The 281,212-nt window shown below is 38.3% G+C and overlaps 29 protein-coding genes across 30 annotated transcripts in view; 16 read left to right on the top strand and 13 right to left on the bottom strand.

The window, feature by feature from the left end:
• The first annotated feature begins 5,012 nt into the window (after positions 1–5,012).
• Positions 5,013–10,354, top strand: LOC146161088 (glutathione synthetase-like). The gene is made up of 9 exons (XM_083384470.1): positions 5,013–5,174; positions 5,833–5,978; positions 6,052–6,124; positions 6,199–6,626; positions 6,698–6,767; positions 7,380–7,568; positions 7,833–7,914; positions 8,493–8,679; positions 9,143–10,354. Exons 1-9 carry the CDS (start codon positions 5,046–5,048, stop codon positions 9,276–9,278), a joined length of 1,440 nt encoding a protein of 479 aa, XP_083240596.1. The 5' UTR covers positions 5,013–5,045; the 3' UTR covers positions 9,279–10,354.
• Positions 10,355–34,295: 23,941 nt separating this feature from the next.
• Positions 34,296–45,240, top strand: LOC146161089 (uncharacterized). Its single transcript, XM_083385447.1, has 2 exons — positions 34,296–35,943; positions 45,086–45,240. The coding sequence occupies exons 1-2, from the start codon at positions 34,296–34,298 to the stop codon at positions 45,238–45,240; spliced, it is 1,803 nt and encodes a 600-aa protein (XP_083241573.1).
• A 9,253-nt stretch (positions 45,241–54,493) lies between these two features.
• On the bottom strand, positions 54,494–66,465 carry LOC146161090 (tRNA-dihydrouridine(20) synthase [NAD(P)+]-like). The gene is made up of 13 exons (XM_083384067.1): positions 66,235–66,465; positions 66,023–66,068; positions 65,430–65,524; positions 65,241–65,284; positions 64,989–65,049; positions 64,709–64,822; positions 62,799–62,956; positions 61,349–61,517; positions 60,485–60,606; positions 59,923–60,066; positions 59,009–59,099; positions 58,371–58,444; positions 54,494–55,247 (listed from the first exon to the last, which is right to left on the bottom strand). The coding sequence occupies exons 1-13, from the start codon at positions 66,355–66,357 to the stop codon at positions 55,133–55,135; spliced, it is 1,356 nt and encodes a 451-aa protein (XP_083240193.1). The 5' UTR covers positions 66,358–66,465; the 3' UTR covers positions 54,494–55,132.
• Positions 66,466–67,105: 640 nt separating this feature from the next.
• On the bottom strand, positions 67,106–77,505 carry LOC146161091 (protein NDRG2-like). Its single transcript, XM_083383943.1, has 12 exons — positions 77,299–77,505; positions 75,793–75,919; positions 75,510–75,630; positions 75,091–75,153; positions 74,947–75,007; positions 74,586–74,672; positions 73,896–73,952; positions 73,527–73,633; positions 73,233–73,395; positions 72,823–72,910; positions 70,485–70,595; positions 67,106–67,953 (listed from the first exon to the last, which is right to left on the bottom strand). The coding sequence occupies exons 1-12, from the start codon at positions 77,383–77,385 to the stop codon at positions 67,871–67,873; spliced, it is 1,155 nt and encodes a 384-aa protein (XP_083240069.1). The 5' UTR covers positions 77,386–77,505; the 3' UTR covers positions 67,106–67,870.
• Positions 77,506–81,358: 3,853 nt separating this feature from the next.
• Positions 81,359–92,010, top strand: LOC146161092 (DNA topoisomerase I, mitochondrial-like). Its single transcript, XM_083385706.1, has 20 exons — positions 81,359–81,477; positions 81,608–81,676; positions 82,174–82,292; positions 82,566–82,605; positions 82,685–82,722; positions 82,795–82,873; positions 83,230–83,265; positions 83,465–83,624; positions 83,798–83,919; positions 84,035–84,157; positions 84,691–84,878; positions 85,428–85,572; positions 85,671–85,814; positions 86,372–86,557; positions 86,776–86,844; positions 86,977–87,091; positions 87,308–87,438; positions 88,996–89,169; positions 90,228–90,298; positions 90,792–92,010. The coding sequence occupies exons 2-20, from the start codon at positions 81,620–81,622 to the stop codon at positions 90,892–90,894; spliced, it is 2,100 nt and encodes a 699-aa protein (XP_083241832.1). The 5' UTR covers positions 81,359–81,477; positions 81,608–81,619; the 3' UTR covers positions 90,895–92,010.
• A 2,212-nt stretch (positions 92,011–94,222) lies between these two features.
• On the top strand, positions 94,223–100,707 carry LOC146161093 (tektin-3-like). The gene is made up of 8 exons (XM_083383909.1): positions 94,223–94,916; positions 94,999–95,082; positions 96,190–96,260; positions 97,282–97,425; positions 97,813–97,932; positions 98,143–98,245; positions 98,566–98,720; positions 99,229–100,707. The coding sequence occupies exons 1-8, from the start codon at positions 94,338–94,340 to the stop codon at positions 99,443–99,445; spliced, it is 1,473 nt and encodes a 490-aa protein (XP_083240035.1). The 5' UTR covers positions 94,223–94,337; the 3' UTR covers positions 99,446–100,707.
• A 2,691-nt stretch (positions 100,708–103,398) lies between these two features.
• Positions 103,399–104,081, top strand: LOC146161094 (piercer of microtubule wall 2 protein-like). Its single transcript, XM_083383912.1, has one exon. It carries the CDS (start codon positions 103,440–103,442, stop codon positions 103,809–103,811), a length of 372 nt encoding a protein of 123 aa, XP_083240038.1. The 5' UTR covers positions 103,399–103,439; the 3' UTR covers positions 103,812–104,081.
• On the top strand, positions 104,045–106,716 carry LOC146161095 (proteasome assembly chaperone 2-like). Its single transcript, XM_083383911.1, has 7 exons — positions 104,045–104,173; positions 104,247–104,418; positions 104,479–104,537; positions 104,706–104,824; positions 105,660–105,812; positions 105,879–105,996; positions 106,326–106,716. The coding sequence occupies exons 1-7, from the start codon at positions 104,111–104,113 to the stop codon at positions 106,395–106,397; spliced, it is 756 nt and encodes a 251-aa protein (XP_083240037.1). The 5' UTR covers positions 104,045–104,110; the 3' UTR covers positions 106,398–106,716.
• A 9,303-nt stretch (positions 106,717–116,019) lies between these two features.
• On the top strand, positions 116,020–120,362 carry LOC146161096 (E3 ubiquitin-protein ligase rfwd3.L-like). Its single transcript, XM_083385086.1, has 9 exons — positions 116,020–116,894; positions 116,976–117,137; positions 117,274–117,388; positions 117,523–117,721; positions 117,951–118,101; positions 118,545–118,721; positions 118,826–119,055; positions 119,419–119,657; positions 120,158–120,362. Exons 1-9 carry the CDS (start codon positions 116,020–116,022, stop codon positions 120,305–120,307), a joined length of 2,298 nt encoding a protein of 765 aa, XP_083241212.1. The 3' UTR covers positions 120,308–120,362.
• A 2,723-nt stretch (positions 120,363–123,085) lies between these two features.
• On the top strand, positions 123,086–125,697 carry LOC146161097 (pyrroline-5-carboxylate reductase 1, mitochondrial-like). The gene is made up of 8 exons (XM_083386103.1): positions 123,086–123,233; positions 123,315–123,385; positions 123,479–123,658; positions 123,872–123,956; positions 124,064–124,191; positions 124,276–124,368; positions 124,785–124,948; positions 125,119–125,697. The coding sequence occupies exons 1-8, from the start codon at positions 123,122–123,124 to the stop codon at positions 125,240–125,242; spliced, it is 957 nt and encodes a 318-aa protein (XP_083242229.1). The 5' UTR covers positions 123,086–123,121; the 3' UTR covers positions 125,243–125,697.
• Positions 125,698–127,403: 1,706 nt separating this feature from the next.
• Positions 127,404–128,540, top strand: LOC146161098 (uncharacterized). The gene has a single exon (XM_083386026.1). The coding sequence runs from the start codon at positions 127,469–127,471 to the stop codon at positions 128,249–128,251; it is 783 nt and encodes a 260-aa protein (XP_083242152.1). The 5' UTR covers positions 127,404–127,468; the 3' UTR covers positions 128,252–128,540.
• Positions 128,541–129,148: 608 nt separating this feature from the next.
• LOC146161099 (uncharacterized) lies at positions 129,149–130,611 on the top strand. Its single transcript, XM_083386025.1, has one exon. The coding sequence runs from the start codon at positions 129,484–129,486 to the stop codon at positions 130,252–130,254; it is 771 nt and encodes a 256-aa protein (XP_083242151.1). The 5' UTR covers positions 129,149–129,483; the 3' UTR covers positions 130,255–130,611.
• LOC146161100 (nucleoporin 88-like) lies at positions 130,570–135,262 on the top strand. Its single transcript, XM_083386024.1, has 13 exons — positions 130,570–130,866; positions 130,976–131,145; positions 131,346–131,585; positions 131,709–131,891; positions 132,080–132,278; positions 132,461–132,617; positions 132,943–133,079; positions 133,173–133,330; positions 133,472–133,621; positions 133,678–133,869; positions 133,984–134,116; positions 134,328–134,545; positions 134,625–135,262. The coding sequence occupies exons 1-13, from the start codon at positions 130,648–130,650 to the stop codon at positions 134,686–134,688; spliced, it is 2,220 nt and encodes a 739-aa protein (XP_083242150.1). The 5' UTR covers positions 130,570–130,647; the 3' UTR covers positions 134,689–135,262.
• A 143-nt stretch (positions 135,263–135,405) lies between these two features.
• On the top strand, positions 135,406–137,484 carry LOC146161101 (mRNA turnover protein 4 homolog). Its single transcript, XM_083384132.1, has 7 exons — positions 135,406–135,749; positions 135,822–135,880; positions 135,956–136,059; positions 136,177–136,326; positions 136,405–136,556; positions 136,883–136,959; positions 137,085–137,484. Exons 1-7 carry the CDS (start codon positions 135,722–135,724, stop codon positions 137,385–137,387), a joined length of 873 nt encoding a protein of 290 aa, XP_083240258.1. The 5' UTR covers positions 135,406–135,721; the 3' UTR covers positions 137,388–137,484.
• Positions 137,485–138,472: 988 nt separating this feature from the next.
• On the bottom strand, positions 138,473–140,605 carry LOC146161102 (activating signal cointegrator 1 complex subunit 1-like). The gene is made up of 3 exons (XM_083384370.1): positions 140,411–140,605; positions 139,191–139,737; positions 138,473–139,016 (listed from the first exon to the last, which is right to left on the bottom strand). The coding sequence occupies exons 1-3, from the start codon at positions 140,575–140,577 to the stop codon at positions 138,675–138,677; spliced, it is 1,056 nt and encodes a 351-aa protein (XP_083240496.1). The 5' UTR covers positions 140,578–140,605; the 3' UTR covers positions 138,473–138,674.
• Positions 140,606–141,825: 1,220 nt separating this feature from the next.
• On the bottom strand, positions 141,826–159,314 carry LOC146161103 (target of rapamycin complex subunit lst8-like). Its single transcript, XM_083385475.1, has 8 exons — positions 159,136–159,314; positions 156,760–156,827; positions 156,476–156,622; positions 155,088–155,238; positions 154,464–154,542; positions 154,153–154,279; positions 142,451–142,614; positions 141,826–142,008 (listed from the first exon to the last, which is right to left on the bottom strand). Exons 1-8 carry the CDS (start codon positions 159,256–159,258, stop codon positions 141,896–141,898), a joined length of 972 nt encoding a protein of 323 aa, XP_083241601.1. The 5' UTR covers positions 159,259–159,314; the 3' UTR covers positions 141,826–141,895.
• On the top strand, positions 151,863–153,649 carry LOC146161104 (ADP-ribosylation factor 1-like 2). The gene is made up of 4 exons (XM_083385476.1): positions 151,863–152,233; positions 152,374–152,484; positions 152,673–152,797; positions 152,957–153,649. The coding sequence occupies exons 1-4, from the start codon at positions 152,068–152,070 to the stop codon at positions 153,134–153,136; spliced, it is 582 nt and encodes a 193-aa protein (XP_083241602.1). The 5' UTR covers positions 151,863–152,067; the 3' UTR covers positions 153,137–153,649.
• An 843-nt stretch (positions 159,315–160,157) lies between the features above and the next one.
• LOC146161105 (solute carrier family 12 member 4-like) lies at positions 160,158–188,169 on the bottom strand. 2 transcript variants are annotated; one of them, XM_083384464.1, is made up of 26 exons: positions 188,059–188,169; positions 187,794–187,894; positions 184,234–184,313; positions 184,013–184,135; positions 183,652–183,798; positions 182,510–182,695; positions 178,768–179,009; positions 177,686–177,782; positions 175,841–175,988; positions 174,862–175,038; positions 174,149–174,247; positions 173,895–173,952; positions 172,374–172,548; positions 171,125–171,243; positions 170,664–170,762; positions 170,229–170,348; positions 169,455–169,559; positions 168,830–168,998; positions 167,247–167,442; positions 166,224–166,393; positions 165,132–165,263; positions 164,707–164,814; positions 164,048–164,170; positions 162,823–163,073; positions 162,311–162,450; positions 160,158–161,926 (listed from the first exon to the last, which is right to left on the bottom strand). In XM_083384464.1, the coding sequence occupies exons 1-26, from the start codon at positions 188,136–188,138 to the stop codon at positions 161,835–161,837; spliced, it is 3,537 nt and encodes a 1,178-aa protein (XP_083240590.1). In that variant the 5' UTR covers positions 188,139–188,169; the 3' UTR covers positions 160,158–161,834. The 2 variants fall into 2 exon arrangements, with proteins under 2 accessions (XP_083240590.1, XP_083240591.1); XM_083384465.1 differs by lacking the exons at positions 187,794–187,894; positions 188,059–188,169 and adding exons at positions 185,566–185,625; positions 185,822–186,081.
• Positions 188,170–192,356: 4,187 nt separating this feature from the next.
• Positions 192,357–197,292, bottom strand: LOC146161106 (V-type proton ATPase subunit d-like). The gene is made up of 7 exons (XM_083383419.1): positions 197,130–197,292; positions 195,567–195,738; positions 195,241–195,419; positions 194,375–194,532; positions 193,869–194,045; positions 193,495–193,572; positions 192,357–193,259 (listed from the first exon to the last, which is right to left on the bottom strand). The coding sequence occupies exons 1-7, from the start codon at positions 197,260–197,262 to the stop codon at positions 193,098–193,100; spliced, it is 1,059 nt and encodes a 352-aa protein (XP_083239545.1). The 5' UTR covers positions 197,263–197,292; the 3' UTR covers positions 192,357–193,097.
• Positions 197,293–198,291: 999 nt separating this feature from the next.
• On the top strand, positions 198,292–200,963 carry LOC146161107 (adenosylhomocysteinase-like). Its single transcript, XM_083384466.1, has 9 exons — positions 198,292–198,382; positions 198,457–198,647; positions 199,139–199,300; positions 199,424–199,600; positions 199,681–199,759; positions 199,894–200,022; positions 200,095–200,300; positions 200,359–200,565; positions 200,653–200,963. The coding sequence occupies exons 1-9, from the start codon at positions 198,352–198,354 to the stop codon at positions 200,782–200,784; spliced, it is 1,314 nt and encodes a 437-aa protein (XP_083240592.1). The 5' UTR covers positions 198,292–198,351; the 3' UTR covers positions 200,785–200,963.
• A 2,886-nt stretch (positions 200,964–203,849) lies between these two features.
• LOC146161108 (sorting nexin-29-like) lies at positions 203,850–207,056 on the bottom strand. The gene has a single exon (XM_083384298.1). The coding sequence runs from the start codon at positions 207,026–207,028 to the stop codon at positions 204,899–204,901; it is 2,130 nt and encodes a 709-aa protein (XP_083240424.1). The 5' UTR covers positions 207,029–207,056; the 3' UTR covers positions 203,850–204,898.
• A 6,070-nt stretch (positions 207,057–213,126) lies between these two features.
• LOC146161109 (enoyl-CoA delta isomerase 2-like) lies at positions 213,127–217,053 on the bottom strand. Its single transcript, XM_083385858.1, has 5 exons — positions 216,922–217,053; positions 216,692–216,864; positions 214,733–214,943; positions 213,993–214,136; positions 213,127–213,934 (listed from the first exon to the last, which is right to left on the bottom strand). Exons 1-5 carry the CDS (start codon positions 217,018–217,020, stop codon positions 213,755–213,757), a joined length of 807 nt encoding a protein of 268 aa, XP_083241984.1. The 5' UTR covers positions 217,021–217,053; the 3' UTR covers positions 213,127–213,754.
• Positions 217,054–217,351: 298 nt separating this feature from the next.
• Positions 217,352–220,544, bottom strand: LOC146161110 (enoyl-CoA delta isomerase 2-like). The gene is made up of 5 exons (XM_083385857.1): positions 220,408–220,544; positions 220,172–220,341; positions 218,674–218,884; positions 218,390–218,539; positions 217,352–217,533 (listed from the first exon to the last, which is right to left on the bottom strand). Exons 1-5 carry the CDS (start codon positions 220,531–220,533, stop codon positions 217,354–217,356), a joined length of 837 nt encoding a protein of 278 aa, XP_083241983.1. The 5' UTR covers positions 220,534–220,544; the 3' UTR covers positions 217,352–217,353.
• Positions 220,347–225,033, bottom strand: LOC146161111 (enoyl-CoA delta isomerase 2-like). The gene is made up of 8 exons (XM_083385856.1): positions 224,893–225,033; positions 223,841–223,982; positions 223,604–223,702; positions 223,085–223,270; positions 222,428–222,600; positions 221,828–222,038; positions 221,540–221,683; positions 220,347–221,153 (listed from the first exon to the last, which is right to left on the bottom strand). Exons 1-8 carry the CDS (start codon positions 224,937–224,939, stop codon positions 220,998–221,000), a joined length of 1,158 nt encoding a protein of 385 aa, XP_083241982.1. The 5' UTR covers positions 224,940–225,033; the 3' UTR covers positions 220,347–220,997.
• On the bottom strand, positions 225,003–226,649 carry LOC146161112 (acyl-CoA-binding protein homolog 1-like). The gene is made up of 4 exons (XM_083385859.1): positions 226,563–226,649; positions 225,962–226,097; positions 225,311–225,409; positions 225,003–225,249 (listed from the first exon to the last, which is right to left on the bottom strand). The coding sequence occupies exons 1-4, from the start codon at positions 226,619–226,621 to the stop codon at positions 225,196–225,198; spliced, it is 348 nt and encodes a 115-aa protein (XP_083241985.1). The 5' UTR covers positions 226,622–226,649; the 3' UTR covers positions 225,003–225,195.
• A 7,325-nt stretch (positions 226,650–233,974) lies between these two features.
• LOC146161113 (kielin/chordin-like protein) lies at positions 233,975–249,817 on the bottom strand. Its single transcript, XM_083385423.1, has 10 exons — positions 248,645–249,817; positions 244,611–244,787; positions 243,698–243,847; positions 241,033–241,122; positions 240,683–240,805; positions 239,937–240,110; positions 239,278–239,487; positions 238,178–238,366; positions 235,936–236,121; positions 233,975–235,246 (listed from the first exon to the last, which is right to left on the bottom strand). The coding sequence occupies exons 1-10, from the start codon at positions 248,913–248,915 to the stop codon at positions 235,005–235,007; spliced, it is 1,812 nt and encodes a 603-aa protein (XP_083241549.1). The 5' UTR covers positions 248,916–249,817; the 3' UTR covers positions 233,975–235,004.
• Positions 249,818–266,171: 16,354 nt separating this feature from the next.
• Positions 266,172–269,079, top strand: LOC146161114 (uncharacterized). Its single transcript, XM_083385803.1, has 3 exons — positions 266,172–266,317; positions 267,667–267,793; positions 268,786–269,079. Exons 1-3 carry the CDS (start codon positions 266,218–266,220, stop codon positions 268,886–268,888), a joined length of 330 nt encoding a protein of 109 aa, XP_083241929.1. The 5' UTR covers positions 266,172–266,217; the 3' UTR covers positions 268,889–269,079.
• Positions 269,080–270,269: 1,190 nt separating this feature from the next.
• LOC146161115 (uncharacterized) lies at positions 270,270–274,343 on the top strand. The gene is made up of 3 exons (XM_083385088.1): positions 270,270–270,357; positions 271,061–271,201; positions 274,186–274,343. Exons 1-3 carry the CDS (start codon positions 270,318–270,320, stop codon positions 274,341–274,343), a joined length of 339 nt encoding a protein of 112 aa, XP_083241214.1. The 5' UTR covers positions 270,270–270,317.
• A 415-nt stretch (positions 274,344–274,758) lies between these two features.
• Positions 274,759–281,212, bottom strand: part of LOC146161116 (cullin-2-like) — a 10,418-nt gene continuing 3,964 nt past the window's right edge. Inside the window, exons 9-17 of the mRNA XM_083384070.1 lie at positions 280,918–281,043; positions 278,916–279,146; positions 278,401–278,475; positions 277,988–278,092; positions 277,744–277,911; positions 277,148–277,300; positions 276,662–276,724; positions 276,345–276,463; positions 274,759–275,869 (exon numbers count right to left, since the gene is read on the bottom strand). Of these exons, the coding sequence (XP_083240196.1) occupies positions 275,857–275,869; positions 276,345–276,463; positions 276,662–276,724; positions 277,148–277,300; positions 277,744–277,911; positions 277,988–278,092; positions 278,401–278,475; positions 278,916–279,146; positions 280,918–281,043 (1,053 nt within the window). The 3' untranslated portion in view covers positions 274,759–275,856. The remainder of the gene's footprint in view (positions 275,870–276,344; positions 276,464–276,661; positions 276,725–277,147; positions 277,301–277,743; positions 277,912–277,987; positions 278,093–278,400; positions 278,476–278,915; positions 279,147–280,917; positions 281,044–281,212) is intronic.

The following is a 281,212-nucleotide window of genomic DNA, read 5'->3' on the forward strand; positions in this document are numbered from 1 at the left end:
TGCTTGCTAACTGGAAACTTCACTTATAGTTTCCTGTCCTCCGTCAATGCAAACTGGGTGAAAAGTCGTTGCTAAACTAATTAGAAAGGAAAATAACATTTCCAGCAATAATCAAACAAAGATTGCTCTGATAGGTGAAAATTTATACAAAATACCATTCAAATTTCCAATTATATTCCAGCTATCTTAATCGCTGGGATCAGTTTTAAGAATAATGGAAAAACAAAAATTATTTACAATCCGAAAACAGCCGGTTATCGATTAACAAAAGGACTTTTGGAAGTTTGATTATGTGCCACAAGTTTTCTCGATATGCCCAAAAGTTGTTCTGATGATCGCTTTAGGTCAACACATCATTAGAACGAGTCGTACTGCGATACCGAAAGGTGCGGCAACATTTCAGACGTTCGAACTGCGAAAGCAGTTTGGTTGAATGCATTTTAATTAAAAATTGTGTTAGCTGCGCGGAGAGAAACCAATGTAAAGTGCGCTCAGACCTCGTGAATTAGCGCCTGGATTCAGATTCAGATTCAATTTAGTTTTGTGCATGTTTGCAAACATCGAAAAAAACAAAATAACATAAATAATAACACAAGGACAGCGAAAGGACCATTCGGTCATCGAGTCGAGCTGCCCCTCAAAAATAAATAAATTTAGTGGCAATATTGAAAGTTACAATAATTGGAAACAAAAAGTGCGTAGATAAAAAGTATGTAGATTTTAACGGTTTTATATAAATTTTTGAAATAAGAAATGGATACGAAAAAGCAATGTAAAACTAGCAAAAAACGATAAGGTCAGAAGGTACTATACAACGGTTACGTACTGCAGGATTTATTTTAAATCTGTGCCTTCGCACGTGTCTGTGCGACTTCGCCTACGGCTGGCAATTATTAGTAATAGTAATAAAATTAGTGGTAAATAATAAGTAAAATGGTTGTTGACCAATTTGTAAACCTCGGGCAGCGTCTGCTCCGTTGTTTACATTTAGTTGTCATGGTGAGAAAGTAAACAAAATCAATAGAAGATGATAAAGCTGTATTTAATACGATTGCAATAGTTGCGATTTCACACTGTCTTGGAAGTGTTTGAAGGTGAGATTTTTTTGTTCGTGACGTAAGGTTGCCCATATTTTAGGTCCTATATATTTAAGCTGTTTTTGGCCCGAGATCCTACGTATTTTTTCAACATAGTAATTTTTTGCGTCTCCCAGTCTAGTGTTATGCCTATGTATCTCAGATATAGGTCTTAAAAAATTTTTGAAACAAAGCTGGAAGTAAATTATTTTTGTAATGGTGCATGAATTTAAGAATTTCCAGTTGTGTTATATCTTGTATTTGTAGTATTTTGTTTTCTTTGAAGATTGTTTTTGTATGGATATGACTGTAATTGCTGATTCCAGATATGACTCTCAATGCTCTGTTCTGGAGTATTTGTAAATGCTGAAGGTGTGATTGGCTAGCTCGTCCCCAGTTTATTGTTCCATATTGCAGGTGGGAGTGAATAAAGGCGTAGTATAGCAATAATAATGTGTTTTTATTTATGTATCGTTTAATTTTGTAGAGTACTCCAATGGACTGTGAGACCCTGGATGATACTGCTGTAATGTGTTGTGACCAGTTGACTTGGATTCGCTGCGTGTTTTCTACGAAGCACCGAGAAGATCGCCCGGTTCGGGCCGGTCTCCGCACGCGCTGTTTGTTGCTTAAACAGGCTAAAATAAACTTGAAGTGTTACTTTGCAACCGGGCCCGAATGCGGTCAACACATGTCGCCGCCGCGCCGCCGTCTCGGTGATTTTCTTTTATTCGAGCAGGAAAACATAGGAACACCTCGTCGATGAATTTATAGATTTGGGCGTGACCTTATATATTATTAAATTTTACACTCAGAGCGGCCGACCTGCAGGCTAAGTCTCACAAAGGGGTTTGTCACGCTGAAACACGCAACCTGCCCTGACGTACAATGACGACAGTCTCCAAATCCTGGTGTAATGACGCCAAATTCACGCAGTACACACAAGTAGCTGTGAAGCACGTATCCCGGCAAAGAAATACTTACATGTGGCACGATGACCTGGTGATAAAACAAAGTCCGGTTTCAAACCTAAATTCACCAATTATTTTTGCGACGCAAGTTTATATTAACATCGGTTATTCACAGTTATACTTAACTATCTTAGTTTCGCTAAACACAAATTTCAACAATTATAGTTGCTAAGCAAGGTACAGCACAGGCCAGGGGCGCCCGCAGAAAATTTTCCAGGGGGAGGGCAATCAGGGGAAAATCAAAAAGGGGGTCCTGAATTTTCAACTTAGGGAATTCCCCTATTTGTCGTCTGACTTGATGAATAATGACGCCATAAAACAGTGACAGTATGACGTCATAGAATGGTGATTGCAAGACGTGATAAAAAAAACTAATCAGAAACAGCCAAATACTTCCAGCAAAAGCGACCACGTGCGTCGTCAACAATCCTGTCAGGCGCCAGCTGCGAAACACGGTAACTTTAGGCAAAAAAAAAAAACCAAGACCGTAAAATATCTGTGATTAATTGTGGTAGAATCACACATAATTCGACCATCAGCAGCGCATTTTTTTTCCATGAACGGAACGAGCGCTAAAAAATTGTCTTTCACCATACCTGCAATACTAAACGAAGATCGTTTTTCGGGTGTTATTATGCCACGATTAGCGCAACAATTGCACCGAGCTGTGTGGCAAGTCAGCTAAATTACAAGCCGCGGTTGAGGAAAAATAAGTTGTGTCCATTGCACACTTAGCACGTGATCTAAGAGTATGCTTAAAGAGCATAATTTTGCGTTAACCATCATTACTTAAAAATGGAGACTTTGAAACGCGCACGACAGTCACCATTATACCTCCTTTTAAGAATCTGCTTCAGTTAAACAAATGAAACGGTGTTATACTAACATCGGATATTAGCGCAGAGACCATACTGCGTCTAACTCGACGCTTTTTAGCGAGAATAAATCAAGAAGGTTTGACTTAGCGTTGTCAATTGTAGAATACACACTTGCTAATCAGTCAACCTAAACAAATAACGAAAGAGAAAAACTTCCAGCGTTTACTGTCGGCCAAACAAAAGACGAAAAACGGCGTTTTGCGCTCGATTTTGGTTTCGCATTAGATTAGGACGCGTGACGAACAAAAAACGATAATCCCCCCCCCCCCCCGTGCGGGCGCCCATGAGCACATCCTTCTTCTAATCCTTATTTAGTAAATGAACGGCAAAACATAGCAATAGAGAAAACAAAGCCAATTCCAAAACCGTTTTTGCGTCGGACTATCGATACGTATAGACTAGTTACTAGTAAACATCAACTTTCGGGCTAACGTGAACGTGAAGACTGGAGATGTAACGTTAATTGTCGAAGATGCAGTTGAAAAATCAACCTAGTACAGAGATGTTGAACTATTTTTATACCGTGGGTCACAAACCAAGACCTTGAATTCTAAAAAGACGCACATTATATTTCATATATTACATTTTCATTATTGTGACACTTGCGGATTCGCACGAATGTGGAGACCGAAATAAGGTTAGCAAAGTAACTGTAAACCTTTTCATGGTTTTAAACAAATTTGACAAAATTTAAACTCGGTACGGATGGCATTTTTAGATTGTATTTCTTTCAGAAGTCGGCCACGAATGTTTGATAGACACACAGACGCACACTCCTATGCCTTCACAAACACCCAATACCACCTTCTAACTAGGGGCCTACTACTGTAATATCCACGACATGTCAAGTCCCAGTCCAAGTCATAAGTTGCCCAAGTCAAGTCATAATTAGATCGTCAACTCTAAGTCAAGTCCTTGTCGTAAAAGTAAATGGTTAAACTATTCAAATTGGTAAACTCGTCGGAATTATAAGCAATAGCACATAGCAAGTAAATTGGTTTATGTGGGAAAAAATAAGACAAATAACCCAAGTTAAAAAATGCTTGAATAAAACACCTTATTTTAACCTTTTGTCAAAAAGAGTCAAGTCAAGTAATTTGCATTAAACACATCATACTTCAAGTCAAGTTAAGTGATTGACAACCAGTGATTTAAATCCAGACATTGACTTACAAGTAATTACAACACTGCAATATGAGTTGCCGTAACTAGAGGGCACGGTCGACAATCTATTGCTTCCTGTATTGTATATAAATCGTTAGTATATTATATTCATCGTAGAGAAACATCGTTTAAAAATTTCGCCTCCCAAAAAATTATAAAAACACTCATAAAACGTTTCTTGTGGAGATTTGCTTGTTTGTTGGTGGGGTGCAGTGTAGCCTTATGTCGTCTCAATGCATGTGACCGGTGTCCACTAACGTATGACCAACAATCCATAACGAGGTGCTCGGCGATTCACATTGAATTGTACTTTATTATATTGTACGGCTTTATAATAGCAGCTTGAACCACCGTGTTACGTTATCGTATGTTCTGAGATTTTTTAATGTATTAGCGAGCAATATCTACTGAGTTAAGTGACTCTGCAAAGAAAGGTATTTTTAGCTAAAAGGTGTGGTGTCTATTTCCACTATTTCGTTCTTTGTAAGCTCTTGACGTTCTTTACCTTCTTGTTGGAGACTGTAAATTCACCGTGTGAAAAAAGCTAAGATGGATTCCTAAAATAATAAACGTTATACTCTATTGGCCCTGCATACAGATCAAATCTATAATCCGTGGCAATTTAATGAGATTTTACTGGTGATAATATTTTATTTAATATAAGTAAAATATAACAGCAACTAATTTCGTCCACTCATTTTAAAACAAATCATACTTCAAAACACTGCATGGCATAGTTTGCGCGCAATAATGTTGTTTAATCATGACTAAGCTATTTAACAGCTGATTTGGTCTGCATGACGCAATTGACGCATATGTTCCTACTTCCTATTCGCAGTTTGCTGGATGCACTTTGTCTAAGGCAGCATATAGCTTGAAGCATGTCTTATTATACTAACTTTACAATACGTTTAACAGGCGTAACGCATAAGTAAACTCGTGTATTGCATTAAGATATGTCTTATACCAATCTTCAACATTTGCTTAAGAAGTTGCCATCCAAAACACTAGTAGAGAATGCTGTGGATTTTGCTGTTGCCAATGGGGTCATAATGAAGGCAAAGGATTCTAGTGGCCAATTGAATGTATGTAACTAATTTATATTGATGACTAGATGTTGTTTTATTTTAGTCAGTTTCCTTTTTAACATAGAACTAGAACTCAGAATATGTAAGCCTTAAATCTGTTTTGAAATGGTTAACTGGCATTATTATACAAGTTGTAGTTTCATTTTGTTTACCTATTAGATATAAAAAAAAATAACAGAATACCAACTAAACACTGTTATGAGGCTTTAAAGTGGCAGTTGAACTAGTCAATATTATCAACATGGCACATAGTAAAATCAATTTTTTATGTATGGTGTGCATATCAGTCTTAAATGCTTGTCGTGATGATTATTTGTGATATGGGTAGGTTGTTGTCTGAAAAATATCCAAAACATTACAACAAAAAGTTGAGAATCACTGGTCTAAAACGGGGCTGTGGAGTCAAGTAAAAACAACTTAAGTTTGGTAAGTCAAGTGGGATTTCCAAGGTCAATTTCTGTCATTTTGCCCATTCTGTTGAGTCCGGCTTCAAATCCACAGCCTGTCACCCATCCATATAACTTTATTAGAGTGGATATACGGAAACCATTAACTTGGATGCCATGTAACTCATTCATCCACAGTTCTTTGTTGGAAAATGTTCCAATTTATGCTATTCCAACTTATACAATTTACATTTTTTGTTATCTCCTAGAATGTGATACATGTCCCTTTTACCTTGTTTCCCACCAAAATATCCAAGCATTCACTTGAACATCTGTATGAAATTCAACCGCATATAAACTCTGTTGTTCACCGCATCTGTGAAGATGAAAAGTTTTTAACAGAATCACTTGAAACGTGAGTGTCATCAATTTTTTGTAATATATATTAGTTATAAAACCATTTATTACCGTCTTGTGTTGGTTTCAAGGGTTGTTAATGCAGATGATTTTACCAAAAGATTGTTTGATATTTACAAACTTGTTAAAAGCACAAAACGAAAAGTAAGTCAGATAAACAGGGATTGAATATTGGTTTTGGCTCAAATGCTTTAGGTAAAATGTTGTTTGTTTTAAAGGTGTCGGCATTGGGGTGCCTCAGATCAGACTATATGTTTGACTTCAATGCTGAAACTTGCCATTCCCAACCCAAACAAATTGAGATAAACACAATTGCTTCAAGTTTTATGGGGGTTGGCACACAAAACATGAAAGAGTTGCACAGCAAAATGCTTTCGGAGATGTCACTAAATGATCTAGTGCCCCATCTGTCGGGCAGTCCATCTGCAAAATTGGTGGCTGAAATGTTTGTTAAGGCATGGAAGCTTTATGGAAATAGCGATGCGGTGATTGTCATGTTAATTGCAGGCGGAGAAAGTAATATCTATGATCAAAGAGCAATTGAATATGAAATATATAACATAAATCCAAAGATTCATGTTCGAAGAAAAGTTTTCCAAACACTTCATGAGACAATGGAACTAGCTACAGATGGCACTCTTTCCATGTAAGCAATTTTTTTCTTTTAATTTGTGTTTGATTTGCACACTGAATGTAGTATGCTTTCTTTTAACACAGAGACAATGAAGAAGTGTCAGTTGTTTATTTCCGTGTAGCCTACATGCCACACCAGTACCCTTCAGAACAGGTTAGTTTCTCATATGTGTAAAACAAGAAAATATGTTTTAACTATTAGTTTTTGAATGATTCTAGGCATTAAGGATGTCTGATATTATTCTGATACCCATACTTTTCAACAAAAAATATTGCAATTAGATTAGATATCCATTTATGTTATTTCTATGTGCAAACAAGTAAAAAATAAAAGGTACTTTTTCAGGTTTTTAGGTCAAAACAAGTTGTTGACCAGATTATTTTTTAATAAATTTTCCTTCAAGGTGAAATCTTTGCATTGAATTGCAATCCATTGCTAAAATTCCCATACTAGTTTGGTTTTTGGTCATGCCGATAACAACACAGTTACTGCCACCCAGATAGCGTTTCCCATGCAATGTTATCTGACATTCCTACATAGTATATAGAGATCTTTCGAAAATAGCCATAAATAAAACAACTCAAACGTGTTAAATTGTGTTTTGGTTGTTATTAATGTGATTACCTCTTTGTATATAACAATCATCCTAATTTGTTCCATGTTATATCACACCAGTTCCTTTAGTCTGACTTAGTTGTCGTGTTTTCACAGCTGTTGATTAATTAGTTCGACATAAACATACAATACGTCATTTGCATGCGTTAGGTGTGGAAAACGAGAACGGACATAGAGCTGAGCCGCGCCATCAAATGCCCTAGCGTCGCACAACAGCTTGTCGGCGCCAAGAAAATGCAGGAGATCTTGGCGCGTCCAGGAGTTGTTGAGCGATTCGTGGATAAGGAAACGGCCGACAAAATTCGACAGACTTTCGCTGGCCTGTACACACTAGACATGGTGCGACCTGTTTTGATATTTTTTACGTGTTATTTTTTTTCCTGCTATGATTCAAGTATAAACTGCCTACAATCGCCCCTTTCGCGTTTGATTAGCTTTCATAGACACGTTAAATTGAATAAGTTATGAAGCTTGTTACTTAAAAACAATTTTACAACTGTTCTTTCTATGCAAAATTTTTAAGTAATTTAAACAAATTTTCAATTGCCATTGTGGACTAGCTACCTGTTTTTCATGCTTAAGAACTTCATGCGTTTTGTTTAGGGCGCTGAAGGTGATTCAACGGTGAAAATGGCGTTAGCTGATCCTGATAAGTTTGTCCTTAAACCTCAGAGGGAAGGCGGAGGTTAGTACATTGTGTGTTTGGTTAACGTTTGTTAACTTCATGTGGATTTTGTTGCGGTGATAAAGCTGTTTTTTAAATTAAAAGTAAGTTGTACAGGAAATATCAATTTTTTTTCTACAAGAGAATTGTGCTATTCGATAAACAAACTTAACATGAAATTACACTCGTAGCCCTGTATAGTCGTCGAACATTTTACCAGCATTTTTTTAATGTGAGTTACTCATTTCCGGTGTGGTACGTTTTGCCATCCGGTGAATTTACTAACAATAAACGTCATAACGAATAGTAGATGTGTTGAGAATCCAACGTTTATCAAAATGATACATTTACACACGATTTTATTCCATTGTTATGTGTCACCTTTTTTTTAAACTGTAATTTCCTAGCGTTAACACTCAAACAAGGTTGAATTTATACAGTACATAAAGTTTGCTAAGATTTCAAAACAAGCTTTATCAAAAATATAGGTTTTAATGGTTTTAATTTATTATGATATGAGGTTTGATGTTAAGTGACGTTTTTCCTTTTAAATGAAAGAAATACTGATTACCGCCAGATTGAACAGTGTTTTTGCGTAGGCAACAACCTATACGGAAACGACATCACCACCACCCTATCTGAGATTGGCCAAGACGAGAGAAGGGCGTCGTACATCTTAATGGACAGGATACGCCCCCGCCCCACCCCCAACTACATCGTGGCAGGGGGCTCAGCCAGTCAGGCTGAGGTTGTGTCCGAACTTGGAGTGTATGGGGTCTTTTTATCGTAAGATGTCGGCTTTTGTGTTTTGTACTTACGTCTTTAAGCTTACTTTTGTATTTATCTTTGAAATGACCGGATGAATTGTGAAGATGGGTTCCACATAGGTGATATTGCAAATCACCTTGACCCTTGCGAGATAAATGTCGACCTTAATTCCTGATCAGTATGAATTTCATTCGAATTAAGATATAATGACGATGCCTTTGCTGGCGAAATATATATATATATATTATATTTTAAGATCTTTGAATAGTGTCTGATCTGAATTGCTAGCTTTGCTAGACTATTCTGCTGTTGTAAAGATGGGCTAAATATTTTTATCTTTGCTCGAATTCTTAAAGTTTTAGTATTTTTACAATACAAACCTTTACTCACCTATTCTTAATACACCAAATGACATCGAATCAGTACAAGATATGCCTGCCTACACAAAATAGTACACTATAGCAATTGAGTTTTTTCCCAGGTGCGGCGACGAGATGATTGACAGCTGCACTGCCGGCCACTTATTGAGGTCCAAGTCTAAGGAACACGACGACGGGGGCGTGGCAGCGGGCGTGGCCGTGCTGGATTCCGCCCTTCTGCTCGAGAACGATGCTTAAGAAAATCGCAAATACGCATCTCTAAAGAAATGCTTCAAAACGTGGCAAATGTGTTGCAATAATCCGGAGCAATGCTAATATTTGTAATAATTATTCCGAACACTTACGCGCGAAATAAAACAATCCTTTTGATAACGATTTAGAAACAGCAGTCGAAGTTCTTTTAAAGGATGGGCAGAAATCTATTAATTTATTATAATTGTGTCGTTTGAATTTGCAAGGAAGTTTCATTGTTTTTAATAAAATCACGAGGACATGGTTAACCAAAACTTGACCCAATGCCAACAATTTTACAAATGTTGGTGCCTTTTCGTTTTCGAAATCCTATATTTGTTTCAAACAACGTTTCATTTTTATGTGTTTTTCTAAGTATGTCATAGATCAAAATTTACCTCAATGCTAGACAATGGTAAAAATTCACTTTATGTGTACCTGAAACTTTTTTTCTAGCTTCGTAAACGACAGTGCCCTATTTTATTACGCGTGTCAACAGGAAGTATGTACTTTTCAGTCACACTAACTGAAGATGATACAAGTTCGTATCGAAACGTCTTAATCAAGATGCTGTCGATCTACTCGACCTTTTTGGCTTTAAATTTATTATTAAGCTACATTACAGATCCGTGCATAGTGTGCCCAAGTATGTACAAAATTTATAAATTCACAACCAACTGTGTAGAATTGATGATTTTATACATCCGGCCACCTGTGAGCTAGTTCCATTGTACGACACTTTTGTAAATTGTTGCTAAAATCCTATGTGTCTTGTTGAATTTACTAAACTATTCTACTACGCAATTGCTATACTCTTCGCTTGGGCAGTTAAATATCTGTTGCACTTTACAATATGTAACGTATCATTTTCTGAAAATATATCTTTTGATGCGTTAGTTAGACCGTCCGTAATATGTGCGACCAACAAAATAGGCAAATCAATTGTCCAAAATGTATTAAAAAAGAGAAACGTTGGTTGTGATGTTTCTAAAATATTACAAGTTCGTTGTTGAGGAACTTTTTTATTCGCTTTTTGTGTATACATGTTCAACTTTGTCAGCTATTTTGCAATCATGCCTATGCTACCAATACAGAGATTCCAAAGAGTCAGACTAGTATCTTGAATTCCGCAAGAGTGCGCCCGCTATTTAGTTTTGCTATAGTCTACTTTCATCTTGCTCGAAATATTTGCAATTTTGAAATGTTTTATACAGAAATGTCAAATAAAGCGTTTTTGGGAGAGATTATGTTCAAATTAAATTTACCTATGGTAGGTTAAGCATCAATTAATTCTGATCTTAAGACTGTTTATTTATTAAAACAGATAAAACATAAAATCATTTCTTAAAATCTTACAGAAATATATATATTACGCCTATAAGGCATCGTCAGTTTCTGTACAAAAAACAAACATGTAAAAATGCCAATATTGATAGTTAAAAAGTAAAATATATAATTAAAAATAGTAGGATAGCGTATAGGTCTGAAATCATTTAACACCTACAGATGTCAGATGCAAAATCAACAACTAGCGAATGGCCAAAACGACAACGTGAAAAAAACGGAAAGAAAGAGAAAAGCACGCAACTGATAAGCGTGTTATCAAACGGTGTCGCAGAGCTGTCATTAATGGCAAGAAATAAAACGGGAAACTGACGATGCCTTATAGGCGTAATATATATATTTCTGTAAGATTTAAAAAAATGATTTTATGTTTTATCTGTTTTTATAAATAAACAGTCTTAAGATCTTTGGATACGAAGACAAGAATCTTTCTTTTACATTTTATTGTCCGCGGGAGATCCTTACTTTTCTAAAGTATTTCAGCTCAATTAATTTTGGGGTGATATTTTTTTGGTAATAAAACTTAAAGATGCAAGGTATTTTTTCAAAAGAAATTTCTGATGATGTGATTTACTTTATTTTACTGGGTCTTTAAATTGTATATGTTCGTGAGTGGACGACGGCAGAAATCTGCTGTCAATGGTCTTGAATACCATAAATATATACATACTTGTCAAAATGGTTTGGTAAACCAAATTACTAAACTTATAAAAATTTAAATACAGTGGATTAAATACCAACCTCTGGTTTTATATTATTCTGTGATATTGTTGTTATATATCACACTATTTTTCAATGTCATTCATACGGTGTTCTTAAGTTCGACCATGCTGGCTTTTAAGTGTTCACGCATAATTAGCCTACCGTAACTTTGAAATGAAAGAATAAATAAATTCTAAAATATATTGCTGGCCAACATATCAATTAGCCTATGCTTCAATGAGACTTTTCCACACGAATGGGCAAGCTCAAGGTAAATATTTAAAACGCGAACGCATTTAGACATTAAGGTAAATTGAATTTTAATACGGAATGTATTTCATTCGGATAATGTAGCCGGGCACTTTTTAATGCGGCGAGAGACGTGACACCTGTCGTCTCCCGAAACACATTGCGACTTAACATAAAAACACGCTCCGCGAAAGCAGCTTTCAAACTGGCGGCGGGTCGGGACTTGTTGAAGGTGTAGCTGGACGTGTAGCGCGCCGCTGGTCGGGATCCAACGATTCGAACAGAGGGACAAGGCGACAACGGCGGCGGCAAAAGTCATCAATATTTTCTACGGCGACACGCAGGATTTTCGGTCGGTCCCTCGTTGTACCCGCTTGCAGCGCGTACACAGAATAGGACGAGAGTCGCGCATGCAAATTTAATGCGCGGCGGCGACGGCGTCTTGGAATAGCAGCGATGGAAAGCCGTCGGCGAGCGCGGCGCAAAATTAGAAGCGTCCTCCTCTTTGCTTGTCAGGTAGCGGTGCGACCGGAACGCATTCTCCACGGACTAAATTAAAAAATCTTCCCCGCCGCTCGCCCGGCCGTCAGGTGTCCGTGCGCCGACCGGGACTCGGTGCCGACCGCGGCGACCAATACACACTTCACTTGCGGCCCGTCCGGGCAATAGGAATCGCTGCCCGAGGCCTCATCTTCTCGCTTCCTCTTCGAATAGGGCCCTAAATCGTCGCGACGACGTGAAGTGTCGGAAACGAATTTATCGATTGTTCCAGTGATATATTAGCGGTCACGGATCGCGCGAATATTCTGATCTCGCAAGGTAGACGCACGACGGCAACCAGCCTTTAAACTGATTTACGATCATTGCCCGTTTCTTTTCCTGCTTGCGAAACGGAAAGATTCACTTATAATTTCCTCTCTCTCCGTCAATGCAAACTGGCTGAAAAGTCGTTGCGAAGTTAACTAAAAAGGAAAAGAAAATCCAGAGCAATCAGTAAACCAGGGGTCGGCAACCTACGGCCCGCCTCCTCTTTGACAAACTATACACGAGTCTTATTCAAATACTTTTTGACTATTTTGACTACGTAAGTGCAAAACATTTTAGCGCTTCGCCCAAATCATTATTCTACCTACGGTTTGTTTACGATTTGATGCTGTGTTTTCACCTATAGATCAGCGCTTGTTTACCGTTGCGCCGTGGAAGGCAGCCAAGTGCGTCACGGAAAAACGGAAAACGTATTCAAAATATTGGACATATATTTTTTAATATTTTTTTATTTTCGGCGTTGTAATGAAAAATTGCAAGAAATTTAAAAGATATACCGGTATACCCCAAAAAAATCGCGCTCATATTACACTTTTCATTAGTAGTATGGATCACGACGTGTGAACTCGTTTTAAATCAAACAAACTCTCTTTTTCGCGCTTTGCGCCAACACTTTAGTGCCTCCTTAACGTAATTAAACACGTTTTTAAGTGCAAAAACGATCCGAGGTCCGGCTGATTCACATTTGTTCTAACATATTAATAACACAATTCTTAGTTATCATTTTGTGCGGCCCGCAGAGACCTTTCCGAGATTGGTTTTGGCCCGCGACTAGAAAAAGGTTTCTTCAACACTGGGATCTCCCAAAATGTTTATTGCAAAACAATTAAAAAAAATAAGTTACAGATCAACAAAAATAGCTGTGTTTTGGAAGGAATTCATTGAGACATTTTATTAATATTGTTGATTGTGTGTCACAAGATTTGTCGCTATGATCGTCTCAAACTATTGACGCTCGCTTTAGGCACACTGAACCAGTGGCACACAAGAGGACCAGTGGTAACCTGATACCCAAATGGGCGGCAACTTTTAAGACGTTCGAACTGCGATTGCAGTTTGTTTGGCAGAATTTTAATTAAAAATTGTGGCAGCTGCGCGGGACAAAACCAATGTTTAAAGTCCGCTGCGACCTCGCGAATTTGCGCCCGGGCTTCGTGTCGCAGACGTCGTTTGCTGCGTGTTTTTCTAGGAAGCTGTCGAGAAGATCGCTCGGCTCGGGCCGGTCGCCGCACGCGCTGTTTGTTGCTTAAACAGGCTAAATGAACTTGAAGTGTCACTTTGCAACCAGGCCCCGAATGCGGTCGACACATGTCGCCGTCGTCCCAGGGATGTTTCTGCAGTAGAGCAGGGAAACATGGGAATATCGCATCCCTTTTCACCGCGTCGATGAATTTGCAGATTTGAGTGTGACCTTGGAAATAATATTAAAAGAATTGTCGAAGATTCTGTTGGAAAATCTAAACCTATAATGTTACCATTTTAGCGAAAGAAGTTCTTCTATAAGAAGCGCCTTGCTATTCAATTTTTTTTAAAATATCCATGCTATGAGGTTGTTGTTGTTGATTGGCTGCGCGTCGTGATGTGCGTATCTGCCAGACAACCCATTCTTTCAGCTAACCTATAAGGGATGCAAACTTTTAAATAGTCTAGAGTACATGATGACAGGACATTGGAAGGCGCCCTTATCAACGTATCTATTCACCTATTTATCAAAAATATATGTTCGCCGTTTAAATGCGAAGGGTAAACATGGTCTGCGAAATATGTAGCTGATCCGCCGAGAAAATGTTTAAATTTAATTATACCAAAAATTATAATACAGTAATAATAAATTTATGGCGTTAAAACATGTAAAATTAGATTTGGAAAAATAATTATCTGTCGCAAGATGAGTTCGACTTTCTTTTAAAAAATAATAGTCATATCCTGTAATATTCACTTCTGTCCTTCGGTCTTATTGGTAAGCTCTTCTCGCAAGTTAAGCCAAAGACAACAAAGATTCACGGATTCTGAAAATAAGGACACAGCTAAAAAACATGTTTTGTGAGGGAATTCCTACAACCAACGCATTTATGTATGATGTATGTAGATGGTTATACAAAGTTATTATAGACAATAACCACTTTTGCCTCAGTGATATAATATTGCATAATTACATAAAAATTTATCGTTTTTTCATCGGTCAAGCCAGTAGGCCTATTGCTAAATTTCCGCAATAAGATACATTGTCTTTGTTTGGTGTCCATCTTTACCTGAGATATGCAGCTACCGCATAAGGCAAAAAATATAGGTCACCTCGGGATTTACTTTGATCGAAATTTTGTAAACATAATTTTTATTTAGCTTTCCTAAATAATTAAGTCAGATTAGATATATCGCAACTGGTCCACCTTCTGTTTCGGCCCAAGATGTCTTCTCAGCAGATGGTCAAGCGTGCCTTACACAGGTTTTGAGCGACAGCACGATAACAGCGCTGGGCGATGTATTGTCAGGTAGGCGGCAGCCACTCGCGATTGCATCTATACGACATCGACGGCGAGGTACAAGCGGCGATAAAGAACGATACAGAAAAGAGTCACGACGCGACAAGCGGGTGCCAAAATACGACAAGGCGAAATCGCATGAATTATGAAGGCGAGAAATTTCGAGTGCCAGCCTTTGCGCTTTTGCGAACTGCGCCTCTGCGCTATAAAAATGTGTATTCACGGGCCGGGTCGTTGCTATTGCCGCTGATACACAGTCAACACCTGCGGTCTGCCTGTGCATAACTGGCACGTCGTCCCTTATCTGATGAAATGCAACGCCACACGCGTGCATTTTTGCTGTCAAAACGAAGTCGCCCCGTGTCATTGCATTGCCATTGTCAACGGGTCAGGTTAGGGTCAATCTTCCCGAAAAATTATAAGCCAATGCCCATTGACATTGACGGATAACGGAAAAGGGTTAGGGCGCTTGAAACTGATCAGTGTGGGCTTAATTCCCTATACAGCCATTGTTGGCCTGTCCACGTTTTACAATCCCATACTTCCAGAGACAGTGTGCGTAGTTGGAGCTAACTCTCGTTGCAATTCAAGTCAATTCGTTTGCATAAACTTATCGGAAAACACTTCGCCCTCGTAGGACTATAATGGCTGTTATACGTTCAGTTTTTAAAAAGGGTTTTATTTCGGTGTTGAGCTACTTATCCCATTACCAACAGCGTTGTAGGTGCCGTGGATGGCGTGAAACAAAATGTGGCTTTAATCACGGTCGCCAATAGCACCCAAACAGCAAAACAGTGTGGCAAAGATAACCGACGACCAAAACAAACATAACGGTACCTAGTTATTTTAGGCCGTTGTCGATCACCTTAATCACACAGTTTATTTTGATGGCACCGTAGTTTATTGTTAAAATGAACTGCGACACCATAGCGAAAATTGCGGCCACGCGACAAATCGAAACATGTAAACACTAGCAAACTGCGACCGAAAATAGACAAATAATATAATTTTTTGAAAAAGTTCGAAATGGGATCCTGTGGCTGCAATTGAGTTTTTTTTTTCTAAAACGGTAATAGTGCACTTATTAGCCTATCGCCTATACACAGTTAATATATAATTATTGTTTTTAAGTCCGATCAAACCATTATTTAACGTAAATCCAGAATTAAAATTTCGAAAATTGTTAAGCTAATGTAAGGTTTGCAAAAAATAATTTAGTAACACCGGTACGGAAAATGGAACTGTTGTTTTGTATAGCTGGTACGGAGGGTTTACAGGAGTATATGGAGCTAACGAAAAAGACAATCTCAGTATATCCATTAACCTGTAACCTCGCGAAAACCATAATACCCGCGCAAATATGCCTCATGTTTCTGTCGTTAGCAGTGTATCTGTAGACGTATTTCACAAGCGGTAAATGTTGTTTATTGCATTTAGATTGCCAATATCTTCGAACACGGTTTGAGTGCATCGTCGTACCAATTAATCCCATGTGGTGCGTTTTTCGGTCGCTTCGCAGACGGCTATAGCCAAAACTCAAGAGGAGGCTAAATTATTCGCCGTTCTTTCGCTTCTGAGGTTGCCGTCCCGGAGCGTCGGAGCTTATCTTCGAGCGAGGCTAGGAATTAATCCTGGCAGAGGGACATGACGGTTGTTCGCCGTGGGCCATCGGGAGCCCTCGGCGTCCTCCGGCGCGGAGCGATCGGAGTGGAAGATAAGCGTTGCGCAGAGACTGATTGACAAGGGAGGAAGAGGAGAAAGAGAGAGAGCGCTTGGCCAATCGGAACGGCGCGCGGTTGTTTTCGTCCAAACACAAAACAGCTGGGCGGTGTTTACGGAACAAGCGCAGCGCCACCGCATCGCCTGCTAATTATAGCGGAGCGCCGCGGCCCCTTTCTCCGCACCCGCCAGCGCCTTTTCCGAAAGTCGCGCTGTTTGGCCAAGATGCGGCGCGGCGATTGACCGATGGCGCGAAATCACAGGAAGTTTGGAAGGCATCGTAAATTACGTCGTCAGGTCGAAAAAAGTGGAAAGGACGCTTTTTGTCGCTTCGGTCGCATTTCTAGATCGTGATTGGAGCGCCCCTAACTGCATCAGGCACGTGGCGATATTACACGATCACCTACGCAATAGGTGAATACATATGGTCCGCAAAAAGATGGAACCGAACTGACCGCATTTTTCTCCATACTTCACCCGCTGAAAAATCTGACTTAATAGATGATTTGCGATTATATATTAATAGTTTAATGTCACCCATCTACCACCATAGCATCAATAACGGAACGTGCAAAACTCGTATAACTTACGAATAAAAGCAACTGACAAAGTTACCCCAAAACATACCAAAAAATACCAGTTTATTTACAGGGTTAACTTTAACGTATGTGGAAATTAGCGGCGGTTGCAGTCTAACTTATTTGTTATCAAAATTATTTTTTTAACGCTTTACTATTTCATACAGTTGTCCACAAGGTGGTCGATTTTATTCGTTAAGCCCCGATAAACTACAGTCGACCCACAAGTTTTCAACTTTGAAAAAGTTTGATTCACCTCTGCAAAAGTTAAATGGGGCAACAACAGGCAAAACGTTTCGAAAACATACTAGCAAATCAACGTGAGAAGATTTATGTTAGGGAAGAACTCAAACCCCGAAACATAGCAGCTAACAAATCTTAATACCCAACAGTTAAATTAACCGTTCTCCAAATATACCAGTTTCCAACTTTCACAAAACGATCACTTCGAATAGCCGCCAGTTTACATTACTAGGTCGGGTTTAAAAACAATTAGCAAAAACGGCAACGCACCACACGTGTTTATAATTGAGGCGGCCTGGTTTTGAAGTGCCTTGGCCTTTTGTGACCAGAAGACTCGGCGGCTTAGACATCAAGCCAATTACTTTTTATTCGCGTTCGTCGTATTCGCAAACCTAAACAATGACCCATAACCAGATGAAGGCCGATTTTGCACTTGAAATTTCCACCGTTAAAACCTAGACGAACAGTTGGTGTCCGATAACAGACTAGAGATGAGGCGAGTCCAAATCATATTAGGGTTTGGCTTGCTGGTTGATCAAGCTTTTGTCATAAGTTCATATCTGTTTTATACCTATTTTGGCAGATACAATTTAAACGTTAACACCTGTCTTGGGTGAACTGATATTTGGGCTTTAATTTTAGCATGTTATCATTCCCAACGTTCATTATTGATTTGAAGTCCAATAGAAGGTATTGTTGGGTTACATATAGATATTAGAAAACAAGTATACACTCATAAAACAAAAATGATTGCAATGAACCAACAGTCTGTTAGAACAGACGGCCTTTGTGCCTTTTTTTCACAGAAAGTATTCGAAGAGGCGGCCGCGACGGGCGACCTCATTCGCCAGCCCAGAAAGTCGGCGTACATGCGGCTTTGTCTAAACATGCCTCAAAGTTGATTGAAAATGGCGAAAATATATTCGGTACGGTCCTTCCCGAAGACTGTGCATGTTTTAAGGCCGCAGAACAGGCTTTTACACATGTATGCGCGAGTGAATTCGATTCCGGAGCACCGTAATTCCATGTTTTGGTCCCCCTGTTTGCCAAAGGGTTTGACGAAAAATAAAGTACGCGAATTTACGCCATCTAGCGGGTTAAATTCTAAGTATTAATGCGATGAATAGAAATCGCTATTTCTATCTATTGATATGTTGCCTGGTTGAGCTAACTCTATTATTAATGCGATGGTTTGTGAATCACGATACATATTCGCTAAGTTGCTATTTTCCGTTTATAACTATATTTTAAGGCCGTAGATAATATATAAGATTTTTTTTAATAATCAAAATAATTTTAGGATTTCAGAATGTCAACAAGGTTAAGCTATACGTCAATAACAATATACCTATAGTTTAATAAAAAATGAAAGTTGTTCAATGTTTTTATATGTAAATTAAATTAGGCCTACTTGAATGACTGGTATATTTAAAAAAATAACTTTCAGGTATAGACGTGCACAGACTTATGCCAAACCCGCAATGAGAAAAAACAAGAACTTTCTATGTGTTCTTATGTCAGTTAGTTCAACAGTTACCTTGTATTGCAACTCATTGAGTCAAGCTCATAGGCCAACGATATCTTACATGACAGGTAATAATGAATCTCCAGGACACGTTTAACTATACGTTTATTGTTTGCGGGCACCTCACTGCCAACTCCAGTGATTGCCAAAATATACATAACACCTGAACGGACAGAGTTGATTATAATACAAAACCTTGCCTAAAAAGTCCGTGAAAATGGCCTACTGGGCCGAGCGCTCTTTTATAATTATAAATGGTGTAAAGTCCCGACGGAGCACCGATGAGTGCCTAGTAGGAACATTCCCAGTCGTAACGATGCAAAAAGCGGGACAAACGAAGGCTCGACGTTGCATCAACGCCATCATCCAGCTGCGGTTGATGAGTGTGCAGCGCGCAAAATCTCGCATCAACAAAGGCCGTCTCATACAGGGCCGCCGCGTCGCACCTCGTCATCGCAGAGGCCCGTGACAAATCGCGGATTCGCTAAGCCGCGTCGGCGTAGCAAAATCTGCAGGTGAACTTTGCCGGGCGGGGTCGGACGCTGTTCGGACCGGAATCCTTGAGGCCTCATCGGCGTACTCTGGCGCCGACCCCGCGGCCAAATCGCAGTTGATGAGAAACTCTCAGGCGCGATGCCCGCCGCTGATGCCTTGCCTCTACCGAGCAGAGATAGAGAGCCCGCGAATTATCGCCTCCGCTTCGCGCGGCGTTTTGACCAGGGCCCGATATATCGGTGCATTTAGCGAACGCTGCGTACGCCTATTGTCGATCGTATCGCGATGGCAAAACCCGGCCTGAGCCGCTATTATTTTTATTGCCGTCGTCGATAAACGGAAGGCGTGCGCTCTCGACGGCGACAAATTGGTGCTTCGGTAAGGAGAGTGCCGTTACATCACTTCTACTGCCTCGTCAGACTAGAAAAGTGATTAGTTCTCCCTTTTTTTTGTTCTGATTTTAGTGCATTTTCCTGTTGCTATATGTCGGATGGCCCTCTCTTGAAGCACAGAAATCAAAGTTGAATATGATCACTTGTTTGCTGTATACTTAAGAAACTATTATGTAACATTTGTTTTAATAATCAATTGTTTTTTGGGGCATTTTTTAATGTCAACAAACTGGGTAACCTGCATTTCCAATTTCAATTTGACGAGTTTGTAAAAGAAACCTGAAAATTTAAACCCATATTAAATCTATGGGGCCGTTAACGCCAATGTCGGGAAGAACCATTATTTGGTTCACGCTTTACCACATTGATTTGATAAAGTTTTAAAAACATGTATATGATGAGAAGCACAGAATTTTTGTTAAATGTTGAACGTTTGTTTCTAAATTTTTAAATTAAAAACTAACTTTGTTAAATCTCAAACAAAACCTTTGTTCAATCGCAAAAAGACAAAGGGACCTCGATTTATTTAGGTAAAGAGGCGGTGGATATCGAGAAACGTTGCCTGCAAATGAAACAGACATCAAGCGCCAAGTATGCAAATATATGCGCTTGCGTGGCGCGCAGAAAAAGCGACGAGGGTGGAGATGTTTATTTTTGCCTGCCGAAAATAGCTCGCTGGGCGTGATTCCGCGAAAAGCAAAACGACGCAATAGCAACCAATAGGGCTTAATATATGCGCTCACCCTGTTGTTGTTTCTATCGATTTCGCAATATCAGATTGGCCGAAATTGGGCGCTGGCTCTGCGATCGCAGGACTCGATAAGAGGGCGTAAAAACAGTGGCCATATAGTCAGTCTTGTTGGTTTCTCTGCTTCCGCGCTCAATTCAGTTGATTCGGGACGATTTGATTGCGCCACCGGAACCGGAAAACCGCTGGATCTCTTCTATCGCCTTTGCCCTCGTGGCCTATATATAAATCGTCTCCCCTCACAAAAAGCGTATACTTGTCAGACTTCCAAAAAATGAATACCTTTTTAAGTAGAAATGATGCGCAGTTAAAATTTGTCTATTTCAATAGTTAAATTTGACAAAATTGGTAAAACATATTTTGTGCGATATTGTTATGTTTTTCTGCGTTTTTGCTTGGGAAATGATATCCTTGGTTTAAAGAAAATAATACAAGAAAATTTAAATAATTTTGTTTATAGATATTTAACAAGTTTCATTTTATCGAATTTAGCAAAGTGGAATAATCATTTGAAAAGAACGATCATCAGTTAGTCAATACCGCGTAGGATTGAAGGATTGCAACAATATTACCTAAAAAAATAAATTAAGCAAAGTATGCCCCGTTGTCGACAACTGAATCAACATACGGCATATCGGACACAATACTAAACTCTGGACGACATACGATGCTGCCATAACTCTGCGCCAGTCCAGACAACACTATATACACAAGCTTACGACTGCAATGGAAGATCGTGCGTGCTGACTGCCGAGCATTGTAGCCGACCGAGATCAGCAATCGGGAAAAACAAAATGGCGTCGCGGCACCGCGCGGCATCACTTTCACGGGGAGCCGGGCGCGTGTTTTGGCAACATCGCGGCGAACGGCTGCCTCTGCCCGTGCAAGGCACCGCCTTCAATAATCCGCTGGCCGCAAAATCGACGCTCGTATTGGAGTTGACATTCTCACAGTTTTCTGTTGACCCGCCTACGTTCGACAAGCGGCCCTCGCATTTCGGATGCCAACTCCTGCACGGCCATTGATAAAGTACAGCGGCCTTCTCCGGCTTGCTAAGCCTCCGTGTCGAGCCAACAAGGCGTCGTGGATTGATGCAACAGGATATATTACGTCATTGCTGCTAATTGGCAGAGGTTTCACCTCTGTGACGCGCACTGCGCTGGCCGAGCGACATTTAGACGTTGGGTCTTTCCTGGAAAAAGGTCAGACAACTTGTTTTTGGTTTAATATGTAGTCTATAATCTTCATGTGCAGCTGCCATTCGGGTTTTTACGTTTCGTGATCGGCATTTTAAGGCGTTTATTGCATGTGTATATGGTTCTTTCTATTTTTGTATATCCAACTACGTTTATTTCCCTTTAAGTATAAGTTACATTTTGAGATGACAATGTTTCGTAAATATTCTTTAAATATCTTGGGTATGACCACGTTTTTTATATTCATCGTATCATTTTTAGCACTACTTCACTGAATTTGACAATATTTTTATCATATAAATGCTTCTTGCCGAAACGTTGATATATAATTAAAATTACCAGAGGAGCTGTTTTTGATTTATAAATACTTCTTGTTTAGTGTTTTTGCAAAATTTTGTTTAATTAATTTTTTATAGTAGGCCTAATCATTCTTTGGCAACAATTTGTTAATGCATGCATTGTGTGCCAAGTTAATGAGGTAACGATTATACAAACTATTTTGACCTTGTTTAGAGGTGCAGACCTCTTTATATATATATTTTTTTTACACATTTGATTTTTGATAACCTTTTAAGGTCGTTGGCTGCTTACCAAGCAAAAGCCGATAGCAGCATTGACGCACGAATTTTAAATGTTACCTGGATTTTGTGGATTTTGTGGTGTTTCTGGATCGCAACATGCTTCTAAATATAACTTGCCGCTGGTCAACTCGGTTTAATTCGCGTTGTTAAGCGGAAAATGTGCCGCGCGGTTTTCACGAAAGTTTGATAGCAAAACGAAATATTTAACACCGCTGTCTCTTGCAGCCCCGGTGCGTTGGCATAAAAACAACGGAATTTTATAGATAACAGTTTAAAGGAGCTCAACACGTTTACCAACAACGTATATCGCCTTTAGCCTCGCAGATAAACGTCGGTTTTAGGTTTTGATAGATGGCATCAGTAGTGGACCAAGCATTTAGCGCCTTTAAGGATTATCCTTGTATTAGAGAAATGCGTTTCTCTTTAAAACTTGGCCATGTTTTATTTAGGTTCAACCGTTTTTTTATGGCCATTTGCTTTGTGCTTCAGAAAGTGCTGAGTTCGCAAATCAGCAACAAAGTTTAACGACATTCATCAAACACCATTATGTTTTTCGTTTTCTTCTACGATAAAATAAAACACATTCATCAGTACCGGTTTGCGAGCGCAGCCGAACGAAAAAAAACAACAAGTTGCAGTTTCGAACTTAAAATAGCAGAGGCGCGTGTGTAAATAAAGCGGCATATGTAGAAAATCTGACGAGGCCACATAAATCTCGACTAACTGCGACGGCCTTCTTACGCGGTTTGGCTTAGGCCACCGTACCAAGGCGTGCAAGCGTCGCTAAATGCAAGAGGAAAACGGCAACGTTAGCGAAAGGGCGTCGCCCCGGTCGCAACAGGTGAAAGGCTGTTGGTAAACATTGGCGAAAATGCACAACGGCGCGTTCGGCGAGGTTCGCTCGTTGTGGTCCGAATAAATCTCAATCAAGAGCGAGTGCGAAGGGAGTTTTTCTGCGCTAAACCAGCATGGCAAGGTTTGAAACGCCAGGGAAAAAAATATAATTGCTTTTAAAATTACGTTAAGTACGTTACATTTTTGATATAAATATTTCAAATCTTCAACGATTAATTGCACTAATTTAACGTTTGTTTGAGGTGCTGCGTTACGCTGAAAGCTGCTACGTTTAATTAGGTTTAGCTATTGTTTTCCTGTTGATACACATTTATTTAAAAAAACCTCTGGAAAGTACGTTCAAATTTAGCAAATAGAAATTCATCTTTGAGTACTATAGGTTTGTTAACGAACAGAAAATTATTTTTAGATTGCATTTTTTTAGTTAGATTATTATCATTTGTATAAGAATGTTTAAATTGCACTCATGCTTCTAGTGCCTTCGAAGAAACCAAATTGCGATTCACGAAATCCTGTAGGTTATTCGATTAGTAAAGGGATACTTAACATTCTTATATTTACGCCACTGTTTGTGTTTTAGTTATTTTATTGCTTTTAGTCTTTCGTAAATAAGTCCAAACTATAGAGTAGGGGTTCTTAAACTGGGGTCCATGGACCCCTTGGGGTCCATGAAGGTATAATCATATTATTAGTGTACATTTAATAAGTAATCAATTTATCAAAGAAAACAGTTTAATTAAAATTAAAACGGTATTACAACGACATGTTGAAAAGAGCAAAAACAACCAACCCATGTGAAATTGTTGCACCATTGAAACTTTAAACTGGCAACGTTGGTATATGCGTCGACTCCAAAACGAAACACTAAAGTGTGCTTTGTTTTTGGATGAACAACGTACTAATATAACGAGAGTTTAATGAGAGCAAGTAAACTCTTGTAGCCCATAGGTCCAAAGGCCGCTATTGTTGAGTCATCGGGCAAAAGATTACCGAATTAGGACCGAAAAAGATTTACCTTGTTCCAACGCGACGCAAAAGACTGTTTCAGATCGCCCCGACATAGGAATACATAGAGTCGTGAGAAAATCGAACATCGAGCGAGACAACTTTGAAGAGAAAGTCCCGACGACATCCTGGATTTACGCTGTGACTCAGGGGATATTTTTAAAACGGGCGTCCTCAATAAATCAGCAGCGAGGTCGCGCGTATGGCAGCGCTTTTATGTCAGCTTCATGCATAAAACAAATCGAACATTATATTTTTAGAATTAACACGTAAAAGTGTCGGCGCCTGCTTAATCGAGTTCCAATTTACGGAGCAACTTTAAATCATCCCAGATACGTTAATGTCTCACATTTGTGCCATATGCCTTCTAGGACAAAAAACTTTTACTGTGACAAATAGGGCCAAATACTTGGGAAGCGACTGCTGCGTTAACCGTCCAGTTGTCTCCCGTTGCAAGGGCTTATCTGTAGCGTAAATAAACACCCAAGCGGAAAGGTCAATCGACAGAAGCAACAGCAGCAGCCAAAGCAGATCCAAAAACCCTTTCTCGTTCTTTCCGCCGCCAGCGCTAACCCAACACAACTTGTACAACAATATTGTTCTTCCAGTATTTCTAAAAACGTTTTCCGTCTCAGGTTTGTGGATGACTTTTCATCCTCACTTTCGGCGTAGAGACATTCTTGTGTATTTGCTGATGTCCACTGGTGGTGGCGGCTGTGACTTATAGCTAGGTACGACACAACAGTAATCCGTGACCCTAAAACGCTGGGTGATTTCCAAATAAACTATGCTTTTTCAACTAAGCGATTCGGAAATTTTGGACGTTCTATTAATGACCTCCTATAGGAAAGCCTTAACAAAGATTATGATGGGTACAAGCTTGAAATAAAATAAACGCACTCTTTAGTGCTCATTTTTTTTATAATATTAAAAATAAAATGAATTAAAGTTCGAAGTAAGTTAAAAATCGAGTATGCAAACCTTCATTATACCTTCTAATAATAGTCAAGCGATCTTCAAGCTTCGTTTGTAACGTGCTTGAATATCAAGTTTGAGTAAATGTGATAATAATCGGGGCGCTGGCAACACGGAGTCATTTTTGACACATTGGGGATGTTTACATCCTTCTAAGTATAGACATTACTCTCAAAGGAAACTATTCGACTTGAAATCGGTAACTGTGCATAAAATATCAGTTTAACCAATCGCAAAGCTAATTACGCGCGACCACCAGCGAACCTCCCGCCACAAGTCATCCAAACCACACCTGCCTTCCCCAACACCGGAACCTTGAGTAAATGATGTCATCGCTAAAGGCTGAACCAAGTAATAATTCAATATCGTGACGTCACCATGTTTAGTAGGGTCGCAGCCAGCAGAGTCGTCGTTCCCGATATTTGACCCGAGAGCGCTGCGGGTGGTCGTAACTGGACACTTGACCAGCCCGCTACGGCCAGGTAGCAATTTTGGGCTTACGTCACATCGTTACGATGGCGCTGCGAAGATTTGCTGCTGTTGTGTCATCGAGCTAAGTACAGTAGCCCCGAATTACCCTCCTTTGTCAGGGATTTGCCCCGTTATTATAATACCCAAAGGTTGTAAGCAACCGAATGATCAAGTGTTGTTAGAATTTAACTTGCTATACATAACTCGAAGATTTTAGGCTGCGAGTTCGATTCCCTTCTCAAGTACGATTCACGATTACCTTTCTAATTTAATGATCGCGAGTCTGCTTTTTTTAATGAAATAAAGCTTTTGACTTTCTTATTTTGATTAAGATCGAAAAATGTATTGGTATTGTTCCAAATTGAGACGTACGTTATGCATGATTTCGAAACCGATTAAAAAGATACCAACGTTCAGGGTCGCAAGGTTATTGTCGGAAATTGCTGACAAAGCGTTGCGGAATTTTTGCTGAAAAACAGCTTGAGCTAATGGTGTGACCTCGGTTGGCCGCACATAAGAGATATTAAATGATTCACTGACACTTAATCCCGTCATCGAACTGCCGATGCTAACGCTTTCCAAAGTTCTAATTGCACACAGGTGCCCCGGTTGGGTGGTTCTCATTCATTCCGTTTTTTAAACACGACATGTGTAAATCGAAATTAGCACCAACAAACTGAACTTTATGCAATTATGAATTAAAATTACTTTGCAAGCGATAATAAAAAACTAAAAAAAAATTATTCAATGTATTCAATTGCACCTTGGACTAATAAGCACCTTAATACAAGTTAAGTCATATGCGTAAATCACTTCAGTCCAAGCAAAGTAATTTGTCTAAATGACTAAAGTCCAATTACGCATTTTACCTTAAACGAAAAAGATAAAACTCAAGCCAGGTCATTTAAAATAAGTGATTTAAGTGAACCCGAGTCATTGACTGAAGTCAATGCAACTGTGGTGCCCACACAACGGAACGTATATTAATTTTTCGTAATTTTTTTGACAAAACTGAGTGGCATTTTGCTGTAAAGACATGCTGCTAAAAATGTTACAATGGAACAAAAGGAAGATGTGTCAAACAAGTTTTCACTGATTATAACACGTCAACATAATTGACCTAATGTTATATACCGACACGTATAATTCAAATAAAATTTCCCGGATTTTAAAACGAGTTTACAACTGTAATTGAGAAAAGCACGCCTTGCAAAATGCTGCGGAAGAAAAGAGACTCGAACTAAAATTTACGGCAACATCCGCTAAATGTCAAACATTAAAATAACGCGGCCTAAATACGGTACTTTTAACGATCGCAATTAACAAAAAATACGCTTGGAAAACTTGCGAGACACATAATCTTGTCTTCGACTCCTGCTAATGTCACGACTTGGTCGCTTAACGCTCACGGCCGCCGTAGCGGACTCGGCTGTTTAGTCTGACTCTTGCGGAAGAGGCGCAGTTCATCGAGACTTTCTTCCAAGATGCGCAACCGCCGATATGGCTTGCGATTGACGTTATAGGTGGCGAACATTTTGGGCGAAAAACGCCGACGTTTTCCAAGAAGTTCCGGAAAAGCCCGCGATTGCCGCTCTCGGGGCGATAAAACAGCCGCAACATTCGCTAGAGTTTGCCGTCGTTCGAAACCTTAAGGATTTCAACAGCGCCTCCCTCGAAAGATACAGCCCTAGTGTGATAAGGCTAGCTGCGAAATTTTGTTTCGCTAAAGTTGCCGATTTTTGAGCTTAGAGTCCAGTGCAAAACAAGTTTTTGGAGCATAATGGTTGGAAGTTTTAGTTAAATGTGGTAGAAATATCAAAGCCTTTAGTAGAAGTTTAGGTGACATTTTTGTACATTTTCGAATAAACTCATTTTTGTACATTTCGAATAACTGATTTATTTAAAATATCAATGTTATATTCTAATATGTATACTTTTATATGGGTTTTGATATACTTCTCAAATTTGTTTCTTTTACTGTAATTTGACCTTCATGGCTCATAGCCATCACTTATGTGTCTTATGCATACAGCAAAAGCCCAGACGATTACGCGTAAACATCGGCCATTTTTGATGAAGCAAAGTTTTTAACTGCACAGAATTATCCCAATGTTACGCCGTTGTGTAGATTTTTATCGTGATGAATAAGTCTGACGCAGTGGTTTCCAACCTTTTTGGCTTACGGCACCCGACACAAAATTTACATTTGGTTGCTTTGTATATAAAATTAGTTTGCTTTTATTGTGGTGTCAATGTAAAAAAATTGAAATAACGCTAGTAGATTGTTTATAATATTGAAAAATGTTTTTTGATTTGATACCCTAAAATCGTACATAAACAATAAGAAGCATCTAAAATATTTTGGCACCCTTGAGCTCGAGAACTGGCACCCTAGTGTGCAGCGGTCTATTGTTCTACGGCAATGTCTGTTAAAATTCACATTATTGACAATCAAATTAAGCGTAAAAGTACTAACTGTAAAAAATATTGCATTTTATTTTTTCCTTTACAAAGGGCTTCGGTTGTTTTATAAAGTGACGCATTTATCGCAGTTGACAAATTGTCAGTTCATGTTAAAATAAAATGATCGTTAAAAATATTAACAATTATAAAAGTAAAAGCAAAAATAAAAGGTTGGTAAAAAGTACAATACCTTACTCACTTTTAAGCGGGACTTGAAACTTGAACATTTACCTATTCGTTATGCACCAGGGATTAATAAGAAGACACCTGTTGCCAGTTGTTTTTGATTCTTTTCATTATATTTATCTTACTGCTAAACACTTAGCTTCTTGTCATTATTAGGAAAATTTAAAAGACATACTACGTTCAACTGTTTGTTTTATTTTAAAAGTACATCGCATATAGTTTGATTCAAAATTGGAAAGTTATTATTTTGTTACAAATTTCGCATTTTAAATAATATGTTTTTTTGGTTTCAACATCACACTAACGCACAAAAATGTACTGTTTGACGTCATCAAACAGGCCTCTAGCTGAGTTAAACTTTAGTTATTTGATTGGGTGATATCACTTAGATGTTATCGCAATATTGATCACTTTTTTCGGGGTAAGGCGTCATCACAGTTGTCACTGTTGTGACGACGCCAAATCTATGCTTTAACTTAATGTGCACTCTGGATGCATTTTTAAAAGAATTTATTTAGGCTAAGGATTCAAAAAATCAGTTTGACATATTTCTTTAATGACATAAGTTGGGCGTGGGTGTTTTGCTAACTAAAATTTAGTTATTTCCATGAAATTGCGGCGCCCAGCAATGTAAACCAGCGTTTTCGTCGCTATGACCAAAAACGTCATCAGCAACCGAAACCCAGATAAGTGTGAAGCGGCGGGTGATAGGGTGCTGCCAACAATGCACAATGCGATTAAAAAACGAAACCGGTGCGACGAGCCGTCATCATCTGAAAGCGCCCCTTCTAGTGCTAGAGTTTCGCGAAAGAGGCGGCGGCGGCCATCGCGCCTTTTCATCAGCAAGTCGAAAAACAATCGCACCGAGCTGGATCATCCCGTAATTGCAATGCACGCAAATCGCTAACACGGGGTGAAGTTGAACAACACACGCAAAAGCGCGCTGGCGTTTAACGAACGCCGCCCTCAAATTACGGCGACGCACCAAACGCCGTTCTCTCTTTTGTCGCCGCCCTGACAACGTGTTTTGCCTAATTGCAAAGTCTGCTGCTGCTGCTGCTGCTGCTGCTGCTGCTGCTGCTAGGCTGTTAAACGCTTTAAGCCCTTAAAATGTATACCGCCATGTTTGCACCTGGTTTTGTAGTTCCAGGTTTGAAATAAATATTTTTGAGATTGTATTTACTCGATTTTCTAATTTTGTTGATTGCACAAATTTATAATTGTTTGACACATCCACTGGAAATTATTTGCAAATTGCAGTTGTTTAGTAGCTTTTCAGGTTTTTGGGCTTGATTGACTCTGTTCGCATTGTTGAAAATAACTATCTAAATTGTTATTACCAATTTGCAAAAAGGCGTTTAAAATCAACTTTTAAAATAGCATTTACCAATTTTTGTAGTAATTTTAATCGGTGCGCTAATAATTATTTTTTTACAACGCATTGCCGGTCGAAATCGCTCGACGCGTGCTCGCAGTATTTACGACATCGCCGTCGAATCTCAATTACACCTAATAACTTTTACGATGTGTAACACACTCCACATCGGCTGACTCAAGCGCGAAACACAAAATGGCGGCCGCAAGGTTGTACAGCCTGAAACTGCAGTGTGATCAAAATCGGAGCCCAAGTAAACAGAAAGGAAATTGTGTTGATCGTTCTAGTTTGTTTGTAAACAAGGCGACCAGCGCGCCCTGGAAAAGAGTTGCCAATACAGTGGTACGCACGGGCCGACGTAGGTGTTCTGTGCATACCGGTTGCTTATCAAATCGCGATAAAACGACGTCAGGGCGTAATTCACTTGGAATGCATGTCGCGCATTATTGGCAAAGCAATCTTGGCGGGAGGGGGTGAAACAGCAGCGGCCAGGCTTTGGTCGGTCGCTTGGTTACGCAATTTTCGAGCGCGCGCTAATGTGAATAGAGGAAAGGTTTATCAAGATGAAGACCACTGTCAAAGCTTTGGAAATATCACTTACCTGGGCCATAGTTGCACGATACTCGCGGAACGGGCAGGCTTTCCATTTGGACTGTTTGCTATATGTTGTTCAGACAACAGCACCAAAATACATTTGGGTGCGTTTGCGGTGAAACCGGGGCGCAAATTAAGTGAAATCTTGAAGCGGGCCCATTCCACCCCAGCACTGTAGAAAGTCGAACGAGAATATCGTCGGCGGCGGCGGCGAGGAAATTGATTGACGCGGTGCGATCGTGGCGCTGGAGGCGAAGGATTACGTTTTGCTTCGCGAGACGAGAAAGTGCGACGAGGGCCGAGAGCCGGGGCCCGGGCGTTCTCTGGACTACAGTGCGAGGTGCGGGCCACAACAGTCGCAGCTCGCTTTCGACGAAGGGTCTCGACGGAGCGACTTCATTTGGAGTTTGCGTCGCTTCGAAGGCGCGATGCTTTTTCTGGTTTTCATGTCCGTATACCTGGGCGGCGATTAGCTAACGTTGCTGCTGTTGTTGTTGTTGTTGTTGGTGTCGCAAGGGGCGAACGGACATTTGATTCAGCTGGACTGGCAAAATGCGCCGGCGAAATGCGGATTAATGTCAGGCAATGGGAAATGCTTAATTGTCAGCACTTTGCTGCTTCCCGATCAGAAGCGTCTTGAAGGGTTGTTCCGTTTTTAACCGGATATATAATTTGTGTTTCCGTGTGGTTGTTTAAAGTTGATGGCCCAAATATTCAAAAATAAAGGAAAAGTACATCAATTAATATAAGGTTGCAGAGTTTAAGGTTAAAGAAAAAAAAATCGTTTGGTTGTTGCTGTTTAGTTTGAATGTGCAAAACATCGAAACAAGTTGCTTGTATTTTCAAGCCAAGCGCACAACAAAATATGGTACCCTCGTTCGTATTACATCTGTCGTTAGTGGCATTTTAAAATTTTTGTTTGATTTTACCATACTTTCATTTCAAGTATCATGACTATTTGGCAAAAATTAATAAAATAAAAACATACATATATGACTTTGTTATTTAGCTTGCTATTTTGGCTGCAATATGTGCTTTATTAATGCCTTATCCAGAAATTTTGCTTTTGTTTTAGAGATGATAGTAGTCCGATCTTGTGTTTATTTTATCACTAGTTTAAATTCAAGCAGAAATAAACAAAAAAAGGCCCAAAGGCCGAATATATTGCCCAACAATGGTTAAAGTAAGAGTAATAAGATGTGAACATCACGTCCGCAGTGAGTTTAACGTGGTATTGCAAATTGTGTGTGACTTTTAGAAAAATGTTGTTACCTTTTAACTGGACGTGTTAGTTTTTATAAAACCTAAAGGTTCAATATTTTAAGGCCATTGAGACATAAATAATTATTCGCAAAACCGGTAATGGCAAAAGATTAACCGCTAACTGAAAAATACTGCCAGCCGAAACAGCTATAGCGTCTCCAGAATGCGCAAAATGGCGGGTGACGCTGTAATGCAATATATACGGGCGCCGCGTTACGAAGCGCGTAATATGATGCAAATAAAACGAGTTTGGTTGCACTGACGAGGTTCAAAGTACTTATCGCGATAACATTAAAAAATGCCTGCTTTGGAAAGCAACATGTATTGATTCGAGCGAAAGTTTAGAAGCGTTTACCGTTTTTTTGAATAATATACATGCATGACAGCTTGGTTCTGTGTGCATAGTTTTTGTAAATATTTTTAAATTACTTAACTTGAACATTGGTTCACCGAAACATTCATACCCTCTAAAGGCTCCCGGCGTACTTAAAATTGGGTTGACAATTTAGGTTTAATTAACATAATTTTCCTGTTGTTAAACCACCGCATAAATAGTTATGTGAACACTTAATGTTCTTATCAACGTGGGCAAATGTGTCCCGCGGCGTCGACAAGTTGTCCTTCCAGGAACACGACCGGTAGAAGCGCCAACACTTTAACTGAAACAAGCAGCATCGTCAGCATCTACGGTGGTCCCGAGATTTTCCAGGCGCCTGATCAGTTAATCCCTGGGGCCTGGGTGCCGAGAGCCTGTACATGCCCAAAGGCCCGCTTTAACCAGGGATCCTGTATGCTCGGCCCAGGAACGGGCATAGCATGTGTCTGTTATACGACTTTGGGTCGGGGGAACCACGTCGCAGACCCTTCGTAAAAGCCCAATCTAATGCGGGCAGCGGTGCGTAAAGTGGATTTAAGCGGGCTTTTATTATTATGCGATGCCCGGTGAACATTCTTCGAAAGCTGAGTGGCTTACGCCTCTGACAGGGCACAGGAATAGACTCAACGCAAGATACCGCGGCGTTATTTTATTCTAATTTGGCGGCCTGTTGCCAGAGTGTAATTGGCGTTTTAAATCTCTCAGATAATGGATGTTATGGATGACTGTGTGCTTTTGAAAATCATGGTGGTTTCCGTTTTTAACCCTTAGTTTCAGTTTCACTTGTTAACAGCTTTACGAGGTAAAAATTGTATTTTGGTGGTATTTTAATAATGTAATTTATTGTCAAAGCGCTAGTAACCTGTAATTACTTTTTTTTTATTATTATTTAAATTTCGGGTAGCTTTTAAGTACAACTGCCAGCCAACAGCTAATGCCTCGCGCTGGACAAAGTACCTAGTTTCGTTAGTGGGGTCAAGGGCTAAATTACACAGTGGCGAAGTGTAAAAGAGCCGAAAGCCGCAAACAGCGTCAACAACCGCCTTCTAATCTCCAGAGGCGGCATGTTCGGCGCCTATTACAGCTCAAAACTCGCGGTACGTTATGTAAGATAATGTAGGTTTTTATGAAAGAAAGGAAACGAAGTGTAGCCGCGCTGAACTATAGTCCAAAAAAACAACGTCACGGTTTAATCCTTAAATTTTGCAGGAAATGCGCCTTGTAGAAGCGACAAAGTTACATAATGAGAAGAAGGCTGTCCGAAAATACGCGGAAAGCGTTTTTTTAACACCGTCATAAGCGGTCAATGGTTGTGGCGGCGGCGACGGCAGCCAGAATGTAGGGCGCCCACGTCAACGAGGTTAGGACTCGCAAATTAGCACGTGCGATCCACAAAGGGGGCCCGAGCCTATTAAGTTAAGGATGTCCGTCGAAAATTAGGCGCGCAACGGAGATATATATCGTCGGGCGGCTTCGGAGCCTGGGCACAACCAGCAGCCGTAGAGGAACGCTCTTCTCCGTCGCGGATCGGCCAATGCGTAATTGTTTCCGAATGGGAGAGTGGATGGAATAAAAGGGCGATCATTAATACGGCGTTGTGGTCGGACTGTTGGTTGGCCGCGGGCAAGCCGGCAATTACAGCTAATAAGGACCACGCTACGACACAACAGCACTCGCCTGTAATGCTCGCTGGCCGACGCAGCAGCGCAAGTAGCGAGGGTAATCTCGCGCTGTACGCGTCGACGGCGACCACGTTTGTTTTGTTTAATTGCGGTTTAATATCTGTTGTCGACGAATTGGGAAAGTATTGCCGCGAAAAGGAAGCGCGATGACGTTGCGAGCACCATCTGAGCTGTCGAAAGTTAAACGGCCACGACCCTGGCCCGGTTCACGGTTGCGGGTCAGTCGACGATTAGATGGCGTCCGAGATATGCAGGAAAGTCGATGTGGAAATTTCAGGAAGGCGTAAACACTAAACAGTTTATCGTAGTAGAGAAGTAATAAAATTAGTTATATCAGAGCAGGGGTGTGTGCAAGATTCAGTTACAGGGCAACAGGTTTTATGTGATTAAGTAAGCAAGTGTGTAAATGTTGGAGTAAAGTTGATGCAGATATAAATCCTGAACATATTATTTGGAACGTTGTTAGCAGTGACCAAAAAGTACAACTGAATTACGATATTTTACGAAACGTTTGAATGTTTTAATATTTTGTTGCGACAACATTTTTATGGCGAACTATTATTAAAATTTAACGATAAAATGTACTTCAAGTATAATAACATCGCTATTCTTTCAGCAGATTATCTACCAATTTAGATAACAAATTTTGCACATCCTGCAATTTTCGAAGCAACAAACACGAAGTTGTCCAACATATTATGGAAGTGACTGGACACCACCTCCGAGGCCTCAGTCCAGTTGGATCCTACCAGTCACGAATGGGGCTGCCTCAGCACGCAACTCATGCCCCCCTGGGCCAACAGCGTTCGCTGCCCGTCATGGGGCACCACTACACCAATCCAGGACAGCAGCTGCACCACACAAACAGTTTCGAGCTCCCGCCCCTCGACCACAGCCACCTACAGCAGCAGTACAACATGGCGGCCGCGCACAAGGCCGTTAGCAGTCAGCACCATCTATTTCAGCATCACAATCTTCAAGCGGAGCTTCCCATGTCGATTCCGAATCGCCCGGGCAGCGGCGACTCAATGCTAGGTTCTCAACAACAACAGCAGCAACAGCAGCAGATCGTTCCCAACCTTCAACAGCAACAGCAGCAGCAGATGCCCACGCACCATCAGCACCTGCAACAGTCGCCCACTATCGAATCGGCGTTGAACAACGGCAGCAGATCGGCGGTGGACGAGCTTTCGCGCAACGAAAACGCCAACAACAACATCAGCAGTAAGGTCGACGGTCCGGCGTTGAGCACAGACGGAAACAGCTCTGGTCTGTCCGACAACGGTGTTCTCGATGGACCAGCGATTCTTGATCCTAACTTGAGCCTAGGTTCGGCCAACGGTGATCCGCAGACCCCACCAAGCGCTGATGAGGACGGTAGCGACGGAATGTCCAGCTCTGGCAAGAAGGCCGCCGACGCGAACGGTATGGGTCATCGACGCCCGGAAAAGCCACCATACTCGTACATCGCCCTGATCGTGATGGCCATTCAGAGCTCACCGGCGAAGAAGCTCACGCTCAGCGAGATCTACAATTTCCTGCAGACGCGCTTCGAGTTCTTCCGCGGCTCCTACCAGGGCTGGAAGAACTCCGTGCGGCACAACCTCTCACTCAACGAGTGTTTTATCAAGCTGCCCAAGGGACTCGGACGACCGGGAAAGGGCCACTACTGGACAATCGATCCGGCGAGCGAGTTCATGTTCGAAGAGGGGTCCTTTCGTCGACGTCCGAGGGGTTTCAGGAGAAAGTGCCAGGCGCTTAAACCGTACGGCATTTTCGGTGGGCCGCCCGGCCTCATCGGACACCAAGGCTACGGACCGCCTCACGACATGTTCGGGCCTGGGGGTGTTGGCCCGGGAGCCATGGCACCGCCGCCACATCGCGGCCACAACTTCATGGGATTCGATCCGGCCACAGCGCACTTCTTCAACGGCGCCGCCGTGGCGGCTGCTGCGGCAAACGGCATGACCAGCCCTGTGTGCACGTCGCCCACGATGGGCCCCAAGGATCCCTGCGGCTCCAATTCACCCCAGCACGCCATCACCAATGGCCAGTTCCCGGCCAATGGCGCCGAGGTGTCCAGCGCCGCCAACAGCTCGGCGCAAGTTTCGCCGGCCAGCATCTCGGCTCAGTCCAGCCATTACTCACCTGGCTCGATGTTCAGCTGGACGACCGGCACCACGTCGCAATCCCACGGCAGCTACATGCGCCAAAACCCGCCTGCCGGCAACGTCGTGTCCGATCACCACCGCCACTCGATGATGAACGGCAACGCGCACCCAGTGGCCGTTCAGCGCATGGACTACCACCCGTTTTACTCGACGCCAAGGGATTTGTCGTACGAAGGTAATTTATTCGCTTTGTGATATTTCCTTGCAATTTCCATTTGTATATATTTCATCTATACGTTAACATTATTTACCGCGTCGTTTCGAATAGAACCACAATCCGTAAAACCACATAAGCGTGTTGAAATGGTGTTGAAAGGGGCGCATTTAAACGAACTGCGCTATCGCAGCGGCATTTTTCAGGGGCGTATGCCGGCATTTTTTGCGCCGCGCGTCTGGCGTCCATCAGGGGTTTAGCTGACACTGAGCCGACGAAAGATTTAGCTGCTCGCGATAACGAGGATTTTCGCGACCGGGTGCCGCGGAATTTTCGGCTTGTTATCCTGACTGGGGCAAAGCAACAAACGCGGCGCTTGTCGGATTCCATTTACCAAGCCGTGTGCGTCGTTCCTCCCCCTGGAAGGCAGTTGCGATAAGGAATAGGTTAAAGTGGCAAATCGGCCGGGATTGTGGCCTGGGTTGACGACTGGGGCTGCTAGGGCTTAACGAGCGCACGAAACGCGAATAAGTCGCGGTGTGCGGGCGAGATTGGCAACTTTAGGCGACAGATACGAGTTTTCCGTTAAATAAATCGTCTATAGTGCGCAAACAATTTACCAGAAGTGTGGTGTGTCTCACTAACTATAGAAAATCGTATCGACCACTCCTCAAATCACGGTAAAACAAATTCGTTAAATAAGAGCCCTGTGTCAACGTCAGTAAATTTTTTTTGACTACTCGCCAGTATACGAATATTCTTATCTAAAAAATTTGTGCGTAGCCAAGTAAGTCGGCGAAGCGCCCTAGCCCAATCCTAAACAACGGAGTCAACTAGAGCGAACCTAAAACACAACGATGCAGCGCCGCGATAAGGATGTCGATCGGAAGCGGGCAAGTTGCTCACACGGGCATAGTGGGAGCTGTCGGTTGCAAACGCCAGCCGCGGGATGGACAGTCTCGGGTTGGGAGGAAGGCCCACGTCGCCGTTGCGAATTCGCGATTTTACGCCTAAAGTCGGGGCGTAGTCGCCCAGACCCCGAACGCGAAACAAGCCAAACTACTGCAAGAACGAGCCTATCTCGTTTGCCCGTTTGTGCTGCGCAAATGCACATTGCACACGGAACACGGCCGTAATCGCTAACTCAAAGCCGTATGGAATGACGTAATGCAAAAAGGGTGCGGACTTCATTTTGGGCAACTTCTCGTCAGCACTCTAGGGCGTGAATATTTCGAGCTCTTTTAGTTTAAGCGCCGTGCCCTTATTGGGCCTATAATTGAACATCCGACAACCGCTGTAAACAGTAGGTCGAATAAGCATCTACGTCGTGAGAAGCCGGTCGCGGAACGATCCCAAAATAAAGATAGAGTGCGGTGAATGTCTAGGGGCGTCCCAGTGCCAATGGCGTGTCTTAGCATCCGGCCAACGTCGAATTTCAATCATTCGACCGTTTTTAATCCATCATAATGCAACGCGACAAGAGCCGGTTCGCGATTTCGGGTTGGGCGGCCCTTCCCGGCAGCAACACACCTCGACAATGTTTAACTGGCAGATCGACGGCGCGATAGCCCCGGACATTCGCTGCCCGAGCGCCAGCAAAGGTCGCCGGAAAATACGAGTAAATTTACGTTTCGGGCGCATCGGACGAAGCGAATGTCAAACGAGCCGAACTCTTAATCCATTAGGCGAAACTGCAAAAACCGCTGTGGACGCGTTGCATAACAAAACGGCCTCCATTAAATTGATGAGGAAGGCTTTCCGCGAGCCGCCACAGCGCGCGCTTGTTGCGGGCGCGCCGCGTTTTAATCGTGCCGTCGGGGTTAAGGTGTCGCCGATGCGCTTTATAGATTGATTAGCACATAACCTGATAAGGATCGCCGCGCGGCCTGCCTCGGGACGACGGGCGGCAACAACACGGCCGACAGGGCGACGAAAGGTCTACGCCAGGCCTTTCTCCGTAGCCGAGCTATATTGCCAAAACGCCATGCGATGAAACTTTATTTTTCCTCTAGGCGCCGGTTAACCAGTTGTGTTTCTGGTTAGAGTCAAGCGAGTTTGCATTCGACACGACTGTTTGGGAGGCTGCCAAAACCATGTATATTTTTTTGAAAATTAAGCGTAGGTCAATGTATAACTGTGTGGAATTACGCCTTACTTCACCACCAGTCCACCACGTGTATTATCTGAGACTACGTGTTTTTTTTCTCGCATTGCAATCCATTGTCTTTCGACGTAAACAAAATCGCGCCTATGGTCATCTTTCGAAATTTTGTTGTTGTTGTTGTTTTGGCAAAATGCGCAAACAACTTCGTCACTAATAATCGCGTCGACCGTTTAAAACGCCACGAAGGGCATAGAAATCGCGCGCGGAGATCCTATCTGGCGCGCTAAGAACTGTGAGAATGCCAAGTGAAAGCGAACAATGGCGAGCGCGGTGAATTTGTTATTCGCGTCGCGGGCGCTTCGGCGATCGTCAACGACCGAGAAAAGATAGAAACGCGAGGCGCCCGGCCATCGGGAGATTCCCGTGAATAATTGAAGAACAATGCCGCGTCGCGTTCGCTAAAGGCCCGAGAGCCCCCGGGCGTCCGCCGGAAGACAATAAAAATGTCGAGGCTTGTCACCTGCAAAGTTGTCGCTTTACCGGATATTTGCGAAAGTCGATTAGCGCGCGGCGCATCGGACGAGTGTCTTTCTGAGCAAGGACTCGAAATGGCGAGGCGCCTGTCGCGTTGTCGACGCTACCGGGGACACGTCATCATGGTTTGGCTTGTTTGTGACCAAAACACGACGACGACGCGCGAGCTGCCTTGCCTTTATGACGGATCGCCGGCGTTCGGGCGATTTTCGTTTGGCGCAATTTGCCACAGAGAAAAATAAAACTTAAAAAATTGGATGATATCTTATTGCAAAAATGTTGAACATTGTAAATATTTTGATTAAAATAGCTCTTTTTGGCAATTATGCTTATTCTTCAACTTTTCGACGACCTACACAAGTTGTCAGGATAAATGACCCCGAACGACAAAAAATAAAAAAATACTTGAGGAATTTTTTCGACTGATATTATTAACCTGGTATATGTGGAAGTCGATTTGACCATTAGCGTTAGTTTTAACAGCTTTAACAACAAATAATAGGCCACTTAAATTCAACTGTCCGGTAGGCAACTATACAACTCCCACAGTAGCGCGGATTTTCCACGGTTTTTACATGTTCGGCTTGGGAAAAGACTGTAGACTAAGTTTAAAACTGTTTTCTAAGCAAGGCCATTTCCCAACCAAGTAAGCGATTTCCCAACCATCCAGATAGTGATATTGGAGTGATTCATTTCCCTTCCCTCCTAAAAAGTTTCATGGCGGCTGAAATAAAATCAAATATTTGCAGCTGCGGTGTCGCTCGTTTTGTTGTGTCCAGCACGGTCGAGTGTTATCGGCGCTTGTAAAACGGTCCTCCCATGCGCGCAATTCCCAAGGCCACCAAAATTCACATCGAAGTAGCCTCGCACCCCTCGCAAATCGATGAAGGGGGGATAAATCAAATTAGCCTCGCCAAGCGCCAGGTGCGCTGCCAAAATTTTAGCGCGGGTCGCAAGCAAGACAGCATTTAAGTAGAGTCGTTCAGGCGCGTTGACAGTCCGTCATAATGCCACCAATGTTGCCGGATCTCCCGGTTAGCAAGGCTATACTGTGACTGAAGTGCAGCACCTGTCCACGGGCAGCGGCACCACATGCTAAGCGAAAAGCGGACTGTGACTTGTTTACGAGCCACGCACAGATGAATTTGAACGAGCTGGGAATTCCACGCGGGTGGCTTAACGGCCCGAGCTGGACGACCTGTTGTTCACCCGTTTCTCGAACGTCGGAATTGTAGGCGATTTAGCTCTCGTCACGTCACGAGACGTCGCCGAACCGCGATGACTGATCGTCTCAAACCTCGCCTGCAAAACATTCGCTGGCGCTCTTTATTTTTTTCGCAAAACGCCATCGATATCGAAAATCGAGCAGCGTTATTAAGCGATTAGCCGAGAGTGCCGGGCAGAAACGGTGCGCGGTACACTTGTCAACTGTCATAAGTCGTCCCGGCATTTAGCCGCTGACCCCGTGTAAACAAGGATTTTGCGCTTTTCACTTGTCGCCGTGGAGCCAAGAACCGCGGCATCACTGTGAAGAAAGGTTTCTGGGAAACCGCCGGAACAGTCGAGTCCGTATCGCTATCACTAACGAGGCGGGGTAAACAAACAATAAGATGCGCTTCTAACTAGGACGGCGAGCAATCGATTTTGCGTTAGGCGTTTCCACAAAACCGTCGGATCGACTTTTTTCCACTAAACCGCGCTGCAAAACTATGGAATTCGTATGAAAAATCGCTCGAGCAGGGCCGTGGGGGTGCAAACCGGCCATTATCGCGCTTTCGCAATGTTAGTCGCATCAAGATTTGCGTCACGGGCCCAGCGATGACGACATTGGGCGAGATAGGCGCGGATAGCAGAACACATGGCAGGGCATAATGACCGGTGTTAGGGCGCTTAATGGATGCTTTATTCAGCCGCGATGGCCAGTAAAGCTTGGAACGGTGATTTGCGCAGTTCACGCGCCAGTCGTGGAGTCCGCTTTGCTTAACCTGGGCCGTCATTGAAAACGCGTTATCCTAAAGCAGTTTTCGGGTGGTACGCCAGCAGCTTTCGGATCTTATGCGGAGTTTTATAAAATTAATACAAATAAAGTATAATAGCGGCTGTCAGAAGTTCAATCTCGTTTCGCCACAATAAAAGTGGCAGTGTTGGAGATTTTTACATCGCGGCGGACTGAGTTCAAAAAAAATTGCCATTGCAAATATTCTCCTATGAATCGGGGATATTTTCTCGGGCGGGGAATCGCAACACAACATCTCGGCGTCCCGATAACCGGGAAATAACTTTTATAGACATCTCGCACAAGATCTCAGTTTTAAATTTAGTTCAGATTCCACATTGGGAGAAAAATCGCAGCCGAAATGAGGGACACCGCATGTATTATAGCGCCATAGTCTCATCGGACCTGCATGTATAGAGCGACATAGGGCGGAAAATGCAAAACAAGCCTGGCAGCAGACGCCTTATCGAGTTTCATCATCTTAAATCAATAGCAAGGCATAACATGCGGGTGCTGACACAGCGAGCGTCAGCCGCGTAGAAAAATACGCGTTTTTCAGCATGGAAAATATTTTCGAACTTTGTCATCGTGGCCCGACTTCACAAAGCCTGGAATACGCATTTGGCGCTTCGTGAATCGGCCGAGGCGCGCGGAATTCCATCCGCCATATTAACCGAGCGACCTGGAACGCTGGCTAATTCGCCGTTACTCGGGGGCGTAGATTTAGGCGCCAACCATTCTAAACGTGGTCTTCGACCTTTGCCGCACAATGGGCCGAGCGGCTCGAACGTGACAGCGCGCGAGCGGGAACGGGCGATTAGGCGACCGCGCGCCCAGCGCCGCGGCCAAGGGTGCTGGCGTGCCCGTGTAATTGCGCCGCGTTTAATTAACGCCACTCCAACGCTCCGACAACACATCGTACACGTTGTGGCCCCGGCCTGGCGCTCAGGACAGACCGACGCCTGTGCGGCGGAGTGAAGCCCGACTATAGGTAGCACCACCATACGTCATCTAATATAATTGCCGCGACGAGCTCGCTTCTCGCACTCCTGGCTAGGCGCCGCAACCGCATCTGGCTTAATTGCGTTGTGATTTTATTAATTGTAATTGCGCCCCGGCTATAGGATGTCGTCATGCGCCTTTTCCGCGTGAGTTATTCCACGAGCGATTCTTATTTTCAGCCGCTATAAATTGCTCGGCGACGTAACGCCTATAGGGCAGGCTAAAAAAAAACGAAGAGCGCCTCTGCCGCGCGAAGTTCATGTTTACAAACACAACGCCCTGTGTTTACGGACACACAGGAAATCTGTTAGTGCCCCTTAACCGCCGTTGCTATACTAATTCGTCGATCCGATGACTAGAGAGTCACGCATACCCACAAACACACACTTATATATTTACACATGATGCTTATATATCTACATTCGTTTGGGATATTTAGCACGCAAAGGAACCACCCCTAATAAACAGACAAGCCTCATAAGTGATAAAGATAGGCGCACTTAAAGGTGGTCGATACAAATAGGATCCGGGCTCGTTTTAGTCCTGGCAATAACCGTCAGTTTTCTGGTGGCGGTATAAGACCCTTTATTTTATCTAGTTCTCTTGATCTCGCCCGGCCCTTTTTTTCTGTTGCGGTTAAATTACGTTAAGGTTGCTGGGAACGACTGGTTTTTCTGACAGTTAGGCCGGGCGCAATATTACCCTTCGAAATTCGCCGACTCTTGGTTTCACGACTATTTTTTCTCACGATTTAGAACGAGATAATTTCGTGCCTATAAATTTCTCGTTTGCAGCGAGGCCGCAAATATTGAACGAATTACGTTTTTCGAATGTGCCATTAGCTGGATGTGTTATTTAATTAAAACGAGACATCTATCTTTTGACCGTAATGGATGGAGATTGAAGTACAACACAAAAAACAAATGAGAAAGTTAATTTAGAGTCACTCAATATTTATCTGACGTTTATCTAAGTATCAAAGAAAAAAACGTGAACGTCCAAGTTATCCACTGGCTGTAGGTTTAGGGCGTTTACGAAAATATTAAAACAGCAAACAAAGTTGCTTGATCGATTAGCGTTGGAGTTGGCGTGGAGCTGATCCCACATTTAGAAACGAGCGTCGCCCATTCGACAAGCTCTCATGCATCAAGCGTTAGACAGCAGAAAGGGGGGGAGGGGGTCGTTTTCGCATACACCGAATGCATCGCGCCGTCGCCAAACTAAACGACCGTCGAAAATTCGTGGAAGGGCATCAAGTGCTGAACAGAAGTGGGGGAGGCCGAGCTGCTGGCGAATGGGGCCCGCAAGCGCCGCTGCTCTGTTTACTGCAATGACGAGCGGTACACGATAGATAGGCGAGATTTCGCCGAAATCGCCCGGGCCGCTTTGCCCACGGCTGGAGCGGGCAAGGCGGCCGTCGCGGAACGAACGCGATTTCGCGCGACGCCGACACCGCCAAAAAGCTCTCGTTCCGGCGCCTTTTAGAAACGACGCTTGATATTGGGCCGAAAAACGTGCGAACGTCGGAAACCGCCGCCGTCGAGAGTTGGCCGTGGCGTCTGGCAACTGTCGAAATAAATTTCCCTCGCTGTTTAGCTTTGGACGAAGCACACGTTATTATCGCTGCTGCGTATTCGCCGCTCAAAACGCGCACACGAAATCGTGAGTTGATTCGAACTGCGTGACGCGAGAGTTTTTTTAAATGTTGATAAAGCCGCTAACACGGCTTAACCCAGTGCGAGAACTGACAACTTTAATCGCGGTCTGTTTCTCCTACAAGCGACTTCGGGCGAGGACTAACTTTTTGCTTGTGTGGAGAATCGGGCGCTCGCCATTATTACAGAGTTTTGATTTTGAAGAAAAAGCTCCCGTTTAAGCAATCAGCCAGTATAGTGTCAATACGCCGAAACCGAAAAACGCTTGATAAAACGGGGTGAAAACGACATTTAACTGACCTTAAATAGCGAACGGTCATGCGGAAAACGCTATTGCGGCCAGGCACATTTGTAGCGCAAATAAACGTCGCGTCGATGATAAAATAGCCAACTTATTTGCTGCACGCAGCTGCCCGAGACGCAATTATTCAACAAAATGGCGACCGTTTTAAGGCTGCTGAAAGTGGCGACGGCCTGGCCAATCCGCTTCTTGGCAGTTGCCGTGACCTCGCGGGTCGCCCGTTTTAGATTTAAGCCTAAAATCCGACCGATCGCTCGACGTTCTGCGTCTTGACCGTTATTGTTTTACGAATTCGCGAAATCGGATTTCGGCGCCGCGACCGCCACACCTCTCGGAAGTGAAGAGTGTTTTCGGCTAGAAAAGTTGTTTTGCTTTAGCCGTGCCAGCGTACAGCGCCTCGCAACAACCGCGCGTTGCCTAACGATGCACGGCAATAAATCGTCAGATTAAAGCGGCCGACGAAAAGAAATTCTGGCGAAACGCCAGAGCGGGAGTCGTGGGGCCGCGAACCCGAGGCCGAATTCCGCGCGATCGTCAATCAAAAACTCGCGAGCGCGGCCTCCCTGCGCAGGCGGCAAAACTTTCCTGGGATCTGAAGGCGCGATGTGTTGTTAATAGCCGCCTGATCCTTGTGAGAATCTGGCAATGGGAGGCGGACACCTCGAGGTCACCGCCGAACAGCTCTTGAGAATATCCGTTTTCGGACACAGTTTATACAAAGTTTTAAAAGTAGCACGCTCATTTTATTGTGTATTTTTTGGCAGCTGTTAACCCCCCTTTGAAACTTACGTAACACCTTAAAAAGTCATATGTTTAGAATTTCACACCAGTAAGTTTCCCAGCCCGTTTAGGTTTAAATCATGATAAGTTTGGCACAGCGGCATCTGCGGAGAGACCAAAGTAATTGGTCGCAACTTCCAGCAGCAGAATAACGGCCAGATGCGCTTATCGCTGCTTCCCTCCCCCGCCCTTGTCACCCTCAAGCACGCTATCGGGCCAATTGCGCGCACTCGCCAGTCGATTTTCTCCGACGCAAATGTGCAGTTGACTTTCGCCGCCGTGTTGACTTAGCTCAGGGGCAGGCATTAATTGCGGCAGCGGCCATCGCTTTCTTCCCAGAGTTGCTCTCCTCCCGCGCGACTTCTATCTTTAGCCTCCAGCCGATCGGCTGTTTGTTTGTCTTGCGGCGCGCCGGAATCCCGCCGTGTCCTCCGCTGCCCATCTTATCGTGACACTCGCGGGCGATTTGCTCCTATCGTCCTATCGCGGATGAAGCAGCTGTCTGCGAGCGCGCACCCCAAAATTGCCGCCTGTATCTGATTGCAACCGGTCGCCTATAATGTCCGGCGTGATTCATTTCGAGCTGCATAAACTATTTATTCGCTTAAATACTGTTGCGTACAGCCACACAGCGCCAGTTTTAAATGTATTTTAAAGTATAGAGAAAGTTTTTTTAATAGCCTATTTTAAACCTCTGATGTCGATGACCAGTTTTAAACATCTTCAAAAATACATAATTGTCAAACTGCTTTTCAAAACCCATAACTAAATCGTTCCCTTTTCTTATTCAGCTTCAGCGATGAAGTTCAAGACCGAATGTGCGATGGACCCCTACCCGACAAACGGTATGGACCGCAAGCCGGCACCTTACCCCATGCCTACCGCCATCCCGGTGCCCGCGGGTTACTCCAATGCCTACTACGACAGCAAATCCTGTGCGATGTAAAATCGCCCGGCCGCTAGACGTCGCACCGGCCCCGCACTTCCGGGCGTTACGTCACCCCGGAAAATTACACGAGTCGGAAGGAATTTTACGGCGATTCTCCGTTGTTGACTTTCTCTAGGCTGCAGTTGTCGCGAGTGAACACCTCCGAGAATGTGCAAGAGCCGAGAAATACGCAAACCGTCGTTCGCCAGTTTGTTTGCAAAATAACGAGCCCACAGCGGCGTGACTCGGCTCGGCTAAAACGGTTATTTATAGTCGCAATTGCTACGCCATCCCATTCACTCATCACCACTTGCAATACATCGACTTCGATAGGACGGGGATTCGCATGAAAAAGGGCTGCTATTCGCTGTCGGCTCTCCAGCTTAACATATCTCCGACGTGATGCAAGGCAGATATGCCCGATTTGGCAGCGACGGCTCAAAGGTCGGTGGTTTTTGCATTAATTAGCGCCGAAGACGAGCGGGATCACTGGTGTCGAGCGGACATTTTTGGCGAGATTACGGTGCCACCCCGGGCCGTCTTAGATAAGACTTTGGTTCGTGATGGACGATCTTCAGAAGCCGGCTCGTGCGCGCGGCCCATTCTCAACACCAGCGGCCGCGGTGCGGCAGCAACTTGCGCTCAGCGGTGTATAATAAATCCCATTGTGCGCGGGCGCAGCACAAAATAAACGCGACGAGAACAAGTAGCGGAGGTTGGGTTGCTAAATGGGCACCAGTTCGCACTGCTGCTACGGCAAACAGGCGGGGCCCTGCCAGCGAGGTTAGGTTGTTTGTTGCTGCCTGGCGTGGGACGTGCTGGCCCAGGGGCTACCATTTGCCGCTATCTGTCAGACACCATTGCCTTTGACACGTTAGGAATCAATTAAGGCGCCCTGTGCCGAGACCTGTTCGTTATATTGTTTACGCTGCGACGTTGAGCCACCCAGGTTGCCCTTTTTTGTGTTTTTTTTTGCATTGAAATTTCACCCGCGGAGCCTTATCTTGCCCAGTGCGCTTTCGACTTGCGCCGGTGTGCTTGGCAGCTGGCAACCACACAGGCACAACACTTCAACTGCGATTCGCTAGTAATTTATTTTTTCTAAACACAGAAACGTTCGAAAAATTAGAAAGGAACTCGTAAACTCGATTTCGACTTAACCAGTCGCAATTGGCGAGCCACAGCCGAGCGCGCCTCCTCTCAAAACAGCAACAGTTGCCGTTATGCAAAAACATCACTGTACAAGTGTACAGCGCTATCTGTACGATCGCTCTTGGCCCAAAGGAGATGTGCGTCGCTCACAGAACGTTTCGGGAATTTTTCCTCGGCCTCTAACGAAAATAAACAGCGTTCTGCTGGCTGCGCTTCGAGGTAGCAACATTATGCCCACCAACGAATTACTGATCGCTTCATCGCCTTTCGTTGTGACTAAAAATAAATTGGCATTTCGAGTTGTTTAAAAATTTCGCTTTGGGAAAAATGAAAATTGATAGGATCTGTGCGGAGCTGTTAATTCATATACCCGATTGCAAAGATAGGAATCACATCGGAAATAATTTAAACCCATGATGCGCTGTATACTTTGTTTTAAATAAACAATTGTGAAAGTTTGCTGTAATAATTATAGGCCTAGTATAAACATTGTGTCGAAACATCGTTTCCTATACGGTTTTGCTTGTTCGATTTACTTGAAAAAGTGTACCCGAAGTTAATAGATCGGACAATTTAAAAATATTTTTTAAAAGAAAACTTGCCGCTTCGCTAAAAGTTAGTACGGTATAACTTACACACGAAATGGTAGCATAACACACGTTATACCTCTGCTGAATTTCGCCAATATCACGCAACGCCATTGCATTTCTTTCATTTCAAATACAACGCCGCCCAACACCTTTGCTTTTCGTCGTTAGTTATATTTCTATTTACCAAGCGACATCCGGTATTCGATCGTCAGCGAATGTGGATAATTTGTTCGCGCCGTTATTTACGCACAGTTTTTCTATTTGTTCTTTTACACCTTCTACAATTTTCCTGTTGTTATTTTTTCGATCGTGTTTCTGTGGAACGTAACATAAACGAGCGTTTTCAATTTGGCCTAAGTGTGTTGTTCATTTTTGTCTGCCAAAGCTTAGTTTTTTGTCTGCAGGTTTGAAACGCAGAAACTAAGAGTAAATCCTAGGCTTTCAAACTTAAAACTAAAGGTTTCTTACAAAAGTGCTAAGGACATTTTTGCCTTTATGGTCAGAAAAATGCTTAGTGATGGAAGTATAAGCTCACCACTCGACCACACGGGACCACCGCTTTACTAATTAGGCTTTACAGACTTAAATTAAGAGCAGTAATTACAGCAATAATCAAGGAAACACGAATCGTCACCAACTTCTGTTCGTGATCGCTAAATATTGTAGAAAACAAGGATCTAAAAGTAAAACAAAAATTGAACTAAAATTTACAAAATATCTTCTTGATTGTTTTAAATAACAAAGGAATCTCGATTTCTGTGAAAAGTAGAAATGGAGAAAACTGCAAGAATAAAGGACACAGACTATTGGTGTTACAGCATTTTCGTATGTTTTCAAATTAATTGAGCTGAATGCGAAACAAAGCGGCCATTTGAGATTTTAGATCATAATATCTGCTAAATTTATGAGATACCATCTGCACCGCACAGGATTTTACCCGGGTAAAAGCAAATGTCGGTTCGCCTTAAACCAAAAACGAAAAATATATTTATTTTAAAGTTGTTTAATCCAGTCGAACCGGCGTCAACCTGCTTCCGTTATGTCGACCAACCACCTACAGACGCGCCTTTCCAAGACTTTGGCTAAATATATTGCGCTTTAAAAATTCATATGAGCACCGACGCTGTCGGCAAGACCGGGCGTCGCAATGGCAAGTGCGGCTAATATCGGTTATTGTTCCGCAAATTGAAAAAACAAAAAAACTTCACTTTGAGCGAAAGCGAAAGCCGCAGTCGCTTAATTACTCGCGGCGCGAAACGCCAAGAAGGCGCTAAATTATTGAAGCCTTTCGTCGTCCTCCCTCCTTCCTTGCCACGCAGTACGGCCGGTAATCAAACGTGGTATAGGGACAACCAGATTCTTGCGAAATTGCGGGAAGGAAAGCGGTTAAAAGAAATTGGACAAATTAAAAATGACGATAAACGTGGAAAACGGCCATAGGAGCGTGTTGTGTCACAAGTTACCTGCGGGTGATTATACAACGAGATGTTTATAGTTCACGAGTTAAACTAAATGCTGCTAAGCCTGTGCAGTTCATACAAGTGTAATTTTTTCCCATTAACTGAAGATGACACAAGCTCGTATCGAAACGTCCTAACCAAAACGATGCCGATTACTCGACCTTTTTGGCTTTGCAATTCATTATCAAGCTACATTACAGATTCGTGCATAGTATACCCAAATGCAATTTTATTGCTGTGGAAATTTACAGCGACTTTCATGTAACTTTTAATTCGACGCCATCCGTTTCTTTTTGATAAATGCCTGGAACCTTGATGTTCGTTTCATCATTGATTTAAGGTTTGGTCCTAAAAAATTGCTGGATAAAGAAATATTTTATTTTGGAAAACAAATCGTTTGGTACAAACAATTGACAGTCTAATTTTAACAACCGTGCGCAGTTAAACATCAGAAAAGGCTCGATTTATTTATGGCATATTGGCTATTTTTAACAGATTCATTAGCTCTGTTCTTGGAAGAAACCCAATGGATAATGATAGTCCCACGGAAATCGTAAAAGCTATACCGAAGAAAATCATTAAACATTAAAATGTACCAGGTAAAAACCAGGGCAAAAGGGGGCTTGCTGAGTACAGAATAGTGTCCAAACACGTGTTAAGTAAAAAAAAGCAAAAGGGTCGAGTGATGCTTCATGCATAAAAAATGGTAAACAATGTTCGACCGCGGTCGTCCATTGCTTCTAACCTGGGACGCTGTCAACGTGACGAATAAAGCGTCCGCATACATACAAAAAAGAAACGCAAGGACGTATAGTCGCCAACGGCGTCGCTGGCCGCTTCGGCCGGCACTAATTAGCGGTGACGGGATGTGTTTACAAACACTGACCCATTTAATGTATGCCCGGATCCAGTGCGCGATGAGAAGCGGAGATAACGCCCCGGCTCTTGTCACTGCACTTCGGTGATCATTTCGCAGCCTCCCGGACAGAGTTCACACGTCGCGAGGACCCACGGCCAGCCGCCGTTAAGCGCACCACTTATACTATAATCGGCCCACGATTCGATTCTCATGGGTGTTTTTTTTTAAACTTGAAATGCTGGAGTTTGTGAACTTATTTTTCTCGCTTGCAACCGTTGGAAGGGTGGTATCGAAGTATTACTTCTCTTCACAGAAAAATCACAGTAGGAATGTTGGTGCAGCCAACAGTTTCTTTTCCGAATAAGGCTATAATATGCAAGTTGAAAGGGTGCTGTACGATGTGAAATCGTGGAGATTTTTCAACTTAGGACTAATAAAAATTATTCACACCACAACTGTTTAATCTAATAGTTATGGGTGGATTGCTAATCTGAATTGTAGTATTACATCGTTGAAATACCATTGTTGTGACGGACTGATTTTAGAACAGAGTTCGGTTCGTATATTGGATCAAAGCAGGTATCAATTAAAAGCAAATCAATCCCGGGATATACATAGGATACTTACTGCTTTGTCCTTCGACAAATCCAAAACAGATCCCCATAACCCGCGTTGTAAAGCACATGGTCTGCGCCAAGCAAGGCAAGCTATAGGAGCGATGCCTGATGGTCTCTACAACTTTTAGCCAAACTTAGAGGATTCCGCAAGGATCAGTAAAAATCCGTAAGATTTCCGGGGAGGCCCGCGCAAGTGCAGGGGACCCCCACGAACTTTGCACATCGCTGCACAGCTCGCAGCTCCACAAAGCATCGAGGTCCGCAGCGAAAGCCATTTTGCGCCGCGACTCGTATTTAAGCCGCGTTTAGGCGAAAATGGATTGGCAGAGCGGGGGCGTGGGCCGAAATGGCGGGTGGTCCCAAGCCAAGCGGTATGAGGGACAAGGTCAAGTTTTGTCGAGAGATCCGCCATGGCACGCGTCCAAATAATAGCGGGCCAAAGAATATTTACGCTTGTCCGGTTACGTAAGGTTGCAGGCACAGGGTGCTGGAAGTACAAACCGAGTTCTCTTCGTAAAACTGGCAGGATTATAAAATATAAAGCAGAAGAGTTCTTTCCACTGTTGTTTATTTATTCGAGTTTTATAAAGTCGCCATTTTTTTCATGATAATGCAGTATACGCTATTACGACTGCAATGACAAGCATCGACGTGATGAGCAACGTGCTGACCGTGGAGACCAATCAGCGCTGAGACATCTGGCCGAGTTTACATTCTGACTGATTGCACTACCAAAACTTGATAGGTGCTAACTAACCGCTTTGGATGATTGCTCCTCTATGCCGGTTCGTCATACCGGTTTAAAGTTGTTGATATAGTGTCGTTCGGGGTAAACATATGACACTCGGGTATAGCTTTTTGAGTACTTTGATTTTCGAGTAGCCCTAACACCATCGACTATTACAAGTGTTCAATGTTTGTTGGTCGGTACTTCTTTAGAAGGGCTAGAATGCTGATTAGGACAAATTATTTCCGGAATAGCTTTTACGAAGGCAACCGCATGGTTCACGAATATGTATCGTCATCGTTGGTCAGTGCTTTCTTTAAAAGAGCATACACACCAATTTGAACAGTCGATAGATTCGGTTACAACAGCTTTTTCTAATTGTGCATTAACATCACACAAACTTCGCATCCTTCGCATTTTCTGCCCTTTGCTTACCTAATTTTTGAGAATTGTGATGTCGGTTTTGAATCGCAATAATTTATGAAACAGCCTATGGTGTCGTTACCAAAAAAACAAACAATCAAAACAGAACTTGCGGTAAGTTTATCATGGAATTTATCTTTTGCCAGTTCGAAAGGTTCATGTTTGCTATAAATATCGCCTGACATGAGATTTGCGGCCGTCTACGCACCAAGGATCGTGACAAACCAACGTCGGTATTACGAGGAAAAGACCTGACACTGTAAGGAAGGCGCTGAAAGAGAGGGAAAAGATCTCAAAAACACGATCAACAAATATGCAAACTTCGCACACAGTGCGTTTCGAGAGACTCAAGTGAGGTCGCAGAAGCCTCGCGGTGCAGTTGGTGTTCGGGAGGTGGAAATACCGCTAATTCTGTTTAACCTGGCAACATTGTGCCCGGAAAGCCGCTTCGGCCCCGGCGGCGGCTGAGTTCATAAGCGATATTTCGTCAAAAAAAGAAAAGCGTGTTCACTTCGCAAACGACGCAACGCGGCGAACTCGCTTCTTTGCGCCGTTGCGAGAAAAATGCAATATCGGGCGGATCGCATAGGGTCGGGCCCGGTTCGTACCAAGCGTTGCTCGGAACCGATCGCTGACAAAGATAAGGCCCGACCGACCCAAAACAGCCGAACTGTGCATTTTTGCCTGCTTACGAAAGCTTCGCCGGTTGCACTGCGAAAAGGAATACGGAGCCGCATACGTTGCTCTCGCATTAGAGCGCTGCTCTGTGCGCGATGCGCGGATTAGGCAATCAGCCGAGCGCTTTGCGGGACAAAGAGTCGCTCATCTCTTCCGTTGCCTTGGCGCCCACCGGGCGATCCCGGTGTCGATACAGAGGTTCGGGTGTTTTTTGGAAAAAAAGGTGCAAAATTTCTCGGCATAAACTCGCGTGTTGGTCGTTTGGTTTGCTGCGAACGTTGCTTGATTGAAGTTTTGGTGTAAAATAAAAATGAAAAGTCGAACAATTTTCTTACCGCAAGCATAAGAAAATTCTTATCAGAACGCATGCAAATTTTCAGAGTCACCAAGTAACGACATATAGTGACCTATAATGGGGATATATTTTTGTCGATACGCCGAATTCAACGGAACACCGTTCCAAATTATTTTACCACTGATTTTCTGTCATCGAGGAACTTGAAATACTCGTTACTTTAATGAATTAAGTTTTGCGCAAAGCTAAATAGTGGTTCTTAATTTTTTTAACCTGGTGACCCCTTTGTTTCCTTAAAATGATGGGTACAAAAGTTAAAAATCGTACTCAAATGTACCAATTAATAAAAAAGTAAAGCTAATAAAACTTATCGCTTAACACATTTATGTTAACCGTGCCCTCAATACAATCCCAGGAGTTCGCAGATCCCAGTTAGAAAACCACTGGTTTAAGAGTCACTTATGGCTACCGACATGGCTGACTGGGCGCCGGCGACGTTACTTTTTACAACGTTCTACTTGCTAATACAGTACACTGATACATACTTATATTTGGTTATACACCTTATGAACAATAACTAAAACTATAGTAGAATTAGAATTGTGAACACATGTTAAGAAACTTTTTACGCCCTTAGCAGGGCGATAATTTTTTTCACCAGCAAATGTGAAATTTTTACCTAACGTGTATATTTTTAAAAATCAAAAAATAATCGCCCTAGCGATTGATAATACGAAATCAGCCCGATTCTTTTGAAACGAGTTTTTTTTCATAAATTCTGACTAAAATCGGTTACATTAATTTGCAATTGTGTTTAATACGGTATTATTTCCAGTTGCATATATCGTGGTTACAAAATTACCCTACTATAATTTCGAAAGGGAAAAAAATCCAAACATTTTAGGCTTTTATTGACTTTTGAGTTTGTTTAATTTATTTTCATTTAATTTCGAAAAAAAAAACAATAAAATTATGTGGAAAAAACACCACAAAATATAACTTGACCATCTCAGGAATTTTAAAAATTTGCCGGCGTTTACAACAAACTCAGTTACCCCAACAGTCAAATTTTGGTCGTCTGTTTATTTCCGCATTTTCACGGTTATCAACTAAGGTCGCGTGTGGGCGCTGGGGTTTCTTGGAGCAAATGCTGGCTTCACAATCTGATTTCTGTGATGTCAGCCTCGAAGGCAAGTAACACCTCTTGCATTTCACACTTTTCTTGACAGGGCAAAATGATTTGTTGCTGATAATATGGTTCAATTGTCAAGACATTGAAATAATATAAGAGAAATTCTTACAGTCTGCATTGTTTTACATGCAAGCATTTGTCCAATCGTCTGCATCTTTCGATTGTTTAATTTAAGCGTTTATGTTGCATGGCGTTTTCGAAGTCTTGGCCAACATTGGTGCGATGTACTTTCCAAAGTGATGACCTTGATCAAGCTCTTGTAAAGGCAAAATTCTTTTTTAAAAGACTTTTTTTCGGAATGACGACAAATATAAAATTTGTTTTAACACATTAGTTGTTCTCGTGGAATTAGCCCATGTAGGAAAAGGGAAGGCGTACGTGCGAAGTGTGCGAAAGACTTAGGTGTTTTGCTGCTACTAAATGAAAACTAAAAAAAGCTATTCCGACAAATCTATCAGCTTTTGCAATAATTGTGCTAAAACAAACATCAGCCTCCAACTTGACCGCAGATTTGCACCCGTCCGCGCGATAAGCATGGCCTGTCTTGGGCGGAGAAAGGGTTTAGGGAGGGCGGGCTGCCTGATCACAGACTGAAGCAGACGATAAGGCATCAAATCTGATGGCGTTTAGGAAGGCAGATAGCTATGGGGGTGTCTTGCTTTTGAACACAGGCCCAAACTCATCGAATATTGATGGCCATACGACGCCTAAAAGCGCCAAATCGTTCCCCGGTGCACAATTTCCAACGCATATCTACCATCTTCGTTTGATTGACGTGCCTTACAGACACCTCCGCGTAACGTTTTTTTAAACTGCACGAGGAAAGCACTATATACCCTACCGAAACAAAAATGATGTTTTAGTGCTAGTCCATCAAATTGCGCGCCAAAGCATAACAATTTTTCCTACTCAATTTCTTGAGGCTTTTTAAAAGTTGGGTTTACATAACTTAACCTTACCTAACGACTTATTGCCATCGACAGTTCCCACCCCCCAAAAAACTTACACAGCTGAAAGGTAGAAAGTTCATTAAAGATGAGAGAGTTTGTCCTCCGGACGATTTATCAGTGGCAACATGTTCGCCGGTCCGTCGCTTGCAGAGCAAATAAATACTAAAATGACAGGTGGGACCATATGGAGATGTCAATATTAAATGAGATTGATACATTAATTTATTTATTGATCAAATAAAAACAGTTATGCATCTTCTTACCGCAAGATTGCACAAAAAAATGAAATGTCTTTTCTGCGACGAGAATCTTTACGTTGGTTGCGAATTTCTTCTACCGTCTAGCGGATGATTTTTTTCAATTTTATTCGTGTTTATCTACGACTGACAAACGGTACATTATATGACCAGGGCACTAATGAAACGCCACAAATAAAATACAATTATAGTTAAAATTGTAAAACATCGTTTAGATAACGATAAAGGCAAATATACACCACTTAATTGTCTCGAAAATATATCATGATTTTTAAGACCAGAAACTACCCAGACCTATTACGTATAAGAGCCGTGTTCTAACACATTTCATTCTTGAAATCTTCATGCAAACCGCATAGAAAAAACAATTTTAGCACGTGTCAATCGTTTAACTATTATAAATAACTCATATACGCATCATTTTCGTCCGAATTTTCCTAAACGTGGTCGTACTTTGCCTCGCATACCATGCGCATGGCGGCAAAGTCAGGAACAAACGACTATTGGTCGATGCGGGAATTGTTGCAGCGTCAAGGAAACCTGGTTATCAACCTTTTTGAATTATTACTAAAAACTTCATGTGAAAGCAGGATGCAATAAATAAGTGTCCGAGGTGGCATATTCATAACATGATCGTTTTTCGCAATGTGTTTTCCGAAAATTCTCTAAGAACAGAGGCGAACGTCGATTGGTCGAAAGATGACAAAGCGTCAACTGGCTTGGTCGGATTTAGTTAAACCGTTCGTTTTTCTACCGTCGTCGAGTCCAAGCGATTGCAGGCAAACGACCGCGGCGGTCTGCTCGGCCAGACGCTTGTTGCGCTCCCTAAAATGTGGGATAGAAAGCATTGCATTGTAACCAACAGATATTGCAGCAAAAGCTTTTTTTGCAGTACAATAACGGGTAAGACATCCTAGAAATAATAGAGCTTTCTTTCTGTTATACAAATACGATAAAAAGGGTTTTCGACTAAAAAAAAAAAAAGTGGGTTAGGGTGTATATTTTATTTATACAGAAATGCACATTTAAAAAAATTAGATGTTAAATTTTTTTAAATTCGCGAATTTTTAGTGCTAATGTCTGATTATGTCGTGCATATAAGGTACCATGCAGTGATTAAAATCATTAGTTAAAAGCAAAAAGAACAGTCTATACAATTTTAGTCCGGGCGTTGTTTTCAAGATTCGCCCGACTGGCGAGTGGCTTCGGCAAGAATTTTTGAACTTGCGTTAAGCACCACTTTTCACCGAAATAATACTTAGTGCCGGTTATTTCGTTAAACACTAAGGAGCAAATACATTCAACACTACACACATAATAAGGTTAATCGAAGTTACGTTTGAAGCTCTTAATAAAGATTCTTTGTCCCGTTGTATGATCGTAATGAAGACTCATTGTCCCGTTTTAAAAAATCGATTACCGGTAAACAATCAAAGACGTTATTGCGGCAGTGGTAAATAGTTATGAGGTTTATTGTTTAACTTAAACGTTGTTAATTTTAAAATGTTTAACCCAGTCGTTGACGCCTTTGGAAAAGTTTACTAAACCTGCGATGTACCCAGCGATAAGAATTTTACTTTTCTGTATTTATTAAATTGTTTGTATAAGAAAACTATAATCCAGGGCGTGCAACCTGCGGCCTGCGGAACCAAAATATGTGGCCCGCGGTGTGCTTTGGTTTTTGACCCGCACCACTAAACATTCAGGTAATTGTTAAAATATTGAAACTTTCTGACTGGTCCTTAGTCTAGGTCGCCTTATATAGCATGTAATTTTTTAGTTAATTAGAATTAGAATAGAATGTGACCTGCTAACATATTATAACAGAATGTTACCTGCTAACAAAATAAAACTACAAAATATGTTTTGGATGCTGTTGCGGAAAGTGTACAACTTTGTGTGAAAGTGAATTGCACTGAGCGCTACAATTTTTTTGTTCTTGAAATGCTTTCGAATAGCTACTTATGGCCATTTAAATAAAGCATATTAAAAATGACCGTTTGATCTTTTTCGCTCATTTGAAATATAATTGTTTTATATTCAATTTCAATGTTCATATGAGTTGTAAAAAAAAGAAACAAATTTGTCTCTGCGCAGCTAACAGTTTTTTACCGCGAACATCTCGATCTAAATAAGTTTTCACAGCTGAGAAAATTCGTCGCTTTTCAGGTGGCATTGTTCGGTTCAACGTACGTGTGTGAGTAATTTTTTTTGTGGTAGCCACTAACACAGTGGTAGGCCAACTATGGACCGCGAGTTATTTTTGAATAGCTTGGTGTTATCATGTACCGTAGTTGTTGGCCGCATGATAGCCGTACGTTCATTGCACTTTATTTTAACAATTGGTGTGGCATATAATGTTTTAAATTGGCTCAGCTTGGAAAGACCCACGTGCCAAATGTGGTCTTGTGAGCCTGTAAAACTATATTTTTTTCCAACTTTAACTCTATGTAAACGCAAATTTTTCGCGCTTCGCGCGTATATTCTTTTTTCATATGATGTTTTATATTACAGCATGGCAGTGGCCATTAAGCGCCGTAGAATATTTCACCTTAAAACCAAATATCCACCTGAATCCGCCACTGTTTTTGTGGTGGTTTTACGCAGTGGGCCTTTAAGTAGCTGTGAAAAGACTACTTTGGGCCGCAACAATGTTTGCCGACTACTGCACTAACAGGTAGACGACGAGATATGCAAGTGGCCCGTGGTCTAATCCGAATACACATATTTGGCCCGGCAGTATAAAAGGTTGCACGCCCCTGCTATAAGCAATTGCTGCAGTTTTTGGTAACAATAAGTTCGAATGCAAATGTCTTATATTATTTGTAAGCAGTGTTTTTAAGATGTTTTGAGGGACCGAAATGGCCTACTGAACACTACGGTATTTTAAAATATTGCCTACTTGTGTAACTACAGCTGAGAATCAGCAATTAGTCTACGTTAGTATGTTGTTGCGATCTTTTAAAGTTTATAGCGGTCAACCAAGCCAAAGCTTAAAAAATAACTGTCTGTAAATATTTTATATAGGCTATGGCAATTATGTTTAGATACGAATCAAAACCATTGCGGACGCCCTTAGAAAATTGAAAACGACCCACGTCGCACAGCACAGAACCTCTGGTATATGGTTGTTAACTGTGCGAAAGAATGGTTTACTTGTAAATTTGTAATTATTTTGTGATTATTTGCTGTTCAACCATTAACTATAGTGTTAGGCGAAATGTGGCGTATTGTTTGTGGCGCGAAGCAACCTGCGGTGAAACGTCTTTCAAGCACAGAAAAAAACAGAATACGAAAAAAAGAGCCCGAGCATTTAAAAAACAATGGAAAACAGGCAGGCCGTGGCTACTAAATTGTCAGTGTTATTTTTTTCACTAAAGACTGTAAAAAATATCTCGGCTAAAAACATTGTTTTAAGCGTAAACTGCTTTATGGGTCATTAAACTGTTGATCTACGCATGGACATAAACGACTAGACTTTTATAAAAAACTAATGTGTTCGTATAGAAACTATGAGACAGGTTAACGATAACCCATGATATGACCGCGCTAGGGCGGAAATTTGCAGACGGCGTACCAGCAAATTTGGCGAGTGTAATTTGTCCGGGCGAGTGCTGATTGATAGCCGCTCGCCCGCCTGGCGAGTGTAAATTTTTGCTTAGGAACAACCCTGTTAACCGAAGTTTTATTCGACCTGCTAGTCTGTCGTGTTTTTATCAGCAAGGCAGGTATCTTCATAAATCCGTGTTTACCATTATCTTAGTTATCTACAACCGAATGTGTCATGCTCGAATATTGTAGAGAAATAATGTCCATATAAATTACTAATAATACAGAAATAGTTATATAACCGTCTTTTTAGGTTTAAAAAAACTTTAATTAAATTCATCAGTTTACACACTTGATCCATTACAAAAATCAAACAAACCATAAGACAAGCGCACTTACCAAAGCGTCGACCTATACTTTTCATCGTCAAACGTGACCACTGAAACAAATCGGCGATCTGAAGCACGGCAAACCTATTCGAATAAAAGCGGCTTGTTAGCGTTCACTGTTCGTTGCTTACTAATGAAACAATAGGAGAAATCCGCTAGCCCACCGAAGTTGTATCCACAACCGAATTAAACGTATTAAAGCACATATAGAAGAAGTATAAGTAGCGTTTTAAACGTTTCGAATATCTCTTCATTCATTTATAACTTCAGAAATGAAATGGTATTATCAACACCCATCAGCAATGTTGGGCAGATGGTACAGCCCAGTTGAATCACAAATTTCCGAAAAGATTTTCCTGTTGTCTACAGATAAAAATACAAACAGCGTTGCACACAACCATGAGGCTTTTCACTAATGATCTCTACCTATTTGTTTTAGGTGTTTCGCCTGTGAATTAAAGAGTTGACGTCTTGTAAGCTGCAAATATATTTTTGAACACTTGGTCAAATCCACACTAATCCATTACTTGTATACCAAATGGCAAAGTGAAATATAAATAGTCTAGATTTCCGGTAAAAAAACACGAAAACTTTCAATTTTGGGTGTCGTAATGCAAATAAAGGCGCTTAGACACTTTTCCTACTCACTGTATCGTACGAAGGTTCTTGTTTCTTTAGTTTTCGCGCCCATTCCAGCAGAATCGTCTTCGGGCTGCATTTGTTCAGGTCGTAGTCGCACCTGTACCAATAACGCATACAACAACGAATTCTAATTAAAATAAAGACAGCAGTTGGCGAAAGTGTGGTTCAGGAGTGACTAACCTTTAAAGGACTGCAGGCCGCATGAAAATGATATTATCCGCTAATATTAGAAACATATAGGATATATACTTATAATAGTAAATGGCTGGCGAACGATTTTCAAATGCAGTGGAACTGGTAATTTTAAAACTTTCCCGTGCCAGAACATTGGCAATTTTAAAACGACGTTACCACAGCTTGCAGTTTTTATTTATTTTACATGTTGATTGGGCAATGCCATTATATCATAAATTTATTTGTCTCCCAAGAGCCTTCATGTAATGCAACTATGTTTTTCAAGTCACAGGTTATGAGTTCTAATTTGAAAAAGCAAAGCGAGTATTGGAAATATTAATTTTTAAATTGTAATAGACCTGTCCTAAAAGTAATTTTGCAAGTTAATACTACACTAAATGCGCGAGAAAATGAGTATCTTGCAAAACGGTTTTCACAACCCTAGCTTAACAGCCTGTTAAAAAATTGCTGTAGTATATTGTAGAACGTTTACAGTATACAATTTAAAGCGATATTTAAACCTATAGATGTCGAGGAAGTTGAATAGTGTGATTTTTTAAGTTAATTAATTGTAAAGAAGCCCCGTATAAGCGACCGTTTCCGTCGACAGGACCGGCCTTAAAACGTATATTTAAGTTTCGCAAAAAAAAAACATAAATTATTTTTAGATTATCAACAAAAAACCTGAACTTTGGCTCTACCATAATTTTTGTTTTGGAGCACACGAAACATTAATGTAACCTCACCGTTTTAAAGCGAAGTCTTTGGTGACCACGTGGTCGCTCTTGAATCGCTTCAGAGCTGGTTCATTTAAATCCGTATCGCCAGTCGTCTTTTCGCCCCTTGACCTTCGCGCCGCTTCAAGGTCGTCCAACATATCCCATGCGGCACTAAAAGACAAATCGATTTGATTTTTGGATTAGTAATAATAATAATCGAGTTACGACGTCATTTCTATTCTCAAACAAGCATAATTAAATAGTTCATAGGTAATTTTTCTGAATAGGAAGTTTAGTGGAAAAAATAAACGGTTGAAAAGTATTCCCTTAGGGCGGAATAAAACATTTGAAATCTAAAAGAAAGCAAAATAAGATTCCGAAAATAAAAAAAGTGTTTTGGTTAATTAAATAAATAGTTTGAAGTACATTTGGCTTTATGGAACTATAGTTTGGTAGTGATATCTATCTACTTTCCAGTAAAAGCTGCTTAACAAGATTGGTATGGCTTTTAATATTTATGCTACAGCTTAAAAAAGGAGAAAAATATGTTACTGCCTTATCAATTAACAAGCACGTTGCAGTTTCTAACCATATTTCATCCAGAGAGAGAGCAGACCTAACTTTTTGCCCCGGTTCAGTTTCTTGTTTATCCTTCATCATTTCCAGAATGCAGTACTTGCAGTTGATGAAGTGGTTGTCGTATTTGCAAGCCTTGTTAGGAGACAAAAAGACACATCTGAAAGTAACGAAAGCGAACAACCCTATTTGGAACATTTGTTTACAATTTTTTAATTTACAATTTTTTTTTTTTTTTTTTTTTTAAGAGGTATTTTTTCGCAAGAGTCAATAGGATCTTAAACCAACAATTGAGAAAGTCTATGAGTTATCAGTTTTTCTGTTGAACTATGAAGTAATTTTCAACCAGTGTTCCGTAAGATAGTCCGGAGTTCCGCAGGAAATTTATTTATTTGACTAGTATTCCATGAAACATCGGTCGAAAATCATTAGTTAACACAATGAGCGTAAGTTGCTTTTGTTTTTAAATGCAAATACCAGTTCGAATGTTTCGTCGTGATTTTCTTAATTTATTGTTGTGTGATAATAAGACTCGTTGCATATTAATATGATTGTATAATTGCGTAGACCTGTTGCTCATTGAATACAAAACAGTCTTAATAATATATTTATGCTTATCCAAACAGGCCCAGATATCGCACTCGGAAAAATTGAAAGTAAATAAATTGTTGTTGTGTAGTTTATTTTGATGCATTATTATTTTAGGCTTTCGTTTGGTGTTTCGCAAAATTATTTTATTACATACGTGTTGTGTTGTTAATAAATGTCAAAAAAACACTAGTGTAATGTATCTAACCTACTTTACCAAACCAAATGACCAAATTATCAAACTTAAGGTTTAACTGCTAAACAAAATAATTTATTTTTTTTAACTTACGATTTTTAAATAATCTTTAATAACGGTTTCCATTGGCAGAATGCCCTCCCGTCGAAACACCGAACAGTTGTATTGGGCAGACCTGGCAATCATGACCGACGAGGCGCCGCAAGCTTCTCTGAATCTCTCGATGCCTTCGTACGACTTAATGTATTCGTCCGAACCGCCGCTTAAAAAATAAGCAAATTGCTACATCGCACAGTGCTGCTCTACGAGCACATTCACAATCAGGGGTAAAATGGGCTATGTAAAGCCACTGTAATGCATTGGTTTATATGTTTCGTAATATTTGTTTATTCGCATCATGTTTTCGTTTACCTTTTGCCAAATTCAACATTCTAAAAAATAGACATCCGACGATGCAACAGTGTGGTGTTATAACCTTACTTGAGTTTTATTTCATAATGAACCTTGGCAATATGTTATCACAATCATGAAATACGCTGACTTCGGACACAAGATGGTCGCCACGAGTCACTGTTGGCTTATTACTAGGGCCCGCAAAAGTTAATAAAGTTAAAATTGGGACCTCGTCTGTCCACGAATCAAAGAATAAAGTTGTTTTCAGCTCCTAGGGGACTGTTTATAAGAAGTTTATAGGTCAAAATAAAGTTAAAATTTACAATGAAGTTAAATTTTTTTAATAAAGTCAAAATTTGTCAAATTATGGCTTTTGATAAAGTTCTTGTGTTTCTTGAGAATAATTTTTGTAAAAATCGTCGTGGAAGCGTTATAAATCAAGAACTGCAACACCACAATTAAACCAAATTAACCTATAAAAGCAGGAAATATGTCACAATGTCCACTTGAATCCGCAGTAACTTTTATCGCAAATTGTCCATTTTTTTATTTATTGTTATTTTAAACAATTCTTATATAACACTTCATCTTGATAAACGTGGTATTTCCGAAGATCAACATTTTGAATTTTAGGAATAGCCTACTGACATTCTGTAATACAAAAATGCCTAAGCAATCTAAACATATCGCCAAAAAACCCGACACACTTTTTATAATCCATAAACCACCTTGACTTCGCGACAAAATATTATGTTTGGGCAACTTGCATCAATTCAAGGAAGAACTGTGGCCTCTACAAACAATCAATTTCGTTGGGTTAAAATAAAGTTAAAAAAATTTTTTTTTAGGTTAAAATAAAAATGGCCCTACTTATTACTAACCAATTACGTGTTAATTAAAACACGCAGAAAAATAGTTTCATAATTCCTCATGTTTGGATTTAGCAAGCTATCTTATAGTAATTATGGAATATTCTATAGACCGGTGACAAACAACGTTTTAGTCATATACTCCTTAGTTTACCTACAACCTTGCGTCCGGCTAGTTAGTATATCCAGCAAGCGGATAGGCAATATTCAGAAATATACTGTCCACGGAACAGCAATCCTCATATATTGTACATAAGAAAAAGTGCATTTAAACAACCTACTTTGCAATCACAGGGATGCTAATAGCTTCTGAAATCGCCTTTATGTGATGGACTCGAACAGAGTGGCGTGGTCGTTCTTCTTTCAGTCTTCCGTGTACACCAATGGCTGACACTCCGGTGGACTCGATTCGCTTAACTAATCTGATTGTGTCCTCCAGCTAAAACAGAAATTTTGTTGAAAATAAAATGTCTCGTGTGTAGTAGGGATTTTCAATATTATCGGATTGGAGCCGTTACCAAGTATTGTTTCTCATCCGAAACAAGGTATCGTTGCGAATTCGATACCAAATAATATACGAGTTTCATCTATATTTTGCTATCAAACGCAGAGATTTTACCTTTATAAAATGTAATCTATCAAACAGTAGTATGTTAACAACTGAAGGTAACTGGACTGAACTTTTAAACGCCCAAGGAAATTTTGGTGAAATAATCTGAAAAAAATACTTTTGAACGTTTTAATTTTATACATTTTGCTTGTTTGAACATATAGTTAACGTCGTCATTCAAAATTGGATGGGATCGCGTGTATCAGACATCCTTACTGTTTAGTGAGTAAAATCACAACGATACACAGAAATATAATTTTGCATTATCCTACATTAAATTATTATTGTAAATCAGAGGTGGGAAATTATTTTATTTTTACTGGTCGCAAGAAAACATAAAATGTTGTAGCGGGCTGGGATCGCAAAAGTTGGAATCACGAAACGTGACGTATTAAGTACATAAAAATGATCCGCGAATTTCTTGAAATATCAATATTTATCTTGAAAATATTGACAGAACAATAAGTTTGTTTAAGTAAGTTTGACTTATTATTAAGTAAGTTTGACTCATTAGTGCAATTGGATGCACAAAATCCACCAAATAGTTCGGCGCAAAACTAAATACAGATTGTATATCATGTTGAATTTTATAGTTTGTAATATGCGACTTACGATACAATAGACCAGGGGTTGGCAACCTACGGCCCGCCGATGTAATTCATCCGGTGTTTTCCTCAAAAGAGTCTTTTTACACTTTTCATTAATAGTACGGATTATGACGTGTGAACTCGAATTTTAAACCAAACAAACGCTTATTTTGCGCTTTGCGCTTTATTGCCTGTTTAAACGTAGTTAAATACGTCTGAAAGTGCAAAAAATAATCCGAGGACCGCCTGATTCACAGCTGTTTTAACATTTTAATAACAGTTAACCTTTTGTGCGGCCCGCAGAGACCTTTTTGAGTTTGCTTTGGGTCCGCGACTAGAAAAAGATTGCCTGCAATAGACATATTGTAAAGACGGTGTCGGTGGTGTACTTTTGCGCAAAACACAGAAAAAAAAACTTTATCAAATTAGTAAAATTACCTTAATTAAATCAGGTCTAAAAAAATTTGAGTAGTGAAGTTATAATATATTAGATGGCCGTTCTACTCCCAAATGTTCTATTTAATTTAAGACGGAATTTATATTTGCTCAAAGCACAACAAAACCAGGTAAACAGGTTAAGTTTGCTAAAATCTCTTAAAGATAGGTAAAAACCATTTGCATTTGCGTTAAAATGGGCAAAACGCTTAGTTTGGGGGTGGTAAACCAAGGTAACAAAACGTATACCCTTTTTACTACATACGGTGCTTACTAACTTTGATAGTTCATAGTTAAAAAAAACATTGTCAGCTGTTAATTTTGATAAAAGGGTATAAAATAAACCGAAAGGTTTAAAGTTTATCAGAAGAATTAAGCTAGTGCTAATGAACAAGTGGTGCAACCATTAGGTTTACTGCAGTATTCTGTTTTTAAATAAAGTTATTGTATATCATTTAACCAATTTTATCTTGCTTTAATCTAACATTCACAAAAATAAAATGTGTAAGCAAGTATAGCTCTACATTTCAGAAAAACATGCCATAAATAGCAAGCCTACATTGGATAAAACTCTGATTTTGCAGGTAACTGGGATCTTCAATCCTTTCACCAAAGTTGTCAATATTTCCTCAATTTTGTCTGGGTCTTTCAGCAAAGCAGCACCCATACCACCCTGGAAATGTAGCATAGTTACAAAAATGACAAACAACAAGTATACTTTTTGAAAGCACACATTAACCAAACATTTATTTAGTTTGCATCTAAAAAAAAGGGCATTTAAAGTTATCAGTCAAAAAGTGATATTTGTTACAAAAGCAAACTGATATTTATTAAATTACCTTGGTGGAATATTCTTTTGGACAGCCCATATTCACATCAATGCCAGCAACATCATTTTCTCTACAAAAGAATCCAGAAGGTCTGGTTATTTTTAACTAAATTTGCATGTTTAACTTTATTTTATATGACAATTTTTACCTAGTTTATATAGCTAATTTTAAGTACAGTAATCAATTTAAAGAACATTACATTCTTATCACTATGCAAAACAATTAAAACATAAAAAAATAAAGTGTTATTAAAATAATTACACTAGCTTTGCTGCCTTTAAAGCTCTCTCAGCATTTGCAGTTCCCTAAAAGAAAAATATAGAAAAATTTCAACACATAAAAAAAGCTTGAGTTTATTATCAAATTGTAAGTTTATTATATTTAAGATTCTATTATAAAACCTAGTTATAAAATCTTTAAGTCCAACTAAAATCTCAAGTAAACTGTTACCAGCTGAAAAACAACTTTTGATTTTTCTGCAGAACAAGTTCGGAACATTGGTCGACTGTCATGGTCTTGGATGAAATCAACTGTATTCAATGCACCTAAAATATTTAGTATTATTACTTAAAAATACTTAATTACAAGAGAAAAGCTTGACAATAAAACCAACTTGCACACCAATAACTGAGCATACAAATTCACCACATTGATATAATGGTTTAAAAGAGTTTATCTTATTAAAGTGGTATGAAATATTACCAAAAAATTTGTCTTATTATCGTTAGTTTAACCAGAAACCTAGAAAAACAAATTCACAACACCCCTTGAGTCTGTTTTCGTGTAACTAAGAATCAATATATAAAGTCCTGCACCCGCAGTCCACTGTGGAAAGTATGGCAAGCACTTTTTTTTAACCTTTTAAAAGTGCACCCTGAAAACCCTGAATAAAAACATCAACTGGAGTAAAAAACAATTCTGAACTCCACCTCAAATATGTAAAACGCTTGTAGAATACGTTTACAATGCAAACATAACTTGCAAACCATTCCGCGTTTTTAATTTTATTAACAATTGCAAGATAGCAAGTCCAAACAACTTACTGTTTATGATTCTCTTACATTGAATGAAGCGAAAGTCAATAATCTCCTGAAATAAGTAAAACAATGAACAAGTAATCTATTTGACACTTGTTTATTCAAACAGTTAAATTGATTTACATCAATCTCAAAAATGCAATTTATTCAACAAATTTCTGGGAGTTACACAAATTTAACAATATTACCTACTTTGTACTCATACAAAGAGTAATTACCTCACTGTAGACAATGTCCGCACCATACTTCAGGGCAAGTAAACGAGTTGGAAGGCGACCAATTCGGACCATAGGAGCCAGGATGGCCTTATTTTCATAACTTAATCTTTTTATTTTGGCCATTTCAATGTTGACGGGATATTAACGAAAGGTTCGCGAGGACATAAATACAGACAGATAAAAGAAAGAACTTTGGATTATAAAAGCACCATAAAAGAAGATTGGATTGGGTCTCCGGTAAAACCAAAGTTTGTTGCCATCCAGGTCACTCATGCGTTAAAAAATATCTTGCTTTTACTCATAGACACCTTATGTTTGCATTTTGTCCACTCAGTATCCCCGAGTTTTTGGGGGTTTGCGATACACAGAAAAAACCTAGATATATTCAGGGCGTATTCAGGAATAGGGGCAGGCGGCCATGACCATGTAGTGAATCTGTAAGGGAAAAAAACTCACTACAACTCTGAAGGTCTGTCTATATAAGAATAGCAATAAAACACGAACTTGTCGTTTTAAGAGGACCTTGTAATAGTGCTATTTTATTGTGAATTTCATTTTCTGTTCAAAATCAACTATTGTTTAAGTATATTGTTGCCTAAAAATGCCCAAGACGTTTTTACAATATATTTGCTAATAGTCTGATTTCTCAGAATATGTTTAAAATGTACTAAAAGACGAATTGCTACAAACGATGTTATTTTAAGTCTTGGTAATGGAACCATTTCATAACTCTTTAGTCATATAAGCATGCCCGTTCAGCAAATTTGCTCGTCGCCCCAAAAATACATCCTTTTATGTCTGGTACAGAGTACGAATTTTGGAAAACACTTGTACAGAAGGGTTAACTAAAAGGAACAAACCAAAAAAAACGTCCCAGTGAAAGTCAGTATAGTTACAATATTCGAAAAAAGTTGTACTTTGAAAAATCTTAAACTAAGGTTTGTAAACCATGGGCAAAAATATTTATTGCCGTTGTACGTAGTTTAACACAAGCCAAGCAGTTTATTTTGTACAACGAGGGGCGATAGTACGAGTAAAACAAGCGCGCCAACGTCTAAACATAACTTGAACTTTAACATCAATAAGTGAGCGTTTTGTTGTTTGACAGTCGTTTTTTTTATCGAGTTAATAGGGCAGCACGTAAAGAGGTTTGAGTCGTTCGAAACAGCCGAGTAATATTTAAAAAAAAATGGTAATAGCGAAAGACGGGTGATTTTCTTTTTTTGTACAGAATTGCTGAAGACGCCCTAAAAGTAAAACAAACACAACAAAAACACATAAAATAATTGCGAAAATTATATTCTTTGAATTGGAGGCAACGCTCAATAGCAACATTAGTATACTAATTGCTTACGACACTACTGGCACGGCTAGGCATTTTAAACTGGCCAGAAGCAATTTGAACGCGAAAACGTAAATCGCCCAGGGACTTAACTGATTTTTCACCTTCTAGTGGTTTAATAAGCCAAAATTAGATTTTGATTTTCCACTCGCTGTACAGAAATTTTAAATTGTCGCACGCGCTACAACATGACAGTTTGAACAGTTCGAAAAGCATACGATAAAGCTCAGAGTCTAATCCTTTAGGGACTACGCGCGTTGGACGCACAAAACCAGAAGTTGGCGACAGTTGGATCTAGCATACTGGGGGTGAGACGAGCTGGGTCTTGTCAGAGTGGTCGATAGCCGTGTTGGAAGGGATGTGAGTTGGGGAAGCACCTGGAAAGGGGACAAGATGTTATATTACCCCTGGTTTGTGCACATTGTAAAATTTTCGGTGTAAAAAATAATGATTAACTTTAGGGCCATGGTATATTCGGGATAGAACAAAAACAATGAGAATAATATAAATAGGGCAGTGGTTCCCAATCGGAGTTTCGCGGTACCCTGTGGTGCAATTTCTAATGCCCAAGGATGCCGAACGGTATTTGGAAACCTTTAAGAATTCGATTTTCGGTAAGCCTCTTACAACACTGTGTGTACCGGTATATTTTCCTACATCGTTTAGAGTTGATGTGTGGTGTTACAGTTCTGCTTATTATGACATTATATAAAAATTCTTAACGAAAATTTTGGTAGGCAATCATTCTATTATTTCCGATGGATGCCGAAAGTTTTAAACGGTTGGGAGCCACGGAAATTGGGGTAAAAAGAAAAATAGTTAAAAATAGTAAATTTCCGGTAAAAAAACTTTACTTAGAATTTAGACCAGGGGCGGGCAACATACGGCCCGCGGGCCGGGTCCGGCCAGCGACGAGATTTTAAGTGGTCCGCAGACAGTTTCCGGTCTTAAATGATAATGTGGCCCGGCCACATTCTGCCACAATACCCCACTACTTGCTTACTACGTCAATTTATAAAGATTGTTAGTTATTCTTTGACTCTTTGTTTTTTTGTGTTTTTAGAGGCTTTGTTTTGGGTTGAAATTATATTTAGAATTTTACAAAAATATTTTTTCATGGATTTGCCCAGAAACGTAAGTTTGAGAAGGAGTGTCGCGAATTTAACAAGGATTGAATGCCCAAGTACTTTTTCACTCAAATCGGCATGAATCAGTATTTTCTTTTGAATAACAAAATCCGAATGCTGAAAAACAAATTATTCCGGTTGCACATCAATGAGAATAAAGAATGTTTTTTAAGAGATAAATATAATTCGCTAATAAAAAAAAAGAGATAAATATAATTTCGCTAATATCAGTAGGCCGATTATTTTTTGACCCGAAAAATGAAATTTTGACCTAAAAATATCTTTTTTTGACAAAATTTTGACCCATTATAAATACATTGATTATTTTAAACAACAGCATTAGTGTATTGGCGTCGTTGAAATCCCTATAGTTGATATTTTTGTCATTTCAAAAAGTCAAATAACTATAAATTGCCGAAGAAAACAAAGACGCTGTTTATTTTAGAAAATGTTGTCAAGAGAAAAAAGACAGCAAATACTGTTAAATACATTTGTCTAAATCAGAAATAAACAACTGTATAATGCAAAAACGAAGCTGAGCCTAATGCGATAAACTTGGACAGGGTCGTTAATTCTGAAAGCTCGCGTATATATAACACAGTTAAAATGTCGTTGAATATAACTAAAAAAAAAAAACTTTTTTAATAACATTTTAACATAACGTCAATTATAAAAAAGCTGATATAAGTTTTTTTTTAATTTTGTAAACGATTTATGTGCATTTTTAATTGTTTTTGACTTTGTAGTTAGTTTATTCTTTAAGTCGGCGAAATAGTGTTGCCGTGTTTAACGAGTACAAAGTTAGTCTCTATTATGCGAAAAAACATGAAAGCTTTGACATTACTTAATCCGGCCCGCCAAGTACTTCATTTGGCCATATCTGGCCCGCCGACTGGAGAAGTTGCCCGCCCCTGATTTAGACATATGTTTAATACATTCAACTCATTTCGGTATGTAACAGAGTTCGATGTCATTCATTCTAAAAAGGATGGCCTGTGTAGGACTTTGAAACGTTGCAGAATCAAATACGTTACTAGATGAGCTATTTTAATAAACATTTAGGTAAGTACAAACTTTATCAGAGTTATTTTACAAATGTTTAGTTTGGCAGCGCGACAAAATCCACAACGGACAAAAAATAGTAGGGTTAGAATCTGGCCTACACATACACTACCTGCAAAATTTACTGGAACATCTTGCTAACTGGGCGTGTGTAGATTACTGAGGCTGAATCGGCTGCTCCAAACTACCATCACAGCTGAAAGAGGATCGAACTAGTCCCTTTTCTGCTTTCAACACTGGTTCACTGACGCTAACAGACGCATTCTCTACAACTGTCAAGTCAATAGTTGGAACATTAAGCATAAGGACATGCTACTCTAGATTTCAGCAACATCCGCTGATAAACCTAATACAACTTAGACTAAACCTGAACAACCAAGAGTACACTCACATACAAACGTCGAATCGGTAATAATTAACTAAAAACTACTGAACTTTTTATTTGATCTACTACAGGTTCGACATTTTATTTATGCTTACAAAGAGGAAATACCTATCTATGTTACAATTCACCAGTTTATTCTCAAATGGTAATGAGTAATTTTTGTACAAAACTGTCCTACTATAGCAAGTAACAGATTGACAGTTCGATAAACTAAAACATATATTTTATTTCTCTCCTGCGTTCATCCTGGCCGAATAGTATATTTCAGTTGCACTGCCAATCTACTCTATCACTGTAAAACGCAAAACAGACAATGTCCCTCTCTAGCACCCACCAGTGGATCCCGATGAAATGGTGCGCATCCGCTTGGTGTCGCCATCAGATCCACCAGACGAAGCCGAGATCGTCCTGGAGCGAGCAAGGCGCGTCATCATCACGCCGGGAACTAAGACAAAACATTTATTGCATTTCGGGCAAGCTAGTTTTAACACACAAAGCGACGCCATTGGGTTAACGGCGGTCGTAATCGACACTTTCGAATTGCAGTGGTCCATATTTAAAGCATGTTTTTTAAAAACCGTGGCCCTCGACCTCCTTGGTTGCCCCACGTAGTATTCAGAGGGCCATGAGCAGAGGTATTTATAGGTAGCTTTTCTATCAATTTCATTCTCGAGTTAACCTTAAATTTGTAGTTTTTACTTTGACCTCATCCACACTTGTAACGTTCCTTGGTTTACTGGAAAGATTTCGAAAACCATATACACCATATAACTTATAACATATAAAACCGATTAAAGCTTAATTGCATTTAGTCTTTGACATTTATGTACTCGCTGTATACTTTAAAACGAGGCGAATAACGTTTGTGTTGTTTCGTGTACTAGCACGTGTAAAATGAAAGGACAATTCAAAGTTTCGTTAATATATTTTAATAAAATTAAAAATATATAGTTGTTATGTAGTATGAAGGCACTGTATGAAATTTAGTGAGAACATGCGCATTCAAAAAACTGTTCTCTTTCTACTTGGGGTCGTACAGAGCCATCCAGCAATACCCTTTTCTTTATCGAGGAGTTTTGTGTAGGTACACACGCAAATTGCGTCAGCAAACAAGGTTCGTTATTAGCCCCGTCTCAAAAGATAAGGACGCCACGCTCTGTAAACGCCTGACATACTTTTGGCAAGATTTTCAGTTTGATGGCTGCAGTTTTGAAAACGAAATTCAAGTTTTGCATTATAAGCATGATTGACTTTTTCGACACGGTTGAAGTTGGCGGAAAGTGCAGGCCAGTGTCACATTTTCCGTTTCAATTAACATACTTTTCTAGCATTATGATATCGGTTTCTTTCATAAGTTTAATCTGAATAGCATTAGGAGGGTTGCGACTTTTATAGTGAACTAATTACAACTATGACTACTTTTTAGGTGGTACAGCTACGAAGCACAGGCTTGTAGAAGTAACAGCAGCACGACCACTTAGCCACTGAACAGCACAAACCAACACAATACGTGATGTACTTATGGTCAATGCTCAAACAGACACATACGTCACGAAACGATGATGCTTTTATCACAGAACGAATGGAAAAGGCTATATACTGACGAGAAGACAGAACAAGGTAACACTGGCAAAGGACGACAGTATGACTAAAAATTATTTACTACCTGAACCCCGCATCCGATGATTAAGGTCTTTGCAATGCAAACAATAATAGAGTTTAGTTCGACAATTTTTTTACCTTTAGATTGACAAAGTTTAACAAGCGAAATTTAAACCATATTAGGACACAGTTTCATCAGATAGTAGCCTTTGTTGTAATAATATCAGATACATGTTGTACATACTGCTTGGCCTCCCAGTTATATAAATAGCTGTTTTAGCGGAAAAATACGGGCTTGAAAACAGAGTGAAACAATTATAATTGACGTCTTCTAAATCACAATTCACAGAGGGGCTTGTTCCGCGTACCCCAAATCACTGCGCTTTATTGATTGCGCAGCAGCAATTTATTGATTTTGGGTTAAGGCATAGGATGACAGAAAAGGCTCCCGGCCAGTTACTTGTCAAAGGTTTGCCCAGGATCTGGTTTATTTAAAGGTCACCTTAAACAAGCCAAGCAATTATTGGGCGCAGAAGGTGAGCGGCAAAGAACGAACGCCTTACCCTAGCAAAGGTCTATAAAATATTCATGCAAACCCAATCTACAGGGCGCCTTCAATTTCAAAGGGCCTTTTACTTGGCCGTTTCCCAAATCGTTTTTACACCGTTTTCAAATCGGTTTCCTGGTAACTTACAAACTTATAGATAGCCAGTGTGAGTTGGCTCAGTGGAAGACGCTGATGAGATAGTATACATTCCCGACAAAAGATGACCCACATTAGCCTTATGAAAGTAGGACGACCCGCTTCCGCGTTAGCTTTACTCGCCCACTTTTATTGGGCAAGATTGCTATGCGGGAAAACGAAACTTGCGCCTAATATCTTGGTTCCACTTAACAACAAAAACTCGCGGTTTCATAGCGGATGTCACGTAAATAGTTCAACTTGCTTACATTCGTGACAAACGCGAAAAATAAAGGCAAAAAGTTAGTCTACGATACTGAAAAAAAAATAAGGCAAAATATGTTTAGAAAACAGGAACTACTAAAAACACATAAAATAGACAACTTACTGTGCCCAAGACCCTGTAGAAAATAGATGATGGATTCTGCGCACTTGAAGATCTGTTCTTCCAACATCATTCCACCTGCATCAGACATCTGTGAAATACAGTTTAAAATAAAATTGATACACTAGTTCAGAAGGAGAATTTAGTTTCTTTAAAACTATGCATATCAGATGTCAACCGATGGCTTTCTTATTATTGCAGGATCTAATCATGAAACCAATTAACTCGAAGCACATGTTTTTTGTTGTAAGTTTGAAGCCCATGAAGTAAAACATGGTTTGAATTGAGATTTATTAAAATGTAATAAGCAGTACATCACAAAACAAACAGAAGCACTGAGTTCAACTCTAACACAACCTAATAAATGAAAAACACTTTCTGCATTTCACATACAACTTATCAATAAAATCTACCTTCAAGAAAGTGCTTTTGGTTGGGTTAAGACGGGTGTTGGTTTCCACAGCATCGTCAATGAATGGTGATAGATCGCCAACAAGAATGAGTGTCTGACAGGAGAGAGTCGTTTTGTTGATAAGTTGGGGGTCCGGGGAGCGAACCAGGTTGATATCATCACGCCTAAACATGGTTGTTTTAATAGGTTAATAGCTGTTAAATTCATAATACTGATGGTTATGTAGAAAATCATAACGAAAATATACATGCAATGTCCAATTTTGTAAACAAGTGCAAGTTAGGTATCCAATTACCTCTCATACTCCTTAAAGAAGGCAGCTACATTGTCAGCGTTCATGAACTGCTTAAAATGTTTGCGGTGATTTTCCAGCAATTCCTGATTGACAAGCTCCACTTCCGACTAAAACAAGATACACTATTAGTATAACACAAAGCAACTTGATACAAGCTTGTTAGTATAGTTTATTTAGCCTAACAAACACTAGGAAGAACTAAGTTAGTACCACAACAAACGTTTTTAAATCTATCTACAAACAACACAACAAAAGTTTTTTTTCAAAAACAGGCTATTAACAAATTGTTTGTTATCATCGGTTACCAAATTTATCTTACGTAAAGGGCTAATGGTCAGTTTGTCTGGTAAGTATGCAAAGTTGACATACCTTGGTAAAATGGTAGTTCATCATTTGGTCCACAAAAGGAGTAGTGATGTTGGTTAGCTAAAAACGAAAGCTGATTAACTATGCGCAAATTGGTGTAAAATTGTATTGTTTGATATGGCTGTAACTACCTGAAAGTAAATAAAACGGGGGGTGTGGCATTACTACGTGACAGCAGTCATGAAATCCAACACAAATATTTGTAATGGCGGTAAACAAGCAAAGTAAAGTTTTAAAAGCAATACTACACTTGGTTAATCAGGTGCAATAAAAACTTTGTATCACAGGGTTAGAAAGAATTCTAATCCAAAAGCAGAAGCTTTGCTATAACTTCATACAGTAAGATATGTGTGACAACCTCTGTTTTATATTAATAGACAGGAGAACCTTTTGTGCTTTCCCCCAGGAATAGCTCAGCCTTTAGGTGACCATCTCCCTAGGTATTTAACCATATAATTTATATTAAGCAGGCATCACTCGTGCTTAGTGACTTTAAGAACAAAAATCAGCTTACTAAAATCAAGGTAACAACATTTTAGCATATGTTGCTTACTTGAAACCTAACAATTACATGGTGGGTGAATGAGTTTAACAAATTTTTATTTTTATTTGACACACTGCACTCTAAAAGCAGTTTGCAAAATGTGAAAAATTAAACATAAAAATGAGCAGTTAAAATACATGTGTTTTTACCTTTTCTCCAATCCATGATAGGTTGCCAACTGTCGCCACAGTTGGGTTTACCACAATCAAGCCTTCCACCATGTTGGGGTTCTTCATCTAAATGTTGGTTTTTTGTATTAAGTACTGTCATTAGGATTGACAAAATACATTTTTTGTCAAATTTAAATATCTATATTTAATATCTAAAAAATCCATTTAAAACAGAGGTGATTAAAATCAACAGTTTCAAGCGTTTTAGGAATACTCTGCTATAAGCATAAAAACAACATGTTAATACACAACTTAACGAAAAAACATCAATAAACAAAATGTAATAACCGCTTGGTTAGTTCACATTAATACAAAACACCAACCCTAGCTAACAACTTACTGCAAAGCGAAGAAAAACGTTGGCTCCAGCACCACAACCAAAACAAACAGCATTTTTAATACTGAAAAATTAAAAGAGAAAAAAATTTGTAGCAGTGAGTACATTAAATAGGCATACGAAAAATCAAATTGTCATAAAGCTTACCCGAAATGCGAAAACACATTAGGCAACATGTCGGATAAGTTCTCCATGGAGGGGTACACATAACTGCAAAAGTATACAACAAAATAAGTTCCCAATAACTAATAATCTCTAAAAATGATAAATGGGACATACTGTTGTTTTAAAATATTTACAATGTTCTATGTTAACCCCCCCCGATTAAAGTAAAACATTGGTCCTTGTTGCAAAATACTTGAAAATAAAGCGCAAAATACTAGCAAACTACTTAAGGTTAAATGCAAACAGCAGCAGAGATATTCTAAATTTATGACAAATAATTTATCTATTTTTAAAATGTTTGGCTAAGATATTTTTTCTTCATAGAAAATAATGATTTTTTTATTTATATATATATATATAGTTCAACCTAATTTAATACCAATTTATGCTTAGTTGTTTACCCAGTTGGCAGCGGGGATGCACTCTCTTCTTGTCCAGGAGCATCGATATGATAAATGCAATATTTTTGAGTAAGTGGAAGCATCGCTTCACTATTCAGCAAGGCAGCAAAGTTGGAGACAGCTTCAAAAGTAACAGGTTGAATAATAATTATTAGTATTCTTCGATTTTATTGATCTAACAGCGAAAATTATATAAGGCACATGAGGCAGAATCGTAACCGAGGGAAAATGGTCAGTTACTTCAAGCCACACAGTACAGATAACGCACATAAATTACACTTACAGTTTAGACCAACATCATGGAATGTGACAATAGAGTGGGCCCTGTCCTGGTTTCCTTGCACTGTTACATGCAACTTGGTTGAGTGCATTCCGTTGGATGCTGTGTAGTTACAGGAGATATAGTTTTCCTGCCAAGAGATGAAACTGTTTTATTATACACAATTAAGTTACCACCTTGCAGAAGCCAAAAATGCTATATATGCCACATAGAGTTCCTTCTGGTTTATATTGTAATCCAAGTAAAGTTGTATTACGGAACTCTGGTCAATTAAATGTATTACGGAACTCTGGTCAAATAAAAAATAAAAAAATGAGACTATGGAGTGTCATAGGAATGGACATAAATTATGCTATTAATAAAATTACTACCTAGTGGATCAGCATTCACAATTTACCTCTATTTCAAATACAGCTTCTTTAACAACATTATTGTCAATATGATCTTCATCATTGCGATCATTCATTTGCTTATAACTCATGATCAAGCAAAATTATTGAATCTATTTCAACTTAGATTGACAGACTTACACTTACTATAACTTCTGGGATTAAAAATTTATAACTGTTTAAAAAAAACAAAACTCTTAGTCTCCCAAAGTAAACTTTACTTTCCAAACAGGCAACTTTGCAGACAAAACCAAGTTAGGCCTTTCTACTGCATTATGCATAGCTGTTGTATTGATTTATTCGCTTTTTCTTCAAGGTTAATCGAATTCAAAGTTATGCAATAAAAAAAAACATTTTTGATTTTTTAAATGTAGAAATAGATAGGCAGAACACAAACTAATAAGTTGCAGAATTGCAAGCAATTGTAGTTATTAAAATAAACGAAAGCTACATTTTTAGGATGCCAGTATGCTTGCCTGTATTTAAACCATTAATAAATACTTCTTTCTTTCTTGTAGGTTATATCCAAGAGAAAATTAACCTAATACTCATTTCATAAAGTTTCATGATTTACAGGTATAATAATTATGAATAACTTCTAAAAGTCCAACAATAACGCAGGTAAAATTCTTCATGTGCTTATAGCAACATGATTCTTCATGTGCTTATAGCAACAAGCCAAGACTGCAACAAACTTTCTCAATAAAGCACTTCCCATTAGTGTGTTTCTAAGCCAGCTGCGTGCACTGCTTTGAATGACTGAATGCATGCCCAGTATATAAATAGAATCCTCAGCACCTTGTGCATGGTTTCCTGATTTTAGACCTCACATTAGTCAAATGACTACGCTTATGTATACAATACTATATCCTGAGAAAGACATTACTTATAAATTATGAAGAATAAAAACTAAAAGGTAATAAATATCAAACAATTGCATTGATTTTCTTAGATAGTTGATAAATTAGGATACCAGGGTAAAATTTTGGTCCAAGTTCAAATATTAACATAATACGCTGTGCAAACCTTTCAGAAGTGTGCAACTTTAATATATCTATAAATTAAGGAAATATACTGATTTAAGCAAATTACTATACAACATCAATCATTTACAATTTACCTGTGTTTGAGAGCCATGCTTGTCAAGCAATGGGTGATGATCAGCATTATCCTTATCCATGTTAATGCTTATCTCTTCAAGCTCCATGTTATCTCTGTGAGGACGGACTTTTTAATGATAACAGCAAAAGTATAAAGTTTTGTTTTACGGCAGTTCAATATGCGGTAAGCAACCTGGATTGCTATATAGTGATTAAAGATATAGGAATGTTATTATTAGTGTTTTTGATTGTTATCATACTTCTTATATTGTACCAACAAAAAACATGAATCTATTTGACGCTGCGGACATATTTATAGTAGTATCTTCTAGTGTGTCAGTAGGCATTTATCTGAAGTTGACTAATTTATGCGTAGCTACAGTTCAACAAGCAAAACCTGAGTTTGAAAATTAAATGTGCAACTAATCGCTTTAGGCGAAACGCTGCATTCGCTGCTTCGAAATTTCTCCCTGAAACCAAGAGTGCAGCGAACGAGCGATGACTCAGTGACGTAGGATCATAACAAGGTCTGAAAATCGTAAACAGCGCGGAGCTCTCATTGGCCGACGGCGCTCAAGTGAAACCAATTTAGGAGTCAAACCTCGAGCGACGTACAAGACAAGCCTCCTCCACCCTCGCTGCTTTTGCTAGACGGGGCTAGCGATAGGCTGGGACTGCAGTTGCGCATTTGTTATCAGCTGGTCTCCGATAATAATGTTTAGAAACCCAACATGACCTTGCCCCCTCCCCCTCTGAGAAAACAACATCGATACACCAACGCGAAGTTTCTGCTAATACTAAGCAACTAAAAGGGTTGTCGCACATGCATGGGCTACAAGCTTAGTTTTTCAGCTAGTCTGAGCAGTGGCCCCTATACATGGCACTCCATGGCCTTTTTCAAGTGCCGTGATATTTTTGGGAGGTTTTTTAATATTTAGGAGTGAGATTCTTAATTTGTTCGTGATACAGTTTTTTGTGTGCAACGAGAGTGCACGAAATAAAAATAATATTAAAAAAAAGTTTACACTGGATATAAATTTCCTTAAGATTTAGGCTACACTTTAATTATACCTCTTGTGCCAATACACTAGGGTGGATCCAGGGGGCACGTGGCCATGGCCCGCCGGCAAACTATTTTTATGTCTATTTTAACTAAGTAATTTCACTTTTTTTGCGTTTTTTTATTGATTTAGGTTTATAGTACGTCTTAGTTTAGCCTATTTAAATCAAATCGTTTTTGCCCAAAGGTACCGCATGCGCCTTTATTTAACCCTCTAAAATGACGTTTTGGCATATTTAAGGGTATAAAGGCGATATTCGCTTTGCGCATGATTCGATTACAGCTTTGTAATGTAGCTGTTGTATTAAAGCAGGGGTTCTTAAACTGGGGTCCATGGACCCCTTGGGGTCCGTGAACTAGTTTTAGGGGGTCCACGAAGGCCTTATTAAAGAAATAGTGTATACTTAAGAAGTAATTAATTTTTCAAAGAAAACACTTTAATTAAAATTAAACGGTTTTGCACTGAATGTATAGTTAGACTCCATTTATCTTTCATATTTTGCGGTGCGAAATAAACAGAGTTATGAAATCTATTTGTATTGTGACGTCATTTTGGAGCATTTCTTGCCTACCGGTGTCCATGCAAAGCAAAAAAAAATTTAGGGGTCGGCGGTAAAAGTTTAAGAACCCCTGAATTAAAGTAACACCTCTTCATGCTTAAACTTTAAAACCACTGTAATTGTGTTCTTGAAGTTACATCATGCCCCCCCCCCCCCCAAAAAAAAATCTCTAGATCCGCGCCTGCCTTTACATAAACTAAACTTAAAAACTCTATGATTACAAATGTTTAAACGTAGAAGCTGTCAAACAAAAAAATATTGTTAGACTGATTAAAAGATAAACCCCTACATGAATCTGTATATTCTTATTTCCTTTTCGGCAATGTTATATACTTGGGTTGTAACATTTATACTGCCACCCTTCATATTCCAGAGATGCCTTCACAAAGTTACGTCATAACGTGCGGTCTAAAATAGGCTAAGTTTTAGGAAACCTACATATTCTACTAATATACGACTGAAATCCTAGTTTAAATGCATTTAAGGATATGGTGGGATGGCCTGATGACAAAGGGACATGGCCTGTTACAAGTAGGCTACGATGTGCAAAAATTGGTTTACCCAAACGCCGTTCCGAACCGTTTCGACTTACTTTTACCACAGCTAATAAACCTGTTTGTACTAAAACACCTCCGTTTGCTGAGATATCCTATTCTTGTATACTAAAGTTTCAAAATATCCCGAAAAAGCCTAACCGACAGTTACTTACTCAGATTACGAAACTAAGACGGGAAAATCGCAATGAATATTGAAATTAAGACTGAAAAGGTCGCAATATATATGCTATCGCGTAATTAAACTTCACAAAGTTTGCTTTTACTTGCATCTCCAGACTAAATGTATCAATATACAGTAGGCCTACACCTACACCACAGTCTTGTTTAAAGGTTTCCCTACAAAGCATAGCATGTCGGCTATCGATCCTCCGCTGATACTGAAAGCAATAACGCAAAACAGACGTGCGGGTAAATCGCAGACTGCAGAGGCAAATTGAACGGCGACAGATGGTGCGGCCAAAGAGAAACGGAGATTAACCTCACAACAGCTGGCAGCAACGCTAACGGAGTACTTCCGCTTACATGATCACTGTAAATGGCTTGGACTCCATTCACCTGAAGCATGCAGCTTTTCTAATTGTTACGTTCTTTTTAAAAAAATAGTTTTTCCTAAAACTCAGTCGGTCTGTTTCATGTAATGTTGTCATTACTACATTGTACGCACATATTTATGTATTAAATGCCTCGACTAGATAGCGGATGAAAGCAGTGCGCTACGGCGTCACACCAATGTTAATCACGATGATATATTTCTGCGTCATAGTAGCACGCACTATCTTGCTGCGCAGTCGGTATGATAATGCGTTTAACCGGCAATGCAACTAAAATAAACTTAATTCAGAGTTTTAATGCTTAAATAAATCTTAGGAAGCACAACACAGATAAGAACAGAAAATTTAAACCTGTAACAAGGGATGAATGATGAAGCACTTAGCAAATCATCGTACGAGCAAAACCTATAAATTGTTTTGTAAACACGAAACAAAATTGCACTAAATTACAAATGCAAGTCGCCCTCATAATTATAGCAACGATTTAGGGTAAAATTGTTCGTCAGTATTTGTGAAAACACCGGCAGCCATTCTACAATCATTGTCTAAGTCCCAATAAGAAAGTAGCGCACAAAATTTAGAAACACTTTCTCATTTTCTTTGACAACTCGACAGGGATGTACACCGAACAAATGTTGCCTCTTAATTCACGTTATATAACATTTAGTACTAAGGTAAAAATAAACTTGTCACTCAAGTTGGGCGTTGAATAACCTACTCCTACTCAAATAATGACTGCACGACATATGCCCGTCGTTCATACCTAAATCAGCATTATTGATTGTTACTTAGAGAAAAACGCTTCCTCACGACATAAACAAAACCAAGTTCTATGCAAACAATTTTAAGCACCTAACGCAAAGTTTTCTCCTTCTAGTCACTCCCACAAAACGCCCAACTGTCTGCAACTTATCGCTTGAAGCCAATATTTTCGAACTCAATGCTACCACCTGCTGGTACTAGTGGTACATCTACTATGCTTTTCGAATTATACTTCTTTAGACTATTAAAAACCTGTGTTTTACCAATAATGCATATTGTTACGTATAATTCAAGTAAATTGTCGTTATTAATTTAATAGATTAAATACGTGTAAGTCTAATTTCGTAAAAATAGGTATAAAAAGTTTATGTGCCGTTTAAAACTAAGTTTTCCATTTTGCGATGTTAAACCTGGTCCAAAATGACTAAAAGCAAAGGTATGATTCGCTAACGACAGTTTAAATGACGGGTGATTGCCAACTAAACTTTTAACACCCCTTTGTTCAACTTTAGAGCCGCCATAGAGAAAAAGGTTGATGTCGGTAAATGACTAAGTATGTGCGCATGCGCAGTTTTCCCAAGCGCGTACTTCTTTGTGTAAAGCGTCGGCCATTTACATTCGGTTGGCGTGAACGAACGTTGAATGCTGACAGTTTGACACGTTTAGATTTCCTAAGACCAAATTTTCGGCGTGCAACTTCTTGTTGGAGGTAAGTAAAATATAGTAACATTCTATTAAAATAGTAGTGTGTTTATTTATAGAGTTCTGTTACTTGTAATTGTAACGTGATTTTTTTAGTAGTTTGTCTGTCTACCACACGTTATAAGTACTTTTTCTAGATAATTCTTGAAATGGAGACAGTTGAACAAAATGGTTTATCATCCACAGTACGCAAAGAGAAGCGCAAAGTAAGCAAAACATATTTTCAATTATGGTTTGTTAGGATAAACTGCAACATTCTTAGAATGAATGTAAATGGTATCGTGTTTGTAGTTGGGTCATACTATGCCAATATGAATTTAACTAAACTCTGTTATCTCTTGACCAACATTTTATGACTGCCTTATATTATTAGCTGTGGATTCAGACTAAATATCTTGTTAAGTTGTTACATATTGTGGTGAATCCTACATGCATTAAAATAATTAACAAATAAAAGCATATTATTTGGATTAGGGTCTGTGTTTGAGTCGGGTATTATTGCATTTATTCTCCCAGTTTGCAAATTTTACCCATATTGTTCCACAGCAATAACTTTGGCAAACACAGAAAAGATAGATTGGATTTTCGTTTCAACACTAAAACCTTCTAGACTCGAACCATGTTTGAAACAGCAGTTAACTAAAAACCTGTGCTAAAATACTGAAGGCATCACATAATACCCTGTGTTTCATCTTTTGGTTAGGAACACAAACACAAGAATAAATATGTTCTTGGTCCTGATGGCAAGCCACTGGTCGGTCCAGATGGCCACAGAATAAGAATTAAAACTGAGCCCAAGCAGGAACATAATCATGGTGGAGAGTAAGTAGTTACTTTTTTATAAAAAAATATTTTACTAAAAAATGCACTTTGTTAAACTAATAATTTAAATTAATTTTTATAATTGGTAAAAAGAAATGTAAATTGCTAAATTTCTGAACAAGGCCGGCTTGTTATTTTAGCTACACAGACATAACTTCATGCAGTTCGGGAAATTAGGAAAGCAGTTCTTTTTTAATTTTTAGTTTAGGAATTTGTACCTGTTATTAATAGTACTATGTTGTTCTTGTTCTTAAATTTAAAATATTCTTTTAGTGGCCACCAAGTCAAGAAAATCAAGAAAGAGATTAAATCAGTAAGTAAATTTACATTTCTTGATATTGTCTTTTTTTATGACTTTACTTAAAACTTTAAAAATATTATTTGATCTATAGCCAGACAAGCGCTATTCAGAAACAGAAGGCCCTCCAAAGTAAGTAACTTTCTTGTAAACTAAGATCATTAGAAAATACCCAATACTGTAACCTGACTTCTGACTATCCAGAGAAAAAAAAGTAAAAAAAGAAAAACATGCTGAGAAACGAAAACACAGTGAAGCAGAGAATGGAATAAAGCAAAAAAAGGTAAACAGCTAAACTTAGATCAGAGGTCACCATACTTTTTTCATAAAAGGCCGGATTACTGTAAGGCCTGACCATCTGGGGCTGGGGCCGGACAACTGTTAAACTTTATTTTTAACTTTATTACTTTGATTTAGTTTATAATTGCATCCAAAAACATTTCAACTGTACTTATCTTCATTAAAAATATGCCACAGGTTGGATTAATTAACCCAGTGGTGCGAATCTGGCCCGCAAGCTGTAGTTTGGTGAATCCTGCTTTAAATTGTCAGTCTGTTACTATAAATGCCTCAAAAATTCCCTGCACTTAAGTAAATACTCTTTTGTTTTGGGATAATTTACATTATTTTTTTATTTAGAAAAAAAGTGACAAGGGAGATGCCAGTCCAACCAAGGTTTGTCAGTTTTTGGAAATTAAAAAAGTCTGTTAATACAGTTTAAGTTTTAATTTTCATGACAATTCTAGTTGTGTTACTGCATTTGTTATATACATACTTAAAATTCATGTCATTACTTTACTTTCTTAAATAAAGTTGGTTTCAATTAATATTTTAGTGTTTCAATTCTTGAGCTCTAAACAATAAAATCTTGTAGAAACCAAAGAAGGAAGAGCCCCAAGAAAAGTGGAAGTGGTGGGAAGAGACTGATCAGAACAAGGACAGTGCTGCCAAGTGGAAGTTCCTAGAGCACAAGGGCCCTGTCTTTCCCCCTAACTATGAGCCCCTGCCAGATCACATTAACTTCAAATATGATGGTAAGTTAGAGTCTCTTAATACATAGATTTAGAAGTACTATTTGTTTGTATATTATATTTTTTTCAGAGCAAAATAGAAATTGTTCGACCATTTTTAGGACAATTGATTGACTTCATTTAAAATGACTTTAAATACTTTGTTTTGTTTATTGCTAAATGTTGTTGCATGACAGGTAAGGTTATGAAACTCCGAGAAGAATCTGAAGAAGTTATGACGTTTTACGCCAAAATGCTTGATCATGAATACACTACCAAACAAGAGTTCAATAAAAACTTCTTTGGTGACTGGAGAAAGGTAACATTAAGAATATAATGTATCTTTTTATAAAACTTTTTTTTTTTCAATCTATAATTTGAAATGTATTATGTATTCTCTGGTACCTGGCTTAACAGTATTTTGCTTTGGATAGACGATGTCATCTGAGGAGAAAAGTATCATCACCGATCTTGGAAAGTGTAACTTTTCAGCAGTATGTGAATATTTCAAAATTAAAAGTGAAGAAAGAAAAGCAAGGTCCAAAGAAGAAAAATTGGTTTGCACAACTTATTGTTAAAATTTTTATGAAAAAGGGATTTGATTTACATTTAATAATTAATTTAAGTTCAGTGATTAGATCCACATTTTTTGCTGGCTTTTTACCACTAAAATATTATTTAGCATTTACATTTATTGAACTTCAGATTTTATCATTTGCCTTTATTTTCATGGGAGACTAATTTAACATAGTGTTTGGTTTGTAATGTTCAACATTACAAAGTTATTATTGCATCTCAGGTATATAAAAAAATCAGTTTACATTACCTGTCCAAAAAAGAGATCAGTTGATTTCTAATATATTATTGTTTGCTTAGAATTAGAAATGAAAAGAAATAACATATTTAATTGATTTTATTACAGTAAAAAGTAAGTATGTTGTATCTAAAAGCATAATCTTTATATTTGACTCAACTTTAAACAGGTTTCTTGGCTATATGTGCATTAGGGTTTTATCCAAATACTTAAAGTGGACTGTTTCATTCAAATAAGAATGAATAAACTTAACTGTAACCTTCTGTCAAATAACAGGAAGAAAAAAAGAAGAATGAAGGTTTGGTTGAGGAGTATGGCTTCTGTGATTGGGATCACCATAAAGAGAAGATTGGAAACTTCCGACTTGAACCCCCAGGCCTCTTCCGTGGCCGTGGCAACCATCCAAAGATGGGAAAGCTCAAAAAGAGAATAGTACCAGAAGAAATCATTATAAACTGTAGCAAGTATGTGCCACCTTTTTACAGAGATATAGAATGTCACTTTGGTCAGTTTAGTAAAGTGCTACTCAAACTGTGGTTGATTGGTAATGGTGCTAGTACCCAGTTGAAAAACATGCATCCTTAGTATTTTAAAATAAAAAAGTCTGTTTTTATTTGTGGTTTTATTATAGTAACAATTTACACTTCTAGCGACTGTGATGGCAATTTTAAATTTTCTCTTTCTTATAGATATGTATTGAATTGGAATAACATGATTAAAAATAATTGCAAAATTATCCTTTGGGACATGCAGTTAAAAATGTGTGCAATATCAGAAATAGTTTAAATAGCACGGGCTTTGCTCACTTTGATGATACAACTTGTAAGGGAAATGTTCATGACCATATAGCGAATAATACAAAGCAAATAAAAAATCATGAGAATATAAGTCAGATTGTTGATTGTAACAGTTTAAGGTACAGTATATACCAGCTAAGGCAACTTGTGATTTGTCATTGTAAAGATTATGACCAGTTAAATAATTTGTTTAACTAATTGTTATGTTTATTATAGAAATTCCAGCATCCCCAAACCACCTGCCGGACATAGATGGAAGGAGGTTCGTCATGACAACACCGTCACTTGGCTAGTGTCATGGACAGAGAATGTTCAAGGCCAAAACAAGTACATCATGCTTAATCCCAACTCCAGAATTAAGGTATGCATTGTTTGATTTGAAAACTTTTTAGGAGGAATCGAAAACCCAATAAAAAAGCCTACTGCAACGCATCTTATAATAATTATTGGTTTTATTAGGGTGAAAAAGATTGGCAGAAGTATGAGACTGCCAGGAACCTAAAGTCGAAAGTTGGCAAAATCCGAGAGAACTACATGAAGGACCTTAAGAGCCCAGAAATGATGGTTCGACAAAGAGCTGTTGCACTTTACTTCATTGACAAGGTAAATTTATATGTTGGTTAAGTATGTGGGATAATTATTTTCATTGCAAAAAACATTTTTTCAGCATAAGATAAGGCCAGAACAAGCACTGTCAATTTTTGCTGTTGCAGAAAATTAAGGTTCCCTATTTTAAATTTAAAGGGTGTGATTTTATACTTAGTGGTTACATTGTCATACTGAGTGGTATTGGTTTTAATGTGTGATAAACCCCTTTTGCTAGATGGATCTCTGTAACTTGAATTTAAGTCATTATCCAAATTCTATAAGTGATAAGTGTATCACAAACTTTTAAGTTAATTGTCTACAAACGACCTGCAATTTTGCGTAAAATCATGTCTTCTGAAAAAACATTTAAATTCACCTTTCCAAAATATAATCATAATCGCTTAACCCAGAGCAATATTCTGTTCATGATTTTGACATCTACAAAGATAAAAAAATATTAATTAATATCCACCATTCCTTAACCCATATGTAAACCAATTATAAACCTTTTTTAAAACCTTACTGTGTTGCATGTTAAATTTCTTACTGTTATTTCCAACCTCTTAACCCAGCTTGCCTTGAGAGCGGGAAACGAAAAGGAAGACGGGGAAGGTGCCGATACGGTTGGTTGCTGCTCGCTCAGGTGCGAACACATCAAGTTGCACAAGCACAAGGACGACCAGGACTATGTGGTTGAGTTCGACTTCTTGGGTAAAGACAGCATCCGATACTACAACAAAGTTCCAGTGCTCAAACAAGTAAGTTCATCTTTACTTTGACATTGTGGTTTTAAAACTATAACTAACTTTCAAAGCCACAACTTTGTTAAATGGGATAGACAACCAAAGATGTAGTTGAACTTTATTTGAGATATATGCTTAAAGTATAGTATAGTATAGTCACTACTTGTTGCTCTACATTGTGTCATAGCAATTCAGGTTTTTGTTTAATTAAAATGTCACTGTTTTTTGGACAGGTTTTCAAGAACCTCTCACTTTTTGTTGAAGACAAGGAAGGACCGGATGACTTGTTCGACAGACTTAATGTGAGCTTTTTAAATTTGTTTAATATAATAAAAAAATGTGGTTATGTTTACTAATTTGATTTTACAAACCCTTTTGCTGTGTAAACCCCAGTTTTTATATGGAATGTCAAAGAGATATTATTCTTTTTACAGACTAGCACCCTCAATAAGTACCTCAACAGTCTTATGGACGGCCTTACTGCCAAGGTATTCAGGACCTACAACGCTTCCATAACGTTGCAGAATCAGCTGCTTGAACTCACAGATCGTAAGTTTCTTAAAAATATGACACTCTTGTTTGAAAGTATTTTATAATCAGAAGTTATGTTTTAATGTGATTCTTACTATATCTATTAGTTATAAATGCCTTTAACTCTATAACTAGCTACTTTTTTTGTGGTTCAAAATAAGTTTTGCATCTGAAGCAAAGAATATTTCTCTTTATTTTTGGTTTGCTTTTTTACTCAAATATTACATCTTTTAGCTGATGACGAGAATGTTGCTTCGAGAATCCTATCATATAACAGAGCAAACAGAGCAGTTGCCATTTTATGTAACCATCAACGTGCTGCACCGAAGAACTTTTCCGAGCAAATGGGAAGAATGAATGCAAAGGTAATTTAAGGATAAACACAGCAAGTCAAATATTACTCAACTTTTGTTATTGCAAAACTAAAGTTATGCTTTCTGCCTCAATAGTTAATTTTAAACAATATTTGATTACATATGTCCCTGGTTGGTCTAAACCAGGGGTTCTTGAACTGGGGTTCATGGACCCCTTGGGGGTCCGTGAACTAATTTAAAGTGGTACATCATGGCCAATCTGAAAGAATAGTGTATATTTAAGAAATAATCAATTGTTTAAAGAAAAGAGTTTAATTAACAATAAAACGCAAAGCAAACAAAAATTTTAAGGGGCCGCGTTAAAGAAAGGCAAACAGTCTTTAAATCTTTTAAAGTCTTTAAAAATGATATGCGCATTGAAAAGTCTTTGAAAAACCCTGTGTTTTTCGAAAAGTCTTTGAATGTCGATGCATTTTTTCATAAAACTTTATGTGACAACCATGTGTACAGCAGAGTTGGATCAATTGTAATTTGTAATTGTAATTGGTGTAATTAATTACAGGTTTTATTGTATTGTAATGTAATTGAGGCATTTTCATTCTGTGTAACGGTAATTGTAATGGCTAAAATTTTGGCTCAATACATTGTTATTGAAAAAATTCAAGTTTCAATGCCGAAAATTGTAAAAAAAATGTGTAATTGATGTAATTAGTAATGGTTTTTAATGCAATTGTAATGTAATTAAAACATTTAAGGGAGTAATTGTAATTGTAATTGAACTCTGGTGTACAGTACTTAACACGTAACAAGTATACTAGGGTTGTTTAAAAAAACAATTTTTTGTCAAATTTCAGTGGGACCCCCTGGAATTGTTAGGTTGCGTCTAAAAACCCCACAAAACAAATCTGACCACGTTTGGTTCAGTATTGATTGTGCTACGTCAATTTGAAAATTCAGATTTAAGTTTTTGAAAAAAATAAATTCTCCTCCCCTGAAAAATTTTTCTCTTCTTTTTTTGCATTGCTTTGCAATTGAATAGCCATAAATAAACCTGTTTTGCAGTAAAAAAGTGAGTAGTCATGGTACAAATGTCACATTTCAACAACATTTGTTAGGCTGTTTTATATGAAAAATGGCTAAAACTTTTAAAATAAAGTAGATGCAGCACACATGACATCAAATTAATAAAATAGTGCATTTAGTCTTCACACAATTATATCAATTACTTATTTAAAGTTCAAAAAAATGTGCTAAAAAGCCATTTTTCATACAAAACAGCCTAACAAATGTTGTTGAAATGTGACATTTGTACCATGACTACTCATTTTTTTTACTGTAAAACAGATTTATTTATAGCTATTCAATTGCAAAGCAATGTAAAAAAAGAAGAAATAAAGATTTTTCAGGAGGAGGATAATTTTTTTGTTTATTTTAGCCGAAATCTGAATTTTAAAATTGACGTAGCACGGTCAATACTGAACCAAACGTGCTCAGATTTGTTTTGTGGGGTTTTTAGACGCAACCTAACAATTCCAGGGGATCCCCACTGAAATTTGATAAAAAAGTGTTTTTTTGAACAACCCTAAAGTATACGTTTCGTTTTTCCAGATTCAGAAAAAGCAGGACGAGATCGTGGACGCGAAGCAGGCGGTGAAGAGCGCAAAGTCCGACTACAAGCACAGCAAGACCGAGGGAAAGCGGAAGGCTTACGAGAACAAGAAGAAGCGAGTCGAACGCCTCCAAGAACAACTCATCAAGCTCGAGGTCCAGACCACCGACAAGGTCAGCAGCCGTTTACTTTATTCAACTATTTTTATTTGACATTCTTTGAAAAACCTATTACTATTGCCATCCCCAGTCGGCCCGATCAACTTTGTCGTCTGTAAGAAGGGGCTAGCTCAGGGGTTCTTACACTGGGGTCCATGTACCCCTTGGGGGTATACGAACTAGTTTTAGGGGTCCATGAATCCTTAATTGAAATATTAGGTTATATTTAAAAAGTTAATATTTTTTTACAGAAAAGTGTTAAATTAAAAATAAAACGTTTTGCACTGAATGTATATTTAATTATGTATACTCCATTGCGCTTTCACATTTTTGGACTGGAATTAGTAGATTTTTAAAGTATATTTGTATTGTAACACCAATTTGTGACGTCATCTCTAAAATTCCTTGCCTACACTGATCCACGCGAAGCAAAAATATTTTTTAAACGTCTGCGGTAAAAAAAAAGTTAAAAAAAAAACCCGGCCTAGTTAGAGGAAAGTAGCCCGCACCGAAGTTAAACTCCTTGTCTTCGGTTAAACCTGGACTGTCTCTACAAATTTAGTGACGCAGTTTGAGCTGGTCGAAAACACTGTTGCCTGCTCAGTGTTCACCCTGTTTTTTGTAAATAAAATTCGTGGTCATTAATCATTATCCTGGTTAGGCAAGAAACGAACGCTTGCAACAAAATGACGTACACAACCGGGTTTCCAAAAACTGCCCATCATCTAAGCCAAACCAACACTACTTTAACTTTTTTTTTTTTTTTTTTGTGACGCCATTACAGAATTAAACTAACAGGAATACATTTTTTTGTAGAAAAGTTCTTTTTTTGTTCTTGTTAAATACTTTGCCTTTAGTATGGTCCTGAACTAGTGTTAAGTTTAAGAAAGTTACCTTGCAAAAGGGCACATTTAACTGATTCGCTTCTATTTTTTATTATCACATCCCTTTTTCTAAACTGGTTCAGACATTCTTTGTCTCGCTTTTTCATCATTTTACAAGAATGTGTGTTTTTGTATCTCGGTTAGATGACTTACCGGGAAATTTATAACTAATATTTGCTGTTTTTGCAGGAGGAAAACAAGGAAATCGCACTCGGAACGTCCAAGCTGAACTACCTCGACCCTAGAATCACCGTATCGTGGTACGTCCAAAAAATCGAATCAATCCCTTAACTTCAAACTCCTCGCGACATTAAAACTTTAAGCTGCGTACCACTATTCTCGCGTGTCGAAAAGTTAGACACAGATTCCAAAAATGATTTAACTATTAAAATTTATATACAAGATTTGGATCAATTACATTAATACTCCCCTAAATGTTTTAATTACATTACTAATACAATAAAAACTGTAATTACATCAATTACAATTTTCGGCATTGAAACTTCGATTTTCTCAATACAAATGTATTGAGCCAAAATTTTAGCAAAAAACAATTACAGTTTAAATTACACAAAATGGAAATGCCTCAATTACAATTACATTAAAATCTGTAATTAATTACGTCAATTACAAATTACAATATATTCAACTCTGCTATACACGCATGTCAAAATTGGTTTGACCTTTTTGTGACCTTGGATTTTTAAGACATATTTCTGTAAACCTTTGCTCACTGCCCTTTTCTTTCGCCAGGTGCAAGAAGTACGAAGTGCCCATCGAGAAAGTGTACAACAAGACGCAGCGAGACAAGTTCGCCTGGGCCATCGCCATGGTCGACGATACCTACGAGTTCTGATGCGACACACAAACGTCATCCTCCTGTCATACTGCGTTCCTACAAGCGAATCGCCCCGCCTACATTTTCACCAAGCAGCATCGCGCTGTCGACGCAGAAGACAACTCGCCCGCCCGTCCCGCCGTGTACCACATGCTGTACGGTTTTAAGGATTTTTGCGTTTGCTTTTACGTGTGAATAGCCTTCCTCGTTCGTCAGTCCTCTTTCTCTTTTTCCGCGTGGTGTCGCCGTTGTGCTACAATCGTGCCAGTTGCAAATCTTATAAGTAGTTTGGTCACGTTACGCGTTCGCGATTTTAATCCTGATCGTTACGTTGTTCGGCATAACGCGACCTATTTGTGACTTTTGTTAAACAGAAGCAGAAGTTTGTATTCCTTCCTTATTGCGCCCTCGAATTTTTTTTTTTTGTTAATCCCTTCATTCGGATTCGTCGATAGGCAATTGTTTTTTAACGTCTAATTATAATGAACCTTGTGTATAAATGAAACCTTAATCTATTTATTCGTCAAAATAGCAACTGGTTTTATTTTTGCTGCTTGCATAAATAACGGTTCGTACTACTCGAAATGGAATCAATGCGCAGCAAAACCCGATAATCGCATTGTGAAACACTCGCTCATATGCCCATCCACCTGTGCTGTGCGTAAAGTTTTTGAAGAAATATAAATTCGTGTATTACTTTGTTATCTGTTTTTAAATATGAAGGACCGGTTTTACTTTCGGTTGCCGCGCCACTATCTGTTACGTTCGTTTTTTGTGCATTTTGTATAAAGTTGTCACTGCTTAGCACTATAAAAATCGTTAGCGCTGTTCGTGCAACTCAATGTAATGCGATATCGTGATTTCTAATATTAACCACACGCGATTTCACAATTAATAAACAAGTTTAAAAAAATAGTCACCCCTCGTATATTGCATCGCCTTTCTGTGTATATTTTACGAAAAAGGCAGCGTCGTTTTTCTTCGTAGCTCTCGTGTGTATTGTTTTAGGAAAATTCCTGCTTTTATTCCAACTTTGACGTCACGAGATCGACTTGTGACGTCACAGTGTGCTGCTCGCAACGTACGAATCCTGTTTCGCGTCTTATGGGTGTGTACAATATATAACTGGCGAGATTACCCATACAAACGTGAACGGGTGTCTTTGTTTGTTTGTTAGTTGTTAGATTAATGACGACCTTCAGTCAGACTTGGACAACTAGATTTATTTCAGCTTTTTAAAATTAGTTTAGAATTAAAATTAGAGCATTTTAGTTTTTCCAAATTAGATCGTTTCGAGTTTTTTTCAAATTAGATTAGAATTAGCATTACCGAATTCCTAAAAAATCAAATTTCAACTAGAATCACATTTAGTTTTTACAACCAATTTAATTTAATCACAATTTATTCTTATAAGAACGTGAATGGTAAATATGTGTGTGCTAATTTGTATGCCTTTTTATGCTTTTTAGCCTGTAAAAATTACATACAAGTCGTTCCAACCAGAAAATGTTAATTGAAATTCTGTGTTTGAACTGAGAGACTAAAAATGCCATTGGACAAAGTAGCATTTTTGGTAAAATCCAAATTAGATTAGAACTAGAATTAGAGCAAACAAGCAATTCACAAATTAGATTAGAATTAAAATTAGCTGCATTTTGCTCTAGTTCAATGAATTAGAAAACTAGAATTATCTAGTTGTCCAAGTCTGCCTTCAGTCAGCAGTTCTGACGTTCTAATTGACCTAAACGATCGCCACATAGTGAACTTTTATTGCTAATGGGTATTTATCAAAACCAAAGCTTCAGTCGGCAGTTACCTAACCTCTCATATATGTTTAATTTTACATGGGCAGAACCAAAAACCTAAAGATAATAAATTCAAAAATATAGGCAACATAAACAGTCGTTTTTATTAAAACTTGCTTCAGTATAAAACACATTATGGTCCGAATACGCCTAACAACGAGATGTCAATTATTTTAACTTTAATGGTACTACTGAAATTTACACAGCCCATCGCGACTGGCCTTAATAAAAAACCTTCGCACATATCATTGTACCAAAAATAGATAATTATGTTTGGGTACACTATGCACGGATCTGTAATGCAGCTTGATAATGAATTACAAAGCCAAAAAGTTCGAGTAGATTGTCATCATCTTGATTGAGACGTTTCGATACTAGCTTGTAAAATGTACATTAACTAAAGATGTTACAAGCCCGTATCGAAACGTCTTAATAATCAAGATGATGTCGATCTACTCGAACTTTTTGGCTTTGCAATCTATTATCAAGGTAATTATATTCTTTCGAAAAAAATCGTCTCAATGTTCGGAAAGTGCCACGACGCGTAGCGGGTCCGATCGAGGAGCCCCATCAGGCCGCCATCGATTTCTCGCCCACGGGTGCTTCGCGTTGGGATTGGCGCGGTTTATAATTAACCTGCTCGCTCGCAGGCGAGCGCAGCCGGGAGAAAGGCGGAGAGTGAAATACCAGCGAGCGCTCGCCACTGCACCGCGCTTCGATACGGGCGTCGCTAGCAACCGTTCGACGGGCTCGCATTACCGGCAGCTTCTATCTCGCGGGGCCTCTACAGAGGGATGCTCGGCGTTTGCCATCGTTTCAGGATCAGTTCGGGGTTTGGTGCGACGACAAATTGTGCCGAAAAGGCGGCGCGCCGCGATTTTCGCGATTTGCCTTTGTTTCTCGTGTTTTGACAGCAGTTTTGTGTTACGGCGATGCCCCGGTTATTTGGTGAGCTGTCGTGTGGCAGGCGAATGTGCTATCAGGCTTTAGCCAACAGTCAATGTGTGGAAGAAGTATGATTTTGTAACATTTAGGTTTTACCGACTTAGGGCAAAAAACGTATTGCCAGATTTCAGTGTTGTGCACTGTAAGTGCTGAAAAAGGTTAACTTATAGGTTAAAAAGACAACGGGTTAAGTGCACTGGAATAAACCCACAGCACCCCAGTGTCATATTTAGATAACTGTCGCCAAGGAAATATTGTTGGGTAAATTGAGCTAAATTCGCCAGTCCGTGCAAAGAGAGCGGCAGTTTACAGCCTTTAAGACGACAATTAAGCGCAGAATTGTTTAAAGAGCGCTCCTGTGTGACGTAGCGATGTGAAGAGGATATTGAACAGAGAAATTCATAAATTATTAAATGTCGCGCGTCATTGAACGCGTTGTCATTGTTTCTTTGTTACCAAACAAAACACATTAAAAAGTCCCTTTCAGAGAGTAAGAATGTCAAACAAAAGAAAGACAAAAACCAATAGCTTTTTAAGTTGCAGCGGGCAGACCAGAAAGGTTAAAACAAATCAACTTTTGGGTTTCGTATTTTGTTTCGGTGTATTTTAGTTGCCACGAAAGCGCTGCACTTGCGTTAACACTTCTCCCTGTTTTTCTACCCGCCCAGTGAGCACGCATATCTAGGTGATCCACTTGAAACGAAGGCAAACATGGAAATGGCCGGCTCGACACTCACTGCCACCTACACCCGCCCCAAGTCGGTGGGCCACAACTTCCTGCCCTCGATCAGCACGATGACGGCCAGCTACAGAAGCCACGCACCGCCGCACGCCCTCACCCACTCGCTCAGCCTGCCCTGGCGCCCGGGCACCTACTACAAGGTGGCACAGGTCAACCCCAGCCTCGGCAAGCTGAACAGGAGCTACGGCTCGTCGCTGGAAAAGATCCCGCCTCTGTCCGCCAGCAACCGCACGGCGCTCTTCACCCGCTACACCCCCGACGACTGGTTCAAGTCCAACGTGACCAACTACAAGACCTCGGAGTCGTGGCGGAACAGCGCCGAGCGCCTGCGGGCCGACACAGCGCGCCTCGTCCAGGACAAGGACCAGCTGACTTTCCGCACCCAGCAGGAGAGCAATCGCAACCTGGGCGAGCGCGTGAGTGACATCACCTTCTGGAAGTCGGAGATCCAGCACGAGATCGAGAACCAGATCGCCGAAACCAACGCGCTCATCGACGTGAAGAAGCGACTGGAACGCGCGCACGCCGAAACCGAAGGCCCGCTGCAGGTTGGCGCCAGCGATTTAGCATATATTATGCTTGTGTTAAAATCACAGCCAGACTCTTACGATGTCCTCATTATTTGCGTAGGTCGCCCAGGAGTGTCTTTACCACCGGGAACGCCGGCAGGGAATCGATTTGGTGCACGATGACGTCGAGAGGAGCCTGATACGCGTAAGCGATTTACTTTGCTCTGTAAAGCGTTATTAAACCGAATATTGGGGTGTGCAATCGCATAGGTAACCTGCAAACCGCAACAAAAATTGTAAAAAGTAACTTATTACAGACGCCGTTTATTCTGGAGCCACTAAATGGGCCACGCAGGAAATAGTTTGTAATATAACTCATGGTTCAGCCGAAATGCATTTCGTATATTTACCAGTGAGCAAATAACTAGTCCCAATATATGTCATTCAGTTTTCCTTCGCCTTCCAAACTTAAAAATGTCGCCAACAGCAGCTTTGTGTCGAGACAGCGATGCGACGAGCGCGGCGGGTCTGGACGCGGCGAAGTTCATTGCCCCTCGACAAAGCACTTATTTACGGCTGGTTAAGCCGTACACGCTAAGCCCTGTCGGCGAAAACAAGCACACGGCCGCTTGTTAGCCGCAGACCCACGCTTAGAACCAGCGAAAGTCGAAAGCCCTTGAGCTGTCCTCCCGCGCTGTTGCAAAGAAAGGGGATCGCGGGCAGAAAACCACTCTCTTCTTAACAAACGAGCCCTTGTTAACAGGATTTACGTAGATCAAATGCCCAAAGATAAATTTGCCTTTCCGTTGTCCCGACAACGGTTGATCGGCCTGCGATAATTTGTTTAAATACGCTTTAAATTGTAATTTGATTTTTATTTGAGCTGTTGTTGCCTACGGCGGATTTAGGTAGAATAATCGTGTTTTACAAACGAATACTGCGTATATAAGTTATACACTGACAGGTCGTCCAAAACTATTCGGAGAACGCACAATTTTGTTAAGAATAGAATCGTGCTCTGTATAGTTCCCAACGTTAGTCTTTTTTTTAACTTTTCCTTTTGTTATTGACCTTTCAGACGACCGAGTGAATATTGGTGTGAATTTTTCAGTAACAACGGCAATGTAACGATATTAACAAATGTGGCTACTGTGGTCGTGAATAAGTACACGGTCCAACAGTAACGCACCCTATGATTTTACTCTGAAACCAATTTCGTTTCACATTATAAGTCAGACACATATTGAAATAGGAAAGTTATTCATAGTGATGTTTGAACATTTGTTGAAAATTGGATTTGCTTTTTTTCCAGGAAGTGGACGTTATTAAATCCTGCCAAGAGAGGATGCGTCGTCACATCGAAAAGGCTGCCCAGCAACTGTCGTAAGTTCCTGGTTTTCATTAGTGAAACGGTGCAACCGATATTGACGGGGCTTGAGAATTACTAACATTTCGAATTCGACCGACAAGTTGTTATTATTTCGGGCAACGGAGCGTGTTGTCGAATGTCGAAGCGGCAGGGTTGGCGGGGCGCCACTACAAATGACCTTAGTATCGGGAGCGGGCGAAATAAGAGCTCCTCTGTGCGCTTGTGCGCCACCAGGCGGTTGTCATGGCGCTAGGAGGCCCGTGCTCCTTCACGGCACCGGTCCTAAGTGACAGGACCTTCCTGCTAGGCCCGGTTCGGTAAACCTAGATCGTCGATAACAATGGGCGCGGGACGACCGCCTATGTTTGCCGGCGCGCATCTGTTAAAGCAAGGGGCTCGACAAAGGCACACCCGAGAAGCGGTCCATTGTCGGTGCTGGCATTTAAACGGGTGGCCTTCCCATTCGCGACACGACCTCGGCATATCGCGCGCCTTTGTTCGAGCGCGCTTTGCCACCAACCCATATTTCACCCGCGCCCTGTCTTCTATGAATTGTCAACACGTCCCCGTGAATGGCGCGTCGGTTGTTAATGGCTCGGCGCAAGGACGATTACGGTGTCGGAGCGGCGCAATGTTACTTTGTCAAAACACACCGCGACTGATGGAGATGTATATGAAGTTGTTAACATCGCATTCGACAAAAAATTATTAAAATATGACTATCATCACAAAAGTATAGTGTAAGCACCCGATTGTGAGTCACAAAAAAGTTGTTTTCAACCAAACGTTTTAGAAATCTAACATAACCATCATATGGGATCCACGGGACGGTATAGTTGGACTCTTACACATGCTACTTTTTAAACTTGTTGCCGTAACTAAATGTTATCCGTAATTTATTATACGGTATAAAATATTTATTCTAAACTGGCATTAAAAGCTAATACAACAATGTCAACGAAACTATGCCATTACTTAAGCCTCTAATTACTGTCGTTTGACTGTCATACCGCTACAAATACATTTGCCATATAGAAACAATCGCGCGGCGCAGCACGAGTTGGAGCGTGATCACAGCGACAAGTTCAACGCTTTGCGGATCGACGGAAGATGCCACGGACTACGCAACTCTTCCGACGGCATCTCGTTCCACCGGGGTGTGCAGAACGTCGATGCCACGTAAGTGCGGCAGAAGAACAATTGAGCATTTCGCTGTGTATTTTAAATTTTCATATTTACGTCGATTTGGCATTTCTGATACTTGGCATTTTGTTCGAAAAATGATGCGCGATATAGTTTGTGAGAAAAAAACAACTGTCCAATCCGACGCCAAAGGTTCCAGGTTATAGCAAGTGCAGTATAGTTATCCTCGTCTTTTCAATGTAATGATTTCTGAGGAAATAAACCTTCTAGGGGTGAAAACTCAATGTTGGGTCGCAAAACAAAACTTAAATAGTATTATTATAAATTATCAATTAAACCTTCCAGAGGTGAAAACTCCATGTTGGTCGCAAAACAAAACTTAAATAGCATTATTACAAACTATGGATTGCTTGCTTCACGAAGGGTATCCGTGCCAGAGACCTGGGCAAAGTTCTCTGACGACAACTTGCTGCGGTCTCAGAGCGAGCGAGCCGCATCGGCGAAACTCAGAGATGACATCGAAAACTTGCTCAACATTACTAGGTGCGGCATTTGCCTTTGGATATTATAACTCAAAGGAATTTTGTTTTACATTTCTAAAGAGAGGATTTCGCTACTTATATGCAGGATAACAAAGCGATTTAAAACTATTCATAGAGGCTATATAGGCTACTTTATAAAGTTTGCAAATTTATGTCTTTGTGTTCTGAATAATATAGGTCGTAGGGATTTATATTTTTTTTTGATTTCCAGCAACGAAATGTGGTCACAGTTCAACAACGTGAACGTGTCGTTCACGAACAGGGTCGCTGAATCTGTGGACGCCAAAAACAAGCTGCAAATGCATTTGGCCAAGGTATGTGGACACTTATTTCCGAATGCTGGTACTTGGGTTTGACTTGTCGCATATTGCAGTAGCGTGACTGGACAATTAGAGTAGATTAATCCACCACTTTAGTACCACAATGTTTGGTACTAGAGGTGTTTTTACTTATAATAATTCGGCAAAATGCATATTCCACTTTTGCTGATCTGACTAAAGCAATAAAATCAATCAACCTTACGCTGCAAACGTGGATCAAGCTTGTTTAACATACTTCAGTTATTTTTAACATACTTATTTAACATACTTCAGTAATTTGTGCTTTAATAAATCAAGCGTAACATAAATTTCAGACTCTGCAAGAAATCTTCTCCACCGAGCAGACGATCAGCCACATTCGCAGGGCAATCGCGGAGAAGGACTCGCCCATGCGCGTCGCGCAAAGCAGACTGGACGAAAGGACAAGACGGCCAAACGTAGAGTTGTGTCGCGACCCGTCGCAGCTTAGGTCTGTGTTGCTTTTTTAATGGGATAGACTGAGACAATATCCTAAAAAAATCACAAAAGCATAAAAATTGATGACAGACAACGTTTTAAAGAGAAGACATAGAGTATTATTTTTTTATTCGAACGTCTGCTGGATGTGTGAACCAAAATCGCAACAGGTTTTGCTTCACTAAGGTGGCGCCCATGGCAAATATAAGTTTTATCTTATAATTACTAAAACACCTTCAATTACAAACAGTTATCTCATAATCTGAAATCTGCAAAACAAATAAAAATCGAACTGAACAATAGGCTATAATTAAAAAAAGCACACTCCCAGCTGTTTTTACACACAAATAGTTTTCTAGAACTTTCCTTTATAAGAGCAATCCTTTGATTACAAATAGTACATCAACCGAACCAAAAATAGCAAAGAATTAGAAAAGAAACAAGTGTAGAAACAGAGCACAACATAAGGAAGTGTTAACACAAGTGTTTCTGCGTTAAACGCAAGTGTTTCTCCTTCACAGGTTGGTGGACGAGGTCTACACGATCGATAACACGATCAACCAGCTCAAGACGCGTCTGCGAGAGGCTGAGGACACACTACAGGGGCTCGTGCACACTAAGGCATCACTGGAGCATGACTTGTCGGTCAAGGCTAACAGCTTGTTCATTGACCAGGAGAAATGCATGGGAATGCGCAAGACCTTCCCCAGCACACCAAGGCTCGTTGGATACGTTTAAGTTACTGGATCGTCGACAGGCGCCGCTGATTTACGGAGTAAGGAAAGTTATTTAGAAATTTGTCTTGCGGAGCGAAACCGCATTAAGCTATTTGTTTTTTTCTTGTTGTCAACGGGTGTTCGAATTCGATAGTTTTTAAGACTGGTTTGAATAAAGTTTTCTGGTAAAAGTCGTTGCATCTGGAAATCCTTTACTTCGTAAATGAGTATCAGATTTGCTGAATTCATTTGGAAAAATTACATGCCTTTGCGATTAACTGACAGAGAATTTGTTGTTTTTGTTTTGTTATTTTTTAAATTGGCGAGCTACTTTTTTGTTTGAGTTAATACAAACGTACTCTGCTTGTCCGTTTTTTTATAATATTCGTTGTGTACCTTTTATGGCGATTCCTGATTGTGACAGTTTCATTTTACGGCGATGTAAGCGTTTTGTTTTTTCAAAAAACGGAATAAAACTTATTTTTCCATATGAATAATGTAAAACTGCGCCATATCCTCTGTTCGTTCACGTTGTTTCCCAATTTTCTTTCTGGTGTTTTCGTCCCGTTTACTTTATTTTTTTTTTGTTTTCTAATCACAGATTGCGTCCAAGAGATTAATTTTTAAAGTAGTAGTGAGACGTTGCGTGATTTTGTTATTTTTTTGGTAGGCTATGGTAATTTTGTTTTACGCTGTCTAAATTTGTGATAATGAAACTGCATTTAAACTTTTGAAAATTTTATTAAAAGCGCCAACAACAGCCTATTAAAAACATTTAAAGTTTTTTCCAATGAATTAATAGAAAATGATAAAGCCATAACAAATATTCTTCTTAGACATTTTTTGCTTGTATATATATATATACCACATTGCATTCTATATCGCCTGTATTGTACATAGCGTTTTTGCGTTATCGTTAGCCATATTTTCATCGACACATTAAGCATCGCATTGCACTTACTGAGTAGTGAGTAGCTAGATGAATTCGTGTTTACTGTGTTCTTTTGCAAAAAATCAAACAAAAAAACAATTTTGGAGAAATATTAACCGCTTTTCGCTCCAAGCATATGGCCATATTTTCTTTTCCTGGCGTTTTGTTCTGTCTCACCTAAAAGTTGCAGCCATTAATGCGCTGATCTTTCTGTTCCTTTAAACAGCCTGTGACTTGATAGAGTCCGACTGCCTAACTAGTAGATGCTTTCCCCGCCCCTTTCGCGCCTGTACATAGCTTTCAATTTCTGTTTCACTTTGCTTGCGTGTTGTGGCGAATACACTGAAATCACCAAATCACCTGAATATCTTGTTTATTTTCTGAGTGCTCTTGCCTCAAGTGACATCCATGAAAAAAAATTAAATTTTAGATTAATTTAAATAAAAAACAATTTTGTGTCCTGGTCAACTATACGATTTGTACTTTTCTAGGCCTTAAAATGATCCAGGGAAAAATAACAGGTTAAAAAACACGCTCACTTAAAAAATTTCAAACAACAACAACCAAATGTTATAATTTATTGATATCGATACATCAAATTATTAGAACAGGGTTTTCTGAAACTGGAGTCCATTGACCCCTTTATAAGAGAAACTTGGACTAGTTTAAGGGTTCAATAGAAACATAATTAAAATCCTCATGTATAACTTGACGTCAATTTATGAATGCACCGAACTATTTTAAATAAAAGACACGTGAAATGCATTATAGCCGACGATTCGGTAAAAAATGTGACTTCTTACATCTAAGTAAAACTTTAGATTCCTATCTCCTCTTAAGACCTGATGTTGATTTCTTGTAGTTATGCATGCGGTTCGTTTTATACCATAGTAAGTATGAAAAACAAAATCGAGAAATCACAAGTTGCGCAGCTTTCTTTTTTTCCTCTAAAGTCTAGAAGACTTTTGCAAAAACCAACCACGACGCTCCATGTTTGTTTTTTATAATCACGTCGTTAAAACACGCAGAATATATCTGCGTTTTAAATTCTAGAAAACTCGCAACTAATAAAGTTACGTGACTGGCCTTTAAATATCCCACCCTGTTGCTTCTTGATAAGTGCTTCGCGTGCGTCTTTTTCTATTGTGTTATTTTCTGCGTAAAAATAAATACTGATCGTCTATCACTAATATTATTGCTAAAACACCGCTGCTATATACTTTTATGAAATATTTTTTTCTTAGACTCGATTTAAAGCACCGATCAATAAATAATTCCTAAAAAAGATATCTACAGCTAATTTGTGATGCTAATAAAAAAGGAGCATGTCACAATTTTTTTTTCTGGTTACACTGCTGCTGTGTGGTGGTAATTTTTGTGGCAAAAAGTAAAGGTTTGGCCTGTCCAAAGAAGCAAAACGATCATGTTTTGTAAATGTTATTTTTCCCTATTTAAAAAAATATCACGATTCTGCACTTTAGGATAATTTGTATCCACCAGCAACAGCAGTCAGCAAAGACTATTCTGACTCAGCACACATTTTTTAGAACCAAGCATTGGGTTTTGTTTAAATATAAATCGACAGATATCACTTTTTAGACCAGTGCTTTCTAACTTTCTTGTCGCGAAAATGTGAGCAACCCTTCATAAAAATCAGATTACAAGCATATACTATTTGGCAAATTGCGCCTATTTCTTGTTAGATTGTTCTAATATTTGGCAAGAATTTACGGATTTACGCCATAAGCATATACACACTACACAAGTAACTAAATTTGCGTTTTAAGTTATTTGTTTCATTACAACTTTATTTGTCAAGTATGAATAACGTTGTTTGCGCTTATGACGTAACAATAGAAAATTGACTGCCATAAACTTGAAATGAAAAATGACTTGAAGAACAAAGCCATAAGAATTGATTATGTGATTTTTTTCTAAAAGCAAAATGATCCTAAAATAGTCTAGCTTTTGATCTAAACCAAGGGTCAGCAACCTTTTTCTAGTCGCGCCAAAATCAAACTCGGAAAGGTCTTTGCCGGCCGCACAAAATGTTAACTAATAATTGTGTTATTAACTTGTTAGAACAACTGTGAATCAGGCGGGTCTCGGATCGTTTTTGCACTTAAAAACGTGTTTAATTACATTTAAGGAGGCAGTAAAGTGTTGACGCAAAGCGAAAAAAAGTGTTTGTTTGTTTTAAAATTAGAGTTCACACGTTGTCATCCATGCAACGAATGAAAAGTGTAATAAAACTGCTTTGATGGAACGCGATAACATTCAAAGGTAATCTATAGATCAGTGTTTGTTAACCTTTTTAAGTCCAAGTACACCTGGCGAGCGAAAGCCAGCACGATTGTTTTTTTGTATACGGGCATTTCTTTTAAATTTCTTCAAGTTTTTATTACATTGCCGAAAATGAAAAATAAATAAAATGTTATAAAATATATGTCCAATATTTTAGAATAAGTACATTTTCCGTGACGCACTTGGCACCTTTGCACGGCGCAACGGTAATAAAGAGCTAATCTTGTTCAAAAGACAGCATCAAAACGTAAACAAACCGGACGCAGAATGGTTATCCGCGCGAAGTGGGAAAATTTTTCGCTCTTACGTAGTTAAAATAGTCAAAAAGTATGTGAAATAGACTCGTTTCTAATAATCTAAGAGGTGGCGGGCCGGATGAATTACATCGGCGGGCCGTAGGTTGCCGACCCCTGGTCTAAACTCTAATCTATACAATTAGTTTACTACATTTACTGTTATATTAGTTTACCAACATATTACTAGAAGTCAAATTTCAGGCTATATTATTAGTAAACCAAGATATCTGTCATTTATAATAAAAAAAATCTGTTTTGACCAAAATTTTTTGGTTCTGTTGATTTTATGCTGCCTTTGAATTTTTAATATTAAATAAATAGCTTTAAATAATGATGTCATCAAAATACCTTGAAATGTTTTTCCGCAATGGCAAAACAAGAATACCTTTAGATAATATTTTATGAAAAGTTTTAAATATTTCTTTACAAATTTTCAGTGTTGAGTTGTATTTTTGTTAACACAATAATATCTGATTTTAAATAAAATGGCAACCAGTGCTGAAACTAATCCCGCTGCAGATATGGCCTTTCCCGTTACAGCACAAGGAGCTCTTGCAAAAGGAAAAACTGTCACATGCCCAAACAGCGGAAATCCTGTGTTTTCATGCCTGGCCAAGGTGGAAGTAGCAAAGGTTGAGATGCCCCGGGACCAGTTCTACGAGTCCAATCACCCGCTTTACCAAACATCATCAAGCAGCTATGGTGAACTTCCTGCAACCCCAGAAACAGCACCCTCTACTTTTCATGGCAAGTCACAGCGCTTTTCCCAGCACCTTGGTACATGTGGAATGTACAGAAACCATTCGTTGAACACCTCCATGGACACTAGTAAAGTTTATGACCATCCACAAATGTAAAACTCACATATGGGCATCTCTACATTATTACTGTGCCTTTGATATCATTCCATAGTATGTTCACTGTAGTGTTTTGTGTTAATCTTAAATATATACCTTTCATCTGTATAAAGTTATTTGCATGTTTTTACAATATTTTTCTAATGATTACTTAACTTGGGTTTTAATTCTTTTGATTTTCCATAAACGGTTTGGAAGTATTTTTATAAAAGTGTTAAACATGTTATATATATATAAAGTGTTTGAATGTTATCCTAGTTTTTGCTTTAAATTAGAAAGTTTCAACAAAGTTATTTAACATGTTTGTAAGCTGCACAAAAGATATCTCGGCTGATTCCTTTACTGGGAATGTTTTGGTGATGGTAAGTTTTAGTGTCACATGTGTTTCTATGTTTTTTTAAAAAAAGAGTTAGAATCTGTATTGTGTGTGTTTAGCCAGCAATCTCAGTTGGGAATGTCGGTCAATTGGCTTGTGATGTATTAATCTATACATTAAACTTAAAAAAAGTGGGCTATTTCTGCACTGAATATTTTCTTCCCGTTGCTGGACACAACCCATTTGCAACCAAGATTGAAGACCAAAATTTGTTAACTCTCAATAGTGAAGGTAAAGAATTTGTTTTGGCTTCTGGTTGTGTTTTATTATTTTATTAAATGTATTTTGCAGTGTACCACGATTCTGATTTAAAAATCACTGTGATACAACTCCGTTCTCCCCTTTTAAAGGTATGCCAGGTTATAAAAATCAATCTTGTTTTAGAAAATCAGTATTCTGTGTCTATTGTTTAAATATTGTTTAAAATAAGCGTAGGGCGGTTGTTTTTATCTCATCAGTCATGCACCTAAATGCTAAATATAAGATTCTTTTTATGACAATTGGTAACATTTTATCAGGGAAAGAAACAATCATTTTGTGCTGCAACTATCAACTGGTTTAAAGATTCCAACTTTAAGGAACTTGTTGTTTTGTCCAGCTGTCATGCTTTTGAAAGAACAGATGCTCAGCTAATAGGGTGAGTCAGTCCGGAGTATTATTACATACAGAAATACAGAAAAGCTATATAAATTATGTGGGCATGTTATTTTATATGTTATAATATTATTATTTTTGGCCTTAAAACTAAAGGTTTTGACATATGAAAAATGCATTGATTTAAACCAAGCATTGTTGGATTAAACACTGCATTAGTGTTTAGGGGTCAGGAGTATTGCCTTTATAATGAAGATGAAATACAGTTGAAATGCTGTCAGATGCAACTAAATTTGTATAAAATTCTCAACTGAACAGTGATTACATAAAGTTCACTACAGTTTGGGCTAATTAATTATGAATAAACTTAAAATAAAAATAAAGTTTTTAGAAAATTTTTATATCTGACCTGCAATCGTCAAATCTAAAAGTTATTCCGCCCACGGTCGTTATGCCCTACAGTTATTCGGTCCTTCATTAAAACACTTAATGACCCCTTGCCCTGGGATAATCTGAAAACTAATTAAAGCAACAAAGATATACAAACACGGTAACGCATTCTTTACATTAGTTCCTCTAAAGTGCATTTAGTTTGCCAAGTCAAAAAAGGATTATCGCCTTAGGCATCATGTAATACACTATAGTTTATGTTATTCCAAACATATTCTGATCAGCTCACAATATCTAATTCAAATCTGAAGTGTATATATATGTACTTCTTGGTTGTGCCACAATGATAGGGTGTCAGATATTTAGTATAGCACACTTAGCCACGTAAGAAACAAAGATATGCATTATAGTATTTTTGAGTTTAGACTTAAGGCCTTTACCCTCACTTAAGTACATCAACATTCAGGAAACATGTTATTTAATTTCAGACTGCCATTCCGTTGTTTAAAAACACCAAGTCTAATTGATGAAGAGCTTGACAATATGGAGTGGAAAGCGTTAGAAGAGCGTAGTGTGGGATTTGGAGACAGGTCTTTATTTCTGCCAGGATCTGGCTTTACAAAGCAACTTTATCAAGCTTGGTATGTTAAGCCAGATTTTTATATAAAACATTGACCAAAACCAACAAATATTTTATTGGTTTTCAGCTGTGAGAAGAAAGTCCCTTCTGCTGTCCTTTTACTTTTCTGCTCTGAAGGTGATAATATTCCTGAAGCGATGGAACTTTTAAAACAACTTAATAAGTGGAAGCAATTCTTTCCAAAGGTGATTACTTTTCATCTATTATTATTTCAACAAACATTACAAGCAAAAGAGCACGTTTCTAAAATCGTTTGTAAATACTACATAATATGAAGAAGTAACTGTAATTGAGCATATTAGGTTGTTGTGAAATGTGATGTTGAAATTAGGCGCTATATATATATATATCCAGGAAACAAGTCGTGGCTTCACGGTACACTTTTTTTCATTTTACGCCTGTGAATTCGCATATAGCAGTATGTTGATAGATACTCAAAAAACGTGATAATCGGTTTTCACTGGTATGAGTCTGCGACCATCCATATTGTAAAGTTTACCAATTGTTTTAACAGGATGACAATTGGAAACCGCCCATGTCTTGGTCGCATCTGTTTGGCAACAACCCGCCACAGGAAATCTTTTGAATAGTTAATATTTAAAAGTGAAAAGTTCGATGTCAAAACTGAGCTGTTTCGAGAAAAATTGCAATTGTCATGGGAAGAATCGTCCTCCGCTCAAATAATGCTGCTTTCCATCGTTTTAAATTCATCCAAACTGCCGTTCTAAATTAACGCCATTTACCCATATTATTTTACAACTGTACAGTTTTCGTACAATTTCGCTTTTTTGTCAAGACGCTACTCAAACTGTATGCTTGCCATTTAATTCAACTTCAATATCTACCTGGAAGTGTTTTACTGATAACAAGAACGAAAAATGCCAACTTTTATTTGTTAGCGATTTATTTAGAGCAACAAATATAAACCATTATTTAATCGTGTGGTTTAGTTTTTGAACCCAGTGCTGCATTTTATTGCACCGTCCCAAACCATTTTAAAGGTATTCCTATAGTAGTGGTTTTTCACTATTCTTCATTGTAAATGCCTTGTCTTGCGCCCACAAGATATCAAGTGGGTAGGCTATAGCAATTCTGTTTTTGTCGACTACACATCACTGAGATAATTGACAATGCTTTGTAACTAAAATTAAAAAGCGAGATCGTTTTTTAAAGTGCATAACCACAACTAGGGATAAGTCCAGACTTGTTTTTGGTGGACTTTTGGTTGACCCCACTGAGTTAAATCGGTAATACTTTGAACCCTGCCGTCAAAAAACGTCTCGAAAATTCTCCCGTTTGGTTGCCTAACGCAGTGCTCCGCAACCGGTGTGCCGCGACGTTCCTGGAGGTCTGTTACTTGCGTTTTTAAGGACACTCTTCAATAATTATAATCAGTCGAATAAGTCCCAAGTTCATGGGAATACGGCCTAAATGGACAAAATAACGCTTGAACTGTATTGAGAGTGTATTAGACGGCCGGGGGCCATCGGTCTGGCATCGGATGATTGGGTTTTGACGCTTCGACTCCTTTAGTTTGAATATGCATTGGCTTGTTTGCTTCTGTTTGGTGTTTTTGGTGGGTTATGGGTTGGGTTAGAAATTAAGGTATGGTTGGAGATAGGTGAAGTTAGTAATGGAATTAGGGGTGGGGTTTTAGGTCAGGTAAAATATTGTTTAGGCCTTATTCCAGCTATTTAGGTCTTATTCCCACGGGACTTACCGATTTAGACGTTTTTACGACAATTATATATTATTTTGGTCTTATTGCGAACTGTGTTTTACCTCGAGGTAGTGTTGTTTTACTTTCGTTTTATGGCTGGAGTCCCTTATTGGCCTTCTTAAGATATTTAGGACAGGGGTCGGGAACCTATGGCTCGCGAGCCATATATGGCTCTTTTTGTGACGCCACATGGCTCTTTTGATGAAGAAATTTTGCTTGCAGAAAAATCTCAGCCATTATTTCTTAGCATGATCTCAACTAAAACTGGATGCGGCCACGGCGGCTTTCCTAACCTTATATTACCTTATTTACACATAGTAGCAAATTTTCGGCGATTCGCGCGAATACTATTTGTTTTTAGAGACCGTTATCCCGTATGAAGGTGTCTCTTAATATCCAAAAGCCCCTATTTTTTCAACGAAACTTCGTAATCATTAGCTAATTGCATTTTGTTGCATAGCATGCATCATGTATCTAGCGGGGCTTTCGCCATAAGACCGCAATTAAAACAACATCAACTTCGGTATAAAAAACAGTTCTGAATAAGACCGAAATAGGACTAATACCTAATACTCGTAATAACGTTTAAATCAAAATGATACTTAAATTCGTCCGAATAAGGCCTAAATTGCAAGAATAAGGCCTTTAAAACCTTTTACTTAACCCCAAACTCCACCCATAACTTCAACACTAACTCCCCTAATAATTTGAACCATAAACCAAATTCTTATTCTACCCATTACTCGCGCCTAACCCCAAACAGAGGCAACCAATGCAGTGCCAAAACAGCGGGGCCCTAACGGCATTTTAAACTAGGGCACCCAAAGGTCGACACCAAAACGGTCAAGAAGATGTCCCTTAACCGTCCCAGGCCACACCCTGCTTTTACTGTTTTGGGCGTTATTTTGTCCATTTAGGTCTTATTCCGTTAAATTGGATCTATTCCGAGTTAGATGTGGTTGCTTTCGGGCCTTATTCTGTGTTTCTATCGAACTCTAACTAACATACCGTGTGTTTTTATAATTTACAACATAAAAGGCCTATTTTAATTTTTTTTTTCTTTTTATTTAGACCTGTCTTATTAAGCTCATCGTATTTTAAAGCAGGGCTGTGGAGTCGGAGTCAGATTTGGGACTCTACGTACCGTAGTCGTTTTGTTTTGCTAAAGTCGGACTGCCTGAGTCCCGAGTCCGACGTGCGCAGTAACAATTTTAAAACCGATAATGCCGCCAACTGCAAATTGAAAAGGCGGAATAGCATATCGTGGATATTTTCCAGTAATGGTTTGTGGGTGGATGAGATATATGACACCCCTATGAGGGGTTTGCTGAAAATCCACCTTAATTTAGTCACGTAAATGGGTGAAATAAAGGCTGTAGAGTGGCAGCCGTACTCAGAATTTGACGAAATTGCACATTTGGTCCGAGTCAAACTCGAGAGTTGGAGTCGGGTTATATTCAACCGACTCCGCAGGCTTCTTTATAGATAATAAAATTAGGAGCCTGATGTAATAACAACTGCCAGCAAAAAACAAAATATCCAAACAAAGTTAGCAGTCGACTCGCTCGTCAGGTGCGCCGTCGCGTTTTGAAAGGTTTACGAGTGCGCCGTAGGGTGAAAAAGGTTGAGAAACACTGATCTATGGGTTGCCTAGTATGTTTGCCTTTCTGTGTATTGTTGATCTTCATATATTTCGTAGGTGTGCCGCCAAATTTTTTTTAGCTCTGTTGGTGTGCCGTAGGTGAAAAAAGGTTGCGGAGCACTGGCCTAACGCAATTCATTCGAGACAAGTCTGTTATCTTATCTTTATTGCGTCACTACGGGAGTTTATTTTCCTTTGTTTGCGATTATGCGTCCACAGCACCCCGTTTCCTCGCTTATTACATTTCATAAAAGTTAAATTTTTACGTGAAAACGCGGAAGGCAGGAGGGGATAGCACATCAGAAGCTTGCCAGAAACTGATGAAATGCAAGATAGATATGACGTTGAACACTAGCAGAAATATACCTTTGTTTTAAAGTTCAAGTGCATCTGCCTCCAATAACGTTAGATTAATGTACATCAGTAAATTTTGATCGTTATTTGGAGTTGGGGTGCTCGGAAGGTCACACAAGAATGAATCGGTTGGGAAGCTCGTATTTTCTGTGAATGCACTTTTGGGAGAGAATATTAATCCATCGTTCTGATGTGATGGAATACATTGTTTTTCTAATCTGAAACCCAGTAAAATAAATGGATAAAATTCTTCACTATCAGTCGTGCGGCATATTAAAAAACAAATTCAGCGCACCCCACAAAGTATATGTCAATCGACAACAGACAGCCTACTCAGGAATGTCCAACATTTTATTATAGTGGGCCGCATTGACACTTTAAATAATTTAATGGGACGCAGAACCTATTAAGTTTCAAGATTAAGTATTGGCCTTTAGAGTTATAACGGGTATTGGCTTAGTATTGGCCTTTAGAGTTATTACTACTTTCTTTCGCACAAAAATTTCAGGCGGGGCCGCAGGTTGGACATCCCTGGCCTACATTAACAAATCCCATAGCAAAATTAGCGTTTATGATTGAGGCCCTGCCAGTGGCGTAGCCAGCCGAAAATTTTTTTTGGGGGGGGCCAAAAAGTTTGAACTCTTTGTTTAGCTTTTGTCATTATATTTACCGCCGTAACGAACACAATAACAATGTTAGCAAACCGTTTCGAGCAGCAACTGACTGAGTGTTAACGCAATACTCCATTTCCAAGAAAACCATTCAAACAGCAAAAACACTTTTAAGTAGTAAAACTACATTAATGTATAGCAAATGTAATATTAACTACATCGTTTGTGACGTAACAGTGCATGACAATTGAAAGTGTGGCATGCCTGTGATCGACTGTTGTGGTACAGCTCACAAATGCTAAAAAAACAAAGTATTAAGAGTAAAATATTTATAAATTTTTTTTGGGGGGGTCATGGCCCCTTAGACCCCCCCTGGCTACGCCTATGGGCCCTGCACTCCAAACCAATTTTAACTTAACTCTTTCGCGGCCAACTGGGATGTATTTGTAGTTCCTAACTAGGGGCGCCCGCAGAAAATTTTCCAGGGGGGGCAACCAGGGGCGTAACTAGAAAATCAAAAAGGGGGGTCCTGAATTTTCAACTTAGGGTATTCCCCTATTTTTCGTCTGACGTTAATCAATAATGACGTCATAAAACAGTAACAGTATGACGTCATAGAATGGTGATTGCAAGACGTGATAAAAAAAACTTAACAAAAACAGCCAAATACGTCCAACAAAAGCGACCACGTGCGTCGTCGACAATCCTGCCAGGCGCCAGCTGCGAAATCACGGTGTGCAATCGTTAACTTTAAGCAAAAAAAAAAAAACAAGACCGTGAAATATGTGTGATTAATTGTGGTAGAATCGCACATAATTCGACTATCAGCAGCACAGTTTTCAAGTTCCATGAACGGAACGAGCGCTAAATTACAAGCACGTTTTTTACCACCTGCAATACTAAACGAAGATCGTTTTTTTTTCGGGTGTTATTATGCCACGATAAGCGCAACATCTGCGCCAAGCTGTTTGCCAAGTCAGCTAAATTACAAGCTGTGGTTGAGGGGGAATAAGTTGTGTCCATTGCACACTTAGCACGTGGTCTTAGAGCAGTGGTTTTCAACCTTTTTCATACAGTGACGCATTTAAACAACCCAATGTAACTAACGACCCCCTTCCAAAAAATTTGATTCGGACCTATGTAATACACTTATATATGCGCAATATCACAAAACACATAATTAAATTAACATAAATTATAATACTACTCTGTTAAATTTATTAAATTCATCACCAACATATTAGTGATATGGCTGGTGTTGCAGCTTGACGACAAGCTTGTCTATGCGTGGCGCAGCGCTGTTGTTGCCAGAGGACACCTTAGATCTGGCTTTACTTGTGACATAATACCCAAATATTTATCTTGATAATAATCGTTATTGTGATGTAATAACACTGTTAATAGTTAATTTGCAGTACGGTAAACACCTGTTTAGTTTGTGATTTCTGTCTTTATTTAATCCAAGAAAAAACATAGCGCAATAAGTAATTGCAAATTGAATTACAGGTTAAAGTATTCGCTTAGTTGTGACAAATTTCGAGGACTGGTGTGTACAAGTTCTTTATTAAAAGTGTGTACTATTCCTGTGATTGATACCGGGAACTAAATAGTAAGCCTACACTGTTAAAGATTTCGCAAATTGCTTCCTGGCTGCATCCTGTTTGAACAGGTGACTTTTATTCAACTGTTTGAACATTTACTGTCAACAACATTCACTCATATCATTACAGATATTTTTCATGTTAATTAATTGGCATTATCGTAATAGTGATTGGTATTTTATTGTCGTCTTCGCGACCCCCGGAGAAAAGGCAAACAACCCAGGTTGAAAACCACTGTCTTAGAGTATGCTTAAAAAGCATAATTTTGCGTTAACCATCATTACTTAAAAATGGAAACTTTAAAACGCGCACGACAGTCACCATTATACCTTCTTTTAAAAATCTGCTTCAGTTAAACAAATGTCGATGTTACACCAACATCGGATATTAGCGCAGAGACCGAACAGCGAGGAACATACTGCGTATAACTCGACGTTTTTCAGAGAGAAAAAAATTAAGAAGGTTTGACTTAGCGTTGTCAATTGTCGAATACACACTTGCTAATCAGTCAACCTAAACAAATAACGAAAGAGAAAAACTTCCAGCGTTTACGGTTGACCAAACGCAAAAAACAATAATATTACTTACAAAAAGGAGGTAAGAACTCCCGCCCCCTGGATACGCCACTGGGGGCAATGGATAATGATAATATTTTTAACTTAAGTAGTACAATACTAATAATCGCATTTTGAAATTCCAGGGGGGCTTTCCCCCGTGCGGGCGCCCATGGGCCTAACCCTAGCCAGACCTGTTTTAGTGGCTGTTCCAACAACAAAATCGATCCGGCCGGACCGATTTTGGCCGGACCAATTTTGGCGTGACAGGCCTACCATATTTTTGTCGCCCGAAACAGTACAAGTACAATTTTGTTCAAAATGTACATCGAAAATGTAATTTATCGTACTTTAAAATAATTTATTATCTCGCAAATATAACAGTCTATAACTCTTAACGGAAAAAGACGACGCCAAAAAGTCACATAAAAATATATAAAAAAAAAGATCAGCAAGAAAACGCAAAATGCAAAAGAAGACCATTTGGGTATTTTAATTGACCTCGACTATTTAATTTTCTTCAGGAAAGAGGACAAATCCTCCAAGCCTAAGCCAGGGACGGCGAACCTTTAAATTGCGCGAGCCACAAACACGATCTTAATCCTTACAAAATGCACAAGTGGGTCATATATTTAATTGTATGCGAAACTCTGCTGCTGCGTCGTTCGTAGTGTTATTATCTGGGTTGGTAATCAAGGTTTTTGTATGATTTCCAAATTGGGATATCCACGAATATTAAGAACCTAAATAGTTAGCAAATGCTGCAGCTTTTTCCTTAGATTACAAGATATCAGCAGAAAGCTTTTCAGCATGGTTTCACAAGGGTTTTGAGAGTTTTTAAGCTGCAAGCTCATAATTTCCCTTAAAGGATCGCCACCCTTTATGTTTTACAGCGATAAACAAAATGCTTTAGGTTGTATGTTTTTCTGCACGCATTTGTTGAAGTGCAGTTAATGTAAGCCTACTCGTCACCTCTAAAACGCTTTTGCACGACCCTCAGATTGAGTAGCACTGATTTAACAGTATAGTGCTAGCTAACGAAGAATTGTTTTTTTACATTTATCCTTTTCTGAAAATTCCTGAAAATGTTTGATAACATTTCGGTATTCCTAAAGAGACAAGTGGGTCATTAAAAATCTGTTGTGGGTCACGATGTGCGTTCGCCATCCCTCGCCTTAGCCGACGTTTTGAAGTGCAACCTAACTTAGTTAATGAAAAACATAAACACGCGATTTGACAGCTGTGAGCTAAGAGCTGTTGGATGTCTCAATAAAGCTATTCAATGAAACCAAGTCGTGGAAAATTTGGGACTAGAAATTTAGGGTAAAAATAATCACGGAATAGTAGCCATGATCCATGGCTCCAGAAAAAATCAAAATACGATAGTCGCTAAATAAGTTTCTTACATTTTTTAGCGCGAATTTTCTGGGGTTTTCCCTCTGTTTTACCAGCGACAAAATACTACACTACCTATGGCTTCTCAGCGTATTTATATCAGTCATGCGTTAAATTCCAATATCCTTCCATCAAAGTAATTATTATATATCTCTGCTTCTATTTTTGTGAAATTATTTCATTATTAAGTTCAACATGCTATTTACATTCGTCTATTAGGATAACATTTTTTTTTTAAATAACAATCCCTAAAAAAATGAAATGTTTACTTGTAGCACGGTTGATTGAATACAATCGAACATCTCATCTTGACGTTTTTTTTTACAATTTAAATTTGTTCTATTTTTTCTAAAAAATCTGTTTTTTTAAATAACTTTTAAATAACAAGCTATTGTAGTATCTAGTAAGGTATAATCTTGTTTTATACCACTCGTACTCCTAGTCCTACGTTTGAATTCAAGTTAGTAAAGTCTATATAAGACGCTTTTTGACATCTGTTGTGTTTCGGTAGTGCACATTCTCTAACAGGGGTCGGCAACCTACGGCCCGCCGCCTCTTTGACAAACTTAGACAAGTCCATTTCACATACTTTTTGACTATTTTTACTACGTAATTGCGAAAAATTTTCGCGCTTCGTGCGAATGTTCATTTTACGTCCGGTTTGTTTACGTTTTGATGCTGTCTTTTGACCAGATCAGCGCTTCTTTACCGTTGCGCCGTGGAAGGCTTCCAGATGCGTCGCGAAAAAACGGAAAACGTATTCAAAAATATTAACATTTTTTTATTGTCGGCAATAATAAAAACTTGCAAGAATTTAAACAAAAAAAATCGCGCTCGCTTAGATCGCCAGGTGCGCCTTGACTTAAAACGATTAACAAACACAGAGCTAGATTAGCTTTAAATGTCATCGCGTTTCCTCAAAGTAGTTATATTACATTTTTCATTAGTAGTATGGATAACGACAGGTGAACTCGAATTTTAAACCAAACAAACGCTTTTTTTCGCGCTTTGCGCAACACTTTACTGCGTATGTAAATGTTATTAAACACGTCTTTAAGTGCAAAAAATATCCAAGGCCTGCCTGATTTACAGTTGTTCTAACATTTCAAAAACACAATTCTTACTTAACATTTTGCGCGGCATGCAGAGTCATTTCTGAGTTTGGTTTAGGCCAGCGACGAGAAAAAGGTTGCCGAACCCTGTTCTATAACATAGTCAGGGCCTCATAGGTCGAGCAAACCCCAGGTTATAGACCCCTACTGCATTCTGTCGGCTATTTGCCCACTTTGCACGGGTATTTGAATACACCCAATATCCCATCTAGAAAGGGTGCAAGGCCAAAAAATTTTGTGTAACATATATAGGAAATTGTAGTGTAAAGTGCAGTGTACAGTTTAACATATGGGAAAACCGGGTGCATATTCATTTCTAGGGGTGCAGGTTGAGTCTTGTGAAAAAAATTGTGGGTGCACTTGCTAGACTTTCCATAAATGTTTAAACAGCCTCTATATTTTATCAAAAATCTGTGCACAACTCAATTAGGCACTATGGAAAAATATTTTCAACCTTGCAAAAGGTGCACCCCGAATATGTAAAACAGTTGTGCACCCTTAACCCTTGTTTATGGCATCGGCATACAATTACAGTGAAATGTAAGCAATACAGAGTGCATCAGAAAATTAATAAGTGCAACTGAAGTGCATTTTTTACCTTTGTTGCACCCGGTCTCCTGGATTTTTTCGCCGTGCACCTGCAAGATCTCGTTGAGATCTGCCATACTTTTCCGATTTGTCGATTAGTAACTTGCACACCTAAATTTCGGAAAAGAGTTTGAGTTGTGAAAGTATTCCGAGCCTAAGGTGTGCATCAAATTGGAAACTCTGAGTAGTGTGAGAGGGAGATGTTTTAGTAACTTAAAGTTTGTGGCCGTTATAAGGTTGTTATTAAAATTTGCGCAGCTCTGTGAAGTTATTGGATAAAATTTATATGGCAGTAAATGAATTAGTTCTGAAACCCGGTTGGTAACCAACTCTGACTGCTGACACCACCCAGGTTGGTATTCACCTTTATTTAAATTGGAGAAACATTTTACCCCATGATTTTCATAGTTAAATGACTTAGTTTCTACTTGTTTAGGCCATATTTTAGATATGTAAAAAATGATTGCACAATATAATGATTTTATGTGCATTTGTTTTAGCCACGTATGGGGCATGTCAGAAACAAGTACAATTTTTTAATATTAAGCAACACTTGGTACTATTTGGTTTTAATCATCTCCAGTTATTTAACATATGTATGCTAAACAATTATATCCAATATAGATTTAGAATGTCAGACACTACTTTTGACGAAAATGCTGGTTCAGATGCAGAAGATGACTGGTTATTTCCCCTTACTGGAGTACCAAATGATGCTGTGGATCTACACCCGACATCAAGATATGACTATACTATTGACATTTCTTCAGATGAAGATACACCAGGGTTGGAGATAGTCTATGGGTCATCTGGGCTTACACTGGAAAACCAGAGCTCTGACTTTGAATTACGCCAAACGCATGAAGAGACACTTTCAGAATCTAGTGCCACATCTGGCCAAACAACAACAGCAAGCAGTGGGACAGAGTTTGATGAAAGCTCCCATAGTGATTCAAGTACTCGCACTCTGTTAGAAGTAGCAGGGGAGGGTGAACTAAATTCCAGATTTCCTGTTTTAAATTTAAATTCTCATTCCAGAAACACCAGGGCCATTCATCACTTTGCAGAAGGCATGGCAAGCCCATTTGATGATTATGGTAGAGAGGAAGGAGAAACAACTGCATCAAGTACAGTTAGCTCTGTTTCGTCCAGCAGGTCAACAACACCTACCAACGAAGAACATTTATCTTCTGGCTCAGAAAATCCAGCACAACAAGCTGTAACAGCATCTTCAGTCTCTAACACTATGAACCCTGAAACTGCAGTTGAAAGAATTGCTGCTGGCTCTGACTTAAGCACACAAAATGACTTTAGAGTTAATGCACCTGGACCTGATAGGCCATGTACATCAACAAAGCGGAAATTGTCATCGCCTTCAACACAGACAAGCTCAAAGAAATGTGCGAAGGATGCAAACAGTAGTGACGATGACGATGAGGGAATATGTTGCCCAATTTGTTTTGAAAAATGGACCAACAGTGGAAGACACAGATTAGTGTCACTGAGGTTGGTTGTTTTAAGACTATTAGTAAACATAAAAATGATAAGAGACTGGCCTTGAACCACAATATCTCTCATTTCTTACAGGTGTGGTCATTTATTTGGCCAAAAGTGTGTTGAACGTTGGCTCAAAGACAGTCATCAGAAATGTCCACAGTGTAATTCCAAAGCCAAAAGGTCAGACATCAGAATTATCTATGCAAAGAAGCTACGAGCGATTGACACAACAGATCTAGAGCAAGCTTTAAGGTTGGCACTTGTATAACGTCTTACTGCATAACAAATAAATAATCAAAACCAATTAAGGTTTAACAAAGATATCTTACTTGATAACTAACTTTCAACTTATTTTTCACTGTTATGCTGTATATATGTATTTTTGTAGGACTGCGGACCAAGCAAAAAATGAAAAAAGAGAAAGAGAAATGGAACTAGCAAAAGTTCGCCTTCAGTACACAATGGCAATGGAGGAGTGCAACAGACTTAAAAAACAAATGAAGGTGCCAGTTAATATAAGGCTGAAAATAACAGAAGGAAACATAGTGACCAATATAGGCAAATTAATTATAAAAGCAAAGTAAAAGTTGTTGTTTTTATAACACACAATCAGCACAGTGTGTTATTTGATGTGCAGAGCATGACCACACTCCCTGACCAATGTGCATCACCAAGTGCGTCATCAGCAATGACCCCTGCTTCTCGTGGTAGATTGTATGAGTGGAAGAAAAATGTTCTTATTCATTCTGGTGGAGGTTGTCGTGTAATGGCTTTTGATGAGCAAGCTGGGTATTTTGCAGTATCCCAACCAAGCCCCCATGCAAATTTCATGAATGGTAAAATTTAGCTTTGTATTTTAGGCATACAAAAAATCTTTTCTGCAAGATTATATTTAACATGCATATTGTGTTGCTATTTGTATTCAGGAGTCCTATGGTATATTTGGTATATATTCAGTTTATTAGTAACAATGCCAAGTAGGGTGAAGATTTACAAAACTGTGACACTTCTATTACCTTTGCTAAGACACTTTTTTAGTTTGTCGATTGGTTGTATACGGTTTAGGGTTTGGTGTTAAAAAGCTCAGTGCTGTGGATTTCAAAAGTGGATATTTCACACTGCTACATCAAAAACCTATAAAAGACATAAGGTTTAGTCCGCACCATGAGAACCGCTTGCTTACTGCATCACAGGATGGGAATTTAAGAATCACAGAGTAAGAAATTAAGTTGGTTAAGCTGAGTTGCTATATAGATAATGTTATGCATGTTTTGAGTTATTTAGAAAGTGACAAACACATTGGCGCTGCCTTTTCTTTTACTAAAAAAAATACAAAATAATGTTGCAACATAGTTATTTACACATTCAGAGATTGTGAGAAACTTATTTTAACGAATAAAATACAACATAAATATATTTTTAAAACTTTAATATTCTTATTATTTTCGGAAAGATAAATGTTGTATATAAATAGCCAGGTGCGTTTCAAGAAATCTAAAAAGATGAAAGTCCCGAATTTTTAAATGAGAGAATTCCCCTATTTTCCGTCTGACTTAAATGAATAATAGGTCCCCCGACCTCCCAGTATACGCCACTGTAAAGGGCATGACCCTATATTCGATAAGTTCTTTTATTTAACCATATCTGTTGCAAACACAGCTTGGGAGGTAATACCAAGATTCATGAATACAAATTGAAGAAGCCCATCTGGAGTTGCTCTTGGAACAAAGCTGACAGCAATATGATTTATGCTGGACTGAGTAATGGTAGCTACATGCAATTCGACTTGAGAAATACCGCAGATGCCATATCGACGTTGGAAAATACTACCTCAAGGTTTTACGAAATTCGGTTAAACTTGAATACATTAACTTGTTGGAAAAAATGGTGCGACTCAATAAGGAAATTTGTCTTGATTACCCATAAGTATTTATTGTCAGATGCCCCGTGGTATCTCTGTACCACGTCCCTCCGTCGTGCACCGAAACCTTCCGCGGCCATGGCGGCCTCTTGACCAGCACGCTGGAAGGCGCTATGTTCTGGCAGGACGTCGACGGCTCGGGGGAGATTGCCGACTTTAAGCCTACCATTCTACCTCTTGAAGCCGGAAGCTGCAGCGGGCTACAGTATTGCAATGATACGCAGCACTGCCTCGTCACCTTTCGGCCAGGTTAGTACAGAAGTTCAAATCAAAGTCGCCAATTTTTAAGAATTGAAATCGCACACACCACACTCGTTGTGGATACAGACTGTGTTTAGTTTTGTGCAATATAGATAATCTTACAAAAGCACGTGGGTAGCATAAAAACTTTTGGATCACCTATGGGAGCTTTCGCTTAAACCAAAATAGATTTTAAAGGCAATTCTCGCTGACGATTGACTGCATCACCAAATTGTCAAATTTCAGTGTTGTTTGTGGGCAGTTAAATGGGTTTAACAGAGTTTGCCCAAAATCTACGGAAAAGATCAAGAAAACATGTAAAAAAGTAAGCATTTTTACACCTTATCCATTCGGGTGTTTTATTTGCCGCAGGTCGCAGTTACCCGACCACCTCTCACATCTTGTGCGAGCTGCGATGCACCGGCAGCGCCGGGGTGACCAGACGCAGCAGCGAGGCGCCCGCGGTGTCCTGCAACGCTGTGCACACGTTCCGAGGAGGCCAAACGCACAAGGTGCTCACCCGCAACGCCCTCTTCGCCCTGCCTTCCGAGTCTGGCGGCGGACAGCAGCTGACGGCCTGCGTGTGCGACGAGGCGAAGAAAGTCGTTCAGGTAAGTGTTGCAGTGTAGGAAAACCGTTCAGGGATTTTTTTATTTGCTGAAACGTGTCTGCGCTGGCTGTAATCGGCCGGTGAAGTATACAACGGAAAATGAGGAAATATTGCCAGCAATACACTTGCATACCAGGACGCATGGACTTCCCCGTTATTCAATTTAGTTCTGATCTAGAGAATGGGATAATACAGTACAAATGTTTTCTCACTCTGGTGCTATTGTCGCGCATTTTCATTAGTGAACTAGCCCTGCGCTGCCGTTTGTTTTAATCGATAATAATGAATCGTCGAAGTTTTGTCTAATTACGAAAGACTACTGTCGTTGAAATGAAATACTAAACAAAAATATTTTAGTGACCCTTACTGTTTTTTGTTTGTTTCAATCATAAAAGTGTTATGCTGACCTTAATAATGACGCGCGCGACGATGCTATAAAGCAAAGTTCGGTTGTTGTAGATTGCTTTGGTAAACATGCCCATCTGCAATCGTTTTTCGTAGGTTTACGATGCAACTCAGTGCAGACTGGTGCAGACGCTGCAGTGCGATGGACTTCCGCCGCTGGACGTCGTTTCGATTCGCACAAACTCGCAAACGCAACTTCTTGCCACACTCAACGAACAGGCGCTGAGGGTCTACGTCCTTCGGTGACACTGATCGTTATTCAATTTCTACCTTCAAGTGTTATTTTATTTGTCGTAATTTACTCGTGCTTGTATTCGACCAACACGATTTGGGAGCTTCGCTCTTGCGTTATTTAAAGCCTAGTTGCTAAAAGCTAGAGCAAAAATGTGGAATTCGCCAAGTTAGAAAGGGTTAAGAACCGCTTCTATAAGGGGAACCTTAGGTTATCGTTTAAAGTAGTGCACAAATATGCCACCGAAATCTTATGGCCTGTTAAAAGAGTTACAGGTACCTACAGCATTCCTGCAGCAATTATTTTTCCGGAGCGCCGTTCCGGCTTACTTTCACCACTGGTGTAACATAATAATATGTCACGAATTGTTAGTGCCTTATAAATAATTAATCTTTGTTGGGAACTTTTTTGCAATCCAAAAGAAAAATAATAAGTTTTCAAAATCGATCGGCACGATCATTTTGAAATATAATGCACGAAATGTGCATTGTTAAAATGTACGCCGCGATGTCTTTGAGTTGATGTAGCCACTTGCAAATAAAGAAGGTGGTCCTATTTTAAACTAACGTAACATATCGTAATCTTTTCGAGTGTTTACACTTTCTTCTATATTAAAAAACACTTACTATACAATTAAAATTCAGTCTTCAGCGGAGAAAATTCCCAAATGATGCAACAATTAGTCAGCTGCTACGATTTTGTCAATATATATTTGTTTTTATTTTAAAAACAATTATATAACAGTTTACCATAAGCTCACCTGTATGCTAAAAATACTAATTTCGTTGGGCGCTGGTAGTAATTAACAATAGATCAATAAAGTTTCTTTTACACAAGGTATGTGGTTATCGTCTTGGATTATAAATTAATTTAGCTTTTTTATAAATCGCAATTGGTGATAGCTCTGCATATATTTAATAGTAAATTATATTCAACATTTATGTTAGTTAAAACACATAAATTAAGGAGGCAGAGTCACGACCCCCAAGTGATTAAATACCTAAATCGCTTTTTAACAATCGTCATGCTATTCTCATTCCATATTAAACAACATCGCAAAACTGGAAGGCATCAAGAAAACTGTAAAACCTTGAACACGTTAAGTGTGTTTTAGTAGTTGCTTGTTTTATGCCTATTAAAGTTCTTTGTATACTGTGCCCGAAATCAACGAAATTTAATAGTTTTCTGTATAAGCGAATGGTACATCGAAAGATTTATTTAAAATCATTAAATTTTTGCCTAAAAATAATACTTTTGTGACAGAACCAACTGACAAAAAAGGAATCCCACCACTCTTATTAAAAATCTTTAGCGGTAAACCGTTCAAAAAAGAACAACATTCGGTCTAAATTACATTATTTATCAGCTGATGATTCGCTTCAGTGAATTGCTTTTTGTAAACATGTGGCAATTTGGCTGGCATAACACCAAAACTACCGGTTGTCACTGCTGGAAAGTATGGCAGATCTCAACGAGATCTCGCGGGTGCACGGCCGAAAAAATTCGGGTGGCCGGGTGCAAGAAACGTCAAAAAAGTACACCTCGGGTGCACTTTATGATTTTCCAAAGCACTCTGTATTGCATACATTGCACTGTAAACGTATTCCACGTAAGCGTTTTAAATATTTGGGGTGCAGTTCAGATTTCGGGGTGCACTTTTAAAAGGTTGAAAAAATCTAATCTCGCGGGTGCACTTGCCATGCTTTCCACAGTGGCCGGTTGTATTATTAGGTAGTCTTGGAGTTTTATAATTTTAAACTGTAGCTTTGTATAGCTTGTAGAACATTTTGTAAGGCGTGATATTCTGTACGATTTCTCTCTAGTCGTTTTACGCCAAAGATCTTGAACGTGGAATGTTTGTTAAAAAATTTACAATTGTAAATAGCCCTTTCTGGCGTATTATATTAAGAATTTCGGCGCTCGTCTAGAATCCTACCACAACGAACATTATTTGGGTTAGGGTGCCGGTTAGCGTTTGGGTTTGGGTGAGTCCAGTAATAGTGTTAAACAATATTACTTGACCTACCCACACCCAAACACTAACCGACACCCTAACCCACATATTATGCATTGCTTAATAATCATTTCAACGTTGTGGTAGGATTCTAGACCAGCGCTAGAATTTCATTGTGAATCATTAATGGCCACAAATAGGAATGCAGTCACTCCAGTCAGTCCTAGAACTATATTGGCATGAATAAAAAACAAACAATAATAATAGACAAATTAGCTTAAATTATATTTTTGATGGGTTGATTTTATCTTCTGTCTTGGTTAATTTTATTGTAAATTCTATTAAGCAGTGCATAACAAATACCAATCATCCTATATCTCTTGAAACAAAACTCAAGGGGAATAAATTGTAAATATATGTGAAAAAAAGGTATAAATTGCACTGGTACCCCAGGGCTTTTACTCGTGTCAGGGGTGTCCAACATAAGGCATGCATGCCAAATGTGGCATACGACCTAATAAAAAATGGCACGCAAGCCCCCAAAGAATTCAGCCAATTGTCATTCTTTATTCACAGTATAAAACAACCCCAGCAATTACGACAACAAACAATTACTTCTGATATTATAACTTTGTACTGTTTTTATTTTTGTCTAAAATCACTTATAATATTAGAAAAAAAATAGTTGCTAAACTTTGGCACGGGAAGAAGTTATAAGATAAAAATTGGCATGTCCGAATGTTTGAGTTGGACACCCCTACTCTATGTATTTTATGGCATTGGTAAATAACACATTATGTGTTCCAATATAATGATATTTAAACTATTTTTAGATTTTTGTTTTCTATAATTAAGACTTATATTGACAACTATCATGAGTGCCAAATCGGGATCTTCCATACTCTTAAAAGCAATTAACACTAACATTGGATTTATTGGTGCTGGAAATTTAGCCTTGTACATGGCACAAGGCTTAATCAAATCTGGTAAGTTGACCTAATTCATCTATAAGCTCTGTTTTCAATAAGTTATACAACCATTGTTATTTATTTTTTATACATATTTAGGAACTATAAGAGCTAGTCAGATATATGCAAGCTCACCAGAAACAAAGAAATCTACTGTTAAAGAGTTAAAGGTACGGAATTTTGTAAATATTTATTCACAATTTCTTGCACTGCTGTGAACTGCCTCTTTTTTAACTGATACCTATTTTTCTATCTATTGTCAGGAATTGGGTGTTCGTTTTTCCCCTAACAACAAAGTTACTGTGGACAAAAGTAACATTTTGATCCTTGCTTTAAAACCAAAGATTATGCCTTTTGTACTAGATGAGCTGAGCAGTACGATAACTAAGGACCATGTTGTCATTTCCTTTGCGGCAGGTGTGAACATCTCAGCGATAGAAAAGGTCCACAACTTGGTTGAATGTATATTTTGCCGGTGTTTTTTTAATTTGCAAATATTTCTTTTAATATATGTTTGGTTTAAAATTAAATTTGAGATTTATGCTAAATGATGTGGTATACCAAGTAGTCACAGATTACAATTAAGTACAACAAACACTGTTTATTTGTGGCAAGGAATAAAATCTGTCTAAATCAATACCCCTCTTTTTCTACAGAAACTTCCAGATCATGCTAAAGTCATGAGGGCAATGACAAATACGTGCTGTGCAGTGAAAGAGGCAGCAACTGTATATGCTTCTGGTATGAAAAAAGTAATAAAATTAAATTAACTTAAATGCTGTTCAATTAACTTAAATAAAAAGTTACTTGAATGTTTGGTGTTTAAACTACTGGTTTTAAATTTGCAGGTAAAAATGCATCGACAGTAGAAGGTGATGCTATAGAAGAAATATTTGGTAGGGTTGGGACAGTGGAGGAAGTTGAAGAGTCAAACATTGATGCTATCACTGGACTTAGCGGATCAGGACCAGCATATGTCAGTAATAAAATTAATCTATTTAAAATAAACATTTTTTTCAAATCATTTAGGATTAAATAATAGTGGTGTTTGTATACTTAGGCCTTTGAAGCAGTTGAAGCACTTTCAGATGGAGCAGTAAAGATGGGTCTACCAAGAGGACTTGCAATGAGACTGGGAGCTCAAACTTTAATTGTATGCATAATATTGAAAGAGTGTTATGTAGAAATAGAAATGTGCATGTATTCTGTGATTTGGCCCTGTGAAGTGACCCTTTACAACAAACTCAAATTTCACTTTGGGTCAAATAAAACATGAAAATCAACCGTGCTATAATGCACCACAATATAGTGCTGGATAAAAATGCCAATAAACAAGAAAACACATTCTTTGTTGATAAATCACCTCTTGATTTTCTTAAAATGTTTGTGGCACAACCATCCATAAAGTTATTTTCAGTTGAAATTTATTTTTAAGACTTGCATTTGCTCTGCCACACACAGTAAACACAAAACTTTAGCACCTTAGCTTCTGGATGCGAAACAAAAAGAAAAATACTAAAATACATCTCTTTAAAAAGAAAATTTTCATAAATCAGTATATTTTACCAGGGTGCCGGAAGGATGCTACTAGAAACTGGAAAGCACCCAGGAGAGCTGAAAGATGCCATCTGTTCACCAGAAGGAGCTACTATATATGCCTTGCATCATTTAGAAAAAGGAGGTTTTAGAAGTCTTCTGATTGATGCTGTTGAGGCATCTTGTGTACGAACAAGGTATTAAAAACTTACCGATCTCATATTTGTGATCATTCTGATTTAATGTGTATTGTTTTTTTAAGTTGCGAAATAATAAAGCTTTATCAACATTTTTTTTTTAGTTAAAAATTTTCTTTAATAGGCAAATTCAATTTGTAAAATTATTGCAATTTTCCCTTTTAATTCAGGGAACTGCAGATTCAGGGCTCTGAAAAAGAAACTGACACAGAGGCAATAAAAAAGAGCATCAGAGAAGGTCTTCATCTGCAAAACATTTTAGAAAGCAATGGCTTATACAAAAAGACTGATTGATCTAATCGCTATGCCAAAGAAAACTAGACTTAGTGCTTTTACTACTTTGTTTATCGTGCTTTTCTAAATATTTTTTATGAGTTATCACCATCCTTATAGTGCTTAACTGCCATTCATGTCTGCTCACCATTGTCAAGTAACCTTATTTGTGCTGTACTTATGGTGCCCAACAATAAAAACATCAGCATATTTATTTGTATATACTCACAGGTAAACTAAAGAAATCAAAGCATTTTGAACATTTATCCTCCGATTATTTATCTATAAGATTTAAGGATTCCAATTAATTAATTTTATTTTGTAGGTTATTCAAGGTTAAATCTATTATAATGACACGGTTTAAAATAAGCAATTACAGATATACACATTTTTTAAGTTTTTGTTACAGGGAAAGAACTATGTAATAAAATCATTTCCATTATTGGTTTATTTCAGTCCGGCCTCAATGGATTTGCAATCACTGTTTTGGGGTATCATGGTTATTTTCTAGAAAGTAGCACTTTGATTCAGATAGACACTCAAATGTTTTTTAATTATATGTTGCAGTAAAAACAGTTCCCTGAAAACTGATGTATTTTTTTAAGGTACATTGATTAACACTCATAAATATAGGAAGACATTAACATTCATATACACTGTCTATAATGATCCTGGATAAATACGGAACCTTTCGAGTTTCTTTTGCAAATCATTACATCTTGCTTCTAACTCTATTTCCTCATTTTGTTGATGAATGAAGTGACGTTTATATGACTCAATTAGTTGTTCTTCCTTTGTGGGTGTCATACCAACTTTTTGTTTTTTTTCCTGGTAATAAAACAATAGGTTTACCCACTACTCCATCTAAACAACAAAGAAAAACCTACCACTAAATAGAAGGCAAGAAGAACACTAAAACATAAAGCTATAGACGCAAAGAACCCAATAGTATTTCCTTGTATTCGACCAAAGCGTCTTTCAGGTTCATTTTCAATGCCACTTGGTGATATTGTAAAAGAATATTTTACGTCGTTGGAATCCTCGCCAATATCTTTGAAATAACAAAATTTATAATCATCATTTATATTTTTATATACATTGAATAGCTTAACAGTTAAAATTGCTTTTTGGCTGCTGTTGTGTTTTTTTCTTTAGGTGTTTATAGTGCTATTTTTATACTGTATCACTAGGGTTATTGTCAATAAGCAGGGCTGCATGGTCAGTTTACAATAAACAGAAACCAACTTTTCGTGGAGTCCAGAGTCTGATTCTACAGGCTGTATTTCACACAATTAAGGTGGATATTTAGAAATCCACTCATAGGGGTGTCATAATTTATCAACCACAATTGATGGTTGAAAATTGTTCCACCTTTACAGTTTGCGGCCTTATGAGGTTCAAAATTTAGTAATGTACATGTGCACCCTGGACTCTGGTAGTTTTATGAAGTCTTACTTGAGTCCTGCTCCGCAGCCCTGTCAATAAGCCCGATGAAGGCAAACTTTATTATAGGTTGTTGTAAATTAAAACACATATCGCTGAAAAAGCTGTTAACTGATAATACTAGTGGTACTTATAGTTTACCTTTGTGTTCTGCAAGCTGTTCCATAATTAACCTATATGAGTTTTGTATTCTAATAAACATTTCACTGCTTTTGTTATGACCAGGGTTCCTGTCGGGATGATATTGTTTGGATAATTTGATATAGGCATTTTTTATTGTTGTTTCGTTGGCATCTCGCCCGATTTGTAGAACTTCATAGGGGTCAAACGAACTTGATGAATGGCGCAAGCATAGCAATGTACATTTACCATGTACGATAAAGAGACGAAACGAATCAAGTAAATTCCTCTTTAGACAACGTGAAACCATTTAGAATCCTGCGTTAATTTAGTTTAATTTGCCACACTCCAGTAGACAAGTTGCTGTTACGTTTAATTTAAACCAATTAGTTTGTATTTGGACTTATTCTCATTGCAAACAAAATATATAATTTTAGGGAATTTCCCACAAAGGTTTGTTGTAAAAAAAATAGAATGCTAATATATTTATCATCATAATCAAGGTTATTTGCTTTGCAGTATTTTATGGTTTATAATTATATGTATGTTTTTGCGGCACCACTTATACAAAATAAAAATGTGTTTAGTGGTGTGGTGATTGTGTTAAATAATACCAATGTATGCAATCTAAAATAATAAATATTTGAGGGCAGTATGTAAGCAAATTTTGCTTTTTAGGTTAAAATGTACCTAAGGTCCAAAGACTTGTTCAAGGGTATATTTACTAAAACAATTAAAGTTCAAAAACGCCGTTTGCTTGTTTCCAAACTGTTGTGTTCGGATTATTACAGCTTATTGGGATTAAAGAGCTCTGCATCATCTGAAGAGATAAAAAAAATTTACCTTCAGAAATGTAAAGAATTGCACCCAGACAGAAACCCAGGAGACAAAACACTACACGAAAAATTCGTAAAGATAAATGAAGCATACTCAGTGCTGAGCAATCCTTCGAAAAGACGTGAATATGACCAACGGTTTGGGATGTATTCTAAACAGACACAAACTAGACAAAACTGGAGAAGCAGATCTCAATCAACGCCTGAAGATGTTTGGAGACAGTGGGAAAGGCAAAACCAACACAACTTTACATCCAGGGATAGCTTTAATAACTTTAATCGAACTAATTATAGAAACTCACGCCAAAATCCTTTTCAAGCCGAAGATTTTTCCCAGCGTGATCCATTAAATGCTTATTGGAAACGGGTATACAATCAAAACTATCAAACATATAATAAAAAACAGAAAGCATATCCTGGAAAGGAACCATTTAACCCCAGTGTAATTGTTATGTTTTTAGGCTGTTTATTTTTTGTTTTATTTGTGCGCATTTCATTGGCCATTAACAATCAACGCCAGATGACTACATTTCAATTTTCAGAAAAAGATTATTCTAATATCGAATTTTCAAAAAGAAATCACAAAGATTTGCCGATATCTAATCAGAACATAGAACTTGAGGATGCCTAAAAATATATTTTTAATACAATTAATGAATATAACAAATGCTCAGTAAATTTCTGTAATGCCAAATCCCATGTGTGTTTTGCACAATATGAATTCACTAACTGAATGAAATGTTTTTAGTTTTAGCAAAGTAATTCAACTAAAGTTTATAATGTATTAACCTGCAAATTTCTTTAACACATTGTTTGTCCTAGAAGGATTTAATCTCTTAAAGGTTCACCATGTTTTAATATATTATGTTTTTATAGTTTTAAATATGTTTTTTACTTGGTATTGAAAACTATATAAAATGCCCAGCAGTCAGCTCCTTCAGTCAAAGCTTAAAGGAAGCAATCAGTTGATCGATCAACTTAAAATACAATGTTTCAATTGTTGCCTTCTAAGAAGCAGCCATTATAAAACCCTTGGTCTTAAAAGGTCGGCAACCAATGATGATATCCGTAAAGCCTATCTAAGGAAAGTCAAAGAACTACATCCTGATGTAAATGTGAACAAAAGAGATACTCACCAACAGTTTGTCAAAGCAAGTGAGGCCTACGGCATTTTGGGAGATTGCAAAAAGCGGCAAATGTATGATCGCCAGAGTGAAGTTTCACCCAATGTGTTTCACAATAAATACCATCATAAAACCAGCAATTATAACAACTGGAATGAACAAGACACCCATGAAAATAAAATGAACCATTTAAGGAAGTTTTTACCTTTAATTGTATTTACTGTGATATCATATGCCTGCATTTTTTGGTGGTTTATAATTTATCAGCCCACTGCCCGAAAGTATGAGGGCAGAGTAAGGCATATGCAAAAGTTGTCTATAAGAGATAACGAAATATTAAGATTAAACCAAAAACTAAATGTGACAGACAGTCAAGAGCGCACTGACTAATTGTTTTACATTTTAAGCGTTAGTAATAGTGTTGTTAATTATATTTAAGTTAAAGAAATAAGGTGTATCTATAAGAGTGTATTTATCTTTAGAGTCTATTTATAGAAATGTAATAGGATTTTTTATCTCGATAAGCGTTTTGGCATTAGGCTACAGTGTTTTTGAGACTAATATGCTGTTAACATTATTTGTTAAAATAATGTATTTCTTGTTTTAAAAATCTATTTTTTTTAAATTGTTTCTTAAAATTTGCCAACAAGTAATAATAATAATGTTTGTCGGACTTATATTGCTGTTTTTAATAGGTGTGCAAGACATTGGAAATGATTTGCAATAAAAAGTACCAGGGATGTTTAAATTAAAAAAACTCTTTGCCCACCAAAGTTGGATTAATTATTTAGGTTATATGCGTAATCTTTCTTTTGAAGCATCGAACAATTATTATAACATTCTTGGTGTGTCAAATACTGCCACTTCTAAAGAAATCAGAGACGCATTTGTTGAAAAATCTAAAGAACTGCATCCTGACTCTTCACCAGAAGGAAGTGACACTCACAATGACTTTGTTGTAATAAATGAAGCTTATAAGGTTTTAAGTAAGCCTCTTTCAAGAAAAATGTATGATGCCGGCTTGCCTGTCAGCTCTAATATATTTAATAGGTCAAGGGATGAAGCCAGTCCTGGAACTACGGCTGACTCAACTGTTGTAAATCCACTAAGATCCAAAAACTTCAAAAACCCCTACAAAGCATATGACAAGGCTTGGAAAAGTGCAGATCGGTGGACTGACTATCACAATTCCTATGGAACTTCTAGGGCTCAGCGACAAATGCAGAAAGAGTTGGATAGTGAATTTTGGAAAGAGCACTGGGAAAATTCACGAACTCATGGAGGTGGAGGGCCTCAGTTTGCCTCGCATGAAATAAATAGGAAAGCATTTGTTGTTAAAACTGAAATTGTGGTCATAATATGTCTATTGCTGGGAATTACATCAGCCCTGACAACTCTTTTTATTCTTTATGCTTATGACAAAGATGACCCAGTTTCAGAATTTTATCGCTTGTCTTCTGTTATGTTAAAATTTAAAATGTCCAGCTCCTATGAAAGTAGTGACAAATAGGAACATTTTTTGAAACTAGCGTATTGTTAGATATTATTTTTAAATGATTAGTTATAAAAACAATTTTACATAATTTGAATTGGATAAAATTGATTTAAACTACAAAATGCAACCACTTGCAAATCACGCCATGTAAAAACATTTATATAAGCTGTACACCTGTTGTACTTGATTTGAAGGCAAGAAAAAACTAATGAACTGCCAAATTGTAAACACTTGTCATTTTAAATTGTTATTCAAAAGCGATCTGATAGTTTATTGTCATTTCAGTTGTATACCTTAAAACTTCATAAATTTAATATACATATTATGAAATGGTAAATTTATGCATTTTTAACTATTTATTTTCTATTTAAGGGTCTTTAGTTATAATTGAGCATAGTAACAAAAGATATGTTTGGAGCTCAACGGTTAAATGAGATGCTTGGTCAGCATCCAATTTTTAAGGATGATGGCACCAGTGAACATAATAAGAAAAGCAACAACACAGACAGTGATCAGTTGCTCCACATTCACAATGGAAATTTATTTGTTTGGAACAACAGTCGAAGCTGCTTGTTGGTCACTAATCTCAGAGCCACTTTGGAAGAACCGCAAACAACCAAAATACAGGTTGGTTAGCATCGAAGATTTTTTTCCTTTCAGGAAAGTTTTCTTAATACTGGACCATAGTTACTACCAATCATATTATTCTGTTTATCTTTTCATGCATTTAACCTAGGTTTTAATGTGCCACAACCCGCCAATGTTCAAGGTCAATCGGATTTTGTTTGATTCTCAATGCACTCACATTGCATTAACAGGTAGTAGGGGCCTGTCTATATTGACTCTGCCTCATAGATGGGGCAGACAGGCAGAGTATGAGGGAGGAAAAGAAACCATTATTTGCAAGTGAGTTTGTCAACGTAATATAATTAATCTGTTATAAAGGGTGCTTACAAAAACTATAAGGCAGAACAGTGTTTACTATTAAATTATTTTTTCACAAATTGTGATACACATGCTTTAAATACTATTTTATATTGATCAACAAATAAGAAGAGAAAATTAAAAAAAGAAACTTTGATGATCTCTTTATAATGATTTACCAGGTGCTTTCCGTTGGCTGAAAGGTTCTTTATCACCAACCTTTCAGTGCAGTTGATTCAGGCCTCTTGGTATCCCTTGGCTACCAGTCCATCACCACATATCTGTCTTCTCACGTCAGACAATGTCTTACGCATCTTTAACATTCAGTCAGACCTCCAGGCTCCTTTGCAAATGCACAAACTAATTCCTGCAGTTGACAACAACATGTCGATGAATGCTTCCAGAATATCACTCCTATCAATGTGAGTGATGTAAAGTTCTTATTTGATATCAATAGTCGTTAATTTTATTGTTTTTCATGTTGTTGATACTATTTAACAATATTGTTTAATGTCAGTTTAGGACAAGAAACTAATGTTTATTAGGTACTCTGTGACAACTGGCCTTGGAGAGACTGTGATTGGATTTGACTTTGGCCCAGTTTTCGATTATATACCAAAACATTCAAAGCTTGGTAAGGCTCCAGAAGTTGTCCAACTCCAGCCAATTTACCTCCTTCAGGGCAATGGTGATGTTCTAATGCTTCTAACATCATTGACAAACAATAAGTGAGGTTTTTATTTCTATTTGCTTGTTACTTTACCGCAATTAAATTATATTCTATATATAGTTTTATACAAATGAATTTAATTTACTAATAATACTGTTTTTTGTAGTACTTTTAAACTAGATTTAATCATTGTACATATGCTATAAAACTTATATCTGTTGCATTGTAATTTATTTTTTGTACAAGGTTTAGTAAAGGTCACTTGCAAGGTCCTTTGATAATGCTACCAAGGGCAGAGGATAACTATGGAATGGACTCCTGTTCCATTCGGGTTTTACCTACATCACCAACTACCATTGTTCTTGCAACCTCAATGGGAAAGCTACATCACTGCATTGCTTTATGGACAAGCAACAATGAAAGTGATATAGAAACTGCTAATGAGGTAACAATCATAGTATTTCAAGCTGGGAATAGAAATTAAAGAATAATATAGATTTGATAGAATAGTCAACGTTTGATTTATGACATAATGGTTCGTTACTATTAACTAAACCAAATTAAATTTGTTTATTTTGTTAAGTTTTTTCTAAGGATAGTAAATTTAGTTGTTTTAAACTGGTGTAGACACTTGGCTCAAGATTCAGCACCGTACAGCGGGTAACATCATTGCTTGAAGAGCTTACTCCCCCTACATTGTATGTTTACGAAACTGTCGAACTTGAAATGGATTTGACTATGGAAGAAGACAACATCGACAGTTATCCAATCATTTTATTTGGAGGTCTCACAAAATTCTTTTATTTTACGAAAACAGTATGGGTAGCAACTTTAGAGAACATGTGTTCTATCATAAATGTCTAGCATTTTTTTTAAACAAAGAATGTAAAATGTTGTATAAGTCTGTTAAAAATGCATTTTATTAGTACTCCATGGTTGACCTTTTGTTATTTGCAGATAATCAACAACTTTTTATTCGCCATTTATACAATCTTCACTCAACTGAAAGTCATAATTCTTTGTATTAATTAAAAAAGTTACACTTTGTGGCAATTTAGGCATTTTTAAATCTTAATAGCATATGACCAACTCTTGCTATTAATTATTAGATCCAGTGCTTTCCTCTCGGTACCATTGCTGTACATCTGTTGGTGTTCACTCGGTTGTTTTACCATGGATTAGCAAGATGAATGCCTTTCTCCAGGAAGATGATGATAACAAAGACATTCTTACAGATGTTACGCATGTAAGCAATTATTATATAAAGTAAAAATACCTGATATGTATAATTTGCACACAACCAAAGTTTTTTTTTGATATATAGCTTATTTATTTGCAGGATGAACCCTGCACAGTGGAGCATGTCATGTGCACAAAACCAACACAGTCCTCACCGCCTTGTCCAATCAAAGGATTCACCATTTCATGTGACCCCTTGTTTGGTCCTGCCATATTATGTCTTACCGCTGATTGTAAATGCACTTTACTGCCACTCTTGTAAGACACTCTATTGTTTGAACCCTTTTTAAATGAATTTTCTATTTAAATCTGAGTCACAAATTTGTATGCAATTTACAAAAGTAGCTTATGATATTTATTTTTTTCGGTGATTATTAAATTTATTGTTTGAAATTTTAGGAGTAGCTTTACTCCTGATCCATTGCTGTTAAATTCTGACAAACCTGATGCCAACCTGGTGTCAACAGTTCCGAACAAAGTAATTGAATCAAGTTTTCAAGAACACATACAGTCTATTTTGAAACGGAATCTCTCACAACCTCTTATCAGGTAAAAAAAAATAAAAATTTATAAGTCTACAGTCTTAACAAGCGTTTCCAATTCAGGGCTGGAGACTGGGACAGTGCATCAAATGAAAGAGAATGTCTACAACTCGTCACACGAGCAACACAGGTTTTAAGAGACGAATATATCCTAAAGCAAAAACTTGCACGAGATGCAATTTCAAAGCGGGTGACACTTTTGAAAGAGCAGAAAGCACAACAGCACGACGACCTTGAATCTCTGGATCAATTCAGGTCTCCCAATAGTCATTTAAATATAGTTAGCAATAACTGTCTAAAACGTTACTTTTACCTTAACAAAAAACTTCCGTTTGTATTTTTTTGTAAAATGAATGTGTATTTGTTTAGAGAGCATTTGACAGATTCAGCGTCACAAATTGCAAATGACTATGAAGATTGCCAAGAGAGACAAGAGATATTGAGACAACGAGTTGAAACTGTCACTAAAATGGTTAAAGATCGTGACCCCACTCTTTCAAGGGTATGTGCCTCATCTTTTTACGCTTTATAGGGCCACATTTACCAAAATGGTATTGAAACAATCTTTCAAGTAATTGCAAACTGTGTTTGTATCTTTGTAGAATATTTATCAATGTTTTTGTAGTTTATTTGTGGTGATTACATATTCCGATTACTGGTAACATCTCTCAAGTCTGTATCAAAATTCTATTTTATTATTATTTTTTTAATAGGCGGAAATTGAAATGGGAAAAGAACTAAAAGTCATCTCAGACAAGCTTCACCAAATAGACAACCACATTAAACAGTTAAAAATAAAACAAGAATATCAGGATAAACAATATCGCAAAGCAGACGATGGAGGCTTTACACCACCAGGTTCATCAAAAGGCACTGAATCGACACGATCTTCAGTGCAAATTGAAAAATACAAACAAATCCTATTTGATGAGTAAGTTTTACGATGTTTCGAACCTAATTTAGACTATGGTTAAATTTATATGCAATGAAATTATTTTTTTGACTAACAGAGGAGATAAAATCCACGAATTGATAAAGAAACTTAACAACCTTAACATTCAAGTTGGTCTATGAAGAAGTAGAGTTGTCATTCGTTTTGATGATATGCTGTGGCTTGTGTAAGAAGCTGTAAAGAGACAAACCTGGCCACAAGCCCGGACTTCGGCCAATGACCAAGCGGTTGAATGAGTGTGTTAAATCGATTTGTCGCCTCGTGTCCAGTCTAATAAACGTTCCAAGCGACGTACTTTATTTTCACGTTTTTTTTTGTAGATTTAAATTGTAGAAAGAAATGTATGCAGATTGCTTTAGTTGTGTATAAATGTTAAAACGGCAGGAAAAGTTACGTTAAGTGCTCCGGTTCAACGCATTGATCGTACAATTTAATACATCTTTACCTATCAACAAAACATTTACGCACGTTGCTAATGGTCCGGATTAAGGCAATTTTTTAACACATGTATTTATTGAATTGTAAAGGTACAGGAAAAATGTGCCGCGCCTGTGTCTTGGTTGTGTTTTGAAATAGGTTTGTACACGTTTGACTAATATAGTATCTTTAAGTTTGTCGCGCGCTCGCTGAGAAAATCTAAATAAGATTTTAATGGTCTGTATTAAGCAGCAATATTTTACGCATGTACAACTGATAACGTGGCGAAGTTTTTTTTGTTTTGCTTCCTACATTTAAATGGATAAACTATTTTAAAGCAAGCGGCTGACAGTTTTCTTATTATAGTTGTTTTCAAACTTAAAAAATTATAAATATTCGCTAAAAACTTTCTACCAAACAATAAAATCTAACTTGACAACTGACCTTTAAAAAAATGCTATAGATAAATACCATAATGTTATCAGTTTTACCATAATATTATTAAAAATTCGTACATCCCTATTTGTAATAAGATTAGCTTATTGTTGTCCAGCAGCGCACAGTTGAGGATTACTACCTTAATGTATTCCATTGTGTTTAAAATGCTACCAGTGTGTTTTTTGTTTATTTAAATTTTAATGTTTTTCCAGCATTGTTACTAAACATAGAGAACTTTAAAACATATTGTTGCTGTTCCTACCTTTTCTATCTTTATTGAATTTGTAACTTAGTAAAAAAATGCCGAAATCTAAACGCGACAAAAAAGGTAGGTTATTAATTTTGTAAAAGATAATGAATCATGGGACTAAAATATGTTTTAATGTGTTTATATTTTTAGTTTCCCTAACACAAACAAAAAAGAAAGGGTTGGATGCCAAAAAGAATCTTGTGGATGAGGTAGGTTGCTTTTAACTTTTCAAAAAACAAAATTTTCTTGGTGTGATTGAATGAAACTTCAAAAACTGCTTTTAGGTGAGAAAGTGCCTCAACCTGTATGACCGTGCTTTTGTATTTAGTGTTTGCAATATGCGCAACAGCAAGTTAAAGGAAGTGCGCAACTCCTGGAAGCATAGCAGGTAAAGTGTTGCCTGATTTGTTGTTCAATGTTACTACATATCCTCGTGTGACCAGGTGTACCTTATTTAATACCGTATTACTTTATAATGATAATTTTAAAATCTTTTGTTTACTAGATTTTTCTTCGGTAAAAATAAGGTGATGTCAATCGCATTTGGCAAAAGCCCAGAAACAGAAATTATGACCGGACTGCATAAACTCTCTGCCAAACTTGAAAATGAAGTCGGTATTTTATTCACAAGCAAGTCTAAAGACGAAGTTCAGCAGTAAGTGAGTTGCTACAACTCGTTTAAACCCGAGTCAGTACAGTGAACCATGCTATTAAATGGCTGAATTTTGTTTAGGTGGTTTCAAGAATATTCACAACATGACCATGCAAGAGCAGGTAACATTGCAAGTTGCACTGTTGAGCTTGATGAAGGGCCCCTTACCCAATTTTCTCATGCAATTGAACCACATTTAAGACGTTTGGGCTTGCCAGTGGCACTCAAGAAAGGTAAAACTGTTCATTATATCAGTTGACATACCCAGTTACCCACCTTAGTTTAAGTGTGTATGGGATATACTTTGTCAGGTGATTAACAGAGTTTCTACAATGTGAACAAGATTTAAAATAACAAACCGGAGTCGATTAAAATCATATTCAAATTGGCAAAAGTTCATAATTCTGATAATTTGTTTAAAAATTTGGTGTCTGAAATTTATAAAAACAGTATGAGAAACTAGCTCAAGTAACTGCTTAAGCTTACATTTGTCACATTATGATTTTTCCAGACACTAGTTTGAAGATGGCTTTGTAATTATTTCATTATTTTATTTTAGGAATAGTTACAATGTTGCAAGCCTACACAGTATGTAAAGATGGTGAAACGCTAACTCCAGAACAATGTAAAATTTTGGTAAGAACCGGACTTATTTAAGATTACGCAATTATAATTAATAATTTAATGTGTTTAAACTTTAAACCTATTTTCAACTTATTAGTAATGGTACCACATTTTGATGTAGTTTTTCCATATTTTAGAAACTCCTGAACATTGTCATGGCCCAGTTCAGCATCGATATAAAATGCATGTGGGACAAAAGCACTGGTGAATGCGAAAACTTTGAAGTGATATCCCGTGAAAAAGTATTCAACAAAGTCAGAGTTACTGCAGATGACCAGGAGTACGATTATGTGGAGCCAGTCAGCGACATGACAGTAGATGACACCCTGGAAGTCCCACCATCACCACCACAGCCTCTTGCAGTTATCGAAGTGAACAATAATGCGCCAGAGCCCGAAACCCCAAAACTTAGGAGGTCAACCAGAAATAAAAAGAAATAAAATGTGCATACTTACCAGTTTGTTGTTAATTGCTATGTTATTTAAGGTTAGACCAAGTAGCAGTGTTTTTTAATCTTGCATCAACATTAATAAGTATTACAGTTAGGGATGTTCAAAGTAGAATCCCAAGGTATTCTAGAATAATAGGTTTCGAATCTAGAATAACGAATCCAGAATAGCGAATCCTAGTATATTTTTATTAAATAAAATAACCTTGGTTTTGTTTGGGGAAGGGATTAATCTTAATCTACCCCACAGAGCCTACAATCACAGCAATAAATCGCCCAAACAATTTGCTAACATGTGTACATTATAATAAAAAAATCTCCCATATGTTTAACATTCTTAACAACTGTCATTTGAAGCAGTTCTGTAAACTGTATTATATCAACTGTCCAGGTTGTTGCCAAAACTTATATTTTTGCCAATAGTGAGTACAATGAAACACTGCACATAAAAGTCTTAAGCAATTCGGTCCTGTTTTTTAAAGCATTGTTGGGTTTTAGTGCTTCTTTTTTGACTAACATGATCTGTTATGCAGTCAAATAAGTACTGCAAAGAATACAAAGTTACTATTGACATAACGAATTCTTGACAATTACGCTGTGCATAACTGCATAACCTCGCTGAATATTGGCCTAAAGTTGACCTTAAGTAACCCTATAGCGCATTTTGTAGACGGCCAGCACGTTTTACAACGTAAAATTACGTTTGCAACTTAACGCATTTAGGGCAATTGCGAACTCCACACCAGACATTACACGTTAGTCGCTCGCCCTAAAAATAATGCTTGATTGACACTTAATTATTAGACGAACGTTATCGCGAGACGCGGTAATTGGTCACCCGAAAAAACGCTGACACTGCACTACCTGGTTACATTCAAAGCAAGCACTATAAATTGGTCGCCGCAGCGACAGGCCAACTTACCACACGCGTTTGTACAATTAGGCGCAACAATCGGCGGTAAAACATTAAATTATATCGGTTCCAATTACCCGAAATAAACGGCAGAATTGGATTCGAATCCCATCTGGATTCGAATCCAAGGATTCGATATTCTACTTTGAGCATCCCTAATTACAGTAAAAGCTTTGATGACCAAATTCTCTTCATTAAACTTTCTGTAAACAAACTATTAGCATTAGCCAATCCAACATTAATTAATATGGTTGAGTCTTCTCAAGTTTGAAAAAATTCTTGCTCGGAACCACATTAAATAAATTTAACAGAATAAAACTGAGGTGGATGAACATATATTTTAATGTTAACAATTTTTGATGTTTTTTAACTTGGAACTCCATTACTTATACTAAAATAATCAGCCTGTTTGTAATATCCAGTTTGTGCAGTGGTATGTCTTTCGGACAAATGAATTTCATTCATTAAGAAACTTCCAAATTCATATTCTCCAAAGTTGTTTAAGATGGCACTTGCATTAAATGTTTTTCTTTTAGACCCACTTTGTTGCTTGCCTTGATCTCTTGCCATTCTGAATGTGGTATTCAATAAAGTGCCATGTAATTTAACCCTGTCATACTGATTTTCTGAGAAGCCACACTGTGACATTTTGTTTGCTATTTTATCAGCAAGGTTTTGAAGCTTGTCGCTGCCATCAGCATCTGACACCTAATAATGAAAACAATTGATATTCTAATTGCTACAATTTGATATTCTAAATTTGCTTGTTAATAAAATGCCACAACGACAACATATCTTCACAGGATAAACGTGATCATGTTAAAACTAATTTATGTTCCAAACATAATTTGAAAGAAATAATATAAATGACATAATAATTACCTTTACATAAAGAACATTTACTGCACCAGGATCATCATTCATGTATTCCAATCCTTGTACATTAATTCGGTGACTTTCACCTTTTAAAACATCCCGAAAGACTTCACTTAAGCACTTTTGAAATACAGCTTTCGCTTTATGAATTTCATTTTCGCTTAACAACACCAAAGTACACAAAGTAAGATGTAGCTTTGTGGGTTTCTGGAAGAGGCTTTCTTCAATGTTACCTTCATCACAGCATACTGACAACACTTCTTGTTTAAATTTTTCAAAGTTGTTTTTAACAGTTGAATCTGTTAAGGGAATAGACACAAAATGAGTAAATGGTTCCCTCCATCGTTTCTCAGAAAGGAGTAATTCAATCCTGCTTTGGGCTGACGAAACTGATGCATCAGTGGGACCAGTAATAACAATATCACCCTCACATCCTTTTCCAGGTATTTTGATTAAAGTGCCAGTATCCCTTTCCAACATCTTCCTGGTTTTTCCTTGTGCACCTATAACATACTTGAATAGTGCAGCGGGAACAGCAATGCTGGATCGACACCTAGCAAATATGGTTAAATTATCATAAGGTTGACATCTATTAAGTTACCTTGCAGCTCAATCCAGATAAACTTTTTAATTCAATTAATCTATATGGTTAGGGGAAAACAATAAATTTGTTTGCTAAACCAGTCAACATTGGTGTTGCTAGGCCAATGAAATTAAAAAAACAGGGACATTTGAGCCACTAGTCCATAGGTAACTCATTCTGTGCATATTTCTGAAGTAGTAATACTATAAAAGTTCCAAATAAAACCTTGTATTGTTATTTGATAATGCTGTTTTTTTTTTTTTTTCAATTTTAAATCAATGTGTTGTATGACTGTGTTTTTAGAGATCAAAGAATGTATAGACAAAGTGTCTTAAGGGTCCTTTCATGGTGATTTAACTGACCCGACTATATGAGGGAACCTAAGAGCCATTTCAAAGACCCTGGCTTTTAAGGTTCTTAGTTGAAGGGTTTTGAATGTAGACCATTTTAAACTACAAAACGTTAAACCTAAAGCTCTTTTCCAATTATTTGGCATAACGGGTTAGAAACGCAAAAGGTAAAAAGTGGATCACAGGTCTCTTTTCCCTATTTCCTCCAGTCTACATGCTACCAGTATTGCCCATATGTTCAGAATGCTAAGTCTATAGTGCTTTTTTGTGTTTGAAAGTTATTTCATACATACGTTGCAGTAGACTTTACATTAGCGTCACATACAGGTTCGTCATCCCAATAAACTTTGGGGTCTTGTTGAAGGTGGTCTTCCTGTGTAAACGACTGATCACTTTCCGATGCGTAATCGCAGTAAATACGTCCATCTATATTGATTAGTTGGGGGTGTAGAATGTCCATTTTCGAGAAAATGAAAGATTCAACAAAGTGAACAGACGGAAAGATAAAAGTTTTCTCTTTTCTTTAGGGGTAATACCCATAACGTCATGCCTCATTGAGTTTAAGCAACAACGTCCTTCAAAGATCAAGATCTTGAGCAGCATTGTAGCCAACAACCCAAACTTAACATAAAGAGAGCAAAATGTTTTATTTTATCAATAATTGTTTAATGAAACGACTAAAGGGGGGGGGGGGGGGAACTTATTTGTTTTGGTGTTGAGGAGCTTTGTCTTGCGTTGTTGTTATCCAACGAATTTCAGACCCCAATATTTTCCAAGTAGATGAACTTTATAATGTTTTCTAAAAATGGGCACTGAGGTTGTGAGTAAGGAGGCCACCGCTCCTTAAGTATTAATCCGATATTGATAAGCAAGCCGTGTCTTGTGGCAATAATTAGGTGTTGTCTTGAAATAGCGTTAATTAAAACCCCTGCGAAACAAACTATTGGTTCGTAAAACAAGCCAACCACAATATTATAGCATTTTTTCTACATTTAGTAAAGTATTTCCAGTTTCCGGCAATGCGCAGCTTTCATTTAGCATGTGTAACATTTAACGTTTTTGATTGCATTGAGTCAATCTGTAATTTGCGTGCAACATTAAATTATAGCCTAATTGGATTACAACTCTCACGGTTGTGTAAACTAGAATGTATTTTAATTGGGCAATTTTTTTATACCTGATTGTTCCAAAATTCAAGAAAGTGAGTTTTCACTTTAGTTATAGTACTATCATTAGCTGACAAATTTAACTTTTTTTACGGCTTTACTATCGCTAATTAGTTGAAGTAACTTTGGGCAAATCTACCTTACGCTGTTTTTGCTTTATTGAAATAGCACTTATACGCAGGACACCTTATTAACCTATTTGCGATTAAGTTTGGTTTTCACATAATTTGTAAAAAACTGGCTACAAGAACAAGCAAACAAAGGCATAAAACAAATACTCGCATCAATGTTAAATATCAGACTGGATTTTAATTGTTTTTCTCTTCGACAAATCAGCAGCACAAAAAATACCAGAATATAGCGCACAATCAAAATCTTGTAATTGCGTTGTAATTCAGCTTATAAAAAACAAAGTAAGTCCAACGGCGCACTTCGATGAAATCCAGTCGCTTCTATTTGCGAACCAACAGCCTTGAGATTTTACATGTGCATTAAACGATCCAAGAATCACAAAGCCACATACACTAATCTAGCGTATCTAGCGTATCTCTGCGTCCACGGAGCGACCACCGCTGCCACGTGGACAATTTCCATGCCTATCGAAGTTTTGCATCAAATACTGTCGTTGAAGGCCAGGCTCACTACGGCCTTGGTGTGTCCGCTGTACTCTCGCTTCACTTCGCCCTGTTCGATGTTCCACAGGCGAGCAACGCAATCCGACGAGGCTGTGATGGGTTTAATGAAAAATAACGATTGTATTAAGACAAGGAAATCATTTTCGTATTGTTCAGGCAAAGTATGGCTTTAATTGAGGATTCGTGGCCCTATTATATATAAGGCTGAAGGAAAAAAATATATTTTTAAACTGACAATTTGTTCAGAAGAAATGTTATTAAAAATATAATTTATAAAATAGCCTCTCAAAATCGTATGGTTATCCTTTGTTGCAGTTGGTGTTTTAAAAAAGAGAGTGTGTTACGCCTTCCTTTTCGCTATAAAATAAAGTCTCAAAATGGTTAATGACGATTTCGTTTAGACAGGCACATTGCACGCTGCAGCTTTAACAATGCCTTGGGTTTTTCCAGGCGTGTCTTACCTCAAACTCAAAATACACAGCACGGAGCGGCTAAGTATAAGCCTCTCACTAAGGGAGCGGAAAAGGCGCACCTGTGATTATGAACTGTGAGTCGGCAGAAAAGTCGCAGTCCCACATCCAGCCGTGCGGTTGGTCGGCGGGGTCGGTTGTGTCCAGCTTGAGACAGGACAGCATCTGGAAGTTGGACGTCTGCCAGATCTTGACCGACTGATCGGCCGACGTGGTAGCCAGCAGTCTGTGGGCAAGACGAAACTTAAGTAAATTATTGCAACACTCAACTGTACAATTGAAATCAAGCTTACGACCTACGGGTCTGTGATAGATTTTTAACAGCTTGACATCGAAAATATATTTTACACCTTTCTAAAGCTAACTTTGGTGCATTGGCCAGTGCCGCAACCTTCACGAAAAGTGATAACAAAGTTTTATCCAACGTCGTGTTGGTACAATAGCGATTGAAGGATGCCACACGTGTCTTTGCGCAAAACCAACTCGGCGACATAGCGAGACCGCTCGTCAGAGCTGTGCGCAGTGGAGCGACGCGCAGGAATGGAAAGTATGTTTTGCGTTGCATCTCGCAGACAGAGAATGGCTTTTATGCGCTCGTGACCAGATAGTGTTATCGCAGCTATTTCGGTTTGACCACGGAGGCTTTCTCGATTTTCGAGCAAGATTGCCGCGGCCGCGAGAAGTCTTGGCAGCAAACTTTGTCGAGATAGGAGGAAGGAAAGTAGACTCAAGGATAAAAACGTCATATGCCTAAAAGTGAAGTGCTGCGTAGATGCCACTTTTTTGGTGTAGAACGGATGTCGGACTAAATAAGTACTTCCTAACTTGGTGGAAAAATAATTACCTGAATAAAATATGGTTAGGTGTGGCGTACCGTAACTTGAAATGAGTCCCATTTAATCTACACTAACGATCAATAACATTCGATTAGAAATAACCTCAGCAAGGTGGCTACAGAGAGTGTGGAAGTAGTAAATGAAGTCTGTTGTAAGTGTGTTTTTATACCCGCGTGTTGATTACCTACAGCCATTATGCGATAAAAGATATTCAGATTTCGACCTTTAAGAAGAAAGAAAGTGTGACGAAAGACAATGCAAGTTCACGTCGGGCCATTATAAATGCGTTCCGCAATCGAAAGGGTGACGCGGCTCGGCCAAGCGCGACCAGGGATTAGCGAAGGCAGCCTACTTATTTTGCCGCCTGTTGACTACCACGACTGGAGTGGAGAGCTATCACTGCTGTGGCTGGCGCCTCTCACCGCTAACAAGGCCGGGTTGATCGGATATAGAGAGAAAGCTGTTGGCTGGCGTGCCGGAGAGGATTTGCGCCTCTTGTTTTGGGCACGACCGAAAGGGCCGGGTAGGCTTAATTACGCGAAGGACGCTTTGTGCTCCTGTTTGTCGTCAGCGTTGAGATGAAGTTTTGTTTTTGCGTCGGTCAGCATCAGCAACGTGTAGCGAAATGAGCGAAGTCCTTGTTATTGTAACGTAGGCTACGGGCCTTGTGCGCGCGACCACCCGATCCGTTAGAAATTAGTGCATTTCTAAGCAAAAAGGTCTACGACAATTAGGGCATCCAATGGCAGAAAAGTCTAGATGTTTAGACCTTGAGGTCTTGGTAATGAACTAATTTGAACCTTTAGGTAAACTCCCGGCGTAGATAAATTGAAAATATTCGCTGAAAATTTACAAAAGATTACAAAAAGTGTGAGATGGCATTAATAACACTTGACCCACCCTAACCCAAACGCTAACCCGAACCCTAACCCAAATAATGTGCGTTAATGTAATAATTATTTGAATGCTGGATAAAAAAACAAACTTTCGTTGGGCATAAGATAGTTTCTCGTCCATGGTTTATCCATGGTATATAGAATTGTTACGTCACAAAATGAGATATTGGGGCCTAAAGCGTTTATGTAATTATTGATTCAACGCACATTATTTGGGTTCGGGTGCTGTTTAGCGTTTGGGTTTAGGTGGGTCAAGTCTTATTAAACTTAATCTTTTGAAGCACATTGTTAAGTCAAATTAGTGCATTGTCTGAGACCTCAAAGTCTAAAAGTCGGACTTTTTGATCCTTTGGATGCACTAATTTTCGTAGACCTTTTTGCTTAAAAATGCACTAATTTCCAACTGATCAGGTGGCGCGACGCATTTGCTGGATCTGCCTGTCTGCTTGCGGTTTCACAGGTTCAAGTGCTGCCGCGTTTGCCGTTTAGCCGCGTTTGTCGAGCGCAACGACACGAAGTTGCTTGAGGAAATTATCGCTGCAGGCATGTTTTTTGTACTTTTCAGCACGGCACAGCTACAAGTCTCTCCAAATAAACAAGTTGGACGTAGATAGCGTTGCGAGTAGGTTTTGCGTTGTTAATCATCATAAAGTTGTTTTTAAAAGTTCAGATATAGGTTATAACGAGAAACGCAGTATTGACATCACTGGAGTTGCGCACGAGACATATCGCTCTTGATGAGGTTTTGACCGGCGTATTGTAGTGCTTTTCTGATTGAAAGACAAGTGAACTGTTGATGGCGCAATTTATAAGGTTCGGTCAGTTGATGACGCTTTAAAATGAGAAGTAGGACGTCTGTGGCGACTAGATTACGTCAACTGTAAAGTTAATGCTCGCTCGCCTGGGTGTCAATCCCTGTCAGAGTTTAAATAGTTGGAGGGAATTTTAAGTTAGTTTTTATTGACAAAAGTTCAGCGTTGCAATACAAGGACGCGACACATAACTCCAACGCTATCTTTAATTTCGAGATTGTGTTTACCACTAGTCCTTTTATGACTGTTAAAAATAAAAATTGACAATAGATGTCAAAGAAACGAGCACACTTAAGGTCGGTGGTGGGCGAACGGGCAAAACCAACACTCGACGCACCAGGGACGCCTCTTTATATACCTCTGAAGTTCGCTCTAACTTACGGGACAATTTACGCTTTCCTGAGTAGGGACAAAGGCGAATCGCAAAAGGCGCCCGGAAAGTCATTACGACAGAAAACCTGGCGGCCTAAAAACGACGGGAGTGTCCCGCAGAGCTCGCTGGCAGTGGGTCTAGCAGATTTTTACGCGCAGGACACACAGTGTGTGTTGTGTTTTGTGCCAGCGCCTTGCTTTCATTCATGTGGTTTCGTGCAAACAATAGAGAGGCGGTCCAGCTAACCACAAAGCACAAGTCTTGTGCGGCGATAGAATGCCGGACACATCTCTCTGAATGTTGTTGAAGTGGGATGTGTTCTTGATCAGAGAGCTTACGAACAACGCGCTGTATCGAGTATTGTCGTCGTGGGCGTTACGCTTGTAAAAACAGCGATTGTCAAAGCGTGACATCACCGCTAGTTTAAAGTGCCCTTGAAAGTCCATTCATATCGACCGATTCATAGCCTTGTCACGATGAGAGTCGTCAGTGCAATAATAAATACCGACTTTTCGAATTTCGTCTCTATCGGTTTTGCGCATTTGTTTTTGCCATACTTAACGTAGCCTTGAAGTAGTAAGCCAAACGCCTGAAAGGGCTTGAATGGAACCGGTCGGGATTAAGCAAGCCTTAGGAACATTAAGCGTCGTTAGACGTTAAAACATGTTTCTTACGCTTCGCGTGATGTGACTGCCCCAAACGAGAATCAAAACAAGGCAAGGCAGCGGCGTTGAAAAGAGTGCTATCAGCTCTTTGCATAAGCGCCGTATCAAATGTCCGAAGTCGATGTTAACATATCGAAAGTATACTGAAAGGAGGCGGCGAAGGTTTTATGTCTGTTTTGCTGTATGCTGTACTGGGATCAACAAGACGGCTGGGCCAGAGGTCTGAGTTGTTCTGTCTACGCAGCACTCATTGAAAAAATATTTCTAGCCCATCAGGCCACTGCGCCAAGCGAAGCGGACATTAGAAACGATGCAAAATTGTGTAACAACATGAGCCGTTTAAATCTGCAGCCAGTGCGTCTAAAAAGACAAAAGACAGACAGCGGGAGCACGATGAAAATCGCTTTTATAAAGGCATTGTTGCCGAATGAGCAGAGCGTAATCGAGAGTTGCATTGTTCTGCGCGGCCGGGGATCATGTTGCGCTTTACAATGGTCGCCGCCCAGCGATTACCATTTCAAACCGCGACAAAGCGACTTAGGCGACGGATTTGGTGGCTAGAGTTTCCGATGGGCCCCGGAGGGATTGCGAATAACAGCAGGTGTGAAACCTTGTCTTAGTGTGATTTTAAAACACTGTTGAGGTATGGAGTTTTGTTTAAGCGATAAGAGCGAAACAGTACCATGTTTACTTGCATGTATTATTATTTTTTGCTGCGTTTGTGAGAAATGTAAAAGCTACTTAGTTTAGTTATGCCATCGGTACAGTTTAGCGGGTGTTGTTAGTTAGCCCTAAGCCAGCACACTGGAATAAACGGCAACCTTTTTATAATCCAGGACAGATGTAGTTTGCTAAAATCAAAGCTAATCGCATTGGCTGTAGCCCACGCGGCGATGCAGAGCCGTGCCCAAAGCACCTCATTTAAAAGCGCTGGTCAGTGGTCAGTGTGTTTATTCAGTTAGCCGAGCCTCGCGGGGATTCGCCTGTAAATTTCGGCCAGCTGTCGATCCTAATGCTGTCATCGGAGGGTCGGGGCGGAGTTTTACCGGCGTTAAAAGCCCGCGACGCAGACGCGCGATGTCCGCTTCCTTGTTTGCAGCCGAAGCAAGACGCGCATTTGCCATAAGCAACGGTGGAGGAAGTTTTTAACGGCTGATCCTGAAACTGGTCATTTCGAAACGACACTATGTCGCCGTAGTGTGCCTGGTGCTGTTTACGAGCAGGGATACTAGAGATATTTTGATAGGCGCCATGGCTAATAGAGCAATTATCAGTTGCGGGTAGTGAAATAGCTTAAAGAGTAAGACAAATTTACGTTAAATGCTGTTGGTCATTTTTCAAGGTTCGATTTTGCACTCTGCAAAATCTGTGCAAAAACAGGACAAATTTAGTCAAACATGTTAGCTTCAATCGCCAACAAAGAAAGCGGTCAAGGCAAACGGTCAATATCAACAAAAGAAAGCGAACCGAGTGCGCCGTAGGACATCGCTGCGCAGTCTTTTTATGTTCGCTGAAACTAGCATGGATATATTAATTCTTACTTCCGCCTTTCCGTGACGTTGCTGTTTAGCGCACACAAAACTTTACACTATTTCTGACCAGGTGTTTGCGCAGCAATGAGTAATTATAGGTCAGTCCCAAATAACAACAGGTGACGCCCGGCGAAGATGTAAAACAGAATTCGTAAACACATCCATGCTGGACAGGTAAAGATGTGCGAATGAAATCTATTGTTGGCGGAAATTACTAAAGAGTGAAGGTCAGACACAGCGCACATATTGTTCGGTAACAAGCTGTTCGTCTAAACAAAGTAATGTATTCGGCACAAGCAAACGTGGTAACTAATTAAAAGAAAGACTCGTAAGGACTGCTGCCAGGTAGCATAAAATGCGAAAAGTTTTTAGGTAAGCGTTGTTTGTATTTCACTACTTTTGTCTCGTTATTCTGAGGGATTATTTAGGTGTTTTAAATTGACAATTGATGTTTTAAAGTAACATTCATTTCTTTTTTTTTTATTGCTTTGATGTAATCATGCGTAAAGTATTACTTTCTTGTTTTCGTGCCAAGTTCAGCGTTGTTTCAAGCAACATAGATTTACTTTGAAACAACCCAAGCAAACCTTATCCAGTTTTCCACCACAATATACATCTGGGATTTCATTTTAAGTTTTCTGGTCAGAAATGGCCGTTTGGGTCTTTAGAAAAAGAGTTTACAAAAAATGTTGTTTGTGTAGATGCAACGTCTTGTCAGCTACAAAGAAAAAGCGTATATTGCACCAGCAGTAGATTTCATAAAATTACAAGTGCTATCGCACAAAATATTTGTGAAAATTATATAATCGATTTTATTAGAATTTTGTACCATGATGTAAGATGCTGAAACATAGTTATAATTGGGAGAGTCAAGATATGAGAGAATCCAAATTAACGTCAACACAAGATAAAAATAACAGAGAAAGTCGAATCTAATGTCCATACTGTCCAGTAATTAATTATTTAAAGTCAAAATAACGTCATTCAGTCCTCGGTGCTTACGCTTCTGTACCAGCGCAAAACAACGAAAATACCCAAAGGCGAGGAATGAGTCAACCAAGTCAAAACGCAGTGGAAAGTAAAACAGATCTATAGAAGTCAATAGTTTGCTAAAAGGCAGTTGTTAAGGGTCAACAGTTTGTAACAAAGTCAACTAAGTGTACGTTTCCTCGGACAAAAATACAGCCGATCAGTCGTTTAGTGTTGGATAACATACATTGGCTTTATCTTTCGTCAAGCTATAGTAAACCGCCATTGGAATGTGCCATCAGTGAGTGTTACGATGTTTCAGCAAATATTGACTTAAGACAGACATCGAAAGATTTAGCGTAAAGTTTTTTAGTGTTACGCTAAATTTTTTTAGTGATTTAACACACTTATAAACGGTTGTTTACAAGGATGGCGTACTTTTATTGTTGACTATTCTTTTGCCATTCTTCAAACTCTTGTAATGCTACTTTTTACTGCTGGTTGCAGTCTAAAACAAAATACTTTTGTTGTTTTCGCAAACTTAGTTTTATAATATATATTAGGAATACCAAAGCTCATATAAAAGTAGGTAACATTTTGAACGTTTAGACTATTCTATATGGGCTTTGATATTTTCTACTAGTTTTATCAGTAGTGGAACCTGAAAGGTTTTACAGTCCACGCCTTTATTTTCAGGTCGTGTGTTTGATTAGCGTCGTTATTTGGATAATTCGTATAACAAGGTTCCCCCTTAAATACTATGGTATCAGTTAAGAGGTGTAAAATGAATTTTTTTTGAAGGTAATGTATCGAGGAAAAATCAGATAGTTTTCCGCGTTTTGTATGACACTCATATAAATAGAACCGGTTAAATACTGAAATGAAATGACTCGAGTTAACGAAGTAACGTGTAAATAGTTGTTTAGATACATACATGATATCAAACGCAATAGTGTCGCCGAACGTGCAGCATTGTAACTATACGCGAATTCTTAGCGCCCACGCGTTAACAACAAGCTTGGTATATTCGGTCTGTTGCATGGACTTTCCGAGCCACACACACCTACACTATTGCTCGACGCTTCTCTCGGCGTGGTGACGCTTTCCAATTTCATGATAAGTGGTGTGCGAGGCTGGAGTCGCTAAATTGCCGGGAATTACTGGATTGAGGCAAGGCGTCCGTGCAGAGTACACCTTAATCTTGAATCTATTCGAGCGCCTGGAGTTTTAGAAGTCAAGCCGATTGTGGCTAAAAAGTCCTGTGCGAAAGCAAGTAACGCCGGTGGTGGTCGAGGATTAGCACGGGGACTGACGCAATAAACAGGTCAACAAGCCATTCTGTAAAATTTTAAGAGTTCATCGATCGCAAGGTTACATCAACCATGCTTCAGTACAGTTCTATTGTGAGTCGAGTAAAAAGGGAACCGAAAAAGGGAAGAGATTTAACTATGTAAGCACATATCGGAGTTATTCACGAAGCACAGTACATATGCGTGCGTGTGTCGGGTATCAACATCGATATGCCCCAGAATAGGCTACCGTGAACCAGAAACCAGCCGACTGCGCGTCAACCGCCGAGCTTTTGTCGTCAGCAAAAAATAACGAGAGAAGAGGGCGTCCCCAAATCGTGGAAGAAAGTAAATTACTTGACAAGCCCTAAAGCGGCGAAAAAGTCTCAGAAGGTTTGAGCGGTTGTTGCGGTGGTGCGCGCAGACAACCTGCAGAGCTTTTTGCTTGTCTTCGGGCGATAGATACCTGGAGCCAATTTATTTTCGCCTCGGTGAAAGAAGGCCGCCGCGAAATGTCAAACGCCGAAATCAGCAGAAGCGGCGGCTGGCGTGCTTTTCGGCTGGGATTTCGGTGGAAAGTTTCTCGCTTGTTGTAGACAGACGGGGCGTCTTCTGCGCGCGCAGCAGCGGCGAAACTCGCGCACCGGCACAAGGTGCTGTTTGTTCTGTCTGTCGCCACTCGAGTGTCCCGCATGCAAACATAACGCTCGTTGTAATTCTGTGGCAGGTTGCGGCGAGGACGATTCAGAAATGGGTTGGTAGCACCAATGGGTTGGTGGCGTGTAGCAAATAAACCAGTGGAGAGGCGTGTTGCAAAGCTGTTTTTTATTGCAAATCGCAGGCGTTCGGTGCAAAGATTTCAGGCTAAAAATGACACTGATTTAATATTTGTTTTGCAAAACGTAAAGTTTATTGTTGCTTAAAGAAAGTCTTTAAAATGGTAAGGGAAGACATTTACCGAGAATAATTTCGACATTTCTGTTTACAACGAGACGAAATCTCGTAAGAATGGAACCAAATGGCTGATAAATACCGAGTAAAATTGCATTCCTAAAACTGAAACGCTAATAGAAATAGATGATACCGATTAGTATAGTTTAATGTCTCATTGTTAAAATAAAGAAGCGAAACTAACATCACGAGTTAAATTTGGAGTCAACGTTACAAAGCATTTCAAGTAATACTTTAATATAAATGTACCCATCTACAACCGCTGCACTAATAACGGAACGTGCACCAAGTCAATCTAAGTTCAAACGTTTCCAACGTGTTTGCCATTGTTTGTGTGAGGTCGATAAGAAGTTAGAGCAAATCAGGTACGTCACTGAGTGAGGGGGAGTTTTAGCCCTGCTGCAATTTTTTAAGAAGTGTCAAGGAACAGTCGCTAAACTATAAATCAAAGCAAGGCGCGGATGCAGTTTAATAGAGAGACGTACCAGTGTAATCCTTGCCCACTAATCTCATTTTACTGGAAGGCATATAAAGTTAAGAGGAGAAAGTGCTTCTTGCTTGCCATGACATGCGTAACGTGCCCGGCCGCTCGCCTACATATGACGCAAACAATAGCAAGTTATAAAAAAGAGCCGGGTGATCATTAAACGCGCAGCAGGGTTTCGCAGCAGGTCAGTAAGTACATGTCCAAATTTAATAGATGTTAAGAGCATTTGTGCCAGCGAGCCAGTTGTTTAAATGAGGTCAAGTTTCTCCACTGCATAAAGTTGCATTTAACTATTTTTGCCAGGGAGCCACAGACTAAAATTTGACACAAGTAAATAGTGTTTGAAACTTAAAAAAATTGCAAAGCCCAGGTTTAATTGGCTTTGTACCATACACATGCTGCAATTATCCGCTGTGAAGGTGCCTTTTATCTGTCAATTGACTCTCAATCTTGTCAACGAAACTTGCTATTGTGTATTTCAACAATAGGTCAAGCCTTTATATACATCCTTGCAGAGAATGTTATCTTTCATGCCAAAAAAACATGTTTAAACTATTTTTTTATGTTTTGTATTTTGCCAAATTATTGTATTGATCTTACCATGTAAGGCAGCATTTGTTCATATTAACAATAAAAGCTATAATGTTCTATTTAAATAGGTTCATAAGGATAACAAGAAATTACAACTATATAAATAAAGTTTCACTTTTAAATATTCTGAAACTTTGATTTGAAAGTTTGTCTGAAAGAAGAGTAATGTAAAACCAGCAAGATTTCTTCAAACAAACAGTTTTGTCTTATCAATACTATCTGCAACATTACTAGACAGAAGTTCAAAATAAAAGGAGGGAAAACAAGACTGCAACAACATGGGAAATTCCGGGAGTCTTGATAACTCCAAAGGAAGTATTTTCAAAAAGCTCTTTAGCAACAAGGAAGTCAGAGTATTAATGGTTGGTCTCGATTGTGCGGGAAAGACAACTATTCTGTACAGCATGAAGATGGGAAAAGTAGTAAGAACAATTCCTACTATAGGTAAGATGTTTAAAAAGTAAAAATTCAAGAAGTAACTTCACCTTTTTCATTTGAAATTCAAAAAAAACAAAAGCCTACATGGTATGCAATACATCTCATTATTGTTTTTTTATTGAGAAAAAATGTACTTTTATCCTTAGGTTTCAACGTTGAAACTGTTGAATATAAGAACCTTAGTTTTTCTGTATGGGATATCGGTGGTCAAGACAAAATCAGGCCACTATGGAGGCACTACTTTTACAATGTACAAGGTAAAGCAATACCGTTTAATCATGTCACTTAAAGTCCTATTGAAAAATTTACAACAAATTAATTTAATAGACGTATAAAACTTCATTTTTTTATAATGGTAACTCATCAAAAAATTGTTGTCATAAGGTTAAGTCAAATTATTTTTGTGATCCTAGAGAACTTAAAAAAGTTTTACATTGACTTTCAGGTTTAATATATGTTGTGGACACTAATGATCGGGAGCGCATCGAGGAAGCAAGAGAAGAGTTGCACAGCCTTCTTTCTGAAGATGACTTAAAAGATTGCAAACTTCTTGTTTTTGCAAACAAACAGGCAAGTAACCATACTTGTTGGCAAGTGGCAGTATACCTTCTAACAACAAGTTTATGAACAAAAAGCAAAAATTGCTGTCAAGTCAACATATAACTTAAAATAATATAATCACAAGACTTTAATTTCCCAAGTATTAAAGATTCTTGATTTTGTTTTCAGGACCTTCCCAATGCAATGAGGATAGATGAAATCAAACAAAAGCTAAATCTTGCCTCGGTCACAAACAGAAGATGGCATGTGCAAGCAAGCTGTGCAATATCAGGCCAAGGTCTTTTTGACGGACTAACCTGGCTTGCCAGCCAATTTAAACAGGGAAAAAAGATGAAAGACCACTTTTAAAGGGCTGGTGTTTGTTTGTTTATTATCATCCTACTGTTGACATTATCAAATTGCGTACAGAATTTAAGCGTCCTATTTTATATAGAATTTGCCATGTTCCAGCACTTTTAAAAACTCTATAACATTCCCAACATCAAGTAAGTAGCTTAAGTGTTTCATTCATTTTATATAGCATTTGCCATGTTCCAGCACTTTCAAAATATCTATAACATTCCCAACATCAAGTAAGCAGCTTAAGTGTTTCATTTTTGTCTAAAAACTTTTTACACATGTGTGGGGTCGAAATATAAACACTGTGACATCGTTATGACATACAGTACATGTTAATTTCTTACACAAACCAACCTAGTCATAAACGGAACAGCAATGGGAATTTTGTATTTTTTGTTCATTTCATGACACTGTACCTGATTAAACGTGTAAACTTGAAATAATGTCAGCAAGTTTCTTTTTTAAGTGCTGTGTTATTTCTAACATGTTTTATGGTGAATAAATATTATTTTTGTTGCCATACTTTGTTTATATGATATTGATTGGCAAAGCCATTAAGTAAGAATTTAAAACCCATTCATGAAAGAACAACAAATAAGTTTTTTTGTTGTTTTATGTTGTTAACACAAAGACATCTTAGTTTTAGGCTGTAATGATACACAAGTACTAATGCCATGTTACATATGGGTGTTATGCATGAAAATTTTCTTGATTTAAAAAAATCGTTAAACAGAGTTCTACTTAGGTGGTTTACAATGACAAAAGAAAAAAATTACACACTCCAATGCACGATTTTTGGCGTGATACACCAAATATAATCTGTTGATACATGTTACCATTTTGAGCTACAAAATTAACAAAGTAAATACTTGTTTTTTGTTACTGAATACAGCCCATGATCACCACCATGTGGAAGTAGAAAAAAAGTGTAAGGTTTAGTTGTATAGGTAAAACAAAGCAAATTACATAATCCTAAAAAAGCTATTGTAATACTAATAAGTGCTGTAAGGTTAAGTTCAACTTACACAGAATCCGGACTGAACTTGCACTTTAAAGCATATCTTGAATGAGCGTTCAACTTGGCTCTGGGATTAACTTGCATTATGCCCTCCAAAGTCTTGCACTGTGATACACTCCACACAAAACAGGTGCCTTAAATATGAAAATGACTAGTTAGAAGTAAGATCCTTTTGTAAATAATACAAAAATGCTTGTAAGTGGATTGCACAAATATAATACAGTGCAAGTGCGAAACACATAAAATGTAAGCAATTCTATCAAGAGTTAGCACTTTTAAGGAAAGTTGGAATTTATTTAAGTAAAGTTTAAACCTTACCCTGGGTATTTACAGCAGCTAGGTAGCTGGCATCTGGATCTATGTCAACACAATTTATTGCAACACCAGGCTCAGGTATCTAGAAAATAGATCTTATTTAAAATAACTATTTACTGTTTAAAAAAGTATTAGCTTCCAATATTTAATAAGACACATCATTTTGTAAAGATAGAAATAGATTACAAAAATAAAATAAATTGAAACAGCTAATAAAATAGGGCCATGTAACTCATTTTAGAATAAATTGAAGCAGAGTTCAAGCGCCTAAAACATTTAATCAAATTCAACAAAATGGTCTTTAAATAGTTCAGTTTTTACGGAAACTAGCCACATACTGGGAACAATGTAAAGAAATATGTAGCACATCAGTTAGATAAAAAAGCAGCAAATGCAACAATGTGAGACAATGTGATTTGATCACAGGACAATATATTTTTTTTATTTGATCATGGGACGACAATATAAGGTTGCCTACTTGTAGCCTAATTGTGTACTTAAATAAAACAAAATAAAACTCCAAATAAATTGGCATTCAAACAAAAATATAATAATCTAAAATATACTTGGCATTCTTGCTATATATAAGTTAAAGTAATAAAGCATAAAAGTATTTAAATCATGCACCAGTTGTTCGGTTTTGTCGGACTTCAGATCCCAGATGTTGATGCATCCACTTTGGTCGGCCACGATTAGTTCACCTTGGTTTGGATGCAGGCATACTGATGTGACAGGAGCATTGACTTGAAACATTCTGTTGCACTGGCCACTGTGCACCCTGAAAGCAAAGAACATTTAAATATACAACAAGTTTTACAGTGCCTTTTATTGATTCCACACAATACTGAGTGGATTTTAAAAACATGTATCAATATTAAAAAATATATAAGATGGTTATTACACAGTTTACTAATGCTTCTTTAAAAAAATGTAAACTAATATAGTCACTTGGGGTAAAACAATCGCTAATGTTGGGGCAAAACGATGCCCTTTATTCTACACTAAAAGTATTTTAAATCAGATTATTTTTCTGGTAAATATGGCATTCTCAGCCAAACCACTAAGTAATCAACCATCTTCACTCTTCTGTTTTCGGAGTATGAGTTTTTCTTCTTGTTTTCTGAATAGGATTGTGCTGATTTAAAGAATAGCAGTTGAACTTGTATAAAACCTTTTAAACCACTCTAATTTTTTATTTTTTTATAAATTTAGCTTTGGTAGAATTGCTATGTATGCTGGCAAATCATGGTTGAAGTTCCTAAGTTAATTTGGTATCAGGCCTGACGCAATCTTATACTATTATGACACATCCTTTTACAGCAGGCAGATGATCAGAAGGGCCAACTCTAATAAAACGTAGGGCATATATCAATGCATAGTATTAAACTAAAAAACTGTCTCAGAATCAAATGCAAATCTAAAAAAATGAGCAAAAAATAAACAAATGCAATTCTAAAAAAATACATGGCATGTAATTTGCAGTAATTTGGGCTTGCCCAAAAACTTATAAAAAAAAGGCTAAAAAAATATTTTTTGTGATTAAATTAGGGCGACTTGTGTTGGAGGTTTATTTTTTTTAAGAAAAGAAGCTGACAGCAGAAAAATTTAGGTTGTTAGATTGGCTGAAAAGTTTTTTGACTGATGCAAGTTTGGCCTATGCGATCACACAAAAAAACTTTTTTACTAGCCTGCTAATTTCAATAAAGTTATTTATGAAAGTCTTGTGTTACTGTGGTGTTAAAAAGGTATCTGCAGTCTATCTACGTAAATGTGAACCGGCTACCAAAAATTGTTATAAAGAGATGAAGTGTGCACTTCGTTTTTCTTGTCAGGCTAAACAAATTTGTGAGATATTTTTCAAAAACTAAAAATTCCTTAGATGATTGGAAAATTAGACTTATCAGCTCAATTCAAAAGAAAAACTACATTTTTGGTGCTAAAAACAAAAGCCAAAATGTTTTTTCTCATCCGTTTTGATTATTATTTAATGTAAATCCAAGTCGGTATTCAGGCACCGCATATCCCAAATTCTGGCCATGTGATCTTCTCCACCAGTGAACATCCATTTTCCATCATCTTGGAAACCAACCGCTGTAACATTTTTGCCCAGACCATCATAACAAACAATTGGGTTTGGATTCATTGACTTGATGTCATACATCCTGAAAACATCATCATTCAATAACAAAGCATTCCTTGTGTTTATTACACTTAATGTAACTTTATTCATGGCCAAATATTTGTTTACTTCTACACATTATGAACAAAATGAGAACAAACACCCGGTCGACAAGCTTACCTCACATGTTGATAGCCAGCTGCTGCGAGCAGTTTTCGATCAGGGGTTATCTTCATTGCATTTACTTGCTGAAATATATAAAAAAAGGTCAAATGAAAATAGCGTTTTAATCTTTCATGCAAAATTGTATTTTATTATTAAAATTAAAAAAACTATTAGCTAAACGTTTAAACTGTGCCAGTCTCAAAATAGTACCATTGTTTTTTTATCAGTAGACATACTTAGGACACCATGAAAGTTCATTACAATGTAAAATTTTAGAACTCTTTAAGTAGCCCCATATAGCACTGTGAATAGCAGTATGGCAGAAAGCTGGCGACTTGGCAACTATGTCGGCTGAAGACAGAAAAACCGAAGAAATTGGCCAAAAAAAAATTTGAAAATCGATTTTCCAAAAAGAACTTGTGCTTGTTCTACACATATTCAAACAAATACATTTTCAAAATGCTTTATATGTAAAAACATTATGAACTAAAATTGCCAATAATTAATTTTTTTGTGCCATTCTGAAAAAAAGTTACGAGTATGAAGCACGTTGTTTAGCAGGGAAAGGCCAGTGTTAAGCATATAGATTGTTTATTAGTTTAAAAAGTACTAAATTTCGCTAGAACTGTTGTGTATTTTCAGTTTTACTTTGATTTGACAAGTACGTCTTTATTGAGTTAAAAAAGCAAACATGATAGTTGCTATTCCTGTTAAATAGACAGGTATGACATTCCCATAGGCATATCAAGAAAAAAAAAATTTCGAAAAAAAAAAGTTTCCTGCCTCCTTTCGCTCTGCTTGTGTCTCTCAAGAATATATATTTTCCAAAAGGTTTGATCAATACTATGGTATGTTGCACTTCACTGTGTAACTCTAATTTCAAAAATCAATTTCTAATAACTTGGATTATAAATATCGTTTTTAAAAAAATTGTCCCAATTTTAAGATTTTTTTTCTCGATTTTTGATCTGATTTTGAGCTACATGTGTGCACATGAGTTCACCCCAAAACAGCTTATCTATGTAACAGTGTTGGAGTAAGAAAAGCAGACATGTGCTGTGTGCACCTCTAGTCCCCACTGTACTTCAGGAAACCCCTTATGTATTGCTTTATGTCACAAGAAAATTGACGCCTAAGGCGCAACTTTTTGCTAATTAGTAAACACTCTTGTTTATCGTCTAAACATGTCAAGGTTGATACATTCCTTAGGCGAAACAAATCATTTAAGTTTAGGGCGCGATAAAAAAACGAATAATTTAGCCAAAAAATGCTCGTCACCAGAAGGCTGGCAAGATTCTGCCAGCCTGGTGAATAGTATGGCAAGCGTGCCTAGGAGTTTTGTAACAGATCTAACCAGTACCACAAAAATCAAATATCCCCTCGTTTTTCCGATATCCTACACAAGCGGGGTACACCTTTGTTTTGTTTGGCTGTGCCAAAGATCTCCTCAAAATAACTGCCGTACTTTCTTCAAATTAGCCTATATCGGTCATGTTCAAATGGCGGATCGCGATCTGGTTCTGGATCTTTTAAACGTTTTGCGCGGATCTTCTAATGTAGTCTTAAAAAAATAAAATACTTACTTTTTGACTATTACTATACACAGGGGCGAAAAATTTTCGCGCTTCAAGCGAATGATTTTTCTACATCCAACTTGTTTACGTTTTGATGCTGTCTTTTGAACTAGATCAGCACTTCATAGGAAAACGTATTAAAAAATATTGGTGATATATTTCTAACATTTTTTATTTTCGGCAATGCAATAAAAATTGCAAGAAATTCAAAAGAAATGCTGGTATACCTAAAAAAAATCGCGATTCTCAGTTAACATTTTGTGCGGCCCACAAGGACCTTTCTGAGTTTGGTGTTGGCCCGCGACTAGAAAAAGGTTGCCGACCCCTGGTCTAAACCAACTCATCATTTTTCACTGAAATATTCTTGGTGCTGTAGCACACTTCACTTTTGGCTTTTAAAAGTTAACAATATGTTGTAGGGTACATTTACATAAATAAAGCACCATCAAAATTAAAGCGTGACCAATATGTTTACTATTTGCATTTGGTGGATCATTATGTTGTCAGGTTTAACTGTGGTGGATCATGGCAGAAATCATTTGAACACCCCTGGCCTATATAATCTTATATCATGTAAAGCAGACATTTATTACGAAAATTTAATCATGATACAGATTGCTGACTAGAGGTTTGAGTAAGGAAACGTTTACTTTAGGCTAGTCTGTGGTAGGAAAAGAGATACGACCACCATGTGTAAAAATATTATACCACTTGCAACATTAAAATTACCTTTAGGCAAACGCAACTTTATTAGAGAAATGTAAATTTTCAGACCATAGTAATTTAATTCTTAACTAATATATTGTTTGCTTCTTACGGAGTCCTGATGTTGCACAGTTCGTGTACACAAACCACTATGGGCTTGCCAAAACCGAATGGTGTGGTCATAACTTCCAGTTGCCAATATCACTGAATTGCCATCATTGTTGTCACTGGGCATAGTTGATAAGTTGCCAAAAAAGTTTTATACTTAATACAAACTCTATATCAACAAAATAATTTAGATAAATGGTAACAAAATGAGATGAACTAATAAAACTAAAAACATTATGAAAACAATTACTAGGGGATGTCCCTTAACTGAATTTTGATATATTATAGAATCGTTATAAAATTTAGCCGTCAAATATTTTTGTAGGCTTTTTAAAAGCCTGACAACTATATTTTTCTACGTAGCACAAGAAGTCGTCTTAGACCCTTCGCGAATATCTGTCACTGTTAGATATAATTGTGGAGTGTGGTCTGTGATTTATATCTTAAATGATTGTTGAAATTAAAGTTGTAGGCTAATCATCTAATTCTATTCTATAACGAGTGCACCGGTAGTTTCAAGGGCTAATCGCAATTTAAGATGAATAAGGTAAAATCATCGCTCTACTTAAACTCCTTGTCTTCAAGCTGCTTAATTTATCACCCTGCATATTGGGACGGTAAAGTGAAAGCATTGATATGACCGAGGTTTTCTTTTTACTTTGTACATCACCGCATAATTAGTAGGATATTGTCACTGTGTTTCAGAATTTTTTTTTCGTGTTTTCTAAGTTTAAAAACCGTCAAGGTTTTCAACGTTTTTCCGCAAGCAGCTCTGAAGTACACGTCTCAGACCAAATCATCAGCCCCAATTAAATTAATTATTTTTATTATTTTTTGGGGTCGAACTTTAATAAAAATATTTATTTAAAAGTTTTTATTCATTGTGTGCACAACCTATTCTTTAATGCTTTGACAGCGAAGATATTGAAATACATAGATTCAACACGAAAATCCTAAATTATCTTAATCGCATGAAACGTGGATAAAAATACATTAATTTATTCAATTAAACACATAAAATAAGTCAGTTAAACTTTATTGGGTCAAACGAACAAAAAACGAAGAATTGAAACGCTACCTAGTAGTACGGTGCTAAGTCACAAGCCAAAGATCTCGACACATTCTATACAGTTTGAAACAACGCTTCACAAGCAGCTTCGCAAGACGCATTTGGAAGCACAAGGAAAAATCAAACCGGTCTAATTCAATGAGGAGATATAACTGATGGACATATTGACGTAACAATGTAAATCCATTTTTTATAGAACCCTTCAAAGAAGCACCGATAAGACATTATGTTTAATATATGGAATATCTAATGCGTTGACCTTGTCCAATGGAGGCGTTTGGATACAAAGAGAAAATTTATCATTTGAGTCAGTTGTTTCTAATGTAAACGACAACGATGCATCGATAAACCTCCACTCCGCAGAAAGTACCAAAGGCGATAATTACCGAATAAAACTTATTGAGACGGTTAAGTTAAGTTGTAGAGCACGCGCCACACGGCAGTTGCGTACTATAAAATCACGAAAGTCTGTTTTCAGGATTGGCACGAATTCAGGTTAAAGTGCACAGCGCCCTTGACTTGTGCGCAACCGCATTTGCAAATTTAAAAGCAGCGTTGGAAAAAACGGAAAAGAAAAGGCCGGACGTTCTCAAAGACTTAGTCATGTATATATGGCCCAAGCGACACATAAACAAAGTTTGTGCAACGACGTGCGATGGATTGGACGAAAGAGAAGAAATTGCATCGCGCACAACATTCTTACAACGTGGGCGAGAGTTTGTCTGACCGCCTTGCATCGGCAAGTGGAAGATATGAACTAGAGTTAAATAAACATGCTGAAGCGAACGAAAATCTGCTGTCGCAATGAGAAACGATTTATACAATTGCCATGGAGGATTTTTTTTCGGTTTTGCGCTTTTTAATTTAAAATGTGGTTAAATTAAACTTTACGAGTTGAATCAAACTCGCAAAAGACGTAGAACAATCTTCGAAAAAAAAAGCGAAAAAAGCAACGATAACAATTTTCAGACACTCGCGCCCGCGGCAGAAATATAACATCGCGAAATGGAGTACGGAAGGATGTAGGTTTAACGCGGCGCAGCTTTCGTTTCTTTACCGTTTAGAGACAGCAGAAGTACCATTTATGCGAATGCAGATAGTCGTCTAAAAAGAAGAAGACAACAAATATGACTGTACAGTGCACACTAAGGTAGTAAGCTCACTGGCAGCAACACTAGCTTCAACAAGACTGCAGATGAATATTGCCGGGGAGGGAAAAATCGCAGCTTTACCAAACATGTTAAGGGAAAATTGTCGACTTTGTAGCAACGCAAGACAGAGGGAGGGAGCTAGCATTGATATACAGTCTGTAAAACGACTACACTACTCAATACTCATACTACGGGAACGCGTCCGGTCAGTAATAAAATCACCAGAAAGCAGGAGGGAACAAAGCATATCTGGCGCGACTGTTACAAAGCATGAAGTTGCTGAATCGGAGCAGGGCGAAAATAGTAGCAAATTATGCAACAGAGTTCAGGAATTGTTATTGATTAAGGGTTAAAACACAAAATAGGGAAAAAACGAACTCCGCAGATCCGCGCAGATCGGTGAGCGGCGGGCTTTCGTTCCTTTACTATACTAGAGCCCCGTCGCGAGTGATGTCACCCCCAAGATCAGGCCGGATGACGTCATTAAGAGTAGATGGTGATGACCTCACGGCCGCCACCCCGCACCATGAGCACGCGGTCGAGACCTTCGGTAAGAACTTCAAGGAATTCGATATCTTTGAGATGTAGGATTAAGGAACATATCGACAAAAGTTAATTATGGCAGCGCATATTTCAACAGACCTAGGTTAAAGTTATACCTTTACAAGACTAAACGTTATAATCGAAGTTATGGAGTAATTATCACAGTATAAATTACGCATGAGATGTGTTGGCTTCATAGATTGAGAAAAAACATATTATCCTAGGTTTTACTTCTCTTAATATTTTTTTTTACTCCTAGTTATATCCAAATAAACCAAAGTTGACCAAAACGCACATAGCATATGCACTCCGTTTTGTTGGCTAGAATAACTTTAAAACGGCAATATACAATTCGCCGTATAGAATATAGATAGTTAACAAATCGCATTATATAAAGGTGAATTTGAAAAGGATACAGTTTGCTTCGCGGGCCTGGTTCTTTCCCTTGGGTGGCCCGGGCAGGTTGAGGATGACCAGTTTGGCTTCATGTGACTTGTTCACGATCACCTCGTTCAGCTTAACTGCAGTGTGCATCCGACGCACATTCATCGACTCGCTGGATGAACAAGTAACATTTTAGGCTTTGTAAAAATTTTTTTTAAATATATATGAACGGGTGAGCAATGAGCATCTATAGCAAACATCATAGATGGTTTCAAAAGTTACCTTAAGTAATACAACGGAGGTCTTTATTTTAAACCACTTTCGAATAAGAATCAAAGCCGTTAAATAGCGTTAAAAATCAAACATAACTGGACATAGAGGATCACACTAAAAAACTAATCAATACAAATTAGTCAAACAGAAAATGTATCAGATGAAAACGTGACTAGTTTTACTCTTAACCAACCGAACTCCATAACATAATCAATAAACATTTTATAAATTCGGCAAGCCGACAAACCGATGAGAAACAGCATTTACTCACGGGACGATGTTAAGAAGGTTTCCGAATTCCTTCTTTTTCTTCTTGGGCTCTTCGTCTCCGTCCGCCTGTTCCTGGGCCTTGGCCATTTTCTCCTGGTACTTTCCCGGCGTCCAGGTCATCTGCATCGCGTCACTGGCGCCGTCGTCGTCCGAGAGGTCCTGGGCGATTCCACCAGAGCTCGGGTTGAGACCCGGCTTTTCCTGTTGGCTGTTCGAGCGGCTCAGGCGGATGTGGCCCATGGCACTGTTGAACTACAATGGAAATCGACTCGAGAGTTAGCGAGGACGACAATCAGTAGTAAGTCAATCTAAAACTGTTTTCTGCAGATCGCATTTCAGCACCAACGTTTTGCGATAATCGTACATTGTGCTACTTGCGTTCTGCGTCATTCACCTTGATGATGTTGACCTGAGTATGGCGCAGCAACGTTGGTGTAGTAATACAATCGCCAGACGAGCTTTATTAGCCTAGAATTTATGCTTAAGATGTGGGAGACCTACGAGGTGGTGTCATAAGGTGAATACAGTGTGTGGCTTTTCTGAGGAATACTTTGCTGAATATTCTATCATATTGACGAACTAGCGTTGATGATTGACGTAGCTGTATCCTAAATTATATCGTACTATAATGTGAAATATTTTATTCTTCACTGTTCGGTAGTTCTCAGTGTACAGACCGAAACTATGTGGATTCCGTGTTAATAAGTATTTTGCGAAATATTAAAGCCACCGATATTAATAAGCTAAATATATATGTTTCGTATTCGTTATTTAAGGAATCCCACAACAAAAGAAGAGGGACAGAGGTACACGTTAAAAACAATTCAAGTGTTAACATAGTGTTAACATAGTGTTAACATTATACAACCATACTCCTGCTTTGCAATGAAATAAAAACAACAACATAATGTAGCCAGGAATAAAGGTAGCCCTGGACAAAACTAAAAAGGTAGCAACCAAACTAAAACTGGTAAAAAGAGATAAAATAGGAAACGTGCAATTTCCCGCATAGACAGAAAAGCCATCTTCATAACTGAACACTGAACAGCCTTGCATGCAAACATAAAACATATAAAAGTATTCGACCAAATGTGAGGATAAGAGGCATTCCCTTAGCAGCAGGACAACAAAAAATGGAGTAACAAAATGAAATAAATCAAAACCAACGGCCGGTTACAGCCGCCATGCAAACTGAGAAACGGCGCACGACCGACAGCGAAAACTACCTCCCCGCCTTGCTGATGGTTGCTTGGAGAGGTCTCTTCCACCGCTTGCCTGCTGCTACTTGCTGTAGCTTTGTGTGGCGTTTGGAAGCGAACACTGCGAGATCGCTCAACAACTTGGCCCACCTTTTGTCGATTATGACGTCATAGAGGGGTTGTTATTGATTGTTGTTTAAATATATTCGGATAGGTTTAAAAACAAGTTTGTAGCCGCAAGATAAATGATGATTTGGACTTTTAGTAGGCAATCGCGTACAAAAATATGACTTTGCTACGAAATTTAAATGCGTGTTTTGTGTGAAAACAAAACCGACAATTTGTTTTGTGTGAAAACAAAACCGACAATTTATTTGGATAAAGGTAACAAACATTGCAAAAGCAATAAACTTTATAATAGCACGTTATCTGAAACGTCTAGAAATACTCAAACCAGCCATCATACACACTGCAAAGTTGCAAAACTCGTCACGGCCCAAAAAAATAGCGAATAAAATACAATCGCCACGTTCGTGCATTTCCAATATTGCTATCTTTCACAGCAAAACACTTTTAAAGGCGTATTCAGAAAACTGAATAAATAGTAACACACAGCGAGCGTGTGATGATATTTTATATATCCTAAATTCATAAAATAATACTATAAAAATAAGAATGCTTATTACCTCTCTTTCCGATTCTTTCTTGGTCAAATTGAGGTGCTGCAGGATTTGTGTTCGCTGTTCCATCATCAAGGTCCGCTCGTAAGTGTAAGCGGAAATGTCAGAGTTTTGCTAAAAAGTACATAAAACCTCAACCTAAATGTCTATGTCCAAGCTAGCAAGCCTTTTAAAACAGATATTGCTTTTTCGCTTAACACAATATAGGGATTGTCATTAACATTTTTTGGAAAACATATAAAGCCATCTTCATGATATTAGAAAATCGTCTTGTAAGTCGAGCTTACATAGCATTGTACAACCATACTGTAAAATTGTTGAATTTAGATTTATTTTATAATAGAATAACACCGACGATCACTCAATGTTTTATGAAATTAAATGCATTCACCACTTAGTATTTAATTAAGCCAAAATATTTTTGATTTTACCATTTCGATGACTTCGATTTCGGCGTCGATCCTAAGGTGGTAGAGGAACGTGGCGAGGTCCTTCTTCATCTGGATGCTGTTATCCTCAAGCTGCGCCACCGTGAAGATGCGGGTCTTGCAGTTCTTCCACACCTGGAAAAGAAATGAATGAAGATCTTTAAATGTTTTCGGTGGTTTATTTAAAGCAGGGGTTCTTAAACTTTCTTTACTGCAGGCGCAGACCCCTAATTTTTTTTATCTGCATAGACCCTGGTAGGCAAGAAATGCTCAAAAATGAAGTCCTAAATTAACCTCACAATACAAATAGACTTCATAAATCATTGCGGTCCGAATAATGTCAAAGTTTAATGGAGTCTAACTATACATTCAGTGTAAAACCGTTTTATTCTTAATTAAACTGTTTTCTTTGAAAAATTAGTTACTTCTTAAGTCTAAAGTAGTATTTTAATTAGGGCTTTATGGACCCCTAAACCAGGTTTAAGGACCCCCAAGGGGTTCATTGACCCCAGTTTAAGAACCCCTGATTAAGGCTAGAATTCCCAAATACTTGTTTACTGTAAGTGTCATTTATTTTCTCATTCGTAGTGATTTTGTATACAAATCTCACTTGGTGGGCATCACAAGGCCATTTAGTTAAAGTTCGAGGCATAAAAATCGTGTTTAAGGTGACACCAAAATAAAATCAATTTTAACTGCGTCTTTGTAGCAATCCTAACAAAGGCCACCAGGCAAAACAAGCTGGACGATCCAAAACGTTTCAAAACTAGCAACTTTAATCCCAGTTCATATGGCGTATATTTTGTTGTTAGAAAACAATGAGCTAGAATTTAAGTGATAACAATTACTGAATGCAAAAATATCACATATGCCAGTTGTTTGCCATCCTCTATCTAAAATTACCGAAGCAAAAAATGTTACCACGGTTGTTAGTTAAAACAGTAATCCTTCTAGTCTAGGGACGTTGACTGTTGTATGGCAAAATTACGAAACCCCCAAGAAAGCCACACACATCGAAAAAAATTCTACGCCAATCAGTCAAGCTAATAGAATAACACGTCCTCGCTATCTCCCCTAGTTGAGTGACGAACCCACCTTGTGCTGTCGGAGTAGGAAGGGCAGCAGCATGAGCATTCCTCCGTCGTGTACCACCCACCACACGTCGATGGTGCCGTGCTCGATGCGGTCCTGTCGCGCCGGGAAGTTCATCACGTTCTTCGGCACCAGGATCGCGTTGTGCGAGGCCGAGGCGGCGCGGACCGCGTCTGTCGAAGGCGAAAATATCGTTAAAGCGGTTTAGGTTATAGTTCAAAGTGCTGGTGTTTGCGAAGCTCCTCATTGAAAGCGTTATTTTTCATGCGAGGTTTAAAATAGGTAACCGTTTTAGGAAGTTATATAGGTGGTAAGCCGATTACAACATAAGTTCGAGCACCAGAGGTGAGGGGAAAAAGCGACAATCTAAGATAACATAAGGCAAAAACCTCATAAATACTACCAAGACATAACAACCACCTAAATAAATAAAACTTACAATATTATACTTCATAAAGATAGATTTAAACTTCATAAAGATACACCCTATTAAATTAAACACTTATGGCGACTTATGGTAGTGGAAAAGCTACGAATAACTAGTAAAAACCGGTTACATGCCAAAAGACGGATTATTGACATGATGAGATTTCCACTATTTACACCGGATGACCGGAATCGACCCAGTGACCCAAATTCAGAGGGACTTTTATTTGCCTTAGGTCGATGGATCGATGATGATACTTAAAGGAAAGTGATTTTAAAGCTAGCGTCTTCGGAGAAACTCAGCGAATGCCGTAAAAGTGCACAATGTAAACTAAACTCTGTGAAGCGCTGCGCTCTGTGGCAATCGTTTCAAAACTTGTTGACCATTTTAAAAGTCCTTAAATAGTTTGTTAATTTTGAGTAAAATTGTGGGTACTTGTTCTTTGTTGTTAGTTGTTACAGAAAACACTCATAAATAAGAGTAATTCTCAAGAAAATACATAAAAATATATTTTTTCCATTTTTGGCCCACCTTAAGCTAATAATCGACCAAACGTGATATTTTTACAGAAGAAAAAAACGCCGGATGCGGAAACCTACCGAGGAAGACCTTGTACGATGCGGGGTCGGTGCTTTTGCGCCATCCGTAGGGCCAGCCGATCATGACCGTGTTGTGACGCAGACCGCCCAAGCCAGAGGTCTGAATTAGCGAGCGGATTCCCTGGGAAACGTCTTCGCTAATCACGACCTGCTGGAAACCCTTGACCTTGTGCTGTTCCATCGACATTTTGAGCTCCTGGGCAAGAACGAAACGTAGCGTTAAAGCTTTGTTGCGAAACGCGGCAGAAAAGTTGGGATTGAAAGGTCTGTATTGTGTCTTGGTGACAGTCGCCCCGAGGAGTATTGTACCCTAGTTAAACGTTTTGCTTGTTTAGGAGATACCGCTGATACCATAACTTGTCCCATATGTTTTATTTAAATGAGCAGCGTGATTTTAAATGCTTCGTTATATAATAATATGATTTTAAATGCTAAGTTTCGTTTTATAATATATCGTGTCTGTTTAGCTTGAAATTCAAAAACCTATGGCATAGAAGTGTAAGAAAGAGGTCGGTCTCAGTATACGACACGTGCACAACCCATAAAATGATATGCCCTCGTGTCTGTTTCGTTCGACAATACAATACATAAACGAGCTTTACGTACAAAAGGGCCATTTCTAACGTCGTAAATGATAAATAAATTGCCTTCCATTTGTCGTTTGGTTCCAGCAGACGACTGTGTACAACAAGATATTCCAAGCGAAGGTGTTTAATTAAGCGAGCCGCATTGGCAAATCATTTTTAATCAAGGGTACGCTTGACTTGTCTCGCCGCATTGGCGACGACGCCCCTTTCCAGTTAGTTCCCAAATTCCCTCATGGGCAGACAAATACGTCACACTGAGTGAATTCCACGACCCACAGGCGACGCCGTGCAATCAATGAACGGGACATTCAGAGTAGTGACACTCAATCTTGCGTTGTTTGTGCCGTGAAAATCGATGCCGCTGCATGCGCTCGTAGTTTAAACAATTACTGCGACGAGTTAAACCGGGCAAACTCTTGCTAGTGGGGCCCGAGGGACGAGGTTGGAAAAACATTGTGTTCATGCGTTTAAATTGAGCTTGGAAAGCACATATTTTGTCGAATATTTGTTCAGGTCGATTGCAGGTACGGGCTTAGTGGACACCAGTTGAATTACTGGGTGGCGGGTGCGCAATCATTTTCTGCGATTTGTAACTTTATATCATAATTACAAGTAACAGGCCGCATAAATGTACTACTAACTTTTACTATTAACAATCGATGGTAGTAAAAACAGTTCGCTTGCGAGTAAGGACAAAAAGGACAGCAGTATGCATTGAAATTGTTCAGAATCCCTCGCTTACTCCGTATACGTTAAGACTTCTAATTACACAAACCATCCAAAAAAAACTCCCAAAATCCCATTTTATATATATAGATTAAAAAACACAATAATACTGCTACTAAATACGAAGTAAAAAAGAAACCCTATTAAACCTCGTTTAAACCGTGCATAGTTATATATGTAACAGTTGGAAGTAACGAAGGGTCCCAATGAACGTTTAGCCATGGATTTAAACGACAGTTTTAACATGGTACAAACGGGGAAGCGACGCACCTGCTCGGCTGCGTGGGCCTCGGGGTACTTCTGTAGGTAGTCGCCCTGTATGACTGAGCTGACGATAGTAAGGCCTTTGCCGGCCTTGAGCTGTTGGGCGAAGGCCAGCACCTGTGGGTGACTCGGCTTCAGGTCTTCGTCAAGCTTGATGAGCACCAAAAGCTGGGGCCTACGAGACGCGACGATAAGACGGTAGTTATGGGGTTCGCTTATAGGTGGGGCGCTCGTTACAGTCGGCTTGCTTTAGCTAGCCTACTTTATTTGGCCGCAGCCGATCTCACAGCTTACTTGTAAAGCAGGAGAACGAAACATTATCAATTGATATTAACATCGGCGCAGAAAATGAGTTTTCCAAACGTTAAGGTTAAAACTAAGGATGGGAAATAGTCTTGAGCAAATTTTTATTATAGACAATTGTGCTCAGAAGGAAAATCTTGCAAACAACGTAAACGCTGCTAAAAAAGTATGGCAAGCTCGACCAAACTGACACTTAATTTTATCATTTTTAATAAGTTTGTTAATAGTTTTCTAACTCAAGCTTTGCCAATTTAATGAGTTTAAATAAAGTTTTTTTTTTAAAAACAAGACGACTAAGCGGTATATTTAAATGTCCTTGTATACATACCTCCAGTTCTTGGTGTGGGGCGGTCTATCTTCGAGCCTAAGCAGCGAGTATCTGGCGGTAGTGAGCTGCAGACCTCGCAGTCCGTCACCCCATTCCTTCTCCGCCCTGTCGACACAATTTTTACGTGAACAATACGCCCGCATTTTTCAGATTTAAAAAGTGTCAAGTGGCAGGTCGCGTTGGAGTTGTGAAAAGGTGGCGCATAGACTTTGAATTTAAAATTGGATCAAAAAGTGAGATCGAATAAAAAGTGAGAAATAACAAGCCGTAACGAACAGGGAGGTATTTTTTACCTATTGTCACAGCTACACAAATAACCTATAAAATTCCAGCACTCGTGGCTTTGGCGATTTATCATGTAGCATATTTTTAAAGTAGGAAATTAAAGAAATATTTATTCAAAACATTCAAAAATATAAACTTATTTACAAATAACATCAACTTATTGATCGATTTTATTTTTAAGTCTTAATTTAACTTTAAATAACGTCTATCTAAAAGTTATTACTAAACCAACCAAACGAGAGTGCTTAACACCTTATTTTTAATCGAGTGTGTTATTTCCCACATGATATTTTATTTCAATAAAATTTCAAAACTATTCTTTGGTTGGTATAGACTTAAGGTTTACCTGCGAGATTAGTACTACAGAAAACAAATTATGAATAAAGACTGTTTTTTTCACGTAGTTGGGTTGCGTAGGTCTACTCCAGGGTTTTGGGGTTAACATAATTATTTTCAGTATTCATTCATTTTCTGCACAGGTGAACTTACCCGCAGTATTCGATGTACTTGTAGATGGCAGCGGCAATCACGAGTGCCACAAGGGCGTAGATCCAACTCGATATGAACATGAGTGTGATGCACATGATCATGCCGACAAACGACAATGTCCTGAGGGCAAATGCACAGCAAAGGTTAAGACGTGACTGTATTGTGGCCAATTTATATACGGCATTTTTGTCAATTATTTTATTTAGGGAAAGCGAAATATTTTTGACATTTGAGCTCTCGAATTTTTTAGCTTACTACCCACATATTTGTTTAACATTTTCAGATTTATATAAACACTCAAAAACATTTGGATCCAATTTGTACCACTGCCTTGGTATTGCTGGTTTAAATCAAGATGTAGATTGCTAAGGGGTAGTTAAGATATTAGACAACCAACTTAAGAAACTAAAACAATGCCACTTTTCCTTGTCTTACCAGTGGTAATATTTGAATCGTGGACGCCAGCTGGGAGTGTCAAGTAGGGTCTGCAGGGCGCAGGCGAGGTTTACAAACATGTAGCACATCAGGAAGAACCTGGGGGAGAAAATCGCCATTATGGTCAGAAGCGGAAGAGGTGAAACAACATTGTGCCGTGTGTGAGCAAGATAAATACTGAAGGACAATAAACTGCATTGTTGAGGTAACAATGCGTCAGACAATAAACGTTTTGAAAGTAAACACAACAAACGCAACTCGCCTCGGCGTAAATCATTTACTCAGCAATGCGCAAAACATTACGTCATGAGTTTACTTAAACCGCGCTATGATCACTAGGTAGCGCACGTGAGCGTCGACAAAGAAACAAAATTCTTGTTTTAAGCGTGGGCACGCCTTCTCATAACGAAACGAGCCGGCAGCGCGTAATGTGGTATTTATGGACGTGACGTCATGCTCACATGGTAATGATGGGCGCGACGACGTCAAGGTCGGCGATGATGACGCCGATGAGGGAGATTAGGCCGGTCAGAAGCATGGCCCATGTCGGGTCGCCGTTCGCTTTGCCGCGACCGAACACCTGGAAAGGCAGAATTACTGGTAAGGTATAATAAGGCTGTAGTGTTTTATTAGCTAATCTTGCTGGTGGATGGTGATTATTAACAAATTTATTATCGTTACAAAGCTTTTTTTGGTGAGGAACGGATTTTAAATACAACATAGACAAATTCGGTTAAAGCAATAAATTGTGACGTAAAATTTGTTAAAATCACATGAATATAATCTATTAATTTGCATTAAAATGCTTTTATTTTAGAATGTTTTGAAATAGCGATTACGTATCTTATATTATTTCGGTCGAAATTACTTATAGCTAACCACTTGGGCTATTTTAACTGTTTAAAGATCCGCAGCCTTATGTACTGCCCTTGTAATGTCTATAGTAAGCCATCAATGCACGTTTAGTTGTTGGTTAAAGCGAACACAAGGACGCAACATGGCGACTGTACTGGCAATACTGTCCGATAAACAGATTGGACGGGAAAGGAAGCTAATAAACATCAAACGCTTATTTCCCACGAACGTCAAACAGGTCGCATGAAACAACGTAGAGCTATAGTGCCACTGACATAGAAGCAATTGCAGGGTTGCCAGTTTGGATTTTTTAAAGCCAAATTTGAAAATTTAGGCTTTTTTTGAACCTTTTGGGATTTTTTCTTTTCAAAAAAAAATCCAAATGAAATTTGGCTTTTTTAGGCTTTTTTTTGTTTCATTCCAAAATTTCCTGAGTTTTATGTTAAGAGATCAAACTATCACAACTAGAGAAAAATTGCCACAAAAAAATGTACAAAAAGAGATAAAATATGTACAAGCAGGATCATTTATTGTATTTTTATTAATTTAAGGAAAAACATAGGCTTGTTAGAGTTTGTAGTAGTTTTGGCTTTTTTTGGCTTTTTTTTAGGTGAGTTTGGCTTTTTTTATTTTTTCCATCTGGCAACCCTCAGCAATTGTTTGTAATGTTGGCTGCGTGCGGAAGTCCTAACGTTTAAAGCATATGCAATTGAGGCACTTGAACGATAATTTTTAGTGGCAAGAGTTTGCCTTTATATGAGGAATATATTGAAGAAACGGTGTATCACTTTAGTTGGCCGATTAAAAGATAAAAAAATGGTCGTATTGTGTGGAATTACGCGAGGTTTCACCAACCTTAAGAAAGGGGATGATGTTGTCCTTGGCAATGGCCTGAAGCAGTCTTGGGGCACCTGTAAGAGACTGTAGGCCGGCTCCTACTGTAGATAGGAAAGCCCCAATCAGGACTACCCACTTGGTGGGCCAGGCTATCACCGACACTATCAACTCGTTGCCTATACTTTCGCCAAACCTGAAAAAGGAAAAGGTGGTTAAAAAAGAAAAAAAAAAGAAATAGGGCCATTGGTCATTTCAACAGATATCCTAAAATTATATGTTATGGTGGTTAAAGGGGAACACACAATAAGACCTAAAAAGCAACAATACATAAAGCCCAAAAAACTATAAAACCATAGTATTAAGACAAACGACATAATAAAGACAAATACGCAGTAATATCCACTACAGCATACGATCAAAATCGTCTGACTAAGACCTAAATCTGTCGGAATAAGGCCTAAATTCATCAGAATTAGTTCTAAATTCATCGGAATAAGGCCTAAATTCAACGAAATAAGGCCTAAATTATTTGGAATAAGGCCTAAATTCTTTGGAATAAGTTATAAATTCATCGGAATAAGTTCTAATTTCATCGGAATAAGACCTAAGTTCATCGGAATAAGGCCTAAATTCGTCGGAAGAAGGCCTAAATGGCCAGAATAACGCCCGAACCTGTAGGTAGAGGGTATGGGACGAACGGGGGCCATCGGTCTGGCATCGGCCGTTTTGGTGACTACGTTTGGACGCCCTAGTCTGACCGGCGCCGTCAGGGCGCCGCTGTTTCGGCACCGGATTTTTTGTCCTGTTTGGGGTTATTGGTGGGTAATGGGTGGGGTTAGAAAATGGGTTAGTGTTGAAACTTTTAGGGGAGTTAGTGATGTACTTAGGGGTGGGGTTTGGGTTAGTTAAAGTGTTGTTTAGGCCTGATTTTGACCTTTTAGGTCTTATTCCGACGGATTTAGGACTTATTACGATTTAGACGGTACTAATACCATAGGTATTAGTCCTATTTTTGTTTTATTCCGAATTGTGTTTTATTCTGACGTTGGTGTTGTTCTTATCTTGGTCTTATGGCTGGATTCCGGTTAAAGCTGCTTATCCGATTTTTAGTTATGGTAAGTAAATTTGTTTCTGTTACGAGCTTCAATGTAACGTTTTTAAGCTGATTTGAGTCTAATAGCTTAAGAAAAAAATACAGAAAACGGGAAAAAATATTACTTCGCAATGCATTTTAAACAGCGAAAGCGTTAAAACATAAACACCTCACCATCAATTCAAAACAACAAATGTCGCAATCTAAATGGTAAAGTGGCCCACAATCTGCGTAAGGCTTATTTCTTCGGCAGTTAAAAGCGCGACCAAGGGCATTATAGATTTAGTTTTCTCGAAATCAAAGTGAATTGCTCCGTGTGAAGCAGCTCGCACTGCGCTTTAATCCGAAATGTAATCACTACTTTCGCCAAAGGCAAATCGCGATCGATATATCAGGACGTTTCAATACAAAAGACAGAAACGCAAAACTGATTTTGGTTAACTTACTTGTCTCGCAGCAGTGCCCCTTCAACGCACATTCCAAAGAACACGACACTGGAAAGATCTGAAAGGGAAAAAAACCGTTAAACTACTGTTTGGTGAACTATGAAATTATACACAGTTTCAAGATATATTCGGCGTTGCCTAGTTTGGCTACAAACGCAAGATAAAAAGTTCGGAAACATGATTTAAAACGTATAGTTTCGGTGTAACAATAAAACGTTGTCGTAAATCCATACGCAAAAATAAAATGGGCTTACAAATGAAAGCTGTGGTGAGAACGGCTCCGATGGTTCCCTTTGGAATCGACCTCTGGGCGTCTCGTAAGTCACCGGAGCGATTCGATCCAGCCATGATACCTGATTAAAATCCACCATTGTTAATTGAGTTGAACCCAATAACACATTTGATGTTCTTATTTAAAACTTTCCCGTTTTTCCATTCAAGTTTCAATTATAAATAAGGACCTTACTCACGTCTAGATCGACCAAAAACTGATCAAATAGAGCATCAATTTTCAACTGTACAATCGTTTACCACTTCAAAAAAACTTTAAACCTCGCGATTACCACAGCCAAATAAAAGTGGGAAATAAAAAAAGCGTCTTTTGTGATTTATTACTGTACAAGTTCAGGATATCATACTGATATATATTCTTTGTCATAAAGTACAACAACGTATAAAGCATTTAAAAATACTGGATAAACAGAAAATATACAAGATAATTAGAAATATAAGAATGTTGTTGATTTAGTTGACAATAAGTCAATTTATATAATAAGGTTTATGCCAAAGAAAGCCGATAATTGCCAAGAAAAAAGCTTTTATACTCATGTGGCCAAAAAAGTGCATATGTGTCCTTGTAAACATTTAACATGCGAGGTGGAAACAAGCTTCAAAAAGAAGCATTTTTATAGTTCCGCCGTCGATGTTGGAGCTGATCGAAACAGAGATTTAAAACGCGCTAGTTTACCTGTAACCGACGGGAAGAAGATGGCAAGCAGAATGGTGAAGGAAGAAAACACGTCGGCCTTAAGCCAGGTAGTGGGGCCTGCCCCTGCTGGCTGTGTGTCGTCTGCTATAACAGTCTTGAGCGAGGAAGATATGATAGGTTCGTTCTGAGTCATGTAGTGGCTTGGGATGCCGTTGTCTGCGCAAAAAACATATTTTGTTCTCGAACATTCCGCTATTTGCGTGAAAAGCCACATTGTTTCACGGACTGGCGCGAGAGTTGAAACACGGCAAAGTTGCTTTGGTTAGCGTTCGCTTCAAAACATGCCCCAGGCACTTTCGCACATTTTTTTCATGTCACTTATAACTGGCCGTTTTGGAGCGACTGATAAAACAGGGTAGTCCGGTTAAAAATGTGAATGATGTAAAAGCTTTGTTTTTATGGAATACAAAGCAATTCAAGGACACGATATCGAAGTGCTATTTTTAAAGTCCGTGCCGTTTTACAGGCCGTTTCTTTTTATTTAAACCAACTCGCTAACGGTCTGTTTTTTGCCATGTAAGCACCTATTTTGGACAGTTCAAATTAGCTGCCCTTTAACAATACCCACAACGAAGGACGTTTGCTAATAACACAAATGTGGTTTTGAGAAAATGCACCACATTAAGAACATCATCTCAGGGTCCACGTCTATGGAAATCGTAACAAGCAACAGACAAGCTTAGCATATTTTTATGCTATATTTATAGGAACCTTAACCCAACATTAGGCGGTGTAAACCAGAATACCCCTAACTGTCAGGACTTTTTTTGCGATCGTATATAGTAATGCAATCACCAGCCTAACACAGCATGCTATAATTCTTCTATTAACAGGACCATTGCATGCGTTGGGCGATAACCAATGTACAACATTATAAAACAATATTATCATGTAATGTACACAATCACAAACCTTAATGTTTTGTATCTAAAAAGAACGAGATTTTATTAATTCACACCTATGTGGAGGTTACTGGCGAGGCCGGGGATGGCCTGAAGCTGTGAAAGCTTGTTGGCATCGAAGTAGGGATTGCACGTTTGGTTGCCGGGAGCGCTTGCGTTCGTACTTTCGAAGACGCAGTAGGCCTTGGTCAGATCGCTCGGCACCTGGACAAAATGAAAACAAACGCTTTCTTGGTAACTTTTGAGAGAAATTGTTTATTACGATTTCTTGAGCCGGTAGGGTCACATATTCGCAGGCGCATGGATCTCACGGTAACGCCCGGGAGATTGTGATACCGGGAATAAAAACTTGAATAAAAGAAACCGCACGCATTTAACTGTATGGTAGTAAATATGTTAAAACAATAGTTAATCGTTGCAAAGTAATCCAAATCTGAGAAATGAATACCAGGCGACTGCCATTATACACACACAATATAGTGCAATACATAATAATACACCAGGGGAAAATTTAAATTGTCAGTAAAGTTAGAATGCTATTTTGGTCACGGACAATCGGACATGTATTTCAATGTGTTACATTTTCGAAAACATTTTTATAGTTCATCCAACAAAACAAAAAAACCAACAATATTGGCAACGTTAAATTTTGCAACGGGATAGGGCAGTTTATGCCAAATGTTAGCAAGCCAAAATGACAAGTCGGTAGGCTTTCATTTAAATGGCGAACTAACAGTTAAAACTCCCTACGCAATATGCCACTTAGTGCCATGATGACAGGAAACTTGACGCTGTGTAGTGGATATCGTCATAGAGCGTACAATAGAAATTGATCGCTACTGTTGCAGAAGTGACTTATTTTTGGATCGTGCCATTATTTAGAAAATGTCTGTGAAAACATCAGCAGACTGAAAATGAAAAAAATAATTGTTTGCAACATACTGGCGAAATGGCTGTAATTCCCTATCAACAATAACTAGTTAAATGTTAACGATTTTGTAGTTAACACAAGTCCTGCTGTCTTTCGCTTGTTCTTTCAGCCTTGTAGTTCCAAAGGGTTTTGGGCTAACTATAGAACCAAGCCACGCGGCGAGTGGACAAACTTCCAGCACAAAGCGACAACAAAACAGCCCTCCCATTGCGAACGTGGCTTAGTTTGAAGTGGTTTGAAGCGACTGGCCAAACATCGCACAAGGCGACTCGCAACACATTTTCACAAACACCTTTCCAATGGCGGTGCTGTGACGGCGATTGTCGCTGTGTGTAGAGGGCGGGCGCAAGTCGCAAAATTCGCACATCGCAAACTGCTGACTGGTACAATTTCTACACGTCGTCGTGCCGCGGCTAAACCTACAATCATCGTTACGTGTCATTAACGTGCCGAATCTAGCACGGGTATTGTACGACAAGCGTTATTGCGATGGCTATTTCATAACACAATACAGCCAACTACAAATATGGGTGTAGTTTTTTCTACAACTTGAACAAGGATTGGTTAAAATCGGCATAAGTTGGCAAATTTAATCATTGAACAACGGACAACTACAAATCTGTACACTTTATACGATAGAGTTCTGGCTATATATTTTGGACAGGTTAACGCCTTTAAATATGCATTAGATTGTTGACATAAGCCAAGGGAGTAAAGAGCAAGCAGAACGCGCTAAAAGAGCAAGCCCCCGATTAGAGGGTAATTAAAGCTGCTACAATCGTCATGTAAAGTAAACAAAAATATCTAAACAAAAAAGTGCTTTGCTCACCGTAAGTGTAATAAATATCGCGTTAGGCAAAACTTACTTTTACTTAGCAAGGGAAACTCCAAAACGAGCTACAGGAGCGATCGTCATATTGCAGCTAGATTATAAATGGGAAGTGAATAAAAACGGTTAAGGCGTGCTTACCAATGAGCTCGTGCCGTTTACGGTGATGTTCGATATCTTGGAACACTCTTGGCCCGGCGCCAACTTCAACAGTCGATTTCCGATGAAACACAGCGGCCTGGGAAAAAGAAAAACACCAACATGGTTCACTAGCGTAATAAGAGGAAACTTTGTCTTTCTTCGTCTCCTGTGTTTTTAAGTCCATGGCAGTCGCACAATAGAGCGATTTCGCATTACCGCGTGTTAACGCAAGCATGTCACTCAAAACCCGGTATTATACCAACTAAAACGATCGATTTACATAGCATTTTATTTCGTCGCGGCAAAGGAAATGACCTCAGAAGGTCTGATGCATAAACGTCAGCGATTTTGTGTTGCTAGGAGACGTACGTCTATCGAGGTTACTGTACCTTTACTGCAGACAAGGGGTTAAAATGGTAACGCTGATTTTGACCGTGTGAAATTTAAAATTGTTACAAAATTTCAAAAGAACACAAACTAATATTATGTATGAGCAAGGCTTTTTAGCTAAAAGTAGTTTTTTAAGTTAGTAATAGGTCGATCATTATAAGTCATTAGCTCGGCAAAAGGATGGGATGTTCCGGTTTGTTTTCCACCCGGAGTGGGAACTAATGAGTGGAAAAAGATGTTATAACCATTCTGTAGAATAGCCTATTACAATTGCGTAATATAGTATATATCGTGAATAAAAGTCATAACAACAAGACTAGAAGACACACCTCGACGCTGACATAGATTTGGTAAGCCAAACTTAAGGCCCAATTGCACAACCTAATATTTTTATATCAGGCGTTTAGGGCAGACGGATAAACCTAATAACTGAGCCCGGCAGCGCGCGCGCGATCAGCGACCCGGGATGTGCACGCGAAAATGCGCAATAATTTTGCGCACATTCAAACTGTCTTAAAAATGCTTTAAAAAATGTGCGCACTAGTGTGCGCACATTTTTGAGTTAGAGTTGCATCCGCATTACCTATCTCAAAATGTGCACACATTTTTTACATTTTGGCCTGCACATTGGGCAAAAAATGTTCGCATCCCCGTATCGCGATCAGAGCAAAGCGAAGCGGGCGCACACTTACTCGATGTTGGGCTGCGTGAAGGCGGAGGCGATGACCCCGGCGTAGATGGAGAGAATGGAGATGACGACGCAGGCGAGAAAGAGCGAGGCGAACTTGTTGACGTACTTGACGCCGACGAAAACCAGCAGCGACATGACGATGAGAAAACAGGTGCCGTAGACCCGGTAGTTGTTGAACAGCGCCGCCTTGTTCTCGGGCCCATTGAAGTCGCCGAAAAGCGTCATGACCGGGGCAATGTAGGTCTGCGGGGGAAAATGTACAAGGATGGATTAAAGCAAAGTCAAAATAGCTAAAAGCAACGGCAAAATCGAAGTATTGCGAGGACATTTGCGCCCAAAACGCCAAATTTAGTACGGAACGAGTAAGACTTTTAAAGCACACATAACAGTAGGTAGCGCTTCTAAGGTTTCGAGTAAATCTTTATTCATTTTCAACATGTCTACTTTAAACTGGGCTTGCTACGTCTACGTCTAACGTCTAAAAAAACTAGCTATAGAACCTGTAAATTACTAAATTTTTAACCAGCGGTAAATTAACGGTTTATTGGGGCGTATTTTTTTGGTATGAATTGCTGAATGTAACCCTTTTTTGCAGTTGTCGCTCATTTTATATTCCCAGCTAACCTTACTTAAATATTTTAAAGCGGCCTCAATATTGTTACATAGACAAGACAACCCATTTGTTGCTTTGTTTTATCCGAAATAATCACCAATACCAATACTTATATATAGTTAAGTAGAACAGTAATCGACATTTTACATCTATTCAAGTATTAGAACAATCGACCAAAAGAAACACAATCAGGCAACCGTATAATTAGATATAGCCTTTAAGTAAATTCTGAAGTGTCTAAAACTTGCATAGCAGCCGTTGTACGTTCAACTCCACAGCGTTACGACATTCACCGGTAAAGATATTTTTGAGTAAAATCGTGAACTCAAGAGTCGACAATTTTTTGTATCTTTATGTTAAGACGAAACGTGTGGTATGGTGTGGTAGCAAATAATAGTTGTCAATACGTATAGGGAGTCACGGCATTCTGTCTGGCGCATCGTTAAAGCGAGAAGCAGTTAAAAACAAATTGGCACGTTGTGACATGCATCCGATCGACTTAAACAACAGACAGCGGCACAACGTAAACGATATGATGTTGCGCGACCTGTCGCCACTAACAACAGGTGACGAAACAACCAACTGCGATGCATTGCTGGGTAGCGTTTTTACGGAGCTGTTTGTACGTCACACGCACTCCCCTCGTGGATTCGAAATCCACGCAGACGCACGACGCCATTATGTTATATGGAGCACTTGGAATGCGGCTAGATTTGATTAATTTTTGTACAATTTTTTAGGATCAAAATCTTGCAATCGAAACATGCCGTCGTGCGCAACTCAAACATTGTTTTAAATTTATTGAATTCGGAAGGTGGCTTGTTGTTTTCAAAAGAGACTCACAAGTTGTAGTAAGTGTCCAATTTAGCGAGAAACAAGTATGCACAAGCCTTCCAGTGTTAAAGTCTTTTAAGACACAACTTTTAAGAGTATTAAATTACAGCGTAGTGCGAAAACACAAACTTAATAGTTTACATTTTGTTGGGCTAATTGACAACCCTTAATGACAGGGGCAGTGATTTCGCGTTGTTGCCGAACACTAGTAATTCGTTTATAATACAAATGGTATCTATATTTTAATTTAGTAATTCTATATTTGAAACCTATTTTGCTAGCGTACCTCGATCAGTATTCTAATTTGAAACTAATTAGTTGTGGCTGTAACGTACATTTACAAACGTTAAGTTGTAAACATGTTTTCTTGTCGAAGACACCATATAGATATATTTACCAATGCATTATTTTCTTACCTTTTTTCAAAATGTATACAAGGAGTCATCCGTGACTATACTATTCCTAGCTAGCATGTTATTTTGCCGAGGTCACCAATAAGCAAAAATGCTGTAGCAAAACGAATTAATGGATAGCGTATGTAACGCAGACTTCTCAATTATAAGATGCGTACTTAAACTTTAGCCATGACCATGCCGCGTTTTTCGTAACAATCAATCACCCAAACTTAGTTCACGCCTCGGTCACGAAGAACTCATCAACGAAGGTCGCACCGGGTTGCCGATGGGATTAAACGGATCAGACAAAGGGGCACGGCCTTTAAATTAAAGCGATGTCCAATCAGGTGGTCTTCCCGGCGGGGAGCAATGCCAGCTGAGGCGCGTAATAGGCCGCCAGCAACGAGGTTTGATGAAAATCGAATAAATTGCCGTGTCAAAGGGTTGGACTCTCTCCCAGCGACAAGCAAGAGATTATTATCGACCTGGAACTTCAGCCGGCAAACTCTGATGCCAAGTTGGCAGCGGGAGGGAGCGATCGGTTTATTGCGCCATAGTTAGAGTACTCGCGGGGATGAGAACTGACGCGAAGGTTATCGCCAAACATGTGGCGATACAACGGCTGAAATTAAGGGAAGGTGGTAACGCGTTTGCCACCTTAGCGCTGTGATTTTTAAAACTTTCAGGTGACTACCATTTTGGAAAGCTAACTACGCTGTTCACGGTCTGTGGTTTTGTGTTACTAAGGTTGAATATCGTGAAGCATACCTTTAAATTAAAACAGTAAAAACGCAAAATAATAAAAAAATATTTTATCAAACCATACAACGGTAAGCATCGCATTTTTATTACCCACTCGGAACCAATCATATGTCTAAAATAATGATGGAAAACATTAATGTACTGTGTGATCATAGTGAGTAATGCAGTCAGGTGGCTAAAACGATCACGCAATATACTAAAATAGTCAAAAAGAATGTCCAGACAACAAAAACACGGCAACGGGTACCTATGGAAACGGATTGCGCACTGATCCTGGGATTTCCAATTGGATGTAGTTCCAGCTTACCAGGCAACTTTATAAGTTTGTCCAAGATCGCGCGGTTTCTTTTGAAAACATTGTACCCGGAATATTTTCACTGACGCAGTAGCCGTGCGCGACCGAATCCTGATCGCGCGGTTTTCTTTCAACGCTCGCTGCTTGAACTCCTGCTTCCGCGTAACGGCAAGCGTCCGATTGCGATGGATTTATTTTTGGTCGCGATAGCAAATCTATTCTCTTTGCCTAAGGTCGCGACGTGTTTGGTTTGGTTTTGGAACAATGTCGGGGGGTAAAACTAGCAACGCCGCAATAATTAGTTGTCCAAGGCCGTTTTTCAAATGGAACAAAGGCCGATGGCTTTCTACGCAGTAAAACACGACGTGCAGGGGCGGGTACCTCGGACCCACCAGAAAGTTTACTCTAGTTTTGTCGCGTCAGTAAAATTTCAATCGGCAGAAATTTGACACAAAACTAATCGCGCGTATTATTGAAATACGACGAGTTAGGTCTTCCGGTGATAAAAACAACCGCATAAGCAGTTTTAATTCAAAAGTTGCGTGGTGACAAAACATATTTTTTTGAACTATTACGTGAGAATTAGTAAACAAAAGGAAATACCCAAGTGTAACCAAAATAAATCTATTACCACCTCGAATATGGTCAGAATACAAAACACCTACTACATAAACTTTTGGTGTGGCGGATATAAAAGAAATGTTTTTTATTCAACTGAAATACGTTGCTTGGTAACATGAAAACGGCCTCGTGCTACGGCGAGCCATAAATAATCCAGCAATTTCTTAGCTTTTCTGTTACACTCGAAGATTAGACAGCAAACTTTTTTCGAAACTTTTCTTACCAGCAGGATTTCCACGGCTCCCAGAATGTACATGGAGGAGGCGAACGTGGTGCCGAGGTAGAACAAGATCCCCACGGCACCCCCGAATTCGGGCCCAAGGGCGCGGGAGATCATGAAGTAGGAGCCCCCGGCGGGTACAACACCATTGGTGGCGATAGCGCTCATTGAAATCGCTGTTAGCAGGGTCTGCAAAAAATAGGGAGGAACTCGACCTGGGTCTATCAATGAGGGGCCGCGTTTAATATGAAGTTGTACCGTTAACAGCACTAATTTGAAAGCAGGGCAAGATATTTCAATGGAGCTATGCGTGCGTCCTGAATCATTAAAGTTGTAAGAAAAGCATGGTAATAGCTTAAATCAAGCAAAGAAAGCTTTCCTTATTTATTGTCGTGACAATGCGTCAACTAGGCATCGTGGTTAATCAATTAGTTTTGCCCTTAAAATCGACGCCCCAATACCCTTGCACCGCGATAAGATCATGACCGCAACTTTGAGCAAATCCGGTCTTTAGTACGACGCCTAATTGCGTTCACATTGCAATAATTGCCAGATTAGCACGGATATATTGCCCGTAGCAGTCCTAAACGAGTATTCGAACTAACAGACAGGAAAACAGATTGTGGATTAAACCGATCAGCGAAATTTAAAGCCGACGACGCCGGGGCTTTATGGGTTACATTTCAATGGCTTTAGGCAGGCGCTAATCGCCTTTAAATTAGCGACGAGGGTGTTTATTGCGACGACATTGAATTCCAGAGAATTGTCCGACGTGCTTGGTTGTATAGTGCGGTGTTTAATCGTGTATTTTAAGAAGTTAGTTCAAAACAGGGAAAATTTAATAACGATTTTTTTAAAATAGCGTTGTGTAGCTTATAATCCATGCTTGTCATATAACGTTAAATATAATCATTATGACCGATTACACTAACGCTTTAGATCACAAAAGTTACAGTATAGCCCTGCTTTCGAGGCAGTTATCTTTCAAACGTTTTATTTAAACAGTTTTTACTAAAAATGCGGCACAAAACATTTCCCAAAAAAAGCTGAAAAACAACTTAAGCAGTAATTTGATCGAAAAAGCATAACGGGTATATCACGCTTTTCCACAAAAAGCAACAACCATTGACGAATAATGCGCTCACCGTTGAACAGCAGAGAAGTACGATAAAAAAAGATTGTAGGATGCCCGCTAGGCCGACGATCCAGCCAAGACGCACGAAGAGAATAACGCCCAGGATATTCTGCACGCACGGCAGGTACACCCCCATGATTGTGCTCATCTTGAATATCTGCGTCAAAATAAAAATATGATTTTCAGCGCTATTTTAAATAAAATAAGAAATTAACGTTTGCACTTCAGATTAAAAATACTTTTCATGAATGACCAATTTAAAACGTAGTGAGTTCAATCTTACCTTAATGTAAAAGAAAAAAAACTTACAGAATGGGCTGATAATGAACAAAAGCAACAGTTTAAATGAAATTTGAACAAAAGAAACTTGCCTGTGTTGTCTTTCCTTTTCCTTCTTCTTCCTTTTCGTGCTCCTTTGCACCTTGTGGTAAATTGGTGTAGTTTGCCAGCGCACCAAGTAGGGTAGCAACCCTTGGGCGTTCCTGCATCTCATCCTAGCACAAAACATATTGCTTTTACACTTCAAATAAATAACAATTAGGCTTCTATATGTCAATATACATGAAAAACTAGTGAAGAAAATAACCCGTACTTCGTAAAGGGCAAAGTGTCCTCCTGCCTCTGCATTGCCAGACTCTGGATCAACCAGGACCGATTTCTTCTTTCCATTGTCTGCAATAAAATATTATGTTACTTCTACATTAACAATGTGTTTTTGTGAAATATTTCTGCTATGTGCCAGCCAAAAACTTTATAACTAAACATGAAGATGTTTGAATAAATACACTAACTTACATGACAGCCTTCTGGTCAAAGATTTTAAAGAGGCCTTTCTACTGGTTGATGGTGCCGACTGGCGTCGTTCTAAAGCTTCTGGGGTACCAATTTCACTAACATCATCTGAAAATCGAACACCGCCCATAGGTAGCTCTTTATTTATACTAGACATTGCTTTGCTACATTTAACTGACTGAACTTTGTAATGTAAATAAAGCTACAAACACCTTAAAAACAAAACTTAACTGTAAGAAGTTGGTCCGCTAAATAATTTTACTCATTTTCCAAAGTAACATAACCTATAGTTTCACCAAATTTAAAGAGACCATTTTGAAAAACTAGTCTGTTCCAAATCTTATCACAGTAAAGTGATAGCCTGAAAGTACACCATGAATAGCCATTTAAACTGTAACACCAATGCTGTATTGCCCCCATCCTCTTAGACTGGCCACTGCTTAATGGAACACACTGAGTCCTACCCAGCTGTTTAATATAAAGGCAGGCCTGAATTTTTTCACACTTTCCTGCACTCATTCTATGCACTCCCTGCTCTGACCTATGATTGCCCAATGCTCAGTCAGTGTGAGCATGGCAGCTATAAAAGAGAGGGACAGCCAGACACTCCCACATAAGGGGTAAATAAGTCAGTGTGAATACACATACGAGCCAAAAGGCAATGGTATTCATTGGCGTTAAATCATGTGAATGTTTAAGAATTAAGTTCTTTGCAAATAATCAGCAATCAGATTCTAGTAAGTAAGATTTCTAGTTATGCTAATTAATATTGATAACAAAGCAGCAAAGAACTTCAACGTTTAAAATATCAAAGAAAATCAAGATTTTTGTGACCAGGTAATTAAAAATGAATGGTAAGTTGGAGAACACTGATATATGTATACATCGTTAGTAAATCAATTATACCGAGAAAATACCAAACAGTTGAATCGAAAAAATGGTAGTTTATTTGCAGAATACCAAATTACAAACAACTGTATTTTATAACAATTAACCTCACCAGCACAAACTAGTAAATTATTAAATTAATTTAGTGCAGTTCTAGTACAAAAACATATTTCCTGTTTTTTAATCAGTCAAGACGAGTCAGATTAAAAGGCAATAAACATGACAACAGCTATTATTAATATACCAATGAGGATAGCCTTTTCTGAAGTTTCTGCTTTTCTTTTGACGAAAGAAACGGAAAAACCTGCAAAAAAACATTACACCTAAATTAAGGTATTTATATTTCCTTTTTAAAATTTTATGCTTCAGATGTACACCGACACAATTTGTCTGCATATATATAATATTTAGGAAAAATTTTGTTTACATGTATAAACAATAAATAAAGGTACTAAACACCTAACTGCTAGCATTTAGTAAATAATACATAGTGTACTTACGATTTCCACTTGAACTTCTATCCGATTGGAAAACTGTTCCAGCTATATTCTCATATCCTGACTTTGCAGAAGCGGCAATATTCTCAAAAACTTGTGATGCCATTTATTCAAGCAGGTAAAACAATTTATTGCACATGGAATAATTTAAATAACTACAAAGTTCGCATTTACTAGGTTGCTACATGTCTACCCTAACAAGACAAAAAGCCCCATGAGACAAGAGACAAAAACTACAACATATTTAAAAAAGCCTTAAAGAAGCCATATTTAACTGTACGTGTTCTCTCTTTTAATTTCACATAAAGATCAGTTTTATAGTGTCAGATAAAGACAAAATAACACTTTGGTAACTCACAGGTATACGTTATATTGTTTGCCACTTATAATACCTAGGTAACAGAACTTATCTCATCAACACGTCTGTATAAATCCACCTCACAGTAATAGTTTCAAGACGCACATAAATTTACAGCATCTAAGCGTCACACTTGTTTATGATATACATAACGCATCGATTAGGCAGATCCGGTTAAATCCAAGCCCGGCTAGCAGTTGGCAACTCCCGAGCACATTCATACTGACATAACACAGGAAGCCCGGTAAATAAGAGTAACTTTCTACCTTAAGCACTGCAGCAGATTCAATGCACATGACGTATTGAAACGGATTGATGGACAATCAAAGGCATTAACTCTTCAATCAGAAAGGCAGAAAATCAAAGATGCCACGTTGGCCTGTTCACGCCCACCCCATCGACTTCTGTCGCAATCAATCGATCTCTTTTTAGTTGATCGCTAAACAAAAGGCGAACAACTACACACACAGCCTTTTCCCTCAATTCTAGTCTGTCTGAAAAACGAGTACTGTTGGTAACACATTCGTGTGATTTCCAGCACGCCGGTTAATCAAACAGGGGCAGGGCTAACCAGGACGTTCTTAATTAAGACTCGGTATATCGCCGTACCTAACAGATAAACCTCACTCATCGGACAATAACTTCCATCTAACATTCTGCTTACAAACTAGATCTTTTCAAAAATAATACTCTGTTTGTGCGCTGCTGGCGAACAGCTGATAGTATTGATCACGCTGCGAAGTTGTTTCACTCACGCATGAAAAACAGTTTTAAAACGTCAGCGCAGGTCTTTTACACAGTCATATACTGAGCAGCAGCGCGAACGCTAAATGCCATAAAAACCAGCGCGGAGCTAGAAATAATTTAACGCTTTTGCAACCCAGCTTTTCTAAAAAATTTGCACCGTCTGTAAACGTCTTCCTTAAAAGGGTTAAGGTTACCAATTTACGGCAAATCATATTTAACCCAGTATTTCCCACTGTTGACAGGTCTTGGTTCAATAGAGATTCGCAGTGGCGTTTTCCACCTCTGCGTTGCGCAAGGTTTGTTGAAGGAGGCACCAAGGAGAAATGCCTGGAGCAGGGAAGGCGCCGCGGGCGGGCGCGAAACATACGTAAGCTCGCTTCTCTTTCTAAACGACGACTGCGTGACCGCGAGTAAACCCTTCGGGTAGGGAAAGCGGTGGCTGTGCGAATATTCTCCAGCAAATTCGACGCAAGTGCCGTGTTTACGTCATATGCAAGCTGTCACTGCATGGGGTGCTGCTTGTTGTGTAAACAACGCCGACGCTTCAGATCCAATCGTTTATGATTTATTGTATTTGATCACACCTATTGGTATTGACTGTACCAGCCAAAATTAGTTACAGTACTATCTTGTCTTGGTTAAACGACGCCATTTTTGTTGCTAATGATTTAAAGTAAATATCTTGCAAGTTGCAATAGTATTAAAAATATTAATTTGTTCAGACTCAATAATTTGTTCACACATTTGGCAAACAACTAGGTGAATCATATATATGTAAATTTCAGTTTTAGAGGGAAAATATGTGTTTTTAATCATATAGTTTTGAGCTTATAATTAATATATAACATTTTATTTAAATAGTTTGCTGACCTGCGATAGCAGCATTGATTTCTACATGTTCATTTGAAGGAATTATTTCAATTCTTGGTGGACTACTTTCAGCACCTGGTGTTTTCTCAATTAGACTCTTCCTAAAAAATATATGTTTGTGTTACAATAAAAGTAAAACACCATGACTTCACCAATCATTCTGCATAACTCTAATAACAACTTTTTTTATTACCTAATATAAATTTAACTGAACATTGAAATATACCATGTCATAACAATTACAAAATACAAAGCATTGTCTTACTTTTCTTGATTTGGTTGTTCAGCTATTGGCTCAGGTTCATTGCTTTCAGCTTTGGTAACAGTAAATCTTACAGTTGACATTTTTACTGATTAGATTATTGAGACAGCCAGCAATGGCTAAATGTTAAAAAAGTTTTAAATAAAAGGTTAAGTGTTAATATTAAAATTAATTAACATTTGTTTGGTTTGTTTGTTAATACAAGATTGTGCACTTTAACTATTAGGCTTTAGTAAAGATCACCAAACAACACTTTACTCATTAAATCTCAGCACAATTAATATCATTAATGCTAGATACAGATATTAAAACATATAACACCATAAATTCTGCCTCAATTAATAAACCAAATTCAAAAACTACCCCTTATTATTAACATTACTTGCGTTTTTGTTGTTTTTACTAGTTCACCATTTCAAATATATGATGCCCAATCCAATCATGTGACTTCATTTATAAAGCGCTTTCCTGTAACTTGACCCCTCACAACGTAAGCTATCCCACGTGCTGGCAATATCGATACACAGTCTGTGATAACGAACAACTGAGTTTTGTTTGTCTCGCTTTTCTGCTGATATCATCGCTATTCCGCCTTCTCACAAACCGGCACATGAATTAAATTGCGCACTCAGTTCGAATTATTACAAAATCTGCGGTGAAACGTGTGGAGCAACATCCCCACCGTGCGGAAAAAACTGAACAACATATAAACAGTTTACTAAACTACAGAGCATGCATTTTATCCTGAATTAGTTAAAAAAAACATAATAGCAAATTATTGTGCTATAGCATTTATTTGATTAAGTTTGCAAAAAAAATAATTCGTTTTAGAAGATATGGTAATAATTCACAAAAGCAACTAGGCTGAGTCTCGGGTTGATTTCAATAAAATAACCGCTATTTTAATGAAATTGCCTATAGTAGGTTGATTGTTTTAGTGTTATACAAGTCTACAATTAGGTTACAACAGTAAAGAGACAAGACGGCAGTCACACAACTTCTACAAGTTTGTTTAGGTTCACAACATGTGTATGGTAGGCTACACTGATGACTATTGGTACGCCAGGTCTTTCTAGACCAGTGTTTAGCAGCCTTTTGGCTTGCGGCACCCTTCATAAATCATAAATAGTTCGCGGTACCCTTGCTCGTATTTTTGCTGGGTGGTTAACTGTCGTACGTTGCAATAAACGAGATAGAAACAAACATCAACTGTGCAACATGGTTGAAAAACCTTAACTTTTGTCACTTTTATCGTACACAAAAACTTGTATCAAGAAGCTTACCAATACACCAAAAATTGGGTTCCTTAAGAATTTGAAATATCTTTCGACACTCTTGAGTCTTGAGTGTTAAAAATAGCACCCTGGCCTAGAGTGCCGCGACCCCGGTTGAGAACCACTGGTCTAGACTGTCCGCTAACAGCTTGGAGGTCGACAGTTGCGTGTCAATAGGGTTGGCACGCCTACAGAAAAAACCTTTGTTGTAGGCTATAGTTAAGACGCGCTAATGGAGTATGGCCCGAAGTTTATTTAAAATTTTATTAAAATTTCCCTCTTTTTGTGATGTATAACAGTAGTTTAATTTTTTTTTAATATTTAGGAATGTTTTAAGTTTACTCGTGTAATGGCATTCGGTCAAAATGCCTGTACCCATTTTTTAGTATAGGCCACGTTTCTCTAATACGTGTGTATCATCCGTGTGTAAGTGCACGTCAACGCCATTTTTTTAAATTGATGCAATTTAGCAAGCAACCAAATAGCAATGTTGCGTGTGTTGTTTCTCAAATGGAAAGACTAAATACTGGACTATAGCGCCACAGTACGGCACTTGCCTAAGCATGTAATAGACCGGCCCTACATAGGCCTAATGAAAATATATTTTGGCATACGGCCCGCATCTGCCAGAAATAATTTTTTTGTACCGTGGCGTTATTTTATAGTGAACACGTGATCCTGTGTTTCTTAACGGCGTCTAAACGTAAGAAATGGGGCTTGAAGTGAAAAATTGCTTATTGATAAAACATCCACATTAAATGCGATATTTTGCGAACTCCACCTAAGTTTTGCTTGGTTAAACGAACTGTAAGAAGGATTTAAGCTTAACCCATAAAAGTTTAAAAATGAAAAATTGCTATAACCATTTTTAGGAATATTGCGACGACGCTCGCTTGGTACGCGCGCTCGTTGTTTCGTCTTTTTATCTCAGAGTATATTTTTTTAATCTGACAAATATATTTTAAGATACATATTTCTATATAAATTTAATTCCGTTTAAGTATTTTCAGTAAGGATAATGCTCAAAGTTAAAAAAATCCAAATATCAAACAGTCATAAGCAAAATCGTAATGTTTGGGTTGTACGATACACCAAATTGTATACCGGCTTCCTAAGATATACCAAAATAGAATTAAGATATTTCACAATGGCGTTGAAGGTTTTTTGTTATTGTCAAGTTAAGAACCACTGCTCTTTGCTCTTGGAAAAAAAATTATGTTTATATTTCTGAGAGTTTACCCTTTATCTCGCATTTAAAAGTGTATTATTTTTGGTTTGTCAAACTATAAGCTTAATCAGACCGTGTTTGCATATGCATAGTTTTAACATTTGGCTGTTGGAAAAGACTTACAAGCAATCGCACAAGAGAGCCATTTTTGTTCAACTCAAAAACGTTGAACCATCGTTGTACTGTCTCGATATCAGAAACAAATTTTATTTTAAAACATATTGACTGTAAACAACAAGGGGATGGGTGCAGAAATGACATTTGTATCCTATATTTATCAAATTGTAGTCTAAATAAAAATATTTGAAGCTTTTACTCTTGCCAAAATCATTTGGCTGGGACTAAACACATTTATTGGCAAAATAAATGTACTTTGAATTTAAATTGTTCAACTTATGTCAAAATATTTTCTTGTGCTGTGCCTTTTTCTAGCCTAACCTATGTGGTTGTCCCTGATCTTCGCCAGGGTGCTCCATTCTTAAGCCCGCATCTATATGGAACAGCCATTTAATCAAGCGTTCGAATTTTATCAGGAATTTAAAACCCATACACAGCTTCAAAATCTACGCCATAAAATCAAAAAAGCCTAAACATTTAAACTTTAAATTTTAAAGGAAAGGCAAACCTATTAGCACGGTTGTTTTTGTTTTATTATGTGTGGCCCGCATTTTTGTCGCCTGTACAAAAATATCAGATGGAGCGTATTAGCTTAATAAGTATGTGTTTTCACAACAGAATCTTGCTCTTCAACAGCATGCATAAAATTGACGATTAAAGTTCTAATTTTTAATAGCTTAAAAAGGAGAGCATCCCTTCGAACAACAATCAGTCAGCAAGGTCTAGGTCTACTCTAAAACTTTTAATATAATATGCATTCGCCTTATTAATGAATGGCATTATTAGTTTATCGATACAAAGCGTAGTATGTTGAAATAAACACTGAACTCGAAGAGTGCCGTCTAGGTTGCAATGCCATGGTCTATGGCAGAGTTTCTCAACCGTGGCTCTCGGCCCCCAGGGGGACACGGAGTGGTAATTGGGAGGCCACGGACATAACTCTCTAGCATATAGATAATGGTACTACTCTACCGTTTATGTTGGGTAATTGGAACCGATATAATTTATTCGTTGTATCGCCGAAAGTTTGGATTAACGCCGCCTATCGCTGTGGCGAAACAATTATTGTGCTGCATCAAATGCCAAAATGCCAGGTACAGTAGAGATTTCCTTGAAGGGCGTTAAGATACAAACAAACATGTCATTGTAAAACGAGCAAAGTTAGCTATACAGGGTTACTCAAGGTGACTTAAGGCCAAAATTCAGCGAGGTTATGCACCGCGTAATTGTCAAGTAATAGCAACACATCAATGGTAGTAATTACTTTGTATTCTTTGCAGCATATTACATAAATGCCTAACGTATAACATTTGCAATGAAGTAGGCCCATAACTAAAACACAACATTGTTTTCACTGCACTTCCTATATGGGCAAAAAATACGTTTTGGCAACAACTTGGTGTTTCTATCACGTTAATTATAATTATGTTCTTCTTTATTTCTTCGCGTGGTTATGCACTCTAATTTAAAAACTTCTTCAGGTGGCGGTTTTAGAAAGTTAATTATTTATTCGCAGGGGGCTACGAGGGTTGAGAGCATATAAAAAATCATGAATGTAAGCAGTTGTCTAGTGGCACTTTTTAATGCCGCAATATAAAAATACTTACGGTCGAAAATGGTAAAACAAGCAAATCCGTATTGACATTAGAAACTCTTCCTCGTCATTCGCCGCGCGTAACGTGTGCACTCTTGGATCAAATGTGAGAGCGCTATCGTTAAGCGGCAATAAAAAAGTGCATTCGTGTCAAGAACGCTACTCCGTCTTCCAGTCACCTTTCTTTGCTGCAGAAAGTCAAACAAGGCGAAAGCTTGACATCACCGGGACGAGAATTTATTGACGCGAACAGACGGTGTATTGCACAAGGTACGACGATATGTACACGACGGGCGTCGGCGACGGCATGTGTGCGTCAGGCCAGACGCTCCCATGGACTTTTCAAGCGCTGTGCTTTTTAAGAGCAATTTAAAATGGGTGGCGATCGGCGAATTTGGCGGGTCTGTTCGAAACGGCGAACGTTCGTCGTTTGGTGACGTTATGATGCAATTTAGGCCGTTTAATATGCACAAAACGAAATTACAGTTGTTTGGATCATTTGAATGCGATTGATACTTGTGCAAACACTACTAAAATCTTTTTCTTATGGTACAAAGCGTGTGAGGTACGACAACCAGCGACCGGGGCTACGTTAAGTGGGCGTCTGACAACACGCATCGAACTGCAAAACGGCGAATTCGCATTACCACTGCGCGCAAATGTAGAAACAAGTAAATTTAATAAAAACACGTTATATATATAATATATCGGTCGAAGTGACGCGACGGCACCGACACGATCAACACGAAGACTATGAACACAAATCGAAAAGGGGGAGAGATAAGTCGTAAAAATGCAACAACAGCAGTTCACCGGCGCCCGTCGGCGCTCACATGATGGGAATGTAGCTGTCGATCTTGGCCCGGTGCCTCTGCGCAATGCACTCGGCGATCCAGATGATGTTGCGGCACTCCTGTTCCTTCAGCTTGACGTAGGAGTAGAATACGCCATACTGGAATTGCTGCATGAAGCTGTTGAGGTTCATCAGCACCTTTTCGACAGAACAACAAAATAAATTACGGGGGTTCAGTGGTTGAATAATATGCGCCTTAAATTCAATAATCAAACAGAAGCCTTTTGCTCGAACTAATTAAACTGGTGCAGAAAAGTACAGTTTCATTTAGTATTCTCTTTCTAACTACTATGAGCATTGAGCACCAATAAACAGAGATTTTAAAAGTACAGAAAATACTTTCACGGATAGTAAAAAAATATATCTAAAATACCTCATGTTCGAAGAATCTGTCCTCTAAAGTCTTGTCACCAGGGTTGTTTCCAGTGCCCTCAAAAAGTGGCTTGTATTCCTACAAAATTAGTTGTTTTAAATAAACCATGCAAGACAATATTAATATTATACAACATTGCCATTTGCCTTGCATCAAAATTAAGAAAACTTCTGAAGAAATATACAGAGGTTAAGTAAAAAAAAATTGTTCTTCGATTAAGTTACCAATTATAATGTTGATATAGCAAAGCAAAATTGAAAACCTAAAAATAGAAATCAGTTGACTCGCATTTATTTTCAAAACACTATAGTGCTCTGAAGAATGACGTGAAATGTCATTTAGGCAAAGACAAAGATTGTAGAAACATCACTTACAGAGTAATACTCGGCGATGCGCTTCACTGTGTCATAGTCCTCTGCTTTTGACAGTTCAACCAAGCCATCTGGGTAAAGCTTGCCTCTTCTTGGGTACAGCTTGGCTCTGTCATCCTTAGATAGCTCTGTTCCGAAGGAGTTGATTGTGATGATAATGGCACGTCGATCAGCTTCAAACTGGATTAGTAATATTTTTAAATACAACTACACTAACCAACATGTCATTAGGTGTGTTTAGTAATCAACTACCTTATTTAAATATTCTGTCAAGTACATCTTGCGCAGTTGATATAACCATATTATGAATAGACTTGCAAATGATAAAACTTTATTTAAAATTCTATGGTGTTCTTATCTCATATTATTACTAACTATGTGAGATTTAGTTCACTATATTAACACATATATAATATGTATTTATCATAAAAAACAACAATGTGATGTTCAAGTCCACTTTTGGTATTTCAGATACACTACAAAACATGAAAAAAATCAAAAAAACTCACTGCCAGAATGTCACACATCACATCAGCAGTTGCACCGCCCATCTCCTTGCACCAATCATAAAACGACTCCAAATAAGCCTTGTAGAGCGTGTTTCGGATAATCTCTATGTTCATCTCATTTAAGTCTTCCTCAGAAATGCACTCCTGGAAGAAGGGAGCTGAAAACAAACAGTTGGTTACAAACTTGTTTTTTAATTTATATCATTCTAAACAAAGACTTCACCAACCAAATGTGAGTACCATAGGTAGAGTGTAAATAAAATTCAGAAAACATAGGACAATTATCTTGCTTTGGCATTTTTTTATATAGTGGTCCAGTATTTAACTTGAGATAATTTCAAATTGAAGGTAAATACATTTAAAAGTAGGGGTCTAGAGCAATGCTAAACATACAAGCCACAGTGATTAGTGCATTCAGACTAGATTCTCATAGTTTTCAACAACCCACAAATCTATATATACTTGGACCTAAGGCAATAACATTGCGATGTCATTTTGTTCTTAATCTTATTCCTCAGTTTCTTAATATATAAAATCTATCTTAGTTGTGTTTCAACAAACATTGCATAAAAGTTCCATACTTTTAATTATAAGCCTAGGAATTTGAGGTGTTTTAAACATTTTAGGATGGGCATAAAATTAAGCTTGAAGATAACAGGATGGGAACTGTTCAATTTTATTGCCTTTAGCAATAATAGTTCATTTGCTCTAGGCTGTCTTGACTTGTTGACTACTGTTGTTTTATAGGATATATTTAAAGATGTGCAATCAAAATTTTTCAACCATGTTACTGTGCCACAAGTCAAAAAAATGTTGTGCAGCACTGGTCTGAATGAATATATAACTGACATAAACCTGTAGTTTACCTAAGGGTGAATCAACGAGAATGGCATTGTACAGGTCAGCTGTCGTCGTGGCGATAGTCACTGTTTCCATTTGATCAAAATGTCCAAGCGGATGACACTTGGGTAGAAGTTCAGAAAGCTGGCGCTGATGAAGCGTTCCAGTGATCAGCAGGATAATATTGTCAATCATGTAACTGTATCTAAGTTCAGGAATTGGTGGATGTTAATAAAGTCAACTTAAACATTCATTATTACCGCATTTAAATAGCTAAAACATTCATGTGGCACTTTTTATTTTGATAGAAGATTTATGACAGAAAATTTTACATTTACACAAACTTTCATACTTAACGTAATCCAGGAAAGTAGCCATCTCATTGTAGGCATGATTTCTTATATATTCAAATTCAATAACAAGCTTTTCACGAAGCTTGTCGTCAATAACAGACACAGTAAGTGGTGATGGCTCATTTGCTAGAAAATGACCATAACCTGTTCCTTGAAGATGAAGTTTCAAATCTAAAATATATTAGAAACATTTGACATCAACTAGATGACAAAGATGTCAATTTTTCAATGACTTATTTGAACACAAAGAAGAAATCTTGGCTGCAGTGAGTAGTTTGTATAATATAAACGGACTCCGGCCATAAGACCAAGATATGAACAACACCAGCGTCAGAATAAAACCAATTCAGAATAAGGCCAAAATAAGACTAATACCTAATGGTAAAATACCTAATGGTATTAGTACGGTCCAAATCGAAATAAGTCCTAAATCCGTCGGAATAAGACCTTAAAAGTCTGAATCAGTCTTAAACAACACTTTAACTAACCCCAAACGTCGCCAAGTGCATCACTAACTGCCCTAATAATTTCAACGCTAACCCATGTTCTAACCCCGCCCATTAACCACGAATAACCCTAACCAGGACCAAAGTCCGGTGCCAAAACAGTGGCGCCCTGACGGCGCTGGTCAGACTAGGGTGTTCAAACATAGTTACCAAAACGGCCAACGCCAGACGGATGGCCCCGATTGTCCCATACCCTCTATGCACAGGTTTGGGCGTTATTTTGGTCTTTTAGGCCTTATTCCGGTGAATTTAGGCCTTATTCCGATGAATTTAGGCCTTATTTAGATGAATTTAGGATTAATTCAGGTGAATTTAGGCCTTATTCCAATGAATTTAGGCCGTATTCTGACAGATTTAGATGTTATTCAGACGATTTTGATCTTATGCTGTACTGGATATTACTGCGTATTTGGCTGTATTATGTCGTTGGTCTTAATACTACGGTTTTATAGATTTTTCTCCTTTAGGTATTGCTGCGTTTTAGGTCTTATTGTGTGTTCCCATGTAAACATCCTTTCTAATGGATGAAAACTAGCCTGCTCAAACACCACTTGAATACAAATCATGCCGACAAAAGGGCACATATGCTAGTTACTTAAAGCAACCTGAATGTACCGTACAATGCTTGGAAAAAAGTGGCCCTATTTACAAGAGGAAAGGAGGAATTAAAGCGTTGTATGAATTCACCCTCCTGGTGTACAGGTAAAATTTTGGAGTTGTCTAAATGTAGGTGGTAGAGGAACATTGTATAAAACAAACATATTGTATGCTAGTAGGTACAGTTTGAGATGCACTGCTATAGTTGGTGGCAGACGTACTTGCGAAAAATAGCCAAAACAACATAAAATACAGATGCCAAGGCTGCTAAGAGTGTGAACCTCAATAAAACTCAACTGGAATACAAGAATAAAAAGCAAAAAACAAACATTGAAGATAGTTTAGGTTTACTTAAAAAGTAATGAAAAACAATACATTTCACTAAAGCAAACCGTCATCTTTTCCATAGCAATACACCCTATTATAGAAAAAAAATTATAAATACACTCAACTATATACCTTCCAGTGTATCACACTGAGTAAGATGTCTGTAGTCTTCTTTGGTTAAGATTCCATTTTTAAATCCTCGCATCAAACCTTCCAGAAACCCATTGTCAACATTGAATAGCAATTCAGATAAATCAAAACCCATTCTAAATGTTACTAAAACAACAATTTACAAGAAATCTATAGAAAAAAATTAATACATTTTTTACTTAAAATTAAATATGAACCTACTTCTATCTTCATCATAACATATTTTAATTGCAATAGATGTTTTGAGATTCTGCAACAAAATTTATTTATTATTTAAAAAAAATATAAGTAAATAAATATTTAAAAGATTGATGGCAGCATCGCTTACTGCTTTACATATTTTGTCTTAAATATTACACTTAAAACTATTTTCTACTTATTTCAAATCGATTTACATTTTAAGGAATCAAGAATAATTTTACAAATAAATATAATAATTTGTGTTCTGAAAATATATATAATAATAATTTAAACAGGCCAAATATATATATATATATATAATAAAGAGGCCAAATATATATATATCTAACAGAAAAAGCATAGAAAAATTATTACTTGAGAATGTCAAAAGCTTTAGGAATTGCTGAATAAAACCTGAAAAAAGTGCTTATGTCGCAGACTTAAACAAAGAGAAAACTTGATAAGCCTTATTTAAACAGTCTGTTTGAAGTAATATTTTCCCATAGAAAAACTGCTGAACGTTGCAGTTCCTTACTTCTTTTGTTGAAGTTACGTAATATGTACATAACGTTCCTTCTTCCTTAGTGTAACCTTTATCAAGAAAGATTGAAAATTGCGACTCTGCCTTTACGCAAACCTCCCCAATAGCTTAAAAATTACTGATCCGAAACAGCTGAGTAATAATGCAAAATCATGTGATTGCAAAAATGCTCGTTCATGTGACGCATCACACCATAGATACACAATATTAAACTGGTTAAAAAATAGCATTTAGGTCAAATATTACTTAAAAAGCTCTTTAAGTATATATTATCTCAATAAATTCTATTTTATGTTAAAAAACAGTTAAATAAAATATAACCTTAAATAATTCTTCATATAATGGGGAATTTTAAAACATCCGTTTCGGTTCGCTAACTTCGTTCGTATATATAAGTTCTCGAAAACATGTGAGCGGCCTCATTCAGTCTCCACTTCCACCGTGTTGGTAGCATAACCTTAGTTGACGTATTTCACAAGCAATATGGCTCCAGGAAAATCACCGTACAAAGTTGGTGAGTGGTGCACTTGTATTATTCAGCTTATACGAGCCAATAGAAACCAGATGTTAATATTATGATTTTTGCAGCTGATATCAGCTTGGCAGATTTCGGTCGCAAGGAAATGAACATGGCAGAGAATGAAATGCCAGGATTAATGTCGTTAAGGCGAATGTACGGCGAGACTAAGCCACTAAAAGGTGCCAGGATTGCAGGATGTTTGCATATGACCATCCAGACTGCCGTTTTAATCGAAACGCTGCAAGTTCTTGGTGCTAAGGTGTGGTAAATTTTGTATTTTTATAGGTATCGTTTCTGCTTTGTCGTTGTATAAGTCGATTTTTAAACCTAATGGAATCTATCGATGAAGATGTGCTCTATATTTCACTAAAAATAGAATCATTCGTTAGTTGGGCATGTACATAACTTACATTACAGAAAATGACGCTGGTCTAGAATTTTATCACTTTTCCACAAGTAATAAAACGAGTTGTCAAAAAAAGAAATTTGCAAAGAACAAATAAATATAATAATAATAATAATACTTGACCCAGCGGTACGTTTACTTGCACCCTAACCCAAACACTTTGTGTTAAATAGTTGTGTGAATGTATGGTAGGATTTCACACCAGCGCCCTCAATAATATTTAAATATTTCATGTGTCCAATTTGTGGAAATATATAAGTGTTAAGACCTAGTGGCTTTAATGAAAAACAAATTTCTATGCTGTCAAATTCATGGCTCACATTGAACTGTTTTTTTTGGACTAGGTTCAATGGTCCTCCTGCAATATTTTTTCAACACAAGATCATGCTGCTGCAGCCATTGCTGCAACTGGCACACCAGTGTATGCTTGGAAAGGAGAAACTGATGAGGAATACGTTTGGTGCATTGAGCAGACAATCATGTTTGGAGATGAGCCCCTGAACATGGTATGAGTTTGGTAATCAATGTGAAGTAATAGGGTATTATGCATTTATTCTGTGTTCAATGTACACTACATTTTACAACGCCCATGGTTTGTGTTTTTAATTTTGTCCGTTATTTGCTTGTAGATTTTGGATGATGGAGGTGATCTCACAAACCTTGTTCACGAGAAATACCCAGAATTGACACCAGGCATCCACGGTGTCACTGAAGAGACCACTACTGGTGTGCACAACCTCTACAAGATGATGGAAAAGGGAACACTTAAAGCTGCAGCCATCAATGTAAATGACTCCGTAACAAAGGTAACAAAATATTTTCTTTAAAACAGCAATACTCTTAGGAAAAATCTTGTATTTATTTATTATTTTACTCATGTTTTCAGAGCAAGTTTGACAATCTGTATGGCTGCAGAGAGTCCCTTGTGGACGGCATTAAGAGGGCAACTGACGTGATGTTGGCAGGTAGACTTTGGAATTTAAAAATATACAATATAAAAAATTATACTATACAACTTTTTTATTCTGCCTGCAGATTAACTTTCATATAAAATAGTTCAATAATTTAGACTTTGTATAAAACTCTCCTTGCATTGCAGGTAAAGTTGCATTGGTTGCTGGATATGGTGATGTTGGAAAAGGTTCAGCGCAATCACTTAGGGCTTTTGGTTGCAGAGTTCTTATTGCAGAGGTTGATCCAATTAATGCCCTGCAAGCAGCAATGGAAGGTAAGAGAAATTTGTTCTCTAGCAGTTGATATAATATATCTGCTGATTGTATAAATACCTTTTTTTGTTTAGGTTATGAGGTTACTACAGTTGAAAAGGCAGCCCCTAAAGCTAACATAATTGTCACTTGTACTGGTTGTACCTCTATCATCACACCAGAGATTTTCCAGATGTTGCAAAACGACACCATTGTGTGCAATATTGGCCATTTTGACTGCGAGATTGATGTTGCATGGCTGACTGCAAATGCAGTTGAAAAAGTTGAAATAAAACCACAGGTAATATTGCTTATATGCTTAAGCAGGAGACCACAAACTAAAATCACCCTTTTTGTAGGTTGACCGTTTTAAGTTATCCAATGGAAACCACATTATTCTCTTGGCTGAAGGCAGATTAGTCAACCTTGGTTGTGGTACAGGACATCCTAGCTTTGTGATGAGCACCTCCTTTACAAACCAAATTATTGCACAAATCGAACTTTGGACCAACAATGCAGAGTACAAGAACTACAAACGTGGACATGTCTACATGTTGCCCAAGACTGTAAGTTATAATAGTTATCTGCGCTATGTACTCCTAATGTTTTGTGGGTTTGTAAATAATTAATTCACACCTGTTTTATAACCACAGCTTGATGAGCAAGTGGCCAGACTTCACTTGGACAAGCTCGGGGTTGAGCTTACAACCTTGTCACCATTTCAGAGCAAATACCTTGGAATTCCACAAAAGGGACCATTCAAACCAGAATATTACCGTTATTAAGTTCCAGAATATTACCGTTATCAATTCGCGCAGTTGGTTGAGAGTTCTAATCACTGGCAGTTTATATTAATACTTTGCAATTTTGTCTACCATGTGTATGATACATTAAAGAGATAGCTGTGTAAAAATGTGCCTGTACTCTCTTACTGCTCAATTTAATAAAATTAGGAAAAAATGTATTTGTGTTTGGTGTCTCATGACAAGGCAGATCGTCGGATGTGTGCACAAACTCATTTACGAAGTTTTTTTAAACTATAAACTCTTATAGGTTGGATATTAGGTGGTGCTCGTTAATGCTGATGGTACAAAAAATCTCAAGTTTTAGTGATGACAGACATTCAAATATACTAAGCAGAACATTGTTGTATAAATAAAGCGAGGGCATGTTTGGTCCTGCAATAAAACGACCTAGGACTATTACCACGATGTGACTGAATCTTGCAGAAAAATCCAAGTACGCCGATAAATGTTTATTTATTTATTTATCGCGTCATGCCTGTGGACTGTGCGAGAGAAGCGCACGCTAATTTTTTCGTGTATACCGCAATTTTTCTCCTAATGGCTTTAAGTTTTTTTTTTTTAACAAATAGTCCTCTCTATAAGTACTGCATGTCCAATTAGACAAACCGAAAAATATACAAAGTAAAAGCCTTCTTTTTGAATTTTTAAAAGTTTTTTTTTAAGTTTTTAAAAATTGAAGTTTTTTTACAATATTCCATGAAGCACTATGATGCGCCTCCAAAACCAAATCCGAGTTCTAAAATGGTTGGCTACGACGATAAGAGTAAATGAAGGGTCGTATTTTTTACGTGTATCGAATATCGAGTGCGAGAGAGACGAATTTGTGTTGTGTGGGTGGCGTCTAAAAGCTCATGATTGGGATTATTATGTTTTCTTTGGTATTGAGCGACCGAACGTTTGAGATGATGGCATTACAATGACGTCACAAATTTACGTTATAAAACAATTTTACATTGTTTTGTTCTCGAAAAAAAATACCTGAAAAAATTGGACAAGCAATGTCGTAGTGCACGTAATTCAAGAAACGTGGTGTTCTCGAAACAACCGATGTGGTATAGCCTAATGAAACAAAAGCAAGTTTATCGCGCGAAACGCTAAAAAATGCTTTATTGGGGTTTAGTTGGCGAATCGTTTACGGTACGTAAGAAGTGTACTTAATGCATATAAAATATTAACACTATTATCTTCACGGCTGAATAGGGGCAACCGCAAAGACGTTAAAAGTTTGCACGAAACAAATAAACGGAATACATTACGTCAAATTTGTTTTAAAATTTTAAAAAATGTTACCCATCATACAAAAGGCAAAGTTGAATAGAAAATTACTTTAACTAGATATATTTTGGAAGAAATTGCATTTTGCAGAGAGTCCAAATAGTTTATACAACGTTAGGCCGTTGACACCAAGAAAATGTGAAATGTTACACGGCGTCTTGATGCCGAAAACACTGTAATGCCATTTACAGTATGTTTTAGCATGTAAAACATACTATAAAACAAAACATTTACGCGCGAAGCGCGAAAAATCTTACGTTTGCATATAGTTTAATTTGGTCAAAAATATAGTTTGACAGGCACTCTCAGGGCCACATGTCACGCGGGCCTGAACCACGCAAACAATATAAAAATTCTTAGCTACGCTTTTAAAAATACAGTGCAATGAATGTGTACGCCACGGCTATCACGCGGCTCACAACTACATGATAACACTAAGCTATTCAAAAGTAACTCACGCGGCCCACTAAAATGCCTCTGCGGCCTACAGTTTGCCTACCACTGATTTAGACTGTTTTACGACTATTAGGCAGGGACGTCGGAGCGATTTCAGGGCAAGGGGGGCGACGTTTTTGGTAAGGGCAACATAGACCGCAGGCGAAATATTGCGTGGTCCGGGGGTACTCCCACGGAAAAATTTTTGCGGCCACGCCCTCTAAATTGGCTTAAAATGGTAACAAAAATGTTTTAACAAATGTCAACCATGTCATTTTACAATCATTTTTCCGTAGCCAAAGCCCTACTCCTGTCGGCCCTGTGGACTAGTAAAAGTTACTTGAATTTTCCAATTTTGAGTTGAAAGCAATATATTATTTTTCATGAAAAGGGCCCTCCCCCCCCACTTAGCAAAGGGCAGGAGGGGCGCTTGCCCCCCTCTCCGGCGTCCCTGCTATTGGTATTTAGTTCTACTTTAGTCTTATTCCGAACTGTGCTTTATTTCGATCTTATGGCTGGAGTCAGTTTCAAAGTTAAAAAAGGGATTGACAATTTTGTCTATTTCAAGCTCAGTCAATGGCTTGACGCATATTTCACCACGTGGGCTTTGTTTTTATATATTTGTAGGTTCGAACGAACACTTTCGCAGATCGTTGCCTACTATCCCACGCTGAATTAAGGAAGGTTTCGCACACATAATTATTTGACCGTAACTTTAGCCAGAAATCCAGGGTGTCCAAAAAACGCTTTTCACACTCACGTTCGGCGCCTATGATATATAGCAGTTTATGGAAACTAGATGTTTTCTCTAAACATTTTGCTTCTGTTTCGGTATGGCAGAGTTTTTTAAAACAATAGTTTTGGCACCACTTAGTTGCAGGGCTGCGGAGTCGGTTAAAAATAACCCAAGTCCGACTCCGGCCAAAAAAAAACAAACCCGAGTCCGACTCCTGTCATATGTGCGATTTTGCTGAGTCCCGCCCTGGCTCTACAGCCTGTATTCCGCCAATTCACATAACTAAAATAACGTGGATAGTCAGCAACCACTATAGGGGTGTCGTAGTTCATTTACTCACAGTACATGGTTGGAAAATATTTCACCCTGTGTTATTCCACCTTTACGATTTCCAGTTGGCGGCAATACTAGTTTAAAAATTTGGTACTGCGAATGCGAATGCGCATGTCGGACTCGAGCCTCGGGTAGTTTTACGTGGTCTTACTCGAGTCCCGAGCCCAAGTCTCGAGTCCGACTCCAGCAAAACAAGCCGTTTGAGTCCGACTTTGCAGTCCTGCTTAGTTGTTAAGGCATGAACAAACAGTAGAAACCAGAAAAATGTCTATTTCAATGACTAACAATCGATATTGTATTAACAACAGAGATTCAGAAATTTGTCTGGGGGCGTAAATTTTAAAAGACGACGTCACAAAGTTACGTCATAAAACAAAACAATCTTTAAAACACTTGTTCACAATTGAAGGTTCTGATTTCCAGATTTAGAATTAGACAAAAAACGGCTAATAATAAAGATTCTTAAAAGTTGGTTAATACATTGGATAATTTTACGAGCAGTTATATGAATTTAATAGCATAATAGTACAAATAGAATGAAACAAACTCAAAATTTGCTACATAAAGAATCATTTAATTGCAAAGGTAATTTAAATCAGAAGACAAGCTACTAACAAGTCTCAAGATTATACACAAAAAATGTTTAAGGATTTTTGTAATGCCTGAAACCAATGTAGTTTCTCCATAATGTGGATTGTTAAATGTTTATAATCATACTAAAACAGTTCATTTTTAAGATTTGCCACTATTTATTTTGTAAGCTGCATAGCTTAGTGGACACCTGAACCACTTGGCTCTGGTATACAAATTTATTAGCAAAATGACACAAATAATAACAAAGTGAAACTTGAAATGCATGCTAAGAAATGAGCTTACTAGAAAAAATGAATCACCAGCGTAGGCATAATTTAAATGAGAAGGGTACAAATAAGGTATATACCAAATACAAAATATGTAAGCAGAAATTTTATTGCACTAGACATTATATTGATACTGTAGACCAGGGCTTCCCAAACCGGGCTTTGCACAACGAGTTTAAGGGGTCACAAGTAAGTCTGTATAATTTTTTATACCATTGTAAGATCTAAATGTGCTAATGTCAAACCTAATGAAAAACAAAACCCTTAAAATACATATTACCTCAACAATCGTTTGACATAGCAGACAACGGAAATGTAATATTTTAAACTGTTAAACCCGGGGTCACAGAAAATTTAAATAAATTAGAAGGGGTTACAGACTGAAAAGTTTGGGAAGCCCTGCTGTAGACACTATGAATGTGAAAAACACAAATTGCACAAAATAAAGCTTGGTTTACTCTGCAGCCCCAATGCTTTCACTAAAAAATGGAAGCAGTGTAATGACTGTGGACTTATCAGGTTTGGCAACAATTTTTTCGTGATTCTGCAAAATGTTGTTCACTACTTGTCTCAAGTATGATTGCAGCTTTTTGCGTCTCTCCTCAACAAACTTGCTATCTTTGTTGCCAACCACTTTCTTTGGGGGAAAATGAAAAGTTTCGACCACCGGATATTTCTTGTGCAAGGCCCTGTGTAGTTCATAGAATTGGGAATATCTTCGGTAGACATTCCATTCCTGTGCGCCTATTCGAACGTACACTTGGTAAACGTAATGGGAATGTCGGCCTTGTCTTAATGCAGATGGAATCCAAATATTTAAGAGGGCATGTGAGGCAGGGAGATTTGTAATTGGTTCTGCAACATCAATTCCACTTTCAATTTTTAGAATTAGATCGTCCCGAGATGATGGACCTCTTAGGGTTGTCAGCTCGTCTCTCATAACTTTCAGCAAGGATATGGCACCATTGAGACGCAACTGCAGTCTTTCATTCAGTTCTAATAGTTCACCATGCATTTCTGCAACTTCAGTCAGTTTTTGCTCATATGTATGGGTCTCATTCTCAGCTGGTGAAGCTTCATTGTACATAGACTCGCCTACTTCAGTTTCAGTATTTTCTTTTTGGGGGCTTTTTATATCATCAACATAGGTTTTCAATTGCTTACGCAACATTGCCATGTTTTTTTCTGATTCCGTCTTGTATATAGAATGTTCTTCATCCTGCTGCCTTATTTTCTGCTGTAGTTTATTAACTGTCATGCGAAGTTCAGCTGACAAAAGCATTTCTGAATCAAGAAGACCTCTTAGGGACTTGTTGGAATCTGTGAGCTCTTCTTTAATCTGCATAACTGCAGTTAATGCTTTCTGGAGTTCATCCATTGACAACTTTTCTTCTTTTGAATGCTTGCTTTCCAGTTGCTCTGCTTCTTTTTGGTAGCCATGTAGTGAGTTGTGAATAGGCATACTTGAAGTGGTTTTGCTACTGGTAGAAGCAGTTCGCTCATCACAATGCTGCCTGTCTACAAAAACATGATGCTCTTTGCTATCCTCTGGTGTCATAAGGCCACCTACAGAACTGGATCTGTTGGACCAATCATCCATAACAATATCATGGGAAGGCATGTCTTTAATTAGCAAGGATGCTTTCGGAGTAGATAAATAAAATGGTGGCTCCTTGTTGATTGAAACATCACAAAGTGATTGGCTAAGGTCAGTTGACAGGGATTCAGTACCTTCGTTTACGGAGTCTTTCTCTGTGGTACAACTGTTTTCTGAGGGTTCAGTGGCATTTGGGACTGCTACACCTGGGCCGCCTTGCTGAGCTGGAGTGATATTTCCAGACAGAAAGGAGGTGTCATCATCTCCAAAACTAATGATGTTTGATCTCTTTTTTTTTCCTGACCTTTTTTTAATTTTACCTGAAAGAGATGCCTCCTTATAAATGGATTCCTCTGTTGAATTGGTGTCCCGAATAGGAAAAGATGTTGAGGGCGTTGGAAATATAGACTGCAAAAGGTTTTGAGCCTGGAAGGTGGATCCATTCAATGACGGATCATTAAACTTTAAATTAAAATATATAGATGATAGGCCAGCAGCCATATGAGGCAAGGTGCTTGCATACTCCTGGTCAAGTAGAAATGCATCTTTTTCATAATATGTTTGCAACAAATCGGTGTTCTCAATAATGCGATGAAAATATCTCTCCAAAGAACCTTCATTTAAAGAACATCGGATCCAAGCTCTACCTCTACCAAAATCATTGGTTATATTCAGCATATCTTCGAATCGTTTTATCTCATGGTTTGTAAGGTGAAAACGGATGACAGGCCAAAATGTTGGTGCACTGTTGGTAGAACCAGGAAGCTGAAATGGGGCAGAAGGTAATTGGAATGAACCTAAGTTGGTGGTTTGCTTTTTCAGGCGATGTTGTAAAACTGTTTCTAACTGACTGCACAGACATGACACCCAGCTACTTTGCTCCGAGGCCAGCTGCTGTTGATTTCCAGTCAGGTGAGTTTGACATTCTCTAACTGCATCAAGTAATCGGGAATGTAAGCTTTGTCTTTCTTGCTTAAAAGTGTTCATGTTTTTTTTAACTGTTTTACATGCATTGCACACCTATAAATATCACAAAACAATTTGTTAAAAATATTTGTTTTTTACAGCTGTTGGGCTGTGGAGCTAAAATAACACTAATATACATCCAAGCAAATTTTAGAAATATCTTTTTTACAGACAACGAAATTTTAGCAGTAACTTTTTACAATCTTGCAATATTAAGTTACATAAAAATATTTCCCACAACATAGCCTAAGCCCAGTGGAAACTTTGGATATTGTAATTATGTTATTTCTAAAATTTGCACAACTGGAAATAAAGTATCACATATACTAAAAACAGTAAGCTTGCCTGAAAAGTTTGGTGCACATTTTTTAGACTAAAAACATTTTACGTCGATTTTCAACAAAAAATCGTGGGTGCACTTACCATACTTTCCATAGTGGCATGCAACTAAAACTAATATTAAACAAAGGTTCTTGCTTTTTTCAAGATGGGTGTGGTCGGCCAATTTTACCGATCATATCCATTTGAATTATTATAAATAGGTGTTATTATTGATAATTCGTATTTATGTAATATGTCACAAAATAGCAATTGCTTGCTGTCTATTTTACCAAATAAATTGTAAACCCATTACAATAGACAACATATTCTTAACTTCTAAACCACTTCCCAACATGCGCGGCGCGGTGCTAACCTATGTGGGCATTATAGATATTTACAAGTGGCGTTGGGAGTATGTTCTTGATTTGGGGGGCGCCAAACCCACATTAGTGGGCATTCATAAAATTTTATCATATCATGAATTATACTATGTGAAACACGATACAGCTACAGTTTTTTGGTTTACAATAACTCCTGTTGGCCTACAAATATCATTACAAAAAGTACTTTTTAGCTTGTATAGCTGGGTAGCCAACTAGAAAGAAACCAAGTATGTTATTTTCTCCTTAACGTACTTTGTTAACTGCCAAGAGCCATACATAACGAAAAAGTTGTACTTGTCATGTCAGTGACCAACATACATAAAAAGCATCAGCATCATGTGGCTCGAGACCCACGGTTTTTAAACCTGTATAGTCCTATACAATATAGCTTCATAACGTGTAAAATAGCTTACTGCGGCCCATTTACATCAAAGGGTAAAACTAGATAAAATAACGGCATCGTAAAGTACATAAAATGAGCAATTGTGTAGATTTTACCATAGTTTGCATTGATCTCATCATCTTGTAGGGGTAATCTTATTATTTGTTCTCGCAAACAACTTTATGACGTGACGCAAACGCAGATAAACATTTGACTGTGTATAAACAAGTAACACGGAGACGTTACCCGTTACCACGCCTCTGCTAAATGCCTTTATGGCCAGGCGATGTGTACTAAAGCCTAACGAGACGGGATCTTAAGGGAATCAGTAAATCGTAACTGGAACTGATTTGGACAATTTAACCAACTGAAATAATGTAACGGACAGACTTTATTATGCTGGGCTGTGTTAGTACTGTACCATGGACTTTAAGCTATTCCTGTAAGTTGATTGCCGTTCTGATGTTCTCAATAAACTCAGATCCGTTTAATACCTTGCTGTGGCTAAACTGTTAGAACACGCAACCTTTCAAGCAACCTTCGATCAACCTTAACAAACGGAGCCGGATTGGGTAATACTAATTTACGGAATGATGAATGGTCGGAATGTTCGGAACGCTCACTAATTTATGGAATGGTCGGAATGGAATGAATAGGGCCGAAACTAATTTGATGAATGGTCGGAACGGAATTAACTGTCGGAATGAAAAGAACAAAGCTGTAGGAACAGAATGAACTGTCGGAATGAAATGAACGAAGCTGTAGGAACAGAATGAACTGTCGTAATGAGATGAACGAAGCTGTTAGGGTTAGGGTTGGGGTTAGGAATGAACTTTCAGAATGAAATGAACGAAGCTGTATGAACAGAATGAACTGTCGGAAAGCTTCGTTCATCTCATTCCGACAGTTCATTCTATTCCGACAGTTCATTCTGTTCCTACAGCTTCGTTCATTTCATTCCGACAGTTCATTCTGTTTGGGTGTGGGTAGGTTAAGTAATATTTTTTAACACTGTTACTGGACTCACCCAAACCCAAACGCTAACCGGCACCCTAACCCAAATAATGTTCGTTGTGGTAGGATTCTAGACGAGCGCCAGCGTTCCGACTATTCCGACCATTCATCATTCCGTAAATTAGTGTTACCCGCCGGATTCAATCATAGCAGAAACCAGCATCAGTCTTCAAACTTAATCAGTTTTAGCTAGCCAAATTTGGGCAGTTATGAATTTTCAAAGAAACAGTAAACACCCAGTCCGAATGAATTTAAACATGATTTATGTCTCATTTTGAAGGTGGTGACTCCTAGTTTATATCGTTAAAATTTGAACTTGTTGGCTCAACAGTTAAGGGTTAATATCGCTGAATATTAATATTCATATTTTTGAATATTAATTTTTTTTCAATATTTTTCGCTAAAAGTGTGATTGCTGGAAAGATGTAACCAATACAAGGACTGTGTAAAAATTTCAACTCTGTATCGTCACAACTTTCGGAGATATTGCCCCAAACCTATTCCAGCGCGCCAAGTTCGTGCAGGTCCCTGCAATCTCACTCGTCTGTGCTGTTTTGATGTTTTAATTGCAAACAAAAGGGAAAAAGTAGTCTATTAAAATGTTAGATAAATGCTTGAATTTAATTAAATAGTTGCAAATAATGACAAACTGTATAATGATAAAAAAAAAATAACTATATGTACGAATGTGCAGAATTATTTTAATAAACTTGTTTTTGTTATAAATTTTCAATTTCAAATAACGCAAAAACATACATTTGGAAATTATACGACTGACTCAAGGTTACTTAAATTTGTATGGCATTATTCTTCATTTGCCTCTTATTATTTACCTTGTTTTTGCGTTAAAAAATCTTTCGAGCCAAAAAAAGGGGGCGCTAGTACAAAAAATGTTTGGAAACACTGTTCTAGACAATGTATTTACTTAAGAAACACAATTTAGGAGAAATAATTTTTTGTAATTTCCTAATATTTTTCAGCTGTTTACCATAACGGTAGTAATAGAGTTCTAAAATAAAATAAAATAAATATGTTTTTAGCGCGTTTTTTGCCGAAAATCAATATATCGCAAAAATAAACTTTCCTTTACAATATAACAGCAAGGCAGTATGTACTTTCAAACCATATCTGATCAACTCGCAAAATATTTTTCTCGGAGACTACTTATATGCGCAAATTTTCATACAATTTTAACACACGTAAGATCGATTAAAAACACTTTTCGCGCAAAAAAATCTTTTAAATCTCTACATTACATATTTAAAGATCACTGAACAATATGATGGAAGCTAAAAGTTTGCCCCACTCACTGTTTTTTGTCTAAATTGGACAGAAACCCAGTTAAACTAGATCGCTGGAGCGAAAACTAATAAGATTTTAAGCACAAATGAAAAAATATTCGTAGCGGAAAATGTTTTAAAATACGGTAGTTTAATTTAGGATTAGTCGTTTTATTTTTTGCATATTTGATATTTTTGGCATAGGCCTATTTAGAAGGCCAAAACAACAAGACGTTGGGTAATATAGAAAATTATTTACCAAACAGTTTGGTTGGAATACAAGGAAGCCTAAAACGAAAATACTAATAACTTGTTCGATACATTTGTCGAAATCCGAGATGTACATTAGTCTACAGTCCTACACAACTATGTGAAGCAGAAACGAAGTTTGAGTTGAACCAAATGCGATAAACCAGGCCTGCAGTTTTGGTGTTCATAGCCGCCCACCAATGGGACCTAGGACTGGAACAGAAATATTTACTATAAAATACCCTTACATGAGTTATTCTAACCCAGTGGTTCTCAACTTGTTTTCTTTCGTGGCCCAATTTCCGTTGCACACAAATTCTATGGCCCAATATTTTTGTTTTATAAAGAAGAATTAGGAAAAAAGGTTTAGAACAAAAATTGCGGAGCAGATATCCAAACAGATTATTTATTTAACCGTGCATTAGTGAGGACGTAGGCCTACTTGCTTCTGAACAATAAATTTACGTTTCATTTACATTCCTTCTCAGTTCCTTCCCAAGCCATTATTCCTGTAAAACTACTAGGTAACGGTATAGTGACACAAATGAAACTAAATTATTCAATAAATTTAGCTCTTTTAAATTGATCTGTGGCTCACCTAAAAAGTTTCCATAGCCCACCAGCGAGCCATGGTCCATTGGGTGAGAACCACTGTTCTAACCACTCTAATATTTTTTATCATTGTTTTACTAACTAAAAGAAAGTAATGTATAGCGAACGTGTAGTGGTTTTTCTTCCCATTGGCCAAAAAGTACGCCCGGAATGCTCGAAATGTAAGTATTAACTTTAGTAATTTACTGCCCCAAAACCCCGGGTGTTCCCCAGGAAAACAAATGCCAGGATACTACCTTACGGAATCCAGGTAAAAACCCCGTTAGCACCTCTCAACTATGGCTATTCGTGTAATTAAATACATCAATAACAATTGATCCAACTCTTGTACACATCCTTTGTAGGCTATATAACATATAGGCCTAAATAAAAATAGTTTTCGATACGGGACAGGATAAGTTCTTACACAAAAGCCGCGAAAGGCAAAAAATATTGCATGATAAAAATCCCTCGCATTGCGAACACGATTGGACCAGGTGTAATTTTTAAGGGCATATAGATTTTGTATAATGCTAATTTAGCTTCAAACCTTAAATGGGTGGCAACATTTTTGAATGTCTGCTACAAAGCCCCTTGAAAACTAGTGCTGGGTTCGAGGCAACCAAGGAATAAACTCAAAACAAAGCGAAAAAATTGTGCCCTAGCAAACATTACACAAAATAACATCAGACCCCAGAAAGATATTCCAAATTGTCCATTCAACTAAAATGCACAGCAGGTCGCATTTTACTTGAAGCCTCTCATCGATGCGGGAATACTTGATTGTGGGGCACGACTTTAAGCTGTTGAACTTATAATACAGTTTATTCAAACAGAAGTCCGTTCTAACTGACGCTTTCATTAAGACTCTCTTAGTTTGCGTATTTATCTCGTTAGCCAACCATAAGACGTTCTGGTGATTAGAATTGTATTAGTTGATGGAACGAACAACCAGTTTCAAACTATAGATCGGCGAAACAGCACAAGTCGATATAGCTAAGAAGACGTAATTTGGGCCAAGTTAAGATACACTAGTCAGTCCGTAAGTAACTCTGGTGAGTCCTAAAAAGGAACTCATTCTAAGTCAAATCCCTAAGACTTATGAAGCCAAAACGAATGCCAATTAAGATGTAACACTAGGGTGTGAGAGTTAGCGTTGCTTCGACGCAGAATGCGTATAACAAATAAATCTGCCACAACGCAGTACATTGCAAAACAAATTGGGAGCAGGCCTTTCTCCAAATACAACTCTTTAGCAAAAACTATGTTGTATTGTGTACAATTCAATAATTGAAACCAAACTACGTTTTAAATAAAACTCAACCTACGTGCGATTGTAACAAACAAAGCATAACACTTCTTTGAAAAAAAAATGACTCCAACTTATACGAGAATGGTACGACATAATATTTGATACAAGAGTTATAACGGTATCCAGGTCAAGTTGCAATTTTTTCATACCAATTGCAAGGCGACTTAAAAACTAGTACCCTATTTAACCTTGGCGACGCCGGGTATTTCGTCTAGTACTCTTGGTAAACAAACGTAAGTAAGTTTTAGGCAATTTACCTGAATATATTTCGGGTCGGTTTTAGATGTCTATGTGCGCACGAGTTCGATTAGGAACATTACATTTCTGAATAGCAAAAATATTCCTATATAAATTATATTTTTTATTTATAAGGACAAAATTAACTTGCGCGTTCGATAACTTAATATGAAACTTGCAGTTATATAAGTGTGCCTTGCTTAAAAAAACGAAACTAGATTGGAAAATACTTCCATGGACCACTATACTGCTACAAATACTACAAACCTACAATGATGTATAGCCATTTACTATTGCTTTGCGTAGCATTCTGTTAAATCACAACGAATTTATTTTCTCATTAATGCGATTAATTAAAAAAGGATACATATTTTAAAGGGGAATGTTCACCAAACACTGCTTTAAATTAAGGTATAAACAAGATCATGTTAAAAACAAGTTGGTAATTAAAGTTATGTAGAGTGCCGTCCATAAAATTTATAAGACTTAAAAAATAAGGAATTTGGTATGCAGTTAACACACACAAAAATTAGTATTATAAATTTAAAATTCATTTGTTAATTCACAAAACACCGTTACAGTACAAAAACAAAACAAATTCAACAGAAAAAATTATAACGTTTTATTGCATAGAAAGAACAGAGCAATGCTTCTTAAGAGTTTTTTTGAACAAGAGTTAAAAACGAGATTTCATTTGTTTAAGATTTATTTTCGCCGTTGAGGTCTTAATCCGACTATTTTTAACTATTGGTCCTATTATGATCTTTTTATGTTATTCAAATTGCTGTCCCCATTGCTGGAATCCACAATCGCTAATTACAAAAATAGTACGGAATTTTTTACTATGTTTTCATTTCCTCGCGGCGCACCTGGCTACTTTCCACGGCATACCGGTTAAGAAACGCTGGAATAGTGTATCATACAGTTTATAATTACCGTAAATTAGTAGACATTACAAGTTCCACAGAAATGTTTGTATTATAATTTAGCCTTTCTTTGTTCCTTTATTTTTCGTCGTTTCTCTATAAACTTAATTGCTTGCATTATGAGATCGTCAGATTGATATCTTTCAACCAACACTTCGGTTTCGTTGTGGTTTATGGCTAACAACTTTTCTCTTTCTGGGCCCCTGATAAGCTCTTTACCATGAATGTAGCACTGTAACATATTAGCGGTAATCTGTATTGCATTAAAAGTAAATAACAGAAAATCATACCATTATTGGGTGATCCACAAACTCAGTGATTCGCTTCTGAACTTCATTCCAAAAAAGTTGTCTAGGAAAAATCTGAGTCACCAAACCAGCCTGACAAGCTTCCTTAGCTGTAAGGGTACGGTTGAACAACAGAACCTCATTTGCCTAATTTAAACACAATAGTCTTATTTCTAACATTGTTTGCAGGCTCAAATCATTTAAATAGAATATGAAATTTATAAATCTATCAAAAGCGAATTGATATGTTATACATCGATGGTTCTTAACCTGAGACAGAGGAAGGGTTTTTTGCACTTTTTTCATTTTCTGGATTTTTCATCCTGTTTAGTATAGATTATTTAGATCAAAGCTCTATAGAAAGTATACCCAGAATTTAAGCAAGGGTTTAACATTAAAAGTTTAGCAAATTTATACCAAATATTCGCCTTTTTCGTGCATTAAATTTTTCTAAATTGCCTTTTTTATTGTAATTTATAAAATACCCGAGCGGGAGTGCAAAAGGCACAGCACATGACAAAAAGGGGCGCTACAGAAAAAAATGTGAAGAACTGCTGTTATGCATAGCAAAAAGCAACTAAAGTGTTGTAACAATTTTAAAATTACAAAATTCTTGACTATAAAAGTGACTTACTGTAAAAGTTAAAGAAAAACTACGACGGTAAATCTACAGTAATGATAAGTCAGTATGCATGGGTGTGACTTTAATTAAGGTGAATAGAGATTAATTTGTATGGCATCACCTTTGCGTATCCCATTATTTTAGGAAAAGTGTATGACGAACAGCCTTCAGGTGTGACTCCAAGACTTGTAAAAGGTGTCAGAAAAGTGCTGTTATCAGAGGCATAGACAAGATCACAAAGAGGCAAAATGGTTACACCCATACCAATCGCTGGTCCATTAACAGCAGCAATTATAGGTTTAGGAAACTTGATCAGCGCATCCACGAGTGACCTATAATACAAGACAAAATTATTCACAAAAATTCAATGCGAAAAAACTTATATATTTATATTCTAATTTTGGGTTAGAGCAAAAACAAGGCGTGTTTTCTGGCAAATGTGATGCCTAATGTACTTCGTTGTTCGTAATTAAAACCTATATATTATCGCCTTTTTTTAGTACAGTTTTGGTTATCAACACAATTGATATTTTTTGTTTATTAACTATATCATTTATAACTAGTTGTAGCTATAAAAGTAATGTTCTGGCGACCGCAAAAAATTAGAAAATCCCGCAATTTAAGACCATACTTTTTGTCAATTAAAGTTTATTTTCTTTGTTTATGTATTATGGAGTTTGGATAAGTAAAGTTTGGTAATCAACACAATTTGTTTTTGATTCAACCGACATTATTTGTTAGTTGTGGTTATAAAAGTATTGTTCTATCTAAAGCAGGGGTTCTTAAACTGGGGTCCATTGATCCCTTGGGGGTACGTGAACTAGTTTTATGGGGTCCATGAAGCTCTAATTGCAATATTAGTGTATATTTGAAAAGTAATCAGTTTTTCAAAAAAAAGTGTTGAATTAAAAATAAAACGTTTTTGCACTTAATGTATATTTAGACTCCATTGTGCTTTCACATTTTTTGGACCGAAGACAGCAGATTTTATTGTATTGTGACATCAATTGATGACGTCATATCTAAAATCCTTGACTACATTGGCCCACGCAATGCAAAAATATTTTTCAGGGGTCTGACGTAAAAAAAGTTCAACAACACCCGATCTAAAGCAATAAGTCATAAAATCCCATGGCGCATATTTTGAAAGAATTCGTTTTGTGACATAATACTTCTGCGACACACGATTATTATTTATTTACTCAATTATAACGGCGTTGTGGACAAAGATGTGGCATAACTGAAAGACTTGGCACAGCAAAGCGAGCGCGAATTTTTTCGTGGCATATCCGTTTTTTTATTGGCTTGCAATTTTTTATTACATAGGCTTCATCGTTGCGTTATCCAAGAACTGAACAAAAATTCGTTTTATGTTGGCTCGATTACCAGCTCATGGATTAACGCTTTCCTATTATTTTGTGCGACGTCACGTCGTAGTGCGTTTTTCGTCGTAAGTTTTCGACACGTCGTAAGTTTTCGGATCGTTACGTCACAAGAAGAGGTGTGTTATACCTTAATGCGGCGTATTAAAGTTAGAAAAAACGGTTTGAAAGTTCGGTCTATTTCGGCTCAGTTGATGGGTTAATGCATATTTTACGACAGGAGGTTAAACCCTAAACACAAAATTCGTATCAGCCTATAAGCTTGATCTACATCACGGTTCAGCAATTTTTTTCTAGAAGCGTGTTAAAGCCAAACCTAAAATGTCCCTGCGCGCACGTTACTTTGCATAAACAAGATTCGTGTAAAGTGCGAAAACAATTTGCTTTTACGTAGTAAAAATCTCTTTGAAAAAATAGGTGGAAGCGCCTCGCGCCAAATTGGCAAAAAGGTTGCAGGTCAGATGATGTACACTGGCGGGCCGTATTTTGCGAGTTCAGCACTTCGGTTTATATATTTGCAGGTGCGTATTTGCACTTAAATCACGGGGGTAACATGGTAAAGTTCTAGGCCCCTAGGGCGTATTGACGCCCTGGCAGAAATCCAGGGCGTTTAAAAATGCTCTAGACATCCACGTTCGGCGCCTATGGGCCTGTCACAATATAGTTTAATAACATCTTGGAATCGTACAAATACCTACTTAAAATACTGCAAATTTTCCCTGACCATTTTTTCAGTGCGATTTAATTCTTGTGTTGTATTGATGAAATCCGCTCCGCTTGTAAAGTATTCGCCAGTTCCGGTTAAAACAACAAATTTGATACTTTCTTCTTCGGCAAGACTGTACAAGCTTTCCTTCATTTTGAGTTGCATCTGAACAAAAATTCACGTTAATAATGATAAAAAAAAATATAACAGAAAGTATTTTACCTCTGAGATTATACCATTTTTTCTTTCAGGCCGATTCAAGCGGATAATCGCATATCCTTTAAACTTTTCCAGCACAACAAAGTTTGTGTCAGAAGTCATAGCTGTTTAATACAACTTTATTTACAATGCTGATAATCTATTCTAAGAGCTTCTATTAAGAAAAAAATTAGTAGAATAAAATACAAAAAGTATAGAAACGTGGATAAACATTCAAAATAAGAATTATGCATCATATCTAGAAGTAAACAAGCAAATATTTCCACTTGTTTTACTAAAAATCATTTAATATATAACATTTTTATAGAAAAGATACTTCACATATATGATTTAAAAGAAAGTTGATTGCACAAAAAATTACTTGTTGAAACGTTGCATCGACATATGTAAGGTTATATTGTTAAAAGAAAGAAATATGAATTATAGCACTAATTGTCACAGTCTTGCTTTTCTTTGCTCCTTGAGTATTTTTCGTTTTTGAACAAATTTAGCTGCTTGGATAACCACATCAGGAGACAGATGTCTTTCTATCAGCCTCTCACATTCGTTTCGATTAACATCCAAAAGTTTATCTTTTTCAATTCCGCGAAGCAGTTGCTTTCCCAACAAATGGCACTAAACAAACATAACTTTTTTACTTTATTTGTGAAAGCAGTCCCCACGTATTTCTTTATATAGCAAAACCTACGAATGTTTTCAACTATTTTAATGACATTTATCAATTACACTAGATGCCTTCGAAAAGGTTTACCGAAATTAGTCATCCTAATCAGGATAATAGTGCAAGCAAGACCAGGCTGGAAAAAACAACTAGCCTGCGGTGAGGTGTGAACTTATGACTTCCGGCGAAACCGGTATCGTCTCTCTACCAACTAAGCTTCACAGGATCAGAGGGGAGCATGTCGAGAAGCGACCATATAGCACCATTGCCTGCTGCATCTTATTTGTACATACAACATCTATTGAAGGGGATCAACAGTCCATTTTTACCAACTGAAACAATGATATACACAATGTGTTTTCTGTGTTCAATCCCTTACGGACACAACGTGAATTTAAACCTCACCGCAGGCTAGTTTTTTTTAGCCAGGATTTGCTTATACTATAATCCTAAATAGGCTGACTGCTTCGGTACGCCTTTCCGAAGGCCTTCAGTGTACTGTATAATGTGTTCTGTTATCGTTGGCTAGCACGCCTCCAGAAGGGCTTCATCACAAAATGCCGAGTATCCAGCAGTTTTATTATAAACAATCGACGTTTCGAAGTCCTATACAAGACGCCTTCATCAAGATAATGGCATATCTTACAAGACAGATTCAACGTCGATTGTTTATAATAAAACTGCTAGATGAGCATTACTCGGTTATACATCATGCCGGCAGCAATAGCTTATTTCATGTATATGTACGTTAGTTGCATTTATCAAACATTTTATTAATAAATTGCAATGCCAAAATTTTTATATACAAACCTTTTCAGGATAGGATAACATGTCTTTAACCTTTGTAATAATTTGTTCCCAAAATAATATTTGATCACCAGGTAAGATATCTGTTACAAGCCCAGACTCCTTTGCTTCAATAGCATTCATAGTGTGGTTGAACATAAGCATTGCATTGGCCTGCATAGGGGGTTTGTTGTTAAGCGAATTGTACAAATATATTTAAAAAGATAAAAACATTTGCAATAAAATCAAAATTTAATTTGAAAATAGCTTTATTTCTTCTAATTTGTATCTTAACTCAGTTTTCCTACTTTTGCATATCCCATAATTTTTGGGAAAGTGTAAGATGAGCAAGCCTCTGGTATTAGACCAATTAGTGTAAAAGGAGTCCGAAATGTGCTCCTCTCACTTGCATAAACAAGATCACAAAGTCCAAGGGTTGTTACACCAACACCAATGGCAGGGCCATTCACTGCAGCTATTAGTGGTTTGGGGAAATTTATAAATGCTTCAACAAATAACCTGTATTAAGAATATTTAATCTATTAGATAAAATCAAACATCTAATAATTGTAACATTTGTTGATAGTTCGTCGAGCCGCACTTTTTTACGGGATCAAAAAAATGTTTTCAACCTTGAAGTGAGAAATCTTATAGTCTATTATTATAAATGGCAGTTTGCAAGCCGGACAGCGGACGATTGTCGCGATATGTTAGCCCGGTCGGACGCTGGCAGAGCAACGTCATCGTCGCCTTACAAAAGAGCGGCGACGTCACACTGCACTCGAGTTAGGGAGTGAATCGTCGCCTCACAAAACTACTAGCCACGTCAAAGTGCGGCCGCATATTGTAAAACTCTAATCATAACCGGGCAAAATTTTTTTCAATCGCAATTACTTGCGTGGACATAAAAATCAAATTCAAATAAAGTATATTGCCTTAATACAAATAAAGTTAATGTTTTCAACGTCTTGCGGTAAACGCAGTATGGTACCGGGATTACGTTTTTGCTTGAATATCATTTTTTTTTTAATTTGGTATTTTATTTATGACATATCTTGTAACGTATTTTAACTCATTTTTCTGACACGCTCTTTGATTTATTCGCCAGTTGGGATGTTCAAAATAGAAAAAAGTTTATTTTTATTTCGTTTTATCGCTGTGTTATGCCTGATCGTATGTAGGCCTATACGAGTGGCAAGTTTAGATAAAGGCCTGTAGCTGTTGCGAAACAACTACTGTGTTTATTTTAAATGTAGCCATGTGCTGGGCCGTTAGTGTTTTTTAGGGGTCAATTACTTGCCGAAAACCTTTGCCTAATCTTAAGTGTGCGTCAAATGCTGTTGGGCGAGCAACTAACGTGTGACAGTTGCAGATATTTTGCAATTTTCTTAATGATTTTGCAAAAGAAATATTCCATTGTAAACGCGCAAGGTATCGTACGGGGTTACTCAAGGTCAACTTTTAGGTCTAATTATTATTATCTGTAACGCTGTGAGTGGTTTAAGGTAAATTTATTATGGTATATAACGTACACACTAAACGGGGTTTTGACGCTCTCTTTTTTTGCTAAAAGTGCTGGAAAGATGTAACCAATACAAGGACTGTGTAAAAATTTCAACTCTGTATCGTCACAACTATCGGAGATATTGCCCAAAACCTATTCCAGCGCGCCAAGTTCGCGCAGGTTCCATTCTCCACATGGTAAAAAGTTTATGCACATTAGACATATATAAGTTTAAAAAAATGTACTATTTTTTTATGTGTTTTGTGCACAAAAAACATGGGGAAGCAAAAACATCTACCCACCTGAAAGGTTGAGACCGCTCTCTAGCAGAAGCTTTTGCTTCAAAGTTACTATTGCGTAAAACAAAATCTGCACCACTTGTGAAGTAATCTCCGGTGCCAGTGAGTATTACTATTTTGATGCTATCATCAACTGCAGCTTCATTTAAAAACTTTGTACAGCGTATGGTCATCTAAAACAAGTAAATCCAACTTTTTATTTTTTTTTACCAAACAATTGTAAGTGAAAGTATATTTACTTCAACAACGATAGCATTCTTCCGTTCAGGTCGATTGTACTTTATTACAGCATAACCATCAAATCTTTGCATGGTTATTAGGTCTTGTTTTAACATGGCTCTATTTAGGACTTTTTGAATAAGCATTAAAAAAATGCAATCTAGTTAGTTCCTGAAAAAACACAAACTCTGGATTAACAAATGGCTGACGAAAGCAATAAATACTAATTCAGTACGAGAACCAATGTAAGACACTAAGCAGTACACTATGTTAAAGTTCAGAACTTATGCATTTCAGATGAACTGTACAGCATCGCTTGCGTTAATCATTAACCAACCCAACAACATCAGTACCACAAAAACACACCTGCATAAATTTCTGCACATTTTGAAGCAGTTACACAGTTTGATGGTGATTTAGAGTTTCATATGTTTTTATGTGTTTTAATTTTATTGCATATATTTTTTAAAACAATGTACCAATAACTCTAAACAATATTAAAGACAATTACATAAAAACTCAACAAAATAATAAATTATAGCAATTCATCAAAAATTTATGTTGTTCAGGCTGCAATTACTGTTTTATTTTTGAAACAGAATAAAGCTTTTTATTTCTTGCTTTTTTCTGCGAAAAACTTCATGATGGCATTAATGCAGTCTTCTGAAGTCCATCTTTCAACCAGTCTTTCACATTCAGCTAAGTTCACCTTGTGCAATTGCTCCAATTCTGGGCCTCGAATTAAGGCTTTTGAGTAAAGCAAAGACTAAAAAAAAAAAAAATTCAAATAAAAAATACTACGATGATTAACATTTAAAATCTTTATTACAATTTTTTTTAATTTTAAAAAATAAATTAATCTTAAAATCCAGTAGAAAAATGTTATATCAGTCTTAGACAAATTATAGTTGTTTAATAGTATTCCTTTTCAAATTAAGTTAAAGTTTCTGCCAAGTGCCAACTATTATTTGTATTATATAACAACTTAATGCATGTTTAATATCCAATTAGTATTATTTTTCACTTTGTAATAAATAGGTGTCACAACAACAAATTAAAAAAACAACACAATTATAGAAGTGTACAGCCCAGTTTAGCATTTCTGAGGTGTATATGCTATTGAAATATTTAAACCTATTAACCACAGTGTACCTTTGCAGGGAGCTCTGCCATTTCTCTCACCACTGCTTGTACACTTGCTTTAAAGGATTCTTGTGGAAATACTTTGGTAACAAGTCCACAAGACTCTGCTTCGATAGCGTTCATTTTTTTGTTGAATAGCATCATTTCACAAGCCTAAAATACAGTTAGGTTTGTTAAAATTAAATTTTCTAGTTTTGCCTTTAAACAAATTGTACCAAGATTGTATAACTAATTGAGCAACTTGAAAAAAAATTTCCAAAAAAGTTTATTGGGAGTCATCACACAAAACACCCTTACTTTGCTAGGTCCCATTATTTTAGGAAATGTGTAGGTTGCACAACCTTCAGGACTTTGTCCAAGTCGACTAAATGGGGTTGAAAATGTTGCATTGTCTGCTGCGTAAACTGCTTCAAACAAACCCAGTACAGTGACAGAAACTCCAATTGCTGGACCATTGATGGCAGCAATCAGCGGTTTTGGAAAGTCAATATAGGCAGAGACATACCTCCTAAAATATGTGTTGCACTGAATGTGTAATATTTGAAATCACCCTGACCCTTGTAAAATAATTCTCAATCTCAAATCCTGATTAGTAGTGCGATTAGTTTTAACATGCCAAAACAGTCAAAATTTACCTGTTACGTCAAGTAAAATCAGTTAGAAAATGCACAAAAAATTTCACCAGTTTTGCATAAACACAAAAAATGACTAAATTGACAAATCCTTCATTGGTGATATGTCTTTTAAAATCTATAAAAATGCCCGACCTGAATTATTAGCTTTGCTAGACTATTTTGCTAATCCTAAAGTAAGTTTTATTGATAAATCAAATAAATAAATCATATACTAAATAGATTGACTTCAATTGGCCTAAAAAAATGGAAAAAAAGTGAATACCTAAGCAAATCACCAGAGTCTTTTGCAACCTGCTGCATATTACTTGGATTGATTTTCATAAAGTTTCCAAGATCATTTCCACTACAATAGTAGTCCCCAGCACCAGTCATAACAGTCACAGTGCTATCATCTTTTCCTGCAGCAGCCAGGGCAAGTATGATCTCCTCATACATCTGTAAATGATATTTGTTAACAAAACGAAATGTTGATCCTTTTTATGTAAAGTATAAGTAAAAACAACAAAATATAAGTGAACAGGGAATGAAAAAGAAACAGTATTATTTGACATGTTCGTTGTTTCTTTGCAGGTCTAGTTAAAATTAATGTTGTTATTTCTGGTTCAGTACTTCTGGGTCACCAACGAAAATATGTTTCAAGAGTCGAGACACTCGATAAAATTCTTTTAAACATATTTAAACATAACTGAATCGTCTGTTACAACATTTTTCCCCGCTTTACCATTTCAGACAAAAACAAAATAACAAAACATACATAAAAATACTGCTATAAACACCTTAGACAAAAAAGGTTGAAAACCACTGTTCTACATGAATGGGTTAATGTTTTCTTTGAAATTATTTCTTGACAGACTGTTTTGAATCAGATATATAGTTTTGTAATAACTATATTTTTAACTGTACAAACAAACTTAACAACCTCCACAGTCAAAGCATTCTTCTTGCTTGGTCTGTTAAACACTATTGTGGTGACTTTGTTTTCGGTTAAAACAGACAAGGTATTATATGTAGAAGATGAATTAGCAACAGATGGTGTGTCATCAGATGCACCTTCTGCAGTTGCCAGTTCATTAACAAGATCTATATATGCTGTTTTTGCTTCATCCTAAAAGTAAAAATGTGTGTGTATTAATGCACCTCAAAATGATTTTCAACTTAATAATATTTATTATAGTTTCTGTAATTCACCGGGACAAGCCAGTCGCCTTCAGAGCAATTTTTTATCATACCAAGTTTAAGGCGACATAGTATTAACAGGTAAATACCTTATTTAACCTTGGCAACCCTGGGTATTTAGGTAAATTCTGATGCCGTTATATAAAAGTCTTATTGAGGGTTGCCAGTTAAAAGAAATACATAAATTTAATATTTAAATTATTTTATTTATTGAACATATTAGGGATTTAAGTTCAATTGTATATATATATTTTGTAATTACAGTTGTCATGGGGCCAAGAGCTGTCCATGCATCCCATTTTGCTTTCGCGACAAAGTTAAATGCACCCGGTTTCTTGCTTGTATTTTCTCCAAGTGTTGCCTGATTTTTACAAACAAAATGAAAAAAATCATGTTTTGTTAAAACATATTTTACAGTTCATTACATTCATTTTCGTTTTCAAATTTGTTTAGGTTCTTTAATAGAGGAAAAAAGTAATAAAATAAGGATTGATTTTACCTGTTTAAACAAAGCATACATCTTAAGTTTTATATCATTTCCTGGATCTTCTTGTAAAGTATTTAGTCTTTCCTTAGCAGAGTCAAATTGTCCATCAAGACTTGAGGAAAATTTGCGAATCAAATTGCCAGACGAAATAAGTCTGTAATCATTGAAAAATGTTTAAATTCTCTACATGTATTGGGTACACTATGCATGGATCTGTAATGTAGCTTGATAATCAATTGCAAAGCCAAAAAGGTCGAGTAGATCGACAGCATCCTGAGTAAGACGTTTCGATACAAGCTTGTATCATCTTCAGTTGATGTGACTGAGAAGCACATGAAGCATCACTTATAAGAGATGGGACGCAATAGTTATCAGTCTGAGTTTCGAAAGTTGGGCCATTATTTAGCACCTTCAGGTGTTAAACAGGTACAGCGGTGTTGATAAGGTGTCAACGTTCAGTTCGGGGCTGCAGTCTTGGATAGATATCGACTCGAGCAGCCCAATCTAAAAACGTCTGAAGCCCAACCGAGAACTTTGGGTTTGCCAAAATCAACCTTGTGATCGGGAATTTTGCAGAAGATGCCTGCAAACCTCTGATTTCTCATCGACCCTATGTTCTTTGACCATTCTGCAAAATTCCGATCACAAGGTTGATTTCCCGAACTGAACGTTGACACCTTATCAACACTGCTGTACCTGTTTAACACCTGAAGGTGCTAAATAATGGCCCAACTTTCGTAACTCAGACTGATAACTATTGCGTCCCATCTCTTATAAGTGATGCTTAATGTGCTTCTCAGTCACATCAACTGAAGATGATACAAGCTCGTATCGAAATGCCTTAATCAAGATGCTGTCAATCTACCTTTTTGGCTTTGCAATTTATTATCAATCTACATGTATTGTTATCCATTATATATTTTAATAATTAAAAACTATACAAAAAATTAAGACCAAAATGTTTTCTAGTAAAATCTTGCAAAATAGGATATAAGCTAAACATTCAATCATAAAAGCCCCATTTCTATTCACTATTCTCCCTCAAGTTTTGCTAATATACTCACCTTCTCCTACAAATTGAAACAAGCAAGGACTTGCAAGACAAAGCCATTTTATTCGAAACCAATTCAACAAATTATTGCACAACTTGAATGTTTATAGCCTAATGTTTGACCTAAACTTAAAAAGAAAAAAAAGATATAAAGGAACAAGTATAAACAACAAGATATGTATGTTCAATTTAAGAAAATATTTAGGGAAGAATCTTTGAGCAAAAACAACTGGAAAAAATTTGACGCAACACAACCATTTTAAGAGTAATGCTCTACAATTTAATTAGTTGAGTTGGTCAAGAGTTTTAGAGGTTTCTATTTGGAGGACAGTTTGTCTACCAATGCAATGTATTTCGTTTTGGCTTCATCCTGCAAAATAAACAAAATTTCATTTTTTTGGCAAATGTTTCATTTAAAATAAAAATTGTACCTTTGACATTGCACCGAGTTGAGACCAAGCAGTCCATTTTGCCTGGCCGACAAAATTAAAAGCACCTGGTTTCTTTGTTGTGTTTTCACCAAGGTTTGCCTGAAAACGATATTTACTTATATTTTGGCTACAAAATAAATTGATTGCTGTATTGAAAACTATTCTAAAGCACCAGATAGGACCTATAAAATTTACAGGAAAATATTAAAGTGTGCATATTAATATTTAAAGGAAAATAGTAAAGTCTGCAGAATAATATTTATAGGAAAATAGTAAACTCTGTAGAATTATATTTACAGGAAAATAGTAAAGTGTGCATAAAAATATTTACATGAAAATAATACAAATTGCAGAATAATATTTACAGGAAAATAGTAAAGTGCGTAGAACAACATTTACAGTAAATTAGTGAAGTGTTAAGGAAATAGTAAGTGTGCAATGTTCCCTTAAGGTGCCCAACTGGGCAATTGCTATGCCACATCAGACAATTTGCGCAGTCAAATTTGCCTTGTGCGCACTACATCATACTCAAATCAAAACCTTTTAGATTTTTTGCCACAACAGTTTTGAGCATATATTGCATAGGCTATTTTTTCATTGAATATTGGTTTCACGGCGTCATGCTTTATGACATCATCTTTTACAGTTTACCTGTTTAAATAAGGCATATATTTGCAATTTAACATCATTATCTTGTTCATCTTGCAAAGTGTTCAACTTCTCCTTTGCACTATCAAATTGTCCATCAAGCTCAGCTGACAACAGTCGAACGCTTTGGTAATTTAAACTACAAAAAAAAAATCAACTTATGTGACAAAGAAAAATAGCATAAAAAAATTATGTTTAATAATAATGATTTATTTAAATCACATCACTTATCTATTTTGTTTATAAAAGCAATTTATGATTCAAATAGGTTTTGGGCATATCCAGTACTAGTGAGTGATAGATCGTAATATAAGATTTGCTAAGGTACATTATGTCATGCAGTAGTGATGGACTTAAACCTTACTTAGCTATTCTGATATTACACTAATACTTTTATTCAGGCTGTGTTTTGTGATCTAAACCATTTTCTATTTTGAAATAAAAAATTGTAAAAAATAGTAAATTATCAACTAGAGAGGTCAGAAATATTTAAGTAAAACCTTCTGGGTCAATGGCAGGGTTGATTTATTGTTTCACATGCATGTTTAAAAAGGATAATTTGGAATGACATTAACTACACCCTATAAAATAATTAGTTACTTACCTTTTTCTGGACAGTTGATAAACAACCCTTGAACCAAAAGAAAACAATGCAGATGTCATATTTAATATTTTTTCTTGAAAAAACACACTACCTATAATCCAAAACAATAATTGCAGTAACTAATAGGAACACTTGAATCTTTTGCAGAGAATGCTTGCCAAGAAGATACCATTTTGACAGTGTAGTTACCGGCATCATAGCGTTTTTTTGCATTGCATAGGTAAAATTAACAAAATAACCAATGTAGTTGAGTCATTATAACTTGTAGTACTAGAGTTATACACACATATGAACACAAAAGCAACTAGCAACCTAACGTAAATAATTTTAGCAATATAATCCCGCAGACGAAAATGTGATATAGAATTGAAGACCAGCCGCCTTTTTTTATCTATGCTATCATATTTATTTCCTCCTTACAATTTCAAAAGTAGGATTTGTGGTTGCCGTACGGTCAACTTAAGGCTTTAACATGCCACAGAATGCAAACTGGACCACTTTAAGATATATCAGAGTCAGACAACTAGTTAGCAATTTTGGTACTAACCCTATTGTGCGATCACCCGATCCGTTAGAAATCAGTGCATTTCTAAGCAAAAAGGTCTACGACAATCAGGGCATCCAATGGCAGAAAAGTCTAGACTTTTAGACCTTGAGGTCCTGGCAATGCACTGATTTGGACCTTTAGGTAAACTCCCGGCGTAGATAAATTAAAATATTCATTAAAAGTTCAGAAAAGATAACAAAAAATATGAGATAGGATTAATAACACTTGACCCACCTAAACCCTAACGCTAACCCGAATCCTAACCCAAATAATGTGCGTTATTTTAATAATTCTTTAAATGCTGGGGAAAAAAGCCCAAACTCGGATGGGCATAAGATGGTTTCTCGTCCATTGTATTTAAGATTATTACGTCATAAATTGAGGTATTGGGGCCTGAAGCGTTATAATTATTAAATTATCGCACATTATTTGGGTTACGGCGCTGGTTAGTATTTGGGTTTGGTTGGGTCAAGTATTGTTAAACTTAATCCTCTTATGCACATTTGTTAAGTCAAATTAGTGCATTGTTCAAGACTTCAAAGTCTAAAAGTCGGACTTTTTGATCCTTTGAATGCACTGATTGTCGTAGACCTTTTTGCTTAGAACTGCACTGATTTCTGACGGATGGGGTGGTGCGATTGTATTTCGATAAAACTTTTAGGCTAGTGATTTCCAGCCTGGAGGCGCAGGGGAGGTCGCCGTGTTTAAAAAGACTTAAAATGACTCGACTTAAGTCAATGTTTTCAAATGACTTGTCTTGACTTAAGTTTTTTAGCAAAATGTCTTGACTTGACTTGAGTTTTTTGGGCAAAAGACTTGACTTGACTTAAGTAGTTTAGACAAATATCTTTGGGAAAAGTGTTTCGTTAAGCATTTTTTGGTAAAATGAGTTATTTATCCTAATTTTTGTACATAAAACAATTTGCTTTCCCTTTATCGCTTTGTAGTGACAATGTAGGTCCGTTTATAACGGCAGGAGTTCATACTCCTGTTGTGTTCTTGTATCAATAACCTTCTGGTTTACTCAATTTGACTAGCCTAATGTGTCATTTTTATAACAAGGACTTGCTTTAATTATGACTTGACTGGGACAGGTCTTAAGTTATTTTACAAACGTCTTGAATTGAACTTGAGTCATTTTGAAATGACTTGTTTATAACACTGGTACCGGTAGTAGTCCGATACTAAGGTGATATCGGTGCCGATCCGATACCAAATTAATACTGGAATTTTAGCCATAATTTCGATCAAGCGTGGAAAATTTTATCCTAAAACGCCGTGTCTGTTTTCGGTAGTGATTTAAAACGAGCCCATTTCAATTTTCAAAATATTCTCCGTGTTTTTTTCTACTCTGTTTATGCTATAAGGTAGTTAAAATAGGCAAATAATACTGTTTGGGGGCATGGGGTTTCCAGGATCCGTCCCTGGACAACGCCTAGACATAAGTGGGAATAAACTAGCTGGAGCTGCCATATTTTCAGCACCCAAAAAGAGGACATCTTTTGCCGACAAGTAAAACGAAAGTAGAATTGTTACGAGTTTAATGATATTTTATGCTGATTTTCGGGATGTTTGGTTGTTTTTGGATTCTCGGATTAATTTTCGATAGGAAATTTGGTGTTGCTAGCGTTGGCGATCGAGCGCAAAATATTAATTTATTTGTTGCGAGCGCGATGGTTTTGCTGTTGGCGGCTACGAAGAAAGTTGTAAGTGAAAGTGACGATTTAAAACAGGGAGTCGAACCGTTTGACTTTTCCGGTTCAGGTTCGGTTCGGGTTCAAGGATTTTTTTGGAATACGGTTCAGTTCCGGTTTCGGTTCGGAGTAATTTAAAAGTTCCGGTTCAGCTCCGGTTTTACCATCGTTATTTCAAAACCGGTTCATAAATTTCCGGTTCAGATACAATATAGTTTGCGTTAAATCTCAAAATGTGGGTCGATAAATGTAGAAAATAATCTTTGAATTGTAAGTCATGTAATCTAAGTTACGTAACGTATTAAAAAAACAGCTACTCATTATTGAAATATCTAAAAAATAAAAAATGAACGATTTTTTCATTCAATATTCATATTTTTGTCATAAAATTTCGAATATGGCGTAACTTGACTCTGTAAAATAGAAGTTGTGACGTCATGCCAGAGCTAACCGCTTTTATTTACAGGTTCGGGTTCGGTTAAGGTTCAGGTTCTTTTAAATTATTCGGTTCAGTTCCGGTTCGGCTACTTAAAATCTTACAAAACCCGGTTCAGGTTGAGTTACGGTTCGGACAAAATTGACCCAAAACCGGTTTATAAAGTTCCGGTTCGGTTCCGCTTCGACTCCCTGATTTAAAATCCAACGTTTTAAAGTGAATGATCACAAATGTTTGCTTTATTAATGAGCCTTTTTACATGTGAAGTTCGGTTGCAATTTTTCTGGCGCAATGTTTGCAATTACAATCAAGAATGTAGGGCTGGTAGGGCAATTTGTTGGAAAACCTTTTTTAAACCAGCAATTAGCATGTTTCATGGCTACAGTATTTTTTTGGAAATAAATACAACGTCTCGCCTAAAAGTATTGTTGACATATAATCAACCAACTCGAAATGCGAAAAAAATAGGACTGTTAGTTTTTTGCCTTTCGCTATTTGCTCCATTTTTCGTTTTTGCGCGCGCATAATGGCGCGACGCATCGCATAAGCACACTCACTTAATTAGGCGTGGTAGTGCGCGCCACTCACGCAAAGAATGCAATTCGCTTCTAGCCTTTGGGGCCACTTTAGTTCCTATATAAAGCTTTTGTTTTGCGGTGCATGGTGCAGTCATCACCAGCATCCTTACTGAAGACACTATAGAATACACGCCAGACATCAAACTTTGGTGTGTTTTATTTTTTCGCAACCTTTTTGTTTATATATAAAGTATTGTGCGCTAAATATTTCTTTTTCGCCTTACAGAAAACCTGCACCGATTTCTCTACTGTTTTGCTTTGTACCGTGCGAAAATTGTACGTTCGCTATTGCCCTTGTAGAGGCAAGCAATAATAGAAAGAAGTGCTGAGTATTGCAAAGCTTGATTTCTACAAAAGTTTTCAAAGTATCCCGTCTTACAGCTGGTGAGGTTGTCCCGTGCAGCATACGAATTAACGTCGCTCGGCAAGCAGTGCCTGCGACTCCCGTCGCACCACAGTGCAGCCTAAGTGCTTTCGACACGCTCAAGTTCAGCATGTTGTGCCCCTTACGCTCTTTGTTTCCGTTGTACTGAAGCACAACGCATCGTGCCTACAGGGCTCTGCTTAATTTCCTGCAGAAGAAAGATTTTTGTTGCACTCTGTTTTACCCTTTGAGCTTTGAGCCGAGGCTTTGTTTCTTTGATACGTCATATTGCTTTGTTCTCTATTGTTGCCTGAACTACAGCTCATTGCGCATACACCATGGATCCCATTATTGTCGCATGGCAAGTGCTAAACCGATTGTACCTAGACGTCGAAAGTGAGATGACGCAAGCCGAAGGCCGCCCTGCAGTCATCTCGTTGTTACCGGATGTCAACGCCCAATACCTTCATCTTACGTCTCTATGTGGCATTATCCTCGACAACTAAGTCGTGCCAGGATCCAGCTCTACAAAGGCACAGTGTATTATTGGCTACACTGAATTCCAAAGGCACGTTCAAGAGTGGCTCGATCGCGTGAGAAGTTCTTCTGCAGGCCCATTACGACTGTAGCTTCCTCGAGGCAGAGCAGGACTCGACAGCGTGAGAGCCGAAAAAGGTTGGAAATCGCACACCTTACTAGAATACACGAAGAGGAGCGTCTCGCATCGCAAAAGCAAGTCGCCGAGCGACAACGTCAACGACGGACAGAAGAGGCAAATAAAGAGGCTCAACGTCAGGTAGAAGAGGCGAAGGCACTGGAGCTTGAGTTTCAAGAAAGTTTACGCGAGACTCGTCATCGACACGAGCTATCGGAGCTGGAAGCTGCCTGCGACAAGGAGGAATGTAACTGCGGCTCTAGCCGTCGAAGAGGGCTCTCTCAGTGCGACTATTCGAACGCAATAAATCCGATTCATCCTTTAATATCAAGAAAGGAAGAAACTGCGTCAAACTGCGGTTCAACTCGCCGAAGAGGCCTCTCGCAACGCAACTTTTCGGGTTCACTAACTCCGCTTCTTCCCGGAATCGAGTTTCCGCACATTTCTTCTTCTACTTCCAGATGGAGCGGTCCGGCGAGTCTTGCCAATGTTCCCCGTTCAACTCTTTCCGCTTCCGTTGCAATTACGACTATGAACAATCGGAATCCGAAAGATGGGTTTGAAAGTACTCTACAAGATTTGTACAACCGCTACGGCAGCCACACATAGTAGCTCGTTGCTGCGAAAGTCAACGAACAACCCAAGCTATCTGCTAACGACGCCGAAGGTCTTTAGGAATTTGCCGTCGTTCTAACCAACTGCTGCGCAGCCCTTGAGCAAATACGCGGCGCCTCTACAGTCGATTCTGTTGGCGCAACTAAATTGCAGGAGCGATGGGTGACCGTTTCTCTACAAAATACAACCTGTCGAGTTGCAGCATTTTCAGACTTTTCCGAATTTGTTAACCTCCAAGAGTCTATTTGTTGGATCAACACAAAGATGTCGCCCCTCCTAGCAACAAAGCTGCTAGCTTCAAGTCGTAAGAGACAGTTTGCTACATCTTACACCGCCGTCGTCGCACCAACTTCTACTGAGAACGAGGCTGTTCCACAATGTCCGCTTTGCGAAAAATCCCATCGCCTGGAGGACTGCGAAGAATTTCGTCGAAAGACCATCTCCGACCGAAAAGAGTACCGTCAATAATACGACCGAAGCTCGTCAAAGCTCTGCATCGAAGGATATGAAAACCAAGAGGCAACTGCTGCCTGCATATCTAGACATGGTTCCAGTATGCGTTCGACCTAAAGACAAAGAGGTCCAAACCTATGTGCTGTTGGATTCCGGTTCTAACACGACGTTTTGCGAACGAAAGTTGGCCAGCTTACTGAACGCTACTTCTACTGAAAGGTCAACAAGCATCCACTTAAGCACGTTGGGTTCCGAAAAGCGGGAAGTCAATACAGCGTCAATATCGCTATCAATACGCCCCTTGGAAGGCTGTGGGGAGATCTTCTTACCTGAAAGGTTGCTCATTGACCAACTTCCCGCAAAGCCAACTGTTGCCCCACCTCAATACGAATTGGATCGGCATGAATACCTCCGCGGTGTTAATTTGCCATGCATTACTGGCGGGTCAGTAATGCTACTGATCGGCAACGACAACGCTCTTGCTCATCGATGCCTGGAGAGTCGTTTTGCACCAATCCCTCGTCATCTTCGAGACGCCACCAAGACGCCATTTGGCTGGTTTTTAAAGGGGCCTTCACTTGCAGGTCCATCAACCGAGGCTGGCGCTAACTTCCTGTTAGAACTCGCAAGCGCTCTTGTCATTGACAAGGGCAAAGTTATTCCCTCGCCGCACGAAACTGACGTAATGAACATGGATTTTCTCTTGCGCTGGATAAGCAACCACAAGGAAGCGGCGGAATTCGGTTTGCAGCATTCCAGAGAAGACGTTGTAGCTTACAACATGATGTCTAGAGTGGTGGAACTTATAAACGTTCACTTTTAGCTTCCTCTTCCAAGGAAGAACGACTCTGCAATCCTCTCTGACTGTTTACAGATGGCACGTCGACGTTTGACAAGTTTGAAGAAACACTTTTCAAACGACGAAAGGCTACGCGAACGATAAAGTTTATGCAGAAGAATTAAGTACCGCTGATCGAATTAATACGAAGAATCGCAATTGGTGTTTACCGCACCGTCCATTTATAAATCCACGGAAGCTAATGAAAGTCTTTGTCACGCCTCGAGACCGTGACTCTCTGCGGTTCCATGTCCAAAACGCCCTGCCCACATCGCATGACTGTCCATGTTTTTGGCGCCCGATATTCTCCAAGCTGTGCAACATTCTGCTTGCGGAGTGCACACACTGTTTATATAAGTGGAAGACGTTGTCCTGCCCATTGACGTTCCTTTGGAAGCCGGAGAGGACCTATCTCTTACTTCAAATCACTTGTTGAAGATTAACGGCCTTCCGCCACTGGTCACAGATGCAAGCGACTGATACACCCGACACCCCTACCGACTTATACAATACGCCGCTGATGCATTTTGGAGGCGCTGGGTGACCCATCTTGAGGAACGTTGACGCGGCCAATCGCAACACTTTGCGCCACCCTACCAGCAGCCACAGACGATGACCAGTGACGATGATCCGATGTACATCCATCATTCCTGACGTCCATCCATGGTACTCCTGAGTAGCAAGCCTCCATCACGCTACATCCGTAGCAACGAACATTACAATAGCCGCGAACGGCAAAACTTTGTTTTTGTATAAAAAATATGTTACTTATCGTACCCTATTTTTGGGGGGAGTTTGTTAGTTATTTGCCTTTCGCTAATTGCTCCATTTTTCGTTTTTGCGCGCGCATAATGGCGCGACGCATCGCATAAGCACACTCACTTAATTAGGCGTGGTAGTGCGCGCCTCTCACGCAAAGAATACAATTCGCTTCTAGCCTAGAAAGAAGTGCTGAGTATTGCAAAGCTTGATTTCTACAAGGATATTTGGTAATTTTTGAGCGTCCTCTGAGGACGATTCACTTTTCTTGAGAAAAGAGGACAAATCGTCCTAAAAGTGGACATATGGTAGGCCTATAATAAACAACAATGCATTTTTTAAATCAATGTATTGCCAAACTTTTGTCCGAAAAGTATTGTTAGGTCGAAGTTTTTAGTATTTTGATCAAAACATAATCGCCTTAATAGCTATAATAAACTTTTATCTTACCTACACCACTTGATGTCAGTACAGCATAAAACTATGGCCTCAGACTCGTTGTAGCGAAATGCAGTAACGCAATGTGGAAGGCTTACAGCAGCGGTGCGGTCAACTTGTCACCAAGGTACACAGTTCCAACTTGGTTTCACGTAGCGCAAAGACCCACACTTTACATGGACAGAAATAAATATCACAAAGGCTACATGCGGCTCGTAATTCGCGGGTTTGCCACATGGCTATACAATACATCCTGTTTAAGCCCGATTGCAGTCTTTGTTAAAGCGTAATTTATTTTTTTGCGTGTAAATACTAAATAAATATCTTTGCAAAAGTACAAGCACAACTGGTGCACAAGACACATAACGCAAAAAACATCAAACATAGAATTAGAGGAACATATAATGGTCCGAAACGGCGCGGCAACATTGGAACGATAAGAGAACAGTTTAAAACAAGCTTCTGAATAGACACAAAGCAGTCTAAGCTTCTGAACGCAACTTTGCCAGTATTTACAGTTAGTCATTTTAATAAATAAGCGCACACAGCCGCGCACGCACGCGTCAAATGTTAAACGATTAAGTTCAGCCGGGGGAGTTCCAGCTCCGAGGCTTCAAAACGCAGCACAACTTAAACGAAGCGTGATAAAAACAACAACGATGATATGAACATTTGAGAGCACCTTGTGTCAATCGTCGATTTACCTGTATGAATACCCTTTATTCCGTTAAAGCAAAAGTTGAAATAAATATCAAATTATATGAGTCAAAAACTGTTTGACTTAAAAAGTAAAGCCTCAATAAGCGCCATCCCTTGAAAGTCTCTATAGATGTCAACAATTTTCCCTGGAAATATAATACCTTTGTTCCAGGCTTAAAGAAACACTTACTGTACAAAGGGTGGCGCTAAGAAGTACAATAAGAGGAAAACGATTTGCGCAACACTCCATACGTTTTCGATGTTACCCATTCTAGCAACTGCAGAGGAAAGTCTTCGCGTTTCGAAAATGCATAGGCGAGTCCGATCGGGAGAGCGAAGCAACAACGTTGTCTAAAATCCACATCTTCAAGGTGCACCCGCATTCTGCCCGTCCGCTTCTTGCCAGGCGTCGAAGATGTTATTGCACAGAGGACAGCAGAAGCCTGGTACTGTGACGTAATCGTCGCATTTAAAATCCGTGAGGCAGTCCTCCTTTTCACACACTTTCCGCGAGTTTCTGCACTGGCAGTTCGTACAGGTGTCTGGCTTCCAGGTCTCGTTCTCAGCGTAGTGCGTCTTGCCGTCGTCCGACGTACACTCGTCAGTTGCTGGGTGAAAAGGTGTAATTTTTTTTCTTTTTTCTACCATTTGTAACTTTAAAAAGGCTTCCCCTGATTTACTATATAGTGTGCCACACTAGGCGAATTTATATGGGCCAAAAAGGCATAAATAGTTGTGGACGCTCGACACATTTTTTTTATTAAGGCAAAAGAGTTATATCATTTTACAGCAGAGATTCTCATAAAAATTTACGGTCAACCTTATACTTAAAAATTTGAAATAACGTAAAATAATGTAGGACCCAGTTAATATTTCAAACAAAGATAATAATTAAATAAATCAAGGTGCAATAAAATTAATTTGTCTAACTTTCACATTTAAACAAATTATTCACTGTAACTGTCAAAGGTTTATTTATGTTATCTAACTCGATGAGAATGATGTGCTTCTGTTAGTACAATTTACTAGAAGTTAATTTAAAATTTGTTGCGCCCCCTTGAATCATTATTTGCAGATCTCAGTTTGAGAACAAATGCTTTATTGACAAACCTAATAAAATGACAAATCTCATAAGCACTAATACCGCTTTTCTATCAGACAAGAGCCGTTACCACTAGCCGGTTTTATGTCTATATTTATGACACAGCAATTTAACACACTTAAACAGCACCAAAAAACACAAAAACCTTGCAAACTAGTTAGTACACAAAACATTTTACGTATCGGTTGTTCTTACCTGGCGGTGGAGGAGAAGTTGTAGTTGTACAAGGTTTTAGTTTGCACGGTCTCGTCTTAATAAGGTTGGGACAACTAAAACCGGCTGCCGGGTGACGTATGATAGACCTGTGTTTGCTCTTTGCCGCCCCCTTTCCGCACGTGGCCGAACAAGGGGTCCACGGGCTCCATGGCGTCACTTTGCAACCTAAAGTGCATATTAAACGTGCGCGTTAGAAAGTTGAAGTTACTAAGAGTTACTACAACTGACGACGATATATGCGTAACTATTAGTATTTTGCTCTTGTTGAATAAAGTTGTTTTGGATCTTTTTTACAACCTTTGTGGTTTTGTTTGGATCTGCGCGTTAGAAAATGTTGGGGAGAATTTTATGTTAAGATAGTAATTCAAAAAAAGCGGATTTCGACAAAACGCAAGGAGTTAACCTCTTCACGCTCAACCAACATCACAGCGCCTAGACATCAACGAGAAAGGCTCCCTGCACAATACCCCAAACAGAACACAGCGGGACGGGGTTTGGAAATTATCTTTGGTTGCTTTTCGCCTTAGTGCCAACACCTCCGGTCAAAACCGTTTTAGCAACAGGTGACTTACAGCGTGACAACAATTTCCGCTTAGTATAAGCAGACTTATATTTCTTAAAAATCATCTCAACGACAAAAGCGGCCATTATGTTTGTGTAACTTTGATTTCTTTTCGTCTGTACCCCAAATGTCGCACTTGAAGGGTGGCATGATGTATAGGTCTATTTTAGACGTTTACGTTGGGGGCTTATCGGAGGCACAAATCGCCAAGGGCCTGTTCAGGTTCAAAGAGGCGTGGAAATTACAAAATGGTAACCTGACAGCGGAAAAGTGAGGTTTAGCTCATAGCGGATGTGGATTGGTCACACCCGGTCTGTTTCGACTTTATGAAACCCGTAAAAAACGTTCGATCATATTTATAATTATGCCACCTATACTCGTATTGTTTTGCCTGAACCGTAGTGTATTACAATGATTTATGACAAAATTTGCGAAAAGGCAGGTTTGTTTTAAATTTTTTTAAACCGAGTTTAAACTTCTTTTGTATAGTATTAGTTAGTGTTCTGTCAATATCCTTAAATCACCAAAAGTTAATAAATTGCGTTAACGGATTGCCGATTCACTAACATTATAATTTTAAAATATGTTTAAACTTTATTTAATTTTAATCCCTGTGGACTGCTAATTAGTGCGATTTAACTTTAAAAAACAAAGGTACGAGAATTCAGGAAGCAGTTTTAGCCGAAAATATTTTTGTTGTTTTTGTTGAGCCAGTTGGCGTTTCTCATAAATCTTTGCAATAATTTAGAAATTAAAAAACGTTAATAAGCAGTGTTTGGCTTTTAATTCAATTAAAAAAAATAGATAATTATTTCAATACCGCAGAATACGTCACGGCGTTATTACGACACTAGCCGGAGCCGTTGTTTTGCGTGTATTTATTAGACCATTTCTCTTGGTGCGTTTTATTTACCCAACAAATTACGCAGATTTGTAATCTGGAAGAACGCGCAAAACGAACAACAATGGGTCGGAGTGAAAACACCCAACATACACGTTCGCAACGCTATTTTAAGATAGAATTCGCCCAAGCGGTTGTTCGAATGCGTCATGTAAAAGAAAGCTGGTAAGAAGATGAAAATATAGCACAGTCACTACAAAACAATTTGCTGGCTAGCCCATTATGGAAAACAAAATACTTTTTGGCGCCTAGTTTTCTAAAAATTTTAAGGCAAAAGTTGTCGGAGAACGTTAACATGTTTTCGACGAAATGTTTTTTCAAGGGTTCCCAAAATCTAGAAATGTTTGTGTTTATTTATCTTGAATAAAATTTCACTTATCTCAGTTCAATCAATCAATATGATTAGAAATCAAATAATCAACATCAATATGATCAGAATCAAACACGTTAACATAGGTAAAACACAATTATAGAAAATTAAAATTTTGCATGCTCAAAGATGAAGCGTTCAATTACTAGCACGGTGGCTCAAAAACGTTGCCTGCTTACGTTTCTAACCGCAATTTTAACGAAACTTACAAACGTTTATCCGAAACATTTAAACGGCGTTTGCTACATTTTATCTAAGTTTTGGGAGATTTTTAAAATAAACTATGCAGTTCAACCTGGCAACAAGGTAGCTGGCAACAAGGTAGATTGGTTTAGCTGTATAGGCACTAAATAAAGTCTGACATATTAGAGTCAGTTTAGGCGCTTACCGTTGCATTGATGCCCGCGACAAGGTTTCACCTCCTGCAAGTGATGACAGGGCACGCTGTGAGGCGGGTGGTTCGAAGTGTTGAAGATTTGCTGGCGATGTTTTACCCCGGGTCCACACGCCTTCGAACAACTGCTCCACTCCGACCAGGTATATTCCTCGCAGTGGTCCATGTTTGGTTCTTTGTAATCTAAAAGACGAAACGTGTAAGCGTGACAAATATATTTATTGCTTTGCACTGGCATTTAGATTTATACCCGACAGTCAAGTTTGATTCTAACGGCACCGATATTAGTAGACTGCAAGCTCGGCAAATGATAGAAAAGACGTCACGATGTTATCGTTTAGGTCGATTAAAGTCTTATATGAGAACAAGTTGAAGGTCAACTTAGGTTGAAATCTTGCACAGCACATAAACTGTGCTCTGTGTACAGAGCAATGTTGGACGCTTGTAACGAAATGCCAACAAGACCAAAAATATGTCGCGGTTTGTTGTTGCAGGCATCACAGAGAAGCTATTGTCCTTTCCTGGGAGCGAACATAAAGCACTCGAAGGATTACAAAGCGATATCGGTCACAGGTTAAAGGCCTACTTTGTCACTTTATATTCACCACTTGTGCCGATGCGAAGCTAGACAAATAGCCCACTTATGTCGTAGACGTAGATGGACTGTTTCCATTCGATACATAACGCTGCTTGTTATCACACGATTTACGTACGGCGTACTGCCGTTCTACTGTTGTCACACGAATTACATAAGGCCTACGTACTGCCTTTCTACTGTTTTACCATAAAAAATGAACATCTTTCTACAAATACCTTCTGTTATGAGCAAGGTTTCTAACTTTGTAAATCAATTTTCACAGGATGTATGCGGGTGTATTTCAAAAACACACCTTAGATTCAATTGGCTGTGAAATAACGCCAGCCGAGACATCAGGTGGTTAAAAGGATGATTAAAACAAAAAAGTTATGTGTGTATTCAATAGCATTCAGTTTGCGCTGAATACTTTTCCGGGGTTTCCGTACATATGGGACGGATGCATTGCAAAGGGGTGGTTCAAAACACTGAGAATCCCATACCACCAAACTCAGTTTACCTGCAAGGAAACTTCTTGGCGAGATGTTGCACGTTCCAACATAGCACCTCATGCTTTCTTGAAAATGGGTGTCGAAACAATCGATTAGTGACGTCATGTCGTCGAGTGTCAAGTTGGCCTTGGAACGGTGTCGAATTTTTCGGCCGTTACCGCAGGTCGCGGTGCAGTGGCTCCACCGACCCCATTCGGTCACAGGACAAACAGGAATATCTAAAAACAGAACGAAAAATCACTAAGATATACACTACAATTAAGTTTCTTGACTATAGTTTTTATTAATATTTTTTGACAAAGAATATGGAAATTCGATGGATAGGCAACTTTAAGTTTTTGATGATAATAATTGCAGCGATGATGTATGTCCAAGTTTTAAGATAAGATAAAACATATGATTTTAGTAACTTAGTTTAATCGTTTAATACAAGCAAGGTTACTAGCGTAAGTGTTGGTATGGTCAACACAACAAAGGTTTTTCATTTTCGCTGCTTGTTAAAATTAAACTATCGTTGTTTGAGCGCACTTGAATATATATAACTGAGTATAAATTAATTTATTATTAAACAAATCAAAAATTGCCGGCTGGAGCCTTGGTTTTAGATATAAGCACGTAAATGCATTTTTTAAATTTTGCACATTTAAATGATTTACGCCGCACGTACTGTCGCAGTCCAAAATGGGACATTGCTGCGCCTCGCTCATGTGAGGACAAAAGGTTCCGCCGTTACGCGGAGGAATCACCACGCTTCTTAGACGCCTCCTCATACCACCTCCGCACTCCTGAATTGGACATTCCGACCAAGAGCCCCACGGTGTTACTACGCATTCGACCGCATCTGTCGGGCAAAAAGGTCAGTTTGTTTTGCTAAAAGGGTTCGAAACTCTGCTTTGTATTTGTTTAGAAGTGTGGGAGAAATAAGAAACTTTTTCTTGCGAAATCTTTTATTTTCTATTGTTTCTGTTTAAATTGAACTACGCTTAAATTTGTGGTGAAAGGAATTCCTAAATTTTGTGGTTAAAGGTACAACAAATCAGAGTAGTAGACAGATTATATCTCATAGTTTTTCAGTAATGTCCTTTTTCAAATTAAAAAAAAAATCTGACAGTTATATCTTGTAATTGTCGGCGGTTAATATTGTTTTTGGACCACCCGGAAGCCTTAGCCCTCAGGGCGTTGCTTTGGGCCGGCATCATCTGTTATTCGTCAGGCACAAAAGCATAACGTGGCTTGCATTACCAATGTTTATGATTGATTCAGCTTGGTCCGCAATGCCATACCATAAACATAAATAATGCCTACACGGATAACACAACGACTTACTTCATTGTTAGAGACACAACGGGCATAAGGGTCAGTATGAACGACTGGTCGTTTTCCTTACTGCGCTAAAACGCTAGACGAACTTACCTGGGCAAGTTTGACAGCAGTCTCCTTCTGACCCATGAAAAGCATTGGAACAATTGATGTAGGGGCACTTTTCCTCAGCACAGATACCTTTACCTCCAGCACAGTAACAGTGGGTGCACTCGCCTATAGACAAATAACCAAAACATTCTCAGCCAAAAGTATGCAACAAAGAAGATTAAGTTGGATAAAATATTTTAACTAAATCAAGCACAAATAGCAGTTTTCAATTCTAATATTAATTTACACTGAAACATGCAATTCAGAATGAAAAACAGGTTTCATATCACTTTAAAAGTATAGCCTGCAATACAAAAATTGGCAATCAATTTTAGTTTTGAGTTGCCATTTACCTTTCTTCCAAACCGAATCCGAAGTGTGATTTAATCCGTTTGCTTCGTGGCAGGACGAGTCGGGACAGATCGGGCAACAATGCCCAGGCACTGCGAAATAACATAACAAAGTTATGGTTAAAATACGACTATATGTTGATAGAATGGTAACGCGAAATTGCGCGGTGGTGACAGACAGACGGTTCAATTTGGTCAGTCAGTTACAAAACATAGACAACGACAAGGCAATACTTTTCATATGTTCTACTTGATACAATGCGATTAGATAGCTAAAACTTTTATTTATTCATAATTGGGTTTGTTTAGGCCAGCAAAACGTTTGTAAATATATTTTTCATATTCGCAGCGCAAAAGTCTAATTGTTTTTCAGATTAAAGTGATTTCTTGTATTATACAAGTTTGTTAAAAGGTTTCGTGACTTTACAATAAATACATGTTCAAGAAGCGCTTCACTTTATAGTTACCTCGGTATACATTTGGAAGTAAATTGTCACCTATAGAAAGTATACCCCAATATCTACATCCGCAGAATGTGAATGCCTTGCCAGATACAATCTGCAGAAGCTCATAACATGAGAAAAGCAATTGATCATGCAAATAACCATATCGGTGTGAAATTGGTCGTCGTTAACCGTCGGGTATGTGTGCACATTTGGCGACAAGGAATTTTAACAGGCACCGTAAGATCAGAGCCTAGCCCCTACGAATTGGTTGGCTGATTTTTTAAAGATGGCGGCTCACCGATAATCGGACAGGTTGTTATTGTCGGAGTTTTTCCATGCATCCCAAATTAACACAGTGGCCCAATCGTATTTAAGCATTATATATTATTAGCAGGCCAAAACATTAATAACTTTAAAATAAATCATTTTGGGGGAATTTACTGTTTAATAGTCGCACTGACACTCAGAACCTTGCCCTAAGGCCTAAACTGATTTTTGTTATACGACTTCGCTTCTTCTTATCATCACTAAAGTTTATAAAACCGCAGCTTATTTAAAAGTACAACCGAACAGGCCGCAATGTAAACAAGGCAATTTAGAAAAACTAGGCCTAAATCAACCCAGACTCAAGAGTTTTCCTTCCTACAAACCACAAAATAACAGTCCAAGAGTGGAACACCGGCAATTAAACAGCGGAAACCAAGACCACGCGTGAGGATAATTTAGCTCAACCCTTTATGGATTATGACGTCTATGCCTCATCGGCGCCACTGTCGGCCTCAAATTTTCCCTCGACTGAACAGCAAGGCCTAATCTCAAAAAATCCGAAGCTTTGAGTTGTTTAAGAGGCCTACTGTGCCAGAATACTGCCGTTTGGTTGTCTCATATATTACCAGTGTGAAATATAACCGTTTGAATGTTCACCTCTCAAAACCATGCGTGTTTAAATGTAAAGTAAGGTGTCAAACAGTTTGAAATACGTTTGATTTCACAAAGAAATAATTAATCGGATTTAAAAAGGTTCACTTTTTAAATACCGAAACAATTTGGACACGCGCGTTGTAACATTATCGGTTGTGTGTTGGCTGGCGTCTTATAAAATAATAAGTTGCTTGTAGTTACTTGCGCGTCGAATAAGGCTTTAAAATGGTGACTTCCCCATACCCGGAGGCGACGACAAGTCGGGAGAAAAAGACGGCGAGTGATTTAGCGTTTGCTGTTGCAACAAACAGATTCCACTTTAGGTCAGCCAGCGCGTTGCGGATGTAGGTGTGGCGAATAATGCGTTTCAAATTAAAAAAGCCTGGTGTGCTGGGACTATATTTGGAAAACGACTTTGCGTTGGGGAATATTAAAAAAAACGAGGGAAAAATAAAGGCAAAACATTATTTTTGATATGTAGTTCGTTGTGCGTTATTTTTTGTAGGGATTAAGTAATACGCAATTAAATAATGTTTCTACTTGGATAGCAATGTTTATTCACAGCATATACAATTAACTATAAAGGAGGCCGTTGTCCGGGCGACATATAGTTTATCCCCTTCATTAAGTGACATTCTCTTTTCAACAGATTTGATTTGTTGTTGGTGGACAGACGCAAGATGTTTGCGCTGATCGCGCACTTTATTACGTGACGAGAAACACGTCCAAAGCCTACGGCGATCCCCCTATTCAAATAAAACGCCACAAAGGACAAAAACGCAACTAATCGATTGAATTTTCGACCTGAGACCGAGTCTATCTTCCTCCGCCTTAAACTCCTTTTACGAACCCTCGACAGATATTTGACCACATTTGGGCGCTTTGTGACGGAACGGTGGACAAACAAACGTCAAAAATGACGAAATGGGGCGTTTATGACTAAGATAATCGATCTTTGTGACGTCGGTGAAGCAGTCGGGTAAATTGCTCATCACACCAAACGGTTTCCAACACAAAGCTATAAGCCTGAGAAATGTATGGCAAAATAATTAACGATATTTTGTTTAACTTAGGAGCTTAACAAAGTCTCATAAATTAAAGTTTTTAGCTTGAGTGACGTCACACCAACGTCATTGGCATATCGACTGACGCTTCTCGCATATTTTGTGTGTCAGGCCTGGGGAGCTAGACCGACGATAATCTGTTTTCGGATATTGTTGGTTGGATTAGAGGCGAATAAATAGCGATTGTGTAAACACTTTTGCTGTTTTCTACTTTCAGCGGGTATAGGAGCGACTTACCTTTCACTGCGTTCTTGCACTCCTTCCACTCGCAGTCCTCTACCGAGCACAGGACCTGGCCTTTGCTGCACTCGCAAAAGGTGCAGTCGTCCAGGTGCCACCTCGCACCGTTCGAAAACCAACGACCGTCGCGCGATTGGCAGATGTGCTCTGTGAAAAAGGGAATTTGAAGACCCTTAGATCTGGCTCTCCCGAATCTAGGTTCGACGACCCTGGCATATCGCCTTCTTTATCTCGATATATTACTGGGACAAGTAGGACATATACTTGACGCGCCGATTAGATGCTCGATAACTGGATAACTTGACTTTGATGTCGGTTAACAACTGGTTAGACAAAACTCCATAAAACTTTAAAAGGCAAACAGTTTCCTAAAGTCATGAAACGGACCGGGTTTTCTACTTTTTATGTTATTACAAGGCCTATATAGCAGTTAAAGAGGAATGATAAATTTTCTCAATTTTTTTTATTGGCCACCCAAATGGTACAAAAGCGAGGCTTTGGCAGCCCAATTTTCTTTACTGGCCTTTTTGTAAGCATAAAGTGAACCAAAAAATATATTACAATAGCAATATTACATTTAAATTTAATTAATAAGTCATGTATACGTATAACTTTCGTAATTTTGTCACAGTTTGCAAAAATCTTGCTCAGAACCAACAGTAATTAATCGAACCATGCGAACAATTGCATTAAGTTGGCGACCCAACCAATTCAAGTAGGTTGAAAAACAGTGAAAAAGCCAGATAAAACAAAGTATTTTCTTACTTTGCTTTGTGTATACTTACCCGACGCACAATGGACCTGCCAAGATTTCGTACCACTTCAATCCTATCACATAGCTTTTTTAACAACAGTCCGGGCATACACCGCGGCGCTAGCCACCGAGAAGTTAAGATAAAACTACACCCACCTGGACACATTGGACAGCACTCGTTCTGAACCTTGACCGGACTGGCGCAGGGCAGGTCTGGGCAGACTTGACGCTTGCATGAGACAGCGCCGCCGACGCACTGGCAATTGTGGCATTCGTCGTTGTGCCACGTTACAGGGTTCGAGTCCTCGATTCTGCCCTGTCGGCACAGCTCGTCTGCAAGCAAAAAACAAACCTGGGTCATTAACGTGTCGCGTTACCGGGGCTTAGGGGTCGGAAGGGGCCGATGTGATTGATTGGGCGCCGCCGCAGACAAACCGCTCAGTTGCTGGACAGAAAGCAGCAAGTGTCGGTGGCGAGCTCAAGGGTGTTTGCTTGTGGGCGGATCATATGGTCGGCTTACAAGGGCGCTTTGAAAAGCAGCCGAGTCCCTTTTCAAGGTGCAAATACTGCACGAAATCAAAGGGGCGATAAAGCGAGGCATGCAAAATGACATGCAAGCCGGCAAGGTGTTTTCAAAAACCTAGGATTCATGCAGGCGCTTTCAGAAGTGTGATAAAATCTGACACGTTATCTGCTCAGTGATTCAAAAGACATTACAGTTTTTGCGCTTCAAGTACAAACACATATAAATCTTCACAGGTAGCAGTAAATGACTTTTAAATTTCTGTTACTGTTTTAAACTTTGTTGTGCTTGTTGGGCCTTCGTAGTGACATATTAGATAAACAAAACATTGTATTTGGGTCTTTACATGGCCCATTGGAAAATCTGCTGAAGGTACACAAAAGGAAACGCGTTCTCCTCAGGAATAATTTTTCAAATACGCAAATGTTATTTCAATTTCAGTATATTGGGTGAAATGAAAATCGTCCGTTGAACAGTAACCATAACCGATTCGCATGCGGCCGAGCGACGGCAAATACACGCGGCGGGGCTGACACGCAAAAAGAAACCGTGCGGCGACTGCGTCATAGCGGGATCCCGTTGGCAAACATTGGAATGGCGCGCTGATATAGTTTTACGAGTAGAGCGCGGCTGGCTGCCGTGTGTACCTAGGGCGACCGCCGACGCCGATAGAGTGGCAGCCCACCTTGACAAATGTGCAAGCCAGGCGCGTTTTTCGTTCAAGGTTAACGAGAAACCGAGTAGAGGCGTTGCTAAAAAAATTAAATTGTCGGTTTCCGCCTATATATTTTCTTAACTGTTTTTTCTACCTTAAACCGTTTCTTTCTATCTTTAAAAAAGTTTAACACATTCGTGTTGGCGTTGAATTGAAATTTTACCGGACGAATAAAACCCGCTAAATTTGCTAGCACGACGCCTGCTAATTTCTGTCCTAACTGTTTTTCAATAAATTTAACCTGCCTTACTATCTCAGGACGTATGCACTGTTCTCAAGGGCACATCAGTGTGTTTATTTACCCGTATGGATGGATGTGCTGGACACTAATAAACGTTTTATTAAAAATCCCACAAGTGAACAAGTTGACTAAATTAACGACAATTTCAACCATTGTTCAATCCTTGAAACCGACCCATAGATTTATAGTAATTAACAAACGACCTGGACCTGATATACATTTTTTATTCTGTGACTGTTTGTGTCATAAAGCTCTACCATGAATAGCCTACTCTAAAAGGGCGACTTTGAAATCGTTCTTCATGAGTGGTTAGCAAATTTGCTCCGAGGAAACAAGAATTGTCCCATATAACTGCAAGCAGGAAACCATAAAATATACTTTAATTTAAAATGAAACGGGATACAAAAACGGCCAGTTAAAGAGAGCAATCTTGCCAACACTGAGTTATCCATATCGACGAAAAGTGCGATCTTGGTATGTTTCGGGTAGTTTTTTTATCCAATTTAATCATTCTTTACAAAATCACTTTTGTTAAGTGAGCTTTTGTTATGTCATTTCTATAGCGCAAAATCTCATTGAGAAAATTTTATTACACAAATCAGGTACTCCACGAGCCCGTTTCGATTGTTCATAGAAATATTGAATGCGCAGGAATTGTGGAGCGTTTGGTCAATTGGCAATTGGTTAAGATTCTCTTGTTGTATTAGCGTAAAATTGTACCGTGAGCCATTAAACGAAATAGTTAGCCTTCAGCGTTAAAGCTAAACATAATTTGTAACAGACGATTAAATTAGGACCTTAAGTGTATGTCTGAAAACGACAACTAACGTTACTTTAAGCGCACTCGCCAGTCGGGCGAGAAGCTGTCTATCAGAACTCAAAGTGAGTGCAAAATCTCAACCCTGCATAATATGCAGGTAAACTTTGACAAGAAGTACTTATTAAATGATTTATACAATTAAATGAGTGAGTGGCATGTCGTTCAGCAGCAACTGAACAGTTGTGCAAAGATTGGAATACTTCGGTACTGTTACCTTACTGGATAGACTGACTGCTCATTAACTTAACCATGTAACATGACCTTGCATTTATCACACGGACGCAAAACGAACACCCTCAATTTGCCAAAAGGTGAAATATCTAAGTACTGGATACACGTTCAAAGTCCGCTATGGGGCACGTCGGAGGGCTTTGTCTTAGCCTTGTCCCGTAAACATAAGCAAGAGTTCGATGCACGTATACGATGATAGAGAACGTGCAACCTGAACCAATACAAACAACCCTCTGGAGCGAGCGTGACGGCAAAAGGGCTTGACATTGCGATTAGTTTGCGATTATGGCCACGGCACAATGCATTAGGTTGCACGAAACGCGAAGAGGGCTTCTTCATTTCGTTTTTATTTACATTGAAACGCTATTTGAAATTTTTATACGTGACAGTATAGAAATACTGAGTATAACAGATGTACACAAACCAAACACAAAATTATGAAAAAATTCTATTCACAGTAAAACTAAAACTAACACCTTGATGTAGTATATTTTTCTAGTATATTTTATGAAACAATTCTACTGCGGCTCGGTACCTAAATAGGACTTTACGAACCCATTTAAATAAATGGGTTTTACCTTCTCAGACACACTGCTTTCGTGTTTTAACGGTCGACAAACACCACCAAACTAGAGGCTTGATTATTTCTCTAAAAACAGAACTTTGGTATAAGCATTTCGTTGCATAAGCAGACCTTAAAGTCGTCGTTTTAGCCGTTTTACAAGATTTGGTAATAAAAAACATTTAGGCTTTAGGGTATATTTACAAGTTTCCTACACCTAGAAAATCTTCTATGGGTGACCAAAGGTAGATCGTAACCTTGGATGGAAGTCATAGATTTTTGGCCTCAACCGTTACGTCACCTGTCTGGTGGGTTAAACGTCTCGGCAATGGAGTGATTCACAATTGTTTATCATTCAACAGACAAAACCAACATGATCCACGATAAAAGGTGTGTGGAGAAAATGGCCTTAGAAATTTAACGTGTTTAGAGTCACTCTGTAACGGATATAGGCTCGACCTAACTTTATCGTTTACGTGTAATGCGAATGCGCGATTATATTCATCGGATAGCTTTTAGTTCGGATAAACACCGACGTGGCCCGGCTTTATCGACGGATTTTCTCGAGATCGCATTTCCGTTCGTGGTCAGTATAATATAGCCCTGGGTATTCTCGTGGTCAGTATATTATAAACCTGGGCTCGATATCACGCCCGGCTATAGTTAAAAGCCTCTTTCTTCCACATAAGTGTACTACATGTCGTCATGTGTTATATGCAGGTAAGCACCTTTTCAAAGTAGCTAACCGTGTCAGCGATTCCTATCGCGACAGAGGCTTAGGGGAGATTTGGGTCAAATTGAAGAGAGGCCCACCTGTTTCGCATCACAAGGATTCTCCTTGAGACTATACCGCTAGAATTCATTCAGAACGAATGAGGCAGGGGCCCAGCTGCGATTAAAATTCCTCACACGCAAACAGGAGGGGCAAGGCGTCTTCAATCTGAAGCGCATTTCCGTAGTTCGATTTGGGCTCCGTTAATACATGCCTTAACTCAACGCATATGTTTCAAGAGATCAGTTAAATGTGACGGAGTGTCTCGGGGAAGCACAGAAGGTTCTATTGTGTCTGGCCGTGGTCACCAAAATCAGCCGACTTACCGTAATTAGTTTTCGCCTTCACTTCAGCGCGGGGAAAAGTGAACGTCCCGTTGTTGTGCTCTTTCGAGTCGCGATGACGTTTGTGGTGATGACGTCGTTTTGAATGTGGACCTTTTTGGTGAGGGTCGTCGCCACCCACTGGCGGCCATTCTTCCAAAGTGTCCTCAACGTCCATCTCAACGGAGAGACCCTCGACTCCGTCGGGAATACGGGCGGCGTATATCTTTGCAAGGCACAGCATTACAAACACGCACAGGATATTGGTACGCATCTTACAGATCTCTCAATAATCTCGAAAACCTAATGCTTAAAAATCACGCTGAAGAAATAACAAAAAAAAGGTTAGAACTATACTCAGCACGATGTGTACGTTATTTCATCAGGTGGGCATTATCAAAGGACATAAACAGATCCAAGATTCAATTCGTGTGAGTGCATACCTCTTTTTTCATAAAAAAAGTAGTAACCTTTTATAATACGACGTCATAAAACGTATTACCTTAATAAACCTTTCGTTTTCGGTCGAACGTGCGCAAATGTGCAACTGCTTTCGAGTCTTAACACATTGAATTAGATTGCGCCTAAGTGTTTAGCGAAACGTTAATTTAGTTGATTCTTTAATTTATTAAGGAAGCGTGACACATTAAACACATACTAAAAATTCGAACTTTGCTAGATACAAAATAAATTACCAAAATGAATTTGGAAACAGTAATTGAGGCCATTTACCCTACAGATTTGTAATTTTAACCGTTATTTTATCGGTGTTATGTTATGGTGTGATAACAGGAGAACATATGCGCGAAATCAACGCATTTGCATAAATCAAGTTGTCAAACTTCCTTTAGAAAGTTTATGGGTCCTACAAAAAAACTAGAAAGCCAAATACGGTTCACGACAGCATAAAACAATCATCTTGAATAATTACTTTGGTGTGCTTTAAATATAAAACTTGTCTAAAATATACAGCACAATAATAAATATTTCAGAATCATATAATCTAATTTATTTTGTTAAAGAGACATTTTGTCACTTTCATGACACGTAGAGTCGTGCCCTTATTTAAAACAACCTTAAACTCTTCTTGTACTTTATTAAATACTGGCACTTGACGATTCGAGTCCCAAGCAAATTCATTTCGGCCGAGGTTACTTTTGTGCTACTTCCTTTAGGGGCGACACAGCTGTGTTGGATTTGGCTGAACTACCTATGCTATTGGCAACAAATCACGACGAAAAAAGAAACACACTGAAGGGCCGTGTGTCGTTCCACAAAGCATAGACACTCAAAATTCTGTACTCCATTATTATGCTGCAACTTCCTACCAACAGGATCTTCCGTAAACTGAAGTAGGCTGTCGAGCGGCCGTTTATGGTTCGCTGCCTACATGTTATGGCAGGTATTTTATCGACGTTAAGGCATCGCATCCCCACACAGAGCTAATTCGGTCGTTATACTCTCTCTCTTTCTTCAGCGGCTCACGCTTTACAGGCTTACTAAAGCAAACAGACATCGGGTAGCTGATAAAGCGGTCTTTGCTCAAATGCGTATTAGTTTCTCATCTTGTTCTCTGAACAGTGACAACGAAAGCAACACGAGCCTGGCCTTTTAAACGGGGATATGCGGTTCTCGACTGCCTTCTTTTTCTCGTGAACTGCAGCCAAATGTACAATTGAACTGAGTGAGCGAGATGGCACGCTTAGGTATTTGCACTTGAAAGACGTTGGTTTCGTTGTCTGGTGTCCACCGAGTCTGACGTGATAACAAAAGACTTCAACCAAGAATACAAAGTTATTGTAACTCAAAACTCTTTGTAATGCAAAGCAATTTACTCGGGCCATAACTAGAAGAAATTAAATGACACAAGTTTTAATTTTTGCTCGCTGGTCTCCAAATCACAAGACTACATTTTATAAAAAAAATGTTTTTTCTTACAGGTCAAATCAAAATACTATATTTTCTTAACAATTTGCTATTGGTTGGTTTCCTGCAATTTACTATTTGTAGTAGAAAATAACCACAATCCCTAACGCCACAAAATTGAGCCACGACCATGTCTGCTAAGGTTTAATAAGACTTTTGCTATCTACACGACTTGTTACTGTTCAAAACTCGTTAACATATAGGATTTTCATGTAGTGCTAAGTTGAACAATAAAAGCTTTTTTCACAATCTCACACACAAAATCTGGTTTTACGCAGTCAGCATTGGGAAGGGCTAAAAGAGAATAATTTCGCCTCACTTTTAGTATCGCGTTTCCCGTACACGCATAGATGATGTCGACAAGTTAGAGTTGTTGCAAGGAGAAAGCCACCCGACGTAATCTGATAAAAGTGGCCAGCATACAGCGTCGTACAATGGGGCCTCTATTTAGTGCAACCGCTAAGAAACGGTCGTTGTATAAACGCTCAACACAGTCATCAGACAAGTCACGGCGCTTTAACTTTTATCTTTTCTCATCACGCCCCAAATTTTGCTCGTGCAGAGTAGCGGTATAGCTTGTGGCTGTCAGACAACAATACATCAGTTTAACAACGTACAGCGGTACAAAATCATCAATGCGAGAAAAATTCAATTGTCCTAATCCTGGCTGAGGTTAATTACGCTGTATTGGAAATTGACCAGCAGATCATAGCCTAATGAGGTAGTATCGATAAAACTCGTTGCATAAAAGCAAAGATTTTCAGTGGTAATAAAGTTATCTATCTATCTTAACCTGACTCCGTCTGACTAACCTAAGACACATTTTTTTGTTTTTGGTGGCAAATTGACCTCTACCAAATCTAACTGCTATGTTGAAGGTTGGTAGATAGCAGTAAGGACTGACACTGGACCACACTGGCAATAAGCAGTGCGTTTCCGCCTTGCTCGGCCACCTGCCATTTGTTGGTTGAACACGGGATTTGCGCTTATCAGAACCACCACTGTGATAAATCGTAACCTCATTCCATTCGACCACCCAAGTCGACTTAGTAATTTAGGCAAATCTAGCTGTAAATAACTTATACCAAAAAAAACTAAATAAAAAAAGAAAAAGAAAACATTTCTGCAATTTGGTCCTAATCGTTAAATTAACCAATCATTTAACTAAAGTTATATGTTTTGGGGCTTCCGTTTGCTACAATAAGTACATTTTTTATACAAATCTCCATATTTCTAAAGAACGGGAAATCCCTAACGTTATACAAAACTAACCAAAGGTACATTAAAAGAAATACCAACAAAAAAAATATAAAACAATAAAAAATTAATTTCGATGCCAAATGCTCGCTTTTCCATCCGGCTTGTTAACACTGAATCAATTTGAATAAATAATGCATCGAGAAAAAGAGTTCGTTTGGGGTCAGTCTAACCTACCAAAAAATAAGCTATCGAGCACAGCATGGAGAAGTAACCTCGGTACACAATCCAGATATGATATACGAGAGTTGTGAATATTTACTAATATGTCAAAACGCGTTTCTAAAAGCGTATGACATTAATATAATAGCAAAACCTATCGCCAGGAGGCAAAAACGTAGAATGGTCTTGCGCATTTTGCTTTTAAGCCAGCTCCGACAACGGTTCTTTGTCTGAAAAGCGAGGTGCGTGTGCCAACTGCCAAGGGCACTCCCAACACTGATGGATTATACCCATGACGCATTTTAAGACATTAAATTGCCACAACTATCTCATGTTTGCTTGGTGTATGCACATTATCTGGCGATGCATACTTTTCTTGTTAAAAAGAAGCAGGTCAACAAAGAGTAACACAATTCTTTCATCTTATCGGATTTAGGCAGTTGGTCACTTACTGTTTAAAATGCACCGCAGACTACACAACTAAGTCCACGAAACTTCGCTATATCGTCCATTCGCCGAACAACAAAACAACTAAGATTACCCGTAAAACCTCCCTTAAATCTCCTAAGAAATCCAGTGACTATGCGGTGTAAAAATGTTTGACAAACTTTATCTGATGAAGTTGCAGCCCGGAGGCAAGTTTTGTTCTCGGTTGGTGACGACTATATTATTTGTGCCGACGTCTCGTGGTGCGGTTTTGGGAATGTATACCTAATGCTCCTTTATCTTATTCAGTGTTTCTGCGCCTATTCATTATCATGTTTATTAGATTAGGGCTTGAATTTCGGTGGGGGGCAGTTTGTATTTTTTTAAAAAGGGCTATATTTCGACTGTGACGTGCTTGATACAGATTCTACGAATCCCCGAGTGTATGGTATCCATACTTTATTTTTAGCAAGCAGTGTAATTGTGCTTGGTGTCTAACTAACTTACTACATTTTTGTTGAAAACAAATTGAAAGCCACAGCATGTTTATTGCGTTTTATGTAGTTTAAAAAAGCCATTTCTCCTAAAAATTTTGTTTAGTAACAACGTTCTAACACTTAATCGGGAATTCAATGTTATGGAAAAACTGTGAAAGTGCGTTCAGTTTAGGCACGTGTTGTCCATGTTGTAATGTATAGCGTTGGTAATCTCTTCATATATGTGTCGACTTAGCTGCTACTCGTAAGCCTTGCCGTTTGCAAGTTGCGCTTGTATCTGTTGCGTATCAAGTCCTATACACGAAAATTGAAGCCGACCGTTGCTCGCGCTAAAATCCAGTCAAGATGGAGACCCACCACGACGTTTCGCTTGCTGCGAGCTGTCCGCCATCCCGAAGTGTTATTGCCGCGCGCCAAGTTGATCGTTTGTCTTCTGCGAGACAAAAATCCGGGCACTAGTTTGAGAGCAGCCGTAATTTTCGAAACGTCAAGGCGTGCGAAAAGCAAATCCGTCTTGAGCTAGCGGACGGCTTGTTCGAAACAAAAGACGATTGTATTAACCGCTGTACAGAGAAGCAATTAAATCTTTAGCCTTTGGTGGGCGTTGTTTTAAATCATAGAATTTTTTTGTATTTTGGTGCACTTTGTTTTAAATACAGAAATTTGTGTATTTTGCTGCACTTTAAACGACTAGAGTTGTTGAGTGAGCCGTGATGTAATGGTGGCATCGAGGTATCTCGCTAACATTACACATGTATACAACGACACAACGAACGAAAGCAGGCTAAACTAAATTTTCTAGGAAATAAGACCGTTTATTATATTCAAGGCCTTGGATAAAAACTTAAGGAAAATAGTTCCATTTGCCTGAAAATCCAGCAACGGTCATGAGTCTCTACACGAGTGATCCCTATACGCAATATAGGCCTTTAACCAAATTTAAGGTCTGTATATTTTCATATTTTTCGCTATTTACAGCAGCAGGGGTAGTTTCACATTTGCATCGTACTCGGTGTCCAACTTAACGGCAGCAGTTATTAAAACTAAACGCAATAATTTCTGGGCCTCGGTGATCAGTAAGGGATTTGTAAAAACGCGCCTGACCCAGACGTTACGTTTCTGCCTAAAATACGAGCAACCAACCAGACAAAGCCTGAACTGTTGAGTCATTAGCGTCTCCCGCATTATTGAGATAACGCAGGTTTACAGAAATTGATCATAACCGCAAACAACTGTTAAGAACAAAGGTTGTGTTAGTTAAATAAATGCGTCAAATAATTAAAATTAGCTCATTGTTAAATTTAGCATTTGTCTTATAACTAAATATAATACCACTATTCAGCAATGAATTAATGTTTCTTCTTTTAATGCGGCACTTCAGTTAACAACCATAGGCTACTGAAAGTTGACTGTTGTTTTTTTAGAATGTACAGTTCCCTGCAAATTCCTTAAATTAAAATATTTACATTGGTTTTGCTTATATTGTTTTGTTCTTTTCCCTTCTGACCGAATCCTATTCCACACATGTTTTACAATAAATAAGCACAGAGATTATTTTAACAACTATTGAATAGTTTGATAAAAATATTCGGATAGAAGATAAACCAGCATTTGTTTCTCTAATATTATTACCATGTGATTAAATGTACGGCCCACGTTTTTTTTTCAAGGATTAAGGCAGTAATTCTCAACCTTTTATGGCTTATTGCACCCCTAAAAAATAATAAATAGATTTTAGTCACCTCGTCTGGAATTTTCGTTGAGTATTTTACTAAAATGTCACTATAAATTGAATTAGAACAATACAATCAACTTAAAACATGTAGGAAAATGTCACTTGATATAATGGTCTCTAATCGTACACAAATAGTTGTTTTAAGAAGCTTACCAATTAACAAAAATCAGATTCTTAAAAATTCTCAAATACCTATTGGCACCCTTGAGCATCAGAAATGGCACCCCAGGGTGCACCCCGGTTGAGAACCACCGGATTAAGGTCTCATTTGCGACCCATGGAATGAAGTAGAATTATAAACGTTTTACAAGAAATTGGGAATCTTCATCAAACACACACAAACATTAACGTTATCTATATAAGTGTGCATAGAAAACGTAGCATCCCGTTCGCCAAGTTGATACCCTAAATTCATTAAGTCACACTTGAATATTCCCCCCGCCTAATTCTTATAAAGCAACTCAGTTAAACCGCGCGTTGAGTTAAGCCGAAGAACACATCGAGTTTGTCTCCGAATCTCGGGTAATGGGCATTCACGTCAACTGAACTTATTTGATGAGTTCTACACACATCTATCCAAATAGCATAGTACTTGGTTTCTCACGTACTTGCTGTTCACAAATTCAAAATAATCTATGCCTGGGTTTAGAGGCGTTATTTTAAATTGACTTTATGTCACAATATAAAAACCTTGCAATGAAAAAATACAAAATTTTCGTCATATATAAAAGCCTGCAGATTGAACGAAACACACCAACAAGAGGTAAAGGTCCTAAATGCGACGACACATTTTGCTCGATTTCGCAAAAACAGTCCCGACAAAAAAATGTTTCGAGAGGGTCCGTGGAAATTTACCCTAAATCCTTCAACTCCAATGGGTGTCCTTAGGTGTGTACCCCGATAAATGAGTAGTCAAAGAAACGGTTATAGTAGGGGCGAGTGATACAGGAAGATTGACGAATGTATCTGTCCCTTTGCACCGCGCTATAAGCGCTATAGCTATTAGTTCGCTATTTGCGGGCTCTACGCCTACTTGGTCTTACCGCAGACTCGTGAGTGTCACGTACAACAAGCCAGTGTTCGCGGCGGTGGCGCTTTGTGAATGCAAAACTCAGATGCCTGCAGCCGATAAGAGACCATACGAGCAGGGCATAAAGAAGCAAAGCCAACAAGAAGACGTTCTCCCTTCGTGACGGCGAAAATATTTTCGGCTCTATACGTGTACCGCTGCAATGATGTCATGTGCCTGTTTGACCAGGGTCGAGTAATTTGTAACTGATGCGATTTGCGTATAAGGCTTTTTCATTGCTTGGTTCTAAGAAAAGAGTTTTCGTAATCTACAGTTCCGAAGTTAAAATACATACTGTACAATGTACATTTCGTAACTCGTCACGTCCAAATACAAAATGCCAAGTTGGTAATTACACCTATAACATCTCTCTTAATATTACGTAATATATATATGTATATATATATACATAGAGGAATCAGGTGGCACTGTATCCTGATCCCTCTATTTAGAATTAGACCAATACGGCCATATACAAAGATATATATACATATACTTCGAAATTGACTTCTAAATATGGAGGAGATTTTTACTGTTGCCCTTGGAAGTTCCCAACCCAAAATACAAGGGTTGCAATTGAGTCGACACGAATTGTAATGTATACAACAAAACTTTAATCGAAACTTAAATTACCCGGAACAGAATATTGGATTAGCGAAATGAAAACATTTATAATTTTTGTTAAATTTTATCTCAACGATTTAGCCAAATAAAAACGAAACGTGATGTCCATGACAATAAAGTTTTCTCATAGGTATGTCTCGTGGTTTTAAGGCCAAGCTTTTTTTGAACTGGTTTCTGCCAAGTGGGCCTGCCTGCCAGGATAAAGTAACTGGCCAGCACCTTAAATGAATGCGGGTATAGTGGAATCCAGACTCGTTAAAGAGAGAAAAAAGTCGGTCCTCCGCAAAACACGTGTCGTTATCTTGCAAGGGTCAAGGTGATTTCCATTTTTAACATATTCAGTGCAACATCGTTAAATTCAACATGGTAGCAGCAAACGTAATTTAAAAATGGATTATTTTATATGGGGTTCGTACAGTTGCCATGGTGCTGTTTAAATAACGACGTGGTGAATTACAGTTGCAGATATATCGTATACGATTTCTATTTAACAATAAAGAACCTGACGCTGATCAACTGCGGTAAACCACAAGCACGCTGTTTGGTTTTGAAGAATGTCGATCATTCTTGGTAGTCAAAGGGGGAGAAGCTTAGTAGCGGAATTTGATTATTTCTAATTTTTTATTAGAATACGTCTTATCGGGAATTGTTTTGTTGGATCAGAAGTTCAACATGGTTTTCACTCGTCAACTACATTTCTATACGTTTGTTTCGGATTAACTGGCTTCGGAGAATGACATTTTAAACTATTTTGTAATTTCTACAATAATGTAGAAGAAGTGCGGGGCCCATGGAACGGATTTGTTTTTTCGGTAATATCTTTCGAAATACTACTCAAAAACACTAGCGGTTATTTTCTATAGAAATCTTACAACTATGGGTACTCATAGCACATGAGAAAAATGATTGAAATCAGACATATCCTTCTATGTTTTTTTAATATAAAAAACGTAACTTTTTGTTCCATCGGTCCCACCCCACAGGACCTATGGAACACCCCATGGGACCTATGGAACAGAGCATGACAAACCACTGTGCTGAGTATTTCTGAAGTGCATAACCCAACTATACTCAGTTAATGGTGTAGAAATAGTGGCGTAAGAAAATTTATAAATTTAAGAAATAAAATAAAAACACATGGAAACAAGCACAAAATGCTGAAATGATATTTTTTTTTTCTGGTAGAGTTTGTAACCCGGGTTTATTATATCAATTGTTTTTCGTTTTTAGGAGAACATATCTGCAAATATAATAATAGTCAAATGTGCGATTTCTATTTCGCTATTACAAACTGCAATTGACAATATCAGTTTTTGGTACTACGCATGCGCACGTCGGACTCGGGACTCTGGTAGTTTTACGTGGTCTTACTCGAGTCTCTAGTTCGAGTCGCGAGTCCGACTCCGCAGCTCTGGACCTCAGTGAACAACCCCTTATTAGATGTTCTTGTCTTAAAAGTTGGCATACTAGGCTACTATCCTTAAAATCTAAGAATATGATCACAAAATGATCGAGAGACCAATAGAACAGACTGTTCCAAAGGTCCTCTAATCGCTATTTTTAACAAAAACACTCATGGCTAGCCAGTACTCTGAATACAATTAATCAAACTAACTTTCAACATGCACCTAGATATCCCCTCTTTCCACAAAAAAATATTCACTGCTTTACAATTACCTAAAGACTATCAAAATACCTTACGAATATCAAGCTAAAAAGTACATTTTTCACCTAAAAAGTTGAAAATTTGAAATAAATCAGTCGTTTCCAAAAGCACGCTGTAGAACTTATTGGAAAAAGTTCCGTACACAAAATCTCATTCCCACAGCCAAAATTTTATCAAGTTCTGCCAACAGGGGGCGCAATATGCCGTTGTTCCATTGGTCCCCATGTTCCATGTGTCCCGCACTTGTCCTACCGTAAGTCCCAGTAAAGTCATTTGCAGAATAACTTAAATTGTTTTAATTTCTACTCCATTCATAAGTTGCCTATATAGGCCAAGTCAGCAGGTTTATAATTGATATTCCACCATTGCAAGAAATTGTCGTCACAAGTCAGATCATTTGTACAAACTTAAATTTGGTAAACTAAGTATTCTAAAATTAATAAACTTTGAAACCTAAGCAAAATTTCGATAGCAAACAAGAAAAACAAAAACTAAAAATAAAACGATAAAGCTGTTTTAGTTTTGAAAGAAAGTTGTTTATCAAGAGGCCTTAGTATAAGTATAAGTCATTTGCCTCACGACTTATATCAAACTCCAATAATTAACGTTAATAGTTCAGTCAAGTCAAGTCTTATATTCCCATAAGAATTAAATCAAGTCAGGTAATTTAAAAACACCGACTTAAGTGTTTAACTCAAGCCATTACAAAAGTGATTTTTACTTAAACGGATAGAGTTGTTGCTGATGCTTGATGCAAGTTCTTTCGGTGCAACACTCTAACAAATTATTTGCGAGAACGAAGTTTCAAGTGTGTGTTCCTACTTCTGTTTAGATCTGCACCCCCGTTTTGTTTTTCAACATTTATTTTCGAGACGATACAGTGATCCTTTTTAATTGAGGATTATTATCACGTGTGGCAGTTACCGTCATAAGAACACGAAAGGTTTGGCAAACTTATGCTAAACAAGCCCAAGTCGCACATAACCTAAATGAGAGGACTGGGAAAACATTTACGTAAGATGCAATAATCCAGGATAACATTTGGAGGAGAATCAAGTAAAATAGGACATAGTTTGGCGTTAAAATGTTAGAGTCATTGGCTGTGTGTTTGCAAACAATTAAATGATTTTTACAAACAACTGAAAGACATAAAAGTTTAAAAGGTGTATTTTGGTACGGCAAAGACTTTCAGAATACCGGATAAATATGGTCCATCTATATGTTTAAGATACTTCGTGTATACCGCATAGATATAAGTTTATACACGTGAAACACGCACATATTTAGATTAACTTTGTTTAACTTATATTTTTTGCTGAATTCAGTGGAACAAAAAAAATAATTATGACGAGCAGATATGATGTTCTCAGTTTCAGAGGCGTAGTTTGTTTAAAAAAAATGACAGACATTGTAATGGAGCTAACGAGACTTTTTGTTGGGCAGTAAATCTTTACTGCCACCTAGCGGAAAATAGTTGTACTTTTAATAATTGCTACTCTGTGCTGCCAAGTAGGCTACTTCAAGACAATCATGATACCACGACGAATTAAATTTATTGTCAGTGAACCATTTTTTTTTTTTTCAAAAGCTATAATTGCCAATTACGCCTAAGCGTCCGTCTTTTAAAACAGAAAAATGTTTAATTTAAGACTACAATGGCACTGCGGAAATGATTCAACGAAATCAAAAACACCACAATAATGTAACGTATCTTACAAAAGCAGGGGTATACAAACCCGTTCAGTGTCTATTGATCGTTTTAATTGTTAAGTGAAATTTCACCTCCGCAGAAATTTAACACGTGGTGGTTTTCGTGTAATAAACGGAACAAAATCGCTAGAGCTTGAGATGCAGTACAATAAAAGACTTGTTTTAAGCTTTTAATATTACGAATAATCTTTTTCTCCATTTTTCTTTCATTAGTGGGCTCGTTTTGTTTTCTTAAAATGACGAAAAATCAATTTATTGCGCGTACAAACTAATATGATTAAATTGTAGGGGCTTGCAGAACCTGTCTAATAATTTATTGTAAAACTCAATAAGAAGAATGTGCTTCCAGGCCATGACTAGTTATTATGTAATCCCTGAAAATTTCCTCACGTAAACAGTTTAAAAAACAATACATTAAATAATTTACAGTTATAGTTGACAGTTTCAAACCTAACCTACTAATTTTTTAGCCTGGATTGCTCTTTTCATACTTATTTTGCTCTTTTTCATACGGCTCGTGTTGTTTTTACCAGCACGTTTAAGTGATGTATTATTGTGATGTGGGGCCATCTTTCAGCCAAGGATCCCTCAAAAAGAAAACCAATAAAGTAGTCCCGCCCACGCAAGTGATTTACATTCCGCGCTATGGGTGAGTTGCTTCCTATTTATCAGGGGGTTGCTTTCGCTGTCTCTGACTCACTTGAAACAGTATCTCCTTGGTTGAAAGTCAAAAGAATTCGAACGGGAGGCGAGTTTGCGCTACGAATCAAAGCGACCTTCGTGTTTACAAAAGCCTATTATAAATTTCTAAAGTGTTTGTGCATTTTTTAATACTGGAAAATTGTACAGCAGCGTTACCTAATCTCGCCCTTATTTGATGCTGCTGTGCCGTATACTCTGATTCGCTGGCGTTTGTTGTCTGACGGAAGGTCTCGCGTATAGCCAAGATCCACGCGACCACACACTCTTCAGAACGGCTAAAGGCGGTACTTTTGACTAACGAAGTGCTAAAACGTCAAAATGCGACCGCTTAAATCTCGGGCAAACAAGCCCTAATAGAACTAATGATGTGGAATATGCGCATCGAATTTCCGCGAAACGCTTGCAACATAAAAGGGCGTGCGGGAACATTAAAGGTCAGATTTAACGAGCTGAAATTGCATACATGCACGAAATGAAGTGACATATAAGTTCTATAAACCGGCAGGATGTAGCAATACACATAGAAAAACGACGTCAGACTAATATGGGCTTGAGTTATCTTGTTACGTCTATCTCGTATCCATGTCCATAACTCATCTAAATGGTTGTATGTAGTTCGAAGATAAAAAACATCTGCTACGTGAAACGTTGCGTAAAACTGAATTTGACTTGACAGGGAATGTTTTCGAACGATCTGTAGGCGCTTTTAAAATGCGGCAAGACGGGAAGGATTTTACGAACTTCCGTTCGCGTTTGTCACGTCTGCGCAGTGCTTATATAGTCCAGTAGCACCAGGCTTTGCGAGTAACGGGTGTATGCGCCATGCACAAAACACAAACAAGTGGAAATGTTTTAAATAGACGGGCTGGAAACCAAATACAGTTTTATTTACACAGCGCACAACTTAATTACGTCAAAATATAGGTTTAAATCAGACAAACGAACTGCCGATTATTATGCGTAAGGTTTTAAAGTAGACTGTCGTTGGTCGCAATTTTATCAACTGTAGAAGCACACTTATTTAATAAAACCTTTCGACGAAAACAGTTTTCGCTATAGGGTTGATAAATTAATTTTGTAAGGAGAACGACTGTTTCTTATCACTTGGTTGTGATTCCTTCCGATTAGTTGCGCCCACGACCAAGTAATTATGAATCATTGTGCTGTCACCGATTCGGCTCAATTTGGCAGCGTTTTAAACGAAACAGTCCCACACAATGTCACGTATCCTGAGTCTTGAGTGTAGACGCCGTATAAAGGCCGCGACCGTTAACACCACAAAATAAAGGAACTCAAAGTAGTCCTGACGGGCGTTAATCGATCTGCCGGTTTAGCTTTACTGTGTTTGTCGTTAGTCGCACGCGGGCAATAATAGATTTGCATTCGATTTGTGGTTCCGGGAAAATCAGCTGCTTTCGCGTTATTTTCCTTCATGATATTAACGCGAGCCAATTTGATCCATCAGCTTCGGATTAGACGCGCTATTGGCAGCGTGCCAGCGACGCCAAAGCTATATGTGCAGTGCGTTCATCACAGCAGATCATAACCGTCCGTTGAACAATAGGGAGAGCGCGGACTTTCTTCGTAATCGAACGACGTGGACCGAAAGAATTCTTGCAAAGGCTGCTTAATGTATTTTCATAGTTGCACCAACATGGTTTCATGGTTGCAGTTAGTAACGCTTAAGAGACAGAACTATGTTTGAACGTAGAACGACTTGAACAAAAGCTCCTCATTTAGACAGTTTCGTGCCCTTTGCATACAATAAACAAATTGGGACTGGGATTGTGTCGCAGAGATGATTCTTTAGGTTTAGCAAGTGTAAGGATTTTTGAAATGTTAGGACTGAGATTCGGGTATTATAAAGATCGAAAACAACTACGGTCTGCTAGAAGTGAATATTACCGACAGAATTGAAATCATAACAGCTATAGAGTTGTGCCGCGGGTTTGACTAACTGACCGACGGCAGGTTGTAATCTATATCTGATCTAACTTTAATTTAACTTTCAATAATTTTTGGCACTTGGTTCTGCTAAAAAACACGACGAAGTCGTCGGGTCGCAAAACTAGCTGGTCCTGTTGGTCAATTAAAGTGTATTAAGTGAAAAGCTTTCCTGCATTTTTGACTAAAAAGTAGACGTGTGTCTATAAAAAAAGCCGACAACTTTCGGCCTAAAGTTGGTCTGTGAAAGGATATGTTTTATTACACGGTACAGGCTTAGTGGCGCAACTTTATGTCGGATAAGGGCGAATGTCAGCAGCATATCTAAAAAAATATGGACCTTAACGATTGTTACAACGTACAATAATAAGTTTTAACTTTTTTAATGTCAATCTTTATTATTTAGCACAGTGAATATGTTCCATTTTTTAGTGAATCCTATAAACTTAAATGCACTTCATAAATCCCAGTTCTTTTGCTCTTATTAAGATATTTTTAGTCAAATCAAATATGAATTAAATTTGGATCATTAGCACAAAAGGCCACGCCCCTAAAAGCTGCAAATCAACCAAGCTTATTTTAAATAACGCTCGTCAAACTTTACACAGAATGCAATTAACGCAGCAGACTCGTACAGCAATTAAGCTTAACGAGGCCTATGTTATATAAGTTAGCGCGGCGCATGCGTTTGAGGCGATTAGTGGCCAGATTCGATGTTTTCGTGCTTAATTGACTCGACCCATCGGGCGTTGATCGCTTCCGTGCTAGCGCCGCAGCCGGAAAAGGCCCAGTGCCAAATTTCGAGAACTAGACGAAGCGAGTTGTCTCGTACCTTGCTGCGCGGAAGCCGTCCACCAAGGCGCAGTTGCAAGAAGGCAGGCTGGCTTTTCGCTGCTGCTGCTGCTCATACCGGCAATCATTATTTTTAGCCAGTTCGCTGCCGGTTGTTGCCGACTGTGGCGACTTGTTGTTTGCAAACGCCGGCATTCCCACGTCGCTTTCGGATGGCGACAGGAATGGAGCTGTCGTCGCATGAGTCAGCCGAATTTGATTGAGTTCCAAGCTAATCGAGAGGTTTATGAGCACCGGGCGACGCCGATCGGAACCAAAACGAATTTGTGAAGTCGCGCGCGCAGCGAATTTGTTGTTTCACGCCAAAAAAACGTGCGAAAATGCGGTTGCAGGTGTCGGCCTCCACGTGCAAAGTGATGTCAAGATATTTGAAAATTGCAAAGAAGGCTTGAGGCGTAATAGCATTATTTACAACCGAGACTAAAGCTGGCTAAGATCGATGCTCGGCAACTGGTATTGGTCTTAACAACTGTGAGGCTGTGCGCGGAGTAGAGGCGGTAAATATTATGAGAGGGCAAACTCGCGAGGCATCAGAAAAGTAACCGCCCAGTCTTCAATCTTCGCAGAACGCAACAGCGTCTTGCCTTTTGCAAGTTAACACGGTAGATGTTAAATTAAAGTGAGATCAGCTATGATACCGATGGTGCAACTGTATTAGTCGTTCAGGCTACACTCTAGGAACCTTTGTGAACTTTATAGCAAGCAACATATGTTGTTGGTGTCTTCTTAATCTAGGTTGTAATGTAACTTACCTTTCAAAATAAACATGTTATGCGGTCAAAAGGTGATAAGAATTGGCCAGAAAGTACGAATTTGCTCCCCATAGACTAATTTCTTTGATGCTTAAGGCGTAGCTGTTATATTTTATACGCATCACAGATGTTAACCCTAATAAATCGTTTTTTACATAAACACTAAACCTATAACAATTTAAGTAGGGTAACCGATTCTTCGTATATCTTTTCGAAATCTGATTTGTTTAGTTTAAATGATTGCCATTAGATTCGATCGATTGCCTTTGTTACAAATAAGATCAAATTTTAAAGCAAACAACGGGAACGTGATAGCTAAAGGAAGTCATGTGGCACAATTCGTGATAAGTTAGTTTAATTTTACGATTTTTACGATTTTAGTTCAACTGTTTCCCAAGAGTAGCTTTTAATGTAAAAACACTGTGACTGGGTTGCTAAAAAGTGCATTTTATGTCAATAAAAGCTAGGTATCGCATCCAGTAAAACGACTATTTTTTCCTTTATGCACTTTTTCCATAAAACAATGCAGCTAAGGTTTCCTATATCTAGGTTTTCTATAAAACAAAGAAATGATTCCTTAGTACTCAAACATGGAAAACCAAATTTTTTTTATGAGATAGTAAGTTGACAAAGCATGAGTTAAGATGCAAGAAACAGATTAAGGTGAAAGGTGAGCAGAGGTAAAGCCAAGGTCGAAATATTGTTTACCTGCGTCCTCGGCACGGCTCGGCTTTTGCGCGGCACCAACGTACACCATAGGCGTACGCAAGCGAACAGAACCGACGACTCGCGACCGCGGCAGCGCGTTCCACAGAACTACGCAAACTTCCCAACCGGGTTTTGGTCTTGCGCTCCTTGGTCCGGCCGAGGTAGCATCGGTCTGAGCTGTTTGACTGGATCGGCAAGGTGGTGAAGAGAAGATCGTGCTGCCACGGTTTGCGACCTCGACCGCGACCGTGCCGGCTGCCATATAAGCGCGGGACGCTGGTTTGGTTCGAGGAAATGAATGCGCTGCACGCGCTGCGTCGCCGCCAGAATCGATAGAGAAGCGGTAATTCCCAATGCGTCGGGGCAGGAATTTTGTCTTTGCGGTCGCGCTTTTTTCATTGCGCTCCTGGAAAAGAGGTTTTACCCGGAGGTTGAGATGCATTTTGATGCAGCGGGAGATCTAATCGACCCTAATAAAGTCCGATCGCGCAGTAGTTTTACACATTGGTAGAGTGTACAGTTTGAGACAAACTATTTAATTGGGAAAAAATCAGGTTACGCGCTGTTTCTTCAGAGCTTATACGCTAACAAATACAATAAGCTGACTGACGTTTTTCTTAAATTTCAAAATTAATATAACGGCAAGCGGATTACTGTCAAGTCAACCAAATGATTTATTATTTCAGCACTCAACAATGTAATCCAAATCGCAGCTGAGGCGTGTGTCACTAACTTGGCTAAAAGCCCATCGTCTTGTATGCTAGTTGTTTGAAGTTCAGCAGATTAAGTAGTGAGGTGCAGGAGTGGAAACGTCAGTCACCCGTCATTTCCCTGACGTCATTCTGTCGCAAGCTGCCACACACCGATAGCGACGATTGCATTAACCAGATGTATATTGCTCTGCGTGATGTCAAGTAGATCGCTATATAATTATAAGAAGTGGGCACTCTACGGCACATCGAGACAGCGATTCAGGGTTGCCATGTCCCTTGGGTAGAGAGCTGTTCAGTTGACGGTAACTTGTCGCGGAGTGTGTCGACAGATAAGTGGAATCGCGTTTCAGAGCCTTGCGGTATTAGACAAACTTTGTGAGTGACGCAAGGAAGTTTCGTTGTAAGTGTTAGCGAAATGTTTAAAGGCGTCTAGTGATGAAAGTTGCATACCAGGCAAATCAGCATGACATGTTGTGATATTAGCCTTTAGGCTGTAAATATTTTGCTAAACGGGGAGGGGCGGATGCGTGTTGAGTTTCTAAAAATATGCGGGAAACGTGACAACCGGGCTACCCGTCCTTTCTATCTGCCCGCTACATCAGAACTTGTCAATGTTTTGTAAATTGATGCCATCGCATTTTAGTCTGTGTGCGGTGGACACTTGTTGATGCAAACTGCATTGTGTAAGCGTGCAAATTGCATGTACCCTTAAAATGTACTAGTTTACTGACGGATTCCAAAACTAATGGCACGTTTTTTATTATTTCTCTCTGCTAATTTTAGAGTAACAACATAGTCCCGGAAGTGTGAATTTGTTGTACTAAGAGTAAATCATGCATGTTGTCCTGGAGCCACCAGCGCCGACCGAACGCAACGAAGAAAGCGAAACAAAAGCCGACAAATGGGACAGGGAAATAACTATGGGAAGTTTAAGTAAGTAAATTAGTTAACCTTTTTTAAAAAGTTAGTAGACGAAATGCTAGTTACAATACAACTACAAAAGTTGGCTACATGTTCTATCGCAATTCTTATATGTAATCCTTAGCCTTGCTACAAACAGAGTGATTTGACCTTAGTTCAGACTCTAATTAATAGTTCATCACTATTGGTTATTACGACTAAACGAGTAACTTGACGATTTTTATGTTTTATGTTTTTAATATTGCATATTATACAATTCATAAACGCCTAGCAACTTAAATAGCACCAGTCTTCAAATTGGTAGGATTCAAATGGGCGTTTACATACTAATTAACATACCATGCTTGATTTGTTTAATGAATATTTTATTGCTGGTTATAATTTTTAATCTTAGTTAAGAGCGAGTGATTGAAATTAATTTAGCTCTTGTACGTTTAGTCGAGAGTAAAATTCGGTGTGTGGCGATCATTCTTTGAGAAAAAAATCGCAATCGTGCTTTAATTGTTTTGACAACTCGACGACTGCTTCCGCAATTCAAAACACGTCCCTGATTCGCTTTGGTATGTTTTGCTGCCGCCCCGATATAGCCCGCGTGCCCATTTCGACGGTGGAACAGCAATCGGCCACTTGACACAGTTTCACTAATTGTCGCGCCACTTCTGTTAAGCAATGCGCCTGAATAGGCGTGAGATACGAAACATTTGGGTAAGCGCAAGCAGGTCGCTGCAGTCTGCACTGCTGATTTCAAGATTGGCGCTACACACAGCGACGTCGGTCAAGAATGTGCCCGCAGCGAACGCTTGCAATAAACCTGATAAACCAGCCGGTGTACAACGGGTCGACTTTAAACAATTAGGGTTTAGGATGTTCGTTTTGGGAGGGGTAATGATAAAACTAGTAAACATTCGTCAGACTATTAAGGAGTTCAATGCTTTATTTTAAAGTTACGAAAGAAATATCAGTGGGATAATAAAATTGCGTTGACGTTCAATTAATAAAAAACTGATAACTCAAACTTGCAAGTACACACATCAGCCGTCGTTGGTCTCGCCACATAATTATTTCTATTGCATATTTAAGAGGTTTTTCAAGAATGCTATAAACCAGGGGTTCCCAACCTCTTTTACACCGTGCCCCCCTTTGAAAATATTGAGAAAGCAATGGCCCCCTTATTTTAAAATCTATTTAATAAATCTAAAAAGTAAAACAAAGAAAGTAAACTCAAGATCAAGAAGTTACTTATTGCTGTACTTTGATTGTTCTTAAATTTACATTTATTTTCTTTTGTTATAGTGGAGTAGACCTAGAGATGAAAAGTTAAAATATAAAAAAAGACTTAAATTTATACATTTACTTTGCAGTGTTTTACGCGTGCGTTGTCCTCGTTGGTCTCATCCTCATCTACCTTGTGATCGTCTGCGTCAGAAGAATGCTGGCCACTACGCCGCACCCCAGAGTCGTCGTCGAAATAAAGAAGTTCAGAATCAGGCAAGCTATACCGTTTGTTGCGGCTGATATTACCCATTTGGTTTTTCGCGGTCGATTTGGCAGATTCACTTGACTAGCCACCTATTGTTTACGGATCGTTCGTGGAACACAACATTTTATCCCACATAAATGCAGTTTGCAAACAAGTCATTTGTAAAATAACTCAAGTCCAAGTCAAGTCTTTTTGATAAAATAAAAAGTTAAGTCCCAGTCAATTCATTATTAGAGCAAGTCAATTCCATGTCAAGTCCATGTCATAAAAATCAAACGCTAAACTCATAAAATTGGTAAACTCGTTCGACTATAAGCAATAACTTAACTTAAAAACACCAAAAACGTTATATGTAGCAAGCAAATTGTTTTAAGTGCTAAAATTGAGGTAAGTAACCCAATTTATGAAAAAGCTTAACGATTCATTGACTTAAGCCATTCCAACACTACAAGATGCTACAAAAACGTAAACAGCTTTTTCGCAGTTAACACGTAGTTAAAAATCGTAGTCGCTATTTCAAATGTTTGGTATGCTACACAAGTAGAACATAATATGGTTACCCTTACCCGAAAATGCTCGCCGCACCATGGATATAATAATGGGCCCAGACTTGTACCACCTTCCACCCGTCCAGTTTTTCTCAACCCTTGAGTGGCGAGCCAAAAATTTACCACGGTCTGATATCGTATATTTGTCACGTGGTCTGCAAACAGCAGGGGTGCCTATCGAAATAAGCGCTGTGTCAAATCAACATGGGTCGATTTATGTGGGTCTGTACTTGGTAATATTTAAACATATTTTCGGGTGTGGCACCGTTGACGACGACCCTTAAGATCAACACATAATAAAAATGAAGCATGACTTATGTCGCCTCTCTACGCGAAAACTATTAAATTGATTTTGCAAAACCGCTAGTTTTGTTTAGTGTTTATCGGGAACCTTGTGCCACCGAAAGATGGCAATAATAATAAAAATAATCGGTTGTTTTGATATGATCCAGATTACAATCCAAAGACAAGCATTCATCGGAGTCCCTGATTATTTCGAATCAAAAGTGCGACCACAGAACCGACGACGACGTTATTCTCAAAGTTCCCGCCTAAAACACTCTTTTCGATTCTTTACCGATTTTACTATATACGTGCATTTGTTTTCTTTTTTTTGCAATTTTTATAATTAAATCAAAACAAAGTTTTCTAACGACTTCGTCTAAATGTCCCAATGCGAAAAGCTATAGAATGTGTTTTGTATGAATGCCGCGAAATTTGTACAAATATAGGAAAGGGCACGGCGACACGTTTTTCCAACCCAGTTGTCAAATATTAAAGGACAGGTCAGACCAAGTGAAAATATTGCCCAGTATAAAAGAGTATGTGACCGTTTGTGCAACCCTGCGTCAAATCAGTTTTAGATAAAAGACAGGAAATTTATTTAATAATAGTTGTGGAGGGTATAGTCAGTATAGCATCTGCACCTTAAACTATAATCTCGCATAATGTTTGAGCCTTTAATGATTACTTCTTTTAAATTTAGTTTAGTTATAAATGCTCTTTTAATGATAAATTATGTCCGTTTTTCCTGTAAGACTTCGTATTAACATTTATAGTTAGGTAAAATTGGAGCCACACAAAAATAAAACTCTGCAATTTGTGACAATAGTGTTTTTCTGTGCACCGAAAGAGACGCGCCTTCGCTGTAATTATAGTTTTTAAAGCTTGCTTTTGTCAAAATCACTGCGACAACGAACTAGAAACAGTTTCACCTATTTCTTTTGTTCAAGCAAAATTAACTGTTATTCCAAATCCGTTGGAACCTAAGAGGCAAGTGACAATACTGCGCAATGTATTTAGCAATAATTACTTTAGCGCCAAACAAACATAGATATGCTCCTGTGCAAAGGTTGGATGGGGCGTCATAAAAGCAGGCGCCCGTTGGTTTGCCAAGTTCGCCTTAAACCGGTGAACGCCTGCTAAGTACATACGACATAGGACGATGGTTAAGAAAATCCAGGCTGGGATTCCATTTATTTAGCGCTGGTGGGAGAAAAGAAGTCAATATAAGAAGCGAAGGAAATCGTTTACATTCGAGCAGAATTAAGTGTATGGGTTTTGGAACGAGCATAACATTCTCGTTTAACTCCTTACAAAATAAGATATAAGTTAGTTATGTAGGACATTTAGACCAGCCATAAAGCCTAAAATCAAGTATAAATGTTTTTAGGCAAAATGTTACGATAACTTTAGGATTGTTGGCTGACATTATTTATTTGGCTGACATTATTTATTTTCACATTCAAAGATTTTTTTATATTTGTTGACTATATCAGCTAAAAATCGTATCGATTAATTTGACGCATGTTTAACCGTCACTTCAGAACCGTATAATATGGTTTGACGGTCACTAAAAATAGTATAAGCGTATACGTCTTGGACACCTTGTTGAAGTCGGTCGCTTATATTATTTCTTTTTTATTTGCAGGTTTTTTTTATTTTTAAAACTCTTAATTATTGTCAGTCACCTTCGGAAGTGAAAATGTTGAAGTTGCTCTCTCTTATGTTCTTCGTGTGCGGAGGTAAATTAGATTGTTTTTTGATGCAAAGGTGTGTCAATAATAAATGCTGATTAATGCTGACATCACGCCCGGCAAAAATGTTGACTAGCGATTAACGGTCAAGAACGCAGCTAATCGCTATCGTAGCCGAAGGTCAACACGTTCTTATTATAGGCAGTTCCTTGAAACTGATAAGTCATGCATTAGTTAAGCTGTTCGTCAAGTCTAAAGTTTGGTAACATTTCGGTTCGAAAACTAGGTTTATCCCGTCTAATTAAAATGTATAAATAAACCCTATGGAAATATTTCACAAACGATCGGTATAATTAACCATACGGCGATGCAAGGCGCGAAGGCCTTTAAAGGTGTTGTATGGACGAATAGGTTAACAGGCGGGTCAAGGGAAGCGCTCGGCATATTTCCTCAATGAATATAATTCAAAACTAAATTTCGATGACATTTCAAACCTTACGACAATTTATTAAGGCTCGCATATAGTTATTTATATTTTTTTCGTTTAACGATAAAGTTCGACCTAAGTTTATAAAGTTCGGCAAAATGTTTATATCCGGTCCGCGATCGTAAATCCTAACAGTTATCCGGCCCACGATGGTCAGGCCTTACAGTTATCTGGCCCGTTATGAAAAAGTTTGGTGATCCCTGGTCTAGACAAACAGTCGGATTGAAACTATAGTAACTGAAATAGCAAATGTTGTTTGTCAAGGTTTGGCACTAAGCTGCCATAATTACGAGGCAAATTCTCTTGATGGGTTTCCGGACACAGCAAGTACGTCGGTGCAAGACTGCGCGTCAGGATATGATTTTTGTGCCACTCTGGCCTGGACATCCACCCTTACATCGTCAGGTAGGGTATTCTAATTGGAACCGTCAACCACTAAGGGCACTGGGAAACCCCGAAAGTATGCTATCACGATATGTTATTAATCACGATGACATTACTTGTTTGTTGTAGATGAATTCTTGTTTTAGGTCGAAGATTGCCAAAACCTAATTATCTTTACGGGGAAAAGTTTGTTGATTGATTACGCTGAATGCTTTGCGTTGATTGACAATTTTACGTTTTATTTACTTAAAATTTTTACGCAGCTCTGGCCCAATCGTTAGATTTGTGTCCAAGTGAACCCGCCATTTTTGAACACGTCAATTTGTTACAAATAAGCTTACACATCATGTTAGTGTTGTTAATGTAAAGACTTAAATTTCTTTACCAGAAAATGCTCAAACGTCTCTGCCTTAACAAGGTTTTGTTACGCATTTAAAGTCAGTTAAGTCGTTACGCCACCCAGCATAAATAGAAAACACGCAGAGAGCTAAAAAGGCAAATAATTTTGATTGAACCGACGCGCGAAATATCTTGATAACGAGTGCCTTGCACTAATAGGCGCCTGTTTCTCACTCAAATAAATCTTTTAAAAAATAATAAATAAAATTAACAGTTAGTTGAATAACTTTGCAGGATCTTTAACAGCGAAAGGGATTTTTACCGAATGCTTACAGTATTATTTTTTTGTAAAAAGAAATCGTTAACCTTAAGCATCGAAGGTAGGCTAATCGCGCTTAATAGAATACGTCACAGTCGTCACACATATTCTGCCAAACAAAAATCGCCGCCAAAAGACGTTGAACGACATTTCCCGAGCGCAGCCGATCTTGATAAAAGTTAATTCGCGTGCGGTCGCGCAGCTTACTTGGCATCGCGCGGCCTAATCTCCAAGCGCCGAACCAAAAAATGCCTAATCATGGTTGACGCCCGGCGGGCTCCTATCTGCGCCGACATCTTTCTGCGAATAACTGTGACTGCTTCGGGGCAGGTCATCTTGATTTAATGTTGATTTAAAAAATACGCCGGCGCTTTTTTGGTTGCATGTGAAAGGTCCCGTCCCTGGTCGCCGGAAAAAACATCACGATTTTATCACCGAAACATTCCTTTTTTCGGTGTCACGTAATTACGCCGCCTGTTTGCACGTTGAAAGCTTTTTTCCCGGTAAAGATGCACCGCCCACGTTTGTGATCCAATAACGTGGGTTGTTTGTTGTGGTTCGTATCTTAGGTCGAATTTCGCCATTTTGGATCAGTGTGGGCGCACGTGCGCTCGTTTTATAGAATAGGAAAACACCCCCAAAAAATATTTCGAATGTGTGCAGTTATCGGCCAGATGCTTCTTCACAATTAGTTGTTTTGCAAAAATAAAAAAAAATCACAAAAAAACGAAAATGTATTTTTTTCGCGCGAGATCAATCTTGGTCCACGCTACACAAGGCTGTACGAGTATACGTCTTCCGCAAATCTACTTAATGTACACAAAGTCGATCTTACAATCGCCCAGTAATCCGATTTCGCTAAAATTATTTGTCGACAAGATACTATGTTTACGTCGAGCAGTAGTATAGGTTGAACTACAAGCGCTGAGTTGCTATTGGCTGTTTTTGATACGCATTTGTTTTGCAGATTAAAATTGCCAGCGCATTATAAAATTGGAGAACCTGTTTCTCATGTATCATTTCTGCGGACATGATGTTCTACAATAAAGCTGCAAAATCGGTTAACCCTTTTTTTTATAAGAAAACCTGCATAAAAAGTTAACCAAATCCGAAATTTGCGTATTTTTGATTCAACTTAAACATTTAACTGGGAAAATGTTTAGCCATTTAATCAACAAAATGTCTTGATAGCAGTAATCCTGTAGTGAATAAAATTAGGCTGAGGCCACCAACAAACATTTTTCTTGGATTTATTTTAATTTTGGTGTTTTACAAATTACAGTTTGATTTTCAACCGTTGTTTAATTTGTGGTCTCAATTCGGCTCGTCAGCCCTGTTTAAAACGCAAACCTGTTTTCAAATAAAAACTGTATAAAAACACATATTATTTTGTTTTTGAAGATATATTTTTAACATCATTAAGTACGTAAACACGTAATATCCGATATTTATATCATGGCTCGCAATGTCAACTTTATATTTTTTACCTCGAGAACAAGATATAATTAGGCTACGTCCATTATTATAGCATGGAGATAATTAATTTTAATGATAGTTCAGTTTTGCTATAAAGTTATTGAAATATCTTATGTTTTGTTGAAAAAAAATTACCCTTTAATGTAACTATTGAAGTGCTCTTTGGGCTTAGTGCAACAGAGCTAGTTTAAGGTGCTTTGCTCTTGAAAAAGCGAACTGTATCTTTTTAGTCAACGAAATATTCCCCAACTGACACCAAAGACAGTAATTATTTCTGTAATGCTTTACGTCAGTGTTTCTCGAACAAGCTACGGCTAAAGTATTTGCTCCAGGGATGGGGGATTTTTAAACATGTTTTTATGGAAAATAAAATTCACCAAAATTACTAAAATGGGATTTTTTAAATAGTGAAATGTTTCACTTAAATCCACATTTTATGTCTCCAGGCGCAATATTGGTATTCTTAAAATTATAATTTTCGTACGAAATCCCATCTAAACATGTAGTGACAGATGTGTTGCAAGTTATTGGTCTTATGCAAATAAATTCTCATATATTTTAAACCTACACCAGCGGTATTGATAATACCAACGAATCTGTGGAGTGTGGAAAAACAAGTGTTTAGTGTGTTGCGAGGCAAGTTGACGGTGATAAACGGAAATTCATCGTTGTCTGCTTTTACGCATTTGATGAAAAGCTCGAATTGGTTGTAATTTATAAAAACTATAGTTTCGCCACTTTTTTCGGTATTTTGCTTGCATTACGACCTGTTAAAATTTGCACAGTCATATCTAAAACTTTGTTATTTCTGTAAAACTCCTCTTTACCTATGAACTTATTTGCACACTAAACTTTTACTACGGTTTCGCAGAAAAAGTGAATTTCCAGAAGGCTCTTTGCACCACCTCGTCTGTGTGCAAATCGTTCTGCAACGCTCTGGTATTTGACAAGGAACTAGGACCCATCACCAACCAATGCCAGCACCAGTGCTGCAACTCTGACGGTTGCAACAAAAACGTACTTCGCTAAACGACCACCGTCTCAGCACATTTTCTCGTAGAATGTAGTAGAGTAAATGACAAGCACTTAAACTGTATACTGCTTAATAAACGGTTAATCATTATACGCTACAATTTCTGTAGGATTGTAAAGTCGAATTAAAAAGTTTAGCTGTTGTAAAATTCGCAGATATTTTAGACACCTAAAAAAAAATAAAAATGTGTAAGTTTTCTATAAGAAACATGCATTGTAGAATGTTTTCTGCTAAGTCAGTTTTGAATACTAATTTAATTGTATTTCAACCAACAACAAAAATGCAAAATTGTGAACTACCCACATGGCTCGATATTTATATCTTGTTGGGTTGCTAGTGAACTAAAATGTGAAGTTAGATGCGGACAGCATTTTGCCTAAAACAACATGGGAATCTTAATTGACATTTAGTACGACGTATTTTTATTAAAAAAGCAACAGCAGCATCAACAGGCCAGGAAAAACACAGAACAAGGGCATTCCAACCAATTCCTAGCAAAGGTCTACGAGTTAAACTGGCAAACCTGTGGGATAAACCAACTAAAGCTTTGGAACAGCCAAATATTAATTTGGTTAGGTTAGCTTTTCCTATACGCAGCTTTAATATTATTATATCTTTCTGACTGGGGTGGCATCATCAATGACCTTAAACAGTCTGTTACGAAATCAAAATAAATCGTTTATACAAATAAATAAATAGTTTGATCACACGTTGAACTTTTAAAACAGACAAGAGGAATATGCAAAAATTAACTGAAAAAAATATTAAACAGGCAAGGTAAATGTAACAAAAAGCAAAAGGCCAGTCCATTTTTTTACTAATTGAGCCGTGTTTGTTCCAATATTACATACATAAAGGGTTGAATATTACAAACGTGTAATTAGATTATTTTGTTTATAATTCGTCGTTAATGACTAATGCGACCAGTCGACCACATTTTACTAAATAAGTAATTTAAAAAACTTCGAATGGCCCCTTTAAAAAAACACTAAACCGCAAATCATCGATAGAGAAAATCAAAACAAGCGGGCGGTTTAACCATTTTAGTAGAGGTGTCGCTTTTATTGTATCTCTTAATGTCAAACAGATTCAAGATTCGATAAGTGCCGCAATATAAATTAGATATAGATAAAATACGAACTTTACGACCAGTAGGATGTCTTTGCAGTTTGGAAATATTGAATATTTTAGGTATGTAGCCAATGGTTGTTAGTTTGATTTCAAATAGCGGCAACGACCAACAACACACAATATTCATCCAGAATTTTAAGCAACCAAAGTCGAGTTTGGCAAACGATTTTAATCGATATCCTATTAGTTTCGGTTAAATCGCTAACTGCTCAGGTACTCTAGTTTGTTTCAAAGCGTAAAGGCAGACAAGCCGGGTAAGAGGGGATATAGCTGTTGGAGAGAGGCTCATGTGCAAAGATGTGCTGAACTCCTTGGACGTCGAACTTCGGCGCGGTGAGGTGGCACGAATCCGTTACATTGTCAAGAGAAAAAACGCGATCAGGCAACATACCTAAACAAACCAAATAGTGATAATTAACCCACAGCCTGAAAATATATTCGGAAAGTTGCGGTTTAGGACGATCGTGCGACTGCTGTGCTGTTCTTGTTCTCAGAAACTTGGCTTGGTTCGTAAAAGATACGCTGACGCCAAGCAACAAATTACTGTTTTACCAGGTGAAGGTTTTGGGCGTACTACATTGAATGGTTGGTATATAAAAAAACATACAAAGTTGTTGAGAATAAATCGACGTGGATTGTGTGAATAAAAGGATGTGTGTTATATACTATTCTTTTACGGACAAAACTGAAACCACTTAAGATTAAAAAAGATCAGATCAACTTATACATAAATGCAGTATACAGGCAGTGTAGGGAATCCGCGATTTTTAAAAAGTTTAAAGCCAAATTGAAATTAAATTGGGCCTAAATATAAAACTACGCATGCTTTCACCGTCTTCTTTGTTAAGTACGACACGATATCTCACCTGTAATGATCTGGTGTTTCGGGCGATCGCTCGATGTACCCCTTGTCGATTAAAGACTCGATTGATCGCTTAATGGCAGCAATGGTGGGAGTAAAGTGTAGCCTGGCTTGAGTGATAACCTAAGTTGAGAACATAACCAAAATTAAAAAAAGCACAAAAAAGATATTAATTAACTAAAAAGAGGAGAAAGTGGGACAGGATTTTAGTGGTTATTTGTGAGGAATTTTTTCAGGTGGAACAGTGTTTGAACAACTTTTAGGTTAAAAAAATCCAGAGCAGCAACTGTATTCGCAAAGTGCATTGAATATATTGCTTACCAGTTCGAGGAGACTGTTGTGATTGAGAGCCTTCCGCGCCTTTATGACGCGAACAATTGCCGCCTAAAAATAAAAAGCCGCGCCTTAAAAATCCAACGGTGTAATATATTACCATTGACTTATAGCTTTTTAACACGTTTGTGATGTTATCCACAAACAATTGTCATACAGTTCAACCCATTTAAAACGATTAATAGGACAATAATTCGTTTAGTAGCTGTGCCTAATTATTAAGTGTCGTAAATCCGAGAAACTCGGATGTAAAAGAAACTCAAAAACAAATGATACAAAAAAACTCAAAATTCTCTGACATTTACCTTGATGCGCGACACTTAAAATATATAATTTTTACGAAATGACGGGGGATAATTTCAACGAAAATATAAGCAAACATTAATAGGGTAACAAATATAGGTATTTTTCATTCGTTTATTCGAACAAAGGGCTTCGTATCTATCCCTCCAAAAATTGCTCCCGGGGTCTTACCTGGAGGTAGAGTTTGCGGTCCTCATCTACAGAGGAGCGGGTCTGCTTGGATTCGGCCACCTGCTCCTTGGGAGAGGGAGCCATAGAGACCTTGAAGCGGGTCCTCTTATTTGAGAAGGACTCGTTTACGATCAGAACGGAGGTAGCGCAGAGCTGTGAGAAAAAAAAATGTTGAAAAATGAATTTATATTGTAAAGGGCAAACCTTGTTAAAAATTAAGTAATTAATTTTAGTCGTTAAAGTGATAAAAAGCTTTATTCTAAAGGTCTCCGCAACGCTGCCTACCTGATATTGACCCTGGTGTATTTTATATTTTTCTTACATCAACCAGTAAGTCGCAATGCGTTTATACAGAGGATATACTCTGCAAGGAAGATTGGAAAGCAGGAAACTTCAATTTAGGCGAATGATTAAAAATGTGTTACAATTTGACAAGGGCGGGAATAATAACTCACAATAAAATTGGCCCAGGATCAGTTAGCGGTATACAGAGCTATAATTCCCAAAGTATTCAAACCGCCATGTATGTGCTAGCCTAGAGCTTCAAAACGCCAAGAGGGCAAAAAATGTGGTAAAAGCCTAAACAAAATATTAACCTTGCTGGAATCCTTGGTTTGCAAAATGCTGGCGTCGATTAGGGACTGCACGCTGCGAAGAACATCACCGCTGTCCAGATGCGTGCTGCGCGATACTTCATCAACCGTCATTTCTGCGACTTCATTGTAGTTTAGAACGATCGCAAGTTGGTACGTCGACATTGTGATCTGAAATAAAACAATGTGGCAAAAAATAAACCCTACAACAAGAGACATTTTTTTCCAATCACGGAGTAATACTTACAAAGTAGGCTTTAGACTCGGTGAACATTTTGACTTCGGCTTGGGAAAGGTGTTGGAGCCAGGTTAAGTTGCGACCGTTGAATTGCGATTTGTAAAAACCTTCGAACTGCGGAAAAAAATATACAACTCGTGAAACATTATTACAGTATAGAGAGATGCCTGGTTCAGAACACCGAAATTTTAAGTTTTAAACACACCTATTCCACGTTAGCCGGATGCAAAGATGAAAAATAGTTTTACTGATAATAATACAACTGTCAAATAATCAATAAAAGGTTAACATTTTTTCTGTCTATTACGGCAGAAAAGTAAACAGCGACATTTTCTACGTCCAAGAACTGTGGACAATATACTTGCTGAAAAAGTTCAACTAAACCAGAACTAAGTTTAAAAATAGACGCGCGTTTATTTTACCTTTTGAACGCACTTTACGAGAGCTTCTGGAAGAATGAAGTTCGACTGACTTGAATTCAGTGGCCAAGCACCAGCCTGAAAAGTAAAACTTTATTACAGTATGAACTCAACCGGAAACTTTTCGAAAGAACAAATTATGACATGTTGAATCATTATGTTTTACTACGATACGTAGATTTTGAAAACAACTTGATTATAAAGCAGTTAAATTAACCACCATCAAGAAATAGTTAACACCCAAGTAAGGCGTCATTCAGTTTTAAAACCAAAGCGTTACAAAATACACATAGCTTTAAAAAAACGCGTGATCAACTCCGCTTTTTGTAACACAAAACCACTTCAACCGATTAAAACAGTGTTATCTTGAATATTAAAATTTAGTACAAAATTAAAAAAAAATGTTTCTTTTGTTTAAAAAAAGTATTTAACGTCATCATTGCTGTTTTTTAGCTGCGCGCACATACACAAAAAATCAAACACTCCTAATCTAAAACCTGCGAGTTGTACGCGCGCACCTGCAGGATGTTGACGTTCATGCCGGGGCCGAGCTGGTCGCCCGACTGCGCCACCGACTCGTGGAACTTTCGCGTGTGCTCGGCGCTCATGCGCACGTCGCTGAACATGCAGTGCAGCTTGGAGGTGAAGTCGTAGCCGCACACGTCCTTGAGCCGGTTGATCATCTGCTCCTCCATGTCCATCACGCATGCGCTGTGAATGAGACGCTTGGCCAGCGCGCGGCTGTAAAACTGCGCGCAACAAAACGGTAGCGATTAGGGTAGAGCAGTGGTTCTTAACCGGGGATCGATCGAGCCCAAGGGTTCGGCCAGAACGTCCTCTGAAACATAAATGCTGTTATTCCAGGCTAAATTTGAATCTATTATGTGTGCAAAGTGTCAGGTAACGTTATAAATTGAAATTTTGGCCAATTTAACCTCTATAAATGCACATTTGTGATTTGAATATGCCCAGTTTCAGCTGCTAGGAAGAAACGAATACTGAGAGAAAATTTGGGATTTCGACGAAAGCTTGCAGAATAACATAGGGGTTTCACAGGTTATCAAAAGTTAACAATCACTGGGGTAAAGAAATGCTGTGGCAGGCGACGCGTATTGATTTTGGTTGGTCGACAGTTTTGCCGTTTCGCAGCCGTTTGTTGCAGGGCTAGGGCCACAGTAAAACAGCACCGGGGGCCACAAACCGTATTTCCAATTGGAAGGGCTCCGGCTCAGCTTCGGAGTGGTAGTTTTTAAAGTTGCTTCAATACAGGTTAAATGAAGTTACATTTGATCACTTAACTGCTTAGTTAGTAGTTTTCATTTCAACAATTTAAAATACTTTCTCACTAGGGTAGATAAAAATTTAATGTTTCAGCTCCTAAAATTTTAAAATGGCTCCGGCTCCACAAAAACATTAAAAATGGCTCCAGCTCTACAAAACTAATAAAAAATGGCTCAAGCTCCGACTTAACAATGGCTCAAGCTTCGACTTTTACAAAAATGCCTAGGCTCCCCGGGTCGGATTGCTCCAAGTTTAAGGGTCTGACGTGCCAGGATCACGAGTTCATACGTTTTTCTTCCATGGCCTACAAAGGGTTGGAGGCTGCGGACGTTTTAAGGGTTTTGTTTTCGTCGATGTTGGTTACAATTTGGAGGGGTTTTGTTGGACCACAATTCAATTTTTTTTAATATAGGATATTGAATAAGCAATAATAAAAATGAATATCTCTGTATAACAAAACATGGATATATATTTAGATTCATGCCATTTTCCCAAAAGCTGGAAGAGGCTGTGTAAAATGTCAGTTGTCATTAAAAAAAACACATATTACAACATATATTGTACAATTAAAAGGTATTTCTAGTCAACATATTGCGCTGTGATAACATTTTATATCGTTTTTCCTGTTTAGTATGGTGAAAGGTTTTATTTTTTTAAGGGACACATTTGGCGTTGCCTATTCATAAGCTAAAATCAGTTAACATTTTAAACAATAGAGCCAAACTTGGTACAAAAAAACTGATAAAAGCGATATCATCTAACCCAGCGGTTCCCAAACTGGGGTCCGCGGACCAATTGGGGTCCGTGCAGCTGTTTCAGAGGGTCCGCAATGAGAATTGAATTAGTCTTCAAGTTTTTCAACATTAGTCTATGAGCGAATGTTTTTAAACATTAGTATTAGTCTATGTTTTAAACATTGTCTTTCACCAATCTTAGTCTTCGTTTATGCTTTATTATTCGATAATAAAGCGTGTTTTATTGTCTCTCGTGACATCATAAAGCATCTATTATGCTGTACTACCTGTTATCAGCGATTCGTTCGCATTAGTTAGAAAGTTGTGACTGCACTAGTGTACTACAAGAAACATGGCTCAACTGACCCTTGATTTTTATAGGGCCGCGAAATATCAATATAATCGCAAAGGGTCCACTAGGCAATTTTTTAGAAAAGTTTGGGAACCGCTGATCTAACCTAACGAGTAAAAATTAGATAAGTTCGACACAGATAAATGGCCTAACCTTTTGAAAGACGTCCTTGTCGTCGATGTAGCGAAACACGACGATCGAATTTTTAAGTTTGTCGTCAGCATCTTCGGTAGAACCTTTTGAGCAGCGCCTCAAAATGCTGTCGCAGTACTTGGACACCTAAAAATCGACAGCCGATTCAGAAATTTTTAGATTAATGGTATCAGGTACGAAATCACGTCGACGACTTAAACGAACAACAGTGGAAATGTGGTTTTACTTGGATGATTCTAGTGGTTCTGCAAAACCTTGAAACACAGAACATCTGACACTGGCGCTGAATTCTGCT

This window comes from Ascidiella aspersa, chromosome 3 (assembly GCF_963924565.1).
Source record: "Ascidiella aspersa chromosome 3, kaAscAspe10.2, whole genome shotgun sequence".
NCBI lineage: Eukaryota > Metazoa > Chordata > Ascidiacea > Phlebobranchia > Ascidiidae > Ascidiella > Ascidiella aspersa.

Excerpts from the sequence above, each read along its gene's own strand:
- LOC146161088 (XM_083384470.1), top strand. The coding sequence starts at position 5,046 with ATGTCTTATACCAATCTTCAACATTTGCTTAAGAAGTTGCCATCCAAA. Across the intron at positions 6,627-6,697 it reads ACAGATGGCACTCTTTCCAT|AGACAATGAAGAAGTGTCAG; the intron begins GTAAGCAATTTT and ends CTTTTAACACAG. Across the intron at positions 6,768-7,379 it reads ACCAGTACCCTTCAGAACAG|GTGTGGAAAACGAGAACGGA; the intron begins GTTAGTTTCTCA and ends TGCATGCGTTAG.
- LOC146161089 (XM_083385447.1), top strand. The coding sequence starts at position 34,296 with ATGGAAGTGACTGGACACCACCTCCGAGGCCTCAGTCCAGTTGGATCC. Across the intron at positions 35,944-45,085 it reads AAGGGATTTGTCGTACGAAG|CTTCAGCGATGAAGTTCAAG; the intron begins GTAATTTATTCG and ends TTTCTTATTCAG.
- LOC146161090 (XM_083384067.1), bottom strand. The coding sequence starts at position 66,357 with ATGGCCAAAATAAAAAGATTAAGTTATGAAAATAAGGCCATCCTGGCT. Across the intron at positions 60,607-61,348 it reads TTAAAGATTATTTAAAAATC|GCTTGCAAATACGACAACCA; the intron begins GTAAGTTAAAAA and ends TCTCCTAACAAG. Across the intron at positions 58,445-59,008 it reads AAGAACCTTCGTACGATACA|GTTTGCCGTGCTTCAGATCG; the intron begins GTGAGTAGGAAA and ends TTATTCGAATAG.
- LOC146161091 (XM_083383943.1), bottom strand. The coding sequence starts at position 77,385 with ATGGAGCTTGAAGAGATAAGCATTAACATGGATAAGGATAATGCTGAT. Across the intron at positions 74,673-74,946 it reads ACGTTTTTCTTCGCTTTGCA|ATGAAGAACCCCAACATGGT; the intron begins GTAAGTTGTTAG and ends ACCAACATTTAG. Across the intron at positions 67,954-70,484 it reads CATTTCATCGGGATCCACTG|GTGCTTCCCCAACTCACATC; the intron begins GTGGGTGCTAGA and ends TCCCCTTTCCAG.
- LOC146161092 (XM_083385706.1), top strand. The coding sequence starts at position 81,620 with ATGGAGACAGTTGAACAAAATGGTTTATCATCCACAGTACGCAAAGAG. Across the intron at positions 83,625-83,797 it reads CATTAACTTCAAATATGATG|GTAAGGTTATGAAACTCCGA; the intron begins GTAAGTTAGAGT and ends GTTGCATGACAG. Across the intron at positions 85,815-86,371 it reads CACTTTACTTCATTGACAAG|CTTGCCTTGAGAGCGGGAAA; the intron begins GTAAATTTATAT and ends CTCTTAACCCAG.
- LOC146161093 (XM_083383909.1), top strand. The coding sequence starts at position 94,338 with ATGGAAATGGCCGGCTCGACACTCACTGCCACCTACACCCGCCCCAAG. Across the intron at positions 95,083-96,189 it reads TCGAGAGGAGCCTGATACGC|GAAGTGGACGTTATTAAATC; the intron begins GTAAGCGATTTA and ends CTTTTTTTCCAG. Across the intron at positions 98,246-98,565 it reads TGCAAATGCATTTGGCCAAG|ACTCTGCAAGAAATCTTCTC; the intron begins GTATGTGGACAC and ends CATAAATTTCAG.
- LOC146161094 (XM_083383912.1), top strand. The coding sequence starts at position 103,440 with ATGGCAACCAGTGCTGAAACTAATCCCGCTGCAGATATGGCCTTTCCC.
- LOC146161095 (XM_083383911.1), top strand. The coding sequence starts at position 104,111 with ATGTTTGTAAGCTGCACAAAAGATATCTCGGCTGATTCCTTTACTGGG. Across the intron at positions 104,825-105,659 it reads ACAGATGCTCAGCTAATAGG|ACTGCCATTCCGTTGTTTAA; the intron begins GTGAGTCAGTCC and ends ATTTAATTTCAG. Across the intron at positions 105,997-106,325 it reads GGAAGCAATTCTTTCCAAAG|GATGACAATTGGAAACCGCC; the intron begins GTGATTACTTTT and ends TTGTTTTAACAG.
- LOC146161096 (XM_083385086.1), top strand. The coding sequence starts at position 116,020 with ATGTCAGACACTACTTTTGACGAAAATGCTGGTTCAGATGCAGAAGAT. Across the intron at positions 117,138-117,273 it reads GATCTAGAGCAAGCTTTAAG|GACTGCGGACCAAGCAAAAA; the intron begins GTTGGCACTTGT and ends GTATTTTTGTAG. Across the intron at positions 118,102-118,544 it reads GGGAATTTAAGAATCACAGA|CTTGGGAGGTAATACCAAGA; the intron begins GTAAGAAATTAA and ends TTGCAAACACAG.
- LOC146161097 (XM_083386103.1), top strand. The coding sequence starts at position 123,122 with ATGAGTGCCAAATCGGGATCTTCCATACTCTTAAAAGCAATTAACACT. Across the intron at positions 124,369-124,784 it reads TGGGAGCTCAAACTTTAATT|GGTGCCGGAAGGATGCTACT; the intron begins GTATGCATAATA and ends ATATTTTACCAG. Across the intron at positions 124,949-125,118 it reads GCATCTTGTGTACGAACAAG|GGAACTGCAGATTCAGGGCT; the intron begins GTATTAAAAACT and ends CTTTTAATTCAG.
- LOC146161098 (XM_083386026.1), top strand. The coding sequence starts at position 127,469 with ATGTACCTAAGGTCCAAAGACTTGTTCAAGGGTATATTTACTAAAACA.
- LOC146161099 (XM_083386025.1), top strand. The coding sequence starts at position 129,484 with ATGTTTAAATTAAAAAAACTCTTTGCCCACCAAAGTTGGATTAATTAT.
- LOC146161100 (XM_083386024.1), top strand. The coding sequence starts at position 130,648 with ATGTTTGGAGCTCAACGGTTAAATGAGATGCTTGGTCAGCATCCAATT. Across the intron at positions 131,586-131,708 it reads AGAATATCACTCCTATCAAT|GTACTCTGTGACAACTGGCC; the intron begins GTGAGTGATGTA and ends AATGTTTATTAG. Across the intron at positions 132,279-132,460 it reads ATATAGAAACTGCTAATGAG|ACACTTGGCTCAAGATTCAG; the intron begins GTAACAATCATA and ends AAACTGGTGTAG.
- LOC146161101 (XM_083384132.1), top strand. The coding sequence starts at position 135,722 with ATGCCGAAATCTAAACGCGACAAAAAAG. Across the intron at positions 136,557-136,882 it reads GCCAGTGGCACTCAAGAAAG|GAATAGTTACAATGTTGCAA; the intron begins GTAAAACTGTTC and ends ATTTTATTTTAG. Across the intron at positions 136,960-137,084 it reads CAGAACAATGTAAAATTTTG|AAACTCCTGAACATTGTCAT; the intron begins GTAAGAACCGGA and ends TCCATATTTTAG.
- LOC146161102 (XM_083384370.1), bottom strand. The coding sequence starts at position 140,577 with ATGGACATTCTACACCCCCAACTAATCAATATAGATGGACGTATTTAC. Across the intron at positions 139,738-140,410 it reads AATGTAAAGTCTACTGCAAC|GTGTCGATCCAGCATTGCTG; the intron begins GTATGTATGAAA and ends CATATTTGCTAG. Across the intron at positions 139,017-139,190 it reads TAAATGTTCTTTATGTAAAG|GTGTCAGATGCTGATGGCAG; the intron begins GTAATTATTATG and ends TTTCATTATTAG.
- LOC146161104 (XM_083385476.1), top strand. The coding sequence starts at position 152,068 with ATGGGAAATTCCGGGAGTCTTGATAACTCCAAAGGAAGTATTTTCAAA. Across the intron at positions 152,234-152,373 it reads AAGAACAATTCCTACTATAG|GTTTCAACGTTGAAACTGTT; the intron begins GTAAGATGTTTA and ends TTTTATCCTTAG. Across the intron at positions 152,798-152,956 it reads TTGTTTTTGCAAACAAACAG|GACCTTCCCAATGCAATGAG; the intron begins GCAAGTAACCAT and ends TTTTGTTTTCAG.
- LOC146161103 (XM_083385475.1), bottom strand. The coding sequence starts at position 159,258 with ATGCCCAGTGACAACAATGATGGCAATTCAGTGATATTGGCAACTGGA. Across the intron at positions 155,239-156,475 it reads GCCAGAATTTGGGATATGCG|GGTGCACAGTGGCCAGTGCA; the intron begins GTGCCTGAATAC and ends CTTTGCTTTCAG. Across the intron at positions 142,615-154,152 it reads AAGTTCAGTCCGGATTCTGT|ACTGCTGGCTACCACGTCGG; the intron begins GTAAGTTGAACT and ends TCTTGCCCACAG.
- LOC146161105 (XM_083384464.1), bottom strand. The coding sequence starts at position 188,138 with ATGTCAACTGTAAGATTTACTGTTACCAAAGCTGAAAGCAATGAACCT. Across the intron at positions 177,783-178,767 it reads TTCACGCAGCCCAACATCGA|GCCGCTGTGTTTCATCGGAA; the intron begins GTAAGTGTGCGC and ends TCTTTTTCCCAG. Across the intron at positions 166,394-167,246 it reads ATCGTACAAGGTCTTCCTCG|ACGCGGTCCGCGCCGCCTCG; the intron begins GTAGGTTTCCGC and ends CGCCTTCGACAG.
- LOC146161106 (XM_083383419.1), bottom strand. The coding sequence starts at position 197,262 with ATGGGTTTTGATTTATCTGAATTGCTATTCAATGTTGACAATGGGTTT. Across the intron at positions 195,420-195,566 it reads ACTTTCCTGGATTACGTTAA|ATACAGTTACATGATTGACA; the intron begins GTATGAAAGTTT and ends TCCTGAACTTAG. Across the intron at positions 193,260-193,494 it reads ACAGATTCTTCGAACATGAG|GTGCTGATGAACCTCAACAG; the intron begins GTATTTTAGATA and ends TCTGTCGAAAAG.
- LOC146161107 (XM_083384466.1), top strand. The coding sequence starts at position 198,352 with ATGGCTCCAGGAAAATCACCGTACAAAGTTG. Across the intron at positions 199,760-199,893 it reads AACTGACGTGATGTTGGCAG|GTAAAGTTGCATTGGTTGCT; the intron begins GTAGACTTTGGA and ends CTTGCATTGCAG. Across the intron at positions 200,023-200,094 it reads CCTGCAAGCAGCAATGGAAG|GTTATGAGGTTACTACAGTT; the intron begins GTAAGAGAAATT and ends TTTTTTGTTTAG.
- LOC146161108 (XM_083384298.1), bottom strand. The coding sequence starts at position 207,028 with ATGAACACTTTTAAGCAAGAAAGACAAAGCTTACATTCCCGATTACTT.
- LOC146161109 (XM_083385858.1), bottom strand. The coding sequence starts at position 217,020 with ATGACTTCTGACACAAACTTTGTTGTGCTGGAAAAGTTTAAAGGATAT. Across the intron at positions 216,865-216,921 it reads AAAATGGTATAATCTCAGAG|ATGCAACTCAAAATGAAGGA; the intron begins GTAAAATACTTT and ends ATTTTTGTTCAG. Across the intron at positions 214,944-216,691 it reads GAAAATTTGCAGTATTTTAA|GTCACTCGTGGATGCGCTGA; the intron begins GTAGGTATTTGT and ends CTTGTATTATAG.
- LOC146161110 (XM_083385857.1), bottom strand. The coding sequence starts at position 220,533 with ATGCTTATTCAAAAAGTCCTAAATAGAGCCATGTTAAAACAAGACCTA. Across the intron at positions 220,342-220,407 it reads AGAATGCTATCGTTGTTGAA|ATGACCATACGCTGTACAAA; the intron begins GTAAATATACTT and ends TACTTGTTTTAG. Across the intron at positions 217,534-218,389 it reads TGTTATCCTATCCTGAAAAG|TGCCATTTGTTGGGAAAGCA; the intron begins GTTTGTATATAA and ends ATGTTTGTTTAG.
- LOC146161111 (XM_083385856.1), bottom strand. The coding sequence starts at position 224,939 with ATGGCTTTGTCTTGCAAGTCCTTGCTTGTTTCAATTTGTAGGAGAAG. Across the intron at positions 223,983-224,892 it reads GTTTCAATTTGTAGGAGAAG|ACTTATTTCGTCTGGCAATT; the intron begins GTGAGTATATTA and ends CAATGATTACAG. Across the intron at positions 223,271-223,603 it reads CTCTTGGCCCCATGACAACT|GATGAAGCAAAAACAGCATA; the intron begins GTAATTACAAAA and ends TTTTACTTTTAG.
- LOC146161112 (XM_083385859.1), bottom strand. The coding sequence starts at position 226,621 with ATGACATCTGCATTGTTTTCTTTTGGTTCAAGGGTTGTTTATCAACTG. Across the intron at positions 226,098-226,562 it reads TATCAACTGTCCAGAAAAAG|TTTAAATTACCAAAGCGTTC; the intron begins GTAAGTAACTAA and ends TTTTTTTTGTAG. Across the intron at positions 225,250-225,310 it reads AACTCGGTGCAATGTCAAAG|GATGAAGCCAAAACGAAATA; the intron begins GTACAATTTTTA and ends TTTATTTTGCAG.
- LOC146161113 (XM_083385423.1), bottom strand. The coding sequence starts at position 248,915 with ATGCGTACCAATATCCTGTGCGTGTTTGTAATGCTGTGCCTTGCAAAG. Across the intron at positions 240,111-240,682 it reads CTGCTGTCAAACTTGCCCAG|ATGCGGTCGAATGCGTAGTA; the intron begins GTAAGTTCGTCT and ends TTTGCCCGACAG. Across the intron at positions 239,488-239,936 it reads TCCCATTTTGGACTGCGACA|ATATTCCTGTTTGTCCTGTG; the intron begins GTACGTGCGGCG and ends TTCTGTTTTTAG.
- LOC146161114 (XM_083385803.1), top strand. The coding sequence starts at position 266,218 with ATGCATGTTGTCCTGGAGCCACCAGCGCCGACCGAACGCAACGAAGAA. Across the intron at positions 266,318-267,666 it reads AATAACTATGGGAAGTTTAA|TGTTTTACGCGTGCGTTGTC; the intron begins GTAAGTAAATTA and ends TTTACTTTGCAG. Across the intron at positions 267,794-268,785 it reads ATAAAGAAGTTCAGAATCAG|ATTACAATCCAAAGACAAGC; the intron begins GCAAGCTATACC and ends GATATGATCCAG.
- LOC146161115 (XM_083385088.1), top strand. The coding sequence starts at position 270,318 with ATGTTGAAGTTGCTCTCTCTTATGTTCTTCGTGTGCGGAG. Across the intron at positions 270,358-271,060 it reads TATGTTCTTCGTGTGCGGAG|GTTTGGCACTAAGCTGCCAT; the intron begins GTAAATTAGATT and ends TTGTTTGTCAAG. Across the intron at positions 271,202-274,185 it reads ATCCACCCTTACATCGTCAG|AAAAAGTGAATTTCCAGAAG; the intron begins GTAGGGTATTCT and ends ACGGTTTCGCAG.